Source organism: Hyaena hyaena, unplaced genomic scaffold, assembly GCF_003009895.1.
Source record: "Hyaena hyaena isolate Hyena2069 unplaced genomic scaffold, ASM300989v1 scaffold_729, whole genome shotgun sequence".
NCBI lineage: Eukaryota > Metazoa > Chordata > Mammalia > Carnivora > Hyaenidae > Hyaena > Hyaena hyaena.
Genome location: NW_024081361.1, coordinates 61,957 through 313,326, shown reverse-complemented (window position 1 = coordinate 313,326; position 251,370 = coordinate 61,957). Strand labels below are relative to the sequence as shown.

The 251,370-nt window shown below is 40.5% G+C and overlaps 1 protein-coding gene and 2 pseudogenes across 1 annotated transcript; 1 reads left to right on the top strand and 2 right to left on the bottom strand.

Moving 5' to 3' along the window:
- Positions 1-30,770: 30,770 nt before the first annotated feature.
- Positions 30,771-232,555, bottom strand: PARD3B (par-3 family cell polarity regulator beta). Its single transcript, XM_039218010.1, has 6 exons — positions 232,542-232,555; positions 231,171-231,281; positions 190,942-191,244; positions 132,676-132,808; positions 83,106-83,185; positions 30,771-31,739 (listed from the first exon to the last, which is right to left on the bottom strand). The coding sequence occupies exons 1-6, from the start codon at positions 232,553-232,555 to the stop codon at positions 31,382-31,384; spliced, it is 999 nt and encodes a 332-aa protein (XP_039073941.1). The 3' UTR covers positions 30,771-31,381.
- Positions 88,318-88,453, top strand: LOC120220831 (annotated as a pseudogene).
- LOC120220828 lies at positions 166,332-185,098 on the bottom strand (annotated as a pseudogene).
- Positions 232,556-251,370: the final 18,815 nt, after the last annotated feature.

The window sequence follows — 251,370 nt, the reverse complement described above, 5'->3', positions numbered from 1 at the left end:
TAGGCATGGCGGGTTGGGTAAAACCCCTCCCATGAGTGAGGGAGGTAAAAGCAAGAGTAATAGTGGGTCTTCGGCCCTTAGGAAATTCATAGTTATAAGGAAATGAAGGACAAGATAACAGCAGTTAGGCTGTGACTTTTGAGTCACGCCATCTGGGTTTGAAGACTGGCACATCTTCTTCCAAACCGTGTCACTTTGGGCATGTTACTTGTCCTCTCAGTGCCTCAGTGTCCTCATCTCGAAGATGGGCATAACGGCAGTATATGCTCTCAAAGTTCACTGTGAAGATTGAATGAATGAGCATATGTAATGCTCTGGACAAAGCCTGATATACAGAAGGCCTGTGATAAATATTTGTTGTTAGTACTATGAGAGAAACATGTAAAAAGGCAAACAAAAGATTTTGGTAACAATCAACAAAAATAATGGAAGAAATGGCACAAAGCCAAAAGGAGAACTTTCAAAAACGTTCTAAGGAACGAATGTCCTGCTATGTCTGGAAACACACGCAGGTGCAATTTGTGGCCAGATGGCAACTGATTCCGTTCTTAGTTGATCATAAAACAGAGTCCAGAGGATGATGCCAAGTATTTATTTAAAAATAATAGTGTTGTATTCTTTCTCCATTTGGGCTATGGTTTGCTTTGGGCATCTCACTGCAAGGTCAGGTCCTCTGACCATTCCAGGTGCTATCTAGAAAAAGTCTTTTCGTATACAGCACTGTATTATTTTGCTGTTGCTACTGTAACAAATTAGCACAAGGTTAGTGGCTTAAAACAACACAAATTTATTATCTTACAGTTTTGGAGGTCAATTTGGAGGGCTAAAATCAAGAAGTCTAAAATCAGTGCTGCCTTTCTTCTAGGGGCTTCAGGGAGAATCTGTTTCCTTGCATTTGCCAGCTTCTGAAGTCAGCCTACAATCCTTGGCTGGTGGTCCCTTTCTCCATCTTTAAAGCCATCAGGGTGGCATCTTCGCTCCTCTCTGACCTACTGTATAGATCCTTGTGATTGCACTGGGCCCACCGGGATCATTTCTTCATCTCAAATTCTTTAATTTAATCACGTTTGTTATCTAAGGTAACATATTCACAATCTGGGGATTGGGATACTGTCAGTATTATGAGGTCATTATTCAGCCTGTCATAAGTATCTATAAGTCAAACACACCTTTCCCTTGCTGATATGGGCAGCTTTGCTTAGACTAATAATGAACATGAGCTATTATGCAAATTCCCCACCCCACTATGGGTAAGGTGGGGGAAAATGCCAATGGTGAGGGGGAATGAGAACCCTATCCACATAATAATTGCTTTGGGAATTCTGGTGAGGAGCAGTAAGGGAAGGCTCTTGTTAGAACTAAGAATGTTACAATATCTTGGGAAAAGAACCGGTCCAAATTTATTTCACTTACCCATAAACACTCTTATAGTAATTGAGGTATGTGGGGCCTATTCTAAGCACTTCATAAGTAGTCATTCAATACTTCTAACAATCCCATAAAGTGCATTCTATTATTATTATTATCCCCATTTTACAGGTGAGGAAACTGAGCTACAGTCAAGGTTAAGGGATACGCCCAAGGTCAGATAGGTAGAAGCGGCATCTCCTCGTGAGATGGTGTTAGTTGATCTTCGACAGCAGAGCCCCTGGCTCCAGACACCCTTGGACACTCTCCATTCAGGGCTTCTCGAGTCCTTGAATCCACAATTTTCAGTGTCCATTAGGATGGCTTTTTTTTTTTTTTTTTTTTTAGATAGTACAACATGAATATCAGAATTAATTTTCACTTAGGGGAATGTCTTTGTCTCACCTCTGGAAAGAATGGGCTCCAGGAAAGGAAGGAGGATGTACTTTTAGAACTCAAGAGCTGGAACAGACCTTAATGATCATCTTGCACATCAAGGTTTCCTAAACTTCTAACCCTGGGGGCAGAGTAGCTGAGTTGGCCTGAGGGTCCAGGTGCTTTGCCTGGATTTCCTGCCTCAAGCAAGAAAATAGCTTTCAAGTCTCAAGTTCTAGCTTAAAAATTCATGAAGCATTTTGCATTTTAAACCTATAATGTCTCTGTTAATGAACTGCTTTTCCAAAAAAAGTAAATCTTTGAACAAGGTTATCCAAACATTTTGCAAGATATGACTGGTGATTTTGAGTGCCCCCAGACCTATCTTGGAGCTGAACACCCGATTTCCACACCTATCTAAACAACATAGGCTCCGGAACCACCCACTTGTAAGTCTAGCCTCCAAACTTATGAAATGATGGTTTAGACAGTGCTTGGACAAATTCCAATGGGGAGCAGAAAGGGACCAACTGCCAGCTCACAAATGCAGGACACTTGTCAATAGCTTGGACACTTGTCTTAGCCTTGGAGCTAAGAGTTGAGTTCTTACTCTTCTAGAATCACTGCATGTCAGATCATCCAAGCTGGTGTGAGGGAAGAGGCCGTGGTAGCAAATGGGGACATTGGGACCTTCCCTTCATCTTGGGCCTGACTGGGCTCCTGGGGACAGAGCTGCTGCTTTTCATAAAGAAGTACTGATGGTCATCACCATGGGCACAGAGCAATAGTGCTGAATCCCCTTAGGACTTGAGGGGTTTTTAGCATGTGTTAGAAGCACATATCAACTGTTGTATGGCAAAGGGGAGCCATTCATTCAAGTTTAGTGGGTTTTCCCAAGCAGAAATTGTTGGCCAGATTTAGGACAGGATTTGGGCAAGGTGGTGAGTTGGAGGTTGGGGTGGCTGGAAACAAATATACTAAAGAAGGCAAGAGTCTAGGCTCTGGTTGGCTCTTGAGATAAATTCTTCTTAATGACCAGTTACCTTAAAGTCTTGGCTTACCTATGCTGGGAAACATGGTTCCAAACAAGCCAGAGAAGTTGGGTTCTTAAAATTCTAGCAGGCCTAAAGTCATGTGCTTGTATGCACATGCTCAAAGCTTCACAAGACTTTTCACTGATGCTTGGTCTAGGCAGATGACTGGCTAGGAATGTGTTTCTGTGTAGAGATATTGCCCAACCAACCTAGATATCTCTCATTCAAGAAAATGAGATGGTGCTGAGGAGGAAAAGGAAACCCTGGTTTGTATTTGGTTCTGATAGGACTTGAGGACCACACTATAAATTTTCAAAGATCCATAAATTGCAAAAGTTCATCCCAACCTCAATTAAAAAACCAGATGAACAAAATAGACCGGGTGGCATTTGCGTGACCCTTAAGATCAAGATGGGGAAATGGCCATTTTGCCATTCCAGTTGCTATTCAGAGCTTTTATTTTATTTTATTTTATTTTATTTTATTTATTTTACTTTATTTTATTGTCAAATTGGCTTACACACAACACCCAGTGCTCATCCCAACAAGCGCCCTCCTCAATGCCCATCACCCCCCTTCCCCTCTCTCCCACCCCGCCCCCATCCATCCTCCGTTCGTTCTCTTGTGGTTTGCCTCCTTCCCTCTCTGTTCGTAACTCTTTTTCCCCCTTCCCTTCTCCCATGGTCTTCTGTTAAGTTTCTCAAGATACACATATGAGTGAAAACATATGATATCTGTCCTCTGACTGACTTATTTCACTCAGGATAATACCTTCCAGTTCCATCTATGTTGCTGCAAATGGCCAGATTTCATTCTTTCTCATTGCCAAGTAGTATTCCATTGTATAGATAAACCACATCTTCTTTATTCATTCATCAGTTGATGGACACTTAGGCTCTTTCCATAATTTGGCTATTGTTGAAAGCGCTGCTATGAACATTGGCGTACACGGGCCCCTATGCATCAGCACTCCTGTGTCCCTTGGGTAAATTCCTAGTAGTGCTATTGCTGGGTTGTAGGGTAGTTCTGTTTTTAATTTTTTGAGGAAGCTCCACACTGTTTTCCAGAGTGCGGAGCCTCACTTTAGATCTACCCTTCGAAATGTGGTTCTGATCAGGAATGAAATCATAGGAAGAGGAGAAGAAGATGGAGAAATCCAGGAGTTGTGCCAGGGGCCTCTTGGTTTCAAGATCCAACCCACGGGGAGCTTCGAAGAGAGAGCGTTTCAGCTATGCCACTAACAGGGGAGTCTCACCAGAGCGAGGGGGCAATTTGGGACTGTGAAAGAGTCTTCCTTTGAAGCCTTTGTTTCTCTAATAGACACAATCATGGAAGGATCCAAAAGGAGAAGGAACACAGCAGACTGGGAATTACCACGGGCGGATGACAACTGTACTGGCAGAGGTGGAACCTGAGGACAGTGGGGCTACTTTTCCTTCCTGCCTCTGCTCGCGGGAGAGCTGCCGCAGACTGGAAATCAAACTCGGTTGTGGCACTTTGAAGTCGCTCCCCATGTGAGGTTTTGGTGGAGGGATAACGAGTGGATGAAAGGCCTTTTTAGCTGGGGCTGGGAACAGCCAGTTCCAGATGAATGGGCACTAGCAACACAGGGCAGCCTGTGAGGCCTGTTCAGAGGGGGAAGCGAGGAACAGAGCAGGCCTTTGGACTTGCTCTAGCCCTGGAAACAATTAGTGAGGGGAGGGGAGCAAAAGGGAAGCGAGGACGGAAGGACAGTCCTCCCAGACTGGGTGACTCATTGGCTTCTGGGTTTGCCTCTCCTCAGGCATTTGAATGGACTGAGGACAGTAGAGGGTGTGAGCTCGGAGAACAAGGCAGATTCTGGCAAGATCTCCCTCTTTCCCCCATGGGAGCCCTTTCATCCTCCTGTATTTATGGATCAAAGGCTACCATCCCCCGCTCCCTTTGGGGCTAGGAAGCAGTCTCTCAGATCCCCTGGCTTGGGGGTCCCTGTAAGACCCTTTCTTCCTGCCCCAGCACCCTGGACTCCTCCCTGCTTATTGTTGGGGAAATCCCCTTCTCTCCTCTGCCCTTACCTGAGAGAGCAAAGGCCTGCAGACCCGGCTTTCTACTATCCCTTTCCTTAGGCGTCCCCCTTCCCAGGCCATTACTTGGTTGCTATAAAATAGGCCATAGACTGGCAGGCCTCAGGTGAGTTGTGTGAGGTTGAATTCAGTGCGATCATTTAACAGTCAGATTTCATGTTTCAAAGAGAACCCTAACTCAGAAGCTTGGCCAGCACTGTGCCCTAAAATCGACCAGAGTCGAGTAGATGGGGCATGAGTCCTCCTTTGTCCCAAGCACAGCCTCTGTCCCTCCCCATCTTCTCCCAGATCCTCCATCTCCCCACTGCTGCTCCTGACGTTCTTACACTCTAGCACGCTTCACATAGCTGCCCTGTCCCCCGTGAGCATTTGAGTTTGTGACCCCAGATGGGGCTGTGGGGGGTATACGTCATCTCCCCCTTTCATTTTTCTATGCAGAGAAAGTTTCATTTGAGTGCCACTCCTGGCTCTCTCCGTGCCCTCACCTGCAGTTTGGAAGAAGGACCAGGCATGCCCAGCTCAGCCCCTCCATCCTCAGATTTGCCTGCCTACAAGAGGATCCCTGATGGCTCTGCTCCCACCCAGAGGGGGAGGGCTCTCTTTGTAGGAGACCACTGAGGTTGTCCACCACTGCCTGCACCCAGGAGGTCACACTGACCTAATTCACAGTGAAATGTTAGCAAGCTGACTTGGGTGAAGCTTCCAGCCAGTTTCTTTTGTCACCTTTATCAGTGATCGAGCTGACATTTCCATCTGGTATCTCAGTATCTGGTTTAGAAAAGGTGATAGCTGTGGTTCCGAAGTTAAATGATGCAGTTTATATGTGCTGACATGTACATCTAGCTTGGGACCAGCAAGCTTCTTACCCCACTCAGTTGGGTGAAATCCCCCAGGCCTCATGGATGTGTGAATACTCATGGGCCATAGAATGTAATGATCTCGTTTCGCTGGCTTGGGCTCCCTTACCTGTACGGTAAGGACTTGGAAAACAGCCCTTTTGCTCTAACCCAGGGCCTGTGTGTGTACAGCTTCTGCCCACCTGATGATGTCCACTGCTTATGTAGCTCCTCAATACTGCCTCTGGCTGGTGTCCTCCCTGGGAAAGCTGATGTCTGTGCTGATAGTACTTTTTTCAGATGCCCCTCAATGCCCATCCTTGTGGTGACTAAGCTCTGCTGGTTTCTCTTCAGGCCTCGCTGTATAAAAGCAATTTGTGTTCTGTGCAGAAGCATCAGGAAGCCTTCTTTCTTTCTCATTCTGGGTCTTGTTTGGCAAGCCCCAGAGGAGGTCTGTGTGTGCTCACATTCCATTGCTGACTACATCCTCTCTCCATGGGCCTCCATGGGGTCCAACCAAGGAGCCCACTCCTGACATGGACCCTTGGCTGTCTTCCTCATCCCAGGCCCTCTTGAATCTCCTCTCTCCTACCCAAACTTCTTGTGAACCTCTACTCATGCAAAATGACATTTCAACGGCCAATCCAACAGTCATGTCTGACAAACTAAATGACAAAAGTCAACACTGACTGAACCAGACCTGAGTCTAACCACTTCACATAAACTAAGCCCTGGGAGACAGGGGGTGCTATTACCATCTACATTTTACAAACAGAATCTGGCTCAAAGGACCTCAGAGACTTGTCCCAGGTCACAAGCCTGGTCAGATACAGAGCCACTCTTCAGATATGGGGGGTCGGGATTCAAAGCTGCCCCTCCCAGCTCTCTTTGGACTACATCTGTGATGTAGGCCAGAGAGGAGGAAAAAAGGAGAGAAAGATTTAAGGAAAGTTGGAGACGGGCAGAAGAGTAAAAAATAAAAAGGAAGAAAAATAAGCAGGTGCCCCAGCTCCCAATATTTGCATGAGAAATCACTCCATCATGCTGTGTTGTTGAGAGTGTGAAGGGACCTCAGAGAATCCATCCTCATTTCGCCAGAAAGCTGAGACCCAAAACTTGCCCAACCTGAAAATATGTGTATTCTGAGAGGATGAGGGAAGGGAAACTAAAAGAGCTTCTAAAATGGAGATGGCATAGGTCTTCGTTATAATTAATTAAATCCTCCTTTATAGATGGAATGACTTTATAGATGGATGACTTTATAGATGGAAAACCAAAGCCCAAAGGGAGAAGTGACTTGCCCACTATTAAAATACGTGCACAAGGGAAAAGGAACTCACCTGAATGAGCTTCTAAATTGGAGACTACTCCATTTTTTATTATAAATTGAGAGGAAAATTACTCTTCAATAAGAGCAATATATGAAATATACTCTATACTGCTATTGAGGAATGGTGAAAATAGAAGTTTTGTCTGTTGATCTCTTTGAGTGTTTGGCAAAATTGAGCAATTTTCTAGGTGGAATCTACTGGACTTTGGAGTCAGGTGCTCTCACATTTCATTAATTGGAAAGGCTCTTCCTGGGTATTCCACGTGTGCTCAGGACTGTGTTTGAGGAGCTCAGTCTCGAGGAGAGGCACATGAATTCACTGTGGTTTGGGAGGCACGTGTATGGTGTCGGGCTCGTGCAGGATCCATCCATATTTAGTCAAAAGGATAGATCAATGACTAGAAGGCACTGAGCACTGCAAACATTAGGCATATGTTTAAACATGAGTCGCTGCAAAAAGGCTGAGGTTAATGCGGATGCGTTTCTCTTCCATAATAGAAAATTGAGCCAACCCGTGCCTCCACCCACAGGCTTGGAGATGCCTGTGTGGTTTCCGTGTGGCCAGAAGCATTAGTTAGGGTCTTGTCCATATCTATTAGGAGGGAGGAAGCCCATTTAGCAAATTAAAATTGTTTTTATTTCCCTAGCTAATTGTTTTTTAATTGTTTAAGTAAAAGGTTTTGGTCTTGATTAGAGGCTTTTAGTAAATTAAATCTGTTCACATTTTACAAGTCTAATATTTAGATCATAGAGAGGCAATAACGGTTAGTGAGGTTTGCTATGACAAGGGTTTTGAAATATAAATGTTGATGTTGAAAAGGCCTCAGAGATTATCTGGTTCAACACTCTCATCCTACAACTGAAGGAACAGAGGCCCAGAGAAGCGAGTGGATTTGTCAAAGGTCACACAGCTTGAAAGTGGGTAAAGCTCGGCCAGAGCTGCCAGGGTCTGCTATCCTGGGCTATGCAAGTGTTTTCAGAAGGAATACCTCTAGTCAATACAGGAGGCTTTAATTAAATATTTAACCTCGAAAATAGCCTACACACAGAATAAATGGGGCATGCAGAAACATTAATTAATGTGTTTTAAACCTTGATGTCCATTATATGTTTCACACTTTAATGTAAAGTGGTCAGTGCTTGCTATTTAACTGAGCAGTTGTTATGGGAAAATTTAACACACTATTGAGGATATTGGAGCTAAGTGACCCAAAGAAAGGTACCCATGTAAGTGCGCATACGCTCCGTAAAATAAAAGTGATATATTCCACTATACTTTTTAGAACAAATGTGAAATAAAAAAGAATATTGATATGATGCAGAATCTCCCAAAGTACTTCAGAGCCCCACAGAAGTCTGTGCAATAATAACAGATCTCGTGAAGGGGAAAATGATTTCATGGTCTAATAAAGATGGAAAATAGCAGCTGAAGCAAGGGTAAACAGACTTTTTTCTCTTTATTTTCCTCCTCTACTTCTCTCCGTTCCATCCCTTCTTCCTTCCCCATCCCCCCCCCCCCCCCCCCCATTCTTTCTTCCCCTCTTTAGCATCAGGTCACTGGGAAAGTCATGTCCTGGGCCACAGGGGGAGGGCTGTTTGACTCAGCTGGGAGGGCCCCTCCTTGCTTCCTAGCAGGATCCGGGGAAGGCTGGTCTGGGTCGCACCAGACATTTCCTTCCACCCAGGATTTGGGCTCACCTGGGCTTCCTCACTGCTCTGCCAGAGAAATCCCCGCCTTTCCTCAGATCCCAACATCTCATCTTTTCCCTGTTTGGGAATGCTGTGGCCTGGAGGCCCTCCCCTCTCCCCTTCCTCTCAGGTCCACCCCCCTCCCTCTGAGGTCAGGCTGCCATGATTCCTAGAGCTATTTTTAAACAGGAGGACCATGCAGCCTTTCCTAGAGAACAAAGAGGCACCTCCTGTTTATATTCAGAAAGGGCCACACACGCCTATTTTCACGGGCATTGGTGGAGCCCTGGCCTGCAGCAACTGTGAATCCCATGGAAACATGGTGCCTCAAACTCTCCTGTCTCCAGGATGCATCTGTGAGGGGCCAATGGTAGACACCAACTTTCCCCTTACTTGCCCAGTAGTTTTGGTTATCAACAGCCTTGTAGAAATAAGCTTCCCTGTCTTGAAATATGGAATGACTGAGAATACAGCCGCGGGATTTATTGCTCCACACGGCGTGCGGCTATAATTTTTACTTGGCTGCTGCGATGACAAGATTCAGTAAAGCATTAGGCAAGTAAGTCTGAATTACTCGGCTAAAATATGGGCTGTCCCTGGACACTCAGCCCCTCCGAGAGGATACCTGATTAGCCTTGGCCTGTATGGGAGCAAGGGGACGTTTGGAGTGTAATTTCCATTTGGCTGGAAAGGTAGGGGGCCAATTTGGCTAAGACTCTTGGGATTTTTGGAGGAAGGTGTAAGAAAATGAAAACTGGCCACAGAGCTGCCACTCACCGTCAGTCACTCAGATTTCAGATAAGGACTCTTTCCTTTTTTATTGTCTCTCTCACTTAACTTCTGCCTGGTTTCTTTTCCATCCCCTCTGGGGACAGGAGGCGGGGGTGGGGGGGGTGAGGGGTGGGGTGGAGGGGGGTGGGGGAAGAAGGGGAAGAGTACTTTCTTTTCAAGCCCATAACCATTTGGATTTGAGCCTGTAAATAAAGGTTAAACTGAGAGGAAGCCTGGGTTAGCACAATAAATGCCCACTTGAGCTTATCAGGGGCTCTGTCCCCCACTGGTCAGTCTCCTGGAGACTCCCTTCAAGAAGCAGCTGCAAAGATCAAACCTTTTAGCTATTTGGTCTCCTGAATCCAATTTGACTTGGCCCCACTATCACCCACTGACATTTGAAATGTGTCTATTTAAAAAGGAAAAGAGAAAAGAGCACAAATAGGAAGGAAGAAACATGCTGGAGATGCCATATCCTGAAAGGCAAGAAAAGAAATATCCTGTGTGTGTGCATGCGTGTGTGCACGTGCATATGTATGTGCGCGTAAGTGTGTGTTGGTGTGTGTGTGTGTGTGTGTGTGTGTGTGTGTATGGTTTTTTGTTTGTTTGCTTTTTGTCTTGGTCTTTTCCTGTCTCTCTGCCCTCACACTGCCACATTATTAATGTGATGATAAGGATGACTTAAGCTGTCTGAGTTTTTCTAGAAGGCAGGAGGGAGGGGACTTGGAAAATAAATGGACTGAGCCTACCCTCTGCTTAGTCACAGGACTGTGCTTTGAAGGGTGTCCTTAGGCTCTGGGTCTCTGGCTGGTTGGGTGAGGGAGGTCACTGGAGGAAGTTGGCTGGACGGAGACAAAGACAAGAGGCATAGCCAACAGAGGAAGGATGTCCTTGACCCAACCTCTGAATCCCAGACCAAGGGGCAGGCTCCTGCAGGTTTGCCATTTGGTGGTCAAGGAACAGTAGCCATGCCCGTTGAGAGTCTGTCCACAGGGGATTCTGAATCTACTGTGGTGTCATTTCTGGTGTCTGTACATGTTCCAGTCCAATGCTTTTGAATCTTGTTCAAATGTAGGTTCTGATCTAGTTGGTCTGGGGCAGGATCTGAGATTCTGCTTTTCCACAAGCTGCTGGTTAATAACGATGCTGCTGGTCATGGGCCACACTTTGGATAGCAAGTGTGCTTGGCACAAATGTAGAGGTGCACAAGGGAGGGCTTGGGGCCTGAAGCCACAACACTGAGAGCAACTAGTGTTCACAAGTGTTAAAAATGCTTTTGGTTATTTGAGGGCAGACCCACGCAGCACTTGATTTCCCCACATTTACTCATATTCAATTTTAGTCATAGAAGGGATAGAAGGGATTTCTTCCCAATAAGGAGTAATGTATATCACAGTGTTTCTCAAAGCATTGTTTCTGGAATGCTCCAATAAAGTCACCTCAAGAGCTTCTTAAACTATCATTTCTGAGGCTTTTCCCAGACCTCAGCAGCTCTAGTGGGCTGGGACCCAGGGGGACCCAGGAATTCACATTGATCAAGTTTGCCAGTTGATTCTTGGACTCACAGAAGTGGTTCAAGTATAAGGTCCTCATGTCCAATTGCTCTTTTAATCTCAACAGAATGATAAGCACCACAAACAAATAGACTCTTTGTTTTAAGAAACTAACAAACACAGGTAACACATATATGGTCAGTAGAGATATTGAGAAAAGCCAAGAAAAGTCAAAACAAGATGAAATTCATCTATCTACATTATATTTAACATTTTGGTATATGTTCTTCTAGACCTCTTTCCCTATGCATTTTAGGGCCAGAAAGAAAACATAATTGTAATAAGACGTTAACTTTTTTTTAACTTCACAATAAATTGGAAAACTCTTCAAGTCACTGCATTTCTTCCATATATTTTAATGATATCCTATTGGATTTCTCTCTTTAAAATCCATTGTCTATGAGCAAACTCTTTTTTCTTAATGTTTATTTATTTTTGAGAGGCAGAGAGAGGAGAGAGAGAGAAAGCAAGACAGAGAGAGAGGAGAGAGAGAGAGAGAGAGAGAGAGAGAGAGAGAGAGAGTGTGAGTGAGAGATAGAGGATCTGACAGAAATGAGCCTGATGCTGAGCTCAAACTCACAAACCTCAAGATCATGACCTAAGCCAAAGTCAGGTGCTTACCTGACTGAGCCACCCAGGTGCCCCTATGAGTAACCTCTTTAAAACAGTGTTTCCTTGAGCAAAGTGAAGTACCTTTCTTTCCTTCCTTCTTCTCCTTCCTTCCATACTTACTATTACCTTAGTAATAAGGAGTCATATTACTAAGGTACAACCAGAAAGGAAGAGGCAGTTAGAGATGATAGATAGGTGGGCAGGTGGGTAGATAGGCAGACATACAGATAGATTATATATAATATATATGTACATATATATCTGTGTATATATATTTAGGTATATGAACTATTTATGTATATGTTTATTTATATGTGACATATGTGTATATATACATAAGGACACATATACATATGTTAGGTTTAGTACGAGGTATTGGCATACACAGTGAGGGAGGATTAACAAGTCCATAGGGCAGGCTGTCAGGAAGGGAAGGTCACAGATAAGCTAGAACTCCACAGGCATTGGCTGAAGCTGTTGTCAACAAGCAGGAATATTTTCTTTCTTGGAAGAAAGTTTCAGCCTTCCTTTAAGGCCTTTCAACTGATTAATCCAGGGCCACCAGGACAATCTCTCTAATTTAAGGTCAACTGATTAGGGAATGTAATTACATTTACCAAATCCCCTCACAGCAGTATCTAGATTAGTGTTTGATTGAATGAGTGGGGGCTGTAGTCTAGTCAAGTTGGCACATCAAACAGCTATGGCACTACACTTCTTGTTAACTTGGCACCCACACACATCTCCTTAAACCACACTTAATCTCCAAATAAAATAATAGCTACATTGTACTTCCACCCAACAGGATACAACTATCTGGCATACAACTGAAAACAGTTGTGAAATTTGCACACACCCAATGTCTCTACCACCTTTCACTCTACCACCTTTTTGCCTTCTGTTAGTATCATTCTTTCATAATTTGTTAAGCTTCATTTCCCTCAAATCCCTACCGTCGATTTTTCCAAGGCCAATATTCCCTTGGTTCATTTCCATTATTTTTGTGATAGAAAACCAACCTCATAATAAGACAGTAGCAAACACGTTAGTGGCTCTCCTTGAAGTATTTTCCCTTAGGAATAGGTCTCCAATTACAATTATCAGGTCCAGTGCTCAACGTCATTTACACAGTATTTTATTTAATCCCCAGGACAACCCTATGATATAGGTATTATTGCCTTTATTCTCTGGATGAGGAAACAGAGCCTTAGAGTGATTGACTAAATTGCCCTCAGTCACTGAGCCAGTAAAGGGCAAAGCTCAGATTTGTGCTAAGTGTAATTTCATTCCAAAGACAATGCTCTTAAACCCAACTAAGATATTTTGAAGTTTCCTATAACAGGTGATCTGTAGACCATCTATAGCAGAATTAACTTCTGTACACACTAAAAATGCAGATTTCTGGCCCAACCCCACACCTAAGGAAATTACGTCTTTAGAGACAGGCTTAATATCCATCCGTCTTGACAAGCTTACCAGGAATGTCTTATGTATTCCATGTCTGGAGTAAATCTGAAGTAGGGAGTAAAGGAAAGGATTTTCAAAGATCAATCATCTTGACTGTTGGTAGGTTTCAATTACTCATGCTGTTGAAAAGAAGCATTGTCAGATGTTGAGAACAGCCTTCTAGATGGGCGGGGGCTAACAAGTTGGAAGACTTTCCATTGCTTGGAGAACAGGTTACGTTAAGTGGGGAAGTTTCTCATTTTCCACAGAGCTTTGCAGAATGGGTTCCTACCAAAGCCACATAGCACATGCTCAGAGGACCCATCTCATCACATATACTAGTTGCTGGACACATCCAGACATGACCATGGAATGCTGTGATTACTACCCTCATTGCAATAAATGTGGCATTGGACAGACCAATAGTTCAGATTATAATACAATTCTTGATAACAAATAGATACACCAGAGATTTATAAGACCTTTTCATTACCCTGGTTTTGCAGATAAAAGCAAGTGTAGGGGAAGAAAGGAGCCAGAGAAACTCTGAAAGGCATATGATTAAAAAAAAAAAAAAGAAAGAAAAGGGGAAGAGGAAGCTTAGTCTCATTCCCAAGCTAGATCAATCATTATTCCAAAGTGATTTTTAATCAAATCCAACATATGGTTTTTATTAATTTGGGGGCAATTCCCCTATCATCTAGTGCAATAAAAAAGGATGTTGATATCATAAAAGATTATAGCATCCCTTATCAAGCTAGCAAACAAGAAGTGTAAAATCCAAGATAATGAAATAAGTTGAATTGCCTCATCCTTCCCTCCCTGGTTTTATTGTTATTATTTTTTTATTGCTGAAAGTTCTAAGGGGAAGAGATTCAGAGCTGGGTTATGAATAGATTGTGAGTCAAGTTCATTTCCAGTATGAAGCTGATACCAAGGGCCCAAACTTCTCAACAGCCTCAGTGGGAAGAAAACAAAGTACTATCTTTAAGCTCTAATTTGCAGGAATGATTCACCCATCCTCAACTTTCTGTTTTCTAAAGATAGAAAAAAAAAATCTAACCATAGGAGACTTTTTTTTTTTTAAATTTATTTTTAAGTAATCTCTATGCCCGACATGGGGCTTGAACTTACAACCCCAAGATCAAGAGCCACATGCTCTACCGACTGAGCCAGCCAGGCACCCCAGGAGGCTTTTTTTGTTGTCAGTTAGTGTGATCAACTTTTGTTCCTGTTAGTATAAGTACGTACTGCTTTCTCTGGAGCTAAACCTCAGGACAATGGACACTGGTAGATCTCCTATGATAATCCCACCATGAACTTTCAGTTCCTCCTCAGGGGAGGCTGGCTATCAAGGTTTTTTAGCTCTGCCACAGTGAACTTCTGCACCACAGCCTCAGACTCTGACCCATTCAGTAACAGCCTGGAAAAGAGTGAGGTTGGTTAATACAGGAGGTGATGACCCATTATTTCTGGGAGTTGCTAATCTGTTGTTGAAAGAGACTAGGGGGGAAAGGCAGTGGGGACAAAGCTGAGGGAGCACTGTGCTTATGTATGTTTATGCAGATATCTTATTCCTCTTCTAAAACATCTTGTGAGGCAGGAATTATTGCCATCAGCTCAAAAAGGAAGACCCTGTGTCTCAGAGAATTTTAATCCACTAAAATTCATTGGTAGTAGAGTAGAAATTTAAACCCTGGCCTGTTGGACTGGGAAGTGCAACCTCTTCCGTCTACTGGTACCTGCTAAGGTGATCCCCTCTGCCCACTATGGTGAGGAGAGAAGACAGGAGGCAGATGGCAGAAGGAGTCTTTCTGTTCCATTTCTGTTCCCACAGCTCTCGGTGCAGCCAGCTTTGGAGGATGGAATAGGAGCTCATGTCACCTGCCTGTCACAGGAGAGATTGAAACTGGCTTTTTCATGAGGGAAGCAGCTTAGCATAGAGCATGCCAGGATGATGACTTTTTTTAAATGTATTATTTATTTCTGAGAGAGAGAGAGAGAGAGAGAGACAGCATGAGCAGGGGAGGGTCAGAGAGAGAGGGAGATAGAGAATCTGAAGCAGGCTCCAGGCTCTGAGCTAGCTGTCAGCACAGAGCCCGACATGACGCTCGAACCCACGAACTGTGAGATCATGACCTGAGCCGAAGTCAGATACTTAACCGACTGAGCCACCCAGGTGCTCCTGAATGATGCCTTTTTGTGAGCCAGCTCTGTTTCAGAGAAACATTCTGACCCACAGAATTGTTTTCTGCCAAACTACACTCTGCAGATTTGCCAATCACCCTGCAGATTGCCATAGCACAGATGTTCAAGAGAAGTTACCATAGGTGGGGTAATTCGTAAAGAAGAAATGATCATGCCACATATTGTGGATGAAGGGGTATCTTAGCTCCGGCTGTTATAAGAAAACACTATAGACCGGGTGGTTTAAACAACAGATATTTCTCATAGTTCTGGAATCTATGACTCCAAGATCAAGGTGCTGGCAGATTAGGTTTCTGGTGAGACCTCTCTTCCTGGCTTATAGATGGCTGCCTTCTCATGGGGTTCTCACGTGGCAGAGAGAAAGAGAGCAAGCTCTGGTCTGTCTTCCCCTTCTTACAAGGAAGTTTTAAGGATGCCTAAGGACTAATCCCATCATGAGGGTCTTACTTCATGACCTCATCTAAACCTAATTAACTCTCAAAGGTCTCATCTCCAACTACCATCATGTTGCGTGTTAGGGCTTTACCATATGGATGTGAGGGAGGAGGGAACACAGACAGGCTATAACAGGGATTCAGTCTCTGCATCAAGGAGAGGAGGGCGGCCATTTTCTGTTCTCCGGATCTAATCCACGGGAGGCACGGCAGGGTGGGGTCTGACTGCAAAGGAACAGCGTCTGAGGATCAAGCAGACAGAGACAGAGCTTCCTCTCCACTTGTGCTGCTCTTGAATTGCTTTGGGCCGAAGGAGAGGCCTCCCGGATCCTTTTCAGTGGGCTCTTAAGAGAAGCTCGCAGGCATTTTTTCAGCTGAATGAATTGCTGTTTCAGGCCTCAGTACCCGGGGACATAAAAAAAAATCTTTTCCTGTCATCCTTAAATAATTTTTCCAGCCTTGATGTCTGGAATAGAAGAGTTTCCTTGCAACCTCAGCATCCTGTTTCTAAAAGTTGAGAAGCATCTCAGGATAGTTCGTGGAATGCGGGATAATGTGGCAGGTGAAAAAAAAAAACGATGAAGGAGAACTTCCTAGATTAAAATGCGCGGGAAAAGCAGGCACCATAGAGACAGTTTGGCAGACAAGAGGCTTCTCACTAATAGGGCTAACAATTTAGAAGAGAATATCATCAATTGTAATATAGGTTTACTTTTCATCTAATGAATTTTAATGGCAGCTTTCACCATGAACTCCAGGAATCCATAGGAAACAGGAAAACCTGCCTGGAAACTTATTTGATAGTCGCTAAAGCAAAGTCTCTAGTATTATCTCAGCTCCATTTCTAAAACACATTATTTTCGCACAAAACATAGCACAAAGAATATTCATCATATTGCTTGTACCCAGTGCAACCTGAATGCAGGCTCTCTGAGAAGTCTTATTTTTCTGCATAGCTTATTTTGTTATTCAAATGATGAAGCATATTTTGCAGGGAGTTACACCTTTTTAGCAGCAGATTTTGTTCTGGAAAATGGTGCAGCATTTCCATTTCTCACATCTTTACATAACTGGTTACTTGTTAGCAGAAGTAACGGTGTTTGACAAACCAGCCCTGTAATCCATCCTTGCAAGCAGTGGGCTGTGGTGTGTTTCCAAATCTCTAATTAGGAGGCTAGCCCTTCCCCAGGAAGAAGGTAAAATGGACAGGCATTTCTCAAGATCCTGAATATTTCTTTCACCAAATTTTGATTCGAAATACAGACCCCTGTCACCTGAAAGTGAGCTCTATCCTTGACTTAACTTTCAGGTCTAAACCTAGTTTCTCAACAAGGCTGTGCTCCCCATTAGCCATGATCGAGAATGGCTGGGCCACACGAGCCCACATTGACCCAGCTCACCTGACTATAGACATTCACCTGAGATGAGAAAACCCCAAAGCTTTCCTTTTCCTTCTCTTTCTAAATGGAATTTTTGACATTAGAAGGTGGCATTTTGCATTCATCAAATGGCAAAAACCATGGGCCTGCAAGCCCAGGCACTTTTCAGAGAGGCGGGCTGTACAATACCATACAGAGACATTGCCCTGTTTATGCCTACTCTGCCAAGCTCTGGCCCCTATTCTCATAGATCCCGCGTGATGCCTCTAACTGGCAAGGCTCCTGCACTGCACAACTGTAGGAGGCGCTGTTTACATCATAGTCTATATGAGTGGCACTCCTGGGCCTGGGTGAGTGCTGCCACCTGAGTTGTGTATCAGAGTGGTGTTACCCGCTAAATTAAAACAAAGTCAGTCACAACATCAGGCAAGAAAACTTTCTCCCAGAAATCTTCATTGCTTCATGTCGTTGTGGGATTCTTACCCTCCTTGCTAAGCAGGCCCTCAGCCCTTCTCTAAAGCCCCTGAAGCTGTGCCTCTGGATGCTACTCCAGGTCCCATTATTATTTGTATTAGTTTTCTTATTGCCGCTACAACAACTTTCACAAGTTTAATAGCTTAATGCAAGTTTATTATTATATAGTCCTGTAGGTCGCAAGTCCAGCATGAGTCTTATCAGGTTAAAATGTAGGCCAGCTGTGTTCCTTTGCAACAGCTCCCGGGGAGAATCTATTTTCTCGCTCATTCAGGTGTTGGCAGAATTCAGTTCCATGGTGTTACAGGACTAAGATTTCCATTTTCTCATTGGCGGTCTGCCCCTAGATGCCTCTCCTGGTCCTAACATGTAGATTCCTGCACCTCAGAGCACTAACAGATCACTGAATCCTTCTCACGCCACCATCTCTCTGCCTTCTGCCTTTGACTTGCTCTCTCATCACGTCATCTCCTTTAAGGACTCATGTGATTGGATTGGACCCACCTGGATAATGCAACATACTCTCCCCATCTCAAGGTTCTTAACCTTAATCACATCTGCAAACTCCTTTTTGTCAAGTAAGTAATGTATCCATGGTTTTCTAGGATGAGAAGGAGGACATCTTTGGGAGCCCCTTCTTCTGCCTACCACGTTATTGGTTTAATTATTTTGCCTTTTCAACCGGTTAAACATGAAGGCCAAGTATTTATTAAGAACCTACTGTTTTTTAGACACTATTAACTAACTGTTACTGGTTTTTTTGATCCACAGACATGTCTATTCTCATTTAATCCTTTCTGTGACCCTATGAGGTAATGCTGGTGTCAGCCAAGAATACAATCAGCTGCAAGTAATGGAAACCCCAACCAATGCTACTTTATTGTTTTAAAATAAAAAAAAAGCAATATAGCACCTCAATTATGCCTTCAGGAGCCCCAAGGTCTTTCTGTCTTTGCTGAAAGGTAGAAGGCTCTAGAAGTTACTAGCATAGACCTTGCATCATGGTTTTGCGCAAGGTTTATCCTCTACAAATAGGAATAATAATACACTCAGACAATGGGGTTGATGGAGTGAGTTAATTACATTTAACGTGCTCAGAATCATACCTAGTGCATATTAAATGCTCAATAAGTGTTGACTGTTTTAAATGTTCTTTCTGCATGCTAAGTGTTGTTTAGCATGTTGGGTTTTTGGCTTCACATCTCTCTGTTTAACACCTCGTGGTAACAAGATGGTTGTTGTGCTTCTAGCTATGACAGGTAGGGAAAGGAAGGAACAACTGAGAAAGAGGGAGACAGGTATACTATTTGTATCAGGAAACCAAACGCTTCTCAGAAATCCCCAACCACTTCTCATTTCTCATTGGCCAGGCAAGTGAGATGTATAACCTTCCTATGTTGAAGGAAAGTCTGAGAAAGTGTGTGTCTTTTTTTTCATGTAATGAGGAATCTGGATGGGCAGACATTCATTGCCCCCATCCTTTGCTCACTGTTCCCCAATGCCCCCCAAACTGTGACTTTTTCAGTAAGGAAGGAAAACAAGTGGGACATAGGAGGACATTAGCAGTGTCTGGACGGTTGGTCCCCGGTACACTGGTCGGTGTGCAGGAGTCTTGGCTCACACGGGACAGAGATTTTGATGGGGGGCTGGTGGGAAGTGCAGAGATGGGGGAGAGCCTCTGGACTATGGAGAGTGATGTGGGTTGAACTGTGTCCCCCTCAAAAGATATGTTCAAATCCTAAACGCTGATACCTGTGAGTGGGGACTTATTTGGAAATAAGTTCTTTGCAGTTATAATCAAATTAAAATGAGCTCATACAGGATTAGATTGGGTCCTGCTCCAATGCTTAGCATCCTCATAAGAAGAGGGAAATTTGGACACAAAGACACACAGGTAAGGACACCATGTGATGATAGAGGCAGACTGAGGCCTGCGCTAATGCTAATGTAATTCCAAGGATTTGGGGAAAGTAAAGCTCCCATTTGATGCTCATCATACTTGGGGACAGTCTGGTTTGTCTCTGGCTGTCGCAGGAGAATCAGCCAAATGCTCCTGCAGGCACCCACTGCTGGGAGATGAGAGCAAGAAAAGGACCCACAGATTTGTGGCAGAACTCTGGCGGGGAGCAGGTCAAAGGGCCAGGCAAGATCCTCCTTGGGGGAAACCAACTGGTCAGTACAAGTTCTTTCTTGGAACATTCTGGCCTCATTTCATTCATTCATTCATTCATTCATTCATTCATTCATCTATCTACAGGTTTCCCTGGAGTCCTAGGGTTTGCACAAACAGCTTGCACCTTCCAGAAGTTACTCTACCTTCAGGAAGCCTCAGAGGTCCCTGGACACCTCTCCACTGTATTAGCCCAGTGTTTCTAAACTTTATATTTTAGCCACGTCTTGGTTGTTACTATATTCATTTATACCATTATTTACTTAATATCTACCGATATAATTTTATTTTTAATGGAAACTTACTTCACTACCAAAAGTGAAAAAAAAAAGCCAGGATCATTTTGTCCTAAATAGAAGACAACTAGAAAATTAATACGATGAAAGCAAAACAAAGTTATTAAATTCAAGCTAGAGCCTGCAGGAGTCTGAGGTCTGCTCTCTGTTAATAAGAGATTTGCAGGTTGTAGAGGGGTGTTGAAGGCATACTAGCACTTGACCAAGTCTTTTCTTCCTGTAGGAAGCGGAGCTTTAGAAAGGAAATGCTTTCTCACGATAATCATGTGCTATTTACCACTTATAGACAGGTTCTTTGAAAATCAGGGCTAATAATGGTAAATAACATTGATCCTCCTTCAGCTGATATAATAGATGTTTGTGTACATGATTTCATGTAATCTTCACACCACCCTATGAGGTCAGCGTGATCATCACTTTGGAGGCAGTAGCTGAGGACTCAGTGACCAGCTGGTTCACCCAGCTCATCTAGGTAAGAGCCACTTGTAACTCATCTACCACAGTGCCGGCTCTGGGATGCTTATCCTCCCACGGAGAACTGGGGATGAAAGAGGGCGTGTCTGCCATTTAACACACCCCAACCTTGGCCCAACGTGACTCTGTTATCAACCGCACTCTAATGAGTTCTCTGGGGCAGGTTGATGGTATAGATCTGAGTGACAGAGAGCAGCCAAGTCTTAGCGAGAGCCCCAGAGGGAGCTGGGGACACCGCTAAGGAGGGATGGAGATGTCCCAATGCCAAGTCCTTGGGAAGGACCTCACTGCTTCTCCGTACAGCACGGCTGGCCCTTGTAGCTGGGAATACTCAAGTCTCCCCACCCCCAGACTTACACAGCACAGGCCTGGTCGGTGTGCTGGGCGAGAGGGGTGTTATATCAGTAGAGAAAAGTTCTGCATCCCGGAACAAAGCCAGGTCTCTCACAACCAACACCTATAGGATAGTCAGTTCACCTGCAGATACTCACTCATGTGCCCATTGCTATACTGTGATCTCCAGTCGGGAGCCTGCATCCTGTGATTTTGCAGAACACAGCCTTGATTTTGCAGAACACAGCTGGGAGAGCAGGAGCCTTTGAAGGTGGGTCCCATAGCAGTGTGGCCGCACCTCTCTGAGGCTTCCCTTCTAACGCCTGGATGGAAAAAAAATTACCATGAAGAGGCAGAGCCTCAGGCCAAACACTGTCACACTGGGAAGGTCAAGAGAGGGTCAGGAGAAAAACGGATATTGAAAGGCCACCTGGAGAGCAAGGCTGTGCCTGCTTCGCCATCACCCCTCCCCCTCTGCCATCTCGCACCTGGGGGGTCGGGGAGGCAGGATGGTGGGAGGGGACAAAGCTGAAGGCTCCACTTTCCAATCACCCCAAATGCTGCCTATCAAAGGGATTTTGACTCCTAGGTGGTAGAGCCATTGGGAGCTCGGAATGGGGAAGGTATAATATGGCTAAAAGCTGCTTTAATAAAGCACAGGGCAGGGCTTGAGCTTCACTCTCCATAAATCAAAGGGCGACTCCACAGCTCCCTCTGAAGATCAGCAAGACAGCAAGACAGCGCATTGTGGGGCTGGGGCGGCTCTTAAATCTAATCGACAGCTCTTTGAGCAAAAATACAGCCGTGACTGGAGGACAGAGGTGGCTGCACGCTGGAAAATATCCTAAGGAGCACGCACATTTCCCAGGTGATAAGAATGCTGAATGGGTCTGAGCCGAGAAACCTTGGAAAACAATTAGCCAGAGAAGCAAGATAACCTGTTGAAATTATGGCCCTGCACTTTCCTGCTCTTAATAAATTCTCTGGCAGCCTCCTTCCCACTCAGAGTCTTAGTCTGTTTATACCTTTAGTAGTTGGGGGAATTAAGTCATCAAAGTTTCATCTACCTGTCTGACTTCAGCCAGAAGTACAACTTATTTGCCTGGATACCTTTCAAAACTGCTGTCTACATAGATTATAATTTAATATATCGTGGAGCTAACACAATGCTGCATGTTTCTTGAGTCTAAAATGTCGAAATCTGCATTTACATCTTCTGAATTTTCTTCAACATTGCACACACTTTAGGTAGTAATCACAATGTAGGCTTTGAAAAATTAAAAGAAATTGCACTGAGATTTACTTTTAATGCCTTTTGGGGTAACAAGGAGAATTGTGGACCCAGAGCTGGGTTTACCAGGCACTTCACTAGCCACAGTTGTCTTAGTCTCTTGGAGGCTCAGTTTTCTCATCTGTAAAATGGGCCCCCTTGCTTGACAGGAAGAAGAAATGAGATTAATGTAGGCAAAGCAACTACCATAGCTTCTGTATGCTCACTAAATATTAGCTCTCCCCTCTTTAGAAAATGCTGATGGTTTGATGAGTTTTCCAGCTCCTTTGGTGTATTGCTTTCACCCGGGCTGGTTTTAGTTAAACAATCTTTTGTGTGAGCGACTCCCCCCATTACCATGTGTCCAAGTCCCTAAGTAACTTACTCTCCTAGCGTCTGAAATTCCAAAGGCAAGTTACTTAATTCATTTATAGCTGTTTTCTCATAGAGTTTGAGGATTAAACGAGATAAATTATGAAAAACATCTAGACCAGAATTTGGAACTTGCTCAGCACTGAATAATATTAGGCATTGTTAGCATTAACCTTCCACTTTCTCACCCCATCTCACAACCTATATCCCCCCCTACCCCAAATCACACATAACTGGAGGTGTCCCGTCTCTGCGTGGATGCATGTGTTCTGTGGCTGGAAAGCCAGCACCCTTCCTTGCTTGGCCTGTTTACATCCTTCCCATCCTGTTAGGCCATTTCAGGGGTCATGTCTTCCATAAGACTTACCTGATCCTGTTCACACCCAAAGTCAAAAGTCAGGCTCCCTGGCGGTGTGCACCTCCCTCAAGCACTCACCATGTCCAGCACTTGAGTTTTGGTCCTTTGTGTGTGTTTTCCTCTCCAACTTGACTTGCAGGTCCTCGAGGGCAGAATCGAAGCCTTGTCCATGTCTGGAATCCTCTGCAGCATTTTACACTATGTGACAGGAAGTATCTGTTGGGCTACAATTGAATCTCATTTTATTTTTGTACTACTCATTTGATTGACTAGGCAGAAGAGAGAGCTACGAAGTCGAGAGTTGTTAGGCTTCAGTTAAAACTATTTTTCTCTGGCATGACACTTTGGTTATTATGCAGCAAACTTAGGTATTTGGGCTTGTTTGGGGAGGGTCGGTAATAAGCAGCCAGGTACAGCTTCAGTGGGAAGGATGCTGGTTGAATGTAAACACTGACAGCTGAAGCAACTTCCTTTTCCAAAGGACATGGGCCGTGCCTGATGGCCTCTGAGAGTCCGTAATTAGGAAGGCACAGGTGTGATGCACACTGGCCATGTGCCGAGAAAGGACCTTTTAATGGAAGCTGGGGAGGAACCCACCCACACTGCAAAGCAGAGAGCCCCCTCAGCAGGTAGCACAGAGTGCCAAGAACATAGTTGTTTCTCAGAAAAACACTTCACGAATAAAGGAGATGTAGCTTTCTGCTTTGAGTGGCCCTCAATTACCTGGTTGGCTTCTTCATGCCTCAGTTTCTTCAGGTGTAAAATAAGGACCTGATGTTCTTTGACTGTGTGAGAAGCAAAAATTACTGTGATCGTGAAACATTCAGCATGTGCTATAAACAATAATTAGTGAGAATAAACATGGCCACTAAAAAAGAAATCTCCATTGTCAAGACACTTACAAAGTTACCTCTAGTTTTTTGGGGTATGCCTAAATAGCGTTCATTAAATCTTTATTTTAGTGCCATTCTATGTAGGACTCAGTTTCCTTGTGGAAAGTCAGGGAGCCATTCAGTTCCCCACCTCCAGGTGTTGAAAGGAGTAAGTAAGTAATACAAGTGATCACAAAGCACTTGCCTAAAATCCAAGGAATTATACAATAATAATAGTAATCATCTGTCACTAAAAGTATTTCCATCTTAGTAGGTTGCAAGTAATACATTTTCTCTTTACTTAAGTCTCTCTTTACTCTCTAAATAATGCATTACCCATTGCATTTACAATCTCCTGGCCTGCTTCGCGTTTTAAATTAGAATCTGGCCTGCCCACGTGAGCTAACACCTTTTACCTCAGGAATAATACCAGGCGATCTTTAACAACAGGACTTTGAGATTTATGGTTTGAGCTGCAAGGTGGAACGTCAGCAGCACAGCATTTCAGAAAAAGAACCCTCACACCTCATTTCTTCATTCAAATGAATTCAGCAAATATTTCTTGAGCATATAGTCAGAGCCAGGCAATGTGTTATAAATACGATACTCTTCAGAAGGCCACACAGACATGGAAACTAATCATTGTAATAGAGGTAATAAAAGTTTTATTGAGGATCTGCAGAATGTATCTCAGTAACATTCAGGATGGAATTACCTAGTCTGGCCCAGGAGGAGGGCCACAGACGGAATCTTGGTGAGGTTAGTTGCAGATAATTGAATCCCTTTCTAGCAAACAGAAAGGGATTGAATGTGGAAAGTTAGGTGCTTGCAAGATTCTTAGAAGGGCTGGCGAAGCAAGCTCTAGGTAAGGCTTCTAGGAACAAATCTCTGAATGACAATTCAGAACTGGCCCACTGAGGAAGTTACTGGCTTTTCGAAGATCGGAAGATGCCCCAATCATGTTGCCTCTGCTATGATCCATGCTAGCACGACGGATTGCCCTCACACAGCCTCTTGACTCCCAGGAAGCTAGGGGCTGGATATCCTTGTAGAAAACCAAACGCCTCTGTTACTGTGTTTGCCAGCAGAAGCATGCCTGGCCCTCCGTTCCATCCTCCAGAATGTTTGGTCTGGTTGGTAGGATCTAGGCCTCACACGGAATCACGGCCAAGAGGAAAGCTGGAAAATGTGGTCTCCAGCGTTAGTGCCTCTGCCCGGCAGTAAATCCTCCTACAAGAGGGTGGGGTGGACTTGAAAGAGAGAGCCAGTCTCCAGTTTCTGCCTTGAAGTCTTCGTGGAGAACGAGCTGGTTGATCCGGGCCTTGAGGGATAAATGAGGATCCACAGGATGAAGGGCACTTTGAGCAGCTATGTTTATTGTGTGTTGCCATGGTACAGGGCTGTGAAATGCACACCTGGTTCAAATAAATAAAAGTAATTTGAAAATAACAGTAGCACAAGATATAAAACTAGGAGCAACGAGACGTGAAGAGGGAGAGGCACAGGGGACAGATTTTGCAAGACTCTGGGCTCTCAACTTTATGTACGTGGGAGGGAGCCACAGAAAGGTTTTAAGGAGTGAGTGTGTACATGTGTGTATGTGTGTATGTACATGAAGTGCGGCAAGGATTAATTTTCCTTGACTGCTGGATATGTTGTCTACAGTGGTGTATGTGCTGGTAAATGTTTAACAGCTGCCTTCCTAGAGGGGAAAGAAAAAGACCTGCTTTGTAGGCTATGCTGATTTCTGTGTCATGAATGCTTCCGCCATGGCCTATTTCAAACTATGAATGTGGCATCACTGAACATGGAGCTGGGGAGAGATGTGGACAGTTGGCTCTTGGAACTGGCTTAAACTGGCACCAGAACTTCTGTACACATCACGTGAGTTCATTCTCAAAACAATCCCATAAGACGTGTACTAGTTCCGTTTCACAAATGGGGAAATTGGCCTAGAGAGATAAGTATTTTTACAACTAATTAGTGCTTGGACCTTGTTTTAGATCTGGGTCTGCCTGTTTTCAAAGCCCATGTCTTCCAATAAGACTCTCCGCTGGAAGAGCAACAAGCATGGTCTGATCTCCGCTTCAGAAAACTCCCTTTGGGAGGTTGGAGCAGGGGTTGGCACAGTAGGTAGCATGAAAGAGTTCTAGATGATGATATAGGCAAATTGATATGCACGTGTTGCAATCAAATTTTATTTACCCAAGCAGGTGCTGAGCCTGTAGAGTATCAAGGTCAAAGGGAAGGAAGCACGGTCAGAGGCAAGAGATCACAGAGAAGGCTATGAAGAGGCTAAGTGAGAAGCAAGAGGCTGGGCCAAAGCAGGATGTAAGGAAGCATGGACAGATTGGGTGGAATTGCTGGCCTTCCATCTTATCAGATGGAGGAACGGGTGGAGTTATAAATGGGAAGTCAAGGATAATTTCCAGGTTTTTGGTTTGTAACTGGTAACTGTGAACATGGTGATGCCATTGGCCAGGTCAGAATCGTGAGAAGCAGGCTTGTTTTGCGAAACCTTATGCTTTCAGTTTGAGCACGTTCAGTCCAGAGGGCCTGTGGAAAGCTCGAGTGGGGATGAGCGGTGGGAAAGTGGAAATGCACGAGTCTGGGAGACAGATCTGAGCTGGAGATTGTGAGCAAACCTCTCCAGAGACAGGAGCTGAAACCTCGGTGCGAAACTTGCAAGGTAGTCCCTGGAAGAAGCCAATGAAGAATCTTGGGAAACAGAGGGATGGTTGGGAGGAGAACCCACTCAGAATCATGTTTCCATAGACAAGGTAAGAGTGTTGTCAGCATGACAGAGGAGGGGTCAACAGTGTTGGAGGCTGTGGTGAGCTGAGGTCCCACAAGAACGAAGGACAATTTTCCCAACCACTATGAACCCAACTGCCCAGTCGTGGGTCCCGTTTCTTTCCAGGAGAAGCTCATACCTACCAACCAACACAGTGGTATAAAGACCCAGCTCCCTGGTCCCAAGTTGGGCCAAGTCTGAAGGGCCAGTGTGACTCCAGGTATCCCTGTGGAGCTGGCTGAGGCCTACGTTGGGAGTGCATCACTGCTCAGCTTCTCCCTTTGGCCGGCCCTGCTTCTTGCCCTGCCTTCTGTGGGTACTGAACCCAAGTATGCTCTCACATAAACAGTCTCCATCTTCCATGTGTTTCTTGGGGAGCCCGGCATGTGACAGAGGCTTGTCCCTCATGACCTCTGCCCTATGACGTTGCTATTCAAGGGTGATCAGGACCGGAACAGCCTATTCATTCATCAAATCCTAAAACAAACAGGTGGGGAGTGAAAACCAACACTCTGGTATCTTCATGAATAAAGCTTTATTTTAATGCAAAATAAAACAAGAAAAATTTATATGTTCATATATAACAACATCCGAACTGTTTTCTGTGGTACAAATGGGATCATCCTAAAAAGTCTGTGAAGAATTTATTCTCCATCCCCATGTGCCAAAATATGATTTCACATAATTTATCTTCAGAGCTTATGAACAGACTTGGTGTCAGAAAAGCACAGGAAAACACTAGAAGAAGTGACTGTATCCACAGTAGGGTTTGTTTTTCTGTTCCAGTAGTAAACAGCACCGTGGGCAGCATAGATGGGGGAGCACACTCCCTCAGAGCTGAGTGAGGAGCCGGTCTTGGTCTTTGGGGTTAGTTCACTGTGCACTCCAGGCTCGGGAGTTAAGCCCATCTTTAAAAGTCGGGAGCTATGTGATTCTATTACTATTTAAGGACATGAGGGAGAAAAGAGTTTCCCTTAGAAGTAGTGGCCTGCATATGAGATTCTAGGCTTATTTTAGATATCTATCTTTTATTCTCTCTCTTTTTTTTTTCAGAGAGGTGACTTTGTAGGGATATCTTATGGAGGGAGACTCCTCTTTCTGGTCTCATTGTGGCATCATTTCAAACTAAGTCGGTGGGAACTGGGAGTGCAGAGAAGTACTCCCGTGGCTGTTTCTGGATCCCACTGCCTCCTGCCTAATTGCACAGTCTGGACTTTTTGTTGCTCCTGGACTCAACAGCAGTAGGGTGTCTACCCAATTTAGCACCAGTTTGAAGGCAGATCCGCTGAGGATTTCAGAGTTTAATGCCTATGGGAATTTTATAGGGACACATTTCTATCCAAACTGTGTGGATCTCTCTGTCCCCCCTGAAAGGCTAAGATGTCTCTCCAGAGAAAGCAAATGCTGGGGCTGCAGGATAGGGGACGAATATCCCTCCAACGCTGGGTCCTTATGCTCATAGGCTCCATGCATGGCAGCTCCTCAAGTTGTCAGAAACATTTCCTTCAGAAGACAGTTCAGCAAGTTCACAAATCTTTAAAGGGAATAGTGAGTCATGTTTTAATTTCATTTAGTTGGTGGCACAAATAAAGCCACAAGGAAGTTTCCAGCCTCCTTTATTGGGCAGCATGCATGGTTTCCTCCAAGGGGTCACAGGGGGTCTGTGGATCTCCCCATGCTCTTGATTATAAGATCTTTGCTCCATGCTGTCCTGTGGGGTCAACGCATGCTGACCTACAAATCTAAGGATAATGAGCTTCACGGTAATTTTATTTTTCAATTTTTGTTACTCAGTTATGATTTAAGAAGATGCTCCTGTCTTTGAGATTGCCTTTCATCCACTGATTTAATATTGTGGGGAACCAATTTTCTACCAAGAGTGATATTGCCACAGTCCAATGGCATAAGGGATTAATGAGATGCAGTGTTTCTCTCCCCGGCAGAGGACTGAATTCTCCTGCATCTAAAAGTTTTCAGTGGTCTGCTCCCTTTCCTATCTCTCCTGCAAAAAAGGGATAAACCAGAGCTCCTTCAAAAATCTCGTGACTCAAGGCCAAAACATCATTTCCAGGCCTCAATGAACCAGCAGTCAGATCAGGAGTCAGGTGGGTGTATGCTGATGGGTTTGCAGCTCACCGTGCTACTCTGGTCCTGGGTGGGCTGGGGAGGGGAGTTATTAGTATTCTGAGCTACAAGCGGGCATCAGATCGAGTCTTGCCAGGGCCATAAATACATGGGGAGCTACTTCCTGCTACTGGGCACCTACTGACTACAGCCTGGTCTTCTAAATACTCTAAGCCACCAGCTCTCCTAGATACTGGGAAAGAGGTCTGCAGCCTCTGGGTGCTGGCGAGGGGAGGATTGGTTCACAGGCATTTATAAAGCTTACATTCGAGCTGTTGTTAATCGTGGCCTCTGAAACACACACGTTCGCTTCTTTTGGGCAGGGTCAAATTGGGCGTGTGTTATACTTCAAGCAAGAAAACTGTTATCATCTAATTTTTGTCCATTTGAAGAGTAGTTGCAAGTCACTGGCTGCCCCCCAGGATTAGCAAACGTTTTAGTGACTGTGCCTACAGCACAAAACCATGTTTTGCGCACCTTGCCCCGAGCCTGTGAGGAGGTACTACGCAACGTGGGATAGACGGGCATTCTTCCTACAAGGGCCACTCCTCCAACACGCACAGAATATCTCACTCTCTCACTCTGCCTCTGGCTGCCTCTCGTGTGACCTTGGTCTCAATCCAGAAGGAGACCTCTGGCCTGGCTATGTCTAATAGCCTAGAGAAATTTGGTTCAAAATGCAACATGCCCAGGAGCTGATTTTAATGCTTCCAAGCACGTTATACTTCCCTCACTTTATCATTTTCTTCCTGGAAGTTTATTTAGTTTGAGGGGAAAGTGTCATTCAGTGTGTTGGCAGAGAAGTCCGGGAGCTCCCCTGCACTTCACCTCTAGGTGAGCAGGGCCTGAGCCCCTCAACCTCCATACACACAATGCAAACAGTCTAAGGTGCCTGGCTCAAGGGAGATGACAGGTGGAGAAGACCAAGTTGACAGTCTAGTTTTAAGGTGGTTATAGTAAATTGTAGTTTAGAAAATGATACCTCTTAAAGTCCAGTAAATAACACTATTTATGTCTAAAACCAGCAGTTGCTTCATTCCTGGTAATAGAACTCTATTTTAAATAAAAAAAAAACACACCTAAACTGGGTTGGATGCTCTATATTCAATAGTACTATAATTTATTAAGTCCTGTCAGGCAGAGGTATTCTAATCTCAGCCAAACATGTCTAAATTAAACTCAATACTTTTTTTTTTTCCTTGAGGGAATGGAGAAGGAGCGGCAAAGGCTTAAAGCCTCTTAAGAGTCATTGAACAATTCAATCGGCTACTCCCAGGTTTTGCTGTTTCTCAGTCTTTTGTTGTGTTCTCATTTGGGTCAGGTGGGAAGTTTTAGAAGTCCTGCTGGAATAAGTAGAAAATCACGGCAAAGCTCAAAGGGAATGTGATGGGTTTCAGAGGGTGGGGTGTCAGCTTTTCAAAGCCGTAAGACCTTCTATTCCCAACTGGAGATGCTGGCCTGGCCTTGGTGCTGCCTCGACTTTTGTTAATGAAATACGGCAGATGTAGAATGATCTAGTTTTAGGCCTCTTTTCCTTTCCCTTCTGATTTTTTTCCCCCTCATTATTTCCTTCCTCATCAAACTTTCCAGAAAGCATTTTTATCTTACATTCTCCATACTGGTAATCACATACCTTCACACACACAGACACAGACACAGACACACACACACACACAGAGTCAGTCAGTGCCATCTACCCCTTCCTGGTCATCATGTCCAGAGGCCCCAGTCAGCCCCTCCCTCTCCCCGGGTGCAGATGGCACTGTTTGGCACTGAGTGTGGAATTGGCATCTCCAGGTCACTGCTTCCTGTGTGACCTAGGCAACGGGCCCTCTCTTTTCCAGCTACATTTCAGCCCTCGAGTGCGAGCCTTAACATGGAGGCCTCGGTTACAGTAATTACAGGCAGGAGATTTGGAGACGGTTCTGAAACCAGGTATCTCCATGCAGTCATGCCTGGGACTCGGGGGAAGGAGGGTGAGGACCAGGGGATTTTCAGCCCTCTTAACCGCATCACCTTGGTCCTTGGAATATATTCCTTCTGGAAGCTCCAGCTAGCTTTAAACATTCTCTCAGGACACGAATACTGCATTCATATCGTATTTTTTTATATATAAAAAGCAAGGAAATGTAAAATACTTATACCAAATGGGTGGTACGAGGAACCTGAGAAATTCTACAAAGAGAGAAATGCAGTCTTCTTCTGGGTATAAACATTTCAAAGAGATCACAAGTCATGTCTGCTGTTGGTTTGTTTTCTCACTGAGAAAACTACTCATTTACGATGCCCACATTTGCAGCCACTCTCAGGTGGCCGAGGCGCAGCCTCTGAGGCCGTCTCCGCGCTGCCAGTATTATGCGGCTCGCGCACACCAGGAAGGCGCCGCGTGCTATGTCTCCATGGTTATTTGTTATTTGCCTGGTCACCTGCCGCTCTCGCGGAGTTGAACAATTCTAGAAGCATTTCAGACCTCGGGCAGTACTGTTTTCATGACCCGTGTCCATTCTCTTCCTTCAGATCCCCGGTCCTCCCGTCCCCCCCTTTTCCCCTCGGGGTAGCAGTCAAGTGTTGCAACCCCGGTGAGAAGGACCTATCTGTGCCGTGGAGGATTCTGAACAGGAGAAGGCCTTGGAGTCTAGAAAGGGCCAAGGCGATGTTAGCCATCTCCCTTTCTGGGCCGGGCTGAGCTGAGCGTGGGGCTATTCAGCTACACAGCTGCAGTCATGGGGTTCTTCTGCCTGGGATCCTGGGCTCGGTAGGGGTACTGGTCTGGGCTGCCCCCTCGGGGCCCTGGTCTACCCATTTCCTGATAGGCTGGCGCTCTGTGGTGCTGAGGAGGGGAAGGTGGAACATCTTGTCGGAAGGGTCCTTTATGCTGGGGGGCCGGTGGCGGAGGGTAGTACTGAGGATAGCGGAGGTCTGCAAGCCTCAGGTCCGGGGGGCGTGGATAGCTCCCTTTGGGAGGATGCACAGCATGAGCCCCGGGGTAGTAGGGAAGCTCCCTTTCCTTGTAGAGCCCTCGAGGTGTTGCCGTCAGATAGTCTATAGGATCGGCTGGTCCTCCCCTAGAAAAAGAAGAACAGACACATATTAGTAGCTAGTAAGGGGGCTGCCCACCTGAAGACCCCATTCCTCAGCCTCCTGTGTAGTTTGGTGTGGTCATTGACTAGGCCTGGCCCATGGATGGGAGCAGAAGTCATGTGTGCTCTTACAAAGAAGAGGGGGAGTCTTCGTCTTCCCCTCTCTCCTTCCTGTTGGCCATCGGAGTGGCTGTTTTTTTAACTACAAGGAGAAAGCCACATGCTGAGGAAGGCGGAGTAACAGGAGGGCAAGGGCCTGAGCCCTTGACACCATGGAGTCACCAGAGAGCCACCATGTCAGCCAGGACTGCTTATACTCAGATTGGTGCATGAAACAGAAATATACTTCTGTCTGGTTTACACCATTGTATGTTGGCCTTTAGTATACTAGCCACACTAGTTTTGTAAAGAAGGCACACTTTGGCTCTCTCAAAGCTGGGATCGTTTGACCTGCCCCCTTCGCTGCCTCACTGAAGCCTGTCACAGGTAGTGATAGAAATGTACAGGTTATTCTGAGTTATACAGTTCTGGGGATTGTACTCACTCTTCTTCTAGGTCTGTGAGGTGCTTGTGACATGGGCCATAGCCTTGGCCTAACTCCTGTTAGCTTCTGTCCCACCCCTATGTGCCCTCTCCTCTCTACAGTTGCTAGGAAAAGTCCTAAGCCAGAGCTGGGAATTACCCACCTAGCACCTTGATGGAAAGCCATTCTACCACAAAGTCAAGAAGTACCATAGCACAGTGGTAAAAGCCAAACCAGCTGTAAGTTGCATTGTGTAATAAGTAGGCACAGAGAAAGGTCCAGGGCAAGAAGAAACACTAACAGAAAGTGACTCTGTCTGGATCTCTCTACTAAGACAACAAGCATCTTCTGATCCATTTGCTAAAACAGAAACAATACCTCTCTAACCAACGTACAGATGACTTCATCTTATCTAGCCTGGGGTTAAATGATGAGTTCTGTTTGCAGCTCTTAAAATCCCATAAACCTTCTGTGCACATATTTACTACCACCATTACCACATTCTACTACTCTCCCTGTTATGATTTTTTAAAGAAAAAAAAGCAACAATAATAATTAATGAAAAGCTCTTCAATGTCAGAGGACAAATTGGTAGAACACTTGGAAGAAATGACAGAACTGTGAGGATACGGCGTCTGTGGTTAATCACGCACTGTCAATGAGCGTCAAAACCACGCTGTAATCTGCAGAATTTGATGTTAAAACAGCTCTGTAAGTTCCCCAAATCAATGAAGGCTTGACAAGCTCCGAGCGTGCGTGCATGTGGAAGGCAGCATAGGAGCACATTCATGAGGATTAACAATAGAACTCTCGCTCTACTTTTTTATGTCTTAATTTGGCTATATGTAATAATGAAAGATCCTTCAGCTCGGGTAATCTAGTTAGAGTTTTCAGATAAAAAAATTAAATTGTTTGTGTACAAGTTATTATAGCATCAACTGCTATTATTCAGTGCAGTTTGCTTTGCTCTATTTTAAATTGCCCATGACAAATAGAGCACAAATGCATAACCTGTCACTCCAGCCCTGGGAAAGAAAGGATCAGGGTTTCATCTCTCTCCTTTACGATTTTATTTTTGATTTAGAGAACTTCCAGCATTCATTAGATCTTTTGTCATAAAATATTTTAAGCACCCCCCCATTTCTATTTCCTTTTGGTTCATGTTGGAGATGTCTGCAATACTTAAAAAAAAAAACCAACCCTTAACCTGTGCTTTCTCTCGAAGTCAACTGAAGCTATTTCTCTGCATGAAGTGAAACATGTGGTTTTTCTGCACTCATTTTAAGCCCTTGGGATAAATCACTGACATTTGCAACACACAAACATTATCTGCCTTAAAATGAACATACAACCGCTGCTCCCTCCGGACCCTCTTAGCGGGAATGTTTCCTGTTTAAAATGGAAAGAGAGAAAGGAGGAATTCCAGGCCTTGGACGTTTAGGGTCCTGCTCTGTCCCTAGAGATTTCTCTCCTTTAAAACGGAACATTATAAAAGACAGGCACACCTTGTTTTTTTTATTTTTTTATTTTGGGAGAGACAACCCAGATCAAGTGGTGACGGGGCGGAAGCCACCCTGAATGTGCTGTGACAGCACAGGCTGTGTGCACACGGTGGGGGTAGGGCGGGGACAGTCATCTCTTCTCCCACACCTCACCCCTGCGACTCATCCGCTCTCATAGCAAGGGGCAGGCAGGCTTCCCCTGGGCAGATGGGGAAGAACTCGAAAGTTTTGGGGTCCCCTAACCCTTTCTGCGAGGGGAGGTTTTACAGCTGGAGCTTTGCTTACATGTGGCAGAAACCAAGTGAGGTAGCCGCTCTTTGTCAAGAAATGAAATCATGGAAACTGTCTTTTTCCGTAGAACTCATCAAAACAGTTATTGTTTTTAATTTTTCATAGAGAAGAAAAACAATGAGCCGGCCTATAAAAACACTCTTTAAGGTTCAAAGAGTGCTAGAGGAATTTTTCTTTCTTTGATGGGGGGGGGGGGGTGCTGCTGTTGTTTATAGTAATTTTTTGCTCAAAATTGGGCATTTCCTACAGACTTTTGCCAGAACAACTTCTAAGTGCTTGTGAATATTGTTTGTGTGTGCGTATGTGCACACTCCGACTGACACACACACGCAGACACACATATGAAAAGAAAACAAAAAAGCCCACCTCATTAACTTAATAGGATAGAAAAAGAAGAAGGAAGACCTGAAATTTTAGCTTTGGTGATCCTGAGTTTCCCTTTCTCAGTTTCTTTATCTCGGTGAAATTTAGTGCTTGTAGAAAAGCACAAACACCTGCCCATCCTGGGGCCTAAGAATGTTATCAGAGAGACTGAGGTTGCATGTGATGTGCTCACCCTGTGAAATCCAGGTGTAGCTTCCTCTGGAGACTGATGAAAACAAGGACCCACATAGCAAATGTCTCACAACCTCATGACCTTTCACTTGTCAGGTGACCTCGTGAGTTTTGTTTGGATGTGTTACTATTTTTCATAAAAAATACTTTCAATTGAAAATTTCACTCAGGAACCATATTTGCCTAAGGAAGGAGGAAGTCTACATTTGCTTTCTTTATAATAGAACTCTTTGGGGGAAGGTATCATGAAAATATCTATATTTTTATTTTTTTATTTATTAAAATTTTTAAAAAATTTTAATTTGAGAGAGAGAGGGCCTGCAAGGGGGGAGAGGGGCAGAGGCAGAGGGAGGGAGGGAGGAAGGGAGGGAGGGAGGAAGGGAGGGAGGGAGGAAGGGAGAGAGAGAGAGAGAGAGAGAGAGAGAGATAGAGAGAGAGAGAGAGAGAGAGAGAGAATCTGAAGCAGGCTCCATTCTCAGTGCAGACTCAGAGCCTGTTTGACAGACTTGATCTCACGACCCTGGGATCATGATCTGAGCTGAAATCAAGAGTCAGATGCTCAACCGAATGAGTCACCCAGGCACCCCGAAAATACCTATATTTTTAAAATTTTGATTATTTTTTTTCACATTTTTCACTGATAACTTTTTTCCTACTTTATTCTTGATTAGGCTCATTTCTGGAGGCCCAAAGAGTCAGCTTTTTCCTGGAGGACTCACAGGACATACCTCAGTTATACAGTTTCCGTCCCCTAGATGCAGATGCTAACCTTTAACCCGAAACATGACAAGGCTGTGTGGTGTTGACATGTGAAGACACAGTAACAGTCACTTTCTTTACATGAGGTTTTCCTTTTTTTTGCCATCTCACTATGTCACTGTTTTCCATTAAACAAAAGAAGGGGCTGAGCGAGGCAGATGGCCAGCCCCTGGGTACCAATCTTCACTCTGTGGAAGGATGTAAGGCATCCTCCAATATTTGCTAAGACAATCCTGTGTGGGGAAAGGGCTCAGTATGGGATAAATCAAGTCACTGTCAAAACCTTTTAGCTAGGAAAGAGGTGGCTATATTTACTGGGATAGATGAAGGGTCGTGAGCAATGGTGGGCCTTCCCATCTGCCCCTGCTTTTCCTACTCCGCCCCTCCTCGATTGCAATGAAAATCTCTTTTTTTCTGCACTCACCACAGTAGGTCATTCTCACGTTACATGGGTGAAAGACTAGTTATATACAGCACGAGAGTACAGGCATCTTGAAGGAACTGAGTCCATAAATCTGGTGATCTCCCTCTGAGCTGGGCATATGGCTATGTATCTATGCACATAAATAAATGTATGTTGCATTTCTTTTTTTTTTTTTTTAATTTTTTTTTTAATGTTTTATTTATTTCTAGGAGAGAGAGAGAGAGAGAGAGAGAGAGACAGCGTGAGCAGGGGAGGGTCAGAGAGAGAGGGAGTGACAGACTCTGAAACAGGCTCCAGTCTCTGAGCTGGCAGTCAGCGCAGAGCCCGACGCGGGGCTCGAACCCACGAACCGCGAGATCATGACCTAAGCGAAAGTCGGACGCCTAACCGACTAAGCCACCCAGGTGCCCCTGTATGTTGCATTTCTTACGGAGAGTTTAAAAAGAAAACCCACAAACATGCACAATAACTTCAGAGGGCCAGAAGTGTGTGTAAGGGGTGGAAATAGGTCAGTGGGTAGAAACATTTTAAAAGGAGGTAGTAGACTCTCATTGACAGTCAGAGTTTGGCAATGGCTGAGATAAGACTGGTCTCTATTTTTTTCTCGTTTTATTGAGAAATAATTGACATACATCACTGTATAAGTTTAAGATGTACAGCCCGATGGTTTGATTTACAAATATTGTGAAATGATTACCACAATGGTTTTAGCTAACATCCATCTTCTCATATTGATATGATAAAAAGAAAAGAAAGAAAAAAGAAAAAAGGGAAAAAATTCTCCTTGTGATAGGAACTTTTAGGATTTATACTCTTACCAGCTTTCCTATATACCATATGGCAGTGTTAGCTACAGTCATCATGTTGTGCATTACATGTATATTACATGGTCTCTAATTTTTATTAAAAAAATTAAAAAATGTTTTTATTTATTTCTGAGAGAGAGAGAGAAAGACAGCGTGGGGGGGGGGAGGGGGCGGTCAGAGAGAGAGGGAGATACAGAATCTGAAACAGGCTCCAGGCTCTGAGCTAGCTGTCAGCACAAAGCCCGATGCGGGGCTTGAACCCACAAACCATGAGATCATGACCTGAGCGAAGTCGGATGCTTAACCGACTGAGTCACCCAGGTGCCCCCATGGTCTCTAATTTTTAAAGAAGGAAGGAGGGAAGGAGAAAAAGATGGTGGGCTGAAAAAAAGGGTTGGATTGGGTCCAACATGGAATAACTGTAAACTTTATCAGGGCATAGGTTAGTATATTTGTCTTGTTTTCCAAGAACAAAGGTATACTCTGCTGTTTTCTATCATACTTGAAATATAGTATGTGCTTAATAAACTGTGGGCTCACATTTAGTTGCCATGACTCACCAGTGAGGTCAATATGACTAACTAGTACAGGTTAAGTGTATTTATTCAAGAGTCTATTACAGATTGTTTTTATTATTATCCAGCAAAGAAATTTTATGTCATAAACACAATAATCTAGGAACACTGCTATGTGTACATTTAAAAATACAGTACACAAGGTCTCAAATAAAGGTTTTAGGGAGTTAATGTCAAAGGTGAAAATCAGATGCAATGTCAAAGGTGAAAATCAGATGCAATCACCACAGTTTCAAGTACCTGGCCTTGAGGACTGATGAACATGAACCAGAGGTATAAGTAATGTCCAGGCCCCAGCTGTCACAGCACTTCCCAACCTTTTCTTGACTAGAACGCACATGATGAATGGCTTTCATATAAGCCACTGAAGCCCAAGAGAGGCAGAAGCTAGGCTTGTGCAAACTTCTTTACCACGTGTGAGAACATAATGCCCTTCCCTCCCATCAAGAAAGAACAAGGGGATTCAAGAGAGTGGGAGCAACATTATGAAAGGAGAATACTCAAGTCTGTTATAATTTATTAAAATAAATTATTAGCAATCCTCAGCTCAAGTATTAGTAACAAATCCTTGCAATACAGAGCCGATCATAATTTACCTACATGTCTCAATGCTGAGCTCAAGAACCATTGCTGTCTCTTACCTGATGAGCTCCTTTTAGGAGAAGAAAGAACAGGTGAAGTTGAAGAACGACAGGGAAAAACAACTCAGATTGAGACCCATTGGTGACTAGAAGTGAGTTTGATTGAGAAGGGATAAGTTTGGCAGGCATAAAAAGTGTGAAAGTCATAAAGAAATTATGAGAAAAGCTGAGTATGTCCACCTTAGGCATCAGCATCGGCTTTCTCCCTTAAGGAAAAGCTTCCAAAAGGCAGAATCTTGTTCCTCTTAATTTCTGTAAAATACCATGTGTGCTGTTAGCAGCCAAAACAAAGACAATTTCTTAACTTCCAAAGTAGCCATTATGGATGTCCTTTTTTGGTAATAATGGACTGTGACCAAATTTGGGGTTCAAATGGGAGGAAGTAACATGATGTAAAACTCCTGGTGCTAAGAGAGGTACTTGTACCCCTTGGCAGAAAGTTGACATCTGGCAAAGCCATATTACTCTGAAGCACGCCATGCATGGATTATTTAGCGGCTGATCTGATGCTGATGCTTTGTTCTGTAGTTCTTCTACAAATATGGCAAAGCTAAAAGAAGATCAGCACAAACGAATTCATTTGTAGGCGCTTGAGCCGCCCATGTTATGGAGACAGAGATGCTTTTAGGCTGTGTTTGGAATTCCTTTGGTGTCGGGTTTCCTGTTACCAGCCCTTCACCCTTCATTCAGGCATGAACGAGGTTGGCCAGGATTAGCAGAGCCCTCTGCAACGTATATTACATAGCTTTGATTTTTGCAGATTTCACAGAATCATAAAATATAATGATCATTTGATGGCCTGTGTTATAGAAATGATTTTGGAAAAATGATCTCCCTTTCATCACTCACATTTCCCATTGCGTTATGAAGAGAGGGCTCTTACTCTTGGTTAAGAACTGGAGTGGGAAGAGATTGATCAGTAGATGCTTTTGGCCCTTGTTAACACCAAGGAAATGTTGGCAAAGAAAACGAAGGTAGAATGATAATGACTCGGTGCTCGGAAGACATTTCTACAACACTTAAAGACAGTAATTTCGATCGCCTGCATTTAATTCCTTTTTTAGTGTTTTTCAACAACGGCCCCTCAAACAAGAATTTAGATACTAACAAACTGTATGTACCAGCCACGAAGATGGGATCTGATGTAACGCTTTAGCAGATGGTTTTTGGAGAAGGGTCCCTAAGAGTGTTTCTTTGTATCAGATGGTGGGAGTCATTCCCTAAAAATGGTCCTGCCAAAATACTGTCCTTTATGAGGGCGTGTGAGGCTTCTAGTGGCTGGAGAGGACAATTAGGAAGGGCTACATGAAAGTATACAAGAAGGAATCCCATGGAAAGCCAGAACTATTGTGAGTGGCCACAAAAAAAGTCACGAACTCATCTAAACCATAGCTGCATATAATTACCCTGCGGTGTTTTTAGCCACAGAAGAGGTTTATTTAAAGCGAATGACAACCAAAGGAACAAATCACCATAACTTGTTAGGCCACTAAAATCATCTCTCTCTTTGTCATCTCTCTCTTTCTATTTTAACAGTCGTCTCAGAATTTCAATGTCTAAACATTGAGGATTTCATCCAATTGTCATGCATGAGACAACGCTGTGATTTCAAGGTCAGACTGGGAGGGCTGACAGGTTCAACAGTGTAGGGTCCTGAATTCTAAAGACAATATGTCCTGCCCCTTAGGAGAAGCGCTACATAGTTTCTTGGCCAAGGTTACTGCCTGGAGAGAGGACATTCTAGGGGAAAGACACACCGTCCGCAAGGGCTGCTTTTTCTTGATCAATTCAGATGGTATATGTTTTTAGAGTCGTGCATACAATTTCTGGATAAGATATTCATGTATCTTACCCAAAGATATTCAGAGAGATATTGATATCACTGCCACATCTTTACCTGCCCCTGTTCCTTTGCCATTAAGTTCTAAAGCTTAGGCAATAGGGAGATTTTGGTGTGAACTACCTTCAGTCTTAGATCATCAGAATCCCTCTTCAGGAAGGGTACTTAAATACTTCCGTGTTCATGTTGTGTGTATTTGTGTCAGGAAGGGCTTCTCTATCATTTCACTGAGACCCGAGAGAATCCTGGACCACGGTTCTCCTATTCTGCAATTCAGAAGCAGAAATATAAGCGCAGAGGAGAGCTACCATCCTTGATGAGATCGGGAATCAGCTTCGGAAGAAGCCTGATTGCGAACTGGAGATTTGAAGCCCACGAAGCACTTTCCAGAGGGCCTACAGCAAGCCAGGTTCCACCCCAGGCATTTTCTCCACACTAATTTGTTCGTTCCTTACAGTAGCTCGAAAAGGTAAGTACTATTAGTGTCCCTGGTTTGCAGATGAGGAAACTAAAGAACAGAGAGGTTAAGGGGCGCCTGGGTGGCTTAGTCAGTTAAGCGTCCGACTTTCGCTTAGGTCATGATCTCGCGGTTCGTGGGTTCGAGCCCCGCGTCGGGCTCTGTGCTGACTGCCAGCTCAGAGCCTGGAGCCTGTTTNATACATATATGTAGATGTATTACATCTTCATCTATTTGTGGACATTTGGGTTGCTTCCATATCTTAACTTTTGTAAATAATTCTGCAATAAACATAGACATCCCTGTATCCTTTCAAATTAGTGTTTTTGTTTTTCTTGGATGAATAACCCAATAGCAGAATTACCGGATCAGGGGCGCCTGGGTGGCTTAGTCGGTTAAGCGTCCGACTTTCGCTTAGGTCATGATCTCGCGGTTCGTGGGTTCGAGCCCCGCGTCGGGCTCTGTGCTGACTGCCAGCTCAGAGCCTGGAGCCTGTTTCAGAGTCTGTGACTCCCTCTCTCTCTGACCCTCCCCTGCTCACGCTGTCTCTCTCTCTCCTAGGAAAAAAAAACACCAACATAAAAAAAAAAAAGAACAGAGAGGTTAAGTAACTTGAGCAAAGTCACACAGATTCAAGCCCAGGCAGAGCACACCAGAGGCCGCATGCTTAACCACTAAGCTAGACTATGCAGCCTCTAATCTTTCTTGCTTCTCACTGCTCACAATGTGCCCAGTAGAGGCGGGTAAGAAGGAATCACAGATATTCTGCAGACAAGGGCTGGGGAACAGTGAGTGAGTGAGTGAGAAGTCGTTCAGAGTGGAGAGGCTGTGTGGAACCTGGTCATGGAGAGGACCGCAATACCAGGGGTGGTGTGGGGAGGATTAGGAGTGTGATTTTCATTCAGGGAGTGATATGAATTGCCTGTGGGGTGGGTGGGATGCCTCTGCTTGGAGGTCCCTTAGGCAGCTCAAACCTTCCAGGTACAAAATTAAATCCTTACCTCCCCCCAAATCTGGGTCTCCTCCTGTGGTCCCTTTGGAGAGTGACAGGATCGACACAGCTACATCAGAAATGGTGTAGATCCTCCTCTCTGTCCCCCCCCCCCCAACTGCTGCCAGACACTGGGTTCTAGAAAATGCTCTTTTGAGTATTCTTGGCTGTCTGTGCTCACTGTTCAGTCTTACTTTAAGCTCAAGCCCCCTTTTCAGCTAGATCAGCAATTGTATATTAGGACTAGCAGACAGCTGCCAAAGCTATGGACCAGCTTCACAAAAGAGCAGTTCAACATTGTAGAGCCAGGAGAACGTGAATCCAAAGGGCAGTTGGATGTTGTAATGTTGAGCCGGTTGCCACTGACTTTGAAGCAATTTTGAGCATATCGTACTCACTCTATCATGAAAACATGGCACAGTTTGTAAAGACAGGTGAATTCAGTTTTCTTCTGCTGACTGCGTGAGCATTTACACTTTTTGGATGTGATACTCTCAAATTTAAATCCTGACAACTAGCAAGGAGATTTTGCTTGTACTTGAATATAAGGTTTGCTGTCAGCTTTTTTATTTTTTTCCCCTCAAGATCAGGTAATATTTTCTCCCAAATTTATAAGACTAAGTGAGGCTTATATAACATATTTCATAAACCTCTGGGTCCACCTTCCGCCTTAAGAAATAAGCAAGTTAGGGGCGCCTGGGTGGCTCAGGCGGTTGGGCGCCTGACTTTGACTCAGGTCATGATCTCGCGGTCCGTGGGTTTAAGTCCCGCATCGGGGTCTGTGCTCACACCTTGGAGCCTGGAGCCTGCCTTGGATTCTGTGTCTCCCTCTCTCTCTCTGCCCCTCCCCCACTCATGCTCTGTGTCTCTTTGTCAAAAAATAAATAACATTAAAAAAAATAAAAAAATAAAAAGAGAAACGAGCATGCTAGTATTAGTATTTAATTTATAAGGTAGTTGAAGAGACAAATGGACCAGGGACACTATAAAAATGAGGAGAGCTGGGTTCACTTTTGGGTAGGAAGAATTTGACATCAGCATCTCCACATACTGTGTTGGTTTCATCTCCATACATGTTTCCTGTGAAAAGGGTTTTCCTCAATAGTGGACAGGAGCCTGTTGGTTGGGCCCGCCATTGTGGGTAGGGGGCACATGGAAGGAGGTACAGCCTGGCCCCAGAGCTCCACTCAGGGGGAGTCCGGATTTTGGAAATGGACCCAGCCACCATCATCCTGGGGTGCATTTTGGAAATTTGTAGTATAACAGTCTCCCTGATGCCCAGCACCAAGGCAATGGGCCCATTCTCCAGTTTCCACCGCATAATAAATGGATGCGCTTTTGGCCTTTCCATAGTAAATTTGATGCAGAGTTGAAGCCCCTCATGACAATTTTCACCAAAGTCTGGAGGGTTATTCTGGGCCTTCATCTCCTGTGTGTGCTAAGCAGGTTCCAAGCCCCAGGCTGGGCCTGATGGGCATGCAGGCGGCTCGGCTCTTGGCCCCACTCAGCCTGCCCGTCTGGAATCTAGCTCATTATTTGGCAGAGAGCTTTGGAGATAGCACCAGCAGGCAGGGTTATATATAATATCACATTCTACTCAGCTTTCATTTTTGCAGATGAAATGGATTTATAGCACAAAGGTTACTGAACTGTATTGTCGAAATGATTTTCAACAAATAATAAAAGTTATTAGGAGAGTCTCAGGTGCCGGTGCCTCGCGCCGAGCTCGCCCGTCTGGCCTTGGTCTCTTCATCCTCTGATCATTACGTGGCTGGTAAAGACTGGTTATTAATGTCATTACAAACCTTTTACTTCCAAATCTCCTTTTATTGAAATTAGAGCATTCTTTGTTATTTCTCTTTCTGCCGTAGTACAGCCCGACTGTCGGCCTGGCTTCTTTGGGTTCCGTGCTTCCCTTTGATGCTGGTAAAATTGGACAGCTAGCAAATCAAGGCTTATCATAGCTCCAACTGATCGGGGCTATGAAATGACTCTGCTCTCATCATTACTCCATCTTCATCATCATCATCATCATCTTCTTCTTCTTCTTCTTCTTCTTCTGTTTGGTCTCCAGTGTTCTTGTCTAGTTATTGTCCTGAGCCTTTATACTAGCCCCCTTCCGTGAGCTCCCCCCCCCTCCTTTTAGCAAACTAATATGTGGGTCCAGAGTCACTGATGAGAGCTTTTAAAAAAGACAGAGCAAGACAAGCTTTTATTGTGAGTGAGCTCCTTCAGATGTTATTTCATCCTACATTTGTTCTCTAACTCCCTGATTTATTGATTTATTCCTTGAGCAATTTGAAGAAAACTGTAAATTCATCCTGGCTTCTATTTCTCTGAGTGCTGCCTTGCTCTCGGCCATCTTTGTTGCCAGCAGATGTGGCAAATGCAGTGATTTCCCCCCGTTTTATCACACGCATTCTATGATCAGCATGGTGGCAACCTGATTTCTTAAAATCAGTCACGAAGCTGAAGCTTTAATAATTTAAATAAAAGCTTATCATAGAAAAGCAAATATTTACATGTTTAAGTCGTCTAATTTAAAGAAATTAATTAAAAGCAAATGCCGAAGCGATTTAAAACTAAAGAGCCATTACCAAATAAAATGTTATTTACTGTTTGCCCCATGTCAGCTTGCTGGCGAATTTCAGGAGAGATGGGATTCGAGGCTCTCCCTTCGCTGTTGTGGACCTGAAGTGCCAGGCCCACCAGCCTTTTCGGAACTAGATCCCATTTGTCTGTGAGGGTGGCAGACGTGCTGAGGATGCATTGCAGTGGGGACAGCGTGGGGCTCAGAGACAGAGACTGGGCTTGGACTGAGCAAGTCACCGGATAGAAATACGATCCAGGTGACTCGACTTTTCCCGAACCTCAGCTGAGCTCATATGTGAAGTGGGGACAGTACGACAGCCTTTCCTCCCCTTGCAGGGACCGAGTAAGAAAGAACACACAGACCCATCACACCGAGATACTCAATACTTGTTGAATTTGAAGTCACACTTGGTCATTTTTAAAAGAAGTAAAGCTTCATTGTCCATATGGAGTTTAAGGTGACTGTCCAAAGACCTAGAATGAGCAAGTAAACAAATTCATAAGCAAATCTGAAATTTATGACCCAGTGCTAACGGACCCTGTGTGTCCTATTCCATGTAAGTGTGGTCACCATAGGAAATCCTCTAACAGAGATTGCAACTTATATATAGGTCTACAGAATGAATATATATATGCACACCACATATATTCATATATATTCACTATATACATTCAGTGTTCTTGCACAGCATATCCATCTATCTATCTCTGGCAAGAGAGAAGAAAGAGAGAGAGAGTCTCACATGATGTTTTTACAAAATTTCCACTAGTTGCTGACATTTGAACATTGAGGGCTTTCACATAAAAATTCAGCTTTCCTGTTTTTCTGCAAACCCAGGCCTTGCCCTCCTTTAAGGCTATACTCAAAGGAGCCACCCCCGGAAGCAGGGCTTAATCCTGCTCAGACTCTCCTCCTGCTTGCTATGTCCTTGAACGCTCCCACTGGCCCCAGTAGTTAAGGCTGGAGCCCCCGCCCCATGGAATACATCCCCCCCTCCCCCCTGTCCCCGATTCTGTATCGCCACATTCAGGTCACAGCCTCCACTTTATAAGTGTATGTTATCCAAATCCCCCACTTTAAAGAGCAACAGCGTCCTGGGAAGTACACTGAAATTTCTATCACTGTACCTGGTCCACCTGTAAATCTTTAAAGATCAATTCTCCATCAAGACCTCTGTGCAAGAGAGAGCTGCAGTGTAGAGATGGGACCCTGGGTAGGAACTGCAGAGATTGGGTCATATCCCAGGGGGGCTCAGACAAGTCGTTTTACTTTCTTAGACCTTATCTTCAACTCTGTAAAATGAATAGGTGGCCCCCAGTGAGTCGCCAGGGGTTACAATTTCAGGACCCTTCTAGGAAACCACACAGGCTCCAGTCCAAAATGACGTTGGGTCACATTGCTGCATTTTCAGCTTGACCTCTGCCTGTGACCCTGGCTGGAGCCGGGTCACTTATCTGTGCCTTGGTTTCTCCATCTGTAAAGTAATATGTGCTTTTCTTCTCACAGGAGAGCGTGCAAGCATACTGGAGGAAAGTTGGGGTAAAAAGAATCTAAGATCTTATATTACTCTGGGGTCTCAAAGGTTGTAGTTATGAAGGGAAGCCTGCTTTGCCTAATGGGGTTTCCGGATCGGAATTTGTGCTCCCCACGAGAGGCATTATGCAGATATTGTCCTGGCCAACAAGGCGGTACTGTGCAAACCCTGGTCAGAGGAATACCAGATGTCAGGTAAAGAAAGGGGAGGTGCGTCTCCCTTCTGAAAACCCGGACTCTAACTTACCTCCTTGATCCATGCATTTTATGAGAAGAGTCTGTAGTTAACTGTTATCAGGTGGTTGGGCAAGTTGATGAGGTGTGAACTAGCCCTTTAATTGTTTTATTTACAGCATACTTATCCCTCCCTAACATCTCGTTGGGGAATTCTCTGCTTAGTTGATTAAGTGAAGTGAGGTTTGGTGAACTACAATTTGGTAAAGCCGGAGGCTACAAAATACCTGCTGGATTTTAGCAATTTTACAGTCACTTGTATGTAAGTGTGGAAGACACTCGGTGGAGGTTAAAAAAAGTATCATCATCATCATCAACAACAACAGATGGATTAAGTTGTTAATTACCTTTACCACCACCAGTTAAAAAATAATAACCTGGAAAATCACGATGGTGGAAAATAATTAAATTTAAATCCATTTGTTCCTCTTTGCCTACTATTTCTGCTAGAAAGAAATGGCTTCTGGGGAAAATTTCATTTGTCAGGGATAGGCACTCAGAATTGCTTTTAGAAGCCAAAAGCTTACTTAAAAAAATAATCCTCTTATCTTGCTTCTGTAGTTCTATATCTGGACAGACAAAACTCCTAATGTTAACCTAGCCCAGAGGGCCATCTTACATGTCGGTTGGTACCAGTGCTATATGAGCCCCCCAAAATATCAAGCACCGACAGAAAGGTATGAGCCTCCATGTCTGTCCTCTAGGATCTTACCAATCAGCTGAGGGGACAAAGAAACAAATGAAAGGGCACATACGCTCAATGCTGAGCAAGTGCCATGGGACCTGTCATAGCAGACGGTCTGATGAGCGGTTGCGTTGAAGGAATCTTGAAGAAGAAGAATCTTGAAGGAATCTTGTTGACATGAGCAACAAAGAGAAGGGGACAGTGAGAGCTGATGACCCTTTCTGATGACAGGAAGCAGCTGAAAACCTGCAGGATATTGGGTAGATCCTCTCAAGAGGCCAAGAAAGTGTTCTTGTGTCTAAGTGTCCTGCCTATCACTTCTTCCTGATCCCTTATTTTTGAATTAGATGCCCCTCTTGTAAACTTCTTGAGCAATGTCAGTAATGTTAGAAAATTAAGTCATGATGGATTTAAGTTTGTATGGTAAGATTATATAAGATCACAGAAAATCTTTAACATGGTGCAGACTTTATGCTTGTATAGGAAAAGTTCTGCCTCTGTGGACTTGCTAACCACTATAATTAATTGCCTGTTTTCTCATTTGTCCGCCAATAAACTGTGAACTTCATAAAGGTAAGTACTGAGTTCATTGTGGACCTCCCAAGGCCTGGCACATGGTAAGCACTCACTGCAATATTTAGTAAATGAATGTTCTCTGGCACTTCCTGGTATGGAAAAGAGAGTCCTCTTGTCTTTAAACTGAGCGAGACTTACACTTGCTGACTAGGAAAAAAAAAACATGCCCATTTGAACTCCAGCCTTGTATCTTTCTCTACCAGCAGCTGGCATCTTGCTTGTTGCCTAGTGACCAAGCACTCATCTTGAGACCCGCTCCCCTAAGTGGCTTTCTGTCGTGATGGTGGTTCAGCCTCTTTATGGTAAACAAAAGCACTGCTTCTGGAGTTCAAGCTCTGGCTCTGCCACTGGCCTTGAATGGGAAGTGTCCATGTTCCCTTTCTTTGCATGAAAGTGAGGATTATAATGCCAAGCCCATAGGCTTGTTGGGAGAAGATCAAATTAGAGACCTGTGCAAAAGCACCGTGTAACTGACAAAGCCCTACTCAGCTGTAAGATATCATTAGTGTCAGTATTACCTCTTCTCCTTCTCCAGGCCTGAGGCTCTGCCCTGCCCATTAAAATCCTTCAAGGAATGAGGTCCTAGCCCTGAATCTTAATGTCCAAGGCTGGGTGTCTGCATCTGCTGCTGACTTCCTAATGATAGCAGCACCAAAGTGTCTTTGGTCTTTTGCCATCTTTCAGGTTGTGCTCCTTTCTCTCTTGAATTTGTGTCCAAATTGGATAGACTTCCCTGTCTCTTCTGGCTTCAATCACCAGACCTCTTCCCTTATCTCTTCTCTTGGGGCCTGTCTTGAGCTCTTCTATCTCCAGAGATGTCTGTGTTCAGATGTCAGCTAACTTCAAGCTGAGAAGCCCTGACCATCAATACAGATTCTGCTCTGAGCATCAAGAGATGAAATGGCAGGGGAGTTAGGTGCTTATAGTTCTGGGTTTTCACTTAGTGGACATGTGACTTTAGGAAAATTCCTTATCTTCTAAATATAGCCTCAGTTTCCTTGTGTGTAAAATTGGAATAGCAAGGGTGACCTGCCTCACTGACTGGTTGAGGGTTAAATTAGAATGTCTGTAAAGCACTTAGCATAGTACCTGGGCAGGGTAAACAGTTGATAAATGTTGGCTATTTATTATTATTTTTCTCTCCTCTCCAACTTCTTATTGCTCATTCCTGATTCCATAATGTCTTACATGCTTTTCTCAGTCTTCCAAATTCTCAAATATGTCCAGAGGCCTTTTTCTTCTCTAAAAATCTGCTTCCTCCAGATGGAAATGAGGCAAGTTATCACCACTTTCCCAAAACTTATGGACTATGTTCATTCAAAAGAAAAGATACAAAATACACTGAAATATATACCCTCTAAACAGTTGTTCTTTTTTGGGTAGTCCTGGTTATATCCTTTATGTCTAATTGCTACTTCTTAGTGAGTCCACATTGATGCTGCCTCTTGGGAAACCGCTGGGGGACTTGGGCTGGGGGCCGTACACATCTCTGAGAAAGACAAACACAACAGCATGTGCAAGCGATAAAGTGAGTTATAGACACATGCACCCAAACCCAAAGGAAGTTGGGCAGCAGCCAAAAGGCTATCAAGCATGGTCTTGAAAGAGACATAATATCCTCCCTCTTTCTTGTCTTTTTCTTTAATATCTGACTATTTGGGTGGGTGAAGCACTGGATTATATTTACTTGAGGAGGCATTCCTGAAGCCTGTGGGTTAGATGACAATGAGATCCAGAAGTGGAAAGTGGTTTGGCGCACTGGTCTGATGGATAATTTTTTCAGGGCTTAGCCCTCCTACTGTTTATGAGTGTGTAACAAGAGCTTCTACTTTTCTCTTTCATCCTTGACTCTACCTTTCCTTCTTCCCTTGTCACCAGGGTTGGAACAGTGGGAAGTTGTTGTATTTCCTGCCTAGTGTCTGTCTCATCTTACCCTGGTGACAGTATTCTGTTCTTTCAGGGGACTTGTTCCACGCCTATGCCCAGTCCATGCAGTTCAGGTGGAGAGACTCTCCCCACGACTGCAGAGGTGGCCTGTAACTTGGGCTTGCCCTTCAGAACAGTCCGCCCCGTTGGGTACAGTGATACTCTCTGGTGAAGTACATAACCTCATCTCAGCAACCTGGGACATGGAGCGATCACGGAAGAAAGCAGAGTCAAGAGATGGGGAGAAGGACACCAGCTCCTGATGGCAGCCCAATTCCCAGGTAACTGAACCTGAGATAAGTCCACCCTTGGGCTTTTTTGGTTATATTTGCCAGTAGATCTTTGTTCCATATTGAATATAGAGAAGTGTCCGAATACTTACTATAGATGGAGACCAACAACTAATAATGTTTAACCTGTTATTTGTGTGTGTAGGAGGGTACCTAATGGTAGAAGCACAAATTCTACAGGACACCATACTTGGAAAAGGCAGATGGCCATTCACTTTAGAAACCACCTGGTGAGAGAAAAGCTTCCTTGTAGCTCATGTTGCCTCAGTTTGACACAGTTCCCAACATCTCAAGAGTGGAGGAGGTGACAAGGAAAAGCCTAGAATAAGTCCCTCTTTAAACTGCAATAAAGAGGGTGTTAGGTAGGGAAAGAGAAAAGATATGCAGCATGCGAGGGTGCCTGGTGAGTTTTGGGTCGTGGACAAACTTCCTCTAGGCTTCGATGCCTGCGACTAACTCTGTGTGCAATTATGTTGGTCTACTTCTGAGCAAATGAATAATCCCAAACTCTCGTCCTCTACCAGTGATCCAATGGGTGCCAACAGTGAGAGGGTGCAAATTATTAGCAATTAGTTGTATAAATCAACACACGCCAGGAAAATTCCTGCCTGCTTAGACCCAAGGGGGTAAATAAAAAGGGAGATCCCAAAACGACTTCCCCATTGTCTCCGTTTATGCCTGCTCCTCTTCCTTCCAGCTACAGAAACACACCGTTTTTATTAGTTCCTCATCTCTGTCCATGTTCACATACACCTGGGAGAGAGAACTGGATCTGGAGTTGCTTTGGAAAAGGAGGTCTGGAGACTTGGGGTGAGATTATCATCTTACCCTATGGCATATTGGTTTTATGAAAAGAGTAATAAGACTCATGAAGTTCATTTGAATGGCAAATAGCCTATTCCGGTGCCTGAGAATGTGGAAACCTGTTTTTCAGGAGTAGCACGAGACAGCCAGACTAGCTGGGATCCTCTCCTGTGCCTTGGAAAGGGTGGTAGGTAGGAGCCAGGCTTCCCAGGGGGCTCTGAGAGTTGGAGTTTGCTAGGGAACTGCAAGGGAAGACCTCCAGAGAGCTTGAGCTCTGCTATGACCTGGGAGTAAAGCCCAGATAAAAAATGGGACCCTTCTTCCCCTCCTCCAGATTTACCAAGATATAATTTACATACAAGAAATGTGACCATTTAAGTGTTCAGTTCCATGAGGCTTTACAAATGTACACATCTGAACCACCATCAGAATCAAGATACGTGTGGCTTTTTATTTTACTTTGTTCAACTGCTCCTTTTTCTTTACCAACTCTTAAACTGAGCATTCCACAATTCCACAGAAGACAGAAAGAAAATCCTACACTTGAAAAATCCATTACTTGTCTTGAAAAACTCCAATAACTCATGTCTGATAAAAATTGCTGAATGTATTGAAATAAAATCAAGGTCTGGATGGGAAACAAAAATGAGAAATTTGAGTTTGGGAAAGAATTCTCTGGGATCGACAAGCCATTCAAATCTGAAACTTGGAAAAACGTGCCATGTCACCTCAATCATGATTATTCTGTTGCTTAATGTATCGCTAGTCACAGAAAACTTGCCCTTAAGGACAAAAATACAAATTACTGAAAAAAAAAATTGCTTTCAGTGAAAGAATTCTCATGACTCAGTTAGAAGGCCCACAAAATTTAATACAAGGGGAGATTTCCCCTTAAACTCAATATGGTTGAAAATGGAGAACTGTCCATCCTGACACCTTCACAGTGAGGTGTCTGGAATATTCCCCCAAGCTGCAAATTCTTTCTTGTGTTTTTGCCTCCCCCCCTTTTTTTTCCTGCCTTAAGTTTAGTTGAATGACTACTGTGTGCCAGGTACTACGCAGTGCTGATGATACCTTGGCGACAAGGCAGGACCCTGCCCATAAGGAGCTTGTGGCCTTCACTTTCTGTATCTTAAATCCACTCCCATTTCCAGCCCACTTCTGGTGGGTCTGTTGCCCTTTGTAAAGCATGGCTAGAAATGGGGAACTGGGAAAAGAGGGGCAGAGAGAGGGAAAAGAAAAGCACCGTTATAACTATTTTCCATGTGGTGAAGACTAGGAATTCTATTTATTTTCCCATTTGTCATGGGTAGGGGTTCATGGTAGAAACAGATTCTAAAAACCCATATCAACAAAAAGCAAAAAAACCCACAAGAGTAACCCAGTACCTGAGCATTTGCTTAAAACACAGAACTCTCTCTCAGTAGCTCTATCTACTTCAGAAAACATGAGAGGGTAGAGTCAATGCCAATACAACGAGGCACCAGAAGCTTCCAGTAATTGCTACCTTTCTTACGTGTCAGAAATTTGGAGAAGAAAATATACTGTTTCTGATGGTTGTGGTCTTACTATTCAGAATACTGGACTAGTGGTTTAGATATATAGACAGCATGATAGTCATCATCAAACCTAAATCTGGTTATATTCTAGTGCTGATTATGAATTCTTTCCTATTAATAGCTTGTTCATGAAAACACTGAGAAGTAAAACCAAATCTATACTGCAAATATAATTGTGGTTTATAAAAAAAAATTAAAACACTTAGTAAGAACAGATGTTTACTTCTTGACCAGTGACTTCTGTGATCTTTCAAGATGCAGTGACTCATTCAGAAACCACCACTGGTTCTGTGAGACCTGTGATTTCTCTATTAGCATCTTACACAACACTCCAAAGTCTTGGTCATAATATAGGTCTTCTGGTCAACTGTGGTTATGAATATAGCTCCCGAGACACACCAATGTAAGATTTTCTTCTTGAGACCAAAGGAAGTGTTGCTGTAGGAGCTCACTGTGGTTGGCTTCTTGGATGAAAGTTTCAAGACATTTATAATACAGGTTGTTATCAGAAATTTGAAATAGATGAACGGTGCATCCTTATAACTGCTACTATATTTGGTTCTTTCTTAGGATTTTCATTTTTCTGCTTACATTTCCCATCTGTTCTTCTGAGTGGTCTACTTTATCCATTAGAGCTCTTAGCATATTAATCATAATTGTTTTAAATTCTGAGTCTGATGATTCCAACATCCTTGCCTGGTCTGGTTCTGCTTGCTCTAGCTCTTCAAATTACAATGTTTTGTTTTGTTTTGTTTGCCTTTTAGTATGCCTTGTAGTTTTCTCCTGCTAGACAGACATGATGGACTGGGTAGAAGGAATGTAGTGGTGAGGTGTGGGTGCTGGGGGCGGGGGTGGGTGGGACATAAGGTCTTTGTCTTTAATGAGCCTATGCTTCTGGCCTGGGCAAGTGTTTCCCAGTTTTTTCTTGCTACTTAGTTGAAACAGGATGGCCATAGTGGCTTGAAGTTGAATATTTCCCTTCTCCCACATAGAAACCTAGAGCCTGTTGGAACTGGGGATTTCCCTTCCCCCAGGTCAGTTAGGCTCTAATAATACCCTCAGCAGGTTGGGCTCTGTTAACTAGTTTACTCTGAGGGTGTGCTGTGTTACGAACACAATACTCTGGGGCGCCTGAGTGGCTTAGTCGGTTAAGCGTCCGGCTTTCGCTTGGGTCATGATCTCGCGGTTCGTGGGTTTGAGCCCCGCATTGGGCTCTGTGCTGACAGCTAGCTCAGAGCCTGGAGCCTGCTTCGGATTCTATATCTCCCTCTCTCTCTGACCCTGCCCTGCTCACACTGTCTCTCTATCTCTCTCTCTCTCTCCTAGAAATAAAAAAAAAAAACAAAACCAAAAACCAAAAAACAAAGAACACAATACTCTGGAGTATTTAAAAATGGGCCCTTTCCCTCTCCCACTGCTGGAGACAAAAGGGCACCCCCCGTTTCTGCCCCAATATTTGCTGTGGGAATCTGGTTGAGCTCCTGGATGTAAATATTGTAGGCTCCCTGTCTACAACTGGGTCCACCTGGAGTATGTAGCTCTCAGAGTTGTTCCCACTGAGCCTGCAGCAATTCATTAACTACAGGCCAGGCTTTCCTACCCCAGCACTGGTTCTCGTAGTGGTTTCTCTTGTGTCTCTGCTGCTGTGAGCCACGACGCCTTGTATTTGCCTGTCTGTCCTTCCAAACTCTGGGGCAGTGGTTTAACCTCTGTCCTCACCTCTCTTACAGGTCCAAGAACTGTTGATATTTCATCCTTTTTAGCTTTTACTCATTAGGATGGAGTTGTGACCTCCCAAGCTCCTTACATACAGAACAGAAATGAGAAGTCTCCCCCTTGTATTTGGTATCAAAGTTTACAACTGGTAAAAACTTCTTTTTCTTCCTCCTTCCCTTTTCCTCCTTCCCCTTCTTTTCCTCCTTTTCCTCCTCCTCCTCCTTTTAATATTAAGAAAGTACTTATTATAATAATTTAATAATGAGAAAGTACTACTGGACCAAGGGCTACTTGGCCCAGTTTGAAAACTTGCAGATCTTTCCATACAACAGAAAACTGTCACCGTGTCAGTCCCCTCCCTCCAGGGCTAAACTGTCTCCAAACACCAGGCAGCAAATAAGGAGCAATGAGTTAAGAAGAGGAAAATTCTCACTTAAAATATATAAAATGGTGAAATCCAAATCCTTTTGATCCTTACACAAAACTCCTAAAGAAATTATATATTTCCATATATATCTCAAGTCTATACATAAGGAATGTTAATAATAGGAAGCAGAACATTTCCATTGTGCCTTTAAAATAAAGAAAGAAGAATTACATGGGATGAAATATCTGAGATGAAGAAAATTCTTCAGTAATCTCTCACCAACCCTCCTTGGATCTGAGGCGACAAGAGAGAAAACCATAATGGAATAATAGCCTTCCACATAAAAGAATTATGGTAAGTTGACATTAGGTTGAGCGGCAGTCCAATCAAAATGAAAGAAGTTCTGAGCCAAGACTGTCACAGAGGTTCTGAAAGGGGACAATCAATGTGTGTTTTTATGCTGTCTTCCTCATATTCAGCCTGCAGTAACTTGAACTGAGAATTGGCTTTTTATGGAGATTTATTACAATAGCATTGCCATTCAAGAAGAGGCGGCTATCATCATAAATAAAGAGCAGACACACAGGGATGGGAAGCTCCAAGACAGAGAATTTGTCAAGATGGGTAAATCATGAACTTACTTATACTGCAAATAAATACACACTACTGAAGCAATCACTCATTAGGAAAAAAAACTTTTTTTCTGTCCTGAAAAAAACCAAGCCAAGCTGCCACCTTTCGGATTTCCTAACCTTGTCCGAGGAATCCTTGGTCGTCCTCGAACTCAGAAACCAATGCCTGGTCTCTCTGTTTGATGGCACACATCGGCTGCTCTGATGAAGAAAAGGTGTGGATTTCCTTGAACACCGAATCTGCCAAATCTGCCGTGGCCTGAGGGTTGAACCTAATGATCAACAGTGCTGATAAGGCTTGCTTTCTGCAAGAGACCACAAAGCTACTGAAATCTACTACAAAGCCTTTCTTGAAATAGGAGGAGAGAAAGACAGCCAACTCCTTATTCCCCGTAGTTGCCTTAAAAGTCCAAGAGGCAGGGGCTAAGTGTCTCCCCACATTTCCTTTGGACATTGAAATCTGTGTAAGTGAACGTGTTTCCATGTCCAGCTTTGTTGTTTCAGCTGTTACGAGAGCTGGGGATATCAATTACGCCTTGCCCGGAGACGCTGACCTGCGCCGCAGCTCAGGCTGGCCTCCCCCTTCTCGGACGGCTCCACATTTCAACCCATGCCTGCCAGAGTCCTCCCGAGGTGACCACTCCAGCCCGCACATCCCCACTAAGTGATTCATTAGGTTGGATTAACCCTTTAAACACTACTATTTACCAAAGCGTCCCTGGGGATTCTCATGCACTCCATCATTTTTAGCCATTAGAAACAGCCGGTCCCAGCAGGGCAGAATCCACTTTAAGGCTACTCAGGTTGACAATGTGGGTTTTGTTAGCCCCAATTTACTTAAAAGCTCAAGACAGCATTTACTTTGTGAGATGGGGTGTACACATTTTCATCTCCCGGCCTCTGCATTCCAAATATGCCTCTCGCCATAAACACCTAGGCAGTGCACAAGAAAAGGCTGAAAGAAGTGGTCACGCCAAGGCCGTGGGGTGACGGGGGGTTTATTTTCATGCCTCCGTTATCCAGGCCTCCTTTTTGGTTGTTGCCATTTTCTGCCTATAATCAGCTGTGTGCACAATGAGTGGTGCCTGCCAAATGGCCATTTGTGGGCGCAATTAGACACCTGTGCCTTCACACAAGTTGCAAGCACCTAATTGTGTCTGCATGTAGCCACTTGTGGGTGCAATTATCCAGAAATCCAGGTGTGCCTGGTATTATCACAATTTAAGGGGCAAAAAAAAAAAAAAAAAAAAAGGAATGTTTTCCAAAAAAGGAAAAAAGGCTCAGGTTGAACACATGCCCTTCAGACTTTAACCAGGGTGGTTGGACAGAAGTTACCACCACTGTATACATGGGGCCTCTTTGTTTTATCATCTACAGCAGGACTGCCCAACAGAAGATAATGCAAGCCACCTTATATACTTAAAAATTTCCCAGTAGTCACATATAATGGAATGGATGAAACCAATTTTAATAATTCATTTTACTTAACTCAATATACATAAAATATTATAATTTTAACATGTAATCAATATGAAAAATAATGAGATAAAAAAAGATTGCTTTTTTTTTTTTTTGAGGAGGCTGTACTAAATATTGGGAGCCTGGTGTGGATTTCACTCTTAAAACACATTATGATTTAGGCTAGTCAATTTTAAGTGCTTGATCATCACACTTGGTAGTGGCTACCATATTGGAAAGCATGGGACTACAAAGAATTGCTTTCAATCGTGTTTAAATGCTTGGGAGTTTTATTCTTTAAGCACTTTCCTGAATCCTTACAAAATCAAATTTCAAAGACTATCTGAAAATGCCGTTTAGTATCTTAGGGTTATCATTGGTGAACATGGCTCTTCATAATAGGAACTGCCAGTAAGAGAAAGTAGAGTGTTGAAAATCTGCCCCTACCTCTTTGTGTTATAGTTTATGAGGAACATAGTGGGGAGGGGGGGAGGGCTGGGTTCATAAGAGACAGGCATAAGCTGTGTAGACAGAGTTAGAAGAAGTGTAGCCAGAATTGGAAGGTATGTAGAAATAGGGCATCTAGGACAGGAAAAGGGAACAGACCCAAGACTGTGGCAGACATTTGCAATTATCCCTTGTTATATATGTGAGTGGTTGTTCCCATTTATCCAGATAAGTATGGCGTTAAGAGCATTTTAACAAAAAGTCTCATCCATCTTGGTTGCGTTTGGGAATCATTGAATTAAAATTTGGCTGGGAACTCAGGAAGTTATCTTTCTTTAAGGGTAAAATGGAGAAATTATAGCATGTACTTGATAGAGTCGTTAGTGAGGATGAAAAGAGTTAGTACACATAGGACACTTAGAACAGTGCCTAGCGTGTATTAAGCAGGCAATGAATATTAGATGCTGTCGTCATCTTCCCCAGTACCACTGTCATCATGATTTTTATCCTATTTATTCCAAGCCATCCCAGAAGAGCATGTATAGACATCACACACACAGGTGTGTAGGTAAGTATGTAGGTACACACATACGTACACACACAAGCTGTGCAAGGAGAGATGACTAACTGCATATGGTTTCCAATATCTTCTAATTCTGTCAGTCATCATCACCATGCACTCAGGGAAGTTCTCTAAATGCAGGAATCATGTGTGAACTTCTCTGACTCTCCGGAACATCCTTGCTATTAGATGTCGAGCTCATGACACAGGCATTACCTCAGAATTGGCTAAACGAAGGCTCACGGTGACGTGTGATGCTCTAACTTGCATTTCACAAAAGAATCCATGGAGAGCATGAAGAGTAATTGTCTTTTGGGTATAAATACTCCCTGAATCAAGAACAACCAATGTCATATACTTATGTAACAATTAGGTTTATTTTTATACAATCAGGCTATATATTTACACACCTACTCCCGCCCATCCCCATGACACATTCTTCCTTTCTTGACTACCTGAGAATGGCCAGTCTAATCACCCAGATGTCCTGGGCTCTGTGCTTTCTACACCAGTTATCACAGGAATTGTTGGTTCCCGTAGAGTATTTCTTCCTTACCAACCCCCCACCCTGTTTGAAAAGGATCCTCTGAATCAGTCAGCAAGAGACTTGAATATGCACAGTTTTCCTCTGGGTGCCACGAATAAACACCCCATTTAATTCCATTAGAGGCAACACCGCTTTCTTTAATAGATCCCTACCTCCTCCTCTTACCTTCTCACTCCTCCCCAGACACCTCAAGAAAATGCCATTTGCTCTTTGTTCCAATGCCAAAAATCTTGGAGGAAAAGGCAATATCTAGACTCGTCTACAGAATGGTCTAGGAAAAAAATATCCCAAAGGAAGCAAAGCCATCAACCTGGAAAGTGGCCAGATGCCTCCTTCAGGACTTCAGCAACAGATTCCAGCTACTTCCTCATCCTTTTCTGATTGAACCTGCTTTTTCTCAAATACAATTATTAAAATAGATGAAACATGACTTCTTATTCAATTTCATATTTTTCTGCTTTAGTTACCAGCATTGGAATAGTATTCTTCAAAGCAATGATTCTTCATCCTGTTTCCTTTCATTACATCTCATTTTTGTGCGTTCAGACTCCAGTGTGTTACTCCAGAAGGCAGGAAGGTCTGAGTTATCCCAAGTCCATTTTCTGTACGGAACACCCACTCTGGGGCAGGTGTGTCAATGTCCCACAGCAACAATATTTTAAAAGTGTTTTCATGTGGACAGCACTTCAATTATGTAATTGGCTAAACAGGTTTGTGTGTGGCTGCTGGTCTGGCAGCCTGCTCACTGCATGGAGCAACCTTTCTATGAGAAATGCAGCCCGAGCCTCGGGATACTTGGTTGATACACAGACTGTAGAGACACAGCCCATTGGAGACCGAGGACAGACAGCAGGATGGGGCTGTGCTGGCTCACCCACATCTTCTCATCTAGTTATTTCCAAGCAGCAACCAGAAATGAAGACAGCAGGACAGGATTCACATCTGGGGACAGGGACCCAGCCAGGCTGTGAGGACTGGCTCTAAACCCAATCCATAAATCTGCCTTGGAGTGAGTTATGTCTGACGACTGGAGTTATGTCTTCTTCCAGGATTTTTTTTTTCTTTTCTTTTCTTTTTTTTTTTTTTTTGATTGAGAGAGGGCAGGAGAGAGAGAGAGAGAGAGAACAAGCCAGGCAGTGGCAGAAGAAGAGAGAGAGGGAGAGAGGGAGGCAGAGGCAGAGGCAGAGGGAGAGGGAGAGGGAGAGGGAGAGAATCTCAAGCATTTTCCACACCCAGCACATAACCCTGATGCATGGCTCCAGATGGTGAGCTGAAATCAAGAGTCAGACGATTAACTGACTAAGCCACCCGGCGTCCCCCATCATCTTTTTATTTTAAAAATATAAAATTAAGCTTCTGCACAGCCAAGGAAACAACCCAGAAAATTAATAGGCAACCAACTGAATGGGAAAAGATAGTGGCAAATGACATATCAGATAAAGGGTTAATATCCAGAATCTATAAGGAACTCACCAAACTACACGCCCGAAAAACAAACAACCCAGTGAAGAAATGGGCAGAAGACATGAACAGACACTTCTCCAAAGAGGACATCCAGATGGCCAACAGACCCATGAAACGATGCTCAGCATCCCTCCTCATCAGGGAAATACAAATCAAAACCACACTGAGATACCACCTCACGCCAGTCAGAGTGGCTAACATGAGCAAATCAGAGAACTCTAGATGCTGGCGAGGATGTGGAGAAATGGGCACCCTCCTGCACTGTTGGTGGGAATGTAAACTGGTACAGCCCCTCTGGAAAACAGTGTGGAGGTTCCTCAGGAAACTAACATTAGAACTCCCCTAGGACCCAGCAATAGCCCTGCTAGGAATTTACCCAAGGGATACAGAAATGCTGAGGCATAGGAGCACATGTACCCCAATGTTCATAGCAGCACTCTCCACAATAGCTAAAACATGGAAAGAGCCTAAGTGTCCATCAACAGATGAATGGATCAAGAAGATGTGGTTTATCTATACCATGGAATACTTCATGGCAATGAGAAAGCATGAAATCTGGCCATGTGTAGCAACATGGATGGACCTTGAGGGGGTTACGCTGAGCGAAATAAGTCAGGCAGAGAAGGACAAATATCATATGTTTGCACGTATAGGAGGATTAGGAGGAACTTGACAAGGGGGAGAAGAAGGGCGGAAATGGTGGGGGAAAGGGAGAGAGGCAAACCATGAGAGACTCTTGAATGCTGACAAAAACTGAGGACTGATGGATGTGGGGAGGAGGGGGGATGAGCATGGAGGAGGACACTTGTGGGGATGAGCACTGAGTGTTATGTGGAAACTAATTTGACAATAAACTATTTGTAAAAAAAAAATAAATTAATATTCAAACTAAAAAAAATAAAAAAAAATAAAATAAAAATATAAAATTAAAATTTTTAGAACTTTCAGGTGTCTTTCATTGAAAGTATTAGCTAATTCTCAACCTTGGTCAAATGCCTCAAATGTGAGCACCTATTCAATTTAAGATACGTATTTCCAAAAGTATCCAGGTATTTTATACTCAAGTTGCAATGAAAACTTAAAAGTAACTGACAGTGTGAAGTAGAATAATTTAAAATTGTCATGACACTTCTTTTTTTTTTTTTTTAATGTTTTATTTATTTCTAGGAGAGAGAGAGAGAGAGACAGCATGAGCAGGGGAGGGTCAGAGAGAGAGCGAGATACAGACTCCGAAATAGGCTCCAGGCTCCGAGCTGGCAGTCAGCACAGAGCCCGACGCGGGGCTCGAACCCACGAACCGCGAGGTCATGACCTAAGCGAAAGTCGGACGCTTAACCGACTAAGCCACCCAGGCGCCCCTGTCATGACATTTCTAAATACGGCTCCTGCATTTATTGTTGTATCCAAGAGAACAGCTTTTCCAAGGGATTTTACCATCTTAGCCCCCCTCCCCCCCCCATGATTCACCAAATGAAGACTGAAACAACAGGAAGGTTTTATATCTCCCATGTGACTATCAGGAGTAGATCCATTTATGTTTCAAAGTTCTGTTCTTTGTGATTAATTCTTTCACAAACTCTAGTCATGCAGAGTGAGGCATTTAAAGTCTTTTTTTTAAGGTATTGAAACTTATTCCTTGCATAATTAAAAAATAGACATTAGCATAGCTTCAGCTACCAAATTGGAATGGAAGTCATTGATGCATGTTTTCAGCTCACCCTCTGGTCATAGACCTTTAGTCCCTGCCGTGAAGCAATATCAACACACCATCTTGGTACAAGGTCTCCACACACATGTCATACCCATTATTACAGATGCCAAGTAAGAGACAGGAGAAGCCTGTTTTATTACGGCCATGAATGATAGCGAGAGATTGGACCTTTCCAGGGGCATGCCGATAAAATGGGTGATTCAGAGATGCTGCGCCTCATACTTGAAAAAAGATCTAAATTTATTACATTTAATGTTGAATATAAATCACCAAACCTGAATGCGTTATAAAAATGAGCTAAAATGCTGCTTAACAGACATTATTAAAGAGTCCTAAGTACGGAGCCATTTCTAATTGGTAAAAGTTCACAGCTGAATACTTCTTGCAGGTACTCATTTTTAAGAAATATTTCTTCCAGGAAGAAGACCCTTATTTCAGTGTGAGATATTATCGAGGGAACAAATCTCTTTAGAAAGCATCCTCTTTATGTTCACCTAAGGAATCTCAGAATCTACGATTTAAATTTTATTCCTCACTTATTTTACTGTGAGACAAAATCAAGGTTAAAAATAGTTAAGACTGCAGTGGTAAACAGTACAAGCTCATGTGCCTGGAATAAAACTTCTGCGGTGTCAAGAGCCAATCAGCGAGTAGTAGTCTCAAAAAAATTAAAAGAATAGTGTGGAAAATTATTGGTGCTGTTATTATCATCTTGATTAGAGGATATAAACATGGGTAATTTAAAATGAATCTGTGGAAGAATACGCTGTCATATCAATTAAACGAAAAAGAATCATTCTGTAGCCATCCCACCTCGGCAAAAGCGCCACCTTCAACCAGGGAAGTTTGGCCTCCAAGATGGAGTGGGCGCAGTAAACCAATTTTCAGCCACAAAATGTGATTTGCAAAATTGGTTTGAAGTAGTGCTGGCTGGATACCACCTCTGCTGGGGAGTGAAATTAAAACTGTCATCCATTCACAGAAAGTCCTCAACAGCTTGGCGGCCTCCGGTGTTGCTGCTTCCTAACCACGGCTGCCTTCCTCATCAGCACAACAAAATCCCTTTGGGGAGTCTGCCCCTTCAGCTTGTTTGTTGAAATCTCAAACCAATAATGGAAAGGTACCTCTGGGTCTCAAGGGAGACCTCATCTCTAGGGAGGAGGCCAAGAGAGTCCAAGAGAAGTTGACTAAACCACAGTGGATTTTTTTCCCCCTTATGTGGGTCACTCAGATTTTTCTAATTCTTTGGCTTTGACTTTTTTCAGCCTCCGCATGTCCCCTAAACCACATTTTTCTCCCTCAAATGTAGGTTCTGAATGACCAGGTATGAGAATAACAGCTCTGACCGTTTTTGAAAAACAGAACTCAAGGCCTGCAAAAATAAATAACTGGAATGCTAGGAAGAGAAATAGATTTTCTTACAGATTTAAAAATTTGATTTTTTTGTGTGTGAAACTATTTATATTTTTACGCTTTAGTGATTTATTTACTTGTTCATTTGTCCTGTGATACCAGATAAACTATTAGAACATAGCTCATTATAGTGAACTATAAAAAACAAATACCGCAAATCTACTGTCTAGCTGATTACTGCAGAGGATACAGAAACATCTAAAGTATATTCCTCACCTTCAAAAAGCTTCTACTTTCTAAATGGGAGACGAGCTAAAAATGCATTAAAAAAGATGATTTGATGTAATAATCCATTTCAGAACGGCATTGGTTTGGACTTATTACAAAGTTGAATCACTTAATTGCTATATAACAGCAAAATCTGGATGTTGACATGTCAGCTTGAAATGTGGACTTTGAGCCACTCCATGTGCCATCACCATGTCAGTACAATTGTTTCTTACGGTTCCACTTTTATCATCCATTCTTATGATTCTGGTTCATAGTTTTCAATCCTCCTTGTAAGGGTATATGCTTTATGTTTTAGAGTAGACATAGCTTCAAGAGGAGGGAGACTTGAGGACTCTTGGAAACACTTAATATATATTAAAGACCCTATTAAAAGATATAATAATTTCCATTTATCTATTTCCAGATTTTGATCTGAGGGAAAGAAAAAAATCTTTGCAAACATTATTTATCTTTAAGTTATCCTTGTGAAATATTTAAACATAGGTTACCTACTTTACTTTAAAAAATATTTACTTTAAAAAATTTTCTTGTTAATGTTTTATTTACTTCTGAGGGAGGGAGGGAGAGAGAGAGAGAGAGAGTGTGTGTGAGCAGGAGAGGGTCAGAGAGAGAGGGAGACACAGAGTCTGAAGCAGTCTCCAGGCTCTGAGCTAGCTGTCAGCACAGAGCCCAATGCAGGGCTCAAACCCACGAACCATGAGATCATGACCTGAGCTGAAGTCGGATGCTTAACCGACTGAGCCACCCAGGCGCCCTGAAAATATTTATTTATTTTGAGAGAGAGAGTGACAGAGAGTACGTGCATGTGAGTGGGGAATAGGGAGGGGCATAGAGAGAGGGAGAGAATCCCAAGCAGGCTCTGTGCTATCAGCGCAGAGCTCAGTGCAGGGCTTCATCCCATGAACCATGAGACCATGATCTGAGCAGAAATCAAGAGCTCGACGCTTTGCTGACTGAACCACTCAGGCACCCCACCTACTTTACTTTTATTCTTTGTTTATACACACACACACACACACACACACACACACACACACACACACACACACACAATTTGGCCCAGATGGAATTTAAATTAAAATTGATATACATTTGCTTTCTCCTTTGGAAATTCACATATCACCCACTGTGTATCAAATCTTCTGGACTAGTACCTATTTACAATTGCTTCCCATTTCCCTGCCACATCACAAGCCTAAAAATCTGAAAAATATTTTTCTCAAACATTTTCTTGGCTCCAACATACTTTTTTTGTTTGTTTATTTGGTTTCTGAAATAGCAAACAGGATACTCAAAAATGTATCCTGATGTGGAACATGTTTTTTTTTCTTGCCAGAGCCAACCAATAGTTAAAGGGGTGGCCAGTGGCATTTCCCCCTCCCACCATGTTGCTTACGAGATGGACCACTGACAATGGGCGTGGACCTTTCTCTGTAAAGAAGACGAAGCCACAGGCTCTAATTTTAAGCCTATAAATGCTACCTTTGGCATAACCTCTCTCTCTCTCTTTTGTAGTCCTCCATGGCTTCTGTCCCCTTCCAGCTCTTATAGGTCTCAGTGGTTCTCTACCTTCTAGATCCCTCTTTTCATCAACACAGAAAAAAAAAAAGACATCATATACATTTCAGCCCAGGAATCCCATTTTTTAATTCATTGATGTAACTGTGAGGGGAAAGGCTTTGTCTCCTGTTAAAGCTTCAGGACATAGGTTACAATGATGTCACTCTACCTCCAGTTAGAGCCTTCAGTCAGTGAGTTTCGCTGACTTCGGTTCATGCTAGAACATGGAGAAGTGAGGAATGACTAGTGGGTTTCTGAGAAAAACAGATGGCACAAATGAGTCCCGTTGATCTTTTTTTTGGAATCATTTTAGAGTAGCAATCATCTACACTAGCTGGAGTGAAGAACAATGAAAAGTCCATGTTCATATGGAACATCTGCCCGGGAACCTCGTCCCGGAACCATGATACCACTGGCACCAGAGTGACACCTTGATTTACAGAAAACATTGAGCGACATGTTTAGTCCTGTTTGTTGCCTGCTTTTGCTATGTTCTCTTCAGGCAATCTATGAACTCTGCTCCCTGTTAATTTTATGCTTTTCACATTCCTAAAGAATGAGGTTCTCATCATGAAGTTGCCACAAGGGTTATTGGTTCAGTAAACTTTGATGTCAACTTTCTTTCTAAAAATGGCTTTTGCTGTGCAGAGTATAACATTGTAGCTGTGGTTTCTGAAGTTCAGAAATAAGGTTTTATCTTTAAGGACATTTTTTGGTATTCTGTGGTGAAGTTGTCAACACTTTTTAACATATAAGAATTTCTCTCTTTTCCCCCAATATAATTTCTTCCATATTTTCAGATACTTACATCATCTAAACCAATTTGTTGGCACCTTTCACCCCCTACTATAGAGAGAAAGCACAGTACAGATTTTAAGTGCTGACAGAGAGAGAACCGTTAATTTGCCTAGTCTGCAACCTGTGCAATTTTCTACTTTTTACATAGAGTATAAATTTCCTGATATTCATATCGATGTTTTATTAACTATCGATGTGCTGGGTTAAAAAAAAAAAAAAAGGTGGCTTTTCCAAAGATGATTATTTCCTATTTGTTACCTTCCAGTCACCTGAACACTACTGATGGTGAGCAAGACATAGCCACGGTTTGGAGACATCTACATCTCTGGAATCTTTTCCTCTGGCAGAAAAATCAACCAAAGCAAAATACCCTTCAGGAACTCAGTTTAAACTTGAGGATTTATGCAGTTTTATAAATCTCAGTTTCCTTTTGGCATGGAGTTTTCAAATCTCATTAGGTGACTCACATAGATAAATTCCACTTCTCATGTGCCAGCCCATCATCCTCCTAGGGACCGGAGCCATCACAAACAACACTGCCTTTCCACCATCTTTCCTCATCTGCTGAAGAGAACGGCACCTCCCTTCACCCAGCTGCCTAAGCCCCAGACTCCAGAGTCATCTTGGTCACCAGCTCTTCCCTCAATGACCACATCTAATCAGCCATCAAGCCATGTCAATTCACCTACTTAAAACACATGCCCTTCTTCTCTTGCTGGCATTCCCCACTGTTACAACCTCGTTTCATGCCCACAGTGTTCTCCATAGAAAATATATCAATGGCTTCACATCGTGCTTTCTCATTCCAGTCTTGGCTCCTCCAATTTACTTTCCATGAAATTATCAAGGGGCTTTTTCTAAAATGTAAATCTGATCAAATCATTCCCTTGTTTAACAGTTTTCAATGGGGGGCCTGGGTGGCTCAGTCTTTTAAGCATCTGACTCTTGATTTGGACTCAGGTCATGATCTCAAAGTTTGTGGGATTGAATCCTGCATCGGGCCCAGTGCTGACAGCACAGAGCTTGCTTGGGATTCTGTCTCCCTCTGTCTCGGCCCCTCCATTGTTCATGCATGCACGCTCCTGCTCTCTCAAAATAAATAAACATAACTAAAAAAGTGAAAGTCTTCAATGGCCTGAGGGTTTCTGGGTAGAATCAAATGTCTTAGCATGATGTACAAGGTATTTCACGCTATGTGTCTTGCCACTTCCTTCCCTCAAATTCAATGCATGTATATAAAATTTGAGCATTTAGTATACTCTACTGCAATCTCTGTTTCTCTTCCACTCCCTACTCAAGCCACCGGAGACTAGACTGTAAAGCCCTGGAGACAAGGACTGGGTTTCACTGAAGAATATTTCCTCAGTGCTGGCTACCTAGGACTGTCTAACTAAAAGTTTACCAAATGAGTGAGTGAATGGATGAATGAATGAATGAGTGAAGTGTCAGCTCTTTCTACTGTGACGATCTCGTCCAACCTCAGAACACCAGATTAAATGCTCCTCAGCAACTCACCTTCTCAAATTTCCCATGCTCACCTCAGCTGTCATATTAACACAGGTCACAGGTTTACCTTCTTCCATCAGATTCCATCTTGTCTCCATCTTTGCTCGGCTTCAGCCAGATTCCCTACAACTTTCCTCGTACACATAAGGTGCACTAAATCGAACTTTAATCTTCTTAAAGAGTTAATGTGCCTCCCTAAATGACTAATTTACTACTAGAAAGTGACTTAGGCACTGGGGAGAATCTGGCTCATTATTTAATAGCCAATAAGGCCAGCTGTTTCATTTCAAGAAATTAATGGTGTTTAAAACCTTTCCATATTGTACCAACTGCTCTTCTCGATGGAGAGCCAAGTGACTTTTATTAGGAAGGTTGATAAAATCCAAACCCTCTTAGCCCTGCTCTAGCCTTCTTCATAATACCAATAGAGTCTTCTGGGACATCTGGTTATTTTTGCTTTACTCTCTTTGTTGATTTTTTGAGATATTTTCTTTGCTGGATTTTCTTTGGTTACTCCCTTGGAGACTGCAAAAGGTGGTCCGACAGCTGCACTCCCTGGCCTGATGGCTTGACCCCCGGCCTTCTTGACTTCTTAAGGAATGCCTTTCAGCATTAAGTCTAATTTGGTGGAGACAGTGAGCAGGGTGTTACTTTCAGGTTAGCTCGCTCCATCTTTAGCCGTCTGAAATTACTCATATGTAAAAAAACATCCACATCCAGGGGATGTTTTACGCAACCATCTCTCTCTTATTAATATCTCGCCATTAGGAAAAAAGGTCAAGAAAAGGCTAGATTAGGCCACAAATCCTTATTATGAGACAAAGAGATAGCAGCCCTTAGAGTTGTAGCCATTGATCACTATTTTATTTGAGGACACTCAGCTTTTAAGTATTAGAATTAATAAAGGTTAATAAATAAATAATTAATAAATAATCTGTCATCTACCAGCAACTCATGTCTCTATTCTTTTCCAGCAGAAACTGCTGCCAGTGGCACATGAACTTACACCACCCTACATACGTTAAATGGATTATTTATCTAAATTATACATGATGGGGTGGCTGGGGTTTAATGTTAGTATTTTACTTTCTTTGGGTTTCCTGTGGTTTTATGCTGCTATGATTTGTAGTGGGATCGACGTAGTGCTTTGTGTTCCAAAGAAGGTTGCTATTCCTTCTCATGAGTGTTTCCCCTCCCTCTGTACTCTCAGGGGATGAGGACAGAATGCTACCTCTCAAAAGCTGGGACGATAGTAGGATATGTAAATCCTTCTTTAGGGCATACTGGTGAACACACCGATGTAGCCTCTGAAACGTAGGCAGTAATGGGGAGGAGGGAAACGCGGGTGCCTAGTTAAGAGTCTGAAGCAACCCATCCTGTTTTCTGGGATTTATATGCTGGGAAAGTTTTGTTCTTTCTAAAAGCACACAAAAAGGCTGGGTCTAAAACAGAAATATATACACACATTATGCTAGTTGGGGCTAAAAGGTAGACCAAAATAAGTTTTCTTGCTAAGACGATTACATTCACTCTGATGTTGAAGATCCCCTTTGACACAGTAAGCTACTGTTTGAATATTTTTTCTCATAAATTTTACAAGTGAAATATTCTCTATGAAGACATTATTGTCTTATTGAAAGAAAAATGCCAGCCACATAGAAATCATAAGTGGAGGATTTTTAAAAATGACCCCTTTAAGAAGAGTTTACAGTAAATCCCCCCAATTCAGTAAGTTTTAACTTTATGGACTCAAAACTTTCTCACTCACTCCTTTCCTCAGAAATACACCCAAAATATTATTCATTAAAAAATGGCGGGGGTGTCTCGTTAGCTCAGTCAGTTAAGCATCTGGCTCTTGATCTCAGCTCAGGTCATGACCTCATGGTTTGTGAGCTCAATCCCTGTGTCGGGCTCTGTGCTCATAGTGCAGAACCAGCTTGGGATTTTCTCTCTCCCTCTCTTTCTGCCCCTCCCACCAGTGCTCTCTCTCTCTCTCTCTCTCTCAAGATAAATAAATAAACTAAAAAAAAATTTGGGGTGCCTGGGTAGCTCAGTTGGTTGACATCCAACTCTTGATTTTGGCTCAGGTCGTGATCCCAGGGTTGTGGGATAGAGTCCTGCATCAGTCTCTGTGCTGAGTGTAAAGCCTGCTTGGGATTCTCTCTCTCTTCCTCTGCCCCCTCCCCTGCTTACTCTCTCTCTTTTTCTGAAAACAAAAATGGAATGTAATTTCATGGAATTTGAGGATCACCTGAAACCGATTGGTAGACGATTTAAATAAGCCAGATTAAGACCCCTTTCACAGTTCCCTTCGGTTTAGCCAAAGTACTAACACGTGCTATCTCAAGATAAGTCTATTTCTGGTAGAATTGCATCTCTCACAGAAATTCAAAGAGCAACTTCCAATGATATAAATACTGCCTTTGGGGAGCATGCTTGGGGTCCTTACAAAGCACATCTGAGGAACACAGGCATGCATATCCCAGGGGAAGCAAGGTGTGTGCGTCAGCTCAACAGTCACACCATGTTTATGCTGCAGAGGGTCAGTCACATCGGCTGGCAGAAGGTCAAAGAGACGAGCACATATTTTGCAAGAGGAAGGGCCACCTTAAGAAAGAGTACCATTTCAGTGACTCTGACTACTCCTAGAACACTGAAGACCTGGGGTCATGGTACCATGTTCCAACGGTCCAGATCTGAATGCTCCAGGACCCTGGTGTGTTGTGACACAGGGTCTCACTGCAGTGAGAGCAAGAAACAAAAATGTGACTGGTTGATGCATATCAATAAATTGCACATTGTTTGTACTAAGCCATTTAACATGGATATGTAGACCACCATGTACTTGAAACTGTGTTATGAAAGTACATTACTGCCTAGAGTAACATGGGCGTTCAAAGCATTCCTGTGGTAGATTAAATAAGAAATGAATGAAATCATAAATAACTAGAATAAAAATGGGCAAAATGTACTTGAACTCATGAAGGAAGGTAACTTTTTACATATAAAACCAAAGCATAAATCATAAACCTAAAGATTATAGATTTAACTTATAAAAATTAGAAATTCCTACCATAAGTATAATTTAAAGTTAAATTAAGATAATATTAAAATGTGACAAAGTGTTAATATCCTTAATATATGAAGAGCTCTAGTAAATCAAGAAGGATTAAACACCTAGACAGAAATGATATGAAAATAGAGGAGCTACCATAGACTGAAAAAAAAATACCAATGCTAATAAACATGTAAAACTCAACTTCATTACAAGTAAAGGAATTATCAATTAAAATAATTTGTGATCGTAATTGGTAGCTTTTAATCTATTAAACTGACACAAGTTAAAAAAAATTTTATATTCAGTGCTAGTGAGATGTAAGTTGGGACAACATTTTTAGCGGTCAGGTTGGCAATATATATCAAGAACCTTGAAAATATTCACTCTTTGATCTAATAATTACATGTTAGGAATTTATCTTGTAGCCCACTCGATTTATAACCTATGCATTTTGTCCTCAGGAAGATGAGCATAGGCATCTTAACTGACTAGATGCGATTGATTCAGCTGTATAGGCTTCATGGATATAATACTGATGTCCCCATAAAGTCTCATGCTAAGGTGAGACCACAGGTGCAGTATGACTAGTGCTCTATGACTAGTCCCTGCATTTGGCCAAGTTCTTGCTATTCTTAATTGGAACAAAGGTGGCCTGTTGAAATCCGTGCAAACTTGACCAGGTACGTGTTTACAGCCATGATCATAAGTAAAGTCACTGCAGACACTCAAATTGCATCATGCATTAATGGGCCTGCTTGAGTTAGGCACCCAAGTACCAAATTCCCATTTTCCTGAGGCTTTGTATTTTGGTACTCTCAGATGTGCTGCTATATTTCAGCGATGTTCTAAACATGGACTCGACAGAAAACGAACTCATCAAAGACTTTACATCATTTTGATGAATTGTATATTTGAGTGAAACAGAGAAACCGGAAATACCTTTTTCTGAGGTTGTGCTCTTGGGAGGCCCTGTCAATTCTATCACCATTCACTGTGCTCCGAATAATACATGACCAGTTCATACAACACCTACTTCAGAAATTAAATGAATGCATCAAGACCTTCTAGAGCTCCTTAGTAATCGTATTTTTTCCTCTTGTGAAAGGACACCAGGGAATGACCCACTTTGCCCCTGGGACTTGACACTGACTTGCTATAGCAGTGCTGCCTGTCCCCACCCAACGCGTCAGCACTTCCAGTCCACTCTCGGACTTACTCCACATACTTGTGTTTCCTGGCTTGAGGCTTCCTCGAACCACTGCTCCAGATACGCAGAAGTGCTGGGGAGCTGGCTCCTTCAGGAGCCATCCTTAGCCAATGACAAATAGGACTTGCAAGACAAATTCCGCAACATCCTTGCTCTCGGGTGGCACAAGGTGTGGATGCAGAACTGATCCCCATCCCCTGCAGCATTAACTTGCTCATTAATGCTGTATAGACTGGCTTTCTTCCCTGATCTTCCCCACTCTCCTTCCAATACTTCCTGGGATCGTTTCCCAAATAAAATCACTTACACTCAAATCTCTGTCCCAGGGTCTGCGTTTGGGGCAAACCCAGCTTAAGACTTTAGAATGAGGGTGTTTTTTTACTTTTGAGTTTGCACCAGAAAATTATGAGAACTTCCACTGTTCCTTGTTACTGCTGTTGTTGCTACTGCAACAATAGTAAAAGGAAATCCCCGTGCCCTTTCTACAGATTTACAACATCTTCACCTTTTGTCCATTTACATTATCATTCATTCTCTTTTCATTCCCATCTGTTCCCTTCCCCTCCATGCCCCTTTTTCTCTCCATATATATAAACATGCACACACATATTATTATATAAACATATTATTTCTGGAACCATTTGCGAGTAAATTGGAGACTTGCACCTTTTTACCCCTGAATTTTTCAGTGCATATTTCTGAAGAACAAGGATATTCTATTTTATAAGGACGGCAGTTACCAAAATGATTTCCACTGTTTCTTATTATCTTCATGTTTACACTTTATGGGGTCAGAGCTATGTTTAGTCACAGAATGCCAGATGGCATTAAGTCACCAACTCTTACTACTTGAGAAAAATATAATTTCCAGAATGAAATTACACGGACAGTGATAGATAAGCATTTGCTGTCCACATAAGCAAGGAAGACATGTCACAACCACACACTGGTGGCCAGGCCTCTGCAGTTTGCACTGTCCACCTGACTCTTTTTGTGCTTTCTGAGCATGAGGCTCTGTGGTTTAATACATCATCACCCTTGATATGCCCTGCACCTTCTGTGTCCCAGAGTCCGCGTTTGTCTAACATCCTGGATTAGCCACCCCACTTCCCATCCACGTTGAACCATCTCTGCTACACATTTCAGGATCTCCTTCTGGAAGTCTAAAAGGCACTTCAAGATTTGGGAGGGGAGGGAAGATCAAGAGTGTGAGTTGGGACATCCTAGATTTGAAGTGCACTTCCTCTCTTGGGGAATGATACCATAGTAGCCATGCCGTTGTGTGGGGATTTGTCCTTGACACCTGGTTTTACTCATGCCCCGAACCTCCACATGCCATCCATCATCACATTCTGTCAGTTCTTCCCACATCTCTTCCCATCTCCGCTGTCATCACCCTCACCCTCGTATGCCCCACCACCTCCCGCCTGAGCTACAGCAATAACCTTTGAACCGGTTTGCGTCCCATCTCCCTCCAATCTATTCTCCATCCTGCAGCTAGAAAAAACGTCTGAAATACGAATCTGACCATGCCTTCCTCCTGCTTAAAGCCCACAAATGGTTTCTAGTTAGATTTGAATGAATGCAAACATACTTAGCTCTCATGGTCTGACTTCTGCTGACTTCTGTTCTGCTCTCACAGTCTCTGTCCGACCCACACAGTCTTCTCTCAGTCTCTCGGTTCACCATGCTTTCTCCTCCCACAAGGCCTTTGCACATGTCCTCTCTGCCTGGAATGTGCCTTATGCCTTCTCTCTAACTTCCTTCTGGTCATAGCTCAAGTCTCACTCTCTCCCTTGATTCAGGCCAATTTCCCAAATTTTCTGGAATCACGTATCTCTTGTTTTTCATGAGGGGCATAGCAGCAACTTTATGTTTTCTCTGTGACTGTACAGTTATTATTGTCTCTACTTGATTACAACTTCACAGGATAGGGACTGTGTCTTTTGGGTTTATTACTGTATCTTCCCAGCCTACAGAGTGTATTGTACTTAGTATATGGTCAGCAAAGAGTCGTTGAATGAAAGAATACACAAGCATAGGTAACTTGGATAGCTCACCCGTTTAGGCTATGAAATGGCCCAGTTAGCTCTGAACAATTCAGGACTCATCTGGGTTTTTAAAAAATCATATGAAGGAAGTGACCAGAAAAAGGATAAACTATGGAATTCAAGCTGTTGACAAGGTGGCCACATAAGTGACTTGTCTATAACCAATCCACCAATCAACAGAAAGCAGCCGTCACATTATCCTGCCCATACTATATGCAGCAGTATGGTATGATTTTATAGGAATGTCTCCAGAAGAAAAACTTCATTGTGGCAAACTCCTTAAAATAGCTCAATGTGCTTATTTTCCACCTTAGACGTCTGCTGCCACAATTACAGCTCTTTCCAGGACCTCAAAAAACCCAGGCTGTCAGACACTATCATTTCTGGAAATGGGTGTGTGTTTGCCTCAGCCGCATGCGAGCAATTAGTGGGCAGAAACCTTATCTGAACAGTCACCACCCTGTCTTCACTTTCAAGCAATGGCCAAGTTTAAAGCCGACTTATCATGCCCCAGAGTGTATTGCTGGTGGAGAGTGGCCACTGAGAATTGCCAGGTTCCTACCTATTTAACATGTCATTCCATGTTCAACCATGAGGGTCAGGTTTGCTGATTGTTGAGTGGGACAGCCCTCTGTTGGGACAAGCCCCAACCACTTCTCTCTAGACTTAATTGAAGACTTGGAATATAAGCAAGAACACATTCTGGATGCTGCTCTTTTTGTACCAACCCTTCCCACATTTGTATTGCAAATGTTTGCTAGAAATAATGGAGCTGGACCAAGGTGTTTCTTGGCACAATGACTGAGGTTATGGGGCCTGTGTCACATGCAATTCAGGGCACAGATGGGCTCGTGTGGCACCTCTATGGTAACTGACTGCCAAAGTTCTCTTCTCTGGACTTGAAGCAACACAGTAAATTGATGCCATCCCTCCACAGTTATCTGGCATTTACATCGCAGCCATGTCCCCTGAGGATTTGCCAGGACTATACCGTGAAAGAAGCAACAGTACTTTCCTGGCTACGAAAATCACTGAAGTGGAACCAATTGGCATATTTTTTAAACACTAGCATAACAAAGAGGCAGTTTTTAGAAAAGAGCACCGTTTAAAAGATATTTCAGCTGGAAGGAGGTGGGTGTTTACATATGTAAAGGGGAGCTCTGTGGTTCACGGTTGCTGTTCTGAGAAATTTTGGATGCCTATTAGGGGTTTGTTCATTTTAATGTCCTGGAGTTATACACTGCAGTGGTTTAGGGTGGGGTCAGCATGGCAAATGCGGCCTCAGTAAGGGATAGCCACTGACTGCTTCTCTTCTACTTGTTTACAGCCAGCCTAGCACAAGACAGCTTGATTTACAAAGATTCTAGAGCTTTCAGAGGTAGAAAGGGCCAGACTATCCGAAGCCTGCCATTTGTTCTTTGTGCAAACTTGGCTGTATCACTTTGCCTCTCTGAGCCTCAGTTTCTTCATCTATAAAATAGGGATAATAATATTTATTTAAGGATTGTTACTAGAAATAAATGAGGTCAGATTTAAGGTACCCACTCGAGCTCCCAGAGCACAATAAACGCTTGCCAAGTGTTGGTTCCTCCTCTGCACCCCGTGACCAGTGCTCTCTGTGGGAAGGCAGTGCAGCGTGCGATCTGGGGGCTGGGAACCTGGTCTGTGCACTTGGGGTGGACTGCCCCAGGTGGGGCCATTTACAGCCTTATTTATGCTCCCAATAGCAACACAATACCTGCCTTAAGGAAAACGTGGCTATCTGTTTTTACGTTCGGAAAACTTAGTGCTATAAGAATAAAAATGGCATGCTTCAAAAGTAATTTTCTTTTTCTCCATAAATTCCTTATTATTTGTCTTAGTGTATTTTATTACTTTTTCACCACCTGCAGCTTTCAACACCTTCCATGTTCTTTGGAGCCCCAAGAAACAATGAATGCATTTCTAATGTGGCCTAAGATATCTTCCTTCCCGTGAACTCATGTTACCCAAGACAAGAGCTGTTATATTCCAGCCTCTCCCTGACTTGTCAGTGTTAGTGGTGAGTAAAATGAAATAAAAAAGATCTTGAGAACCAGAAAGAACTGAGCTTGAATTCTGATTCTGATCTTGCCACTTCAAGGATGGACCTTCTTTTACAAAATGAGCATCATAACGAATACTACCCAGTTGGATGGCGAGGAGAAAACGAGACAGCCCATATGAAATGCACGGCGCAAGGTGGGTGTTCCACACATTTACATCTCTCCCCTTATGCCTTTGCTTTAATTGGTCTTCGTTTGATTTTCTTTTCACATACAATTGGCTAGCTGAGGAGTAAACATGACATCGTTGAAACAATCTGCATGCAGATTTTGGTGATAAAAATGGAAACTAAACCTAGTGATTTTACTCTTAATTATTCCTGGTGAGGATATCATGTGTTCACGCCTTTGGGCAGGCACTCACTCTTTATCCTAGATGCTTGCACGTTTTAGTGACGTAATGTTCTTTCGAATATTCCTAAAACATAGCCCTCCCAAACACATACAACCCAGATACGATAACAAATTAACACACTTGGTTTATTCAGAATGTCTCTGTCCCGAACCAGGACGAACTCAGAAGTGGGGCCAGGGAACAGCAGCAAATGGCGGGAGAGACGCAAAAGACAGAGGGAGGCAGGTGCAGCGAGAGCATCGAGCAGAGCACTTCAGCAGGGTCAGGAAACCTACCAGAGCGATTCCAGTGCCATGCGCTCTGGTGGCAGATGGTGGAGCGACAATGCAGTTGGAAAACATCAAGAATAACCAAAGAATATGAGAAATTAGAGACAGAGCAATGCTCTTTGTGAAGCGGCTGCCTAGGCACAAAATAACCTTTTCTTTTCCTTTGGCTCAAGAAGTGGGAGATAAATACTAAAACTCAAATATGTGTAGGAGGGAAATTGTGGAAGCCGGTTTAACATGTTTCAAGTGCAAGGTAATGCCAGATTTGGCACTGTTGAAATAACGGGCACGTCCCCCTCCTCTAAAAAGAGGACCTAACAAACGGTCATTCATAAACTGTCATGAAACAGTTTAGAATTTTCTAGGGAGAAATGAGGAACAAGTAAAGACCTGTGGAATTTAATATATGGGGTCCATCAAGATTCACTTAAAAAAGATGCAGGGCTTTCTGCATCTTTCAGGAAGTTTGAGTTGACGATGGAGAGATCTTCATCTCCCCGAGAATTAAATCACCACCAATTCATCGTTTTGTCCTCTGCGTTGAGTGAGGTGGCATCAGAGGAACCAAATAAGCAGCCGACTCCATGCAGCCGGGGATGCGGAGACTAGGTTTTCAGCACAGGGAGCCCGAGGACAGAGGACAAGGCGTTTAATTTGGTGGGGTAACAGAACTTCCTTGATGTTCACAAGGCATTACGGTCTATCGTAGGTGGATGCAGAAGATAAGATCTAGCAGATTCTCCAGCTCATCTTGGCTTCCCTCCAAAGTCAGGGCAGCGATCACAGACTGAAGCACTGAAAGGCTGCTGTCCACGAAGTTCAGATAAAGCTGTGCCACCAGGGAGGTGTCAGAGAGACTGGCCAGGATTAGCCGTATCTTGATGACGTGCAGCAGGCCCCTGTCTAGTGCCCTGCAGAGAAGACGTAGCTGGAATGGCCTCAAACCTTGGCTGATCATGCAACTGCAGCCAGGCCTGCCTGGAGCAGTGCAGACATTCTCATGAAGCCTCTTATCTGACAAGCTGGCTCTGGGGCAGAGAGAAGTACTCAGTAAGGCAACCCGGAGACTCTGTCCGCTTCCCTGGGCCCAGATGGCCGACCGCCCTTCCCCCCACCAGACTCGTGCTCACACATGTAGACACCTAAGTGCTGAATGCTCACGTTTGCAGTGCACTCACTCCATCACTTTCTAGCTTAGCTTCAGCAAAGACCGGTACTGTGGCATTGGTGGAAATCTTTGCAGAGCTCGAATGTCACTACCATCTGCTTGGCAAGCGCTACCAAACAATGCAAGGTTGGCAAAGGAAAATTGGGTGGCTGTGAGCAGAGCGGAAGCTAACTTGAAGAGAACCAGAGAGATCAGGGAGGGAGAGGGCCTTCGAGCAGTGAGGTAAGCAACAGTCAAGGCCACCGGGCATGCCCAGACAAAATGCTTTCGGGGATAATACGATGGAGTAGGCACAGGGCACGGTGCAAGCTGTAAAGTTAGCAGTGTCCTTGTGACTGGGTCTCCCCGGGTGGGCCCCAGCGTATGCAGGCAAGAAAGCTGAAGCTGACAACATGAACCAACTGAAATGTTAAAGCGGAAGTATGTTCTTATGGCGTGTTCCTCTGATCTGAACACAATCCCACCCAGTACCAAAACACTGGGAACACACTTAGAAAGCAAGTTTATTTTGGGTTCCTAGGAAGCAAGCATAAGCTGTTTGCTCCTTCTAAAGTTGCTCTTTCTACCCGAAATCAGAACTAGTATGTTGCTTCTCATTACCCAGCCAAATTAAAGCTGCTTGAGGTGGCCAGAGACACGTTTCCCCCCCTCGAGTAATTCACTTAATATGGGTTAGAGCAACATCAGGACTGGCAGCCAAACACAGCCTGAGCAGGCCTGCGTCCCACATCAGTCTCGGGAAAGGAAGTCTCTGTCTCCTCAGGAATGCTCGTGCAGTTTTCCACTCGAAAATGTATTGGCACTTTTTTCCTTCCGGGTAGATATTATTCTTAATCTTAAAGAACCAGAGCACCAATTTGCAGATACTGCTTTTTCAACTCTCAGGAGTGTTCTAACAAAACAGGATTCCCTTTTTGGTAGGCAAAGTATATTGCTTAATGTTCATCTAGCAATTACACATTAAGCTGTTCATATTTCAAGGGAAGGAGCCCAGGGGATGGGAAGAGAATTGATTTTATGACAGCATTACAGAGATGGTTGAAAGGCATTACCTAACCTGCATATTAGTAACGTTCTGTGTCATATACAAAGATGAATAAGACATAGTCCCTGTCCTCAAAGATACTTATAGTTTAGTGAGAAAGACAAGAAGGTGAGCAAATGATACAAGGGAGTGTGATAATCACAGTTTGATTCCTTTTTTTTTTTTTTTTTGGTAAAATTTGTTTTAACGATTTGGGCTTAGGCTGCATATATCATGACCCTCATCTTTAAATATGTCAGTATGTATATAATTCTACAGGGCAAGGATATTCTTTTTTTAAAAAAAGATTTTTAAAAAAGTAATCTCTATACCCAATGTGGAGTTTGAACTCACAACCTTGAGATCAAGAGTTGCATGCCCCACCGACTGCACCAGCCAGGCCCCTCAACAGAGTTTGATTCTGACTCTGAACTGGATAACCTTAGTCCCAGAGGTGAAATGTACAAATTTGCAGGCAGACCGCTTGGGTTCAAATCCCAACTCTGCCATTTCTAGCTGTTGAACTTGGGCAATTTTACTTACACTCTTGCCTGTGAAATGAGGATAATAATAGGGTTGCTCTGGAGTCGCAGGGCTGCTGTGATCATTAAGTCAGGAGATAGAAAGCATTTAGAACAATGCCTGGTTCATAGTAAATGCTCAATTAGAGTTGACTATTTAGAAGTCTGGATTTCTACAGATTTCAGGGAAAAAGGGACATTTTCATGAAAATTAGTGTTATATTGGCAAACGGTGTTCTGATATTGGCAAACGGTGTTCTGAAACAAACGGTTGAGGAAACTTGGAAGAAATTCTTTCTTATGATTTATTTACATCAAAAAATCTGTTTTCATCTGTATGCCAATGCATTAAAAACCTGTTATAAACATGGTCCTCTGTTAGGTCCTGGCGGTGGGTGTAAAACATCATGGATATAAAACAATATCCCTATTTTCCAGAAATGTATAATCCAATGGGGGTGGTACGGGGCAGCAAAGCAATGGTAATCTAATCCAGGGTATTTTCAGCGGCACAAGAAAGGTGCCAAACAATGTCATGGATGTTAAAAGTAAGAAGAGCTGAGGAAACATGACATTGAGCTCGAGTTTTGGCGTGGGAACTTCGAAGTATCTTGGGGTAGAATGGACATGTCAAGCAGGCAGTTGTAACTGGGGTCACATTAAGAGTACGATAGGAAGGTTAGCCATGGGGTTATCATCCTAGTGGTGAGAACTGAATCTGTAGGAATCAAGGCAGCTGCTCAGAGAGAATCTACATTAGGAAAGGAGCTAGATGCAGAATCAGCTGGAAACATCAGTGTCAGAAGCCTGGGCTAGAGGCCACCATGTCAGTGGGTGGCGTGGAAATAGAGCCAACAGGTATGAACCACTCTTCCTAAGGCAGGAAATCTGAGAACAAAAAGAGGTATTTGTTTTCTCTGATGGACTAGAGTCAAGTGCATGGGGTAGTCCTGCCACCTGAGCCTCATATGAAACTCCCCATCCACAAGAATTACTATCTTCCCAGCATGCCCGTTAGCACAGCTTGTTCCTCAGATCATACCGGTTTGCTATGTACTCTTGTTTTTGACCATCTGGACCACTGGTCCTTCCTGAGTTGGCTAATCCTTTAGTCTCAGTTATACCCCCAGCAGAGAGCTACGCAGGTGATGGCTCTCCCCTCGTCCACACTGTGGGCTCTTAGAGAACTGTGCAGCCGAGCCTATGCATTTAGAGTAATAGGTGGTGATGGGTGTGTGTGTGGGAGGAAGCAAATGCCAAGGGACTGCAAGATGCAGCTGAGGGGGGTGCTTGATGGTGCAGGACCCCGAGAAGCCAGTGAGAATGAGCTCTGTTGTATGGATTTGACTCACTAAAGAAACACATCTTCCCCCGAGATAACATTAAAAAGAGCTAGCGCTATGAAAAAAAAAAAATCCTTACAGTATGTCAGGCCGACTCTTCACTAAGGGTTTTGCTTATACCAAATACTCACACCAGCACCACACACAGGCCCTCATATCATCCCCACTTGCAGAGGAAGACACTGAGACTGGAGCAGTTAGATCACGTGCCCCAAGTCACACAGGTGCTAAGTGACAGAGCTGGGGCTGTAATTATGGTCCGACTCCAAGTCCACACCCTTGTTGTCACTCCTAAGGAAGTGTGATCTGTGAAGACAGCGAATCCGAATTGTAGGGGGCAGAAGTGGAGGAGCTCATGTCGAATGTCTCATGGTCATAGAGGAGAGGAAGTGAGGTCATCTCTAGAGACTGGGCTTGGGGGGGGGTTTAGTCATTTTCATAGAATTTAATGGGAGTAGAAGAAGGTTGGAAGGGCCACTGTGGGAGAGTCAAGGGAGTCGACAGACAGCACGACCGCCAGGACTTCTGGACAGCAGCAGGGGCCCAGCTGGGGTTGCATACTGTGCGTTTTGTAGTGGAACCAATGAAGGCGTTTTTAAGAGGTTTTCCAGCAACCCCTCACCGCCCCCATAGAGAGGACCACAGAAGAGATGTGTCTGCTCACTCCTTAGGACTCACCGCTTGATTATAAGCCCGGAAGAGCAGCATCATGTGCCGGCGCAGTGAACCATCTGTAGAGAAGGGATAATGGGATCCCACGGGGATGGGCCAGGTGGGAACAATGGAGGCTTGGGGTGAGTAGCGAGTTCACTGCTAGAGGGACTGACCACAAAGAGGCCTGTGGAAAGAGACTGGGGCTGGGAGGCTGAAGTGAAAAAGCAGCTGTTTGCAGAAATACATACACTGATGTTCACATATTACAGCATCCGAAGAAACGGCTGTTTCCCTACTTATTCAGGGTGAGTAATAATCTGTGTCGGGCAAGAATAAGGGAATGCTGATTTCATTGTGTTTACTACCAGAGAAAATTGGGGGCCGGACAGGATGGTAAAACACTGGTCCTGGTAACAGCCTGGTGTTTGCTAACAAGGCTGTATCACAACCTGCCTCTGCTTTCTAAAACAGCACCCTCAGGAGACAAGAAATAAAGTCATTTTCCTTCAGAGGCAGAAGATTTAACATTGCTTAACAGTAATACTTAACATCCTTAGCCCTTAGCCTTAGGCAACATCCTAACTACCAAGTGCTAGGAATTGTCTTTTTCTGGGCTCGCTAGGGCTCTGGCTTTACTTTTTGAAGTGTCTTTTATACTCTGGCAGCAGGTTGCAGGAGCCTACTTTAAAGATGACTGAATCCCATGAACACTTAACAGGGTGCCCCTTGACCAGGGCTACTAACTCACTCCATGCCTTAGGGGTGGGGTGGGTGGTGGCCTGAGGTGCATTTTCTCTCTGGGTGTCAGTGGTTCCAAATTTGACACATAAATCGATATTACCAAATTAACTTAAAAACTCCTGTGATGCTCTCCACAAACCACCTGGCAACCACATCGGTCAGTAGCCTATTTAGTCCACTGGAAGTTCGGCCACCAACTTCCCATAGATAGAAATATTCCTATTAAAAAAAAATTATTTGTTTGAGATAGAGATAGCATGGGCAGGGGAAGACTAGAGAGAGTAGGAGACACAGAATCCAAAGACAGGTTCCAGGTTCTGAGCTAGCTGTCAGCACAGAGCCCGACACAGGGTTTGAACTCATGAACCGTGAGATCATGACCTGAACTGAAGTCAGACGCTTAACCGACTGAGCCACCCAGGTGCCCTGAAGTATTCCTATTTTTAATTAAAATTTTAACTCCATAAATATTCTAAAGCTTCCTGGCTCTACGACAAAGAGGGGATCCGGTGCCTAGAGATGTGCTTCCCTCCCTCCCCTGGCAAAGGGAGAGAGCAGTGGAGTTGCTGTGATTCAGTCAAGAGAACAGTAAACTCTCCAGGGCAGGGAGGACTAGACAACCAGGGTAAATGTCACTGGCACGCAGAGCTGTCTGCATAGCTTCCTGAAGCCAGCAGCAGACCCCTGCCTCAGCACTGTGCACCTTGGTGGGTAAGCACGGGGCCTCCCACGGGCCGGAGCACAGTGCTGAGGATGCTTTGCATCTCCCCTGTAGATGCTGAGATGAAAACTCCTCTACTTGAGATGGCCCTCCTCTACTTCAAAACAAATGCCAGGGACCTTTCTGGCATTTGTCCGAGCCCCATTTATTGTCCATCGTGGCCAACTTCTAGATGCCAGGTGGCTACCAAGTTCTGTTTGCTCATGGAGTTAATCACTCCTACCATCGCGTATGGGTGTGAGTGGACTATTGGCCAAATTTGCTTTTGGTCTAAGATGCTTCCCTTCCAGCTACGGCTATATTCTCAGGGCCGGCAGGATTTGGTCAATTCCCACATTGAGGGGATAGCTCCAGAGCCACAGACAGCATATATGTATTGCCGTTGTGAGAAGACTCCCTTTGCAGGGTTCGATCCTAAAATAGACCTGTTGAAAGTCAGCCATGATTGAGCATTTCAGGGCGTATTAGTAAAATTAAGTAGGAGTTGGAAATTCAGAAGTCTTTCTGCTAATAGTTACTAAACTAAGCATTTATTGCACTGTCCTAAAAAGGTGGTTTGCCATCTCCTGTTCTAGGCAGTAGGGTCCCGAAGACAGACTGGTCCTGTGTCCCCAGTCTCCGTATTCTCCGGGCCTGAAGCAGAGTAGATGACTAACAGATAGATGGGGAGTGAATGAGTGAAAATTATAGAATTTTCAATGTTATTTCTGTGCTTTTGATTTGTACCAAAAAAAAAAAAAAATCCATTTCCGCAGTCTGGTGCAAGTTGGCCAGGAAGACATTAAACTGTTTCCAGTTTTATCTTTTTTTCTTCCCTCTCATAAGAACATACTACTTTCCATCTGCCTTAACCACAATTTCCATACACTTCAACACTGAAAGCCAGAAATGTTATATTTAAAACAAATTTTGGAGACGACTTCCATTTTTTTAAAATGAAAACAAAATAGTAGGCCAGGAAAAAAATAAGGAGAGGGAAGAAATCAAAGATGAGAAAAGACTAGGAGACAACCTACAAAAAAGGAAAACTGGGAGATAAATAAAATACAGTTGTATAGAAGCTTTTAAAATATTGTATTTTAAGCATTCTGCCCAATCGGTGTTAAAAACTGGTTCTCCACTAGATTCGAGATTTTATTACTTTTGAAAATCAACATACTATTTATAAGAGCAGATGGTCACTTAGGCTGTGCCTGTTTCAATATCCAGGATGGTATTTTTGTAAATTCCCACACTGAATTAAAGCCAAAGTGAAACTCAACACAGTAACGCCCTCTGGGATAGCACTTCAACAATTCCACTTTGATGAAAAAGCTCTATTTAGGATCCTCCCCCTTCTTTTAAAAGGAGATATTCTGTAACATTTCAGTTTTCTCGCTGGCATTAACCTTTCTTTGTTCCCCCTCCCACACCACCCCCCCCCACCTCCCGAACTCACGAATTCTCACACTTTTGATTCACTCCCATAGTAGCCATCCTAGACATAATCTTGGAAAGTTTTCTTCTTTGTCATGTGCTACTGATAGCAGACCAAAATTATTCTTCATCTCACAGATAAGAGCACAAGCCTTTGAGAATTGTATCTCATTTTCAGGGGTGTCTGGTTACAGCATAAGTGGATCACGTTGGGCCAGAATCACCGAGTGAACTTTTCCCACGCGATTGTTTCCTTCCCGCACTGTGTCTGTGCCTCTCAGCAATATTTGCTGACTGCCTAGCGTACCCGATCAGATTCTAAATCAAGGCAAGAATATCTTCCCAGGTTCACATTTCTCTCCTGCTTTTTAACACCCACACGAAGCTCCAAGGTTAAGGTTGGCTCGCCCTTCCTTGTAGGTAACTGCTAGGACAGAGGATTTACTATTTTATTGTCCCTAAGCTTGGTGCAGGATGTTCAATACCATTTTTATAGCAATGGCTTAGGGTTTCCATTCTGTATCCAATATTCTTGCTGACATGTTCAATTGCAAAGATATACTATTTTCTTCCCTTAAAAAATAACCCACAAGTGTTTCAATTATTAGCACAGTTGTGAAGATGGCACGAAGGTTGTAGCAGACGGCAGTGAGGCAAATTATAACATATTCCAGTTTCAAAGCCAGATTTCTATTTCATGTAGATTTCTCTAAAGGCTTCATTGGTAGGTGAGCTGGAGATGGGAGACCCCTGAGTGATGTACCTGGGTAAGGAGGCGTACTGTCTCTCCATCCCCTCAAAGCGGATGCTGTGCGCATTCCCATCTGGACCCTTTCCAGACACCTGTGGAGAGAAAAGTAATTAGAGATGAAGATCCATTATACACCCTGGTTACTGACAATGCATCACAAAATTATAATCAGTGCACAAATGCTGCTGCTGCCTGCCAAAAATCAACCATGGAAAAGCAAGCAAGAGCTCAGTATTGCTATAGGAATTGATGATCAAGCCACAAACATGGCATTTAACAACAAAGTCGCTTCTTTCAAAAAGGGTCATTGTCAAACCGACTCCTTCCTGTCACCAAGCCAGGGATATTCTGTAGGCCGTTCCGTCCCTCCCCCCTACCCCGCCATTTACATGGGTTTTAGTGTTTAGAACGGTTTTAGACTTAGAGAAAAATTGAGAAGACAGTACAGAGGTCCCATTCACTCTGAACTCACTTTCCCTATTACTAACATCTCACATCAGTATGATACAGATCTTACAATTAATGAATCAATACATTACTGTTCACTAAAGCTCATAGTTGATTTGGATTTTTACCCCAAGCCCTTCCTGTTCCAGCACCCTGTGTTACAGTTAGTTGTCAGGTCTCCTTAGGCAGCTCTTGGCTGTGACAAGGACGATATTTTTTGAAAGTACCTTTTCCATGAAACTTTTCTTTACTAACAGGGGCTGATAACAAACAAATATCTACTCCACAGCTTCCACAAAGCCTTCTCTCTCCCTTAGCAACTACCACAGAGAAGTCATTAACTCTTTTCCATCTAGGGTTGGTCTTTATTATGTTTTTCCCCCTTTCTATGTACTTCCTGTGTTCCCTTCTCTGGGTCTCCTCCTTCAACCTCTGAGAATCTGAGGAGCACTGACTGGCCTCAGGGTGTTCTCAACAAAGTGTTTAGTTCTGTGAATGTGAAGATTTTATACATGATCTTTCTGCATCTATCATACCAATCAAAACCAGGATGAACACATACACGTATTTAGAAGTACTTGTTGACTGATCAATCCATCACCTGTTCATGTCAACGTATGTGGTTTTATGGATAACGTATGTGCTTGCTCTTGTGCTGGGCTAGCCCTCACATAGTGTGCATGGGAAGGGTAAACAGAACACCTGGACCATTATAATGGGGGACGGGAGAGTCTGCTAGTAAACAGGAAGTAATGCTGTCAAGTCAGTAGGGGAGATTTTTCTAGGTAGTACTCAGCTTACAAGTTCTTTTCTTCCCACCAAAAGTTCTAACTCTCTTTAAAACCTCCATCCCAGCTTGGGTGGTGTGCATAGGGAGGGTTTATTGTGGGAGGAGTTGCAAAGCAAGTATACACACTCATTTAGAGTAAGAAAGGCTATTCCTGGTGTCAGATTATTACAGGAGGCTCTTCAGAGTGTGTCCTGCAAAACCTCTTCATATTTCACTAATACATGGAACAGGAGTGGCCGGAACTGTCTGAGAGGCCAACAGCCCAGTGAATCTCCTCGGTAAGGATGACGATTGCACCTACAAACTTAGAAACAACTACAGAGAGACTGAGAATTCTCCGCATGAGAATAAAAGCCCTGATTTAAACTACCGTTCTTTCTAACAAACATCAGAAACAGGGATGGCGTCAGACAAACAGGATAAATGGTACAGCAAAAGAAGGGAAGGATGCAATTATTGTCCTCAGCCACTTGTATCTAAGGTTTGTTTTGTTTTTAACCAGTATTTTTTATGGAGGAAGAATTAGCATGAATAGCAGAACAATGCTGAAGATTATTTAATTGTGACTGTTGGAGCACATTATGCTTATGTATCCCTAGTATGGCTCTAGACATTTACAAGTAACTTTTCTTCTTATGGCCACAAAACTACAAGGTAATACTTTCAGCACTATTGTCCGGAACTGGCCTGGCCTCATGATGCCGTCTGCATTCTGGTGTCTCTAGGGGGCAGCCCCCAAGTGCCTGTCCTAGTGAGCTACCAGCATATGAGATCACATGGAACACAGGAGGATCCTTATCTTAAGGAAGCTTCAGTCTTTTGGGGAAAAAACAAACATCAGAATGAAATTAAATAATGATTATAGGATAATGTATGATCCTGTGCCATTCAGAATGTTACTAACAGTGACACAGGTGATACCTGAAGGTGTCAGGAAAAAGCTTCATGGAAGTAGCAGCATGTAGGGTAAAGATGGGTGCCATGCTTCTCTATCAAAAATGATTCTGTTCTTGACCAATTGTGTAAATATTTGTTATATTTATATTGTGTATATATTGTGCTTCTCTATTAACACGACAACCTCTTTAATGCAATCATTGAATTAGTGACTACTGAGCAGCTACTGTATCCTGGTGCCATGCTAGGCATTATATTCAAGGCAGTGAACAGCGGCTGGCTTTCTTCATCATTCTGAATATCGAAGAGACAGGACTGCAAACAATTATGGTGCAATGAGATCACTGCCAGAGTGTCGGTATGAAAAAGGAGGCAGTAGGAGTCTGAAGAAACAGATACGAAAGTCCACCTGGGAGAGTTGAAGACAGCTTCATTTGGGTGTTGAAGTTTCCTCTAAAACTTGAATGTAAATGAAGAGAAGTTTTTGTGGGGGACAAGGTGTAGGGGTAGCAGGAGAAGGCATTCTAGAGCGAACAAAAATGAAAAGACATGGAGTCATTTAAATAAGAAAAGTGCTATGTTTTCAGGGAATGTCAAGATTTTGGTAAAGGAAGAAACAGAACCTATTAAGGAAAAGGATACTAGTAATCACACCACCACCACCACCGGTACTACTATTATGGCTATAATCATTATTGCCAGTACTGTAACTTTTTTCTTAAGAGGTTTTATTTTTTTTTTAGAGTATTTTTAGGTTCACAGTAAAATTGAGAGGAAAGAACAGAGGTCCTATCCCACTGTCCCCCCATATGCACAGCTCCCTCAGTATCAACAACATCCCCTATGTGGTACATTTGTTACAACTGATGAAGCTACACTGACATCATTACCCAAAGCCCAGAGTTTACATTAGGTTTCACTTTTGGGGTTGTATATTCTATAAGTTTGAACAAATGTATGACCTGTATCCATCATTCTAGTATCATACAGAAGAATATCTTCACTGCCCTAAAAATTCTCTATGCTCTGCCTATTCATCCCAAACCCATGGCAACCACTGATATTTTTACCATTTCCATAGTTTTGCCTTTTCCAGAATGTCATAGAGTTGGAATCTTACAGTATATAGCCTTTTTATATTGTCTTCTCTTGCCTAGTAATATGTATTTATGTTCCATCTGTGTCTTTTCATGGCTTGATAACTCATTTCTTTTTAATGCTGAATAATATTCTATTCTCTGGATGTACCACAGTTGATTTATCCTTTCATCTACTGAAGGGCATCTTGGTGCCTTCTAAGTTTTGGCAATAATAAATAAAGCTACTATAAACATCGTATGCAGATTTTTGTGTGAAGATAAGTTTTCAGTGTCCTTATGTAAATAACCAAATAGTGTGGCTGCTGGGTTGTATAGTCAGAGTATGTTTAGCTTGGTAAGAATCTGCTAAACTATTTTCCAAAGTGGTGGTACCATTTTGCATTCCCACTAGTGATGAGCGAGAGTTCGTGTTGCTCTACATCCACACCAGCATTCAGGGTGCTGCATGCTGTCCTGGTTCCAGATTTTGGCCATTCTAATGAGTGTGCGGTGATATCTTATTGTTGTTTCAATTTATATTTTTCCGATGACATATGAGGTGGAGCATCTTTTCATATGCTTATTTGCCATCTGTATGTCTTCTTTGATGAGGTGTCTGTTAAGGTCTTTGGTCCATATTGAATTGGTTTGTTTCTTTCCTTATTGTGGGGCTTTAAGGGTTCTTTGTATTTATGGTAACAGTCCTTTATGACATGTGTCTTTTGCAAACATCTTCTCCCAGTCTGTGGCTTATCTTTTCATTCTCCTGACAATGTTTATTGCAGAGCAGAAATTTATAGTTTTACCCAAATTTTAAATTTGCGTGGGGTGATTGATGTTAATTTTTGTAAAGGGTGCAAGGTCTGTGTCTACGTTCATTTTCTTCCATGTTGGATGTCCAGTTGTTCTACCACTATGGGGTGAGAAGACTGTCTGCTCCATCGTATTTATCTTTATACTTTTGTCAAAGACTAAAATAAATATTTGGGTTTATTTCTGGGCTCTGTATTCTGTTTCATTGATCTATATGTCTATTCTTTCACCAATACCACACCGTCCTAATTACTCGAGCTCTTATAGTGAGTCTTGAAGTCAGGCAGTGTCAATCCTCCAACTTTGTACTCCTTCAAAATTATGTTGACTATTCTAGGTCTTTAGCTTCTCCATATAAATTTTAGAATCAGTTTGTTGAGATTCTTTAGAATCAAGAAAACAACTTGTAAGATTTTGGTAGGGAGCACATTGAATCTATAGATTAAGTTGGGAAGAACTGATATCTTGGCAGTATTAAGTTTTCCTATCCATGAATATGAACTATCCCTCCATTTATTTGATTTTTCTTTGACCACTACCACAATTTAACAATTTAACACTTATTTTGTACTTATTTTTGGTCAACCAAAATGCTAAATTGTTTAATTTTTATCAATCCATCAATCTTCCCAAAACCTCAATGGTTGCCCCATTTTTCAAATGAGACAACTAAGTAGTTGCCCAAGGTCATATATCTAATGCATGAAAAATCTGAGACAAAGATAAGGTCTTTCTGACCTCAGAGTCCAAGCTCTAGAGATATAGACATGGACCAGATCTGAGAGGACCTCATATGCCAAGGAACTTGGTTTTACCCTTAGGTGATGGGGAAGCCATTGGCAATGGCTACTTGGTAAGTGATGGGACATACTTACAGGTTAGAAAGATTATTCTATCACTGTAGCTTCCAGTGATGGTTTGAGCCAGAGGTGATGAAGGCCTAATTAGGGGATATTCTGGGGAGCCTGGGTGGCTCAGTCAGTTAAGCATCTGACTTCGGCTCAGGTCATGATCTCACTGTTCATGGTTTTAAGCTCCATGTTAGGCTCTGTGCTGACAGCTAGCTCAGAGCCTCGAGCCTGCTTTGGATTCCATGTCTCCCTCTCTCTCTGCCCCTCCCCTGCTCGTGCTCCCTGTCTCTCAAGAATAAATAAACATTAGAAAAATTTAAACTAGGGGATATTCAAAAGGATAAAGGCCTCACTTTGTTAGAGCTTGGAGTTGAAGAACTCACAAGTGTAGGTAGTGTGCTACATTGGGGGCAAATCTTTTACTAACACCACAAAGGTCTCTGGTACAACGAGTGGAGTTTGATAGTAATTCTTGCCGCAAGTATAATTCACATGTGTCAGAACTTAAAGGAAAAATGAAAACATATTTGAGATGGCCTGTATTTTCTTCTGCTTTTCTCCTTACTTTTTAGATGCTTGAGCCTTTCTGTTTTCAGAGAAACCTGATGAATCCTGCTAAAAGGGAGCTCACTCAGTGGGTCTGATGTGGTGGATGTGGCCTGGGAATTTCTGCACATGCATGGCACCATTCCCATGAGCACCCATGGGAGGTCATGCCTGATATCTACTTCCACAGAGATCCTGAAGAGACTGACAAGGAAGAGCAGGCCACTGGTGAAAAGGCTGTGACCAAGCTGGAATATCGGGGTGAATGGACGGCTCCAACTCTTGAGTTCGTATGTACGGAACCTGAAGCTGCAGACTGGTCTGAAGGCAGGCAGGTGCTCTCTGGGCTTACTCAGCAGTTCCCTACTGAAGACCGGAGCGCTCAGCCTGCCACTGGAGGCTGGTCTACAGCTCCCACTGCTCGGGCCACTGAATGGGTAGGGACAACCACTGAGTGTCTAAGCTGCTTTTCTACAAAGGCAAACAAAACGGAAATAAGGTTGACAGAAAATAAAGTTTCTTTAAAAAAAAGGATAAAGGTAAGGGAGTGATAAAAGAATGTTAGGGGGACAGGTTCAGTAAGAGTGACTGAAGATTAGTAGGAAGGGTGTGACTGAAACAATGCACATTTTTCAGAGCTTAGCAACTATGTGGGTTTAGTAACCATCACCAAGATGGGAATAAGGGAGGGACAGATATAGGGGCAAAGGAAGGGGTGGGAGGAGGGGATACCTAGATATACTGAGCTTGAGTTGAGACACCTGATGATGATGTCTGAGAGATAAATGAATGTAAAAGTATGCAGTGTTGGAGCCTGGACTAGAGATGTAGCACTGGGAAACACTGGGCCTGTGAATGGGTACCAGAAAACCTGGGAAAGAATTAGGATGCCTAGGGATAATCTGTATACATAGAATAGCAGAAAAGACATGCAATGAAAATAGAGAAAAATACCCATAATAATCTTAGGAACACTACCATTTAAGGGGCAGGCAAACAGAGCTGAACTCAGGAGGGAATCTGAGGAGGTCTAAACCAGCAGTTGGTCTGGAAGAGAACTGGCAGAGAGTGTTATCATAGAAATCAAGAGAAGAGCATTCCACAAATGAGGGCGTGGTCCACAGTGTCCAAAGCAGTCAAGAACTTCAGTAAGACAAGTTCTGTGGTCAGACAAGGTCTGTGGTCAGGAGGTTTGGTGTGCTTTACCCAAACCTCCCTCCTTGCAGAGTGTTGCCTTGAATGACAGAGCTTAGACCTGCCTTTCCCAGAATGCCCTTGCAGTCAGTGTACTGGTATGATTCAAGCTGGGCCATCGAGGCAGTGACCACACTTCCACTGTTTATTCTGACCAGAATGAAGGTGTGCTTTAGCAAATGTGCCATTGCTAGTTTCTAGGGTGGGGTGCAGCTTTTATAGCTAGCTTTGGAGATGGCAGGAAACTAGAAGTAGTTTCCTGATTGTGGCACTTTCCTAATTATGGTGGCTCCTGATACAGGTATTGCTATGTGGCTCTGGAGCCAAAAGCTTTCTTATTGAAGTGGCAACAACTCCCTTTGTAGCCTGGTTCTGTAGTATGGTGTGAGAAATCATTCCTGAAATGTTCGCCAAGATTACGTATCTTTAGCCATCCTTAAGATTCTGTAAGCCCATTAGTATGCTATAATACATTTGTTCCTGCTTAAACTAGCTAGAGTGGATCTTGTTCTCTGTCCCTGAACAGTGACTAACATAAGTTCCACAGAAGTGTTATGAGGGAATTTGCAATGAGATGGTGTTGGTGCTTTATTGAGAGTGATATTGGTGGATTGATGGGGAGAGAACATGGGGCTCCTAGGTGCTGAAAATCTTTATTGCTTCCCCCTCAAAAAGCAAAAACAAAAACAAACACTGGTTGTACTGTCTTATGCTATCATGCTGAGGAAATAAGATTAATACTTTCAAGTAAATAAACATTTGTTAGTGGCTCCTAAGTGGAGTCATGTGCTATGCACTCTAAAACATAGAGATGAAAAAAAGTCCTGTCCCTCAGGGACAGAGTGATAGTTAATGGAAATGATGGGAATAAATTTGTGTTCCATTATTTGAGCTGAGTTTTCTCCCTAAATCATCCAAAGATGACCTCTGTTAACATTTATAAACATATACATATTTTAATGGCATATAGTTTCCCCCCAACTATTTATTATTGACATTTTCCTTGCTACCAGAAATTACACAAACATAAATTTTAGTAGGTATATAACATCCCACTTATGGGTAAATCATAATTTATCTAATCTCCTCCTGTAACTTGATCAACGTTTATGTCCGAATCAGAAATGCTGGCAATCCAGATTCTTGTGTTGGGTACAAAGACTCTTGCAAAGAGCTATGAGTTGAGGGTCAGAAATTGTAGATCAAGGATTGCCAAAGAGAAGCTAATTACAAGTTGTAGCTAGGTCCTTAGGAAGTCAGGCTGCTTTAGGAAGGAGTGAGGGGAAAGAGAATAGGCATTTGTGCTCAGTAACGCTCAGAAACGTTCCTGCTTCCAGCCTTATTAGGCAATTTCCCTCATCATAAAAAAATAAGGTCAGCGGCTTTGATCCAATTAATTTTTTTTTAAAGAAGCCCTTTATCTCACTTGGCATCACGCAGGTTTTTTTTTTTTTTTTTTTTTAATGTAATGACCTAAATATACGTCTAATAGAAATACTTTTGACTTAAGCCATTAGAGAAACCTAGTCTTTTCCAAAACAATGCAATGTTAGAACTTATGCTTGGATTTGGGGCATATTTATCTTCCTCTGCTAATATAGCTCAGGAAGAGAAACTTCAGAGAGCTTATTCAAAAACAACTTGAAAGGCTCACACTTGGTGTGCCTTGCAGTGGTGATCCTCTTTGCCTGGATTATGACAGCCTAGGACAGCCTATCAGGAGGGTCTGCTGTACAAGGAATGTTGAATTAAGATGCTTTTAGTCCATGGGAGTTCTCCCAATTTCATTCACTCAATGCCTGCTGCTGGCTGGGATGTTAAGAGCCTTGTTAAAATAAAGCTATTAGTCTTTTCTCTACAAAAGCAAGGAGCTTGCTGGTTACATTCAGGGTTCCTTAAATTAGTATGTATTTCTAGCCTGGCATTGCTGGAATCAGCAGTTTCATAAAGCAATATACTAAAGAGGCCATTTAACCTCCTATTTCTCCCATTTGCAGATTAATGGCAGAGGGGAAGATTTAATGCCCTTTCAAACATTTTTTAACAATTCATTACAAATAAAAGAATAAATCACACATGGTTTTCTGCAAATGTCTGATGGTAAAAAGCGGAAACAATTCAAAATTAACATGTTTTCCAGTTCCCACAGGTTGGGACACATTTTGGCCAGTGTTGTAATTTATGTCCCTTAAGTCAATTTTCCTGAGGAGATTTAAAAGCCGCTGTGATGGAAAGGCTGTGCAAAGTTGCAATAGAGCTTACTCACCTATGCATAACATCCTCATTTACAAATATGTCTTACTCAGATTCATTACACAAAAATGTGTCTCATGCTGCCAGACCCATCATAAGACTAAGATGCAAAGTATAAAAATGTAGATGCCATTTTAGGGAATACGCCTTTCATTTCAAGTTGGTAACATGACAGATATTTTTGAGCAGTTTCCAGAAGCTTTCTTTTAATTACATTCCTCTTACTTAGCTATAGGTTTGGCTAGAAGATTTTTGAAGGAATCAGCATGATGGAAATATCTAAAAAGTTATGAACTTGTCTTTGAGCATCGTCTAATATGAAGACATTCTGATAAAATGCTACATGTTTGGAGCGAAACTCACCATACTTCACTTAAGCAAAAAGAAACTAATCAAAATAGGTTGGAAATGATTTCTCTTTGGCAATGTGAAGTATATTATGTTGGCGATGTGTATTTAGAAATATGCTATCTAGAGAAGCGTAAGTACACACACTCTTTCAAACCATTATTTCTGAAGTGTTTATTTTCTCTAATTTAATTTCAGTAATTTTGTCAAATAGCTGGGTATTCAGTTTATAGACTAGTTTAGAACATCTGCTAGTTTAGAAAATACAGCAAATAAAAATATTTTAAAAATAACTCTTGGGTAAGCCTTTTAACCATTTTGTTTCTATATTTTCCTCCCTTGGAGAACGCTGGAGTTAAAATAAATCCTTAAAATCCCTTCTAACTTATGCACATTTATACAAGTTATCTTGCATATAGTTTCCACATTATGTTAACCACTTACATCTCATTAATATGGTAACTATATGTCTGTACATAATTATTTTAAAGCTGAATGACAAAGATAGTGAAGTCATCGGCAACATTATAAAACTGTAACACATTTATTGGGATTTTCAGCATTAAATCTTATGCTAGCATGACCCAAGGACCAGCCATCCGTACTCGGGGCCATGGCATCTGATAACCTGAATTATCTCTCTTCTGATTGTCTTCAGAGAAAATAAAATCAGACATCTCCTGCCCAGCTCTGTTTGTGTCCAGGCCTAAGATACAGTTACCATAGAAACTATGATTATGGATACAATTTTACAAATTTGGCTTCATCTATCAGAAGCATTTTGTATGTGTCTGTGTGTGCATGTGTGTGCACATGTGCATATGTGTCTTGCCAGTGAGCGTGAAGAACAAACTCTGGCCCTACATCTTTAATTAAAGAGCCAGACACCATCTCATTTCCTTTTCCCATCTGTCTACCTACAAATGAAGATATTGTAACACTGGCTGAAATATAAACTTTTACTTGAGAGGAGTCAATTTCTGATGAAAAGGTATTAGGAAAAGCATTTCCTAATAAAGCTGTTTACCTGTCCTGTATTTTGCAGGAACAGAGGAAGCAGGAATTTAGTGGGGTTAGTTACGTTAATCACCAGATGCTAGCGTCCAGTATTTATTGGATTTGGTTTTAAATTGTTTCTTGGATGTAATATGTGAGTCAGTTGTGCCTCTGTGTTTTATTGTTATTATACTCTGTGACAGTCACTGTTCTTTACTCATTCTAAAAGAAAAAAGTTGACCCTCAAAATATGCCAAACCTCAAAATGATGTAAGTTTATTCAGATTATTTCTTATGAGTTCATACTATCTCTTTTAGCTAATAAGCCTTCTAAAGGATACTCATTGACTACAGCTCTCTGGTATACTTAAAAGATACTTGCATTTATAAAGACAACGATATAAACATATGTACAATTTCAAGCTTTTCAGGGGCCAGCTTCCAGTCACTCCCATTACTAGAAATAAATGAGTAGAAAGAAAAGACTTTCTGCAACATTGAATCAGTATGATGAGCTGTAATCAGAACTGTCATTTCCATCTCTGACTCACTTTACACATGAGAAAAGTAGAGTTTAGAGGACATTAAAGCAACTGGCCAAAGGTCCATCCAGTGGCAAGGCCAACATCGAACTCAGTCTCACTCTCAGTGTCACCTCATATGTTGGCAGCGATCATTCCAGTTACTGCTGCTCTATTTCCTAAACAAAGAATGGCGATAGAAGACTTGGAAGTCCATGGGAGCTGATGGTGGCAGTGGGATGGGGTATGTGAAATGATGACTGTCTGCAGGCATTTTGCATGGGTTCATGGCCATCTCAATCTCACTGAACTCCAATTGCCCAGTGATAGTTATTTCACATAGCTGGAGGCATTGATAGGTGCCTATATGTTAACTTTTGGTACACCAAAAGTCATTTTTAGTAAAATGCTGTTTTAGAAGCCATAACAGGCTATATAATGTACAGTTTATTTTCAAGTATTCATGCACGGTGTCAGTCTATTAATTTGGTTTACACAAGACGAGCTGCATTGGAGTTAGGACAATATCCGTTCTCTGAGCCCTTACTTTCTCAAGGCCTGGCGTATCACCTTGTTCATTAATATTTACTGAGTCAATAAAACAGAAGTGTCATACATCTACTCAGCGGCACTTAACAGAAAGACTCAGCTAACACAATGGCTAGCTATCTCTTTGAACATGACCTGTTAAAGAGCACAACACAGATCATCGAAATCTTTTTAAAGAAGTTTGATGACATCTGTCCTATGGTTAAGTCTTAGTAAGACTGCCATTCTCAAGCTCTTTTGTTTACATAGTTCTGATTTTTCCCTTTCCCTTAAAAATAATTTTTTTAAAATGTTTATTTATTTCTAGGATACAGAGAGAGAGACAGCGTGAGCAGGGGAGGGTCAGAGAGAGAGGGAGTCACAGACTGAAACAGGCTCCAGGCTCTGAGCTGGCAGTCAGCACAGAGCCCGACGCGGGGCTCGAACCCACGAACCGTGAGATCGTGACCTAAGCGAAAGTCGGGCGCTTAACCAACTATGCCACCCAGGCACCCCTAAAAATAATTTTTAAAACCTACATTCTAATAATTTAGATTTAAACTTGGATCTGGTATATAAATCAAAACCATTAGGAACCTTAATTATATAATTTTTTTGAGTGAGGGAAGATTCCCATAAGCTGAAAATAATAGTAGAGTGGAAGAGCCGTGCGTGGTAGGGTAGATTACTGGGTCCCTGGGCTGAGCTACTGTTACACTTCCTGAGCAAGTGTAACAGTATACCGAATAACTTCCTCAATGTGGAGCCACCTACTGGAATTACAAAGTAACCAGACCCATGCTCCTGTTCGTGCTGAAATCACACACACAGCAGCTTTAAATTTACGTTAAACAAGTTATTTTGCAACTGACTATTGTAGTGGCCGAGTTCAAGTTCTAGGAAGATGAATGACGACAAGAGGAAAAGAAATAAAGTATTAAATGAATGACATTCTGAAAATTGATGTTCTTGTGTCAAAGCATGGTTTGAAAAACCAAACCAAACCCTCACACCGATTAATGATTTTCTATTAACTAGCGGATAAAAGTTTCAGTAACCTGTAGCAACCTAACTTTCCAGCTCTACCTCTTCCCTCTCCCAGAGGTAGAATGACTTGATCCCTTTGGGTTTTTTTTGTTTGTTTGTTTGTTTTTTTTTACAGATCCTGAACATGCGCTTTTGGGCCTGTGCCTGTAAGCTCATTCCTGTAAGTTTTGGTAACTCTTCCTTTGGTTAGGTCAGTGCCCTGCACAGGTCAAGTGCTCAATAAATGCTTATTATGTGAATGCATAAAGCAAAGCAACAGATGTTGCTCTGATTGGTCATATTTACTGCTGTGAAGGGACAAGAAAAGGTGAAAGTAGGAGTGGATAAGAAAAACAGATTCTGTAGAAGGTGGTGAGAACATTACAACAGTGGAAAACAGAAGAAGAGAGTCTTGGAAAAGGGGTGTAGAGAAAGAAAGAAAAACCCTGAGAAATAGAGAAATGTTGCACAAGAGAAAGGGAACTATGAAATCAAAATAAGCTACATTATCGCAACTCTTCTAAGTCACAGTATACAGGTAATTCCTGTCCTAGGTATCTCTCCATCAATCAAACTATTGGATCATTCAGAGCCCTCCCTTCCTTTCCAGGCTGCTGATACAACTCTGCTCCTCTGATTAGATGTATATATAGCATACAGCTTTCAAAGTCTTTAAAATAGGATTTTTTTTTAAAGTCAACATTTAAAGTTGGATTTGATATAATCATTTAATTGGGCATCAATTCATCTACACAGAGCTCATTACTGAATTCCTCAATTTCACCAACAAAATTTCCTTCCAAATTATCTTTTATCTAGAAGCTGAAAGTCCAAGTGCTGTGAAAACTTTGCCAAATAAAAAGCTTTTAGGTTTCTGACACTGGCTGGACACAAACCCGTGCAAGAGTGCTAAAGAATAACGCGTGCTTGCCAACAGCCAGATATGATTGCTTTTCGCATAATTAATGTCATTCTTGCTGTTCGAGTACCATTCCCATCCTCTAATAATTTCCATTAATAGAGGAAGTTTCTGCAATAATTTTTGCATCCTGAACAACCACCGTGGCTACTCTAGACCTTTTAATCAAAATAATGGCCATGAGTGAAGAGGGGATGGTTAGAGATATTACTATAACCCTGGGTTGCATTTGCTTTGTCATTGTTCTTAATCTCCAAAAACTGTCCGAAGAGCTCATCGTGTTATTATGTCAATTAGACCTGGGTGCTTTGATTTCAATAGCGCTGAACTATATGAATTTATACCATGAAGAGAAAAGTGTATAAAGCGAGTATATTGGGCCATCCATCTACCAAAAAAAAAAAAAAAAATCATGTTAAAAGAGAGTGTTTTCTAAAAAGCCACAACCAAAGATGAGCAGATGCAAATATAAGCTCGAGTCCTGTAAAATATGATTATTGTACAATACTTTAAGCTGAAGCTTCTAGTAGCAGAAGTGATAGACCAGCTGCAAATCATACCCCTAAACCTGCCAATTCACACTGTTTTTTATTATGATGTTGCAAAATCAAGAACTCTGCTCAGGATATAAAATTATGCAAATATACAGAGAGCAGCAACAACAACAACAATCAGCTCAAGTTTCTTCTATGAGCCAAGGAAGGGACATGACGTAGCGGCACAGCAGAGGTCCCATTCCAGGGAGGAGCACCGTGCCCGTGGTTACCTCGCGTTCCAGAATCCCTCTCCTGGAAATACCCTCTAAGCTGCATACGGGTATTTAAATGGGGCAAGTCTGGACCCAAGGAGACTGGTGTGGAGAGTCTTCCCTCACCGGAAGCAGCTTTGCAAATAGTGAGTCTACATCAAAGCCTCACTCTTCTCTGCCTGAGAAGCTTTGAAAACCCTTCACCTGAGTCACATCTAACCTCACTTGGCCTTCTCTGTGAAGTCCACCCAGCAGAGATCTCATGATGCCACTTGAGCAGGTAGAACTTGCTCTGTGCAGTGGCCTGGGGGTAGAGGGTGGGTTCATTTTTTGGAGACTGTGTTCAGCGACCTGATTGGAGTTTGTGAGCCGCGTACCCAAGTTACTGAGAAGATAGTACAGAAAGGATGCTTGTGCCTGGGTTTTAATAGCTATTGTTAACATATAAAACAGCTGGTCATCAATTGTAACAGCTGTGCTTCCACTTGGTGAAAAATCTGGTGGGGACTTAGGGGAGGACAGGGCCGGGAGCGAGGGCTGGCTTCGGGCCCTGGAAGCATGGGGACCCAACCATGTGCTTGACAGGGTGTGCACAGGCTTACTCTAGAGGCTGACCGTGAAGGGTCAACACCAACGTTCAAACTATCTGTCCTGCTTCTAAAAGGTGCTGTCTAGATCTTACATACATGTAGGATGAATGATATGTCATCACCTACTATATTCATAGAGGATTTTGCAACGGCCCAAGTCTGTTCTCATACATGTGACTCCTCCATGCCGCTACCCTGACCAGGAAAAAGGCAGGTGTTGTAAATTCCTTGTTAAGACTCTCTCGCTCCAAGAGAGAGGCACTACAGTAAGAGGACCCCGAAGAGCACCACTGTGCCTACAGCGCGCGCCAGGTCCCAGGTCCTTCCGCCCTAACTGGAAACTGACTTGCAGGAAGAGTTTCTAGTTGGACACTGAGAGGCGTGGTCTCTGGCCCGCCACAGTGTGGCACTGCCGTTGGGAGCACTGACTCCAGACATGATTGGTTGTGCTTGAATCTCATCACCTAACCCCAGTGCAACCTTGGGCCACCTCATTAACCTCATTTATCATTACTGATGTAGGTAATAATAGTACCTACCTCAGATGGGTGTTGTTAGCACGATGCATGCAAATCACTGAGTAGGTATCATACAGAGTGAACCTATATGTTCAATAAATCTTAGTTGTTGCTAATACTGCTGCAGTTACATCTGAATGTGATCTTTCTCTTAGTAAGAAAACACCTGGAGAGAATTTTTTTCCTGACCTGTAGCTTTTATTTCTATGAACCTCCGACCAGCCCTGGCTAAGCTAATGGAAGCTTCTTCAGTGATACTATTCCAAAAACAGTCCTGAGAAAGAGAGTGAAGAACTAAAAAACAGAACACGGTGGGGGAGGGAAGGAGGAAGAGAGAGAGAGAGAGAGAGAGAGAGAGAGAGAGAGAGAGAGAGAGAGAGTCAGAGAGAGTCAGAGAGAGAGAGAGAGAAGAGAGAAAGAGAGGGAGAGACAAAGAGAATTCTTACTTTCCCTAGTAGAAGAGCCTATTTACTGAGCTTTTTATATACAGGATGAGTGGATGGAATGATATGACATATTTATCAGATGATATATGTATGCATATGTCTCTGTGTATATGTACGCATCTATATGTGTGATGTACGCATATAAATATGGATTTATGCAGACACACATACATACACAATCTTCTTAATGCGGTTCACAGGAACTACTCAATGACTAGAATAAAGTTTAAACTCCCAAAGATGACATCCAAATCCACAGTCTGCTGTCATCATCATTGTTCATCCTCCTCCTCCTCCTCATCTTTGCAGCCCCATTTGCTTTCGCTCTGCATACCCTGTAGGCACCTTCCCAACCACTCCTCCTTCCTTGATCCCCAGACACTTGCACACTTTCTTATCCTAGTTCAGCCCTTCCTTTGCTCTTCCCATTACCACCCTGGGAAACTCTCCAGAAAGAACTATTCACTTCCTATTTTCTGAGAGCCTAGACTATATCCTTTAAATAATTACTTAGAGTGCTATCTTATAATGATCTTTTACAAAGATATTTATTAACACTTGCTGTCATGCACAATAAACACTGAATGATTAACAGAATGAACCACTTAAATGAAAAAAGTCACCTTGAAGGTGAGGTGTAACATAGGCGAGCAGAGAAACACATAATCCTAAACTACCCAAAGAAACAGACTTGAATTAACCTAGCTGGCCTACCTCAAGAGGCTATTCACGACTGAATACAATGCTCCAATTCATGGGGAACATTAATTCTGCAGCGTGGAGTGTGGTCAAGAAATCATCTTCATTGTGATTTAGGCATTTAACAGTATAGATGTGAAGTGTGCATTTTATTACAACATTATTAACTCTTTGTGATCAAACATAAATACCAGGACCTTGTGTGTGATTCTGACTGACTGAGTAGGGAGAGAATAACAGCTGGGTCCCCTTCCAGGGTAGAAAGGGATCTGTGCACAGGTAGGAAGTAAATCCACCTTCACCTGCTGGCCTCAGCCACTCTGTGAGAAGTCCTACGAGTCTTTTGATGGGTTTTCCTAAATGACTGCAATCCCAGATTTAGAGCCACATTGTGGCGGAAGACCCCAGGTACATGTCTTCCAGAGAAGCAAGGATTCAGAGTCTGAAGAGAAGCATCATGTGGCAGGAGGTCAGCAGGCAGGAGAAAGAAAAAGAAATAGAAACCAACACTCAATATGATTCTTTCTAGGCAAAGAAACAAAGTCCCAACTTTGGCAGCTAAGCAATGGAAATGCTAGTTGAGTGCCATTTAGATGACTTATCATATCTAAAAGGAAAAAAATATCTATCTACTTATCTGAGGGAGTATTCATTATGCCCAGTACAGTATGAATGTTGAGCAGAAATCAGCACCTATTTATTATCGATGACTGCTTTCTCTGTTTCTGTGGGCTCAGTTGGGGCACTGTAAGGTGATTTATAAACTTTAGTCTAATTCTTCTAACGTCCTCAGATGTAGACAAAAGGATAAACAGGGATCTCTACTCATCGATGTAATGAAATTAAGAAAGTGAAAATTTAGGATGAATTTTATAAGGAACTTACTACGGTGTAATCCATTAGGATGAAGGATGATTTCCCAAGGGAGCGGGGTTGATCTGTACATTAGAAAATGTATAACACCCATTCATAATGTATTTGTGACAGACGTAATGCCATGTCTGTCTATAAATCAGATTTGCCTTTTGTGCTAAGCCTCAGAGTCCTTCCTACTGAAGGCTACCCTCATGGGCACTGACCTGAGAGGATTTAAAATCCAAAGGGCCCAATTACTAAAAATCCTCCATCATATAATTGCACTTTGGTATGGAAAATAACACCAGTTTTAATCCAAGTCACTTGGAAGGAAGTAGAGAGAGCTTCATCTCCTGATTCTGTCAACTGGTCCAACATAGTCTAGGGAATGGGTCTCTTTGAGCATCTTCCCCAAGGGCCATAAGAAACTTACTTGTACTTTGCAGACAGCAAAACTAAATAAATTATGCTAGCAATCCACAAATGAGTTACTGACTATGAGGAACACTGAATTTCAACTTTGGAAGTTCACAGGGGAAACATCATTTTCAATTGGAGGGTCATCCACTGGGGACAACTCCTCCGAACAAAGAATGCATAGATTCATCTGCCCTTAAGAACAGAGACCAGACACCATAACTCAAAGAGCAGCAAAGTGTGAGTGGGAGCATGAGAACTCAATGCTTTGGAAAGAATAGGCATGGGACGCTTTTCACGTCATTCCTGGAAACATAGGAGCATGTGGTTTGAAAGTTAACCAAGTCATTTTTTTTAAAACATTAAAATTCAGTTCAGCATGCAACATTTTCAATGGTGCACCACTCAGGTAACAGCCACCATACTTTTTCTACCTTGCCATTCTCACTCAATGAGAATTCAGTACTTGCCCGTAGTAAATACCTTTAAAAGTTCCCAATTGCCCAGATATTCATGAAAACCAAACTGCAAGAACCTACAAGAAAGAGAACAATCTTATGAAAGGATTTTAGGCCCACTCCAATTTTCATTAGGCTTGTAGCCAGGTTCGTATTAGACTCACGCTGATTGGTTTTCAACCTACCCTTGTGGTTGAACACAGTCTAGTGCCATTGGGCATGTTTACAATCAGAAAGGGTAACATACCAGGAAATGAGATTTGGAGAAAAATGTTCTATAGCAAAGGCCCCAGAGAAAAATGACCCACCATTGCAACGTGTTTCTAATGGCTGATTTCTATGAGTCATGGGAATCAGGGCTCCTGAAAACATGGGAGCCTGGCTATTGCTTGAGGAGTTAACAGCAGAGTAGCATGGTGGGCAGAACTACCTTGTACAACAGAGGGAATTATAGGGGTGATGGGGTGAACTCACCTATCTCTAAGGGTGGGAAACCTTTCACTGGATACAGTATTCAATCTCTTGTTCTTTTAAATACCACGAATTAAAGAGAGTCATTAAATCAGGTCCTATATCAGTATTTTCAGAGACTTCTAAAGCAAATATATTTCTCTTTATGCTACACATATCCTAATGAAAGTATTATTGTATGACCAGAATGCTAGTATTCAGTTTGAACAGAATACTCACTTACGAGTTACAGTGAACCACACTGGCCATCCTTTGTGTATCCAATAACAGAGTTGCAAACTACCGTTAGTGCATATCTCAAAGGATAGTTTCTTTCTTTCTTTTTTTAAATATAATTTATTGTCAAGTTGGCTAACATACAGTGTGTACAGTGTGTTCTTGGTTTTAGGGGTAGATTCTCGTGGTTCATCGTTTACATACAACACCCAGTGCTCATCCCAAAAAGTGCCCTCCTCAATGCCCATCACCCATTTCCCCCTCTGCCTCATCCCCCAATAAACCCTCAGTTTGTTCTCTCTATTTAAAAGTCTCTTATGTTTTGCCTCCCTCCCTCTCTGTTTGTAACTATTTTTTCCTCTTCATTCCCCCCATGGTCTACTGTTAAGTTTCTCAAGTTCCACATATGAGTGAAAACATATATCTGTCTTTCTCTGACTGACTCATTTCACTTAGTATAATACTCTTCAGTTCTATCCACGTTGCTGCAAATGGCAGGATTTCATTCTTTCTCACTGCCAAGTAGTATCCCATTGAATATATAAATCCTATCTTTATCCATTCATCAGTTGATGGACATTTAGGCTCTTTCCATATTTTGGCTATTGTTGAAAGTGCTGCTATCACAGCTTTCCTACTCACATTTCCTTGGAACATGCTCCCGATAGCCACATGCTTTCATCCCTCACTTTGTTCGTGTCTCTGCTTTAATGCATTCTCTGCAGAGAAGCTTTCCCCAAGCACCATACATAAACCAGCACACTTGGCCCAGATACATGTTCTAGCCCCTTGGCACAGCTTTTTTATTTCTTTGAGGAAATGATCATGGCCTGATATTTACTCTTCACTTGTTTATAGTCTATCTCTCCTCAAAAACATAAGTTTCATGAGCACGGGAATTTGTTTGCTCTCTTCATTGTCTACACCAGAGCTTGGAAGACATTCAAGAAACCAACATTGGCTTACATGAAATAGTTAAACATCACTTTTCTAAACATTCATTTCTTCTCTTGTTACTTTCTTTTTTTTTCATTTTTTCTTTCTTTCTTCTCTTTCCAGAGACAAATAAATGCACAGAGTGGCCCAGTGCAAGGAGTCTTCTTAGATGCCTTTTATTTTTTTGTTTATAGCAGCAGCATCAACAATAGCCAAATTACGGATAGAGCCCAATGTCCATTGATTGTTGAATGAATAAAGAAGATGTGATACACACACACTGGAATATTACACAGCCATAAAAAGAATGAAATCTTGCCATTTACAACAACGTAGATGGAACTGGAAGGTATTCAAAACAGATGAACATAGGGGGGAAAAAGAGAGCCAACCCAGAAAACAGACTCCTAACCATAGGGAACAAACTGAGGGTTGCTGGAGGGGAGGGAGGTAGGGGTGATGGGCAGTAAGGAGGGCATTTGTTGGGATGAGCACTGGGTGTTATACGTAAGTGATGAGTCACTAAATTCTACACCTGAAACTAATATTACAGTATATTAATAAACTGGAATTTAAATAAAAACTAGAAAAAAAGTTAAATGCCTTTTAAATGTCTGTTAGAAGTGGCTGGTTGTCTAGTGCTTCCTTTTTTCATCTCTTGGAACATTCTTCATTGAAATCTTTGTCTTCTTGTAATTTTAGTATTTATTTTCTTAAATTTGAGAATGATTCTACTCATGTGGGAGTGATTTAATTAACTGTTACATTTTGTGATTGATTTTTAAATTAGGTGATGAATGATTTTTTTTAAATGTTTATTTTAAAATTAACCTGAAAAAAGAAGTCTCTTGGCTACAGCTTAATTTTTATATAGGATAAAAGGTGACGAGATAAAGTAGTGAGAGAAGGAGGGAAGGTGATGAAAATGGGTGTTTATTTCCAACATTTATTATTTTGAATTAACCTAGGAAAACTTTCACGCACAAGGATCTAGTGACCAGGAGAATAAAACAAGCCACTTAAAGCTCTGTTTAGAATACAGACTTCATTTATTTGTCTTCTGTCATCAGAGTATAAAACAGTATATCCAGGAACTGGCGTGTTCCTCACACTTCAGTCTCACTGCTGAATTGTTTTATTTATGATTGTTACTTTCCCTCCGCCTTCCTTTGGGAGAAGAGAATACAAAAATTAAAATGTATAAATTCAAAATATCCACATCTTAAAGAGAATATGTCTAATATTTTCCTTGCATGAAAAAAGAGGGATGGACATATTTTGCTTTCCTTTCTTTGCAATGGAAGTTGAAACAGTGATTTTGTGTTATTATAACACTCATCATTTCTCCCTCTAATTTGGATGGTTTTTAATAAAGCTCCATTGATTCCACTGAAAGGAATTCCTCCTGGCAAAAGCAGACACACACACTGATTGCTAAATATGCAGCAATTATCATATTCAGCAGCACACTTTAATATCTTATTTATAGACATATCTATCTGTAATTTGCTTTAATTAAGTTGCATTGATTTTAATGACAGGAGCGAGCCTCAGACAAGGGGCTGGTGTCATATGCTCCTATGAGTCCTGGTCTATCAATCACTATTTAAGTCCTGCGGCTTTGTGACCTTCTTTGGGCTCCAGGCAAGCCCATTCCAAGTTAGTGAAATTTCAGAGAAATTCTCAAAGTGTTGACATGTCAGAATTTATCCTACTGATCAGAGAATGGTAAGAATTGAAAGGCTGCTTGGTGGAATGAAGGTGGCAACCCAAATTTTAAAATGGTCTCCCTCATGTATAGTGTCCTCACTGGCCCCAAATCGCTTAATGTCCACAACTACTCTCTCAGGTGTGGCTAGCAACAGCATTTTGCCACCCCAGTAACAGCCTTTCCCCACCCCCCTGCATTTCCAACAACACCAGACAGCTCTTGGAAGGATGCTGGGACCTGAGGTATTTTTGAATTCTTGGTGATTTTTCACACCCCCTCCTGGTGAAAGTTCTGGGAAAACCGGAAGCAAGAACTTATAACAGTTTTGCCTTTCATGATACCCATGCTCCAAAGCGGAGGGACTAGCCGGCTCAACACAACACAAAGAAACGTGAAGATCGCAAGTATATTTTTAAAGCCTCTAAAATATTACTCATCATGACCAGAAACAATTGCTCTTTCTCTTTTAATGGATGAAGAAGTAAGCACTGCTTCTATAAATCTTTGCACCTCCGAAGGTGCCAACATTAATTTTGTATAAATTATCCATGTTCGAATGCCAAGGCATGATCACAAAGGAAAACTCAGAAGACAGTTATGCCAGTGCATTCACAGATTCTGGTCACCATTTTTCACTCACTGATTATTGCTACAAGTGTTGATTAATAGTGGTGCTCACGCTGCTAGAATGCATTTCCCTGGAGGTGAAGAAAACATTCAAGAAAAAAAAAAAAAAACCAGAAAGAAAGAAAGATAATAATCAACCCATCCTTCCGCTTCTCTATAATAACCCCGTGGAGGGTGTGCAAATCATGGGTCCTGATGATCTCTGTTAGCAGCTTCTGAGCCATTTCACTAAAAAGATCATCCATATGCATCAGATCACCGATTTGTCAATCAGTTTATAAGGCAATTAAATGCTCCCTGATCTCCTCCTTCCCCCTTTGGGGAAGTATAAAGTGATAGAAACAGCAGGGCTCCAAGAGTCGTGTTAGGACATCTCACACCCGGTTTGTCCCTCTCTGTGTCTTTGAATTCTGGGAGAAAGATTCCATGATAATATTGTGCAAGACTGGAATTTACCAAGGCTGATTAGCTTAGGACTTATTTTTCTCTCATCAGTAATGCCATACCTCTTATCCATGGAGGGAAACTAATGAATTGGATTTAGAGAGCGAGAACATTTCTTAATAAATGCAATATGACAGGAGCTATGAAAAACGCGGATGGGAATACCACAGGGGAGACTGGCATGACCAAGTGGTACTACTTCAGACCGTGTTCAGACCTATGTTGGAAGAGCGATGGATCTTGAAGGCTATCAGTTTCTCTTCGTCCGGTTCAATAAGATCATTTCCTCCTTCATGTTTCTCTCTCTGGGTGGCTTTTCTTATCTTTTCTATGGCGTGTTTTTGTTCTTCTAATTCCTAATTGTCTCTAATGAGGAGCAGACAAGGGATGGCTATATTCGCAGTTCCCCTCTTGATTTAAGTGGAAAGACTAATTAGTATAAATTATGGCAAAAGAACTCAAGTCCCATAAGTTTGAAGAAGAAAAGCAAGGGAATTTACAATATTATATATTCTTGCACTGAATTTGCAATTTATGCAATCTTACACATGGAATCAGGTTTAATTTCATTTTGGCTTTCCCATATGCAGGTCACGGTCAACATCAATACTGAAATCTCACCTTTGGGTCATAACCTTCTAGTTCAACATCTCATCCCTCACCCACCTCCCTCCTAGCACTTTGTTAGGGATCCTGCACTCACTAATTACTTTACAACAACTCTTATCCAGGTGACTTATGCCTCTAAATTACAGCCTTTCTTTCTTCCCCACTTTATCCAGCATGGGGTCTCTGTGTGGTCAACTGGGAAGATATTTTTCCCTGCTTTGTCTCTCAGTGGAAGGATGTGAGACATGCTGTTGGTGATTATGCAAGGGAGGAAGTCATCATAGCTCCTAGCCCTCTAGCCACCTATAGGGCGGGGAGTTCTGGTCCACCATGAACGTTTACTTTGACTCTAGCTCTCATTCTTTAGGAAACTGCAATAATGCTTACATAGTTAAATGTTTCTTTTTGTAAGAAGGAAAGAGAAGTTCAGAGATTAAAACAAAAACAAGTATACAGACAAAAAAATAAAAAAAACCCATTACCTAAATATGGTGGAAGACTTTCCAAGTGGGGTCATATGATCAGGGTTCAAAGCTAATGATGTGATTGTCAGCAATCATGTACGTTTTCTGAGCCTCAGTTTTCTCTTCTATAAAAATGGGTTCCTATCTTCAATGAGTTGCTTAGATGTAATGAATGTGATAATGATAATGTCTTTCAAATGTATGGCAGTATACAAAGTACCACGTGTACATAATGAGATATTACTATGAGGACAGCCCATATAATGCATAGAAAAGACTCTGTGAGGGGCACCTGGGTGGCTCAGTCGGTTAAGCATCTGACTTTGTCTCAGGTCATGATACCATGATTTGTGGGTTCAAGCGCCGTGTTGGGCTCTGTGGTGACAGCTCGGAGCCTAGAGCCTGTTCAGGTTCTGTCTCTCTCTCTCTCTCTCTCTCTCTGCTCCTTCTTTGCTAACACTCTGTCTCTCTCTCCTTCAATAATAAATAAAAAGAAGACAAAAGAAAAGAAAAAAAAAAGACCCCATGAGAGTGTGTTGTTGCTTAAGTGATCACAATGCTGCTAAATTCTCACTCTAATAGCTCCCTTTCTTTGGTCATTTCCAGCATTCGTGAATGCAGAGACAAGCCAGGGGCCAGACTGCTGAGCAAGGGGAGGACATAAATGCAAAAGCCTCCCACAGATGAGCAGCCTCATAAGCAAGCATGGCCTCGCCATTTTGAACCGGTGCTTCCATTTGGAGCTCCTTAGAGGACAGGGAGCTGTATGAATTTGGCAGATCTCTGGTGGATATATTAGCAGTCTCAATACTTAGCCATTGCACTAACCAGAGCACACTGCATTCTAGAAAGAAGCAGACAAAGCAGAAAAGGGTAATATAAAAATGAGGAGAGAGTAATAAATTGATAAAATGTCTAAACTGCTTTATTGCAACCACAACATCTCCTTATTTTCTACAACTGAACAATCTATTACAAAGTGGCATTCCATGTAAATTAAATCAATGCCCTTATGATGCTGGTACCTACCTCTCATCCAAAACTCTTCAAATCCTGTTAACCCTGTTGTGGGTGGTTGTAGGAATAGCAAAATTCAAGTCTCAAGTATATTAGGATAATATCTTTTCTCCCCAACTCCACTAGCAACTTCAGTGCAGCAGAGAACTGGGTTTAATATTTAACAAGTTGCAGCTGTAAGCCTAGATGTGTACAGCAATTTCTTCCCATATGTTCTCGCATGCCATTCTTTTGCATCTTGCGCTGGAAACGTGCATACCCTACGGACAGCATTTCTTATTCTTCACAGCGCTGTTGGGTGGCACCTTCTTTGCCTGCTTATACCAAGTTGGCAGTTGGTATAGTCTCTCTGTGATCTGGTATTATCTTTCATTCGTGCTACCAGATGGATACCAGATGGGTAATTGTAGCCAGTGCCTCTGCCCTAAGTCCACACCAGAGCCCATGGGCACGGACCTGTCAGTGAGCTGACTCTAAAATGGCGCTTCAAAGAAATACTCCTTAAAACTGTATGCATCTGTTCCCTACGTTAATGACTCTCAAAGAAAAAAAATAATAAAAAGGAAAGAGAGAAAAAAAAAAAAACTCTTGTAGACAAGCTTTTCTTTCACTAGATGTTACATCTGTAAGAAGAGAGGGAAAATAACATATAGGGCTTGTGGATGTCAAACTCATTTCGAGCTAATGGTACCTCTAAAAAGCCACCAACTCAAATAGCCACGTCAGTAGAGAAAGTGAAGGGTAATCAATATATTCCTTTTTGGTGATATCCGCACAATATAGACTCTCAATTCCAGGAGGGCAGCTTCTACGTGCCATGTTCTGAGGTAAAAAAGGGGGAAAAAAAAAAAGAGAAATCTAAGAGCTTTGAAAGGCCTCAGTGATTCCTTGAGAAGAACACAGAGTAGAGATAAAAAGAAATGCACAAAATGGGGAAAGACCTGTGGGAAGAACTCATCCCTAATCTATTTCTCTTAAACTGAAGCCTCGGTTGTCACTTATGACAAATTACGTTTAAAAAAATATCCTGACGGATCATCTGGTTGTTTCAAGTGCGTATTTCAGCAGTTCATTATGAAAGTTTATTTTCTAAATTAAGTACAAATAAAGTGAAATCTTCCAACCATTCCTCACACAATGCTGTCAGCGATTTTTTCCCCCAGCAGACATCAAAGCATATCCCCAATCCATGCCTGGCTCTATTCATGCAGAAGTTATCATAAACAGGTTATGTGTTCCCTTAGGTTACTATGGAAACACCTTCTTTTCAGGTCATCCACTTACAAAGGTAACATTTGCATTAAAATATGTTGGAAGTTAATTTTTTTTACACTCAAGTGGGGTCACGCCACCATATCCAGATCTATTATTTCAAAATCCATGAACATACATTGATTTAATCTATAAAAAAGACTTGAATGAGGTGCTCACCCTATAGGGGTAATTGCCTGCACGTCAGGTAGCTACTTGGAGCAGTGTAAAAGACACTAACCGAATTAACTTTTGTTGCAAAAGAAAATGTGGCAGTGACCCACTAGCTGGCAGTCCTCATTATGTTAATTTGTTGAATATTTAAATTTGTGTCATTTCTGACACAGGGAGAAGAGGCTGGAGATGAGAACAACAGCTGTCAAAAGGTTTGATAGCTTTAGAGATTACTCGATGACTCTGCCTCATTTTACCCACTGGAGCCATCAAGAATTCGATGTGGCAAGCATTTGTCTAAGGGCAGCAAAGTGCTCAGGCTGGGCACAATGTAGGGCTATAACATGCACAAGCTCTCAACTAAGTTGTGTGATCCTACACTGGGTAGGAGGTGATTAAGTTTTACTCCCTGGTATAGACAAAGAGTAGTAGAGAAGCACTGATAGAAAAGGGGGACACGGCTGGAGCAGCCGGGAAGACTTTGCAAAGGACATCGTTGTGACAGTGCAGATATACAAAATGTGGGCATATACTAACACATGGCATAAGCCTGTAGACTAAAGGGACTACTATGTATGCCATCTTCTAGATCACTCATGTAGACCACTCACTGGTGAACACAGCCGGCTGTTACTGAGGGACTCTGACTGAGTAGGAATCTCTGTGCACTGTGGACCCTGAGGAATTTCTCTTCAAAACCAATCAACCCATCTCTGACTGCATTATGCAGTCATCGGTTACTTAAAAAAGGTGGTGAGATGAAGCCCATGCTTTCCGGTAAAGGGAAGTAGACTTCATAACCATGGAAGCTTCTCTGTTACTCTTAACATGATTACAGAAGTATCCTGACCTTCCTCCTTTTCCTGAGAGAGACCTAGAGAAAATGCTGCTGAATTCAACAAGCATTTATCAGCTATCTCTTCTCTACAGGAACAGCATTATGGGATACTAAACGAGGGGGTAGAATTGGACATTGGAACAGACCGTGAAAAGGGTATGTCCTACATGCACCCTTACACATTGAAGTAGAAGCAGGTGAGGTGTAAGGGCTGGCCTCCATAAGGTTTTATATAACAGAAGAGACCTGAGTAGCCCTATCTTTAATGTCCCTGGTCAGTTATCATGGCAGAGAAGACTATGTGGTATGCTGGAGCCAACTAAAGCTGAGACATGAATGACTGGTTTTACCAGCATCCCTAAACCATTGTCCACCTATATAAAATAAGTAAAAGTTAGGCTCTTTCTCCTTTACTGATTTTGGCTACATACTACAGAATCAAAACCCTTAATATAGTCAAAATGTCTTTCTATATTTTTCCTGTCAGAGGTCAGAGAGTCTTCTAGAGAAAGATGGTAGGATGTACTGATGGCATTTGCGCTAACCATGCTCCTTGCCTCTTTGCAGTATGTGTATGTGAGTGTATGTGTGTGTTTATGTTTCCAAATAGATTGTTTAATTATCTGCTCCATTATCTTTCTGGAAGCTGCACTTCATTGTATCAAGCATATTTATCAATAAGAAATGAACGCCATCCTGGGAACTGATTTGTTCAAGGTAACTTTCATTACAGTTACACTTGCATGTCTGATGATGGTTCTACACTTGTGCTGTTTTATTAATAGCTGCAGATCTCTCATTAGACTTCTCCAGCATCTTGAAAGCCAAATGGGAGCTTCAGTGGCCGCTTGTGTCCCTGAGCAGAATTTACCTGGAAAGGGATGTGGACATATGAGTCCAAGGAACACATGTGATTATTTTTCAATCACTACTTATTATTGACGAAGATTGGTCTCCCTCAGTCCACACCATCCCAGATGCTATTTCCAAACAGTAGTGAATAAAGGCAGCAAAGTTGCACTTTGAGTGTGGCATGCTTCAGGAATTTTAAACTAGGCAAAAATACGATAATCATTAAAGATAAAGCAGTAAGCAGAAGTTCAGTGGTTTTCTTATAAGTTTAAAACTTCTCCATGTCAATTAACTGAGTATCTTACATTTATTTTCTTACCAGAATTATAAAGGTAGTAACATGGGATGTGGCATCCATTAAGCTTGTTTCCTAGCTAAAACTGGGAATATGGCTAGGCAGTAAGTGCTATAAACAGGAGATGAGCAGTTTGACATCAGAGTTGAGCTTGTTATCAAATTGGAGAATTACACTTAAGGTATAGGATCCGATAAGATTCTATAGACTTTCTGTCTGGACACACACACTTACCAACAGTTATGGAAAGAAAGCTATAAAACTCAAGCACTTTTTCTAGAATTCTACCTTGCAATATTGGAAAAAAGTTTGTATCCACCACCACGTCTAGCTTTGAAGTCAAGACTGTGTCACCACCAGATTCAAGGGTAGACTCTGAATGGGACAGACCAGTGAGAACTGTGTAATGGTGTAGAAGCACATGCCCATGAGCCTACAACCAACACTGAGGCATAGCTAGGAATACACAGTGGGAGAGAGAAAAGAAAATGGCTCTGAGAGTGTTCCCCCTAAGGTCAGGAACAAGACAGGGGTGTCCACTCTTGCCACTGTTATTCAACATAGTATTGGAAGTCTTAGCCTCAGCTATCAGACAACACAAAGAAATAAAAGGCATCCAAATCAGCCAGGAGGAGGTCAAACTTTCACTCTTTACAGACAACATTATATTCTATATGAAAAACCCAAAAGATTCCACCAAATAACTGCTAGAACTGATGCACAAATTCGGCAAAGTTACAGGATATAAAATCAATACACAGAAATCAGTTGCATTCCTACAAACCAATAATGAAACAACAGAAAGAGAAATCAAGAAATCAATCCCATTGGCAATTGCACCAAACCCATAAAATACTTAGGAATAAATCTAACCAAAGAGGTGAAAAATCTATACACTGAAAACTATAAAAAGCTTATGAAAGAAATTGAGGAAGGCATGCAATAAAAGGAAAAATATTCCATGCTCCTGGATAGGAAGAATACATATTGCTAAAATGTCAATACTACCCAAGGCAATCTACATATTGAATGCAATACTTATCAAAATAACACCAGCATTCTTCACAGAGAAAGAACAAACAATCCCAAAATTTGTATGGAACCAGAAAAGACCCTGAATAGCCAAAGCAATCTTGAAAAAGGAAACCAATCCTGGACTTCAAGATGGATTACAAAGCTGTAATCATCAAGACAGTATGATACTGGCAGAAAAACAGACACTCGGATCAATGGAATAGAACAGAGAACCCAGAAATGGACCCACAAACGTGGCCAACTAATCTTTAACAAAGCAGGAAAGAATATCCAATGGAATAAAGATAGCAGAAAAATGAACCTGGACCACTTTCTTACACCATACACAAATATAAAATGGATGAAAGACCTAAACGTAAGACAGGAAGCCATCAAAATCCTCGAGGAGAAAGCAGGCAAAAACCTCTTGACCTTGGCCACAGCAACTTCTTACTCAACACATGTCGGGAGGCAAGGGAAACAAAAGCAAAAATGAACTATTGGGATCTCATCAAAATAAAAATCTGCACAGCGAAGGAAACGATCAGTAAAACTAAAAGGCAACTGGCGGAAAGGCAGAAGATATTTGCAAAGGACATATCAGATAAAGGGTTAGTATCCAAAACCTACAAAGAACTTATCAAACTCAATACTCAAAAAACAAATAATCCAGTGAAGAAATGGGCAAAAGACATGAATAGACACTTCTCCAAAGAAGACAACCTGATGGCCAACTGACACATGAAAAAATGCTCAATGTCACTCATCATCAGAGAAATACAAATCAAAGCCACAATGAGACACCACCTCACACCTCTCAGAATGGCTAACACTAACAACTCAGGCAACAACAGGTGTTGGCGAGGACTCAGAGAAAGAGGATCTCTTTCACACTGTTGGTGGGAATGCAACTGGTGCAGCTGCTCTGGAAAACAGTGTTTAATTTTTTAAAAAATTAAAACTAGAACTACCCTATGACCTAGGAATTGCACTACTAGGTATTTATCCAAGGTACACAGGTATGCTGTTTTGAAAGGGCACATGCACCCCAGTGTTTATGGAAGCACTATCATACAATAGCCAAAATACGGAAAGAGCCCAAATGTCCACTGATGGATGAATGGATAAAGAAGATGTGGTATACATATACAATGGAGTATTACTCAGCAATCAACAAGAATGAAGTCTTGGCATTTGCAACTACGAGGATAGAACTAGAGTGTATTATGCTAAGAGAGATTAGTCAGTCAGAGAATGACAAATATCATATGACTTCACTCTTATGAGGACTTTAAGATACAAAACAGATGAACATAAGGGAAGGGAAGCAAAAATAATATAAAAATAGGGAGGGGGACAAAACATAAGAGACTCTTAAATATGGAGAATAAACAGAGGGTTACTGGAGGAGTTGTGGGAGGGGGGAATGGGCTAAATGGGTAAGGGGCATTAAAGAATCTACTCCTGCAATCATTGTTGCAGTATATGCTAACTAACTTGGATGTAAATTTAAAAAAATAAATAAATAAAGAGGGAAAAAAAGAAAAGAAAAGAAAATGGCTTTGAGAGGAAAGGAGAGATGAGACCAAACTGTGAAACAGAATCTGTGTTCAGGATTGCCCATGATAGGCAAGCACTTGGGGTCAAATTGAAATGGGTTCCCAATCCAGGTCAGGGAATTCCAATAGCAACCATATCACTAAGGCTCTAGGGGTACTGGAGGTATCAGCCTCAATAGAAATCTGATCCTCATGAGGAGGTGAGGCCCCAGACCCTGAGAAATAGGAGGTCATAAAGATCAGAGTAGGGCTGGCTTGATTCTAAGAAAACTTTTGAAAAAGGATCCCATAGATTTTCCTATACTTTCCCAGGACCGGGCACAGATCATAAACCTATAGGAACCCAAGTAATCATACTTGCAGGGGTAAAGGTGGGAGGGAGGCAGTCAGGGAGGAGGAGGGGGGGAGTCCGGGAGGGGAAGAGGGGAGGGAGTCAGTCAGGCCCTTTTTGAAATTCTCATTAAGGGTAAGTTGTCACCAAAATGGACAGTGAATATCAGTTTGATGTGAGAAAGAACAGGCATTCAATAATGCTGCAGTCTCATGCATACTGTTGTAAACCCATTGTAAGAATTCTCTGCTATTATAAGCATGATTCTGTTATTAGATTATCATCCACACTGCAGACCTCAGGGTAGGAATTCATAAAGTCCTACAACCAGTGTATCTATGTCTGTGGCAGGAACTTCACTTTTCATTCCCAATAATGATAACAATGCAGCCTGGCAGAGAAAATAAGATTTTTATATATTCATAGGTAACGACATATACATAACCCCTCACATGACATTCTAATTATTTTTTTACATCTTTAATGTAAACAAGAACACCAACAGCTCAACCCTCTGAATTTCTGGGGCCCTTTCAGCTCAGCCCTACTGAAGTTACCCTGACGTGCAACTAGAAAGCCAGCTTTCTTACTACCTTTGCAGCCTCCTTGGAATGATCAGGAAACCAATTTGGAAGTTTTACACCACGTCTCACTCATGCAGGACCATTTACAGAAAAGTTAGGAGTTAGCGTGGAGGGGGAAAAAGCCATAATAGTTTCCAGCCATACCACTAGATAGGCATTGTTTTACTGTGTGTGAATAGGAATAGGCTACAGCTAGGAAAATGGCCCTTGTGAGGCAGTAAAACCATCCTGGAGATGGTTAACCATCTTAATCATCATTAAGAAATCTGTTCTTAAAGGAAGTTTAAGTGTTAAAAGGAATAGTGAATTCTGGACTCAGGGACAGTGTGAGTGCAAGCAATTTACCACTGATCTCCCCAATTCCGCTGAAACGGCCAGCAGGTAAAAGCTTGCACCAGTGCTCAGTATGTAGGAGTATTCTAGGAACGGTGCCACAGACAGACCAAACCGGAAGGGGACCATACAACCCATCTTCCTGGGGAGCTGGCGGAGAAGGCTGAAACTCTTCCATCCGAGGTGAGGCTGGATGAAAGGTTCTGCAGCTGATGAGGAGGCACTCACATGGATATTTTCTTGTCTTTGGAGTGGCAGCCTTTCTATACAGTCCCCTTGGAGAGCAGAGGGTTCTGAAGGTAGCTGCCGCATGGGAAACAAATCTAAAAGAAATTATTCCCTCCTAATGAGTGGGTGATAGTATGAGGATGAAGCGTAGACACAGCCACAGGTAATACATGATGACAGGGCTGGGACAAATAAAATCAGGGCACAGAAAGCTGACCCTTTGCCTCTGATTTCAGAGAAACCGTCTGAGAAACTAAGCAGACGCAAGGTTCTCCTCCAGGTATTGTGTAGAGCTTTGGTTCTTTTCCTGTTTTCAAGCTTTCAAACCTCTAGCAGGACATGTGACTTCAGGTGTGACAGCCAGGCCTGCCACTGAGGTAGGAGAGGACTTCTTTACAGTTAGGGGTAAGGATATGAGAACCAAGGAAACGTCAACCATCTTGTTTGAGGAACAACACCTATGCCTTTCAATTAAGGAAACAGAAAGAAATTAACACAAAACTATTAACAGGAGGGCTCAGTAAGAACCTGGAAAAATGAAAGAAAAGAGCTCAACAGAGAAGAATTTGTGTGAAAATTTTGAGTATCATGAAAAGAAAGAACCCCATAAAATTCAGATAGGGAAAACAGGTTATTTACAAAGAAGAAAAATCATGTCAGCCTTGGATTTCTCCTTCCCTGATATTAAAAACTATAAGACAATGGAATGTCTAGGAAAAACCCTTAGGAAGCAGGTATGTCATTCATTTAACAAATATTTATTATATACTTCAAAGTACCAGGCATTGTTGTAAGTGTTGAGATTTATTCATAAAGGAAACTATCAGATTTCAAGGATTTAGAAATATACTAACTATATATCCTTCCTGAAGTGAAATTACTCAAAAGGGTAAGCATGTTAACAGAGAGATGAATCAAGATAAAGAACTCAATGCTAGAGATGTAGCACACAGGGGCTGGCATTAGACACGAAATGTAACCCCTGGATGATACAAAACATGCCACATAAAAAATATTAAAAGGGAAGTCATACGCTCTTCTTTAAAGACTCCAACTAAAATAGCACAGGTTAAAAGTGGGAGGGAAAGTTGTGATAACATCTAGTCATGTCCCTCTGTTCCTTTTACACAGAAGGAACTCAATAGAGATGATTTCAGTTATGATGTTGATAGAGAAGACAGGATAAAGAATGTTTATATAAAGTCAGTATGAATGAAACTACTAAATAAAATAATCCAAGAAAATATAGCACATGGGGTACAAAATAGAAAACAGAAAAGGTGTGCAAACCACAGAGTCCAAAATAAAATGACAGAAAGAATAAGAATGGCAGTTACAATAACAGATATAAATGAGCTAAATATTTCTTTGGAAGAAAAAGCCTCAGAATGAATCAAACATCACATTTCAACCTTTTCCAAGAGACAGACCTAAAAAAAAAAATGATGCTGAAAGGCTCAGAAACAAAATGGTACTTGGGGACTTTATTTTTTTAATTTAAAAAAAATTTTTAATTTATTTCTGAGAGAGAGAGAGAGAGAGAGAGAGAGAGAGAGAGAGGAAAGACAGTGTGAGCAGGGGAGGGTCAGAGAGAGAGGGAGACACAGAATCTGAAGCAGGCTCCAGGCTCTGAGCTAGTTGTCAGCTAGCTCGGCCCACGAACCATGTCATCATGACCTGAGCTGAAGTCTGAGGCTCAACCAACTGAGCCACCCAGGCACCCCTAGGGGACTTTAACCTCATGTTCATCACTTTAACTTTGACAGGTCTAGAAAATGATAATTAAGGACACACAATATCAGAAACAATATAATTAAGTTATTTCACTATGTTATACCAATGGTAGGACACACGCTTCTCACACTTAAACATTTGAGAAATGGGTGGGGATGGCTCTTAATATAAAAAGTTTACATTTAAAAAAAATGTTTATTTATTTATTTTGAGAGAGAGAGAGCACACTAGCAGGGGAAGGGAAGAGAGAGAGGGGGAGAGAGAATACCCAGCAGGCTCATGACCTGAACCAAAGTCAAGAGTTGAATGTTCAACCAACTGAGCCACCCAGGTGCTCCTAATTAATTAAATCTTTAAATGACAAAGTTACAAATGCTATGCCAACTTTTAATAAATGCCTCAAGTTGTAGAATTCAATATCCTTGACTACAAAATAGTAAAATTATATATTCATAATAAAATCTTGGATGGAAAAAACCTAAATCCTTAAAAATTAAAATAATGTCTATATAAGTCATTCTTGGTCAAAGAAAAAATAAAATCTTAAATTTCAAATTACCTAGAAAAAGTAAGAGGAAGAACATCAAGATATTAACATTTCTGGAAGTACACCAAAGTAAATTAAAAAGAAACAAACTCATTGCCTTAAATTATATTGCATTGAATATGATTAGAAAGTAGCTGAAATAATAAGCTAAATAATTCAAAAAGTTTGCTTTATCTCTTCTCAAGAAAAGAGAAATAATAAGTCAATGAGGTAAAAATAAATGTAGTAGAACACAGAAACAGAATTATTAAATATATTAAGTGGCAAAAATCATAAAAAATACTAAAAGGTTGAAAGTCTCAATGATATAAATAATATTATAGAAAAAGATAGGCAAATTTCTAAAATTGAGTAAAGGAGGAAACATCTCCTTTTCCAAAAATCTCCATCTATGGGAAAAATTGAAAAAGATATCAAAGAATTACCTACAAAAAGCATGGGGCTAGATGGCTTTAGGGGTGAGTTATTTTAAATCCCTTAACAAAGACATAAGTCCTATACTACAGAAATTGATGTGACATATAGTAATGAATGCAATGCTACTCAAATCATTTTACAAAGGTAATATAACTGTTCTATGTAAAACTGCTAAAGTTAGGGGGAAACCCTTTAGATATCAATTTTCTTTACAAATACAGGTACAAAATCACAAATGAAGTACCTACAACCCATGCCCAGCTTTATCTTAAAAGAAAAAATAGACAGCATGTGGTAGGTGAGCGTAGATTTATTTTTTCAGAACTGCAAGGGCCATTCAATATTAGAAACTCTATTAATATAAATCATCTCATTAATAGAAAAAGAAGAAAAATCATATAACCATCTTGATAGATGTTTAAATGCCATTTGAAAAAACTAACAAAAATCTCTGGTTTGTTTACACAAAAATTAAAGCTTCTTTTTCCCTGAAGTATCATAAAGTTAAGAGACTGTTGACAAAGTCAGAAAAATTTTCTGAATGATATTTGATAGTAGAGGCTTAATAGTCCTCTACATCGAGAATATTTACAATTTAAAAGCAAAAAAGGCAAACACTGTAATAGAAAAAAAGAAAATTCATAAAAAGGAAGAAATATACAGGACCACCAAACACATGAAATGCTACATCTCAGTAGTAATTTAATGAAAGCAAAATAATTGATATGGGCTATCAAAGTGGTAAAAACTAAGAAAAATGAAAACATTGAGTTTTAGTAGGTCTAGTATAAAGTCTGTACAAAACAGACCATTAACACTTGTTAATGTATTAATAAATACACTGCTGGCAAGAATACAAACTTATCGGCTTTTTTGGGGTAATTTGTATCAATTAAAAAGTTTTTCATAGCCTTATATTAAATAATATTTTATGTTGGTTTATGATAAAGATGAAATAATTTAAGAATGAAAAGATTTACCTATATGACTATCTATCTATAATTATTACCTCATTACTTATAGGAAATGATGAAAATACCTTAAACACCTAACAACGATAACATGATTAATCAATTAGTGAATTAAACATCATATTCACGTCTTTGCAGATTATCTAATGGCATGAGAAATGCTTACAATATAACAGAAAGTGAAAAGAGTAGCTCGAGTAACAGCCTATCAAGTAGAATCTCATTTTAATTACTACATGTGATATGCATGTATGTTTGTGTATTTGTATAAAATATGCCAAAGCATACTGTGTTCATTTATTGTGTGGTTGATGATAGATGAGTTACATTTTTCCTTTAACACTTTTACCAATTATGTAAATTATTACAGTGAGCATGTATTACATTTATAATAAAAAAATTAATGTAAAAGGTAAAAATAGTAACTTCAGGAAAACAAGAAAGACTAGAGTATGCCAACTATATTCACCCGGTCTCCAAAGTATTTTTGTCTATATAATTGTAACCTTTCTTCAGAAAATTTCATTTAACAGCTACAAAAACCATTGACTGCTAATTAAAATATGTGCCAACTGTGTACTTATCTACCTTTATCTGTATATCAATATAGATGTACATACTATATTGATATACTGATATAACCAAAAAAAGCAAACTCTGTGTCATTATGTTTCAGATGGGATGTACCCAACATTATTCATTGAAATAAATTATTAAGCCCCTAGAGTGAAACAAATACGATGTGAATTCTTTTAAATAAAATGGTAAATCAACCAGATATGGAATTTATAGTCTAGACTTGAGGTTTTCAACTCTTAAAAATCATAACCCACAGGAATATAGTTTACATTATGAGCTAGTAGATATGTGTATGTGTGTACAGATTGGATACAAAACAAGAAATTCACCAAGTATCATAGTGGCTATCAGCCATGGCCTCTGATATATCCTATTGTAGTCAAAACCTTAAAAATGTCAATTGTGATTCATTGGTTTTATGATCATCTAATAAGCTGTGACACATAGTTTGAAAAACTTCCCTCTAGGGTAGGTCTCACTCAGTAATTGGGACAGATGTGATGCACAAATGCTCAAATCCTCAAAATGAGAGATTGGGCCTAAAGAGAAGTATCATCATGAAACATAATAAAAGCCACTCTATATTTGCTTAGAAATCACAAAGGGCAATTGGAATAGCTTACATAAAGGCAGAATGCCCTAAATGCAGGCAAGAAGGAAACTTTGCAGAGATAAAAAGCAAATCTATCTTGCTATTGGTTAGTCTCCTTTTCCTGTTTGTTTATCAATTTTTTTTCCTGTATAATTATTTCTAAATTTTTCATTATATTTGAAATTGTGTTTCCTGTCTGCCTTTCCCACCAGACATGAACTTCTTATTCACTTTTGAATCCTCAGAGTCAAGTAAATTTCTGGCACAAACAAATTTGCCACCAAATTAAGGGCTAAGGAAATAGTTGATAAATGAATAAATGAATAAACCATATGCTTTGAAAGTTTGCTTTTCAATCTTGGGGCCAAAACTTATGAAAATGAGTTTATTCTTTTCCTTAACTGATTATAGGCATTAACAGGTTTATGTGTTATTCTGGAGACAAGATCTTCAAGAAAGTTAAGAAAATTGTAAGAGCTTCTCATTGGGACAGTATTCAAATTTCTGATAAATTAAATTTATGAATGAACTAAGTGGAAATGTTCAATGTTTGAAACAGAATTTCAGTTCTTTTCTATTTACATGTCATCTTTTCATTCCCCTACCATTGTGTACTTGAGGGCTAGATTTTTTTTTAACCTTACATATACATATGTATATGTAGAAAAAGCAGCAGGTTATCCACTTTCTAAAACTGGGGAATTTAAAAATAGTTCTAGAACCACACATAAACCACAAACTGCTAGAATCCCATAGCATTTTTTCCCCCAATCACCAATTTAAGTATTATGCTAAAAGACTTTTTCCGGCCATCACTCACATTAATTGTGAGACCATGAGTGCCTCCTCTGGAATGTCAGTCTCTGATTTCCTTATAATCACATAGATTTTGTTACTGAAGTACTGCCTGACAGTTTAAACCTGGGGAAGTTACTGTAAAAGGAACTGCATGGAAGACAGGCAACCTGATCCATACTAAATAGATGAATAAAAGAAAAGCAGCTGATATATATAAAAAATTACAATTAAAATGTTTCTGCTCCTCAGAAACAATCTGGAACACTGGCAATTAGTGATGATGGGAAAACAAAACTGAAAAATGGAGATTTCTCCACATCGTTTGGGGGTATCCATTATCATAGAGTGAGCCAGAAGGTTCATTAGAAGAAAGCCATCATATCATGACAGGGAATGTCTTTCTCATACAACATTTCCTACTGTTTCTATAAAGGAGAAATTTCAAAACAATGTCTTTGTGCAGCTCTCCAACCTCCCCCCTCCCCGTCAGGTTTTCCTTCTTTGTTGTTAAGTGTGGATGCAAATGTTGGGCTTGATGTACACTTGGTATAAATTGCTAAGCAGTCAGTGAGCAAATAAACCAACAAGGGAATAAATACAGAGAATCTATTTCCCTCATGTGTTGCTTTGGCTTTGCTGGCTAGGAAATGGAGCTATGTCTCAGTGAAAGATGACACAGAATGAGCTAAATCATTTGAAGAAAGCTTCATGGAGATAAAACCCAAGAACTTCATTACTTTACAAAAGTCTTATCTCGGAGCTAGGAAAGAAACGATTTCTCAATTGTTTATAATAACAACATTATACCAGTTCTTCTTAGATCATTTACTTGAATAAATGGAAAGTTCCTGTGCCTGGCTGAAATCAACTTCTGCACTTACTCATAGCCACTCTGAAAATTAGCACTGTGATTTCAAGCCTCAGAAGGAAACACACAGAAACAAACGAATTTCACAGTACTGATATGATAAGTCACAGGCTCTGATATGTGTCATTACAATTGTATTCAAAAGTGGTCATTCTTCTTGTGGAGAATGGCCATTTCAGTATTTCTGTAGTGATTATTCATTTTAGGGTGCTCTTTTATTCAAGTGTCCTTCCTATTTCAGAGGAGCGTTTCTGTGAGTTTTCTTTCCCCCATAACACCATACTTGTTACTACTTGATAAGAACCAAATGATGGTAAGCTTGTGAATAACTCTGGTTTGAAAGTTTTCTTAACTGAAAGTACAAGATGGCCGCCGCAGTGACCTGATTGGCTAATTACAACAGAAGCTGTGCGAGGGACCATTTTGGGTTCCAGGATCTGAACACAAACATGACCCTGGTCGCGTTTTAATTGTCATCAAGGTTAAGTGGTACAGGTGTTATGAATGCCAGTAAAATGTATCTCCATATCTTCCACTCCAAACATCTTCATTAAAAAAAATTTAGGACTCAAAGTCAATTTCAGAATTTTTGAGCTCTGCTAAAATAAAACATAGCCAACTGATTTTAAACAGCTTTGAGAACAGTTTAGGAAATCTGGAATTCATAGGGGTTTCTACTATGGTTTTTCCAATATTACATAAAATGGTCATTTCTCCCATTGCAGTAGAAGAAAAGAATGTGATTATTGTAGAAGTTGGAATTTTGGGTTTTAACCATGATCCAACACAAACGGTTGTGGTTTGGGGGAACTTAACCTATTCTAAACTCTACATCCTGAGCTGGAATTAATTGTTCATTAGAAGCAGAAAGAGTTCTGTTTTTCACTCTAATGTAAGTAGAGCATAGGGTTATTTGACATTTTATGGAAAAATAATGTGGTTTTGAACTTTCTTTTTCTGTTTCTTGGTATTTAGGATTGGGTTTAAGCCAGAGATAGGTTAACTTGTTTGATTATAGCAAAAAAGAATGATTTCATTTTGCCTTTTACAGAGAACTGATGAAACAATACCAATACTATTGGGTTAAAAAACCATAAGAATGTTAATTAAAGAGTAGTTCAACAGAGGCACAGTTTGTATGAGGCTTATAAACAAATACTCAGAGTTTCCCTTTCTTTCAAACATCCCATGTAAAAAATGGATCTATACTGCTGCCGCAGCGATGCTCCTTTCCTTCCCTTTCCGCCAAGAGTTAGCACATGGAAGAATATCAGCTTTGCTAATGATTGTGTGAGGATGGTGAGGTCTTAAAACCTTAATCTTTTCATCTGTGAAACAGGACTAAAAATACCTACCTCACAGATTTGTTGTCCGGAATAATTTATGTAAGGCATATAAGAGAGTCACACATACCTGTTGAAGTCAGCACTGAGTAAATGATGTCATATTTGTTATTAATTGGGCTGTAGTATAATTTACTGAGTAAATAATCTGCGCATATTCTCTTTACATTCCCCTCCGCCTCCTATTTTAAGTCATTAACTAGACCCTGGTATTTCTCTCTGCTTCGGGGTTTTTGCAGAGCTGAAAGCACAAGCCTCTTTCTTCTGGGCTTGGGTCTTTGATTTTAGCATAAGCTCATTAAGGAGATTAGGTGTGCCCCCAGGGTCAGGGATGAAAGGAGTGTACTTTTGAAGAAAAAGTTTGTGTTTGGGAGAGAGGGAAATAGTTATTGACCTTTTGACCAATGGACTCTGCCAAAGTGCCTTACAGCCAGGCCTGAGTCACCACCTGAAGGGACAGTGGGTACCCTCAGTGATAACCAGAGTGTGCGTGACTGGAAGGCCTCCCAAAGGCTTTGTGTGTTGTGTAATGTCCCAGGACTCTGGAATTCAAAGAAAAGGTTAATTAAGCTCCAGTAGTGACTAAGATAGAATGGTTGTTTGCCTAATGAAATATATTATTTCTAAAAACCTCAGTATGTGCACCATTTAAAAAAAAAATCCTACATTTATTGAACACTTACTATACGCAAGACACTATTCTGAGTGCTTTGCACATAATAATTATTTAATTGCTACAATATTTATATGAGTTCTAGGGGAACTATTATCCTAGTTAAAAAAAAAAAACAACAAACAAACCTGAAAGGTTAAAGAAATGGTCCAAATTTACCAAGTTAGTAAGTGAACTGTTCTGTATGTGAAGGTAGGCAGTCTGACTTCAGGGTCCATGCTCTCAGACATTATGCTAAAATGCTTCTCATACCTGCTATATTATTAGGTCTAAAATTCAGGACATCTGTGACCAGACGAGAAGACAGGCATAGATTAGAGTAGATGCCTTTAGGGCAGAATTTGAGTCAGGACATGTTCCATGTTAGTTGTAGCAACTGGTCATGGGCCACAGCCACAGAGGGTAGCCTAAGAAATTAAAGGCTTCCTTTGGAGGAGGTGAGGGCCAGTTCATAGGAGAAACTGGTGCCACTTTCAGAATCAGTTATGCCCACAGGAAGCCGGTGAGACTGCGAAGTCTGGAGACCTGGCTCCGTACAGAAAGGTGAAGTGTTGGAGAAACTTTAGGCTGTAAAGTAACACCAGGGCATCAGCCATGGGCCCTTGCCCCTTTATGTCATTAAGAGACAGTTCCCAGGGGTAGATTCCATTAACTCTTTCCTTCCTTCCTCCTACACTTGCCCTATAGTGCCTAATTTTGGATTTCAGTAGGGTTAATCAGATATCTTCTTTAAAAAGAGAAGTCTCTTAGGGAATGTTAAGAACTTTTTTGGGTTAGATTATTTGCACCCACAGCCCCACACCCGGAAGGTATAGCTGAGAGGAACTGCCTGCGAGAAAGGGAACTTTGTGGGAAGACAGGGATGGGACAGAGAGAGAACTCTGGACTCCTGAGCACTTTGGGGGAAAAGGTGGGTCTAAGTGGGGTGCCATGATGAGGAGGTAAGGGTGATTAAAGGTCAGGAAACCTGGGGAGACACTCAAAGACTGGTGGATGAGAAGGGGCTAGAGAAGGTCTCAGAGGTATATCCAAGAAAGAGGGAAGAAAGGAATTTTCTTCTCTTCCCCCTTGGCCCTGATGGCCTCCTGCTCCTGGGTTCCTTGGTTATTGCCTGTGATTAGCACAAGGTTATTGGATTTTAGTGGGCTTTTGCAGACTGGTTAGGGACCCTAACAACCAACCATTCCCCCACACCCATGGGAAAACGTTCCCAGTTCCAAACAGCCAATTTCTAAATAGGTTTCTGAAACACAGTTTATTTCTCTGTTGGGGATGTGGCCTTCTTTCAAAACGACTTACACTATGTTTACAGGCTGGAAGCTCACTCATATGATCTCCATATAGCTAATATGTCAACGCATCCTCATGAAAGCCACACCGAAACATAAAGAACTAAAACTACCAACTGAAAATGAACCTTCAATTTATTTTGTCCTCTTTTTTTGTCACATGTCCACCACTTCCCAAAATCAAGGTGAGCAAGTCTCAACTCTCCAGTTGGCATCTGATGGTGGTCAAACCTCATGCCCTTCCAAAATCCACCTAATTCATAAACACAATGTGTTTTCTTCTCTGCTTTGGTACCTCTTCCACTCCTCAGTTTAGCTGTTTTAAGATATCAGGGCAAAACACTAATCTGTTGCAGAGGGACACATGGGGAAGGAACTATTTATGGGGCTAATGAGAACTCATCAACTGAGAAGGGACTGGGTGGTGTACGGTAGGAGCTAAATTATGATAGTTAGTAGATGCAAACATTTGATGGCTCTAATTCTTTATCTCATTTTAGCTTTTGAAGCTTTTAAAAATAGAATATATCCTTTCTTTAAAAATTGTGATATAATTGACATATAACATTGTGTTAGTTTTAGGTATACAAAATAATGATTTGATATATATATATAGAATCTATACTTATCACAAAACAACAATCCTTGAGGATATAGGTACCTCTACCCAAAGAAAGAGAGTCACTTTTGGTCCTTTCAAAAAATTCTGTTGCCTCCCTGCCCACTCCCCTCCCAACTCCCACCCCCGCTGTGAGAGCAAATTGCTAGGTCTGGGGTGAATCAAAATGTCACTTGCCTGTCTAAATAAGTAGCCAGAGGTCTGATAATTTCTCATGAATAATTCACTGAAGTTACCTGGGTTCCTGGGATAGCTTAAAGATCCTGAACCAGTAGACAAAAATAAATCTTTCTCCTTTTACTAATAATGGCAGCAAGTTCAAGTCTGATAATAAAACTGTTCTTTCTAATTATAAAGAGGAAAATACATGAAGGGAAAGGCCTTTTCATTTTCTTTCCTTAACAATTTAAGATGAAGGAACTTTATATTGTTATTACAACCAGAAGTTAGGGTAGACAACTACAAATCATGCCTGACATCCATTTTTCCCTTCCTCTGTTGATTAGTAAGTTGATTTTCCTCTGGGGACTGCCTGTTCATCTAGACTCATTCATGGGATCTGTGGAGGCCTGACCCTACTTTCTGGTTCCAGAAGTGACCTTGTGACCTAGCTCTGGCCAGTGAAAGTACTACATTCTTCTAGCCAGGGCAGCTCAGAAGTGGATAACGTGACCTAGGCTGAGTTAATAAGCCATTCAACATTGTACTGAACTGATGTTCTAAGACTTCCTATATGTACTTGGGGTGAGATAATCTCCTCTGTTCTTTTTTTTTTTTTTTTTAATGTTTTTATTTATTTTTGAGAGAGAGAGACAGAGGGAGAGACAGAGAGCACACAAGCAGGGGAGGGGCAGAGAGAAAGTGAGAGAGAGACATAAACACAGAATCTGAAGCAGGCTCCTGGCTCTGAGCTGTCAGCGCAGGGCCAGATGTGGGGCTTGAACTCACAAACTGTGAGATTGTGACTTGAGCTGAAGTCGGATGCTTAACCGACTGAGCCACCCAGGTGCCCCTAATTTTACTTAACTAACTGAGTCACCCAGGAGCCCCAGGACACTCTTCTTTCATAAGGTTGTTGGGTTGGAGCTGCCAGTGTCTGTCTCACTACCATATGAGGGAGCTCCTAAGAATTGCACTACAGAGAGAATAAGAATGGAGCTGGATCCAGCTTTGCCTGAGGTCAGATACACCTATAGAATTTAAAGTGATATAAGCCAACAAAATTGGCTTTCTTGTTTAAACCAATTTAAGTTAGATTTCTGTTCTTTGTGACTTGAGAGCCATTGGCTAATCCAGAAATTGTTATCATTGTCTAGCGTTTTTTCAGATGCCTTCAAGCTGCAGAGATGGAAAATACGGACAACTCAATTCTGGTATTGGACCACTGGCAGCAGGAGTTCATTTCTCTTAACTCTCATATTTAGAAAATAACCTTCTGATAGTTTTTACACTTGCATGGCTTTTATTCATTCCATCTTAAACCCCCTTCCTAAGGTGGTTAGCAGGATCTCAACATCTTGCTCTGTCTTTACTCTCACTGCAGAGTTCACTGGATGTATCTTTCTCATCTAGACAGCTGCCAACCATGTTTCTTCAAGTTTGCTCCTAGACCATCCTCATAATAGGGTGAACAGATCTGCCAGAGTGTTTTCATTTATTCACCCAACCATCGCCTGAACCAATCCCCTTTGCCAAAAAGATATAGTACTATCTATTTTATGACAGTGGAAATTATAGTACCTCTTCCCATCTAAATGTCTACAAACCCCTTTCATAGATAAAAATTCTTCTTTAGCCGGAGAGTTAAAAAGAGGAGGATGTGATGGACACTTCAGCTCTTTCCATGTTTTGACTTTTGTGGAAAGAGCTGCTGTGAACATTGGAGTACATCCTGTATCCCTTGGGTAAATTCCTAGCAGTGCTATTGCTGAGCCATAGGGGAGTTCTATTGTTAATTTTTTGAGGAATCTCCACACTGTTTTCCAGAGGGGCCACACCAGTTTACATTCCCACCAACAGTGTAGGAGGGTGCCCGTTTCTCCACATCCTCGCCAGCATCTAGAGTTCTCTGATTTGCTCATGTTAGCCACTCTGACTGGTGTGAGGTGGTATCTCAGTGTGGTTTTGATTTGTATTTCCCTGATGAGGAGGGATGCTGAGCATCGTTTCGTGTGTCTGTTGGCCATCTGGATGTCCTCTTTGGAGAAGTGTCTGTTCATATCTTCTGCCCACTTCTTCACTGGATTGTTTTTTGGGTATGGAGTTTGGTGAGTTCCTTATAAATTTTGAATACTAGCCCTTTATCTGATATGTCATTTGCAACTATCTTTTCCCATTCCATAGGTTGCCTAGTTTTATGGATTGTTTCCTTTGCCGTGCAGAAGCTTTTAATCTTGATGAGGTCCCAACAGTTTATTTTTGCTCTTGATTCTTTTGCTTTTGGGGATGTGTCAAGTAAGAAATTGCTGCAGTGGAGGTCAAGGAGGTTGTTTCCTGCTTTCTCCTCTAGGGTTTTGATGGTTTCCTGTCTCATATTCAGGTCCTTTATCCATTTTGAGTTTATTTTTGGTGTATGGTGTGAGAAAATGATCTAGTTTCATTCTTCTGCATGTTGCTGTCCAGTTCTCCCAGCACCATCTGTTAAAGAGACGGTCTTTTTTCCATTGGACACTCTTTCCTGCTTTGAGTGTCCTCAAAGATTAGTTGGCTGTACGTTTTTGGGTCCAATTCTGAGTTCTCTATTCTATTCCATTGGTCTATGTGTCTGTTTTTGTGCCAATACCATACTGTCTTGATGATGACAGCTTTGTAGTAGAGGCTAAAGTCCAGGATGGTGATCCTTCCCGTTTTGGTTTTATTCTTCCGTATTACTTTGGCTATTCGGGGTCTTTTGTGGTTCCATACAAATTTTAGGATAGTTTGTTCTAGTTTTGAGAAGAATGCTATGGTTTATCTATACGATGGAATACTACATGGCAATGAGAAACAATGAAATCTGGCCATGTGTAGCAACATGGATGGACCTTGAGGGTGTTATGCTGAGCGAAATAAGCCAGGCAGAGAGGGAGAGATACCATATGTTTGCACGTATAGGAGGATTAGGAGGAACTTAACAGAGGACCATGGGGGAGAAGAAGGGGGGAAATAGTGGGGGAGAGGGAGGGAGGCAAACCATGAGAGACTCTTGAATGCTGAGAACAAACTGAGGGCTGATGGGTGTGGGGAAGGAGGGGGGAGATGGGCATGGAGGAGGGCACTTGTGGGGATGAGCACTGGGTGTTATATGGAAACCAACTTGACAATCAACTATTAAAAATTAAAAAATAAAAAAACCAAAGTCACATATTTCAAATCAATTGCTAAACTTGCAAGAAAGCAAAAAATAATCAGAAACAAAAAAAAAAAGAAAAGAGGAGGATGTGTATAGTATTTGCTATGCAGCTCCTGAAAAAAGACAGTAATAAAGGTACTAATATTTTTAGAAAACTCTGGAGCCATCCCATTTCTGAAATTACTTACAGGGTATTCATGCTGCCATTAAATAAGCAGATAATCTTTATCTGTTAATAAAAAATACCACAGCTTGTTGCCAGAGGAATGTGTTCGTCTTAACAAGTTTTACAGAAAATAAAATACCAGGAGATAACAGGTATTATGTTTTCTTTTGGCAAATATGAACACGTCACAGCTAACATATCTTACTTAATTGGGCCTATAAAACCTCGCCAGGCCGTTTCACTTCCAGTCATTGAAATTCTCTCAACTTGTTCTTTACAGCTTTTCAGAGCCTTCATGGGAAAACAGCTACAGAACAGACTGGCTGAAAAGATTTGTAAGGTCTCATGTCCATATTTACAAACCTTGCAATCTGTGTGTGTTCATTTATTTTAACACAAATGAAGTGGATAAATCAGGATCTCCTTTGGGAAAAAGAAAACCACCAAATTTGAGACAAAAAGGACCAAATATGTCCACTGAGGCAACTCCTAAATGATCTCTATAGAATTCCCACACCCCTGACTGCACACTCGGCCTCCAGCAGAATTAACTGCTATCACTGAGCTCATTTTGAAGTGAATAGCTTTCTATACTACAGAATTTCTCACATATACAATTGTCCTTTTTTGGTTTTGCCGTAGATTCCTGGCTAGACTGTAAGTTCCTCCAAGGTAGAGATGATACATTCTGGGACTGGCACCTAGCCTACATTAAGACGGAGCAAATATTTGTTAAAATTGGATGAGAGACAGAGAGAAAAGACAGGGAGATGCAAATACCATGGGAGCAAGTGAGGACTCAAGACAGCAGTGGGGAAACCTTCAGCTCCAAGCCACTGGACCGGGAACTACCCATAGGGATAGCCTGGGAAAATCAGAAAGTTCGAGGCAAGCCAAAGAAAGAATTCTTAGTCCCACTGACAACACTATGTTAAAAAATAATTCATGGATCCTAATAACCTTTCCAGTGATTGCTTTACTAATTCTGGCTTTGAAGACTTCTGTGTGCAAACTTTTATTCTTTCTGGTCTAGTAAGCTCTTAGGTGACTCAATTTATTTTTTTCTGTATTTGATTTTAGGGAACTTTATTTATTCTTTCTGGTCTATTTAGTTCTTAGGTAACTTACCTTCCTAATTCCCTTCTCAACAGTCTAGAAGCTTTCCAGTATTGTGTGGATCTGGGGAAAATTTATCCGGCTTCTAAATCTGAGGTATCTGGCCTGGGAAGTTCTGAGTCCATGAAAGTGGTTTTTGATGATGCTGGTCCACGTAATGCTTTTGTTAGAGAAGGTGAACTACTGTGCTTAATGCAGTGATTGGGATCAATGTCCTATTTTTAGAATTGTGGGTTGGAAACCCTGATGACCACATGAAGAAGCACCCAGGAGCCCTCTCTTAGGACCTGTCCTTCTCTATAGGGGCTGGTGATCCAATTTGAACACACCCCCTCCATGATGCTAAAGACCAGACTGATTAGGAACCACAGCCTGAATAAAAGCTGCCTTGCCAGGTCTGGCTGACTGGCAGGAATGAAATGTTAACCTTCTAAACTTGCTTTCCTAGATCTACCCCAAAATAGCAAGACAACAGTGTAATTTTTCAGGCCTGCGCTGGACAAAAGATACCAGTGTTTTTCCTTGGGAGATGGTGGGGAAAAGATGCTGAGATTTGAATCCCTGGTTTGGAGTATCGCAGGCGATCACAAAGAGCATGAGTCTTTTATGAGAGTTCATTTTGCAAGCTTCCCTTTGGGAAGCCTTAGTCCCCACTTGCCTGGGAAACATAAAATCAGTCACTTTTGGCAAAGCTCAATACACTTGAGCATGGGAAACACGAATTAAACAAGAGATACTTCTTTACTCACTAGATTGTCTAATTCCACATTTGCTTGGAATAAAAATAGAATCACTAAGATAGAGAGGACCTGAGTGGGTGGTTATCCATTTCAGGATTGGTAAAGGTCAAGGGAAACTTCAGGTCTCATGAAGGTTAAGCATCTTCAGCCTTTCGGCTTGACGTAAAGAGATCCTATAAAGTAAGGTCAAAACAACCAGAACTTCTTAGTCTAAAATTACTTTTCTTATTTTCCTCATAGGAATTCACAGTAGTGTCGAGATGGAGGGCTTTTCAATGCCCTGGCCATGGTGTTCTGTTCTGGTTATGGTGGAAACGACTTCCCTTATTTTATTGCTTATTTTTTTGTTCAAGGGAGCAGAGCCTTATGTATACAGTCTGTCATCAGAGTTAATATGTTGATCTCAATGAAGTCTGAAATGAAGTGAATTATTATCTAAATTGTCATTTTGTGGAGATCTTTCTCTTCTGTTAGTGAGAGTCTAAGTGTCCAGTTGCCCCATCTCTGCAAATGTCATTCTTTTGAATCCTAACATCTGTAATAAAACCAATAAAAAGCTATTTGTTTTGACCTATAGCTACAAAGTGCCTATCCAGAGATAGGCCAAAGCCATTTGGTAGGGGACTGCCAGTCCTTAATTTGCATTTCCAAATAGTGTTTTTAAACTCTGTCCTACAAGGAGAAGCCACTGGGCCGAGGAGTTTCAGTTGCTCTGCACAACAGGGGTGGGTGCTGCAGCTGACTTTCCGAGGCTAGTGTAAAAGTTCAAGGTGCTACGCCCAAGGTGCCATGGCACCGGTGTGAAAGACAGAAGGAACCTGCTTGGTGTCTGGTCTCTACGCTCCCAACCCCAACCTCGTGAGCATAAGTATGAGTGTGCAAGTCGGGAGAGGAAACTTGCCTTTAATAGATTTGTCCTTCAAAAGAGCTGGTGTCTTTAGTGGCCACCGGGGATAAAAGAGTTCCTTATGTGGTTCTCAAAACAGCACTAAAAACTGTAGTAGAAGGCAGTAACCATCAAATAGGGTGAGTGAGAGCTGACATCAGCACAAGGACATCACTAATACCACGTACAGCTCTGCTCCAATAACGCTGATAACGAGAGCCAAGATTTATTGAACCCCAACTCAGTGGCAGGCACTATTCCGGGTATGTGACATGTACTTTAATCCATCTCTAAGTACTCTCCTCTGGTATTTTTGTGGATGCTCAAAAGTTAAGTGTATTTTGTCAGTACAGCCTTGCCTTCTTGAAAAAGACATGAGAATGAATTGTGCTATCCTGGAAAAACCCACAGGATCTCTCCTCAGAGGACACAATATTCTTTTCTGTCTGCAAATGCTGAAGGATTTGGTAAAGAGAACCGTCTAATGCAAAGACTGTTCTTATCTCAAAATAAAATTATCTTAGCGATCAGTAAAATGAATTGTTCCAATGCTATATACAGACAACTGCTATCTCTGAAGAGAACCATTCTGAAATTTATGTCCAATAACCTTTTCCAAAGGAAAGATGGCTTATGTTACATGGTCTGTCAATGCTTGCTCAGATGTCTGAAAACCAAGAGATGGAAGGCAAAGATTAAGGCTCAGTAGATGATGACAAAGATTCCTTGTCTTCTTTAAAATATCGACCATCTGCTCCACCCTAACACATTGGTATACAAGTCCAACAGAGAGTAAATATGAAAGCAATTAAAATAAACTACTATGCATTAGTGTGGTTTGATTTATATAAACAACTTCTGTGGGACAAGATGGCTGTGGTTTGGGTAATGTTCATATCTGTTAAACTCAAGTAACCTAAATATAACTTGATAGGGATAGAACATTCTTAGCCGTGTTCTTCTGCTTACAATGATCTCAGTTAAGATGAATTCAATGATTGGAATCAGGCATGGGCTTACCCAGTGAAAGTCATAATCTAGCCTTGCTCTTCCCTCGTCGTCCTCATATAAGGTGAAACCTTCCCTCCGTGCCTGATAATACTCTTTCCGTAACTTCTGGATGCGATCAGTGCTTCCACTTGCAGGACGGCCACTACAGGACATAATCAAACAAACACGGTCACCTGGTATACATCATCCTGGACACTTAAATTTTGATCATAGTAAAGGAGCTGACATCCAAATTTAGAAGATTCAATCATGTGAATCAAATATGCTAGAAAAACTGTAAAATCAGTAATAAAAGTGAACAAAAATGGTCTTTATGTAAATACATTTAGCTCTAAGGGTCAAAACATCTGACCTGGGATGTTTTGAGTGAAAAAGGTAAGATAAGGTCCTGACCTTAAGAGCAGTTAAAAGAGTTATCACTTTTTTCTTATAATCATACCCACAGAGTTTGGTTAATTTTAATGTAGGTATTTCATTTTCTCAAATCAGAAGTTGCCAATTTGAGACCAGTTGTTTGACCTGAAGATTGGATGTGACACAGAGTTGGCATGTACCAGTCTTCATTTCAATGGCACTGATGAATTTTTGGAGGGGGCGGGGTAGGATCCGTGTAAGTATATGGGCACATAGGTCATAGGGAAGGCAGAGAGGGTGGGAGCCATATCAGGAAGTAAAAAGAAAAAAAAAACAAAACCAAAATCGGTGACAGTAGACTGCCGTCTTCATCATTTGTCCAGAATTCCTCCCTCTAGTCACTTCTTTCTCTTAGGAATTACCATTCCCCCAGTGTGTGATCCATGCAACTCCAAATTGCTCAGCCAGTAGCTCCCTTTTAGCTTGCATTTGTCATGATTGTTTCAACAGAAGCAACATCATGTGATGCATTTCAGGGCTGGGAAGCAAGAGGAGAATGGTAGGCAGATTTCAACAATTGTTCAACTTCTCTGGTTCATCTGAGGTATAACTGAGTGTCCTATTGTGCCAGACCTTATGTTAAGATCCGAGGGGAAGTGAAAACAAACAGTTCACAGTCCTTGTGTGCAAAAAAACACTGGTCTGGGAGGCAGGGGGCTGAAAAGGATACAGAAGACTACCCTCCAGGTTCTGTAACGGCAGTCTAAAAAGGGACTGTGGTGACAAAGGCTGCTTAAACTGACTGGGGAAGGTTATGGCCACGGAAGAAGCCTATGGAAAGCTCCACAGAGGAGGTAACACCTTAGCTGAGTCTTGAGGGACACACAGGTGCTCAACAGCTATACACGGGACATGGGGAAATTGCAGGTAGAGGGAAGGGAAATGCAAGGACAGAAATGAGGAAGCTTCTTGCTTTGGGGGAGTGCAGAGAAGTCAGTTTGGGCCAGGAGGGATCCTCAACTTCTTGTGTCCTGGCTCACACACATGGCAGGCAGTACATGCTCCTCTCCCTTTCTCTTTAGGAAGCAAGGTAGAATAAAAACGAGTACTGGTGACTTTAGGGACAATTTGAATTTACTCTAATAAATGACAGAAGTATATCACTTGCAAAGTTTGGTACTTTAAGTGCGGAGTCTGCAAACCGAGGTGTCACACGTTCGAAGTCAGTTCCCTTGAAAGTGAACGTGCCCACAAGACTCGGGGGAAGGGGCCCCCGCATGCGCTGCACGCCCGCGTTCACGCAGCGCGCCCCCGGCGGTGTGGCCGTCGGAGACCGCGGTCACCGACCCGGCTCCCACCTCGGGGTGGCCGGTTCCCGCGCTCGACAGCTCTCCCTGGGGTGTCAGGTCCTCGGTGTGAGCGGTGCCGCGTCCTCCAGCGCCCCTGAACCCCTTGCTTCTGGGCCTGGCTTGCTGAGGGCGCAGAGGGCGCGGCCCGGGGGTGCCCTGGAGACCCGCTGGCGGCCCTCCTTCCCCCGGAAGCCGCCATCCCGCGGGGCAGGAGACCCCCGCGCGTCTGTCCCCCGGGACCCTCCGGCCAGAGGAGGCCGGGTCCACACCCGCTGCCAGAGACGCCCAGGGCGGCCGCGCGGGGGCTGAGCGAGGGGGGCGGGGAAGCAAGCGTCGTCCACGATGGGGCCACCAGCGCAGGGCAGGGCGCAGGCACTGTCGCCCCGGTAAAAGGGGGCGTCGCTGGACCCTCCGGGATCAGAGGGCTGGACAGGCGCCTGCTGTGGATCCCCCCGCGTCTAGGAGGTGGCCGAGGCCCCAGCAGGCCGCGTGCGGGTGAGGAGCGGCTGAACCCCAAGCGCCTCGCTGAGCCCAAAAATTCCCGGAGCGCAACTTGTAAACCATAAGGACACTTGTGTCTGATGGGTCTGTGAGGATCCCCACTTTAGTGTACAGAAATATGGGAGGGAGGGGGAGGGAGGAAGGCACCCACTGTGAAGAGCTGTGCATGCCGGACGGTCCCCACATATTACGGTGCAGTTTTAAGTTTAAATGAGACATCTCGTTAAAGGAGATGTCCGAAAGCAACAGAAGTCATCTAGTATTCTGTTTAAAAAAATAAAGAAAATTTTTTTTAAAATTTATTTCTGAGAGAGAGAGATAGTGTGAGCAGGGGAGGGTCAGAGAGAGGAGGCACAGAATCTGAAGCAGGCTCCAGGCTCCGAGCTAGCTGTCAGCACAGAGCCCGACGCGGGGCTCGAACCCATGAACCGTGAGATCATGACCTGAGCTGAAGTCTGGAAGCTCATTCGACTGAGCCACCCAGGTGCCCCGTTAAAAAAATTTTTTGAGATGATACTTATAAACTATAAAAAGAAAATGGTGAGTGGACATCTTTTGGCAGAAAAGCATTCCTCCCAAACTGGATTCAAAGTTAATCGTTAATGTCTTACAACATGTCTATGAAGTTAGCACGGGGCTCTGGGCTTCCTACATCGCTCTACAGTCACCCAGTAGCCGAGGCTTTTTATTAAGAAAAGACAAACCCTTAGGTACAGGCATCCAGTTCTGGAATGAGTGAGTCACGGGGATGAAAGGTAGAGTGTAGGGAATAGAGTCAGTGGTATCGGAACCGTATTGTGTGGTGACGACAGATGGCTGCTACCCTTGTGGGGAGCGCAGCAAAGCATAAAAGAACTGCTGGATCACTATGGTGTACACCTGAAACTAAAGTAACATCGTGTGTCATCTCAAATAAAAAAAAACCAAAAAACAAAAAAACTTAAGGTTTTGAATATTTGAAAAAGACAATAATAATAACAAAAAGGAAAGTCTGATATGCTTTTCTGGACAATGGGAAGGCAGGCAAGGTGGGACAGCTCTAGGTGGACCAGCTTCCCTTCCTCGGGAGTACGGTGAGCTGACTCCCATGCCCGCGTGCAGTGCACAGGCTTTGCCGAGGATGTGAATGTGTGAGCCATGCTCTAACTCACCAGATGAGTTCAATCAACACGGTGAAAACACTGCATACATAATCTATTAGTTTACCCAAAGAAACTGAAGCACTGAATTCAAGCAGGATGAAGTCATCAGTAATAAGGAAAAAAAAAAATTGATAAGGCCCTGTTTTAAAACTCCCCACAATTTTCCTACATTTGCGATGGAAAAAAAATCATACTCAGACTATAAACTATTCTTCCATATGTCTATAAATACATAAATTTAAAAATATGGGTTTGGTCAGATTTTAGTACTCAAATAAAGGGAATGGGGCAGGAATACAAAATCAGCTGTTTAGGATTCAGAAAATCCCCTATGGCTGACAGGAACATGACTATTTACCCAGAAAAGAAATCTGGCCTCAGAGAAAAAACAGGAAAAAAGTCAGGAAAGTCATGGATCATCTAAGTGCAAAACATGCTGTATCTTCTCCCTTGTGTGAATATTTTAAAGGGGATTTTTTTTCCTTTAACCCCCACCCTGCACTAAGTAACTGTATCAGATTTTCCCCCTTAATTTTCTTAAGTATTTAATATAATAAAATTAGGAAGGGCAAATTCTGATTTCATTTTTTAGCTCTCTTCTGCAGATAAACACATTTACCATCAAGTCAATAAAAAAGATATACACAAGCTATTGTGACCAAAGCAGTTAATTGATTCCATTTTGTGTTGAAGACGTAGAAATTTGAAGAGGAATATAAAAACACCTTTGTCATAATAGCAGTAGTAACTACAACAGCTATAAAATATGGAACACTTATGTAACAAATACATTGATACAGGCCTTTACTCATTCCGCTTCCTACGCAGAGCGGACCTAAAGACATAGGTAGTCAATTACAGCTTTCTTTCCTGGTGAACCTAGACATGGCCTTAGAAATCCTTCTCAACTCACAACTTCAGAAAGCTACTACCAATCTACCAAAAGATTCTGAGGTATCTTTTGCATGATAGCCTCAGAAGTTTCATTAGATTATGACATCACACAAATAGCCTTGCAACTATATAAAATCAGCCAAAGTGTCAATAACCCCATCTCCAAGTTAGAAAATTAGCCTTCCTGTATTATTTGTTCACTGGATGAAGGAAAGGTTGGTCATTCTTACAAAGAGAGTTCCTATTTCACCTGTATTCATATGCAGATAATCAGTGCTGCTCCTACACTTGCAATGTGCTGAAATTTTTTGTAAAATTAATGCAAGCAGTAGAACAAAACAGATTTGTATTGTAATGATTTCTTGTAAATTATACTGCTTATGCCTTTAAAGGCAGATGAATAGCTAAACAGGCTCTTTTTATTACACTTGAGAGCTGGACAGAGTTTAAAGTTATAACGGAGTTCAGAAACCATGTCATTTTCTTCAATAGCCACCTATGGTAATATATTCCCAAATGCAGTAAACCTATAGTAATATATTCCCTTATGCAATAAACATCACAGTAAGGCATTATCTGCTCCTTTGAAATCTAACCTGATTCTTCTTATTCTTCATACTCTCCTAATTTATAGTGATCTCAGTCGAAGTACATTTTACACAGCGTGTTCATTGCATGTGCCATGGTCTCCTTGCATTAGTGCTGCAGGCTGGAGAAAAGAAACTAACATGTATCAAGCTTCTATGATGCCCTAAGTATAATATTTAGGCTTTACATACTTCATCTCCTTTAATCCTCAATCAAATTTGTGAGGATGACATAGTCAGTGACATTTCACAGATGCCTGTACCGAGGCTCAAAGCAGTTAAGTAGCGTACTTGGTGGATGGTGGCCCAGCAGTTGTGTCACTTCAGGACCAGTGTGATTTCTACCATATCATGTTGCCTTGCAAGAAAGGCATTAAAATGCAGCAGGCATTTTGTAGCAGAAGTTCACAGGCATTTCAAGGCGGAGGGAATTTAGCAGAGCGCATTTATAGCCATACCTTTTGATATTCTTTTATTTGCACAGATCTTTGCAATAAAAATAGAAATCGAAGTAGCTAAAGTAATAGAAATACATGCAATGAAGTCTGTATTCATTAAAGAATGATGCTGGAACAACTGCAGACTGAGATTTCTGTGTAACTAATATTACATCTCTAAACAGGCTTGTGTGGGAAAGTGGTATAAAAATGAATGGGGTACAAAAGAGAATGAACATAAGATGGAGATCTCACATGAAAGAGAGAAACTCTGAATCAAGACCAGGACCAAGAGGGCATCCAGTGTTGCTCCTGGCAAAATTCACCACTGACTGCATTAGAGGGAGTTGGTCGCTAGCAATAACCATTGCTGGACTTGTGAATTAATCTACAATGACTTTGTGTGTATGCTTACGTGGGCACGCATGTAAATGCATGCACCCTACGAGTCAGTTGTAGGTAACTGATTCCAAAGAGCTGTGTCATTTTCAGATAGCCTCAAGACATGTGGTTTTCCATTTTAAAGAAGAAGTGTTTGACTTTAGTGAGTATAGCCCTCATTTGTAGGTACCAGCCTGGGGTCCAGAACCGGTCATGTGGTTAAGAAACAGTCTTTATAGAATGGAACCTTAACAGGAATATTCTTACCCTTACAAACACTGAATAAAACCATGTAAACTAGATGAATGCATGTCAACAATAATCAGTAGACTAGGGAGTGTTTTTGAATTTGGGGTTCGACCCATTCTTTTTTTTTTTTTTACAAATAGTTTATTGTCAAATTAGTTTCCACATAACACTCAGTGCTCATCCCCAAAGTGCCCTCCTCCATGCCCCTCCCCCCCCCCCCCCCCCCAGTGCTCATCCCCAAAGTGCCCTCCTCCATGCCCCTCCCCCCCTCCCCCCCACATCCATCAGTCCTCAGTTTTTGTCAGCATTCAAGAGTCTCTCATGGTTTGCCTCTCTCCCTTTCCCCCACCATTTCCGCCCTTCTTCTCCCCCTTGGTCCTCCATCAAGTTCCTCCTAATCCTCCTATACGTGCAAACATATGATATTTGTCCTTCTCTGCCTGACTTATTTCGCTCAGCATGACACCCTCAAGGTCCATCCATGTTGCTACACATGGCCAGATTTCATTCTTTCTCATTGCCATGTAGTATTCCATGGTATGGATAAACCACATCTTCTTGATCCATTCATCTGTTGATGGACACTTAGGCTCTTTCCATGTTTTAGCTATTGTGGAGAGTGCTGCTATGAACATTGGGGTACATGTGCTCCTATGCCTCAGCATTTCTGTATCCCTTGGGTAAATTCCTAGCAGTGCTATTGCTGTCGACCCATTCTTTAATATTTTATGAAGTTACTGTAAAAATGTTATTTTGATACTTACTATAAGGATTTTAATTCTATAAATATAGTGTTAACCTTTCTATACTTACAAAAGGATGGAATTTAACAAGTTTTCTCAAAAAGGATTAGCCTCTTAAAGATACGGAGCAAAGGAAAACACTTTTGCACCCTTTAAGGATGCCAAGATGCTCTTCTTTTCCTTTCTCCCCTTATGGGAAAGGTTGCTTGTTTGGTCTTTTTGCACTTAAGGACCTAAAGATAATCATAGTTTTCAACTTCAAATTTAGTGGTACCGCAGCTCTGTCTTAGAAAATAATGCATATACATATTCTCTTTCAAAGTGGGAACAGAGCCCCCAAAGTACCTGAGATTCTGTGGCATTCACACTTTTAATGGTATAAATACCTGACTATCTATAATAGTCAGGTTTATAATATGCAATACTATTTCACTTTAAATCCCAACCTAGGTTCTAGAAAAGATTATTCCCTTGAAGACAGATAGTCATGGACAGAACTGTTACTTAATTTCTGTTGATGATGAAGATTTCTGTCAAATTAAAAAATTGAGAGATTCTTATAAATGCACTCAGGATCATTAATTCAAAAACATTTTGAAGATTTTTGAAACTATGGCCCAACAGCACTTGTACTAATACTCTACAGATTTAGCATTCCACAATGAAAATACACTTATATAGTGAGGCCAAATATACTAAAGGAGACTTAATAATAAACAGTGGCTTTTAATGGGGCTTAATTCCATAGCATTCTTCAAGTGATATTTTAGTCCGCAATAGTTCTGAAAACTAGCTAGTGTAAATCCCCATCTTCTCCCTGCTCTCAATTTCTTATAAAGAATATCTATTTTTTCAAAGATACATTGACAAGTAAGGTTTTTTTTTTAATTTCTTAAATGTTTTATTTATTTCTAGGAGAGAGAGAGACAGCGTGAGCAGGGGAGGGTCAGAGAGAGAGGGAGTCACAGACTCTGAAACAGGCTCCAGGCTGTGAGCTGGCAGTCAGCACAGAGCCCGACGCGGGGCTTGAACCCACAAACCGTGAGATCATAACCCGAGCGAAAGTCGGACGCTTAACTGACTAAGCCACCCGGGTGCCCCGACAAGTAAGGTTTTTAAGTTTAGTCCAATGAAATTTGGTGGCCCACCTGACCACCCACGCACAACCTTTAGGAATTCTTCTTTGTAACTCCTTCCCAAATTTGCCATCACTCTGTATGAAGGTGGCCCCACATTTGCAATTAGTTTTGCAAAAAGATTGCCCCAATAACAAGAATATGCATTTCCTCATATAGACATTTAATTTCTATCAAATTTAAGTTATCTTGTTGATTAAACAATTACTCTAAATTAAGAGCCCTTTTTTTTTTACTACAACTGCCTAAAAATTACTATATTAAGAGTAATAAGTTTAGAAAAAGAACCAATAATATTAACAGACAAAATACAATTTTCACATCTAGAATCTCCCTTTATTTTGTGGCCTACTTTTTTTTTTTTAACATGAATTCTTTCTTAAAAATTTTTCTAAGATTATTGAGAGAGAGAGAGAGAGAGAGAGAGAGAGAGAAGGACAGAATCCCAAACAGGCTCCACACCATCACTGAAGAACCCAATGTGGGGTTCAAACTCACGAACTGTGAGATCATGACCTGAACCAAGATCAAGAGTCTGATGCTTAACCGACGGAGCCACCCAGGGTACCCTGAGGCCTACTTTTGTCAATTATCTCTGACATACTACTTAATAGGTAAAGAACCAATGCTTAGACATCTTGAGAGAATATTTGATGTCACATAGAAAACTGGTGGCAGAATTTGCAAAAAAAAAAAAAAAAAAGTGATCTATTCCAGTACATAACTTTGAAAAATATATATTTATATACATTTTTAAGGGCTCTAAAGAAATCATTCCTTATGTCAGGATCCTGTGGGGAGGCTGAAAAACTGTTCCAGAGGTTGCTAAGCAAGTAGGGTCGTACAGAAGAAGACAAAACCACAAAGCACAATGATGTATTAGCTCAGCCTGTAATCTTGAATGTGGTCCTTCCCCCAGCTATCTGATGGCCACCTGTGGCATTTTGACCTAGATGCAACAGTCTGACAATGCGACTTGGCCTACCTGGGCTCCTGATTTTGCCATGGCAACCCGAGTCTGACCTTTTGTCTTTCTCAACACGTTTTCTGCTTTCAGCATCTGTTCCCTTTAAGATCCTTGTCTTAGTATTTCCATCCCTAACTTGGTGAACTGACCCTCTGACTCCTATGTCGTGAAGATTTGTCCTCAAAATCTTAACCCTGGACTGGACCCTGACCCCAATGAATCAAACCTTAGTGGAAATAAAGGCCCTTTTCCCTCGGCACTTTTGATTGCATAAAAGGTAAGCATTTCCACTCACACCATGAACCACGGCTACCATTTACTGTTGAAAGTAATCTCATTGATGCATGAAGGACAACTTTCTCCCCTGTGATTGATGGTTGGGACTGAGAATCTCACCAGATCAATGTCATTTCCTTTACTGATAAAAGGCATTGCTCTACCTTTGCTCTTTATCACTTAGGACAATGCAAGGCCCTGCTCTAATCAGAACATTCTGCTTCTCTATCACCTTTTCTAGCAAAAGTGGAAATTTCTTAGGAGAGATACAGTTATTCACAATTCAACAACACACAAGTTATTATTCACAGCCTCAACTCTCCATTATAAGCTTGTAACACATAACTGCATTATTCTGATACTGTACAATGACCTTCTGGATGTTTTCAAATTTCAGAAGCCAGTTTTGCCATTAGTCATAAAATATCCATTTGGGTTATTCATATTTTGAATAGTATTCTAATATATTTCTTCCGACACAGGGCAGTGTTTTCGAGTCTTAAGTGGCTTACAAAAATGCTGGACACACTCAAAGTTATGTATAAGCATATGAGACACACTGTCTTGAAAAATTTTACCAATTTTATTAACAGTACAAAGTATGTGGGGGTCACAGAAGGAATTTATCAAGGGTTTCATATGGTAATTTTCACTTCTTAAGAAATATTTTAAAATATAGTTGAAATGTTGACACTGGAGGGCAAAAAAAGTAGCCCTTCATTTCAACTCTACATCTTTGCAAAACAAGCATGCATAGATGCAAAGAAAAATAGATTTGGACCAATTTGGAACTTTGAATCCACTGTGTCTTCTGTTAAAGATGATAAATAAACCACACTCTGCACCATAATTCATGTAGTTACAGCTCATCTTACATGGCTGAGGTATAGTGATATTGTACTGTTTAACTGTATTTAAGTGATGCACCAAATCATTAAGCTTACGCAAAAATGAGGGCCTGGGGAAAATAACAATTTAAATAGTGATAGTGTTCCCGTTGGCCATTCCATGTAATGAACATGTGGTCCTGGACATGAACTGAGTTTATTTCCCTCAGTGGATGTCTGTTCCTAAGTGTCTCTCATAATGTATGCTTTACATTGTGCTGAAGAGGATTCTAATATTTAAATTTTTTAAATGTTTATATATTTTTGAGAGAGAGAGAGACAGAGTGCAAGTGGGAGAGGGGCAGAGGGAGACAGAGACACAGAACACTGAAGCAGGCTCCAGGCTCTGAGCTGTCAGCACAGAGCCTGATGCAAGCCTTGGACCCATGAACTGTGAGATCATGAAGTTGCTTGTTTAACTGACTGAGCCACCCAGATGCCCCTAGATGATTTCAGTATTTTAAGATACGCATTGCTTATACAACACAGTTCTTTATATGCAAGCCAACCACTTCAGCTGGTGTTCAACCAGAGGACTAGCTATCAGATGCAGTGCGAAAAGCAATGGTGTCAGGTAGGTATGGTGAGAGATTACAGGGAGGGCCCAATACAGCATTCTTTGAAAGTGTTTTCCAAGGTTAATTCTGACTCTACACAACTTTTGTCTCTAGAAACCAACCTTGAGACATGATTCCACATTAAACATTCCAAGTTTTGTTGAACATTTTTTTTGAACGTTTTTATGGTCCAAGGAAAAATTTTAACAAAGCATGGATAAGAAGGTAAATGGAAGAAACCTATAAAATTTGTATTATTTTAACTCCTATTCACATTCTTGAGTTGAACAAAAGTGACTTAAAGAGAAATAAACTTTTGTTGCTGATATAGCACTAGAGCAAATTAATGATACTACACACACACACACACACACACACACACACACCTCTTCTCAAAGAAATTCTCACCAACAATTGCAAGACTTGCAAGATAAAATTATTATATTTTAGGCTTAAATCAAACACAGCCTGAGTTTTAGGAATATATTGACATTTAGATGTGGATTAAACTTTTAGGGCCACTTCTGGGAAAAATAAGCCTTTGTGGGCTGTAGGCCATAAAACCTTGGGAATTCCCTAGGTCCCTGTGACATTCCTTCCTTCTCAGAGGAAGGAACATAGAAGGTCTGTCTTCTCCCAGGGGATCATGGAATGCCATCAAAGGCCACTGATTCCCGACAGCTGGACACCTAGGCCTCTCCTTTCAGACAATAAGGAAATAAGGCTTAGTCGATCACAGAATTTTGGAGATTCTTTTTTTTTTTTTCTAATAGTTTATTGTCAAATTAGTTTCCACATAACACTCAGTGCTCATCCCCACAAGTATAATTTTGGAGATTCTAAATGATTTAGTGTATGAATGGTGGTTTTTTTGCTTTTTGGGTTTTTTGTTTTTGTTTTTAGAGGATAATAACAGTCAAGCTAGGTTATTGTATGCTGCTGTGGTAACCAAATGTCAGTAGATTAAAATAGCAATTATTTACTCACATAACAAGATTTTTTCCCCTCCCAATAGCAAAGGTTGAGAAATAAGTAAAGAAAAAAATATAAAAAAATAACAAGTTTTCTGATTAAAAAAAAGCAAAAGGCTGTGATTAAGGAGCTCAATACTAAATGTTCGGTGACAAACCCTTTTGAATACATGTGATATGTAAGCTAGACCTTACTTTCATACCCAGTAAAGGGATATATAATAAATTGTCTCAACACCCAGCAGGAATGCATGGGTCACATAAGTATGTGACTGTCGGGCAGATCTTAATTATGACATACATGGGGCTAAATCATACTAGTTCATAAACACAGAATTTGATATGCAGTATTCTGATATGATTAGCATAAAAGCAATTAAGTCCAGGCACTTATTAAGAACATGTTTCGATATTACCTTAATTCTGTTCGTTTCTTTTATACCTATGCATGAATGCTGAACTCTTATGCAATTTTAAATAGAATTATGGTAATTACTCAATTCAAATAGATGCTCAGCTTCAAGAGCCACATAAAAAGTTAACATATACTTAGGTCCCAAAGGGTATCAAACCCAAGAGTATCCTGCAGCTCTCATTTACCTGGGTGTAAAGTGAGCTCTGGTAACCCTGTAACCTCATGTTGACCTCCTGACATGAGGGATTTATGGGATAGAGACAGTTTACGTTATCATCTCCCACAGACTGTTTCAGTTGTTTTTAAAAGATGTTCAGATTCTTACAAATCCTTCTTAGGAGCATGGAAACTTGCTTTTTGAGTGGAATAGAAAGTAACAAATTGGTATCAAGCTTAGATCATCAACTACTTTTATGGGTTCCCAAAACCCTCTGAATGTTTTCAGATGTGTATATTTATTTAAACTTATTTATTTATTCTTAAATACTGTTATGCCCTTGGCCCTAGTGCAGTAATTAAGACCTCAGAGAGGTTTCATAGCCTTGTGGGGGGAGATAGAGATATAAGTAAATAATTACAGTGCAATGTGGCAATTATTCCGTGAAAGTATCACAAAGATAATGAAGTCCTGCAGTAGCCCAGAGGAGAGGTGATTCGGTCTGTTTGCAGAGGCCGGAGAAAAGGAAATAAGAACAAGGATAAGGAGTGGGTGACTGGGCATACCAGTGGAAGGCACATCATATGTCAAAGGATGGCAACGTGATGGGGCATGTGGCCTGGCATGGTAGATGTCTGAAAGTGGGTGGAGGAATTCTGGGAAATAGAGCTGGTAGGACCTGAATAACTCCATATGCCAAAATTTCCAGAAGAGACACTAATGTGGAGTCACTGGAGGATTTCAAATAGGGTAGGCGTCATCATCAGGATTATTCTTTCTATCAGGATAATCCTGGGAGAGCCTTACTTTGTCCGACCCCCACATGTCATAACTATGAAAGGAACCTGTTGACCTCTGTGGATATTTCTTACACTTATCTTCCATCATTTCTAGGGTGTGTATAGAGTTGAAGCCACCTGGTTGACCACTGACAAAGTCCTCTTCTATTTCTATTTCCCTAATTGTTGGATACTGTGCCTGGAGGGCCAATTTAGTTCAAGGCAATGGGACATTTCAAGTCTTTCAATGTGAAAGCTGAACATTCTAAAACCAGAGCTCTTGTTTAACCAGTAACATTAACTGGTGATGAAGCATGACGCATTGTTAATATAGTGATAAATTTCCCATTAGGAACAGGGCACTGGCTGCCAAATCAGAGGGCAAAAAGTTAAAAAAACAAAACAAAGCCAATGAAACCAACCCATTATGGGTTGACAAAGACTTTTATTTTCACTGGCACTTTAAGGGAAAGTAGTCACAGAATCTTAATTAATAAATAGCCGTTGCTCCATTCAGGCGAGGGAATCGTAGTGCCTGAGTATGTGCCATGCGGCAATTTGTAGCTGTCTTCTTGATCTGGAAAGTGAATGAGTCGTCGACTATCAAAGAAGAGGGGAAATTAGGCACTATGCCGCTGACAATTGAACTCTATAAATAACCCACAGTGAAAATGAATAAAAAACATGCCTTCCCCCAGCTTTCAGTAGCCTCTCCGCAGTGTGACAGTTGCTAGTTTTTTCAATAAACATGATGTCAATTATGCCTTTTATCCATCATGGCAAAGTCACGTGTGGGGAATAATTGAGTATCTTTTTGTTTTTTTTTTTTTTTTCCGGCACTTCATATAACAATGCTTTTCTGTTTTATTTATATCAGACTGAGGCAAAGCAGCTGTCTGATCTGTAACTTATATGTTGCATCAACACTATTCCTTATTTCTTCCCTAGTTCCAAAGCTTTATTGGCAACAGTATTTTAGTCAGCTCTCAATTATTCGTAGAAATGGGGGGTTTGGAAGAACATTGAAAAACAGGCGCTACAGACGACTTCCAAAACTCTCATTTAAACTAACAACTTTAGTTTCTTTCCCAGTGAATGGTTTCCCAGAGCTGTAAACAATCCCCCAATTAATTGACTTAAGTTACACATTCTTTTCCATGCCCATCCCCTTTTTTTGTTGAGGTACTAATGAGCAGAAAAAAGGCCAAAAGGCAGGCAGGACTTAGAAAAACAGACACGCTACAAAGACTCAAATGGGGAAAACAGAATTTGGATGGTTGAGAGTTAACGACCCAGGAAACATTCCCCTAAAGGATTTACTGTGTTCTTAGAGAAAGGTAACTTTTCAGATTAAAAAGTAACAGGTATTGGTTTTCTAAGTGGATAAACTGCAAGCAAAATGCTACGTGGGGGACAGTTAGAGAGTTAATGAGTGTTCACATACGCAGCTACAGGTAGCTTGTGGGTGACTGTATAGTTTCCCTGAATTATGCTATTTGTCATGAACTTTATTACTATCCATTCCACTAACAACTATTTTTTTCTCTTTATTTGCAGACGTATTTAGTATAGTCATTCAGATGTCATCAGTTCATCATTTTGTTCAAGAAACTCGTTCTTAGAGAGGAAAAGTAAAGCACACACTGAATGGTGCCACATCATTTTGTACATCTCATGTAAGATGAAAGGAGGAGGTATCACATTTTGTTTGAGATAGTTCCCACTCAACAACAAAATCATCTTTTATCCAAGTGTAAACAAGCCTACTAGCTAGGAGCTTTTTTTTTTTCTTTCTCCCAAGTTCTACATAAAATATAAGCCAGAAGGCTGAACTTGATTATTTCTTTATTTATTACTTACCTTCACATTTTTAAAAAACTGAATGCTACTGTATATCTGAGAGAGCTTCTAAATGTATAAACTACAAAAAGAAGGGGAATTATTTCCTCTCCTTCAAAGAAGCTTTTTAATACTATATCTAAAATATCTGGGGAATTGGAGGAAGAAAAAGGAGAGAAGGAGTGGGGGGGGGGCAAAGAAAAGAGCTAATGGTCACAATGCATGCTTATAATAAAATGAGCTTCTTAATGGATGCTCACTACAGGAATAACATTAATTCAGTATTAGGACTTTCACTGGAAAAATATGAATGTAATTTATCTTTTTAACTGTCAGCTGCATTTCTAAAGCTCTGAAGTCTGTAGCTTCCAGGGGCCTTTTGTCTTTCTGCCATGGCAGGAATATCTTGGACAGCTGTAAGAGCTTTCTAAGCCATCTTTCTCAAAATCCATTAGCTAATTCAAGGAACCTAATTAGAGCTGCCATTTTGATGGAGCATACTGAATGCTTAGTACAAACTAGTAACACCATCAATGTTTATTAGAAATCACAAAACCCAAAGTGCTCCCTTCCCTATGAATATTAATGGAAATAGAGCAAACAAATATTTATTAATACATATGCTTAATACCATCATGGTTTACAGACGGGGGGGTGGAGAGAGAGAGAGAGAGAGAGAGAGACAGGCACACACTTGAATTTGAAGGCATGCGCCCATGAACACACAATAAACCAAGATTTATATTTAAGCAGCATGTAATCATTATTTGTACGCCCCTCCCACTTATCTCCCTTGGTTTTGCACCCTGGAATTCAGCGGCTCACAGCTGGGAAGGCAGATGTAAGTCCAGAGAAGTCTGAAGAAGGGGGTGGAGAGAACCTCTTTCTCTTATTTTTTTAAACAGCTGCTGAGTGCCACAAATTCTTGTCAGTGGGGAAAGAAGCCTTGCTTCCCTAGAAAATCAGCAGCATGATGACATCAGTACTTTCTACCCTCATCTAAATGAGGGTGTCACCAAATTAATCCAGCTGGTCCTTATCCCATGTACCCACCCTGGGGGAGTTTCGCCAGGGCAGGGCTCTGAATAAAGTGGTGCCTGAGGCTTGATGTAATCCTGCTGTTACACAGATCAGGCCCCCATTGCTTGTGTCAGTACAGGTATAGACACTCACACTCCTGCAGAGGCCCAGAAGATTCTATTTCTCATTCCCTTCTTCTGGTAGTAATAAAACCTTTACAAAGTATTACTGTCCAGTAGCCCCTACTTCTCCCTGAAGCTGCTGCCTTCTGTCTCTCTCTCTCTCCCTCGGTTCACTAAACTTTTAAGAAGAATGGTCCTTTGTTTCCTTTAGTTGTCTCCATCCTCTCCTTTGGGCTGACGGCAGTCTGGCTTGCACTGTCACTACGGCCAAAACTATGCCCTCGAGGCTCAACAGAATCCTAACCTCCTGCAGGACTGGGCACTGGAAAGCAAGTCTCTTGGCAAGTCTCTCTTTGTTCCCTTACTTCTTCAATCTCATAGTTTCCTTCACCATCGCTCTAAACGCTAGCCTTCTCTAAGATTCTCTAACTGCTTCCTGTCTATATTTTCACCCCTGGGGATACTGTCTACTCCTTAGGCTTTGATTGTTATATTCCTTCTCATGTCCACTCATTGACTGATCCACCCATTCAACAGATGACCACCGAGTGCCTCACATGGGGCAAGTACTCAACACATGAAAGTGTGTATCCCTAGCTGTGATATTTCGAGGGCACTCCAAAGGCATGCTCAGTCCTTGCTCCACATTTGTACCTAAAATTTACCTGTATCTTACACTCATCTTCTCCAGAAACAATCTCCTTACCTCTCCCCTAAAATCCACCTTCCCTACTATTCTTCTGGCTTTTCAGTTCCTTCTTCATGCTCATCAATGTTGGAAACTGATTAGCATTCAGAGGACAGGCTACCTTGGGGAAGTCATGTAACTTCTCTATCTGTGAAATGAGGATAATGATAGTAAGACCTCACCCCTATGATCTGAGGACTGAATGAGTTATTAAATTTAAAGCGGTCAGAATGATGACTGGCAGATGATAAGGATTCAATAAATAAGCTACCGTTGATATCAATATTTTTTTATTATTGTTAACTTCTTTCCTCTCATGGATTCCACATCCAATCGTTTGTAATCAGTTGCGTCTAGCAATATACCCCTCCCCCCATGCATTCCTTCTGATAAGCCTAGTTCATATACTCATTGTTCGGACCATGATAACAACTTGGCAACTAGTCTCTTGGCTGGGACTCTCTTCTGATCTGCTGCCAAATTAGCCTTCCTAAGGCACGGCTCTGCTTACATCATTCTCTTGCTTTAAGAACCCCTCTTCTCTCTTCCCATTTCTTACATCTCCAACCCAGCCTTCCTCTCCTCTAGCCCTGCTTGTAGTCTAGTCTTTAAGGAAACTTTTATTTTTCCCTAAACTCCCCCTCAGCTTGCACCCACACCCCCTCTTCCATGCCTTTGTCCGTACTACCTTTTCCACCTGTAATTATTTCTCCTCCTTGTTAAACAATATAATTAAGATGATATCAGTCTTTACTTTAAAAACATCCACTGCCTTGTCATTATGTGTGGATTCATCCTCAAACCACTCCCCATGGTCCATGTGGTCGCTCGTCACTGGAGTGGACCCTGCTCGCTCTGTGCCTTGTCACCGACCATTCTCTACTGTGCCAGCAGCTTCCTTCTTACTTCCCCCACCCTTTGGGCAGCCCAAGCTGGTCACAGCTCTAGGAGTCCGTAGTTGCTGTTGCTTCCCCCTGACACACTCTGCCTCAGATGTTTCAGGGCACTCTCTCCCTTGTCACAGGAGCCTTCTCTGGCCACCTGATCTGAAGGGTCCTCAAGTCACTCCCTACCCAGGTGGTTTGTTTCCTTTGTAGCACTGATCACTCTCTGAACAGATCTTCCTTATTTCTTTGTTCATTTATGTCTGTCTGCCTACTTCCAGAAGAATATAAGGTGTGAGAACCTTATGAGGGGCTGTTCACAGGTGTTTTTCCAGTGTTAATACCTGGACAGTAACTAAAGAAATGAATCTCTACATGTGAAATCCTTCAAGATTCTTACGTTCATTCAGCAGACATTTACTGAGCACCTACTCTCCACTAATAATGCGTCCAGGTCCCGGGGAATGTAAGGGGAGTATGAGACCCACAACCTCATGGCCTTATATTCTAGTAGGGAGACAATACACAAACCAATGGGAAAGGATCTCAAGCAGAGGTAAGTGTCACCCAGATTTTTAAAATTAATGTGATGACAGCAAAGGAAACAACCCACAAAACTAATAGGCAACCAATGGAATGGGACAAGATAGTTGCAAATGACACATCAGATAAAGGGTTAATATCCAAAATCTATAAGGAACTCACCAAACTCCACACCTGAAAAACAAATAATCCAGTGAAGAAATGGGCAGAAGATATGAACAGACACTTCTCCAAAGAGGACATCCAGATGGCCAACAGACACACGAAACGATGCTCAGCATCCCTCCTCATCAGGGAAATACAAATCAAAACCACNGACTGAACCCTTCAGATTCTGCTTCTTTCCAGTGGGTGCTACTAAACTCTAAGCTTTTAAATTTTAGGTGCTTTTCTGAAAATAGAAGCAACTGAGATTTTGTAGCCATATTTGACATTCCCAGAAACATAGAACTAGATAAAAATAGTTAACCTAATTTCATATATGCCTATCACTTAAGAAATACAAGCTTACCCAAAGACATAAATTAGCTCAGCTATTCAACACATCCTTTTGCAAGAGTTTAACTTGTGACCAGACTTCCAGCAATTGTTTCTACGTTAATTTTTTTAAAATCTCTAAAGCTATATATCTTTCCATTCATTCTTTGCCTCCAGAAAGAATATTTAACACATAAAAAATATTTGATAATCCCACATAGGACAGTTTACTTTTGATTCAAGACTTTTAGACCACTTTACAGTTTTGTGCTATTCATAGAAGGGCAGTGTTCTACCCAATTATATGCCTCTGTTTACCCTGTTCCTAGTACAGGTAAAACAAGACGTTTAAATTTGCTGATGAAAATATGTGTTTCTCGATGCTCAGCATCCCTCCTCATCAGGGAAATACAAATCAAAACCACACTGAGATACCACCTCACGCCAGTCAGAGTGGCTAAAATGAGCAAATCAGAGGACTCTAGGTGCTGGCGAGGATGTGGAGAAACGGGCACCCTCCTACACTGTTGGTGGGAATGGTAACTGGTGCAGCCCCTCTGGAAAACAGTGTGGAGATTTCTCAAAAAATTAACAACAGAACTCCCCTATGACTCAGCAATAGCACTGCTAGGAATTTACCCAAGGGATACAGGAGTGCTGATGCATAGGAGCACATGTACCCCAATGTTCATAGCAGCACTCTCCACAATAGCCAAAACATGGAAAGAGCCTAAGTGTCCATCAATGGACAAACGGATCAAGAAGAGGTGGTTTATCTATACGATGGAATACTACATGGCAATGAGAAAGAATGAAATCTGGCCATTTGTAGCAACATGGATGGAACTAGAGGGTGTTATGCTGAGCACAATAAGTCAGGCAGAGAAGGACAAATATCATATGTTTGCACGTATAGGAGGATTAGGAGGAACTTAACTGAGGACCATGGGGGAGAAGAAGGGGGGAATTGGTGGGGGAAACGGAGAGAGGCAAACCATGAGAGACTCTTGAATGCTGAGAAACAAACTGAGGACTGATGGATGTGGGGGGGAGGGGGGAGATGGGCATGGAGGAGGGTACTTGTGGGGATGAGCACTGGGTGTTATTTGGAAACCAATTTGACAATAAACTGTGAAAAAAATTTAAAAAAGTGATGATAAGATAGCCACTGTGTGGCTACTTTAGACTGAGTTGTCAAGAAAGGCCTCTCTCTTTTAAGCAAAGGTCTGAATTAGAAGTAGAAACCATACAGAAGCATCTCAATGAAAAGCATTCTAGAGAAAGAAAATAGCTGAAGCCTAAGTCCTAAGGAGAGAATGAATTTACTTAGTTAAAGTAACAGAAAGAAAGAACATATGCTTGTAGCCTAATGCTCAAGGGATAAAGCAGTAAGTGACAAAGTCAAGTACATAGGCAAGGCTGAAATTGTACATGCTTTGAAGGACCCGGTAAGATCTTTGGATTTGGCTAGGAGTGAAATGGGATGGTGTTAGAAGATTCTGAACCAGGAAGAAACATCATCTAATTTAAATATTTAGCAGACAGCTCTGGCTTTTCCATGGAAGACAGAATTGGGGTTGCTGCAGAAGTACAAGGGAGGAATCATGGTAGACTGCTCTAGCTGGTGGTCATGAAGGTGAGGAGAAACAGATGAATTCACAAGCATTTTGTTCCATGCCGAGGCAATTCTATGAACCTTTCCTGGCAGAAAGCAGTCTTTCCTGCCTGGGAGTCCCCACAGTACTTGGTACCTTTATTATGGCCCTTACCTTCCTCTTCATGGCATTATGATCATTTATATGTTTCATTTAGTTTAAATCTTTGTTTAATCCCCAAGCACTAGTGGCTAAACAATAATCCTTCTTGATCTTTCTGTAGAACTTAGTACATTGCCCTCACCTGGGATATATCCAATAAACAATTTTTTTTTTTGGGGGGGGGTTGAAAACAGGAAAGTGATTTGCCAAAGTGCCAAGAGAAGTGGGAAGGAAAAGAGAGAAACAATGGTGTTATTCAAGGGTGAGGGAAGGTATATGCCTCGGGGTGGAGAGTATGTGCCGGAGAGGTTGGAGGGCTGCAACTACTCAGCAACACCTTTAGCTGCTGCCCGGACAAGGTTTTCCTTTTTGTATTTCTCCTTCCCAGGCTCATAAGCTGAATACTACAAGTACATCCTTAATGGTTTTGTGCAAGCTACTGAACAGATAGCTCACTACTTAAAGAAATGACAAGGTTTTGAAGTTCTGTCCATTGCATCATATTTTCATGGACTCCTGTTTTCAGCCAGCAATTGCTTTACCATCTCGGTGCCATCCACTCCCATAAGAATTGTCTAGCCAAGCAGCAATGCACTTGGCTTATTAATGCTCATGAAATATATGTGTGCTGAAATGGGGTTATTAGAAACCTTTTCCATGCTATTTCATACTAAATATAGCATTCACACTTCCAGATGAAACTGTCCGGATGCAGAGAATGTCCAGGCTCAGACACTTTAAAGAAGGTAGGCCAACACCATTTGCTGACCTTTAACTTTGAATTAAATTTAGCTCTCCATTCTCATTAAAATCTAATTGCCAAATAGCACTCTCCTCTGATTAATAAAGTTTTCTAATAAGCAAATCACTTGCCAGTACTTCGCCGAAGCAGCTGAAATCTTGAGCAGGGCTAGAGGGAGAAGTGCCAAGTGGAAATATTACATTCCATATCCGGTAAAATCAAAAGCATTCTTCTTGTTGTTAAGTCAAGTCCAGCTCCGGGGAAAAGGGAATGGACTACGATGTTACGTATGGGATAAAGTTGCTGCCTATGAAGTCAGGCCAGCAGAAAACTTGGCCCTCAACCCGACGCTCCAGGTTAATTTAGAATCTAACATCCCACATTTTGAAATCCACCAATTAATATTTTCGGGAGAAACTGGTTGGATCTTGCAAAGAGGTTTAGGAACTAGGGAAGAAGGGCACAGAGGTAGGTTTTCTCAGGCCCTTAGCACTTAGCACTTACCCACTGCCTACAGGCTGATGCCAGAACTTCAACCATAGTTCAGCTCAAGGCTTTGATCTCCCTTGAAACACGGATGGAATAGATGTCTATCTCTGTAAGATGCCATTCATCTGTATATGAGTTAATGCTCTGTGGACAAGTTCTGATACCAGGAGGGACTTTCTGATACCTAAGGGCCTCAGAGACCTGGTAAGGGACTGGGTGAAGTGGAGTGGGGTTTCCCAAACCAAACCTCTCCAAGTCTAGCACTGAGTGGGGATATTAAAAGTACTGAAGTCCGTGGGGTGCCTGGGTGGCTTAGTCAGTTAAGCGTCCGACTTTCGCTTAGGTCATGATCTCGCGGTTCGTGGGTTCGAGCCCCGCGTCGGGCTCTGTGCTGACTGCCAGCTCAGAGCCTGGAGCCTGTTTCAGTCTGTGACTCCCTCTCTCTCTGACCCTCCCCTGCTCACACTGTCTCTCTCTCTCTCTCCTAGAAATAAATAAAACATTAAAAAAAAAAAAGTACCGAAGTCCAGTCATTGACGTCCAAAAGAAATTACTGAGTGTCTACTGGATACAGAGTGCTGGCCTTTGTGCCAGAAACCCCTTTTCCACATATACAGTATCCCTTTCCATCTGTTTCATGAATGCTCACCTCCTTGCAAACACATTCATAGCTCAACAGCAGTAATTCAGGCAGATGAGGTGTATGTGGTTTCCCACACTGGAGCGCTCTATCCCCAAATCTTAGGGACCATAAAAATGGAATTCCTTCCTTCTGACCACCTTAGACACAAGAGCAAGAAAGAGAGGCAAACATCATGTTCTTCTTAAAGTGCTTTTACTGAGCAAGAGTCTGACAACAAGGAAGACGCCTGTTTACCTCGGGAATGCTTTTCGGCTGTAGCTATTTTATTGCTTTTGTTAAAACCAATGCCTCCAATTTTTTTCACTTGAGATGTTTAGACATATTCCGCAAGTGCACACTTCAGGGCAACTGAACGTTAAAAGAGGATTCATACAGTTGAGGTACGACTCAAATTTTGTGGGAGACAGCAGCTAGAATGGCAAAGGGAGGGAACCTATAAAAAATTCAGGAGTCCTGTTTCCATACACATCCTCTACTCTGTACTAAAGAGAATATTCACAGAGTTGCTGTAAAAATATACAAGCCAGACTCCGCGCCGGTACGCTGATCCATTCATAAAATAGTTTAGATAACTAATCACGTAATAACCTGAAGCATATTCCTTGTTGTTTAAAGGGGGGAAAGGTAGCTAAAGCGCCCAAGTGAACATTTGCGGAGTTCAGAATGAAGTCTGCATCAGGATTTCACGTTGAGCCTTGACAGCCTGCAATTTGACCAACAAAGGCCAGACATATAGTTACTGAATTTTGTTTGAAGTGCATCTTCACATAGCATCAACTCGGAATCCACCCACAAATAACAAGGGGTGTGAAAACATTGTCGCCCCGGAGAAGCAACAGATGTTTTCATTACGCCACCAGAACACACAAGGCAAACAGTTAATATTTTTGAGCGAGAAAATGTGAATGCTGTAACCACAAAATAACATGAGACAAACGCACGATTAGGAGATGAACTTCACAGCTAATAAATTTGATAAATGATTCCTTAGTTTTACAGGGAGATAAAAATGGTTCATGTGGGACTTAAACCAAAACTTTACTTTCAACGTCTTTTGCACACAGTAACTCTAATAGGAGGGTAATGGGAAATTCATTCATGCTAAAGGAAAGGGGAAAAAAAGGACTAGAGGAGAATGGGCCAGCACTGGGATAATCATGCCATGCACATAAAACGCCCTCCAAGAGTTCCGATAGATGTAGCAACAGAACTCTCCACTCCACCTTCGCTGCTGGGGTTTGGTGCTTGGAAAAGTCACAGGCGACTCAGAAATTCATGCATTAAGGGTAGTGATTGGAAATAAATGGAGTGAGAAGCCTACTTAACATGGTTTCACCAGTGATTCTTTTAAGAAAAAAAAAACTAAAAAGGAAACGTCACCATTCTACCTAATGCATTTGTTAGAAAAATGTTAAATTAAGTCATTTGCAGTCAAAGTGAACAAATTGGAGGTCTGCCTAGGTGCACCGGTGTCTCACCCCACATGCGTTCCAACAACGTGTGGTCTGGCTAAGGAGATAGCTAATTGACTATTGTTCCTTCCATCGTTTGTCCATTAGGATAAATCCAGCTTGTGGACACTGAACCTTTCAAAGACAAAGAACGGAATTAATTTTGTACTTCTACAGTGCTTAATAAATCTGACACTGTCTGGTGGTTTTCTTCATTTTCGACCACTTGACGGCTACTGTGATCACAAGTCTCAGAGAATCTATTTTCCTGCTTAAAATTAGCAGCAATAAAACAAGCTAAATGGAATATGACCAAATCACAGGGCTCGTCATATCATGGAACTTCAAAGAGAATCCTGGAAGCATATCGGAGAGGATTCGTATTCTGTGCCTCAATTCAAAAGGCTGCTCAGAATCAGAGACATTCACTTCATATCAAAACAAATATGATGCCACTTCATTTGCAGAAGCAAACAGTATTCCTATCACCAAGGAGCAGCCTTGTGTGGATGGGGCTCCTCACAGTAAATGCTCAGGACTTCTTTCTTAGGCTGACAGTTGCATTGAATCAAGTAAGTTCTTCTTCATAATTTTTCTTTTCTAATGGACTCCCCCCACCAAATATGTTTTCGGGGGGAAGAAAAGCAAAGGGCAGCAAAACCAGCCTTAAGTGCTTGGCAAATGATCTTCCTGAATCTGGACCTCATAAATCCTATAAAATGTTATATTTCAACAATAGGCTGCAAAAGCTTTTCTCTGTGCAATGATGAAGCCTAGCTTCAAAATTTATAGTTTCATCTCAGAAATGGACTATAAAAAGAGACTGACCTAGCTGTCTATCAACTGAGCCTGACAATAGCAAATAAGGTGTGAGCTTTCAATGTCAAATATACAGTTAATATTAAAATTTTCAGATTAAACATTGAGAGGGGTTTCCTGTGCAACCCAGGCTTACGGGAGTGGTGACAGATGGAGCCTGTGTTGTCATAGCAATGTCCAGACCCTGATGTGACATTTCTTTCACTGGCTACTATGAGGGCCTTATTTTCCAATACTGCCTACCCAAGGGGATGCTCTCCTACTGGGGGTATGGGTGAGTCGATGAAAACAAGATCCAAACAGATGTGGCTTAGTTCTGGGCTTAGAAGGCCCAGGTGTGTAATCATTCATTTTTGTCAAGAGGGGCATAAAAACCTGCATCCAAATACATCTTGATAAATCCAAATAGATTTTTTTGAGGGAAGAAGCAGAGGTTGATTCCAATAACTATTCCTCTTGGTAATGGAACAAGGCTGAGGCAGAATGAAAACTTCTAATGGTAATTGGAAACAGACCTGCGCTTCCATAAAAATGCTTAACCTCACCAGGTAGCTAAGAAGTTCAAAGTGAAATGATAAGGTACTATTTTTCACCTAATTAGTAAAGATTTAAGGGGGAAAAAGAGATAGCATCCAATATTGTCAGGTATGGGGTGAAATGAACTCTCTCCTACATTGCTGGTAGAAACATCACTTAGTTTTCCTGGAAAATGTTGGCACTACGTTGTAAGCCCTTAATGCATCGTTTCCTTTCCAGGTATCTTAAGGAAATAATCCAAGCTGTGTAGGAAGATGTATGTAAAAAAGCGCTTATCAGAGAGTAATTTATAATACTGAAAACTCTGAAACACCCTAACTTTCTAGCATTAAGGAAAAGGTTACATAAATTAAGGTACAGTTATGCAGTGTTGTTTCTATACAACCATTAAAAGGGATGGTTCTGAAAAGACTAATTGGCACAGAAGCACAACATAATGATAAAAAGGAAAGATACCAAAATTTATATATGCATGTAAATATTATATATGCAAATGCATATACATGTGTCGGCACTATGCACAAACACAAATTATATATTTTATACACAATGATATACAAGAAACAAGCCCGGAAATAATCCTCTAAAATGTTAAGGATGGTCAAGTCTAGATGGTGGGCTCACTGGTGATTTGATGTTTGTTTTCTGCTTTAGCGTTTTGGTTACTAAATTTAATATAAAACACTTGTTATAGAAAATTTAGAAAATGACAGTATATCTTAACAAAAATATAACAGGAAGGCAGGTAGCACTGGAGCCAGAACTGACTATCCTGGGGTAGAAATTTGGTACGTGTTAGTAGGGTAGTTTGCGAAGGAGTTTTCCTTCTATCAGATTTGGCTTTCTGATAGTGGAATTGTGAAGGTGACTTTGTGCTCCATCAAGAAAGCTACAAATATTAGTTACTTTAAATTTAATGCAGAAAGAGAAAGAAAGCATTTCACTGGGGACTACGGGTGGTTGTGGATTAGGTTTACAGAAATATAAATTTGGTACTGGAGGGGTCATTTAAATTTAACAAAGGGAAGAAATAGTTCCCCACTCATAAGGTGTCAGACTGAATCTCAGTTTTAAAATGATATACTCAAAATGGCACATTGGGAAATGTGTAGGAAAGAAGCATTTGAGTTAGTGCATGCCACCTTCCTGCTGAATGTTACTGCAGCTCTTACTAATGATGTCAGATACCAGCGACAATAATGAGTGAAACGTGCTCTACTGTCAGGCAGCGGAAAACCAGCAGCATATAAACAATTCGGATTGTAAAATCCTCTAATGGAGCTTAATAAGAGATCTAACATTTAGACACAACAGGGCCGAGACAAGATGTGACAGTTACCATAACACAGAATCTCATTACTTTGTTGGTCGTCTGAATTATAAACAGAATTTTAAGTTTGTTTGTATTTTTCATAAGTGATCCATGAAAAATTAACCTGTGATTTGAAAGGCAGAATACTGCAATGGGTAATATGCAAAATTTATGAAAGAAGACCTCTTTTTATTAATGAGAATGGAGAGTTTTTAGAGGTCTGAGATTGAAAATTACCATGGGAGTTGATTATAATGTGAGACAATAAGGGGATTCTGTAGGGGGAAAACTATCACGGGGGACTTCCTAGCCCAGGACTCTCTTTCTTTATGAGCTTCTCAAGGAGTTACTGGCATTTGGAAAACGCCAAGCATCTGGCTTTAATGGGTCACTTCAACTTTCAGTTTTGGTCATTCTCTTTTTTCATTTTTTTGGTCACCAGTCACCATTCCCTCAAGTCCAAGAGACTATCCATTTCTCTATTCATTTCTGTCCCTTTCTTTTCTCTCTTTCCAGCTTCTCCTACTCTCCCTTGTCTCCCATCCCCCTTGTGAGAATCACAGAATCCAAGGGCTACAAGGGTCGTCTAGGGCTCATCTTTCCCCCAATTTACTTTGCTATAGTTTACATTCGATGACTATCCAAGGTATCAAATGGTGTTCTTTCAAACCTGAGAGCTGAGGGGCCAGTTTTCAGCATCTTGTTTTGCTCCATTTGGCTTCTGCTTCTGGGAATTTTAAGCATCAATAAGTTTCAAGGAGAGAGAATTATAATTCCTTGGGAATGCAGAAGGTGAGGTCTCCAGAGAGACAAACACACAGAAATCAACATTATCTATTCAGCCCACCTTTTATGATACAAATTATATCATATATTACATATTATCACACATATATGTCACAAAATACTTATTATAAAACCCAATATGACAGCCCCAGTTTAGAGACAAAACTTCAGTGTTTTAGCAACGGACAAAATTTAACCTATATCATTTTACTAATTTTTAAAAAATAAATATCTTAAGTTTATTTATTTTGAGAGAGAGCGCACGCAAATGAGAGAGCAAGCACAAGCAGGGGAGGATCAGAGAGAAGGAGAGACAGAATCCCAAGCATGCTCTGCACCATCAGCACAGAGCCTGATGCAGGGCTTGAACTCATGAACCGCGAGATCATGACCTGAGTCGAGATCAAGAGTTGGACACTTAACTGACTGTGCTACCCAGGTGTCCCACACAAAGCGAACATTTTGTCTCTAATCTTAAGAAAACCAGGACAACTTCGAAAGGCACTAAAGTGTGTGTGTGTGTGTGTGTGTGTAAATCCAGAGAAGGTTTAGTTTTTCTTACTTTTCCATGACTTCATGAGTTGAGGAGACAACATAAATGATACAGTTTATATATCCTATGTGACTTTCAGAGAATCACAGTATGCATTAATCTATTTACACCTTTCTAAAACCAGCATAAGAGAAAGAAATCTAATTCTAAGACTATAAAAGCATTGCTGACTAGAGGGAAGCCCAGCGAAACAAAAGAGCCCTTGGACACACGGAGCACTCACAGAGACCAACAGTTGCTCCTTTTTGTTCTGAGGAAGCTGAGTGACGATTCCCTCTTCTCTGCAACTGTGTATCACTGGGTTAGTGATGCTTTTGTAAAGAGGGTTTGACAACAATGGAGAGTCTCCTGCCCGCTAAACAAAAAGCGACAACTCCATTTGAAAGCTGTCCCTAGATGTATTTTACGTGCAGAAATGATCTGTGACAGTACCAATCAAAATAAAGTTTCATTCCACTTGGAATGCAAATGGACGATACAGTATGTTATTTGAGTGGTACCGTTTTTCTCAATTAATGGTTAAGATATTTTCTAGTGAGTTTCTATTTTTAAACTTAGACAACAAAAGTAGGTTTTCCCTGATAATGCCTTTTTTGTGTAAGCTAATGCCTGCAACTTAAGAAAAACAATGTATGTAGAAAAAGGGATTGAATACATCAATTTGAAAAGCTAGCCCTGGTTACATAAAACACAATGTAAAATGATAAACCACATTTCTACCTATGGATCCGTGGACGTATGTGGGCAGCCTTACCCTGCTCACAACAAACATCAACCCATGGGTCCGCCCACAAAGACGAAACTGTAAACAACATTTTGAGTCTCCGAATTAAAGGGTATGAGCAAGGATACAACTTGCAATTTGTCAAATGTCAGACCACAAGGATCAATGCTCCCTTCTGATATCTGATACACATCATCCCTGGGCTTGAAAAATTACAACAGACTTTGTTTTAAAGAGTATTTTCAAAATGCCCACCTGTTGACTATTATAGGCCTGGGTGCTGAGAAATCTATTTAAGAGTTTACCATGATTTGACAGTGAATTCCATTTAACTTTTTCATACTATTCAATATAGACCCAGACTGCCTTGGCCCACCAAGGGTCTGATAAACTCCCAGAAGGCAGGCCTCACAACTGTTTGAAACTTCAATAGTTTTAGACGTAGGCCTTCAATAGATTCTAGGCCGGAGGACGGAGGTAGGGAAGATGGGGAGAGATTGTCCTGCAAATACTGACAGTGACTTGCCTGTACTCCTTTATTCCATAGTCCTTGCTCTTTCTTGAAAGGTTTTGATATTATTATTTGAATGAAAGGAATATCTTTTATCTTTTTTAAGGGAACATTTCTGTAAAAACAAAGTTTATAAGAGTATGATTACAAATTTTGGTAATCCATTGCTCTAAGGGAAAAAAAATTACGAGTGTGTGTGTGTGTGTGTGTAAAATTTCATTGCCAAAAGCTTTTAACAAATCTCACAACCCAAGTTCTCATCATCTAAGGACAGGACAACCTGGATAACAGACAAAACATATTTCCAGAGTGAGAGTGTGGGGAGCTTCACACTAAAGGTCTAATTTCTGAAATCTGGGGGTAGCGTGAAACACTCCCACAGAGCTGCGCAGACGGACTTGGGAGGATGGATCCCTGGCGCTGTGGTTCATAAAGAAGGTAGCAAAAGGGCCCGAGACAATCAGAGAACGGAGCCTGAAGGGAGCTATGGGGCCTTGTAAAACAAATGCTAATGGCATTAAAGATTTATTTTTTATTTGATTGTTAAAGCCACTGTGGAGAGGAATAAGGAAGGATAGGCCACTGCTGGGAAGAGATGCGTTGACATGATAACAGCACCAGAGACAAGGCAGAGCAACCTGAACTCCTATTTCACTTCCATTAGAGGACTGCAGAACCATATAATTTTGGAGCTGGGAAGAAGTGCTGAGATCACTTAGCCCCACCCTCCCGTCTTCGCAGATGGGGAAAGATGCAGAGACAGTAAGTGACTCATCTGACATCGCCACAAGGGGAGGCAGAAGAGAGGCAGAAAAGAAGAGGAGGGTAGGATGGAGAGAAAATACCATCCAAGATGGTTTAAAGGCGTTCCAGTTGTGGGTACTTACAAATTATATCCACAGGTTTGATAAGAGCTGGGAGGTGTGCCCATAGAAGCAGGGATGGTATCTCTGAGAAATTACAGACCATGGAAGATGTGTCCAGATACTTGAGGTGAGCACATCGCAGTCAATTTTTTTTAATAGCAAAGCAAACTCTAGAAAACTAGAGATCAATAAGTTCAGTGCTCATTTCAAGCAAAATTCTCTAGGATGTGCCAGTAGAGGTAACTGGAGATCATCAACAGGAGTCAGTGACAAATATTAGGTGTGGGGAAGAGTTACAAAAATGTAACTGCCAACAAGAAGAGCCTTTTCTCTTGGTGGAGCGCCCATATTGGGCCAACTGTGGCTTCTGAATAGCAAATACTACCTTGTGCCCTTAGGAAGTATCTGAGGCAGAGACCAAATGGAGGAAAACAGTGACTTGTGTGTGCTGGGATGTCTTTTACCTCGGGGAACTTGTCAAGGAGGCATTTCCTGACAGAAGTAGATATGCCACCCCGATCCTGAGAGACAAGGACCAGGAGAAACCTGTGGGATCCCTGAAACTCAAGCCTCAGAACAGATCAGGGTGAAGAGACCACCAGAGGGAGGCTGGGCTGACCAGGAGGCCAGACAAGTCATATCAGCACGGGAGGTGGGCCAGCCAAGAGTGGGAATCTCTGTCATCTTAAAGGTAAGAAGGAAGCCACTTGGATTCATTCATTCATTTTATACATATTTATTGAAAATGAGATGTTTCAGGAACTATGCTAGGATTAGAAATAAAATATAGTTCCTACTTCAATATCTCCTTGAAGAAATAAACAAGTAATGTCTGGGCTAAATGCTGAAAACAGATAGGACTTCATCCAGAAAAAAAAAAAATCATAGAAATGGCACTGTGGCCATTTAGAGCAAGGGTCTTGGGTACTCAACTAAGGTTCGGGGCCTTAGAAAGTTGGGAGGATAAGGACAGCTTGAGCAAGGAGGGCTGCAAACTGAGAGTTGTATTTTGAGAGGCATTTGTAAAAGGCAATGCACGTAGGGAGCAAAAGACAATGTTCCCTAGTTTAGCCACTGTAGTGTCCTAGGTTGAGTCTTGTTCAGGTTAGGGCAGCATGTCACAGGGAAAGCACAATGGATCCAAAGAAGTACTCAAGGAAGGTTGGACTCGACAGCATTTCCTCACTGGGGAAAGGCAGTATACAGACAGGCCAACCAAAGCTACCCATTCTCATGAATCTTCCTGGGAAAGAGTATGGGTGTGTGGCTAAAGGAAGCCTCAAGAAAGAACCCTGCATCTCTAGCTTGAGCAACTAGGTAAATAATGGTGCCCTTCATTGAGGTGTCATAGTCACAAAATAGCAATCGTAGGCAAGAAAGGCTTGTAATTAAAAAGGGGTATTAATTAAGTGAAGGCCAAGTCTGTCATTATAAAATTCTGGAGACATGACATCTTGAGAGGATGATCAGTTTACTAAGATTAGGAGTTAAATATGAAGAAAGAAAAGGATCTGCTCTAAAGTACTTTCTACACAATTCCTGGCTAGAATGAATACCATTGGTAAGGGAGGAAGGATTGTAGTTAAATGAGAATCACATGGGTTTTATACTGTTATCATTAGTTACATTCTGCCTGAGTTAGCTGTTGACAGCCCTTTATATGGTGGGACTACATGTCCTCCTGTGTGAAGACTGGCCTCTGTTCTTCTGTCTCAGGTAGACTTTTAAGCTGAGCTAGATCATTGGTTCTGCCTTCTTCAGGTAAAGCAAGGACAGATCTGGGATGTGATTAGATTTGCATCTTGTCTAGCTCAGCCCATATTAAGGTTACCTTACAGTGTAGCAGCTGACACTTAAGTCGGTGGGACACATCTCTCTAGAGATGGAAAAGGTAGAGCTGACAGATTTGTCTGTTCCCTGGGAGTGGAAGTTGATGGGTTAGGTGTCTTTTTCCGACCCTTGCCTGTAAACCCTGTGAGAGAAGAAAGAGTGGTGCTTATCTAGCAGCAGTTTGGGGCTTTCTGCCATGGGAGCTACGCTTAAATGAGAGGGTCTTCCCATCACCCTGGACTCCATATCGGGAAAACTTCAAATGGAAGCATCAGCCACCATTGGAAGTATGTTGAAGGGATTCCGGTATGTCCAATATGGCAGCCAATAGCCATACGTGGCTATTGAAAACTTGAAATGCAGCTGGTCCAAATTGAGATGTGCTGCAAAGTATGAAATACACATCAGATCTCGAAGACTTGATATGAATACAGGAGTGTAAAACACCTCTATAATAACTGTTTTGAATACATGTTGAAATTATATTTTGGGCATATTGGGTTAGATAAAATTTATTGTAAAACTAATTTTACTTTTTAAAAAAAGTTTTTTACATTTATTTATTTTTGAGAGACAGAGAGAGGCAGAGCACATGTGGGGGAGGGGCAGAGAGAGAGGGAGACACAGAATCTGAAGCAGGCTCCAGGCTCTGAGCTGTCAGCACAGAGCCCAATGTGGGGCTTGAACCCAGGAACCGTGAGATCAGGACCTAAGCCGAAGTCGGATGCTTAACCGACTGAGCCACCCAAGTGTCCCTAATTTTACTTTTTTTAATGAGGCTACTAAAAATTTAAAATTATATGTGCGATTCACGTTATACTGCTACTGGACAGACATTATATTTCTATAAGCAGCCCCACTATCCTGACATCAGCTGAGCTTAGTGATTTTGTTCTTGATTTGACTGCTTCCACAGAGAGAAGAAAGTCTCATTAACTGAGACCATCTTCTGTTTGTTATAATTCAGTGGCGTTTTTCCATCATTAATAGACACACTGAAATGCAACCCAAACCCCAGAAAACATTTTTTTGTTTTCTTTCTTTCACAGTTATAAAATGGTTCTAGTGGTATCAACTTTTTTGTTGCTGTTGTTCAAAAAAAGGAATAATTTAATTTCAAATACTGGCATCCAAACAAAAATATCCAAAAGGACATACTCTAAAGACTTTCGTGCAAACTTGTTTTTGGGTGCAGGTTAATGAGCATGATTTCCTTTTTTCAGAGGAAGTTAAGATAGTACTTAGTTAAAATATTATCATGCCACAAATAATACATGATTTTAATATAATGGCCTTTATATCAAATGATGGAATAAACAGAGCCATTGAGACTCTGAATTGAATGAGGTGTGGTGGGTAAAATGGTTTACTTTTTTGTAGTTATAAACCTTTTCTTGGCAGGTTTGTAACAGCAAAAGAAATTCAAATTTATATCTGCTCACATGTGGAGACAGATATGTGCATTTTAGCAAGAGGCTTCTCCGAGAGCAGCAGGGGATCAAAACACAGACACTGCGCTTGCCCAGGGTGGCAGTTCCAAAACCAGCATGCCAAACGAAAGCCATACCCTTCCTTCCAGAAAACAGAACCTGAGCAAGGCCATGGAACGTTCTGGCCTGTAAAGGCATGAGCTTCCTTGGCCATTTCAATGATAGGAGGACATAAGAGTTGAAGCTGCAGAAGGTTTTAAAAAGATTTGCTGCGTATTTATTTTAAACGATTCCACTAATGACAGTGACGCACTGCCTTTTTCTGGTCTGCACCCTTGCTAGTCACAGTGTGGTCCCGGGGCCAGCAGGGCCAGTGGCACCAGGAGCTTGTTAGAAATGCAGAAGCTCAGGCCCACCCCGGCCCTCTGGAATCAAAATCTGCATCTTAACAAGACCTCCTGGTGGTTGGCATGCGGTGCTTGAAAAGCCAGGCTTTTCCTTTGTAGAAATGCAGGCTCTGTCACAGCTGCTGCCTTTCTGTACGGAGAACCCCATGCAAGGTGACCTCCTGCATCTTACTTTGCTTATGAAAAGAGCACCAGTGAGTTGGGGATCCTGGTTGGAGGCAGCTTCCTACCCATCACTGGTCAATTAATGCAGCTTTTAGCTGCAATTATTGGACATCACTACCGCCCAGATGCTTCTGGCCTCAACAAACAAGTTTTTACCCCATCCTTTCCATGGCACCGGTTTTCTCCCAGAAATACCTATTTTCTTTCCTTTTGCATCAAGTTGATTTTCACCAGAATGGAAAAGCTTTGAATTTTCAGTTTTTCTAAAGTGAACAGCTACTGCCGTTCTTACAGTAGAAGGTACTTGCCACTCAACCGCCCATAATTGCAGTCAGAACTGCTGCTGGCCTGGGGACTATTATCCAGCAGTGCTATTACTTCCCACAAGGAAAGGTTATAGATTTGGACGTCTTACACAAGGGAGGAAAAAAAAAAAAAAGAGTCCAGATAATGAAATAGAATTCCAGAGAAAGAAAAATAATTTTTTAAAAAGAATTCAATAGTCAACACAGCACAGTGGTTAAGAGTCTCAGCTCTGGGTTCAGGGTAACTAGGTATAAATCTTGGCCCAGCCCTGATGGTATCAGGCCAGTTCCTTATCTTCTCTGCAACTGGAGTTCCTCATTTGAACCCTGGAGACGGTCATAGTACCCCTGGTCAGGTGGTCAGAAGGTGAGATGAGACATGCAAAAAAATCAGCACAGCGTCCGCCACAGCAAATTCTCAATAATGTGGAGTGTTGGCTATTAGTATTCATAATCCTTAATTTTATTTCTTATCACCATATATAATTTGGTTTGAGTTATACGACATTAGGCCAAACTTCAGTTGCGTTTAACGAAAATGTAACAAAACAACTTCTTTAAAATATGCTGAAATGTCGAATTGCTCTCATTGTCTATAGAGCCCTCTAATAGAGCCGGAGGAAAATGGTTTGCCTTACTAGAGATATAACAAAATCCTACCACTGCCACGGTGCAGGTACACAGCCCCAGCCTCACACGGTACCCTGCTGAACCTAGAGCAGCCCAGTGTCGACTAATTAACTTTTCAAGACTTCCGAGGGGTCTCATGGGTGTTTTACAGGTTCCACCAAGCCAAAGAAGGCTAGAGAAGAGGAAATGGGATTAACTTCTTGATTGGAAGGGTGATTAAACACTGGAACAGGATACCCAGGGAGGCTGCAGGATTTCCATCTCTAGGGAACTTTTAAACAGGAGACACAACTGTCTGGCCTGCATGATTTGGATCTTCTGCCTGGAAGCAGGGAATTGAATGAACTCAAAAGAAAAAAATTACCTTTAATGTTAATGTTTTGTTAAAAAGCAGGCAGAATTAATTTCCTCTCCAACTTATAGGAAAATACACTCCTGATTGCCCTCAGCCCTGAGGTTCCTAACTCCCCTCCTTGACGACTCTAACTGTCCTTAGCGTGGCTGTGATTTACTTGGTCGCATGCCTGGGTTGCCTCCGTTAGACAACATGGTCCCTGAGGTGAGGACAGTGTCATTGCAGAGGCACACATGAACCTGATACAGAGGAGGAGTGGGGTGGCTATTTAATTGCACAGATGGGAAGGCATTTAAAAGAGCCTTTGAGAAGTGCCAGGGTGGCTCAATTGATTAGATGACTGACTCTTGATTTTGGCTCAGGTCACGATCTCACGATTTGTGAGTTTGAGCCCCACATCGGGCTCCATGCTGACAGTGAGGAACCTGCTTGGGATTCTCTCTCTGTCCCTCCTGTGCACTCTCTCAAAGTAAGTAAAATAAACTTATAAAAGAGAAAACGTTAAAAAATATATAAAAAATATAAAGGGCTTTGGTATTCTCCACACAACTTTGAGGTAGCTGATTCATTCATTTATTCAATATTTATTGAGTTGAGCTATGACAAATAAATTTAAAAAATAGTTATACCACTTCCTACGCTCAACGTAAACCTTCCCCTGAAGAACCTGTGGGAGAGCCAGAGGCACACAATCTTTTCTTCTACCTCCATGGAGCTAGCAGGTGCAGACTTAAAGAAGTATCCACTACAGGGGCGCCTGGGTGGCTCAGTCAGTTAGGCATCTGACTGATCAGGTGATGATCTTGCGGTTTGTGAGTTTGAGCCCTGCGTTAGGCACTGTTCTGACAGCTCAGAGCCTGGAGCCTGCTTCAGATTCTGTGTCTCACTCTCTCTCTGTCCCTCTCCCCCTTGTGTTCTGTCTCTTTTTCTCTCAAAAATAAACAACAACAACAAAACTATCCACTACAGGTTGAAAACAATATACTGCAAATCTTTGCCTCTCTTACAGAATTAGAATAGCTTCCTAAAAACCCCATGGGTTCTACCTCCTCTAACTCAGAACTATGCAACACGTAGCAAAGGAATAAAATATGACTGGCTACTTGGGATGAAGGTTTTAGTGAAGATCTCTTCAATATAATACTTCTCCCATCCGTTTTCCTACTTGGTAGCTTTCACTCCAAAGGACCACCCCTGAGGCTACTGTCATGGCCGCATGGTGTGTGAGAAGGGTAGGCTTTCCTACTTCAGGAGGCCTGCTTTGTTACAATGCTCTCTTGTAAACAGAAAGGCCACAGTCTATCAGGATTTCAGTTCAGCATGCAAGTGACTGGCCTATAAACATAATTTTTTAACAGCTTTTCTTCAGCAATTCTGACTGTTTAATTAATCTTTAGCCATTAACCATTCATTTAAAATGCCACTTATGAAATCTTAATTTTGCACATTATCAGCTGGTTCACAAATAGCTAACCATGAGCAGAAGCATAATGATCTCTCTCTCCCCATTCTTAGAGCTCACCAAGCTTATAGCCAATTTTGGCTTCTTAATTAACCATATGCATATAAGCGTTTAAATTAAATGACAGGTTTTTTTTTTTTTTGTTTTTTTTTTTAAGAATTAATGTGCAGAGAAATGTTAACACTGACATCATTCTGCTGCCTTTCGAAGGGCCAGAAAGCAGTGCCTGGCCAGGCCACCAGTTCTCTGGATGCCCGAGGGTGATACAGGTGTGAAAATGGTCCACCCTTCGGTGGAGTTCTCCTTATTGACTGCACTCTTGCAATGAGATTTTGCATTCATTGTTCAAATTCTCCAACTTTCATGTTTTGAGAAAAAGAAGAAATGTCATTCTCTAGCACTGGGCATTCAGAAACAACATATCCAGCAGCACATTCTATTTCGGTGGTTGACCCCAATTAGGTGAGTCAGTTCAAACCAAATAAGAGGGCAGGGAAAGATATTCAGGGCCAAAAAATAATTGTCAACTGATGCTAAAACGATTTTTTCTCTGACTAGGCCTCTGATTATTAGAGCCTACAGAGAAATTACTTCCAGTTTTACAGGTGTCAGCCGGGGTCAAGGTCCAAGCTAACAACTGGGCACCCAATTGTTCAGGATGGTTCATCATAGTATAGGAAGGCTTTGACCCTTGAGCCAGTGCCTGGGTCATATCTGAGATTTGATGGATAGCCCCCATCAAAACCAGCTCCAATCTTCAGGGACTAGACTATGAGTCTGTAATTGATTTGATTGGTGGCAGTAATAAACATTAGATTTTAGAGAATTATGGTAATCTTGGGCATTTTTCTTTTTCTTCTGTACAAATACAGAGATTCCAAGGACAGGCCTATAAATAATCACAAATGAAAATTGTGTTGCATCATCGACTAAAACTCCATGCTCCTGGAATGAGGGAAATTGTTAGAGGGTTCATTAAAAATGTTTTACAACACTGTGGGAGTGAAAATGGGAAAAATAGCAGACCGTCTTCTGAATCACAATGTGAATTGAGGTACAACACCTCTGAATTCATTAAACACGTAGTGTAGGTGACACATGGGTGGTTATGAGCCTCGTTTTAGTTATATTATACCTGTGCAAATTACTGAAGCTCGTTTTGACTGAGAATTCATGTGCAGGTGTCAAAAAAAAAAACCCACAACCAAACAAACATTGACTGTAATTAGAAACAGAAATGTACTGATTGACGAAAGAACTTAGAACCAAACATGCGCATAAACAATTTGAGTCTCAGCAAACGTGGCATTTTGTAATCCTGTTAGCAATTCAGTTTTTAATCCAAGTAAGTACTTAAAATACAAGCGTATCTTGACTCTGCAATTTCTGAGGCTGGGTTCCAAGAGAATGACAATTTATCCTCCTAGAAGACCTATTGGGTTGAAAGGAATCATGAGAGCTTTCCAAAGAACAGAGTATAAAATCCACTAAGCTACATCCATTTTGTGATTCCTTCACTGGTCATCAATTCACCTAACATGATTGGGTACCTACTGTGTGCTAAGCTCTGGGAATGGAGATATTTAAGGTAAGTCTTGATCACAAAAAAGTACAGTCTCATTGGGTAAATGTGGCAGTTATCCAGAGTTTAGTTTTGGTGTTAGTATTTTCCCTTTCAAAAACTCCCTGAGCATTTTCCTTTGGGTTAAGAAACTATAGGTGACTGTCAAATTGTGAAAGAAGGATGACATCTTAACCTAGTGACTCAACCAAATATGGAGCCCAGGCCAGCAGTATCCCTGCCACAGGCAGCTGATTTTAGGGCTCCACCTCAGAACTACTAAATCAGGAACTCGGTGGTTCAACAAGCCCTCCAGGCGATTCTGATGCAAAGCTCATGTTTGAAAACCATTACCACGGATGTTACAAGTTGATCTTTAACTGCAGAAGCATACGTGTGTCAGATTACTAAGGCTTCTCCTAGCCCTGAGAGTTAAGTGATGGGTTGGAAATGGGTTTGATGTCTGGGAGCTGGGATGCATGTCCCTGAATAGGCTGAGAATGATGGGTGCCCTGAGATGTGGTGAAGAAAACCAGGAACCTTTTCTGTATTGTGATCTGTGCTAGGGCATACCTCTTGGGCCAATGAAGAAAAGGTACCATGCAGACTGATTAACTGATCCTCTTTGTTCTTTGTCTGGTGTTAGCAGGAGAAACTTCTTTCCTTCTTCCCACATGCCAGTCTCCTTTCCACATCAGGATCCCCCATGCTGCTCTTCTATCTGCAGTGACTTTTGTTCCCCTTTCACCACCAAACTACTCTTAACTACTCACTTAACTACTTCAAGTCTCAACTTAAATGCCACTCTCTCAGTAAATCCTTCCTTGATCCTTCATGATGTCAAATATGTTTATAGCACTCAGTACTTCTTCTTAGTAGTATTTATAATTAAGGAGTGGCTATAATTAAGTATTTAATATTTGTCTTCTCTAGTAGATCATAAGTTCCATGACATTAAGGACTTTGCCCAAATCTTACTCAATATATATTTGTTGAATGAATAAAGATTTTTTTAAAAGAAATTATTTCTTTTCCATCAACCTTATTTCCATTTTGTTTGTCTTTGTGGAAAAGCAGCTTAGACACTCAGTGGTTGTCCCTACCCATTCAGTGATCAGAGCAGTGGGCGCTGTAGACCAGCCTCCAGTGGCAGGCTGAGCGCTCCGGTCTTCAGTAGGGAACTGCTGAGTAAGCCCAGAGAGCACCTGCCTGCCTTCAGACCAGTCTGTAGCTTCAAGCTGAGTAGCAATGAACTCAGGAGCTGGAGCCGTCCATTCACCATGAAATTCCAGCTTGGTCACAGCCTTTTCAACAGCGGCCTGCTCTTCCTTGTCAATCTCTTTAAGATCTCTATAGAATTAGAGATCAGTCATGACCTCCCATGGATCCTCATGGGAAATGGTGCCATGCATGTGAAGAACTTCCCAGGTCAGCACCCATGACATAAGACCCACTGAGTGAGCCCCCTTGTTGTTCAGGGATGTCAATGTCCACAAAATGCAGGGAAGAGTCAGTTTCACAGATCAATGGTAGGCAGGTTAACATAAGACGCCTCTATGAGAGGCTGGTAGTCAGCTGTGGCATCAGGAACCACCAGAAGTCTTGGCTCCCAGAAGGATGCCTGGATCTGGTTAGTGACAGTTCCAAGAACAAAGTGGCCAGCAATAGGAATGGCTCTAGTAGCAGTAGCAGACTTCAGCACAGCTCAGTGGCCAGTATTCCTGGATGACATGACACTGACATCAGCTGGGTTTTCAGTGGCAACAATGGCATGAACCATCAGCAGATGCTTCTCCCAGGTTCTCTTCAGATTTATGATGTAGACACTACCACTTTTCCTTTTATAGATGTACTGTTCCATCTGCAAGTCAAGGCTGGTGCCACCTAAGTGGGTTCCTGCTGCAAGGAATTTGAAGACAATCTTCTACTTCATTTGCAGGACATTAAGGGCTCCTGCAAATTTGTGAAAGGTTCCCTTTAAGTAACAACGGGAACACAAACCAATGCCATATGTATGGACTCTTCTCTGGTATTGTGGAAAGGCCTAATGAGGCTTATTAAATAGTAAATTTTATGGAATTCAAATGAGTGTTAAAGAACCATGTTTCCGGGGCGCCTGGGTGGCTTAGTCGGTTAAGCGTCCGACTTTCGCTTAGGTCATGATCTCGCGGTTCGTGGGTTCGAGCCCCGCGTCGGGCTCTGTGCTGACTGCCAGCTCAGAGCCTGGAGCCTGTTTCAGTCTGTGACTCCCTCTCTCTGACCCTCCCCTGTTCACGCTGTCTCTCTCTCTCTCCTAGAAATAAATAAAACATAAAAAAAAAATTTAAAAAAAAAAAAAAAAAAAGAACCATGTTTCCTAATACATCATCAGTGGTAATACCCTTTTCTTATATTTTTAGATATTTCTATTTTCTACTTCCTCCCCTGATAGATCTAGTAAAGGAAAGGGCATCTTAACCAATGGTGGCAGAAAAATGAGAAAAGAGATGGCTAACATTTGTTTGAGCACTCAATATGAGGCAGCTAGTGTTATAGGTTAATGCTGAAAACTCTTCAAGTATCTAAAAATTCTATGAAACCTGTATCATTTTTCACCCTGGAGGTGAAGAGAGGCTCAAAGATGTTAGATACCCTAGCCAAGGACCATAGAATGGTAGAATTCAGATTTATACCTTGGATTTATACCCAACTTAAAATTTTATGCTTTGACCACTTGGCGAAAGATAAGAATCTCAAGGGAAGTAATAAACCAACAGTTAAATACTGCTCAAGGGGCAACAGAATATATGTAAAATGTCTTAATACTGAACACATATTAACTGTTCAATGAATACTATTATTAGATACCATCACCATCATCATCACTATCATTATCCTTAGTCTTGAAAATCCTCAAAAATATTATGCTTCTAGAGCCTAAAATCCATATCTGAACAGATTCTGGACATACTTTATACGATATAGTTAAGTTTGGAGAAATTCTCTCACAGAAAAAAATGACCCAAAAGGAAATTTATGAACTGAGCTTCTTCAAAACTGCATATAGACTCAAATGATCTGAAAATTACCATTGGAGGCTACTACTTTACATTTTTTTGCTTTCCAGTAAATCAGTTTTGAGATTTGGAAATCACATACACTTGTGAAAGTGTTTTCTGGACTCTAAACTGGAATTAGGCACATTACAAGCCTTTTGGTACTATAATGTCCCAAAGTTCTAAAACACTTAAATCTAGATCTGCTTCTCTTTCTTGGCATTTCTTACTTTTTGCTCACTTAACTACCCAGATAAACAAAGTTTTAAGATACTTGCCAGCTTTCACCAATACTTTTTTCACCAATACTCTTTTGCCTCACTGCCAAAAGAAAAGGCAGAAACAAAGCTTCGGTGAGCAGAAGCTGTGGTAGAAGTAGAGCATCACCAGATTAATTATTCTTTATAGAAGAACACTGAGACATGAACTGCAAGAAAAAACAAACCTATCTTCCCTCTTGCTCAGTATGGTCACTGAAATTGTGAGGATGGCCTAGAGGGTGAGTGAGAGCATGGTAGGGAGAGCTACCGTTTGGAAATGCTACTGATGAAAAGGTCCATGAGACCAATGCTCAAGAGCATAGAGTGACTGCTGTTCTGTGGGGGCACAAACAAGAAAGACCAACAAGAAAAAAACTAAATGCTAATGCTAATGACCAATCTCTTGTACACCTTTTCCAAAATCAGTATATATGTAAATTCAAATCTGAAATCATTTATGAGTGCCTACTATGTACCAGACCCTATACATGTGGCTTTCATATATATTAGTATTTTTAGTCCATTAACCACAAAGTGTATTAACTATAAATTTACATGGTCGTAACATTAACACTTAACATTAAAAATGGATAAGGGAGTTCTGTTTTTGGTAATGGTAGAATAGTTTGTTGCATTCTCACTTTCATGAGAAGAACCAGAGTAGCTGGACAAACATGAGGAAAAAAACCTGCTTGAAGGCATTGGAGAACGAAAGGAGCCAGAACTTGAGGGGTCAAGATTGATTCTGAAAACTAGATATGCACACAGAATCGAGCTTAATATTCTGTGATACTTTTCTCTGCAAGTGTTTTGCTAATTCATAAGTGGCACAGAATAGGATGCTAAAAAAATAAGAAGAGCTTAAAGGCTAAGGGAGTTGGAGACGGACAAGAGACTTTGACATTCTCATAGGATTGGCAAGATAGAAATTAGAGTCCATGGTCTTCTAGGAAAAAAGAGTCTGGTAAACAACTCAGATTTATAGTTAGGAATACAAAAAACTACATCCCAGGAGTAAGGGTAAACGACAAATAGACTACCCTTTACAACACCTAAAACCCAGCTTCCAGTCATCTAAATCTCAGACTAGAATAAATCAATATGGCCCTAAACTGCCTGTCAGAAACAAAATAAATCCTCTCTGGGGAAACAACATCAGCCTGACATTATTTCTACAATTTTTAAGCACCATGTCTAGCATTCAATCAGTGCATACCAGGAGATAGGGCCAAAGGACTGAAAACAAAGTGGAAAATCAAACAATGTAAATAGACCCATAGCTAATCTAGATATTTACATGATTAGATATGGTTCTTAAAATAACTGTAATTGGTATATTCAAGAAAAAGATGACAAGATGGAGAATTTCATCACAGAAGTATAATCTCAGGGTAAATCAAATGGACATGCTAGAACTGAAAACTGCCCTAACTAAAAATAAGAGCTGAATAGATGGGTTTAAGAGAAGATTGGACAAAGCTGAAGGCAAGCTCAGTACACTGGAAGAGAAGGCATTAAAAAATAACCAAACCGAATCACAGGTTTAAAAAAAAAAGAAGCAGCACAGAACAGAGAGCAAAAATCATGTACCTGTACAAAAAGATCTAATATTTTTGCATCATTAGAGTTCTAAAAAAAAAAAAAAGAGAGAGAGAATTCGACAGAAACAATAGTTGAAGAGATACTGGCTGAAAATTTTAAAAATGGATGAAAAACAGATTTAAGAAGGTCTACAAACCCTTACCCAGTTTTGAACACAACAACACATATGCACATGCATGTGTGTAAAGGGTCAGTAATGTAGTAAAGGGACAATCCTCTAGGAATACATGACAACCATACGGTTTTATGAACCTTATAACAAGCTTCAAAATATATAAAACAAAAGTTAACAAGACTAAAAGGAGAAATGAATAAATCCACAATCGTAGGAGGTTATTTTAATTTTAAAACAGAAAGTAAAAAATCTATAGAGCATATTCTCCGACCAAACGGGATAAAATCAACAGTAACAATAATAACAACAATAGAAAATCTCCCATTATTTGCAAATGAAATAACACACTTCTAAGTAATCCATGGATCAGAGAAGGTTTAAGGAAAATTAAAAAACAAACATTGAACTGAATGAAATATAGGCACAATATGTCAAAATATATAGGATATAGCTAAAGCAAAGCTGGAGAGAAATTTATAGCATTAAATACTTCCATTAGAAAAATAGAAAGTTCTAAGTACAAAATCTAAACTCCTATTTTAAGAAACTAGAAAAAAGAGAAAAAAAAAACCCAAGCATATAAGGAAGGAAATAATAAAGAACAGAAATCAATAAAACTAGAAATATAGAAAAATAATAGAGGAAATTAATAAAACAATAAATAGCTGGTTGTTTGAAAAAGTCAATTAAACTGACAGCTCCGAGACTGACAAAACAAAGAAAGAGAAAGACACAAATTACAAATTACAAATGTCAGGAATGAAACAGAGGGTGATATTACAACAGGCTCTGCAGTTCAATAAGGGAACATTCTATCAACAGAACAATAAGGAAATGCTATGAACAACTCCATACATAAACTTGACAACTTAAGTGGACCAACTCCTGGAAAAGGGAAGCTACCATGAGTCACACAACATGAGATAATTGGAGTAGTCTTGTAATTATTAAGGACATTGAATTTATAATTAAAAACCTCCCAAAAAAGAAATCTCTAAGCCTAGATGGCTTCTCTGGAGAATTCTACCAAACATTTAAAGAAGAAGTAACACCAGTTATATACAATTTTTTCCAGAAAAAGAAGAGGTAACACTTCCCTTCCTCTTCAATGAAGCCAATGGATCCTGGTACCAAACCCAATGAGAATACAAAACAAAAGAATACAAAACTACAGACTAATATCTCTCAAGAACGTAGATGTAAAAATTCTTATTAAATTACTAGCAAATGAAATTAAGTAATAGATGAAAAGAATTATATATCATGGCCAAATAGATTTTATTCCAGGATGCAAGCCTGGCTCAATGTTTGAAAACGCATAAATATAATCCAAAATGTTAACAGGCTAGAATAGAAAAATCACATGATCACAATCACTTGAAGCAGAAACATCATTTGGCGAAACTCAACATCCATTTATGATGAAATAAAAGCTCAGAAAACTAGAAATAAAGGATAATTTCCTCAATTTGATAAATATATACACTAAAAAACCTATGCCTAACATGATACTCAATGGGGGTATCATATGCTTTTCTGCTAAAATCAAGAACAAATCAAGAATATTTGTTCTCACGTTGCTGTTCAAAATAGTACTGAAAATTCTAGCCAGTGCAATATGGCCAGAAAAGGAAACAAAAGGCCTAACAGATATAAAAGAAAGAAAGAAAGCTTATGTTCACACAAAAACCTGTAGATGACTATTTATAGAACTCTACTTGCAATAGCACCAAACTGGAAACAACTAAAGTGTCCCTCAATAGGTAAAAGATTGGACAAATTGTGGTGCATCCATATCATGGAATATTACTCAGCAACAAATAGGAATAATCTACTACTGATACTTACAAGAGCTTAGGATGAATCTCATGGTCATCAGGTTGTGTGAAAAAAGTCAGTCTCAAAGGTCACATTATTCCCTATTTATCTGATTCCATTTGGGTACTATTCTAGAAATGACAGAATTACAGAATTGGAAAACGGATTAGTGGTTGTCAAGGGTTGGAGTTGGTGGTAAGAAAGGTGTGAAACTATAAAGGGATAGCATGGCAGATATCTTTGTGATGATGTAACAGTTCTGTATCTTGTCAAATTTCTGGTTTTCATATTGTACTATAATTAATTATACTGATGTAACTGTTGGAGAAAACTTGGTGAGGAGTACAAGAATTTCTCCATACTATATTTGCAACTTCCCGTGACTTTATAAAAAGTTCAGAATAAAGAGTTAAAATAACTATGACTACATAGAATGTGACTATGTATAATAACTATAAGCATATGGTTATGAAAAGAGCAAATAAAAATACATGAAGTCATGTTGGCAAGAAATGGCCCACTAAAGTAAAAAAAAAAAACAAAAAAACCCTACTAAATGGAGAAGAAAGAGCCATTTAGAATTCTCCACCCAACTTCAATTCATTCCTAGGTGATTCCTAGTAATCTTACTGGTAGAATGATGTAAATGCCTATACACTAGCATATATAATATTAACTTAAGCTTGAATGATTCTTATTAACTGACAGATACTTTTTTTGTATTTATCTGTATACAGTATGTATATATGTAGTTAAATTCTTGTAGCAGTCTTATGTAGGCACAATGCTTATGTTCACTTTATAGATGAGGAAACTAAGCTAATCAGAAGGTACACAATCAGTAGAAAAAGTGGCAAAGAATATCCAGTCAGGCTTTGCTCTGGCAAGGGTCCAGACCACCTACTGGCCTTGATGTAGAAAATCCACTGTATTTGCAGTGAAGAGAATATTCCTCCTAGCCTTGTGCTCAGAGATCTTAGCAATTTGGAAAGTGAGAGGCTGAGGAATGGCCAAGTTTGAGGGAATCCAGAGTGCTTGCTCAGGATTAATTAAAAGTCTGTGTAAAATTACATCTCTTGAATTCTATTTCTGGATGGGTTCATATCAATCCTCAGTCAGCTCTCCAGAGGGGATGGTATTCCACAGCATATAAATATTAAAACATCTCTTTAAGATGTTGGATATTTATGAGTACTAACATTAAAACTATCTTTTACTGCCCTTTCTCATCCCACTGATTATTTATTGTTTGAAAAGATAAATACAGGAAAGCAATTGACCTAACAATGGCCTATACCTGATTACACGTTGCATTAAATACAGAAATTATAAAGAGGGCACTTTGGAATCTGTCTTTAACATCAGCAAAGGGTATAATGAAAAGGTATGTGGCTTAGCCTAATAGATTAATGCAAACCACAGGTCACAAGAGGCCTGGAGTAAGTGTGGTAGATTAACACAAATCTAGCACTACTACAGAGAGGTAAGTCAAAGCCCAAGAATTCTGATATGTCTTTGTACCTCCACAGGCTTCAGTAGGGTGCTTTGCACATGATAGGCATCTAATATTCTTTTAATGGAATGAATGAATGAGGGACAGAAGGATATCCAGCAGGTGAGGAGCAACATGCATGGTTTTTTTTTTTTTGCACATGCTTAGTGGCTTCGACCATTCTTTACTGTAATCTGTGGTGACAAATGCATTTTGCATCACATCCCAGTCTTCAGCTACATACATACCCTCCACATACATGCACATATGTTCATTTTACATACACATAGAATCTAATTAAAATTATTAAAAATTCTTATACTTATTAAAAGCTATGCAATGATCTTTTCTATCCTATTTTTCTTAAAAAAATGTTGGCTGATCCCGCTGCATTGATTTCAGGGTGTACTGATAAGTTACAACTTGTAGTTTGAAAAAACCCAGCACAGGTGGAAGCTCATGCATGGGTTTTGGATTTATACCTGGGTTGAAACATTGGCTATGCCAACTTATTACTTGTGGCACCATAGGTAAGTTTCTTAATTTTTCTGAGCTTCTACTTTCTCATAGGTTATCTACACTTGTTACTTCTGGAAGCTGACAACTTAGGTACATGCAAGTCTAGCATAATCCCAAGAGTAGGGCTCTCAGAAGACGGAAAGGAAAAAAATTAATGAGAACATCAAGTTTTCATAGATACCTACTCCACAGGATTTCTGTAATCTTTCTAAAGCACAAATCTGAACATGACATCCCTATTTCATGGGTTCCCTGCTGCTATTGAACTAGAGACTAAATGTTTTATCTTAGATGATAGTGGCTTCCAGTAGGCCTAACTTACGTACCACACTCTGTATATTCTGATATATGTAGTTCAATAAGTGCACCATTTTTTTTCTCTTTGGCTCTTTGCACATGGTCTTCTGCCTGCTCAGTCAATTTCTGCTTGTTGTTTAGGTCACAATAGAGATTCCTTCAGAGAGCCTTTTTTGACCACCCAGATCTGCATTCAGTGCCCCTCTCAAGCATTCCTATAGCATCTTTGGCTTACCCTTTTTATAGCATACCACCATTAATATTCAAAAATATCAGCTGCATCCCCCAAGAGGACAGAAGGCTATATTCTGTTGTAGTCTCTTTGTGTTATTTACGTGTGTAAAGAAATTCTGCACACTCCTTCCTACCTTCTCTTGGTAAACGGGATAAGTTAGACAAATATATCTTAAGGATCAGGCCATTTCTGTGAAAAACAGTCAAGTCAGTGCTTAAATGACAGCTTTAAGAAATAAGAGTAACCCTTTGGCAAGCATTCCTCAAACATGTCTACTTACTACCAGTGGTTGAAGATGGCAAGGGGGTGGAGGTCTTGCAGATGGACGGTCACTAAGTACTAACCCTCCTTGTCTAGCTCATGTATAATAAAGGAGAAGGTTATTTACATTTGTCACCCCTGGAAGCTGACAACTAAGGCAGACATAAGTCTAGCATAATCCCAAGAGTAGGGCTCTCAGAAGAAGGAAAAGAAAAAAATTAATGAGAACATCAAGTTTTAAAGAGAGGGGATGGAGCAAAGTAGAATTAATGGTATGTCAGTTACTATTAGCACTTATCTGGTCACAGAGATTCTTTCATTAAGAGATTTCTCATTATTGTTTAAAAGTCACTTAAAAATTGATGGTAATATGTTCTAAGGAAAAAAAAAAACTGATTGCTTTGTTCAACTGATGAATTTTAACTCTCTATGGAAACGACATTTATCACTGGGATTCCCAAACTGAAATGAGATCACTTTGGCTCTGTTTGTAGAAACTAAAAACACATCTCCAATTCATCTACTGTGTTTATTGTTCAAGTCCCTACACGCAACCTCACAAAACTGTGAATCAGAAATGAGAGGAAAAGAAAACATTAAACTAAACTAAACTAAGATGAAAATCACCAGAGAGGGATTGGGGACAAACACTAAAAAAGGCATGAGCTGTGCATAACAGAGTCACACCTCAATGAAAGGCTAAACATCTGGGATCAAGAAACTAGGTATCAATTATTCTGCATTGCCCTAATAGCACAAGATATTTTCACACTCAGCTGTTCAAACCTGGCTAGTAAGCTTTCCTGCTAACACTTTTTCTATCCTTCATCACCTTGATCTTAGAATTTCTCCAAACATACTTCTTAGTGGTTATCCCCCACCTGCTTTACTTAAGTGATATTGGAAGTTACTCAGACTGATATATTTTGGTCTCAGTAATAAAAGAGGGTCTACATAATAAGGATAGCTCCCCACAGGAAGTTAATAATAGATTTGGACAGAGTGCAGTGTAGCATTATTCTATAATTTTTGTGTTATTAATGAAATGAAAAACAAAGCATAAAAGTCATCAAGAGGTAATCTGTTTGTGGTGGATGCCATGGGATGGCTCCCTACAAGCTACCTGCAGCTCCTTTGCCTCTCGTCTTTGTTTACTGGGGATGAAATACTATTTCTCAATATCCTCTTGCACCTGGAAGAGATTTAAATATAGTTTTTCCTACTAAGAAGTTGTTGGGCGGGCACCCTCCTACACTGTTGGTGGGAATGTAAACTGGTACAGCCCCTCTGGAAAACAGTGTGGAGGTTCTTCAGGAAACTAACAATAGAACTCCCCTAGGACCCAGCAAAAGCACTGCTAGGAATTTACCCGAGGGATACAGAAATGCTGAGGCATAGGAGCACATGTACCCCAATGTTCATAGCAGCACTCTCCACAATAGCCAAAACATGGAAAGAGCCTAAGTGTCCATCAACAGATGAATGGATCAAGAAGATGTGNTGTTTTATTTATTTCTAGGAGAGAGAGAGAGAGACAGCGTGAGCAGGGGAGGGCCAGAGAGAGAGAGAGTCACAGACTGAAACAGGCTCCAGGCTCTGAGCTGGCAGTCAGCACAGAGCCCGACGCGGGGCTCGAACCCACGAACCGCGAGATCATGACCCAAGCGAAAGTCGGACGCTTAACCGACTACGCCACCCAGGCGCCCCATGAAACACCTAAATTTTTGAAAGGGTGAGAGAAATATATATCAGTTGAATTTTTGGTTGTTTACAGCCAAATGGGATATGACTTCTGGGGCTCACAGAATCTGGGCTTGTCCTATTCAAGAGTCAACTATTGAGTTGAAGTACGAACTAAGTGGAGATTCAAGTGGCAGGAAGATAACATTGTCAGATCTGATGTCAAGCTTAGGGACATCTAATGAGATAGGTGTAATTTTTAACAAATAGTTGACAAAGTAGGTATGTGTGTAATAGCTGTGCTCTTCACATATGCAAGTGACTGATCTAAAATAATTTGAGCTATTTTCTAGTTTTCATGTTTTTTCTCTGTTTATATTTTTTAACTTTTTTTAAAAATGTTTTATTTATTTCTAGGAGAGAGAGAGAGAGACAGCGTGAGCAGGGGAGGGCCAGAGAGAGAGAGAGTCACAGACTGAAACAGGCTCCAGGCTCTGAGCTGGCAGTCAGCACAGAGCCCGACGCGGGGCTCGAACCCACGAACCGCGAGATCATGACCCAAGCGAAAGTCGGACGCTTAACCGACTACGCCACCCAGGCGCCCCATGAAACACCTAAATTTTTGAAAGGGTGAGAGAAATATATATCAGTTGAATTTTTGGTTGTTTACAGCCAAATGGGATATGACTTCTGGGGCTCACAGAATCTGGGCTTGTCCTATTCAAGAGTCAACTATTGAGTTGAAGTACGAACTAAGTGGAGATTCAAGTGGCAGGAAGATAACATTGTCAGATCTGATGTCAAGCTTAGGGACATCTAATGAGATAGGTGTAATTTTTAACAAATAGTTGACAAAGTAGGTATGTGTGTAATAGCTGTGCTCTTCACATATGCAAGTGACTGATCTAAAATAATTTGAGCTATTTTCTAGTTTTCATGTTTTTTCTCTGTTTATATTTTTTAACTTTTTTTAAAAATGTTTTATTTATTTCTAGGAGAGAGAGAGAGAGACAGCGTGAGCAGAGGAGGGTCAGAGAGAGAGGGAGTCACAGACTGAAACAGGCTCTAGGCTCTGAGCTGGCAGTCAGCACAGAGCCTGAGGCGGGGCCCGAACCCACGAACCGAGAGATCATGACCTAAGTGAAAGTCGGACACTTAACCGACTAAGCCACCCAGGTGCCCCTATACTTTTTAATTCTTAAGGTTGAAATATAGCAGCAAGAGTTTTGGCTGTAATTTGTAATTAACTATCAACCACGTGACCATGAAACAGATAGAATCTAACAGGTCCTAAACCCATGACTTTAAGGGTCAACAACTAGATATAATCAATTGCCCTCCTAAATAGCTGTATTTAGTTGAATAACTTTCTTAATTATAGCCCAATTATATATATTATCATCCAATAATATGTAGCCTAATGACTTTCTTAAATAATTATAGTCAACATTTATTAAACCAGGTCCTGGGATAATTTCATTTATTTCACAAACAATCCATAGGAAATAGGGTATGATCACATCTCCTTTTTACAGTGAGGGAACAGAGGCTTTGAAAAATTAATGCGTTTGAGCCAAGTTCCTAGAAAGACAGATCCACCATCTCAGGTCTTTCCCAAATTGAATGCATATGTAATTTCATAATTTTTTTAATATGTCTGTTATGTACCTCTATTCTAATGGAACACATTATATTGTAATTATTTGTTTATGAGATCATTCCAGCTGTTAGACTGAGTTCCTTGACAGTAAGGATAGCTTCTAAAATTCTTTGTGTGATCTGTGGGACACAACTCAATAAAAGTTTCCTACAAACATTGGTGAATACCTGCTGGAAATCAAGGCTGCATAACTGGAATATTGAGGAGCTGTGTGCTGTTGGCCACCTTAATTTTACAGCTGCAGTATATTAGTCAATAATTATTTAACATGCAGATATTAAGTGCCTAGTATTATACTGGACCACAGAAAAGTCTCATTTTGCATAATTAAGTCTAAATGAACATATTATTTGTGAATATCTGGAAGAGAAAAAAAGCTATAGGATTCACCAAGAACAAGTAACTCCCTTTCTTGTCAGGGTTACTAGATTGGTAAATCAAGTGTTTCTCACAAACACAGTGTACCTCAATATCACTAAAATATTTGACAAGGTCTTCCACAATGCTCACACGTGAGCTGGAGAATGCACACTAAATAATAGTAGACTGGGTTAATAGTTAACTGAACATCCCAAAGAGTGTTGATTAATGGAGGTCTTGAGTGATGAGTTGCAGGGATTATACTTGACATTGATCAACGATCTTATCAATGACATGGATGAGTCCACAATGATTAAGTATGAGGACGGTATAGACCTAGGAAGGATAGCTAATATATTAGAGGACAAAAATCAATACTTCAAAATATCTTTATTGGCTACAACAATGGGCTAAACCTAGAAAGCAAACATTTAACTAGGATAAAGAGAATATCTTTTTTTAAAGAATTAATTGTACAAACATAGGATTGTGCACAATATATTTGGGAATATTTGTCTTGATAGCAACTCAAAATAGATAGCGATAGGGCTTTTAGTTAAAAAGTGCACTATAAGCCAATAAGGACAGCTTATATAAAAGTTAAGGCTACATTAGTAAGTACAATGAATTAAGATTTTAAAAAAATGCCAGATTGATTGAATGCTGTTGATTTTCTATGCCTCTTTTGCCCCACTACATCTTAAATATGGTGTCTAATTTTCCATGCCATGCTCATAAGAAGGCAATCATAAACCCAATAGCTCTGAAAGTATTCAGAATATGGCTACCAAGAAGGCTATAGGTATGGGTTATAATTTAAATGATTAGTGCAGCTAGAGGAATTTATACTAAATAAATGATTGTATTTCTCAAGGCTATGTGCTTTGTTTTCTTCATGCTCATAAAGCTAGGTCTAAACACAGAGCTTGGGACCTATTTAGAACTTAGTAAATGTTTGTTAATGAAGGTGGTCATAACAGTCACTCAAATATCTGAAGGAAGAACTACTAATGAGGCTTAGATTCTGTGTCTAGGAAAGCCAAGTCAGGATTTATAGTAAATGTTGCATGGAGACAGCATTTGGGTGAATACAAAGTGCGCATTTCTACCTCAATTAGAGTAATCTGAAAGGAAAAAGCGATGTCTCATGAATTTTTGTCCTTGTAAGTATGACAATATGGGTTACATGACATCCGGTGCAGGATTTTGTGGAGAAGATGCTTCTCTGATGGATGGGATGTAAGACTTGATCCCCTAAAGTCCCATTCAATTTTAAGATTCTGTCAAATCATTCATTCATTCATTCATTCATTCATTCATTCATTCATTCATTCTAAAACTATTTACTGAGTACCGACTGCTCTAGGGAATAAGGAGATGACGGTGAACCAAAGCATTCAAGGTCCATACCCTTATGGAACCTGGAGTTGAGACGAATGGTCTCCAAAATGGGCCGTGTGTACATTTGAGGTGAGAATAAAAATAGAGCCATTATTCATGGTCAAAAAACTTATTCTTTTATTAATTTCTATATTTTATAATGTAATCTATAATGCATAGAATATCATTAGTAAGGTAAGTAAATGTATGTCACTTGGAAACAAATGCATATATTTTAAGGAGTTAACACTCAAAAGCATTTTTACTGTTAGGGTATGTGATCAAACATATCTGGCAACCTCAAGTAAAGAATGTCAAGGAATCATGGGAATGAATTCAAAACTGTGGCCATGTCAGTGCAGTATGTGGCTTCTACGTCCCCTACTTGGGACTATTCTAAGCTTGAACATAAAGTCTTAGTGTTCATATACTGTGGGAGCCCTTCAATGGCTGGTGTTTCAGTGAGAAACCCACACAGTCTACTCCAAGTATTTGTCAGGCATTTGGAGACAGGACTTAACCCCTGCAGTAATCAAATCCTGAAAGAAGCAGCACCATGAAAATCCAGTCCAGTGATTCTGTCATAGTGATAGGTGTTGTTTTAGCCACCATCATTTACAGATGAATCCTTTCTAAGCCAAGTTTCTCTTAGAAAGCCTGAAGATTCAGGGACAAGCCTTGAGAACCAGGTAGGTAAAAGGCAGAAGTTAGTTGCCCCTATTAAAAAGCCACTGTGGGACACACATAGGACATGTTCCTGTGACATAGAGAAACATGGACAAATAGAAGTTTTACATAGAGATACCAAAAAATCCAAAATGAAAAATTGCATTTAATCATCATAACATGTAAGGCTCTTATGATAATTCTCCTTTTGCTAATAAGGAGGGGAGGATAAATTGCCATTTAATTGTAGGCTGAAGCCCAGGATTATGCGACAGATTAAGTGAGGTTTTCCCTTCCCTACCCCTTCCCCACCTCTCAGGATGGAGCCCAAAATCCCCAGCAAGGCTGTATCATCTGCCTTTTGCCCAGCTCTCAGACCCTCCCATTTTTATCTCTTGCCATTTACTCTCTCACTCAGGTTTCTATTTTATTGAGCTTCTTGTAGTTCCTGTAATATACCATGCTTTCTCTCACCCCCACACTGTCCTCTGTGCCTCCCACCCACCAGCTCCAAAGCAGCAACTGCCCTGTGTTTCCCGTATGGTAGTACCTTTCACACTGTGCTCTCATTGTGTGTATACATCCTTGTAGCCTCCACTGGACTGTAAGTTCCATAGAAAGGTACCTATCTTCCTCCTTGTTCCCGGATGAACTCAGGGTTTGTTGAATTATATGCATTAAGATGAGATACAGCACCTCAGAAAAGTTAACTTACTAAAAGTCATGCAGTACTACCTGGAAGAGGATTGAACTTGGGTCAGTCTCATTCCGAAGCCCAAGATTTAACCTGCCGTTAGCATGCTGGGAGCCAAATGGATGCCAATCCACCTATCTGGGTCCTAGTTTCCTTAAGTAGGAAATGAGAGTATGGGTCTATATAGTGGTGTGGTATAGGGAAAAGAAGATTGTATAACATAAAGGAATCTAGAATAAAGTCCTAACTGAATGCTGTATGACTTGGGTAAGTCATTCAACTTTTCTGGGCCTCAGTTTCTGCAATGATATTAGAAGGTTATTCTGAATGGCCTCTGAATTCTCTGGTTAACTCTGAAATACAGGTGACCCTTGAACAATACTTGCTTGAGCTGCTTGGGTCCACTTATACACAGATTTTAAAAATAAATATAGTTCAGTACTGCACATGTATTATCTCAACATTTTTTCCCTCTAGCTTACTTTATTATAAGAATATAGTATATAATACATATAAAATATAAAATATGTATTAGTTAGCTATGTTATTGGTAAGATTTCTGGTCAACAGTAGGCTATTAGCAGTTAAGTTTTGAGGGAATCAAAAGTTGTATGCAGATTTTCGACTGCATGGGGCTCAGTGCCCCAACCCCTGAATTGTTCAAAGGTCAATTGCACTGTTATATAAGGAACTTCAAAGCTGTGACCTTTTCTACCTTTTTAAAAAAACGTTTATTTATTTATTTTAGGTGAGAGAGAGAGTGTGCGTGCATGTGTGCCAGCAGGGGAAGGGTAAAGAGAGATAGGGAGAGAGAATCCCAACTAGGCACTATGCTGTCAGTATGGAGCCTGGTGCAGGCTCAGTCTCATGAACTGTGAGATCACGACCTGAGCTGAGATCAAGAGTTGGAAGTGTAACCAATCAAGCCATCCAGGCACTCCTCCCACCCGCCCCCACCTACTTTTCCATCTTATAACAACAATGCTCTTTATCGCCAATCTTGCTAAGTTCTTACAGCTTTATCAATTCTCATCACATTGCAATTTCCCTCTGCTCCTATCTATCTACTGAAATTGTTCTCTCTAAATTAATTGAAGACCTCTTAGTGGCCATTTCCTAAGTCCTCTTTGTAGTTCTCTTTCTACTGATCTCTCTGAAGTATTTGAAAGTCTCACCTCTGTGGTCTCTGCTAAACATCTTTCTCTTAGTCTGAAGCTAAAGTTTTTGGCTGTTTCTTATTTTCTCCTGTATCCAATGCCACTCTCCTCTTCCAAGCCCTTCCCATCTTCCAGTGCTGTAATCACATGTTAATTTTTCTGAGTCTAACCATCTTCCTCTCTGTCTGCCATCAAACTGGCAGAGCTATTTTCCCCAAGCACAAAACTACCAGCTCATTCCCCAAATATGACACTTTGATGGCTCCCACTGCCCATGAGATTAGCCCATATATAGATACCTATTGCACACATCTTCCATTCAGCTTCTGGAACACAGGGTGGACATCATGATTTAAGTATAATTTCAGAACCCTTCCTATCACAGATTTCCGGGTAGCTACTACCAAACAATAGATGTGAACATAAGATAGAACCTATTCATTCATAATATGGCTCTAACCTGCTTTCCAGATTCATTCCCTATTCATATTACTTTCTTTCCCATCCACACTCCATGTTCAGGATGCTTCTGAGCTTCCCTACTATGCCATGCTTTTTCAGGCTGATTTACCCTGTATGTCCAAAATATTCTATAAGCAAAACAATTTTTCTATTGGGTGTGATCAATATTTACTGATCTTTCTAGAGCCAGTCCAAATGTCACTTCCTTTTGAAGACCCTTCCTGATGAGCAGAGCTAGAAAAGCTTCTTCTATTTATATTATGTTGCAGTGATCTATTTCCATATGCGTTGATCCCCTTCTAACTAGAGTACAACTTCCTCTGGACTGGGGCCATTTCCTAGTCATCTTTTATCTTCCCTAGAACTTACTACAGTACCTAGAACACAGTCGATGCCAAATGAGTGTTTGTTGAATGAAAGACCAAAGAGAAGACAAAATGAATGACATGCCTCTAAGTGTACACGAGGTAGGTTTGCAACATGTGGTTCCTGCTGATACACAGTCTGAGATATGCCTCCAGCAGCTCTCCTCTTAGACTCACCTGGTTCCAGGCATATCAGCAAAGTTGAGAATTTCACTGATAAAGGACAACAATAATAATAACAGTGATGATGATACCAGGTAATGTTATTGAGCACTTATTGTGTGCCAAGACAAAAACTGCCTGTTTTAAGACTGAAAGAACAAGGAACAGAACAATCTTTAAATACAATGAAAGAGAAGAGCAGAAGAAAGATAATTCTGGTATGATGAATCATACTTTGATCTATTATCCAAAAACATGACAAGTGACTGAAACACCACTGAAGACAGAGCTTCAGATCATTTATTAATACAACAGGGTCAGAGCCAAATGAAAGACCTGTATCTATCTCTGGGTTGGGGAGTAAATAAGGTTGTTTTTTTTTTTTTTAATCATTCTACACTGGCTATAGTTAACATTATCCTAAGAAATGTCTTTACTGGTCAAATTTGAATAGTGAAAATTAGCTTAGGATAGTCTCTTTGTCCTCCAAAAAATAACCATAAGATTTAAAAACGGGGGGAGATGGGCATGGAGGAGGGCACTTGTGGGGATGAGCACTGGCTGTTATACGGAAACCGAATTGACAATAAACTACTTGTAAAAAACAAAACAAAACAAACAAAAAAATTCCTAAATATAGAAAACAAATAAGTGTGAGGGGACAAAAATTTGGAAAGTGATAGTGCTGATTGTTGTATGCTCCTTTTTAGAGGCTTACAATGCATATTAGCATAACGGGGATATGGAGACAGCAGTAAGAACACCTGCTCAGTGTGGCTATACCCAGAATTCCTTATATGCATTTGGCCAGTGAACACTTTTTTAACAATATGCCCCACGTTTATTTCCATGGAATTAGTAGAAAGGGAATATTGGCTTTGGAGGTTCCTAAAAACAGGCCTCTGTGCTGGGATTCTAGCAGTGGGTGCATACAAAGCGACTGCTATGAAGACCTATTTGATTTAGGGAAAGTAAGATTGGCTTTGGTCTGGGCTAGAAGAGGCTCATGAGTGGTATTATTATTTCCATGATAAAAATGCAACCCTATATGAAGGCTTAGAAGAAAATGCCAACTCTTAATCAGTTGTTTGAATTAACAGTTTAGTTATTGGGGCTGTCTTACGCAGTCATAGGAATTTATATTTTCATTTTATCCCAAAGAAAAACTTGAGCATCTTTCTTTAATACTATCAACCTGGAAGCTTGACAGTAAGGATTAAAAATTGCTCCTTCCTTCCCACTTGGTTATTGGAAAGGCTCTGAAAGGTAATCAGTCTTGTGAGGCTACACTTTACAGTCTGCATAAAAATGCCATGATTTCCCTTCCTCTCCCCAACCTAATTGAAAGTGCATAATATCACCCAGCTGGGGAAATGTAAACGGTAAACAGATGCAATATATCATGCTATCACACAAAAGCTGGTTACTAATAGGGACTGGGTGGTTGTCAGGACCAAAAGAAATCTGGAAAACAAGTCTTTTTTTCATCTAGATAGAATGAGAGCTCTTTGTGTCTGCCACCCTTCCCCCTTACCTCCTCCCTTCAGAATTCAAGTTACAGCCCCATTAAACCAAGGTCAGTCAACTCCTTCCTTGCGTGTGTAATTCCAGGGGTCACCTAACAATGTATATTGACTAAAACTCTCTTATATCAGCGTTTCAAGAGATGAGACATTTTATTTTTGGCAGGAGGTGGGCTTGAAACCATCTTCTTCGCTACCTACTTCAATTGTACTGACAGATGGTCTTATTATCTCTTTCCTTAGCTGCTAAGCCTAAAGATCCTTGGCCTTGTCACCTCTTATCTTTCTCTACTTCATCAAACTCCTATTGCCAAGATTATCTCCTTTTCTACCTCTGATCATCCATGAAAATCTATACAGGATCACATTTTCCTTGAGTGTAAAATCCCAACTTGCTTTTCAAGGTTCTCTGCACCTGTGCAGCTGTCTATAATTCCACCCCCATTATACCTATACAGAGTCACCATTTTCTTCTCTGACTCCTCACCTCCCGGTGTCAGGCTATTTTCTTGAATGAGTCATTCACAGTAGGACTCAAAATTTTCATCATTAGTGTCCCTCAAAATTTTCATCATTAGTCCTCTGTCACAATATTTATTCAAAAATTGGTCTCTGATGCACCATGAACACAATGACTACTATTCATTCATGCTACCTTATAGCCAGCTCATTTGTTTCATTTTTGATGGCTGATTCCTTATGGATAGGTCAAAGCACAGCTCTTATCAAGGGTACTATGCCATTTCAGTTTTAATAGATTAAAAGATATATTTCTATTTGCTTCAGCAGATTTGAAACTTACTGAATTAAAACTATATTTGTCTTTTGATAAGCTATCTTACCTGTCAACTGGCATCGGCGGATGGTATGGTTTGTTGACTTTGGCATAGAGACCCTCTAAGTGGTCTCTCTCTGGAGACAGTGGACGGCCATCTCGAGGGTAACCCAATGGTCCAGTCCGAGGTGGAGATGGTGACCTATAGACATTTGCTGATGCACAAGGCTCTCGGAAGTGGTTCACTCGGGCGTAATTGGGGTCCATTTCATCATCGTCCATATCATGCAGTGATCCGATTCCACCAGTAGCATAATCAATAAGACCTCTTGCCTGCTTCTCCCTTAGCTCCTGATGTTTTGCTCCAATCCTGAAAAAATGTAGAACAGGTAGCTGAGACATATGTGAATTTTATGTGGTAATATAATGATAGACTCTCCTGAATCTATGTTGATTCCTCCTAATCAGTCACTTAGCTGTCACCTTCCTATTAACCCGAGATCACACCACATAGAAATGCCAACAGCATATCCATGGGGTTAATTTTTTTATCTCTAACCTTTATTTGTTGTAGGGTCTTTATTTCTACAGCAGTGCTAAAGGTATTTTGACATCTTGCCCACTGATGACTGGGCTGCTTGCAGAGTCAGAGGCTGATTTTCATGAAAACTCCCTTCCTACAAATGGGATGTACCTGTGGGAACAGTATATGTGAGGTGTGATATTATGGAAGGCTTCCTTGGGAGAGGGATGCATGTTAAAGAGCCCATTAGAATCGTATACCTTGGCTACAATTTCACCATTTGGTACCCCAGAATTCTAGTGTATTCCTTTAAGGAAAAGAGCTTACAAAAATTGATTTAAATATGAAAAAGAAATACAGAGGCTTTCTGGTCACTAAAAGCAGTGGGATCAGAGGTAATTTATGAGAGATTCTAAGTTTTTTGGTTACACAAATGGGGATCATTGTGTCTCATTATATAGGGGCTAGGGACAGAGTAAAATAGCGAAGAAATTAATAGGCTCCTGACAGAGATGAATTGGCACATATAAGTGAATTAAACATTACTGGCAGAACTCCACAGCGCTCAAGCCTTAAGTGATATTACAAAATGCTACTACTAATCAGTGTGCCAGTAGACTGCTGGCAATGGAAGCGAAAAATAGACCTAGGTGGATTCCAAATCCATCTGAATTTTAAGAATGCGACATTTAATCTGGAAAGTGTGAGATCAGCTCTCCTGAATTCTCAGTTACATGTTTAAATGGAAAGGTCACTGTGGCATCTTATTGGACAATGGCAACCTGATGGTGTCAGGAGGTGTACTGTGCTAATGAGGAACGAATGGAACCTTACATCACTGGGCAAATATGGTGCACTCCATACAGGACAAGAGAAGCCAGATGATGCTGGCTCAGGCAGCAAAAGTAAGAACTCAAGAAACGATGGGGACAAGCCTGGGTTCTGTGACTATGAGAGGACCGTGGGCTAGAAATGAAAGATCTGTACATGCCTGGGCACATTTATAGAAAGCTTGGATGAATTAATCCCCCCCCCCCCCCCCCCCCCCCCCGCCACACACACACTGAACTCTCTCAGTATCTTCTCCGTTTCGAGCAAAAACACCTATTTTTTGCACATGGCAGCTAGCTTTGTTTATTATCTTTAACTTTCAAGGCATTTTCTCTTTTGGTAGAATGGTTTCCCTCCCTCCCCCACCCAGGGGAGAGAAGGGAAGGAAAAAAAAAAACATGAAGAAGAAGAAGGTATAGGACAAAAATCCAGTATCCATTTCCAAGTCAAAACAGATGAAAATAAATGCCAAGATACATTATTGCATATCTCTTTTGACTGGGCCAAATCATGTGCCCTATACATAAGTAATTAGAAGAATTTATATTTTTGTAAAGAGAAGCTTGAATCTCCAAGGGATTCTGAATGAAGATGAAAGGGAGATTACACGGTAGGATACCTGTTAAGAAGGCCTGCCCATCCCCTTTCAATGCAGGTTAGTCCTAGATTCATGGATGTTTGTTTTGAATAATTTTTTATAAAGAAGATAACTCGCTCTATTCTGCAACAAAACTGTCCTTTCAGGGACAGTGCAGGCCGGATTATTAGAGAACACTCGCTGCACTATGATGATAGGGATGGATTTCCATGGCAAAGAGAGTGCAGGACATCAATAAAGTCGGGGGGCGGGGGAGGTTCCGTGTGGTTACTATGCCTCCTAAGTGTGATGCCTTCATGAGATTTCATGAGAAATCATTCAGTAGAAAGATGAACATCTCACGGCGGTTGCATAAAGCTCCACTTGTGCATTAATGAAAGAAGAAAACACCAAGCCTGATTTTTAAAAGTCACAGAAATAGAACACTGGTATCTGAGCCCCTTATCTCATCACTTCCCTTTCTTAGAGATTTTCTCATTAATTAGGCTCTGGGTACGGAAAGATTCTCAGATGAAAAGTACTCCGCGTATGCAAAGCAGTATTTTATCTTGTATTTTTTCTCTCTAAAACAAAACGAAATTTCTCCTTGATCCTCTCTGCACCACTGAGTGTTTCAGTAACTAATTTCATATTAATCACTCAGTAGGTGAAATAGCAATTTCTTTGAACCGTCATTATTATGCCATATATCAGGGTCTCTCCCCATGTTGGGGAGGACAAGGCAATCTGAAAAGGGGTGTATGGAGGCAGAAGACACTCTCTCCAGAGAGAAATGTCAAGGAAATAGATTTTTTTGTTTTTGTTTTTGGTAGCTCTGACCTCTCTCTGCCCCAATTCAGTGTGAGAATTCTAATTGTTTATAGTCATTTCCACTTAGAGGTCTTCATATCTCTTGGACCTCACCCTGTTAAAATATCTATTTTTCAAAATAGCTCTTGATCATATGTCCTTTTTATTGGACGGTACCACCAGCTTTCCCATTCTTCCCAGCATAGTGCCTTTGAATTATTTAAAGTTCTTCTTTCCTTATAAAAGCATTGTTGTTTCTTGTTTCCATTATAACTCTTGGATACCCTCTTTTATTTCCATCTCTTTCACCAAACTCTAGTATTCAGGTTTTATACTGCCTGCCTGTGCACTGTCCAGTATGGTGGCCACTAGCCACATGATGATATAAACATTTAAATTAGAATTAACTACAGTTAAGTAAAATTTAAAATTCAGCTTCTCAGTTTCACAAACCACATTTCAAGTGCTCTATAGCCAGATGTAGCTTGTGACTACTATATCAGGCACTGTAGATAGATACAGGCTAATTCCATCATTGCAGAAAGCTACATTGGGCTGTGCTGGCCTAGATTATTCTAATATCTTTTTGGTATGTTATCACATAACACTTTAATCTATACCTTAAGCAACTGTTGGATAGGCTTCCCTAAAGAACATTTACATCGTATCCCTGTAACATCAAGGATCTCTAACAAGAGATTATAGTAAATGATGGAGTAAGAGCGTGGTTACTCTATTTTCCTCCCTCAAACTCCAAATGAACAAACAATTGAGAAATTGGGAAGGTGATTTTATCTACAGTGGAGTTAGAAAATGACCATAATCTTACGCCATGCAATGAAATTTGGACCCATCCCAAAAGGGGGAGTACATCAAGAGACATGCCTATGTCTCTAGCAGGGTATACGTTTCACTCCACTAAGATCAAGAGTCCAGAAGGCTACAGACAACAAACTTTTATTCAGAAAAAAAATATATAGTTTGAAGGCCGGTGTAAGATCCTGGAATTGTGGGGTAAATCTTTGTAAGGTGCCACCTTAAGGTTGGAGGAGAGGTGGAGCTAGAAGATTTATATTTCCTCTGAGACATATATTTCCTTCTACACTGAGAAACTTCATGGAGTAAAAGGAGAGAAAAGAAAAGAAGCTCCAACCTATTTTGTAGCTGAAAGGCAGAATTAGCAGAGCAGAGATAAACAAACGCAAACTCATCAAAATAAAACCAATAACCTAAGAGGCTTCACTAAGCAAGCTGATCTCTTTCAGATTGATTTGCTCTCCCAAAATGGAAGACCATGGAAAACAAGCCCCTAGGGCATGTCCCCAGCAGATGTGGCAAGAAGATATTTTGGAAGAACATATGGAATTGAAGCTACTAGCGACCTTCAGTCTCTATGCTCTCCATGTCCTCTAACACTATATTTAAAAATAGTATTTAAACACTATATAATAAAAAATCAATTTAATGGGTCATAACAAGCTTTTGAAAAATTAAGTACAATAAAAGAAAAAATATTGCATGTAGTATGCATAAGTATTATTTCAAGAAGGAGAAAAATCAAGTCACCTAAAAATTCAGGCAAATTGAGGCTAGGCTGAAAGATAAAGAAAGCCCAATGAAAAACATTCTCTAACATTTCAAAACTCAAGGGAATATAGCTTGTTGACCTGTTGTGAGAAATAACTTAACAATTACAAGCAGTCAACCAAAAATCGAATCAAAATGAGGAATTCAACTTGATAAGGTTGAGGAATGACAGGTGTGAAGGTGAGCAGGATCCTAACCTTAGGTTAAGGTTAAACACTGTAGCAGCATAATTACAGAAAACCACAAATAGGATAAACTCTGACAATATAAAAATGATAATCATTAGTGAAAATCAGAAATCAGTAAGGATGTTAGGAGAAAGTGTTAATATTCATCAGCTGTATTCATTTTCTCATGTTTTTAGAGTAGGCATCAGTAGTTAGTGTTGAAAGTTGATAAACCAGGAAATAGAGGATGTAGTATATACTAAATATTAGTACAAGAAAAAACTACTCAAATAACAAATTATCAGGAAACTCCAACCATGTAGAAAATAGAAAACAGAAGAAGCTATAAAAAGAAGTAATATAAAATCAGATGACTAGATTTATCTTTTATGACAATAAATGAAAATGGAAAAAATTTCTTTATTGTAACTAAGGAATCCCAGATATGATAAAAAGGGAAGACATAGTATATGTTATCAAAATAGTAAAAAATGAAGAATAGCCTAAATGTGCAGCAATAGGGGACTAGGAAAGACATATGATTGCAGCTAAAAAAAATATGGGCATACTATTCCCATACTAAAAGGAAATAAGATATACATATGGGCCAAAATAGATATAGATATTTGTATGATATATTACATATTCTTGCCCTACATAGAAAAATGCCTGGAAGGATACAAAAGAATTTCCTAACAGCGATTGCTCTGGAAAGTATAATTGGAGGCACACTATCTGAATTTTCATATCATATATTTTTAGGATAATTTAAAAATATTTTAAAAATATTAAAAAAGTCCTTTACAACTACATACTGACTGTCATAGTGAATTCAAACATAAAACAAAAAATTAAATAGGTAACAGCAGGCATCCTTTGTGTTGCAAACCTGATTTTTCATGATTCCATTATCAACTCAGTTATGACCATTTTTTTCAAATTACTGTTCACTTAACATTTGTTTGGTTCCTGTCAAATTAACTGCTTTTGCCTAGAGTACCCGTTCTCCATTAATCAAATTTTTGATTAGATTTTTTCCTACAATAAAAACTTTACTCATTTAAAATTCATTTAAACTCATTTACATATTGATCACCACTATTCTCCTCTTCAACTCATATATCCAGTAAATTCTTTATTCTGTAATTCTTACATATTAGTTTTTTTTTTAAATCAAAATAAAAAAATGAAATGAAAACATTTTTGATTCGTTTCTAGATATTTTGCTTCCAGAACTAGACTATAAGCTCCTTGAGGTTCATGTGAGTTCTCTTTCTGTTTGTTTTGGCTGACTGATTTACTCACTCATACTTACTGATATTAGATTATATAGTAGAAATAAAAGAAAAAAAAAACAAAAGAAAAATTCTCAGTCCCCGACTCACTGTCAGGACGGTATAAAGAAGTAATTACAATTCAGTGGGAAAACAAAGATACTGCATGTACAAAGATCAGAGTCAATTCAACCTTGAAGTTTTGAGGGAGAATGATGACGGTGGTGCTACATGCACTGGATTTTTTTTAAGTTTGTTTTTTTGAGAGAGAGAGGTGTGCGCTCAAGTGTGCAAGTGGGGGAGGGGCAGGGAAAGAGGGAGACCGAATTCCAAACAGGCTCTGTGCTGTCACTGCTGAGCTCGAAGCAGGGCCTGAACCCACAAACCACGGGATCATGACCTGAGCTGAATCCAAGAGTCAGACACCTAACCACTGTGGCACCCAGGACCCCCTGTGTGAACTGGATTTCGAAGGAACGTGTCCACCTTGTCCAGGAGGACAGGAGAGATGTAGAAACGGTGTGAGGCACTCCAGTGAGAAGGAAGGACCCAAGCAAAAGGGCATGGAAGTGTATGATTTACTTAATGCTGGGGGGCAAGTCTGATGTGCAACACACTGGTTTGAGTCAGCCACCCATAGTTCTCCCACAAAAGGAACACCTTTAGTAGAAGGTATTGGCAAATTTCTGTAAGTTATATGTAAAGTTTTGATGAGGAAGGTCCTATGATACCTTTTTTTCATTTGTTTGTCTAATCTTTCATTATAAAAGGAAACAACGATACAGAAAGCCATGCAAAACAAATCTATGGATCTAAGAGCTGCTCTAAAGCAAACATGTTTGTAACTATCACTGAAGTCAAGAAATAGACCTCTGCGGGATAGGGTCTCCATGGGGTCTCTCTCCATCACAACCACATCCATATTTTTATATTACATATGTATCTCCTTCCTTCCACATTAAGAATCCTGCTTTTCAAGATATAGGGAATACTAGAACTAAATATCCCATAATTACAACTTGCTCTACTCTGTATTACATAGACAACAGTTTCAGAATAGCAATACCAAATATTAACCACTAACAGAATGATTAAAAAAGAGGTAAACTTCTCTTTTCCATATGTCTTTCTGTCATCCCTATATTTTTGTAGTTGTATCACACCTACGTTGTTAAGGCAGACAGCAGCTCCATACTATCATTAATTCAGCTCTCATTTAATATTAGCTCTGAAAAATAACTATTTAACATATTAAAATAAATATATATATAAAGACCAACAGTCCTAATGCCAACGAATATGTAGTCATCTACTAGAATCCTCAGGAAGAACTCATGGAACAGTGTTTCTTTAGTTGATAACAGCACGTCTTTTATGCTTCACAGCCATGTTTGCTGGATATAAAATTAACCATCTTTCTCCTTGAATATTTAAATATGTGACATCATTTTCTTACAACAAAATGTTGCTGTTGAAAAACTGGATGAGGGGCATCTGGGTGGCTCAGTTCGTTAAGCGTCCGACTTCAACTCAGGTCATGATCTCATGGTTCATGGGTTCGAGCCCTGCGTCGGGCTCTGTCCTGACAGCCAGCTCAGAGTCTGGAGCCTGTTTCAGATTCTGCATCAGACCCTCCCCTGCTCATACTGTCTCTCTCTCTCAGAAATAAATAAAACATTAAAAAAAAAAAGAAAAAAATGTTGGATGATAATCTAATTTTATTTCTCCTATAAATTACTTAGAGTAACTTACTCTTTTTGCTTATCTTGTCAAATTGTTGACTTTAAAGTCCAATGATCTTACGATAAAAGTGATTCTGGGTGGATAATGTTTTCAATATATACTTTTAAGTATATTGCTTCTATCAGGGAAGTTTTCTTGAATTATAGTTTTTATTGTTAATGTCATAGGATACATATGCATATAGAAAAGTTAACTGTATTTCTACATACTAGTAGTGAATGATTAGACAATAAAATCAAAACAATATCATTTAAAATAGTATTAAAGAACATTACAAACTTATGAATAAATTTAACAAAAGATGTGCAAGTTCTCTGCACTGAAGACAATAAAATGTTTGTGAGACAAATTAAAGAAGATATAAATAAAGATAAAAGTTCTACCTTGTTCATGGAGCAGAAAAGTCAATATTGCAAAATGTCAATTCATCCAAATGAAGAGATTAATGTCATTCCAATCAAACTCCTATCAGGTTTATTTTCTAAAAATTAACAATTCAATTTAAAAATTGATTTGGAAAGTTAAGGGCAAAGAATAGCCAAAATATTTTAAAAAATAAGAGTAAGTTTCGAAGATTTACACTAGTGATGTTAGGACTTACTATAAAGCTTCAGTAATCAGGGCAATGGTTAGACAAATAGATGAATGGAATGGAAGGCAGAGTCCAGTAAAATACCCACACATATTTGGTGAAATGATTTACAATAAACATGCCAAAACAATTTGATTTAGAAGGGAGAATCTCTCAACAAGTGGTGCGGGAAAATCTAGAAGGAAAACAAGAATTCTGTACCTTGCATTATAGCATAACAAAAAATCAGTCCAAGATGGCAGATAGGCCTGAACATAAAGGCTACAACAATAAAGCTACTAGAACCAAATACAGGAGAATATCCATCCTTACAGCCTTGGGGCAGGCAAACAGTTCTTGGTAAGGACACAGAAAGCATGGGTCAGAAAAGAAAAAATAGGTTAAGTTGAATGTCAGTCACCAAAATTAAAGGACTTCTCATTAAAAAGCATTAACAAAATGATTGGCAAATAAGAGAAAACATCTGTAACACACATATCTAACCAAAGATTTATATAAAAAATATTAAACAGTACTTGCAACTTAGTAATCAAAGGACAAATGACCCAATTAGAACTGGGCAAAAGATATAAACAGATACTTTAAAGGAAGATCTAAAAATGCCCAATAAGCAAATAAAGGCATGCTGAATATTAAAAGTCTTCAGAGAAATGCAAATTAAGACCACAATGAGATACCCTTATCAAAATGAAGAAGAATGACAACACCAAATACTGGAAAAATATGGAAGCATCCAGAACTTTTATACACAACCGTTGGAAATATGAAATAACAGAATCCTTTTGGGAAAAGATCTGGGAGCTCCTTATAAAACTAGACATGCATGAAAACCAAGACCTATCGATTCGCCTCTCAGATACACAAGAGAAACAACAGAGGTCCACAGAAATCCTTGAAGAGTGTTTGGTAGCGGCCTTATTCATCATTGCAAGAAATGGAAATAACCCAGAGGTTCATCAGCATTAGGATGGATAACCAAACAATGGTATATTCATACGACAGGACAGAAGTCAGCAAAAGCAACAACAAATAAATAAGCTACTGAAATAATAACAGGGATGGATCTCAAAATTATCATGCTCAGTGAAAGAAGATGAATATCTATACACAAAAACTTAGTACCTGAGTCCAATTCTAAGAAATTCTAGTTCAGGCAAAGCAATCCTATGGTGACAGAAATCAGATCGGTTGCTTCCAGGAGTGGGGGGTGTACTGAACAGGAAAAGGCATGGGAATGGGAATGGGAAACATTCTTGGGTGAGAGAAATATTCTGTATCTTGAAACACATTCATCAAAATAGAATACATTCTTTGGGTGGGGGACCTGGGTGGCTCCGTCTGTCGATTAAGCATCTGACTCTTGATTTCAGCTCAGGTCATGATCTCACATCATGAGTTCACAGTTTGTGAGGTCAATCCCTGTGGTGTCAGTGCAGAGCCTGCTTGGGGCTTGCTCTCTCTCTCTCTCTCTCTTTCTCTCTTCCTTTCTGCCCCTACCCTCCTCACACTCTTTCTTTCTCTCAAAATAGATAAACCTAAAAAAAAAAAAAAAAAAAAAAACAAAAAACGAATACATTCTTTTGTTTATATGAGACCTAAATATTTCACTCTATGCAAATTAGAGCCCAATTAAAAAAACTGAAAACAGACAACAAAATTAAAGCAAAAAATGCCAATAATGCTATACCTTTTAAAATAAATGTGATAGAACCTAACAAATTAGAAGTGATCAATTCTAAGTTTACTTATATATAATTCTTTCCCTTTTAAAGACATTACCTAGGGGCACCTGGGTGGCTCAGTCGGTGAAGCGTCCGACTTCGGGTCAGGTCATGATCTCATGGTTCGTGGGTTCGAGCCCCGCGTTGGGCTCTGTGCTGACAGCTCAGAGCCTGGAGCCTGCTTAAGAGTCTGTGTCTCCCTCTCTCTGAGCCTCCCCTGCTCATGCTGTCTCTCTCTCTCTCTCCAAAATAAATAATACATTAAAAATATTTAAAGACATTACCTAAAAATAATTGTTATCATAACAAATTAAGACAATGAGTGTGATTGCTGGGAAAGTATTTTAATTGCATAAGGAAACACATCCTCTTTTCAAGCAATTTGAACACTTCTAAAGTACCAATTTATAAGCCAGCTATTGATTTTGATAAGTACATATTATTCTTATTGATCCATAAACACATTCTCTAAAGACCAGACAACTTGCTTTAAGTCTATTACAAGTTTCTGCATTTATCATTCAATAAATATGTATCGAACAGCTACATGTTTTAGGTTCTGTTCTTGATGCTGAGATTGAGCAGTGCATAGAAATCCTTGCCTTTGTAGAATTTATACTCTAGTCAGGGGAGGCAGAAACAGACAACAAATTAACTAGGTAAAATAAAAAATAATGTCAGATAGCAATAAGTGCTATAGAGGAAAATAAAATAGGGAAAGGTACTAGGAATGTTGGAGGATAGAGTGGGAAGTTTACACTTTTAAATATGTGGGATGGTAAAGTAATATGTGGAAATATTAAGTTAAAGTCTTGAAGAAGAGGGTACAATGTTCACAGATAATTGGGGAAGTATATGTCAGGCAGAAGGGACAGCAGGTACAAAGACCCTGAAGCAGGCAAGGAGGCCAGTGCAAGGGAGTGAGGAGTCAGGGGGCCAGGGAGGAAATTAGGGCCTAGGTCATGTAGGGCCTTGACGTCCATGCTAAAGATTTTGGCTTTTACTCCTAGTGAGGGAGGAAGCCAATGGGAGGTTTCAAGCAATGAAGCCATGTGATCTGATTACATGTTAAAGGATATCTCTTTGACTGCTATAGCTGGGAAGGTGGTGGAGGGACGGGGCAAGAAAAAAGCCATGAAGACCATTTGGGGGTTATCAGACTAACTGAGAGACGGCAGCTGCGATAAAGGTATATGTAGCAGTGGAGATGGTAAGAACTGGTTGGATCTGAGAGCTAAAAATAAAACTGAATTTTAAAAAATCCTGTAATCAAGACTGCTCTTCAAACACTTCAAATCAGGGAGGTTAGCAAATAAGAGCCGATCCTAGCTCATTTCATCTATCCAGCAGGAAGAACGTATATGAATAGTATTTGCGATGAATTTTCCCATGATTGTAGAAGTCACTTCTCACAAGGCACACAAGTCTCAATTTCATAGATGAGGAAACTGATGTTCAGAAAGGTTAAATGTTTGTCAGAGACTATACATTTGTTAGGTGGCAGGAGCTAGGTTTTTGAATTCCACCTAGTGCTTGACTTCAGCATGAAAGTTTCTTTCATTTATATTAGGTACAAATAATCTAAGCATGATCACATTAAAATTTTTTACGTTTATTTTTGAGACAGAGACAAAGTGTGAGCAGGGGAGGAGCTGAGAGAGAGGGAGATATAGAATCCAAAGCAGGCTGCAAGCTCTGAGCTGTTAGCACAGAGCCCGACATGGGGCTCAAACTCACGAACCGCGAGATCATGACCTGAGCCAAAGTCGGATGCTCAACTGAGACACCCAGGTGCCCCTAAACATGATCACATTTAAAAAATGTATATGGTGAAAGTTCTCAGCTACCCCAAAGTACACAGAGTATAGTACAATGAACCTCCACATAATTATTTTCCAGTTCTGTGTTCAATAATTAAAGTTAACACATTTTAATCTAATTTTTCTTTAAAAAATTTTTTGCTAAGGATTTTGAAGGCAAATCCTAGTCATTTATTCTCTCTATACCTCAGAAAGTATATCACAAAAACATCACTGACATTTCATAACAACAATGCCATTATCCACTTGAAAATTAACAATATTCCTATATGTCATCTGAAAACCTAGTTCATAAACGAATTTCCCCAAGTGCCTAAAAAAATGTCTCTTTCTCAGTGGATTTATTTGGATCAGGCCCCAAACACTATCCACACATTACATCTGCTTACGTTTCTTAAGTCTCATTTCCTGTAAAGAGCTGTATTCTTCTTCCTTTTTGCTTTTAAATTGTTCGATGCTATTGAATTGTTGCAGAAACCGGGCAGATTGTCCTGTAGGTGGTCCTGCATGTTGGATTTGTTTGCTTCTTTGTGTTGTGATTAAACTTATTCCTCCGTCCCCCATATTTCCTGCTTATGAAAAGTACTCCCAGAGCAGCAATGCCCGATAGATCTTTTTGGTGATGGTGGAAACTTTCTATGTGTGTGCTGTTTCATATAGTAGCACGTGTAGTTACTGAGCACTTGAAATGTGGCTAGTGTGACTCAGGTACTTTGTATTTTTTTTAATGTTTACTTATTTATTTTTGATGGGGGGGGGCAGAGAGGGAGAGAGAACATCTCAAGGAGGCTTCATATTGTCACCACAGAGCCCTATAAGCACACACAGCGTGAACTCAAAAACTGCAAGATCATGACCTGAGCCAATGTTGAGTCAGATGCTTAACCAACTGAGCCATCCAGGCGCCCCTAAGCTTTAGACTGTCAATTTAAATTAATTTAAATATAAATACTATATGCGGCTCGTGGCTATTGTGTTGGACAGTGTAGCTGGACACTTAGTTTCAGGTTCAATTTTTGGTTGGAAAGGGTACTGTGGTGGGTTGAATTTAGGTCCCCCAAAAGATGTGTCTGCCTGGAGCCTGTTAATATAAATTTACAATGAAGTTTGATTACCCTGAATTACATAGTATAGGGGAAGCAGAATAAATGCTTAATTCATTTTAATTGCTAATTTTTCAGAGTAAGCAGTTAGTACCCTAGCAATTCCAATGGTGACCAATGGTTTATTAGACATCTTTTTTGGGGGAAATGAAAGACTGTGAATATCATTATGAATTCATATTTAAAAAGAAAACATAGGAGTGCCTGGGTGGCTTAGTTGGTTAAGCATCCGACTTTCGCTTAGGTCATGATCTCACAGTTCGTGGGTTCGAGCCCCGCGTCGGGCTCTGTGCTGACTGCCAGCTCAGAGCCTGCAGCCAATTTCATAGTCTATATCTCCCTCTCTCTCTGACCCTCCCCTGCTCACGCTGTCTCTCTCTCTCTCTCTCCTAGAAATAAATAAAAAATATTAAAAAAAAATAAAAAGAAAACATATTTAGGGTTTTCAGTCAATTGCATTCCTTACTCTTTTCTGTTGCACACATTGTCCCATATTTAATCAATGGAAACTGCTTTGTGTTGGCTCCTTTGTCCTTTTGACAGGACCTAATTGTCTGTGATAGCTTCTTTGCTTTCTGACAAATAAGTTGTCCCAGATTCATGTTGAGTATCTTGTATTCCTACCTTGGAAGCAGCCATTTCACCCAGGAACTCGTTCTTTTTGGTGGGAAGTGATATTTAGAGAACACAACCTGGACTCTAGGAAGTTCACTGCTTCTGTGCCTTTCCTTCCTTCCTTCCTGCCTGCCTGCCTGTCTCCCTCCCTCCTTCTCCCCCTTTCTTTTTTACATACTAATAAATTTGTTTTAATTTATTTTTAAAAATTCAAGTTACTTAACATATAGTGTAGTATCGGTTTCAGGGGTAGAACCCAGTGATACATGATTTACATATACCACCCAGGGCTCATGCCAACAAGTGCCCTCCTTAATGCCCATCACCCATTTAGCCATCTCCCCACCTACCTCCCCTCCAGCAACTCTCAGTTTGTTCTGTGTATTTAAGAGTCTCTTGTGATTTTTATCCTATTTTAATTTTCTTTCCCTTCCCCTATGTTCTTCTGTTGTGTTTCTTAACTTCCACATATGAATGAAATCATATGATATTTGTCTTTCTCTGACTTGTTTTGCTAAGGCACAGTAGGGCACATGCTCCCCAATGTTTTTAACAGCACTATCAACAATAGCCAAATTATGGAAGGAGCCCAAATGTTCATTGACTGATGAATGGATAAAGAAGATATGGTATATGTTTCACTTATAAGTGGAACAAGAGAAACTTAACAGAGGACCTTGGGGGAGGAGAAGGGGTAAAATAGTTTGGGAAGAGGGAGGGAGGCAAACCATGAGAGACCCTTGAATACTGAGAACAAACTGAGGGCTGATGGGGGTGTGGGAGAGGGGAAGGGGGGTGATGGGCATGGAGGAGGGCACTTGTTGGGATGAGCACTGGGTGTTATATGGAAACCAACTTGACAATAAATTATGAAAGAAAAAAAATAAAATAAAAAAGTAAAAAAAAAAAGGGAAAATGTGGTATATATACACAATAGAATACTGCCTCTGTGCCTTTTCTATGGACAGAGTTAGGAGATACGTCTTTAAAAAGAAAATTCAAGTTCATACTGTTCTTTCCAATTCAAATTTAACATTAGGGTATCCTTACTTAATTTTGAAAAAGTTTATATTTATTTATTTCTTAATAATGAAAAATCTTGATTCTTAATACTACTGACAAAATTATTTGTTTTATCATATATATATGATATATCGTATATATATCATATATATATGATATATATATAACTTAAAGTACATACAGTCTTAAAATAATATCATTATTATTTAAGGACTATTGAATGAAGTTGAAGATGTTCATAGCTCCATTTCTTGTTAGAACACATCCCACTGATTATGTACAATCAAAATGCTGTATTCTATCATTCCTTTATTTTCTGAGTCACTATGCAGCCAATTTGTTTTATAGTTAGGTTGTTCTGGTTTGTTTTTAGTTTTTAGGGACTGTCTTTTTTTCTTTTCATTTAATTTCACTTGTTAATTATGTAAAACATTTACATTGCCAAATTCAACTATATACAACACACAATTACATGGCTTTCAAGAGTCCTCTCTATCCTAAGCAATGTAACTATACTTATTTTTTCAAATGAAAGCCAACATGGTCATATATCTATGTTCCTTCTTTCTCACAAGAAGTAGGATACATTTTCCTCTTTTTCCCATAGCAATATTTAGAAGACAACTCCATTATTAGTGAACAGAGATCCTTCTCATTTTTTTTTTTTTAAAGAACTTTCATAATAGTCTACTGTGTGGACATGTTTCTGTTTCTCTAATGAGTCCCATATTTTTGAATATTTGGCTATTCCCACACTTCCACTGTTAGAAATAATGCCACAATGACAAATCTTATGCAAAAGTTAGGTCCCTATTTTTGCTATTGCCACTTTAGGATGAATTAACAGAAGCAGATTGCCAGCCCAGAAAGAAACTCACATATGATACTCCCAGATGAGGACAAATATCCTTCATGCTTGATCTCTTTGTATTGCCACTTGCAGCGTGGGAGGGTGTCTTCCTCTACCATGTCACCAACAGAACGTGCTGTTGGACTCAGGGATATTTGATAAGCGTAGGTGAGAAGTAATAGTTTTAATTAGCCTGTCTCTTATTATGCGATGCTGAGTGTCATTTCATATGTTTAAGGGCCATTTTCATTTCCTCTTCTATGAGCTGTCCATATCTCTTGCTGATTTTTCCATCAGATTGTCAATTTCCCCCTTGATTTTTCGAAGACCTTTATGTAGTAGTGATATTAGCACTGTGTCTGTGATATAGGTTGTGTATATTTTTTTGCAAGCTTGTCGTTGGCCGTTCATGATTCCACATTATTGATCAGCATTTCATACTTTGCACAGTACCCCCAAAAGCTTTATAAGATATTGTTACCCTTGCATATCATTTCCTGATTGATTTGTCTCATGCAGAATGTATCAACAGTACAGTTTGGACTGGCTTGCCTAGTTCTGGGAAGATGTAGGCACTGACATGCTCTTTGTTGCTACTGTGTGAACCCAAACAACAGAGACAGAGATGAATAGACAGTAGAAGAAGAGGTTTGCTACCTATAGTGGTGACAGTAGTCGAGGTCAGAAAAGGTTTTTCAGGGGAGAGCGATGGGGTAAAAGAAGTAGTCCCATTAAAAGAGATTATAAACTACCTGCTGTACAGCTTTCTTTTTTGACAGTGGAGATAATTTGTCCTGCTATCACTCCTGCTCTTATAATAGAAGCTGCAATTAGGTCACTACAATTATCCTTTGTTCCAGTGACCAGACCCAGTTTCTTCAGCTTTTCTTTGTGAACACTGTTTCAAAGCTGCAAGTGTACCTGACCAAGTCCAATTACAGCTTATTATTGCCATTATTATTACTATTATTATTCTCACCAGCCAATACAGACTTACATGCAGTCCTTGTGATCAATGTTTCATCTTTTCAACAAAACTGTTTTTTTCTTTCTTTCTTATTTATTTATTTATTTTACAAATGGTTTATTGTCAAATTAGTTTCCACATAACACCCAGTGCTCATCCCCACGAGTGTCCTCCTCCATGCCCATCCCCCCTCCCCCCCCACATCCATTAGTCCTCAGTTTTTGTCAGCATTCAAGAGTCTCTCATGGTTTGCCTCTCTCCCTTTCCCCCACCATTTCCCCCCTTCTTCTCCCCCTTGTTCCTCCGTCAAGTTCCTCCTAATCCTCCTATACCTGCAAACATATGATATTTGTCCTTCTCTGCCTGACTTATTTCGCTCAGCATGACACCCTCAAGGTCCATCCATGTTGCTACACATGGCCAGATTTCATTGTTTCTCATTGCCATGTAGTATTCCATGGTATAGATAAGCCACATCTTCTTGATCCATTCGTCCGTTGATGGACACTTAGGCTCTTTCCATGTTTTGGCTATTGTTGAGAGTGTTGCTATGAACATTGGGGTACATGTGCCCCTATGCATCAGCATTTCTATATCCCTTGGGTAAATTCCTAGCAGTGCTATTGCTGGGTCCTAGGGGAGTTCTATTGTTAGTTTCCTGAAGAACCTCCACACTGTTTTCCAGAGGGGCTGTACCAGTTTACATTCCCACCAACAGTGGAGGAGGGTGCCCGTTTCTCCACATCCTCGCCAGCATCTAGAGTTCTCTGATTTGCTCATTTTAGCCACTCTGACTGGTGTGAGGTGGTATCTCAGTGTGGTTTTGATTTGTATTTCCCTGATGAGGAGGGATGCTGAGCATCGACACATGAATCAACAAAACTGTTTTAACTGCATTAATATTTTTCAGTGTTTTCTCCTCCCTGCCTGGGCATCTGTAACATTTTCTAAATGATCGTCTTTTGTCCTGTCAGCCTAAACCAGACCTGATGTGGTAAAGGAGCTAGATTGATGAAATAATTTATCATTTCTCTTCTAATGAATAAATAAATTTCTCTGTAATGAATTTTATAGTCTGTAATAGTGAGCTGCAAATTCTCTAATGCTGTTAATTGAATCTTTTAGGTAGGCTTTTTCTTCACGTTTTTCTCTTTGTGTGCACACACACACCACACTGAGTCCTTCACAGTTTGCAGAATCAAATGATGCTATGCCTTGTGGGTATTGTGACTAAATACTGTATGTGAATTTGTGCCTAGGGTTGCCAAATATCATGAGGCAAAGGCCATGCTGATGCTCATTAGAGCAGGTCAAGGCAATGAAGTTCGGGAAACCTATGAGAGTTATGTGTGGTCTCAGAACATTCTAATCCTAGACGTTCCTGAGAGGTTAACTGGTTCTTTGTCTAACTGGGATGACCAGAGAAAAGAGTTCCATATCGTACATGGCCCAGAACCAACCAAATTTCCCATATCAAATGGTTTTTACCTATTTGACATTGAGTATATTTCATATTCTAAAATCATGGTGGTCATTTTCAATTTCTACTTATCAGTGACATTTTTTACAATGTCAAAGTGGCAAGATTCTTTAGTACCTTCCCACTGGTACTAAATACTACCATTTCAAGAGACTTGCCTTTCCGTGAAGACTCTCCTATCATTATAATTTACATTTTCCCTAAATTTATACCTTTCCCAAACCCATTAAACTTTCTCTATTGCTAATGTACTGAGTTCCTGTAATTTGTATTCTCGTAATGTGAACAAATTTCTCAGAAATGCTTAGTAAACAACCTTAGCTTTCATTGGGAAATTAACCCTAAAGGGGTTGGGGAGAGGGGGACAACCGACACAGTGCTTACTATTTCCTCTGATAATGATTTCCTTAGAGCAATTCTAGTGTCCCTACAAAAGGCCTCACTAGGCAGTGAAGACATTAAGAGATCCTCCAGACTGTTGGCCAAGCTAACACTGAAGAAAGAGCTGTAAGAATCTGCTCTTGAGAGAGCTCTGCTGGTTGGATAAAGTTTGTAACTTGTTGATGTACTTTATTCTTACTCTTTATTTTTATTGTTTGTTATTGACATATGTATGAGGCAAAAAAAAGCCTGATTTATTTTTTATATCCCCCATTCATATGTGTCCCTGTTTGCAGCACTGTGAAAAGCAGAAAGGAAAGTAGGTTTTCTGTATTATAATGACCAGGAATATAGCACTTACTAATCCTAGGGACTGCCAGGGGTGATATCTGCAAAAATAAATGACTGGCCTTTGACACAATGGTGGTTGTCATCATATGGAAATGAATGAGGATAAATCCCTAATGTTGACTGCTTGGGGTTACTGTAAGTCTACGTAAACTTCCTGGAGAGGAAACAGGAAAAATACAGAGAATAAAAGGAAATAAGCTACATTTCCTTTCTTTTCCCTTGAAACTCTTCTTTCCATTTTGTCACCTGGAATTTCACACTTGGCCAGTGCTCCCCTGGACATGTCTTTGATCTTTGCCTTTACAAGCTTGCTCACAATAAAAATGTTCTGAAACACAGGGAATGTGTAGACATTCACAAGGCATATGCTGCTCTATTTCCTTTGTTTTCTTAGCCATAAGTGCCAGATTCCTCAAGGCAGTGACTATCTACTCCCACATCTTTGAAATAATTCTGGGCTTATGAAGAGCTCTAGAAGTACTACTGACCTCCACAGGGCCTGGGAAAGCCATTAGCTACAGAACCATGATTGAACCTCATACAAGGACAAACACACTTTATACCTACTGTCTCTACCCAGCCAACGTGTGAGGGGCACTTTTATTTACTCTGAAAAGTCATGTTTCTTACATGATGGAGAATTTAAAAAGAAGCAGAAAATATAGTCTTTTCCCTCTTATCCTATTTGTACAGGAAATTTTCAAGAGGTTAGTAAAAATATTTTATTCAACTATTGCATTTTCTGCACTGTTTTTAGGATCATCATTTTTGGCTTTTTATGATGTCATTGTCCTAGAGAAACCATAGATTATTCTCAACAGTCCAGATACATGCCAAAAAATGGGTCTTGTCAGTTTGGTTTCTTTGGTTCCAACATTCACTGAGTATTTACTGTGTATTAAGCACTGTGCTAGGTACATGAAAAGGCCAGGGGACACTTGAGTGCCAGACAGAAGGACCAATCAGGTCTGTAGACTAAGAGCTCCTCCCTCCCATTTAAAGAAGGAATAGGCCTGAGACGAGCTGACGACAAGAGCATCCTTGTCATCTGATCCTCTACCCTGTGCATGCCAAGGACACAGCAAGGAAGAAGCCAACACTCATCTGAGATGATCACCACCATGCAGCCATCAGAGAAGGTCCAACAAGCTCATCTAGGTGACATGGGTGCCTATGGTGCTGCTTTCAAAGAGTCTGGGACAATTAGGTAACAAGACAACTACTAGGAATGACCCCTTTCTTCTCCAGGGTGTTGAGTAGAAATGTCCAATCACAATCACTGGCCACAATCTGGGTGTGTGGGGCTTTGAGGGAGGCTTTTTAAAGAAGCATATGCCACATGCACATGGCCTTGATAATTATAGTGAAGAATTTTTATTTGATATGGTGGGCAATGGGTACTTGTACATGGGAGTCTAAGGTCTGATGTGTCCTCATCTGTCCCTCCACAGAGACCAATAGACATTATGCCTGACATATTCTTTTGAGTGCTCATTCTCAGCTCTTACCAGAGCTTTCCACTCTTGACTGTCTCCTTCTTTCTTGGGCCGTCTGGGATCCTTTGCTGCAGGTTTTATCTATAATTCATAGAGAAAATCTCTTCCTGTTGTAAAGAGGCTTGGTTTACCTTTTATCAGAACCATAAACTGCCAAAGTGTCTATAAAGTCTTGGGAAGAAGTCAAGGATTGACATTTTTTTTAAGTTTATTTATTTATTTTGAGAGAGAACATGGGGAAGGAGCAGAGAAGGAAAGAGAGAGAGAGAGAGAGAGAGAGAGAGAGAGAGAGAGAGAGAGAATCCCAAGCAGGTTCCACGCTGTCAGTGCACAACCCAATGTGATGCTCAATCCCATGAACCATGAGATCGTGACCGGAGCCCATCAAGAGGCAGACACTTAACTAACTGAACCACCCAGTCATCCCAGGATTGGCATTTCTAACTGTCGTTAGCAGGGTACTGCAGTGGTTGAGTTTTAAGATGTGGGAAAACATCCTTCAATTCCCTCAACTACTACCTGAAATTTAGATATTTATACAGGCTCCTGCTAGTAGAGGGAAAGAATTAAAATTTAAAAGGGAGGGAGGGTGTGGCTAGAAACCGCCCTGCTGGGAGAATCCATTCCTTAAAAAGCAGCCTGCATAGAGGACACTTTTTGAGATGAGCACTGTGTGTTGTATGGAAACCAATTTGACAAGAAATTGTATTAAAAAAAGAATATGTTAGGCTGCTTTTCTGTTCAAAACACCTTCCATGTGTTCCTTTTGTGCTTAGATAAAACCCAATCTCCTTCCTATGACCCATGCAGCTGTCTCATCAGGCACAATTCCTCCATGATTTTGGTTTATGCCATTCTCAGCCTTAGGTATCAAACTCCAGTCCCATGGCTTCATTGGCCTCAGGACTGATCAGCATTGGCAGCTCTTTGTGCATGCACAGGTGTTCCTGTGGCTGGCTTATCACCGTGATGTGCACCGCAGCACCTCAGACAGCTTCCCCATGCCAATTCTCGATGGTTCTGTTTTATTTTCTTTATAGTTCTATCACTACCTGACTTTACTGTCTTCATTTAACTATTTACAAAAATATAAGCTTCACAGGAAAGGGGGTCTTATTTACTTTGTCTAGCACAGTGCTTGGCACATCGAAGGCACTCAATAATGTGGTAAGGGAAGTGGGGTCTAAGAGAGAAGGCTATGTGACAATGTGACACTGGAAACAGAGGTTGGGGAGGTGTACTTTGAAGATGGTGGAAGGAGCCATCAGCCAGGATTGTAGGTAGCTAAGTAAAGGGCAAGGAAATGGATTCTCCCCTAGAGCTTGCAGGAGGAATCAGCTTAGCCTATACCTTGACTTTATCCCCAAAAAATTGATTTCAGAACTACGGCCTCCAGAACTGAAAGAGGATAAATATATGTTGTAAGCCACTAAATTTGTGAAAATTTGTTACAGTAGCAATGGAGAATTAATACAGGTTATGAAAGAACAGAATTGATAATTCGACCTGAAAAAATATATTTAGGAATGGTTTGCTTTCTTTCAGAGCTGAGCATGGTGTGATAGTGTTAATCTTTTCTGCAGTATAGAAACATACGCAGTGAAACCAGCCTCATACCCTATAGTTCATAAAGAGAAAAAGCAAGCCAAATTCTGGAAGCCTTTATACCATGTGTCATGAAAAGATTAAGAATATGTCTCCTGTGGAATGGACCTAAATGAGTGGCTCCAAATGTCAAACATAACAATTACACTGGAGACACTGCTGTAGGTACAACACACACACACACACACAGGTCCTGGACTAGATATTTATAACACAAAAAATGAATGGCCAGAAGGAGACATGTGGATTTAAAACAGATAATGTCAGGCTTTTCCTAAACAAAAGGAATCTTCTTATCAACTCCCCAAAATACATTATACAGCACACACTTTCTTTTGCATTTTTAATAAAGCAAAACTTGAAAATGAGCAGCAATCTCTTTATTTCCCCTCTTAGAAAATCTACAGTGACCTGCTGGCAAATAATACAGTGGAAGTATCCCAGAAGAGGCTCATGGTTCATTAAAATAATCAGCATATTCCAATATGCATTCGTCCCTGAAATAATAACAATTCACTTTCAATAAATTAATTACGGCTTTAATGAGTGAAATTTACATTTATATTTCTGTCTTAAGATCTTCATGGGAGGCGGCATCTTCACCCATACAGTTTCACTGAAGCAAGGCCTTTTTCTAATAGACCAGCAGCTGTTGACGGAAATGCTAACATTCTAGGGTTTCCAAAATAGAGAGGTAGGGTGGCGTCAGGGGCCAGACAGCCTGGCTTGAAACCAAGTTCTGCCACTTTTTTCATTTTGAGACCACGGGCAAGTAAGGTTACCTCTCTGTCCCTTATAAAATCAGAAATATAATAGTACCTGCCTCTAAGAGAAGGCTAACTGACTTAATACAACTGTAGTTGTCAGAAGAGTGTGGATGGCACATAAAAAGCAACTGCTAACTATAATACTCATAGCAATCAGCTGACATAGGTGAAGGGAGGCAGCAGAGAGGACAGGTCCCTCCGTGGCCTTCATGGCTACACAGAGCTAGCAGCACTAAGCACATACTCAGTTTGTCAGCTCCTTCACACATCCACTTGGAATCCTACCTAGATACTTTGAAGAAATTCTATCTAACCTAGATTGGCCAAAATGCTCAAGGAACAGTGGGTGTTGCAGTTACTTGAATTGTCAACACGATTGAGAGCAAAGCTTTTTAGTGTGAATCTATTGGTTGAGAATCTTTACAAAATATATTGATCCTTGAGTGTATGGGTGGCTCAGTTGGTTAAGCAACTGATTCTTGATTTCTGCTCAGGTCATGATCTCTCAGTGGCTGCCTGGGATTCTGTGTGTGTGTGTGTATGTGTGTGTGTGTGTGTGTGTCTGCCCTTCCCCCACTCATGCACGTGCTCTCTCTTCCGCTCTCTTTCAAAGTAAATAAACATTAAAAATAAAAGAAAATATACTAATCCTTTAATTTGCTCTAAATGAACTCCCTAAGCAGAATTTTGTTTAGAAAACCAAGGAATAGGCATCATTTCAAGACCGTTGTTCCAACTCCAATATTTATCCTGTAATACTCAAGATACTGAAGAGTAACAATGCAGTAGCCAAATATTACCTGTCCACTGACCTGATCCACTCAATCGACATTTCCTGAGTGCCTACCAAGAGCCCGGAACTGGGGAGTGTGTCTTATTTTCTCCTGATTCTCTCTTCCCCTTTGCCCCCTATTAAGAGTATTCAAAAGAATTATAAAAGAATCTGGTTAGTTGAGTCCAGATTAATAAAGTTTTGGTATAATTACTACCCAAAAACGTTTAAAGGGTAAGTAAACTGTATGGAAAATGGAACTTACTTTTTCAGGCAGCCTGACTTTGTTATTCTCATGGGCATGTTCTCCCACTCTATTTTGATTTCGTTTTTCAAAACCATAACAGAAGTTCAATTTGCTCTACCTTTTTTCATTATGGTGTTATATTATCATATAGATAGATAGGTAGGTAGAATGATAGATAGTAGACCTTACAAATAATACATAACCCACCTATCGTATCAACAGAAATATTTGGAGAAAACTTCCCAGACTACTAAAACTATTATAGTTCATAGTTAAAATATTTAAAGAAATGTAGTCTTCTGCAGAATAGGCCTTCGGTAATATAAACTTATGATCCAAAGTTATCTCCCTAACTAAACTGTTACTTTCCCAGAAAGTTTCGCCCTAAACTTTTCAACTGTCTTCTTTGTCAGTTTTAGAGAGGTTAAAAAAAAAAAAAAAAAAAAAAAAAAAAAAACCAATGTGACAGAAAATACCCTGATTGCTTGGAAAATCCCTTAGCTTTCAAATAAATTTTTTTCCTGAGTCTTAAATTCCTCTCTAGTTAGCAGCAAAAATATCATATATTATTGATGGGATTAAGAATTTAAATTTTCAAAAGTCTCCTCAATTTGCTGCACAGTTAACTTGTACTTTTATAATTGATTTTAATGATTTCACTGCAAGTGTCTAGGAATACTGGATGATAGAGAAGTCTGTTCTATCATCCCAGCTATAACACTATTTTCATGGCTGTTTTCTCTGCGATCATATAGCATTTTTATATCCCGTTACAGTATTTATCACAGTTGAACTTTATTATAATTAGTTGTGTATTGGTCTCTCTCCTCTCTCTTAATCATGAACTTGTTGAGAGCAAAGACTAGACTGTGTTTTACTCATTTTGCTATTTCCCCTAAGTGCCTAGCTGCTCAATTAATGTTTGCTGAATTATTGAAGAGTTCAGACCAAAACTAATTAAAAAGTCAAAAGTGAATCATAGCAGAACAGTATCTACCCCAAATCCTCTAAGTGAAAAAATTTCATATAACTTCAATTTAACTTCAGGTTCAGAGGCATAGTGGTGTAGCTCAAGGAAAAAGATCCAGGGACATAAAATATATTAGTTCTCCAGATGATCAAAAGTATTAAAATTCATCAAAATACAAATCTTTCTTACATGCTTTTTAAAAAGACTGAAATTGGGAGCTATTCAACTGGAGTGACCAACTAAAGGTGACCTTTCATATGAGAAATGTGAAAAATCAAAAAGAAGAAAATAATTAAAAAAGAAAGTGAATACAGGATGGCAAGGATTAGCAGTAGATTATCCAAACAAGTACTGCCAATTAGAAAGACACCTGCCTGTTAGATCCGCAAATGCTCCGGAAGTAGGTGGGACACAATAAAGGCCTCAATTGAGGGCCCTCTAGAAGGTTGGCTTCTCACCTACATCCTGCCTGAATGGTACCTGAGACTGTCTAACACAGAGCACATTTGAGATGGTTCTGTACTTCACTGGAAGGTAAAGGGGCTGAACTGGTCATCTAAAGAAGTGTTCAGAATGTGAGGATCAGGTTGGGGGATTATGACGAAGAGGTGCAAAGAGATGCACTCAATCAATATAGGAAGGAAGAGGCCACTTTGTACAAAAAGATGACATGGCCCAATGCCTTCTACTTTGTCCTCTCAGCTGCTCTCCCTGAAATTAGAGGTTCACTTGTTTCTTTAGCTGGAAAGCCTTGGTCCAAGAGAATGCATTAAAATTTTGTTTTTTAATGTTTATTCACTTTTGAGAGAGAGAATGAGAGACAGAGAGACAGAGCATGAGCAGGGGAAGGGCAGAGAGACAGGGAGACACAGAATTTGAAGCAGGCTCCAGGCTCTGAGCTGTCAGCACAGAGCCCAACGCAGAGGTCGAACCTACAAACTGTGAGATCAGGACCTGAAGCGAAGTCAGACGCTTAACTGACTGAGCCACCCAGACACCCCAAGAATGCAATTTTAGATGTTCATGTGGGGTTGGAGGTACAGTTCTGGGTTACTTATAAGAATTACGAAGTGCCTGATGATAAAGATTCCTTCTTCATCTCTTTACAAAATTAATCTCAGTCCTTAGAATCTATTCTGTATCGAAGGTCCATAAAGGGGTATAGTTTACATGATACTAACCTTATTAGCAGGTTGTCTTAACTGTCTGAGGCAACCAACTGGATTCACTTAAGAAACTTAACAAATCTACATCCTGTGTGCTGCTCACCTGCAGGCCCGGCCTTCAGCATTTCAGGGGTCAAGTGCAGGAGAGGAGGTGATGCCTTCCCCACAGGGTGTCCTACTCCACACACCCTGCCACTTTTCATGTCTTCTTTTCAACACCCCCCTTTTCTTCTAAGTACCCAATTCTCTTCACGAATATCTTTTTGTATAGTATAAAATTGATATTGTGCAATAAGTCATTTAAGTTTGAAAACTGTTACTTTTCCAATCAGTCAAGGAATGGTATTAAATGCTGGAGAGGGGGCTGAGAAGTGTAGCAATAGGCGCTATTAAACCTATATGCAAATGACCTATGTAAGTAACTATCAATCTCCCAAAGACAGACAGACAGACGGATACACACACACACACACACACACACACACAAACACACACACACACACGTAAGTTCATGGTCACAGCATTACAGATATTCCCACCAACAGGAAAATGTTCAGCCAGCTAAGTTCTCTTAATACTAGAAAGATGCCCTCAGATGCCACAAGGTGACCAAACAAAACTTAAGCAATGTGCAGGCTAGTTCATGTCTGAAACTGTCTTTAGATGGAAAAATTCCTATGTCATCCACTAAAGGCAATGTAAAAATAAATGTACAAATAGAATCATAAACATGTCTGTATCGCTTCATATGTTTCCAACTGCTCCAGAAAGTTCTAAAAACATACTACATGTTTTATTTTTAATTTGTGATAATTTGGAGATTCTCCTCAATTTTCCCTTCTTAATTGGCACATTTTTAACAAAATGTGTTCCTCTCTCCCAGTAAGAAGCAAACTCTCTAAGTATATCTTTGGTAGCTTAAATTTCTATCTTGATTCACACTCCGTATTGGTTTATTATGTCATAATTTTTTTTCCTTTGAACTTAGGCAGAGGCAAGCTACTGTAGTGTGAAGCACGGTAATTGTTATCTGCAGGAGGTGATTTCGGGCTGATCAATGAGGGCTGCATGACTAGCCTCAGTAGAGTGTGTTTATTTCCTCAGAATATTTTTCATTTGATGATAATAAATTGGTCATTGATATTAGGCATTCATCTTTTATCTTAAGTAATATACATATTTGAGGCAGGGAATATTTTAGCATAATATCAGTTTTCTTGGGAAATTTTGTTTGCTGATGAAAAGAATTAGGCTTTCTCAGTAACTGCTAAAAACAATAACTTAAAAACTAGAAGAATTACATCTAGCTTTTAATCTGCTGGTAAAAAAAGGAACATATTCAGTTTGGATTTAATGATGTCAAAAACAGCCAACTATATTACTGAAGCATTTTGTTAAAACTGGGATCTCGTTTTTCCAAACTGGAATATTTAATGATTACTGCAGAATTTTAAAAAATATGTATTCATTTATGTGAGTGTTACAAAATGCAACTCTGAAATTTAAAAGTCCAACTAGTTAATTATCCTCTTTTGACTTTCTTATTGCATCCACTATAACCAAATTAAAAACATATGAGTTACACTATACATTTTCCTGACTCGGTGATTTTTTTTTAAACAAAGTCAATTCACTAAAATCTCCTTTGATGCTCATTCAGCTAAAACTTCATACTTTTCTGGAAAGACATATTATTTGATCTGAAAATATTTTTAAGTGCCTGGAATATATATTTTTTAGGACTTGAAACTTTCTCTGGCCATCACGGCTTCTTTAGAGACTATGAAGCATTTGAGGATTATTGAACAAATATCAATTATGTCTGTGTCCTTAGCGTCTATCTGAATTGGAAATGTGCCACCTTTTACATCTTCACTAATAGAATTTTTAATTAGCTGTTGATACTGTCAATAACAGAGTTCACTATTATTTAAAAAAACGATTTGTCCAAGCAACTCCTTATCTACACTTTTCCTCTTTTTAAACCTGGTGCTTATTATTATAATCAGTGTAATTAAAACATTTTTTTGTTTTATTTTTAGAGAGAGAGAGAGAGCAAGCAGGGGAGAGGGACAGAGAGGGAGAGAAAGAGAGAGAGAGAGAGAGAGAGAGAGAGAGAGAGAGAGAGAGAGAGAGAGAATATTAAGCAGGCTCCATGCTCAGTGCAGAACCTAATGCAGGGCTTGATCCCATGACCCTGTGATCATGACCTGAGCAGAAATCAAGAGTCAGATGGTCAACTGACTGAGCCACACACGTGCCCCTATAATCAGGGTAATTTTTAGACAGAGCACTATACTTTCAAAAGCAGGCAAGAGTTTTAGGCAAGATATTACTATTTTCCACTGATTATTATGAGTTTATCAATTTTAAAAATTACATAAGTAACTTGTTTTAAATCTGTTATTATTTTACAGTTTTAAGTCAATGCACAACTTCACTAAATATCTTCTCTCTACTGGGATGTAGGAAATAAAGCAAGGAGAAGTTGCAATCTATGCCTCATGAGAGTTAGGATCTAAACAAGAAAAAAAAAACCTCATGAAATTGCAGGAGAGTATATAATAAGGAATTGTCTTGTAGGATAAAGACATTAATTTAATGGCAATGTGGACTCCTAATTACAGGCTAGGATTTTAGTACTACTGCCTCCCTGACAGAGTAACTCTATGGCATCTGGTATATTACAAATGGCTGTTGTCATTTTTCATGAACCTCTATTTCCATTACAGTTTTTTATGCTTGCCCCTGAAACATAATCTGCACCATGAATCCTGATTGAATCGGCTCAACATGCAGCACAGAAAAGATCCTCCTTTGATGGAGAATAAGCCAAGGACAGTGTGTCTCATCTACACACTCAAATTTGGTATTTGAATGAACGAAAGGCAAATCTTTCATTTTAGAAGGCTAAAATGAATGGTACTTAAAAATAATTTCAACTGGTTAAATTTAAGCCACTGGAAGAGGATGGGGACAAAAGCCCAATTAAAAAAAAACCCTAAACTCTCTAAATCCATTGCATTTTCATTTGTTTGTGAAATGGGTGAATTTCATTCACTTTCACTTATTCACTTGTCTCTCAGGACCTGGTTCAGTGATGGGGAAATAGGTGTTGATGGTCCTGATGGGCTGGCCACTATGCCTCAGTGATCCATTTCCATTGTTCTCCTGCCAGTTACAAATGACCTCATGCTTGACACCATTTCATAGCTCAGGGGAAAGTCTTATTTTTCTGACTATATAGCTTTGTTGGCCATTGATTTAGCCTATCCTGCCTGTTGGTTCCATTCTAGCAATTATTCACTTGAAAAATAAAATTAAAATCAGTGCGGCTCCTTCATTCATTCATCCATTATTCAACAATTGCTTATTGAGTGCCTACTCTGTGAAACATAATTTATTAGATGCCAGGAGAAATAGAAAAATGGTTATGACGTGGTCCTTGACTCAGGAAATTACAAGCTAGTGAGGGAGAGAGGGCATGTTTGTAATCACAAACATCTACAATTCAATGCGGCAAAGGAACGATAACAACAATGGGTGTCGACCATGTGCCAAGTACTGCTCTAGATGCTTTAAGTATTTTATCATATGTAAATTTCACAGGCACTCTGAAACTACACATTATTTCTCCTTTTTAAAAGGAGAAAAGTCAGGTTTCACTGACTTTCCACTGATTTGAACCAACTGAGGCAGGGAAACGGTGACAAGGATCAGGGAAACCACATTAGGAATGAGATAGCGATGGGAAAGAGCTATGGTCATCTCAAAAAGAGTGAACATTCTAGAGTGGCTGAGTATGTGGGTCATCTGGACCAGGAGTGCAAAGTATGACTGGAAAGCAAGGCTGTAGTCAGATAATCAGCCAACAAGTTTGGACTGTATGCGGCAGGCAATAGAAGGCCATTGAAAGTTTTAGAGAGACGAATGATCAAAGCTATTCTTATTAATCTGCTTTCTCTGTCCTGTCACATTTAACAATCTCTGCTTCAAGAAATCAAGATTTCACAAATTATTATTTGTTAAGTTCCTCCAAGAACATGAATACTTACAGCGTCTATTCTAAACAGCCAATTGTTATTACTGTTATTTAAAAAAAAAAAAAGGTTCTTTTCAAGTGACTTCTTGGAAAAGCAAACTTTTATGCCATAGCCCAAACCACTTCAACCCCTTTAACTCTCAATACTAAAATCAAACAAAGCACAATGAGGCAGGAGTTGGAGCCTGGGAAAGGGGTCAGATTCCTTTGGACATCAATCTGAAGTCAATTCAGATGCACTGTGAAGTCATTATGTAATTAAATTACAGAGTAAGGGCTGGCAGGTGGGCGAGAGTGGATGGGGGAAGGAACAGACACATTTGTTCTGCTTCCACCACACACTGGGTGCTAAATATTAGCAGACCGGAGTTATGCCCCACCCTTCAATGCAATACATGTAATAGAAATGCAAATGTGAGGGTTTTGCAAATTTACTGACTGTGGTTACAAGTGTTTTCTGCAGTCACATGCCCTGTGGACTTGGAGGGGCCGGCATTCACCCGAGCCATTTGTGCCCCTCCACCCTGAAATTCTTTCCATGGCTGCCAAGCCCTTTCCATGCTGCAGCCAGCACTCTCACTCCTATGCAGCGATATCATGCCAAGCTCACTATGCTTGAGGAGCAACTTCCAACTGGTGATCAATAAGAAATGAGGAGAAGCTTCTTGAATGGAAGTATCTGGCATGAGTCCCAGCTGAGCAAAGTCTGAATTCAAGTTGGCCTTCTTCATCACGATAGCATCCAATTCAGCAACTTTCACAGATGGTGCATCTCAGAGTGCTCTGGGTTCCCAAAGGTTACTGACTGGATTATCTGGGGTCTTGAATCCTCAGAGCTAACACGGAGCACCTACAGTGAACCAGGGGCTTGCTTCGTAAATACGGCTTTTTACAAAAGTCTGAGAGACAGAGTTCTCATTTAACAGATGAGAACACAGAGGCTTGAAGCGCTTAGGTAGTTTGGTAGCATGTTCATTCAGGTGTTTAACCCAGGTGGACGCACTCCTGGGTCTTCTAATCTTTCCTTTTGGCCACATACCTCCCTTGGGCCACCAAGGCCACCTAGGTCAGTTGGTCTCCAACATAGCTATAAACAAAAATCACTTGAGAAATGGTTTTAAAATATACATCCTCAAGCCCAATCACAGATATACCCACATATCTACAGCATATGTCTATCGATACCTATACATCTATATTATCTAATTATCTGTTTATCTAAAACAGGGTTTAATTATCTGTTTATCTAAAACAGAGTTTCTCAACTTGGGCACAGCTGATGTGTTTGGCTGAATAATTCTTTACTGTAGGGGGCTGTCCTGTGCATTGTAGGAAGGTGAGAAACATCCTTGTTTTCTACCTACCAGATTTCAGTAGCACCTCCCTTCTAGGGCAACAACTAAAAATGACTTTAGATATTACTAAATACCCTGGGGGGGGAAAATCACTGCCAGTTGAAAACCTCTTTTATAAACAAACAAATAAATCAATGCAAAACAAACTTACCAGGAAATTTGGAAAAGCATATGTATATGTATATATGTGTGTGTGTGTGTGTATGAACGTTTTTTATATATTTTTGAGAGAGAGAGAGAGAGAGACAGAGAGAGACAGACAGAGCATGAGCAGAGAAGGGGTAGAGAGGGGGATAAAGGAGGCATAGAATCTGAAGCAAGCTCCAGGCTCTGAGCTGTCAGCACAGAGCCCAAGGCAGGGCTCAAACTCATGACTGTGAGATCATGACCTGAGCCGAAGTCTGATGCTTAACCGACTGAGCCACCCAGGTGCCCTGGAAAAGCACATTTCAAGCTTAGTGTTTGTAAATCACAGGCCCAGTTTAGGATATCTACATAAAAAATGTGAGGGGGGAGGAGGGAGCAGATTCTGGAAGATAATAGGCCGAGTATCTTTTCTACTTGCACAACTTCCCAGCCTCTGTGAACAATGACTAATCTTGGGCTCCAGAGTGAATGTATCATCATGGATGCTTTCCAAAGCAGGATACAACATAGCATACGTCCAAATGTGAAATAAAGATGAGAGATCTTAGAGATTGTGGAAAATGCTATTTGATTTATGGCTTTAATTTGTCTACATTTTTCAGAGCACTTTTAGAGAATTAGCTTTACTTGTGTACTGTCCAGCACCAGACTGGTCCACAGTAAATATTCTGGATTCACTTAACTTTTATGTAATTTTTTTCTTTGGGGAAAAAAAAAAAAAAAACAAAAAACCAAAACACCTGAGCAGTTGAAAAGTATTTTATCCAAACAACATGCATAAAAATGAGGCCTTCAAGTATTATTACTTCCATTTCATTTCATTTCATTTAATGATAATAAGAAGAGGGGCTTTAGGAATACATCCTCAAAGTGGGGAATGCAAAGCCCCCATGAAAACAACTAATAAAATGGAAACTGAACCTTCATTCCTAAGTTCTAGCGACCAAATGGTCTTCCACCTAGTTACAGTCAACAAACTTCTCATAGGAAATGCTCTCCTTGGGGCTCCTGGGTGGCTCAGTCAGTTGAGTATCCACTCTTGATTTCCGCTCAGGTTATGATCCCAGGGTTATGGAATTGAGCCTGGCCTCAGGCTCTGCACTGGGGATGGGAGTCTGCTTGAGATTTTCTCTCTCCCTCTCTCTCTGCACTCCCTCTCCCCTACCCTCAAAAATAGAAGAAAAAAAAAAGTGCTCTCCTCAAGTTCTATCTTCACTGTACATAACCTCTCCTGAACTAAATGCATCTATATCTCTGATTGGCATAAACCCAGTGAAGTATCAAAGTTTTTTTATTATGTTGAATATATTTTTATGTGTATACTAAAGCCAAATATCCAGATCAACAAAATTTAGAGCTTCTTTCCAAGTATTTATCAGATTAGGCATTCTAAACATTTCTATGAGATCACTGTGGGTAGTTTAGTATAATTCCATGTCTGAATGTATTTCAACGGCACCACAATTGAATGCACTAATATAATATGTCACTTCAGGGTGTTTGAATATAGGAGTATCCTTTTAAAACACTATTTTAAAGAGTTGGTGTACTTTAATCTTAGAAGTTTGTCTAAACGACTATTGGAAAGCATGCCAGTCAAGTGATTCATTTTATGTATTAATCCAGCTCAGCTGACAAGTAGTTGCTAATACAGCACTTCTAACATTGATTCTAATTCCATAAAAGGATTTTGGCTCATAAAAAATGCTGGCATGGCATCAGGATGTAGGTGTTCCTATCTTGTCTATCGGAATATACTAACAGGTCAAATTTTGCTGTTGACCACGAGCATTCTGAGAAGACAAATGTTACAAAGATCAAATAAATGTACAGATATTAAAGCCACCCGCCTTTCCCCTGTGCCTTACTCTTTCACCCCTCTAAGTGAAAGGTAAATCTTGGAAGATGGACTCTGAATGAGGTATGGTATAGGTGTATCTCCTCTCTCTGCCCCATCTCCTCTGCTTTTAAATCTTATTCTAGGAAGAGAGGCAATCCTTACCCTAACACAAGCATCAATAGTAATTACTGGGATATGGCAAATATCTTCTCAGTCACTGAGATGGTTAGTGCTATGAAAAACAAAAATCTGACAGCTTCTTTCTGTCAGCCTAAAATGAGAACGTGACCTTGTCCTGGGAAACACCATCTAGTCATATTTTTCATAACTTCCATGCAGTGATGATCTAATAAGAATCTAAAAGTAATTAACTAGATCTCTTTTAGCCAACCAAAGCCTTATTCAAATACACATTTTTATCAGGATTCTAAGGGAGCCATAAATTGGGGCATTTTGAAAAACTGGGATCTAATCCAGTCCATGATCTGACGAGGGTTCAGCGGTAATAATAAATTGGGACTATTAAGACCGGGAACCATTCCAACATTTTATTTTGCCCACACCACAGGACCTAGCAAATTCTACTGCAAAAGACAGGGATATTCAGTGAGGAGTGAAACCATGCTGAATTAATCATTTGTATGTAATCATGCCAAAACATGGGTGTTTTCAACAGTTTAAACAGTGCCAAAGTTTAAGTTCAGTAAATAATTAATTATAGAGTCTCTTGGCAAATTAAAGAAAACAACCCTCTGTTCTTTAATAAAATATGCATTCTTTTTAGGATACAATAATGACACAATCCTATCAGTTCTATTTGTCACTCTATGTATTTAAGAGTGCATATTTATGTAGGCTATGGCTAAAATATTATTTCACAATGTACTTTCTTTGTCGTTCTTAGAACACAGTAAGCATCTTCACTTTTTAGTATGAACAAATGTTGGATAAACTCTAGCCTTATTCTGGTTTTCATTTCAATTTCCAGTAACATAAAAATCTCCCATAATTAAATAAAATGCTGAGAGGTTGGGAATAGATTTTCACCCACTTGTATTCTGAAACTATAAATGGTTTCTGAATGTTTTTATTTCTCTAAGATGAATTTCGTTTATGTGGGGAACTTGCAGCTGCATAATTAAATCTTGGTTTGCCAAATATCAAAAACACATGTATTGATTTAAACTAAGGGAATAGGCCACAAGCAGCTCAGTTGATAAGGCAAAGGAGAAGCCTCTGCAGCTCTTGGAAGGCTTCCTAAAGGAAAGAAAACTAAGAGCCCCGAATTCGGCCGCTGAAACTGATCAGCTTTCCTAAATCTTAGCTTCACTCTCACTTAGGCATTCCGTTCAGGCCAGTTGTTGAAAATAAGAGCCATATGTTTTCATGCTTCTCAACCCTGAAGCTGGGGGAGCTGCCTCTTTGCCCATCATCTCCTCATTTATCCTGCTAAGATTCTAATAAGATCTGCAAAAACAATGTTTCATTAACACAGTAAATGAGCTTTCTTGCAAAAGAAACCCTGACATGGTATAAGAGTAATAGAAGATCTTAGAGCACAAACTCATATGTTATTACTCTGTCCCCCACCGCCATTTCAGGAAGAAATTTCATTTAGTGAAATTTCATTTCAGGGTCAGTAATATAGTACTTTAATTGAAGACAGCCTTTTGGTGTCAATGGAGAATTTCCCCCCAGTACAATAATCCTAAATAAATGAGGGGGACATATTTTTCTTCAACCAACCTCCACCTGACTTTGAGAAGGTATTAACAATACAAGTACAACATGCATGTAGTTAGGTACTCTGTAGGTCCAAGAGCCTGTTTAATTTCACAGTTTGTAGAAGGTTACAGACATAAGTTAAGGTCTTAGAATGAAACAACAAAAATATGCTCACTGATTTGTTAAGACGATCTCTTGCTTTCAGCCCACCATATAATCAGAATGTTTGGAAAATATTAATTTAATTTATCTTGATTAAAAAATTCTAGAGGAAATAATCATTGAAAATAATATTGGATTCATCCTTCTAGCAATGAATATCAGTATTTTAAACTAATGTTTTATTATGGCCAATCTCACCGAAGCATGAACAAAATGATGAATTTATTTAAAACAGGGCTTCATTGCAATGGACTATTTGACTTGTATCAGGAGAGGACATGTGCTCAGCCCAGGAAGTCAAATACAAGACTAAGAAGACCCTTGCACACAATTTTGAGCAAGAAACTTGGGTTTATCCACTCAGGTAAGAATAATGCATACACTGCCATGAACCAAAGCAATGGCAAGTTCAAGAAAGACTGCTCCAGGAAATTCAAAGTAAATGTTTCTATACTTGGATATATTTATGTATTTATTTCTCAGAAGCTATGATCTTGGAAAATCCATAGAAATCACCTAAGGACAAATGCAGCATTAATGATACACAATATGATTTTAGATAGTATGTGGCAGTCTAATTGTTAGGATGTTTCCTTTCTATTAAGTTCAAGACTACCTCTCTTAAAATGATGATGATCCATTAGTATCCTCAAGAAAATAAATGAATGGGTGAATAAGCAGAGAGAAAGAGAGGATAGAATGGATGCTATAAAATACACTTAATTTCTCTTTTATGTGAAAGTTCTTTGATCATGTGAAATCAACTAACTCTTATCTCTGTAGGCTATGTATTCCCAACTCCTTCAACATTTTTCAAAAGATATGCTTAGTTGCTGTTATTCTGTGTGTGAGAGAGGCAATGGGACATTCTGAGTGTGATCTGAGTAGTGTAGAACAGGAATTATTGTTTCTTCCTTCATTTTGCACATGAACTTCCAGTAATGTAGCCTAGGACTGGATTAAGTTTTTGGCAGGCACATTCTTATGTTGACTCATGCTAAACTTACCCTCAACTAAAACCATCAGGCAATTTCTTTCATATATTTGGTATTAAGTCAAACCTTCCACATCCTGTGTTTGTACAGTTCATTTTTGGACCTAAAATCAAGACTTTACACTTATTCCTATTAAGTTTCTTTATATTTGATTCAGTCCATTGTTCCAGATGATTCTGTCATCAACATACATTATCAACCCTTGGCTTTCACAGTCTGATCAACAGCATTGATGCCAATGCTCAGCGGGCCAGGGTTAAAAAATAAAGTTTGAAGAAAAACCTTTTCCTGCAAATTTATATTGATGGAATATTCATTAGCAATCGTTGGGTACAGTTCCTCAAATAGCTAATAATCCTTCTAGGGTTATGTCATCTGGCGTACACTTCTCAGTGTTAGCCACAGGATAACATGAGACAAGGAAATTCTAATGTCCAGGAGAGTACCCTTACTTGTGAAGTCCAGAGGTTAGAACAGGGTTTTCAGCCTACACACAATTGACAGTTTGAGTCAGATAAATTGTAAAGGAGCAGGGCTGTCTTGAGCACTGTAGAATGCTGGCTGCCTTCCTGGTCTCTACCTAGCCCATGGCTGTAGCACCCCCTTATTACACCTCTCCCTCCCTAGAAGCTGTAAGGATCAAAAGTGTCTCCACATACGGCTAAGTGTTTCATTGGGAGCAACAATGTCCCTCCCTGAGAAGCCCTGTTGTGGATTCTGCATTCCTCCAATGTAACCTTATAATTGGAGTCTACCTGTTATGGCTTTTTTTTTTTAACCTTTTCAAATAGCTATAATTATGAATAGGCTATTCATATAGAGCACCAAAACAACTCCTTATCAGGAATTAAATATGTAGATACATTGAAATGAGATATGGAAATCATAAGAAAAATAATGGGAAGAGTGAAGAGGGATAATATAATCTTAAAATTTAGAGTAGTTGACATTAAATTAATCATTGGGTAAAACAGTTATAAGGAAATTGAACAGAAATTATGTCATGTAAGAGGACATCTTATATCATTTTATATCTGGATGCTCATCAAAGTATGATTGGGAAGAGAGAAAAATGGAAACAGACTAAATGTCTGACAATAGAAGATAAATAAGTTATGGTATATTGATCTCAGAGACTATTAGAGAGTCATTGAAATGGCATATTTTCAAAACAATAATGACATGGGGAAATGCTCACAGTATAATGCTGTGGAAAAAGTGGGATATTATATATGCAGCATTGATACAAAGTTTCAAAGAAAATACATACACAGTAAAAAGATCACAAAATGTTAATAGTGGCTATAGAATTATGCATGATCATATTAGTTTTCTTAATGCTTTTTTTATGTCTCCAAAATTGTCTTCATGAATGTACTGTTTTTGTAAGTTTTATGTGCATGCATGGTCCTGGGCGTAAGCAATCCATATTCTCTTAGGTGAGTGAGCACTGGCAAGAGTTTCTCTTCTGTTGCCAAAAAAATATTCCAGTAAGGTACAATGCTTCAGAGAGGACACATGAGAAAAGATGACAATGCATTTAGCCTGGCTTATTCTTGGGAAAAAACAAAACAAAACAAAAAACCCAAAAAAACCTCTGTGTGTCCTTTTTCATAGGATAAGGATAGTTTAATGTTCCAACCAAATCCTGTCCCTTCAAGTCAGTGGTTCTCAGACTTTAGAATGCTAAAGAATCACATTGGGCTTGCCTATCAAATACAGATGCCTGAGCTCTAACTCCACAGGTTCTTATTCTGTTAGGTCTGGTATGAGAATCAAGCATACATTTTTTAAATTTTTTAATGTTTACTTATTTTTGAGAGACAGACAGAATGTGAGTGGGGGAGGGGCAGAGAGTGAGGGAGACACAGAATCCGAAGCAGGCTCCAGGCTCTGAGCTGTCAGCATCGAGCTCGAAGTGGGGCCTGAACTCACGAACTCACGGACTTCCAGATCATGACCTGAGCCGGAGTCGGGAGCTCAACTGACTGAGCCACCCAGGTGCCTCTCAAGCATCTTTATTTTTAACAAGCTCCCTACGTGATTCATTTTCATCAGGTGGTCTATGAATTACACTTGGAGAAACACAGCTAGAAGAAGTCATATGGTTTGATATGGATGACTTTTTAAAATTTATCTTCCACTTTGGATAATTTCTTCCTGGTTATACACTAAATAGAATTGGTATAAACCCTTGGTGTTATGCTGATTAACTGGCTCTTTGGGAAAACAAACCCAACTTACTACATTTGCCAATCTCTGTGGTGTAAATACTCCTACCAGGAACAATTTCAAACTACTAATCACTTAATGACCAGTTCACAAAATTCCTGAGAGTTTAACAATTGTCTCTTACAGGCTGATACAAGCTGGCTCTGGCACTGTATGATAAATATTTTATTTAAGTGCTTTAAATTCTTTGAAGAAAGGATATGTTAAATGAAAATCTATTATATCTATGACAGCTAGGATGCAACAAATAAGCAATAGGGCAGCTTGAATCATCCTAAGGTAACAAATTCTAAAGACATTAGAAAAAAAGACAACTTTGTGAACTTTTATACATGATTTCTTATTTTATTCTATTTTTTCCCCCGATGGCTCTGTCACAAAGAGTAATATACTCACTGAGTTCTTTAAGGGTTGTGAATTGGTTTCCTACAGATGATGGAGAGCCAAGAAATGGGACTCAAGGTTTGGCAGCAATGCCAAATGTTCAGCCAACACCCCCACCCTCGGTGGCCCTCCGTTCCTGAGCTGTTGAAATGCCCTTGGTCATTAATTCTGTACTACCCAACCATAAAATCAACCCCTCTAACTTCTTCCCCTCGCAGAAGATTGAGACAATGTTGTCTCAAGGAAACCCATATCAGATGTGTTTTATGTGTTCATGTGTGGGAATTGGTCTAAGTGGGGGCTAATAGTATAGTTCTTTCAATGTTTTGACCAGACATATTTTAAGAAAATTGGACCTGAAGCCTATATAGCCAGCTGAGGTGAATTTACAACTCTGCTTTTAAGAACAAAACTCCCTCAGGCACCTGCTTCCTAAAGGCAAAACCAGAAAGGAAATGAACTCTTGCTTAAAGACAACCCACCTAATTTTATGGGTTATCAATTTTTGAGCTGGCACGCAGTTCCCTTGCTACTAAGAGTAAACCCTCCCAACCCCAAACAAGTATTGAGCTACAAAAAAAAAAAAAAAATGTGACGTCTGAATTCTAGCAAACAGCCCCATTCCTGAAGACGAGGCAAGGATGTGGTGTCTCAGTGAGTGAAGTCAGGGGAGCATCAAAGATCTATGATGTGGACGCACCACATGGATGTCTTTGCCAATATACGCATTAAAACCTTAGCCTGAATTACATTTTACATTACAGGATTACTGAATCTTGGGCTCTGATAGAGAATTCATCTTTCCTGTTTAGGGGGCAGCTCTGTCAGGTGAATAGTCAGCAACAATATAAAGCACTTGATTTCCTTTTAACTGCACCACTGACCCTGGAAGTGAGCTTATCAACCGCTTTAAAATGAGAAGGGACTAAATCGGGCTTCTTTCCTTGCTATTGGTAGGGTCAGCTTTTATCAATGGGAATAGACTGCAAGACAGGGGTCAAAAGTTAACAATAGGTATTCAGCCTGCTCTGTGCTAAAAAGCGCGATGAATAAGTATGATTTTCTTAGTACACATTACTGGAGTATTAAAATAAGTACAAGAACTGACTCTAAAAACTACAAGGACTACTGTTACTAACAAGCGAGTGACAAGTTGGACAAATCTGACTTCATGCTTGATGAAGTCAGAATCAAGTACTTAAAATGATATGCTAGTTTTGTCACAATCTCAGTCTTTCCTCAAGATCCATTTAGTGGTGGCAGGTGAAGAATTTTCAAGAGAAATATGAATATTCAATTACATGTTTCAAAATCAGACATTTACAGATCAACTTGGGGTAAGTGCCAGAGTTAACCTCAAAGATAAGTGAAGGGCCTCTTGTCCAAATGGAACATTAAGCTCCTCAAACAGGAGAATTCAGTCCTTGCAAACTGTCATTATTTCAGTAAACGAAACCGGCCCTTTAACAGATGGGTGACATACTTTGCAACTTGCTGATAGCCTAATAAAAGACACTGGCTTTTTAAAAATGAAGGACATGCGCTTCTCAAATTACACCAACCAAATGGATTTAGCTGAATAAAATTAAGAAGGCATACAACAGCTTGACAAAAATTAGGAACAGACTATGGAAATTTGATAGTTCTAAACATCAACATCAAAATGACCTTTTTATTGAGAAAAAAAAATCTCACTGTTTAAACCATAGGGAAAATATACATTGATAGAGTCAAAACTGGGGTAGGATATCTTGGAATTGGAAGTAGTCATATAATAAAAACATAAAGTTAATTTCTTCTCCAAATATACTAAAAATTCCCCAGAAAGGCAGGTTCCTTTTACATCAGGTACCTTTGCTTTTGTATTAAACTCTATGCTTCTTAAAATAAAATCTCTCCAGTTGATTGATGCAATTACCAAATTAAACACAGGCCATGGATGCAAACAAAATAATGGGCTCAGCCTTTCTGCTCACCTTTCACGTTCTTCTTTCATTTTTTCCAGCTCCTCTTCCCTCAGGCCGCCATGCTTGTGAGTGCCCTTCTGCTCAGCCTTGCCTCCCTTATCATCTTTCTTCTTTCCAAATCTAGAAACACATGAAGAAGAAGATAGTTGTTAACACTAACCATGTTCTTCGGGTGGTAAATTTAAAATATTTATGAGATGAACTCATCAAACTGTGATTCTTTATTCTAAGTAGTACAAGATCATTTTGCATAAAATGGAAGTAAAATAAGATACTGAAAGCAGAAAAAGAATACAGTCACTAAATCCCTCTCCTTTCCCTCTTGTCCTTCTTTCCTTCCATCTTTCCACTGAGATGTTGATTGTGCATTATGCACAAAGTCATGTGGTTAAAGACTAAAAATCTCAAACCATGAATTCACTAGAAATTTAAGAACTGAAAAGTTATCATTAATATATAACTAACAACTGACTGAACTCCTAACCAGGTCTTCAGAGCCCCAGGTGGCATTGACATTTAAAGTTGAAACTCCTGGGACTAGATAATGATGGTACTTCAAGGGATCTCACCAAACGCCTAGTTTACTACTATCATTTTGCAAATGAGGCCTTGGGCCTTAGCCACCCAATGAGTTCAGCGAAGGCCTGGGATCAGAACTTGGGTTGTCTCCTCTACTGCACTTTCTCCTTCATGCTACATTCAGCCTTCCTAAATCAGCCCCGGGTTAGTGTGTTCTCAGTACCCTCAGTGCCTGGCATATTGGTAGCTAATGTGGCACAGTGGCAAGTATGATATATTATTTCTTTCCCTCCAGCTTTATGGAGATATGACTGACACATAATAACTAACTTCCAAACATAAGTCATATTTGTTTACACATTCAAGATCTCTCTTTAATCTATAAAGCAGGAGCTACATAAATAATGTGCATTTTCATGAGTACATTCGTTTGCTTTTCAGATCCATGAAGAAGATTCCTAGGGATCAACATTATGACTCTCAATTCCTTTATGTGAGAATACCTTTGTACATCACTTAGAGAAATGATTTGCCCTCAAAATGTCTTCAAATATAGTAAAATTGGGCCAAAAAAATCAAAATTGTAGGGGATGAGGATAGAATAATGCTCCAGAAAGTTGATGAGGGCAAAAATGTTGCCAAAAACTCCAGAGATATTAAGCATGCTTTTCTTCTGTGTTCCAAATATTTCTTCTGAATTTGAAGGTTTGGATTTTCTGAGATGAAAGAAGTCTTGTTTTTGAAGGGCAAAACTAACCTATACCCTAGCCTACCTTGATCTTCATTACCACAACCAATGAATTGTTTTTTCTTCCCATTCCTAAAATATTTCACTTGTACTGCAGTTCAAAAACAGCTTACTTTGTTTTCATCATAGTGGAATATGTCTGATAAAGGTTAGTTGTAAGTAAATTCTGCAAAGCATTTTCTTCTTAGCAAGAACCATCAATAACAGTCAGATCAATCAGTTCCACAAATAATATAAATGTTTTGATTTAAACTTCATGATCATTTATTAAAGTTTCCAAGAAGAAGGGCAGAAATAGCTGTGAAATTTATTTCATTAGACAGGGAGAACAGTCATAAATTACCTTATTTTGTAAAGTTTGGGTTGGTTCAAGAACAAAATTATAAAACAATCTTCAAAAGGACTCCCACATTGTTAAGATGAGGAAATTGAGACCCAGAGAAGTTAATTGCTTTTATTTATTAGCACACTGAATTCTTTTTTCCAATTTTGCAATCAGACAACTTAATTATCAGTGGTAGTACTGATGGGTGGGTTGGCCAGGGGCGTGGGGGGTGGGGATGTTGGAAGAAAAGCATCGATTTGGTGAATTGTATAAGCCTTGTTCTCTCCATGTAGCCTATTTGGGGGTTACTTCTCAGCCTTTCTTACTTTCATGGACATGCAGAAAGAGGAGTTGGGGAGGTTCAAATACATTGATTCATTTCACTATTAGTTATTTTTGTGAGAAAAGTCACAAGAGCTCTAAATGGCTAAAATTACTGCTTTGCATTCTAGGGTTTCAAACATCCCCTGCATTCCAGGTCTCCCATTATCTATTACCTAGGAAATTTGAGAGTTGGCCATTTTAGGCTAGGTGCCTTAAGGAAATTGCTTATAGGTCAACCTTGCTTTATATAAAAGATATTTTCCCGAAGAATTCAGTACAAACATATGGTTTGCATCAATGAAAACTTACTTTCTGTGTACCTGGAAAGCCTGTCTAAAGATTCTTATGATGGATCTTTTTGGAAAGTGGAAAAATCACCTTTCAACATACCCTTTATGTAAATTTAGATTTTCATGAATTATAAGTTTGCTTAAAACACCTGTCCCTGTTCATTTCTATAAAGAGGTTATTTGAAACAGCTTTATGGAAAACTAGCTTTCTTTCTGTCTTCTTTTTTTCTCTCGTGCATTTGTTTAAGAAATATTTATTAGACATATACTCTTTGTTAGTCATTGTTGTAAGCACTTAGTATAGGCTGAGGTTGAATTGGGATACAAACCCAGACACTACCCCTATGGAATTTACATTTTAGTGGAGAAGCTGAACATCAAAGAAGTACATTCAATTATAAGTTGCAAAAAAAATTCTATGAAGAGTGTTAGGAGAGATCATAATAGGAGACTGATTGGTTGAGGAAGTCTTCAGTGAGGAAATGACATTTACTCTAAGACTGTATGGGAGAGAGCCTCCAAACAAGCGAAGACTGGGGATAAGAAAGGCATAGCACACATAAAGAGCATGAAGTGGGGAAGGTCTGGTGCCTTCCAAGTGGTGAGAGAAGGCCAGAGTAGCTTAAGTGAGGGGAGCAGAGGGGGATACTAACACAGGATTTAGATGGCAAGCAGGGCACGGACCAGAGAGTGCAGGTGAGAGAAACCTGGAGTGTAGTCTAAGAGTGGCATCAGGTCATGTCTTAGTAAATCAAGGGACAGAGAGAAACTAGATAAAGAAACTGGTAAATTTAAAGAGTTGGTAGATGAGAGCAGAGGAGTAACCAAGTCACATTAAGCAGAAGTGATACTATATGATGCACATTTTAAAAGATCATCCTAGTTGCTGAAGTAAAAAGCAGCAAGTTAAAGTAGTAAAGCCCGCTCGTGCCTGCTACAACTGCTACAGGAATGTGGGTTAAAGACAATGGTGGTCTGGACTGGAGAAGGGGGTGCTGAGAAGACAATGATTTGGAAGTGGTCTCAAAGGAGAGGGACCAAAAGTTCACTTAAAAAATTTATCTATTTATTTTGAGAGAGAGAGAGAGAGAGAGAGAGAGAGAGAGAGAGAGAGAGAGAATCCCAAGCAGGCTCCACACTATAAGCACAGAGCCTGATGAGGGGCTTGATCTCATGAACCATGAGGTCATGATCTGAGCTGAAATGAAGAGTCAGATGCTTAGCTGAGCTACCCAGGCACCCCCAAAATGTTCACTTTTAAACATGGTTATTTTAGTATGCCTTTGGGAAATCCAAATGAATGATCTGATGAATGATCTGGAGACAAAAAGTCCTGAGGAACTGTATTATTTAAAGGCTGGAGACAAGAGTAGGGAGGTAGTGTAAAAAGGGGACAAAGAACAGCCAGAGAGATGAAGAAATTCAGGAGAGTATGGTGCAAGAGACCCGAGGGAAGAGCACTGTAAAGAGGCCATGGTCACCAGATGGAATTGCTATTGAGTCCACTGAGGTCAGGACTCCAGAGTTCATTGGATTTGGCACTCGGAAGCCATTTATCATGTTGGCATGGTTCAGGGCAGTGGTATGAGCAGAAGCCAGGTGACAGTGATTGCAAGAGCAAATAGCAGGTAAGTATAAAAGTGTGTATCTGTGTGTACAGCCACTTCAAGAAGTTGGCTGGTAGGGTGATTGCTAGAGGTGGGGTGGAATGTTAAAAAGGAAGTTTTCAATTTGGCTGATACTGGAAGTCTTCTGTTTGGTGATAGGAAGAAATGTCAGAGAGTGAAAGGCTGGAGCTGGAAGAGAGAGGAGAATAAAATTATTTTCTTTTTCAGTGTGGCAAAATATTCATAATGGAAAGCTTACCGTTTTAATCATTATGAAATATATAGTTCAGTAGCACTAAGTACAGTCACAATGTTGTGGAGCCAGCAACCTCCACCCATCTCCAGAATATTTTCATCATCCCAAACTGAAATTCTGTACCCACTACACAGTAATTCCCCATTTCTCCCTCCCCCAGCCCCTGGCAACCACTATTCTACTTTCTATCTCTATAAATTCTATTCTAGGTACTTCATATAAGCGGAATCATAAATTATTTGTCCTTCTGTGTTTGGCTTATTTCACTTAGCATAATGTCTTCAAGGTTCATCAATGCTGTAGCATGTGCCAGAATTTCCTTCTTTTTTAAGGCTGAATAACATTGCATCATATGGACATACCATAGTTGCTTATCGAGTCATCTGTTGACGGATATTTGTGCTGTGCGCATCTTTTGGCTATTGTGAATAATGTTATGAACACTTGTATAGTAGAACAAAGTTCTTGGGAAAAAGACAGAGATATACAGAACCTCCAGAGAGACTAGCAGCCAGAAGAAGAAACTAGTTCATTTACAGTTGATGAATAGACAGTGGAGGAGTTCCCAGGTAATTAATTTATTAGTCAATATGATGCAACACATATAAGAGAAATGGTTTCTATCCATAAAATGAGATATCTGGTACCAATTGAGAAATCAAAGGAAATAGACTATACAAGGTAGAAAAGAATCTCAGAAAGGGTTTATAAAAAAATACCCAAAACAGACCTCTCTTATTTTGCTATTATGCCTATGCAGGGAGGCCCTAAAAGACCATAGGGGGAAGTAGAATTTAATAATGGTTCATTCATTTATTCATTCATTCAATCATTTACTGAGCTGCTATGATACATCACATAGACTATTCACATGGAATGTAACCATTAACACCATCAATTGTTAGGTAAGTCCTTAATTCAATGAACTGAACAAGCTCCCAGCATCTTATTGTTTTCTTTTCTTTTTTTTTTTTTTTAATGTTTTATTTATTTCTAGAAGAGAGAGAGAGACAGCGTGAGCAGGGGAGGGTCAGAGAGAGAGGGAGTCACAGACTCTGAAACAGGCTCCAGGCTCTGAGCTGGCAGTCAGCACAGAGCCCGACGCGGGGCTCGAACCCACAAACTGCGAGATCATGACCTAAGCGAAAGTCGGACGCTTAACCGACTAATCCACCCAGGCGCCCCTTATTGTTTTCTATATAATAAAGATTTCACTACAATTCTTAGTAGTTATCCCCTAATTTCTCAGCAAATATTTTCTTCCATTTCTATTTCTTTCTATGAGTTTTCTAGATAATGACTGTCAAATCCTTCCCAGATTCCCACGCACCCTGACAAATGATCCAGATTTACAACATGGATACCTCTATTTCTGTCTTTTTTCACACCTAGTCTCTCATTTAATTCACTTCTTAATTCTGCTAAGTACTATCTATCTACAATTTTCCTCCCAGATCCCACTGGACAGTTACGTGGCTATTAGTATCCACTCTTCTTCCATTTAGTGCACACACTGTATAAAGCAATCCTAAACAATGGCTTATCATGACTAAAAAGTTCGGTAAGGAAAAAGTTCAAACACTCTTATTTCAAATTAGTGGCGAGCTATGAATCCAAGGAGAGCTGAATGTTTGAAACAGAATGCATTTCTTCCTTCTGCAATCAGGGAATACCTTTGGGTGTCAATGATACATTTGGAAAAGGATACAAGATCCAGTCATTACTAATATTACATTTTGAATGTCTATGGAATGATGTCAGGTATGGAAAAGCACCAACTTCACAGTCATAATATGTTCTGGACTTTGATAGCGGTTCATTCTCCCCGTACCTAGCTGACTTATAAACTATGATATTGTCTTATCATTTTGTAAATTATATACTTTGAAATAGCTCAAGCAAAATATAGGGGCCGAGAAGTTCACAAACCTTTGACTATATTTCCATAGTTTATTTTGAAATTTGCCCATAAAAGGTTTCTGTTGTCTGAAGCATTCTAAGTCAGGGTCTGATTTAGTATATGCATATGCTAATGAAATGTATTTCCACATATTGTAATCTCATATGTGCACTTTGGCTACTGCTTCTCTCTAAAATGTACATCACAAAGGCCTTTGCTTGTTTACCTGAGATGGCTCCCTTGTACTTGAGAGTTAATGAATCTGATAAACATTCAATGAAAATTAACCAATTAGAGTTTCTCCCCTTTTTTGGATACCTAGGGGCACTGCCTATTTTTATGTTAATATTACTGATAGAATAATGAACAAATTTGTGTTTGTTGTTAATCTTGATTAAGAAAGAGAAATGTTCCACTTTTATTTTTAGCCTTCCACAGTATATATGGTTATCAGGCTGATGCCTGTGATTTTTCAGGATTGGGGTGGAATGCTACAAACTCTGTATGCTTTCATAATAGAAGAGTTGTAATTTAAGCTCTATGAGCCCACTCCATGGCATCCAAGAGGAGACAGGGATTTGCTTTATAGGATATGTTCACAAGGGGAACCTGAGTTGAGTTGACAGTTTAGTAACCAAAGAAAAACTCAATATTAAAAATCTTTGTTATTAACTAACCGGGTGGAGCAGTTGAGGCTCTAAAAATAAGATTTTTAATTAAAATTTTAATTTCTGGTATATTGTTTAGATATTTATTTGGGGTATGTTTATATGTTTCCAAGATGAAGATGCGCTATATGAAAACAACAAACATGTTTAATCCCACTTATACCTTTATTACTACCTTTGAGGCCAACATTCCCACCTTACCCTAAACAGCTACTTGCCTTTGGCTTGTTGTTGCTTATTTCCAGGATGGGATTCCTAACTTGGTGGTCATGGTGACTCTTCATTCCCTAGCAGGGAAGCTTCCGAGCTCAAATGTGTTGATATTTGTTTTTAGGATTGAAAAGCTGGGAGGTCCTATAACATTCTAAGATTTCTGCCTAAGTGGATAAAACATCTGCTGGGTAGAGTCTTAAGCAGCTCTCTGGCTCTGAATTCAGCTGCTGGGAATCCTTGAGTGAATTTGCTTTCCTAGACTAAGGAGCTAGGAAACACAGTAGATTTGGAAATACTAAATATAAGTAATTCTAGTGGGCCCAGAAAACAAAATAAAGCAAAATGCACATCACCAATAATCCATCTTCTGAAAAACAAACAAACAAACAAACAAAGTAAAAAGGGGATCTGGAAGACTGACTTGCAGGAATCCATTAAGGGGTTTGTGACCTTTTACTGGACAGTTACTTTTGCTGAGCATTTGTGTGGCAAATGAAAACTCCACTCTAAGATTATTAAAGTAGCACTCTGTTAGCATAGAGAGGAAAAAAAATGTGAAAAAGAGGCCAGAAATTAAAATTAAATGAAAATAAGCGTGAATGAGTGAGCAAGAAAGATAAAGATACTAATAAGGTATGATTTTCAGATCCACACAGGGACTATAAAAAGCTTATTAACTGTCACGACCACACTGGGTTTGAAGTTATTCTATCCTTGCTTTCCAGAAGAAGAAATACTCTTCAGGAGCATACTGAACTTTGATTAATTGCTTTCATACGCTCTCACTGGTTTTAAGACATTGTAGGCAAGAGCTTTCGTGATTCAGACTAAATGCTTATGATTTCTGGGAAATATATTTAACAAGAGCATTAAAGAAATAGATCTTTTTGCATTTTTATGCTTCCTTAATAGTTAGAAAGGCTTTTCTTTTTATTAAATGTTTACTTATTTCAAAGCAGCAGAATATGTGGCTTCTTCCTTTTTATTTTTATTCCTTTTAAGCTGATCTCTAAGCATCTCTGAAGGCAGCTTGAGCGCAAAGAAAACTGATGGCCTGTCCATAAACTCAAATGCTGACTCAAACAGACCACCTGGCTGGAATCTAGACTTCTCATTTGTGTGCTCACAGCATCCCTTCCTTCCCTTTCCTCTACGTCCTTTGTCCCTGGAACCCAGACACTAGGAAAAGAGTATTCTGAGACCAAATCATACTCCACGTGTAAGCTTTTCCTCTACCAGCTGTGCGAGGTTCCCCAATGCCCATGGCCTTCCCACGCTCAACCTGCTAGGGCTCACTCCAGAATGACCACAGATTCATCCTGCAGAAGGAAATGTCCCCCCACAGGAAACAGTTCTGAGGCTCATCCACTGGCAAGTGGGGTCATTTCAGCAAACTTCCTGGGAAGGGAAAAACTGACTCATCTCAATGAAATTAAATCCAGGGAGGGCCAAGTAAAAGTTCTCTAGAAACTGGAGACCCTATCTGTAGTCTCTAAAAGTGGCAGATACAACTTATATTCCAATAACACAAATTAACTTATGTGTACTGTGTATAAAGTCCATTATCAAAAGAACAGATGATGATGCCTAGCTTACTATGTGTAAAGAACAAAAGGACAGTGTTAACAAATGGTTGACATACATATAGATAGATAGATAGAGTGATATAGTTGATATATATATCATATATATATGATATATATATATTGATAGAGTGACTATGCAAAGGACCATCTTAAAGGGAATCCTGGATACTACTGCTCCATCTTCGTCAGTTATGAGAAACAGGACATATTTTCTCTGGAATTCATCTGCACGAAAGAAGAATAAAATGATTGAGCTCCAGACCCAGTCTAATGGGAGTAAAACTTATCTTTATAACTCTGATTAAACAAAAAAAATTATCTCTCCTTTGATGCCCAAATTAGCATCTTTTCTCTAGCATACTGAATTAATTAGTTGAGTGACAAAAGAATTAGTCCATGTAGGATCAAAGCTGAAATCATATTTATCTGAAGTTTAAAATTAAGAACACACAGTTCTATATCTGGGTAGCTCATGTAATGTTCTTTTATGTTCTATATATTCTAAACCTTCTGCATGTCACATAAAGTGTAACTAGGGCTGTATTCTTTTTTTTTCCATTTCATATTCTTCTTCTTTTTAATATATAAAATCTTCCTTAAGAAGACAATGAGAACATCACATAATTTTTCTTTTCCTGGGGGTGGGCAACTTTTCCATTGTGCCATAAAAATCTTAAATTATGTGACTTTTTTTGTCAAGCATTTATTATGTAGTTACAAAAGAAGCAAAATAATTAATGCACGATAGAGCTGGTAAGAGAGCCTTAAACAATAGAAAAGAATTATTATATTGATTCTTAATAAATGATACTAAGTTTGAAACTGTTCTTAAAAGGTAGACACTTTCTTAACTTTGGGTTTCTTTTTTTCCTTCTTTTTCTGCAGTAGAAAAAGTGGTTTTGAACATGGGAGAATTGTTGGGAATTAATTTCTGGGACGTCTTAATTCACTAGAACTCATATTTGATGTTTTTGTTGTTGTTGTTGTTTGTTTTATGTGGGTAGCATTTTTACCACACAAGACCAACTTGGATTAGCATATCTCTCTTCAGGCAAGATGCACTGGAGAGTGGACTGAGGGAGAGAGTACAGAGATGAGGAGGGCTTGTGCTTCTGTTAGCATAGCACCTATATTTGGGGTAGGGCACCATTTGAACCACTGTTTACATGTGAGCTCCTCAAGGGCTATAGCGGGTAGGGTCTTTACATGTTTTTCTAGTTTATGCGCACATGCATTCATTCAACAAATGCTTACTGAGCACCTACTTTGTAGATCTAGTAGCTGCTAAGGATCCAAGTAAGTTAGTCAAATACGGTCTCCTCTCTCATTTTTAGTGCCTGATGCATAGAAAAAAATCCAACAGACACTGCTGACTTGAATTAAAGGGGAAGTCAGGATTTCGGGGAGGTATCACTTATCTCTTTTTTTCTTGGCTTCTGTCCTAGAAAAAGGACCAAATGGTCCCTCTATGTTATCCTCCCATAGAGGTCCCAGGCTGGAATATACTTTCCCTACGAACACAGAAGTCACCAAACTAACTTAATTTAGGTGTGGCAGCTATAAGCGGTCACAGCCCTAGATGTCTATGTCTACTACCACAGTGAGACCAAACGGGACAGCTATTACATGGTAACGGTAATAAACACCTGGCTATCCCACAGCTGTGGGGGCACTGAGTCATCTCAGGATTCTATCTCATGATGACCAGCTCTTTCATGTTGTACAAATACCCTGTTCCAAAACACCAGGCTAATTTCCAGAATGAAATTCAAACGTAAAGCTGTCGTTAAAGATGATTAATCTGCAAGATGTCATCTACAAAAAACATCATGTCTGTTTCATACCTAGACCTTTAATTTCAGAGTTTCAGAAATGATGGCCTCTTGAATCTTAGGTTTTGAATAAAGATAGGCAGAGGTAGTTGCTTGGTCCTCCAGAGTTCTGACACCATTCATCTTTGTCATTGGTTCTTCCTGTCCTTAACAGAATTCCAAATGACAATATCTCCATCTGTGCTCTTTCATGAAAGAGCTCTTTTGGAAAAGGGTAATTTAAAAAAAATCTAAGCCCTAACTTAGTTTGTAAGGTGAGGGATCAGATTTCAATATTTTTATGTTAGATTTAAAGTTAACTAATATCCCTTCTTATTCAATAAGTCCCTGAAGAGGAGGCCATAAAACTGAATTGATTCTCAGCTATGAATAGGCTGAGAGGGAAGAAATATATCTATCCTGAATGTCTCACCTGAAATTCTACATCATACTTTTGATTCTTCTAGGGCCAAAAAAAATACAAGTCTGTGAGGTTTTTCAAACCTGTGCTACTTGTATGGGTCCACATTCATTTTTTAAATGTTTAAAAACTCCCTTTCCATAGCTTTTCTTGAGTCTAAAATCTTGGAACCCATACCTAAGACAGGGATGCCAAACACAAAACGAGGTGTAATTTATTGTTTCAGACAGAGTTGCTGCTTATCCACTGAACACAACAGAGAACATCCTATGTACTGTCCAGGCCCCACAACACTTTATACCGCAGGAGCTCAGCCAAAGTGACAGTCACTCAAGGGCCATCAAGCATTCAACAATGTTTCCTTTGTCCAGAAGGGGCTGGGCAAAAGACAGTAATCTTTGTCATAGGACTAGATTTCCATTAGGATTTTAACCTAGTTTTATAAAATGGATATAATCTCATTCTCCAGCAATATAACATCACTAAAGAAAATATATCTAGGATTAAACAACAATAACAACAACAACTTGATTTCTGACAAGGTTTTCTAATCACTTGTAATTCATAAAGACCCCTGACTAGTAACACACTATCATAAATGTATGCTTTCACCTGGAAATGTAGAGTAGCTTGCACAGTGATGATTTGCAATTTGACCAAAGAAATCAGAAATTGATTTATAGTCTGTCCAAAGCATCAGGCTCTTATTTGCTTGTCCACTAGACTGTGAAACTACAATTCTGCTATGTAAGTATATTTTCTTGTTCCTCCCTTCCCTATACCAATGGCTAATTTTTCCTTTCTTCAATACCACAGATGACTAATTCCTACAGATTCCTAGTCCTATTCTATGGTTCAAAATGGCTGTGCTTGTTCTCACAGAATGATAAAAGAAACAAATGCTAGGAAATTTGTATGTAGGTAATTAAATGCACACCATATAAAGTACATAATTAAATACATCAGAAGTGTGAGCTCTGAGTAGAACATTCCAGATGGAGTTTTTGGTGAGCATATCTTTAAAAAACAATGTAGATGATTCAACCAAATAAACTAACCAGAGGGTGTTTCCTTACCTCTGGGGCTATTTTTAATTATTTGATCAATTTTGAATCACATCGTATGAAAGCAATGATATTGGAAACTTTACTTTTGCCTGGCTACCTGTTTATTCAGATGACAGAGGTGTCTCGTAATCTGCCACAGTGCCCTGGCAGCCTGTTTCTGAATGGCTCTGGATGGCCAGCACAGGGTACACACGCAGCAATGATGACATTGAGTTGGCAATGATCACCTAGCACATCTGCAACCTGTATTTGGCTTTGGATTTAATGCTTCTGGTCTCCCCAGGTTTGGTATTTCTTAACTTTGCCACTTCATACTGAAGCGACATCCAGTAACTAATCCTTTTTACAAACATTATAGTCACATTTGATTCTGTAGAAACCCACAGTATTTGTGTTTTTCATTTTGGAAGGTTATTTGGAAGGCTTGGAAACCCAAGCCAATATATTATTTCAAGTGTGACTAAGCTGTTGTCATTCATTTTATACCAACCCTAACTCTCTCTAGGACCCAAACTACTGAGCTCTCTAGACTCAACAACCCAGTCAATCCAGTGATGGAAGAATCAGTTTGGATAAAAGAACAATAAATCCTACCATTACCACAGTTCTATAAAAGTAATATTTGAGTGCATTAGTAAGAAAGAAAAGAACTAGAAAAATTGTGCAGTTTGGCAAGGAAAGACTGAGCTTAACATATTTCATCTAACTTTTGCAAATTAGGGGAAACAGAGGTTGTTCTAAAAGGGCCACATTAATGGATCTAAAATCAGAAGATTAATAAACAGTAATCCCAAAGCAATTCATTAATATGTTACATCTAAAATAATATTTTTTTGACAAGGTGGCAAAATTTTCAAGGTGATTCATAAGTGCTTTGGAATATAAAATGCCATTTAGAACTGATCATATAATTGGTGCCTAGGTGGCTGACTCAGTTAAGTGTCTGACTCTTGATTTCAGCTGAGGTCATGATCTCATGGTTTTTGAGTTGGAGCCCTACATTGGGCTCTGCACTAAAAGCAAGGAGCCTGCTTGGGATTCTCTCTCTCCCTTTCTCTCTGCCCCTTCCCAGCTCTTGATCTCTCTCTTGTTCAAAATAAATACATAAAACTTAAAAAAAAAGAACTGATCACATAATATTTAATATTATGGCTTATTTATTTATTGGATTTACATTGGATTTCTATGTGAAATACGTATATTATATATTGATTTAATGCACTCAGCAATATATTTAAAAAATAAATTTGCTCATCCTGAAGCCAAGACTACACTGTATGTTAGTTAACTTGAGAATAAATAAAAAATAAATAAATTTGCTCGGTATGTACTTTTGAAATATTATTTATTTAATTATCTGTGAAAAATACTCCATTTGCATTTTTAGTTAGAAAGAGATTTGTATGCAAAGTGGTTCTTATGGGTTCAGAATTGTACAGTTATAGAAAATCGCTTAGGGCTGGAAATCTCTTTGAGATCATATTATCTAATCCCACTCAAAGCTTGGAAAGTCAAGTGACTTGCCTAACATCACATGGATAGTTGGAACTAAACAGGGATTTGAACACTTCAGTTTAGTACAAAGTTCTTCCCATTCGGCTATGTTCCCCAATTGTTTGTACACATGTTGTGAGTTATTTACCCAAAATTTAGAATCCCCAAAAAGAAACCCTACTCAATAAAAGTTTAGTGTTTTTCTGAGTACCAATTGCCCAGAAATGCAATTAGCTGTAATGACAAAGTTCAATTTAGTGATTACTTGGCCAAATATAACACGCTAACCAATGTGAGGACTTGATAACTTTCCCATTATCTTAAGCTCCCTTGTTCACTGACATTCTCACCCTGTCCACAGACAGACTCCTAATATATGCCAGCTGATTTGATCAGATTGCTGAGAAACAATTACTCAATTATTTAGCTCAATTTAGAACACTGTGGTAATGGGGTCAAGGGCATGGGTTGGCTCCCCTGTGTGGGCCAGTTAACTTGGACTGACTCCATAACCACAGACGCTACCCCCAATGCAGATGGTCTTACAAATACGTGCCAGTGGTCAAAAGGGCGCTCGCCAAGAATGTGCGGATAGAGTGGAGTAAATCCATCACTTTTTCCAGAAAAACAGCTCAATGCCAGTTTTGTTGAACATATGTGGGTTAATAGTAACGTTTTCACAGGTGAGAGACAGAATATGGCTCCAGGTTTTGTAATACCACAGATTTGCAAACCTGGTGTTTTAAAAGTAATTTTTAGAAAAAAGGAACGCATATGGTTAAGCTTAAAATCAAGCAATCATTTGAGATTTACAGGAAAAGTTTTAAGTAGGAACTGATGATTTCTACCAGCTTCAAAAATAGGAAAAAAAATTAGCAAATTTAGTCTCCCTTTGTGAAATATCTTGATTTAAATATGTTGGCTCAATTTTTTTTTTTAAGTAATAGTCTGTGTGGCCCAAGCATCCAATATCTGTGAGCCAAATTCAGCCTCCGGCATCCTAGTTTGCAAACACTGCTATACCTATGTTCCTCTGTATTTATACCTGTGTGTGTGTGTGTGTATGTTTTAATGACTGCAGAGACCTGAAATAAGTATGATTCATTGAGCCATGCCTGTGCCTACTTGGTCAGCTCTCAGCTCATGTTGAAACAGGGGAGTCAGAACTTACATACCCAAAACTGGGAAGGTCTGCCTTTCAATAACGCCATTAATTGACTGAAAAAGATTATGGTTGACTGGGGTTGCTGGTGACCACTTTGTCAAGGACAGAATCACACCAGGCTTCTAAAATTCAGCCCGAGTATCTTATTTTGGATACCAACCACATAAATTATCTATGTTTTCTTCAGAAAGTCTTCTATAAGGATTTATAGATCGGGCACCTAGGGGGCTCAGTTGGTTAAGCATCTGACTCTTGGTTTCAGCTCAAATCATGATCTTGAGGTTTGTGTTATTGAGGCCCATGTTGGGCTCCGTGCTGAGCAGAGCCTGCTTGGGATTCTCTCTCTTCCCCTCTCCCTTTCCCTTGTTCATTCACCCATACTCTCTCTTTCAAAATAAACAAACTTACCAAAAAAAAAATAATTTATAGATCAACAGACCTAGAAGAATAAATTCTGTGTAATGATACAGTTTTGTAGTTTAGACCTTGTATCCAAAGTCCAAAAAACTAAAGTAAAACTTATTTTTTAAGATTTCACACCAAGAAGTAATCTTTTCAAAATCAGTCAAATCTTCCCTACCTTAGGCAAAATAGAAAGGGAGGAAAACAATCCCATTTCTCACCAATGCAGGCAACATGGATTTAGGAAAGGAAGACATATGATATAAATATAAAATGTACTAGAAAAAAGTACTGCATTTACTTATTAGCACTTGGTGATTTACTAGCTAATTAACTCCTAGATGACAAAGCTTTATGAATTCCTGCAAACTAATTAAATTATATGTCTCACAAACAACTAAACTAATTAGATTTCTTAGATGAGTAAACTAAAAAGTCCTATCCGTAGCCTGAAATACTGAATTCATTCAGGAAGTATTTATCAAACACCTATTATATATCAGGCTCTGTGCTAGGTGCTGGGAACATGGAAAGAAAATGGTTCGATACTTTCTCTTATGAAATGTATAGTCTAGTGAATGCTTTTTGAGGCTGAATGAAGACCTCTCAGACTAAGAGACAGCATCTGCGGGTGTTTAAGTTTACCACGCCAGTTAGTATCAGAGGAGTTATATAGATGATCTTTCTGGTAATAGCCTTTATTTTGTTTGTTTTGCAGGTTTGAAAATCTGACTTAAACGAGGGTCCTCTTTCAGGAAATGTGCCTACATTAGCATATAAGATTTCTAGAAGTTAACAGATTGTCAAAAGACTACCCATGTGTGCCTATCCATGGATGGAAGAAACAAATATCAGCTTTAGTACAATTCAGATTCGCCCAAGGCTACAAATTAATGTCATACTTCGTGGTGAAGTGTATAGCATGTGAAAAGAGACAATAGAGCTAGGAAATTGATATTTTCTGGGTAGGAATATATTCTTTTAGGTAGACTTTTAGGACAGACCATAAGTCTATCACTGCATCAACAAGTGCCAAGCATTAAAAGGAAATCTAAAATACGTCAAAGATACATAATCCCTAATCAGATCTACTTTACTAGAGTGCAATCAATTCTCAGTGACTCAGAGGCTTTTTATCTACTATGCAGATTACCCACAGCCTGCGCTTCCCCTTTCTCTCTGTCTTTCCATTTTTATGGTCACCTGAGGACTCATTAGTGCTTCTACCAGAGGATAAGTAGAGGAAGGGAAAGGACATAAAACTTAAAATGAGTCCATTTTGCTACCTTTAAGTAGTTGAGGGAAGAAGAAGTAGCTATTACAAGGCTTGTAGATTATGTGAAGATTTCAATTATCCATACTCTCACTGTCAATGTTACCCAAAATAATTAAAGTTTGGCTCTAACCCTCCTTCAAATGTTAAAATGATGTATGGTCATAGGAAATAACCATAGTAAATAAGATAAAGTGAAGTAAACTCTGTGCTAAAGAAAGATGAAAAGCAAACTTGAAAGTCACAGTTTCAGGGTCCCCAAAAGCATCAGTCTAATGGGCAATTTTACAAATGTAAACATTAGATGCATGGGGGAGGATCACAAATCTATCCTAAGAATAAAGTACAACATCCATACGATGGGACACTACTCACACGACAACACAGATGAATCTCAAATGATTTTTGCTAAATGAAAGGAGCCTGATCCAAAAGGCTGCATATTGTCCGAGATGGAAAACAGATCAATGATTGTGAGAAGTTGGGGGTCAGGTGATTTGGGGATCATGGAACTCTTCTGTATCATGACTGTGGATATGTGACTCTGCCCTGATCAAAAACCCTAGAGGGGCTCAGTAGACTAAGCATTTGCCTTTAGCTCAGGTCATGATCTCACGGTTTGTGAGCTTGAGCCCCGTGTTAGGCTGACAGCACAGAGCCTGACTGCATCCTTGGTCTCTCCCTATTATCGTCTGCCCCTGCCTCATTTGTCCTTTTCCCTCTCTCTCAATCTCTCTCTCTCAAAAATAAACTTAAACAAAACAAAAACCCTAAAAGTGTATAAAACAAAGAGTAAATGTTATTCCACATATGTTAACAACAATCAATCAAGAAGTTGGGGGGACCCCAAATAGGAATACAACTACAAGAATAAACCTGGGTATATTACAAATAACTAATGTCCCACATTGAAGGGCTTAGGGAAGAACTTAAGTAACACTGGAAAAGTGGATACAATGAGGGTAGAGTCAAAAATAATTGTACACAGGGGCACCTGGGTGACTCAGTTGGTTAAGCGTCTGACTTTGGCTCAGGTCATGACCTAGCAGTCAGTGAGTTTGAGCCCTACTGCAGGCTCTGTGCTGACAGCTCGGAGCCTGGAGCCTGCTTCGGATTCTGTGTCTCCCTCTCTCTCTGCCCCTCCCCTGCTTGTGTTCTGTCTCTCTGTCTCTCAAAAACAAACATTAAAAAATTTTAAAAACATAATAATTGTACACAAATACTCTGGCCTCAACAAGGGTATGGGTTAGGAATTCTGAGACAGCTTTCAGCATATATTAGGGTTGAACAAGTAAGTAAATACATTGTAAATAACGAGAGCCAGCTTTCTCACTGAATGAAAAGGAAATTACAAATAAGGAAAGGAGGAAGTCTATAATGAACACTGTGGTAATGGATTGGAATTGGAGGTATCACTATAAACTCATGCTTTTTATAGCTTTTTTTTTTATGAGAGAGAGAGAGAGAGAGACAGAGAGAGAGAGAGAGAGGAGGGGCAGAGGGAGAGAGAGAAAAAAAACCCCAAACAGGCTCCCTGCTCAGTGTGGGGTTGAACATGGTAGTCCATGTAACAACCCTGGAATCATGACCTGAGTTAAAATCAAGAGTCAGATGCTTACCTGACTGAGCCACCTAGGCATCCCTAAACTCTAGCTTTTAAGATCAGAATCTGAAATTTCATTAAAGGATTATAAGATTTCTGAATCTCAGATTCAGAAATATGGATATGTGTTTATGCACTGGTTAGTACGCATATATAGATTTCCTGTCTGCTGAGAGGGTCTAGAAACAATGATACCTAGCAGTGAGATTCCTGGTTCTTGACTTCTGAATATGATTATGCAATAAAAGAAATCAGATCTCCCTGGAAAAATGTTTGATTCCTTGACTGTGGCCAGGAAAACATGAAGTGATCCTGGAGCATCTCACAGTGCCGAAAAGTAGGAAAGTTCTCAAAAAAAACCTGAGGCAAGTCAAAAGGGAACAGGAGTTACCCTGAAAAAGCCCCCAATAGCCAAAGTTGGAATAGTTTGAACCCCAAAATAATGATAGGACTGGATTATAATTTACAAAACAAAATACATATCCACGAATCTATAATGATAAAAATGAATACAAAATTACTGGTCAGAGGAGAAAGGATAGCTCTTCATTAAAGAAGAATTACAATTAATCAGTGTGGAAGGAAAGAGTGAACTGAAAATGACCCCTGGCACACCACAGTGATAATTGCTGTGATAAGAAACACTGAGAAGAAACAATACTAAAATTACCAGGTGAATGTATGAGGAGAAACTAGACATTTGTATAGTTTTGGATATCTCCCACAAGATATATATTAATTAAAAAGGAGGAAAAATCCAGTAGACACCACTTTAATGAAACAACAAAGATTAACTTCACCAAGAATGAGACATATTGACATCATATACTCCCCGAGAAGGGCACATCACTTCTGAAGTGTTCTGGCCAAATATGCATAACCTCAATCTAATCATGATAAATCACCAGACAAACCCAAACTGAGGAATGTTCTAGAAAATAACTGACAAATACGCCTCAAGGTGTCAAGGTTATGAAAGACAAGGGAAGGCTAAGAATTGGCACAGAGTACAGGAGACCAAGGAGGAACCATAACTAATGCAATGTGGGATTATGGGTTGGATCTTGGAACTTGATGGGAAAACTGGTGATGCACAATTAAGGTTTACTGTTTTGTACCAATGTTAATTTCTTACTTTAGTTCTGCACTATCTTAACATTAGGAAGAGTTAGGTGAATGGTCTATGGGAATTATACTTTTTTGGGATAAATTTTCTTGAAGTCTAAAATTATTTCAAAATAAAAGTTTTAAAACAAGAAGAAGGAAAAGTAGAAGGTGAAGGATAGATAGGCAAGGTTGAAGAGGGAAACCCGTACTTGTTTTTATTTTGCATTGTTAACTCCTATTATTTCTTGTTGGATTCCTTACTGCTCCCCTTCCCTACAATTCAGGGCAGATCTCCCCTAATCAAGAGTAGCTATGTTATCCATGTGTTTCTGAGACTTCCAGAAACATGTCCATTTATTTAACTGCCTTCCTAATACATACCACTCCCCTTTGTTTTTTTATTGGGAATTCACTAGATTCAAATAAGTGAAACTGAAGAAAAAATAAGTGAAACTAAAGTGTAAGCACTGGCCATTGACACCAGATATAAGGACCAACCTAAAATAGTGCAAAGATGTAGTGAAGAATAGAAGCAGAAATGTGTAAAATGGAAGGAAATAAATGATTAATTAAATGCATGTAAACCCTACATAATCAGTACCTTCCAACCTTCCAAAACTTTGGCGTTATCTACTTTAAACACCACCCTTTGAGGAAGTTACTATTTAGGCCCTCTATAATTAGCATATCTATGATGGATGATTTGATTTTGAATGTTAAGGATTGAGGAAAGGGAAATGTTAACACCAGAGTCATTCTGACCAAATTTTTATTTTGAATTTTATGTGTACAGTATTCTACAGGCAAATAAATGTCCACACAAAAAATTGTTTCTAAAGTGAAAGGGTTCAAATATAGGCCTCATTTTAAATTAAATCATGTACAAGGCTGCCATTTTTTTCTGGGCCAAATTACTAGGATTTGACACTGAAGTATACAGGGTAGGGAATAATGCAAATTTGTGAAATTGTATTTTAACACAGGAATATAAGATAATCATTGGTATCTTTTCTTTGTCAGTACGCTTGTGAAAATCAGACTCTGTGTTTGCTTAAAAAAATTAAAAATCTAAAAATAATTTTAGACTTCACCATAATCCTAGAGCTAGGGCACATTCGAAAATCAACCCTATAGATTCAGCATGTACCCATAGATTTCACTTAATAATGCTTTCCAAGTGCACAGGTTCACGTGAAGCCAATACCATGAAGCTCTGGGAGGAGGGATCTGTCTGCCTGTCAATACGACAGCTATAAATTATAACCATGTATTTGATTGCCGCTAACATTTTTGGTAGTGGCAGGGATGTGAAGCTAAACCAGAGGCGGTTCAATGAATCTGTAGTGAACTAGCTGAATTATGGAGCCTTTGAGAACGACCATTGCTCATACACTTCAAATTCACTACAATTTTTCAATCAAAGTCTATGA

Coding starts and splice junctions, on each gene's coding strand:
- PARD3B (XM_039218010.1), bottom strand. Junction 132,809..190,941: donor CCGCCGATGCCAGTTGACAG/GTAAGATAGCTT, acceptor TATGTCCTGTAG/TGGCCGTCCTGCAAGTGGAA. Junction 83,186..132,675: donor TAGATTATGACTTTCACTGG/GTAAGCCCATGC, acceptor TTCTCTCCACAG/GTGTCTGGAAAGGGTCCAGA.